Here is a 281,612-nt window from a genome sequence, read left to right on the forward strand (position 1 = left end):
ACTATTTTAGATATTAATAGAAGCAGATTCAGAGGGTTGATCTTTATTTTGTTTTTCTCCACAGTGTCTGTGGTGCATCACCACCAACAACTGCACAAAATACCCAGTGAGCTGGCTGCTGCCTCCGCCCTCATTGTGCCAGCTGTCCCAGGCTCGTTGGGGAGTGTGTTGGTGTGAGTAGTTCAGTCTTATTGAAATGTGGAAGGTGGTCACTACGTCTGCTCTTCTCTTTCATATGTCAATTTACAATTAAATTAAATTCAGTTTATTTTGTATAGCCCAGAATCACAAATTACAAATTTGCCTCAGAGGGCTTTACAATCTGTACACATGCGACATCCTCTGTCCCGGGACCCTCACATCGGCACAGGAAAAACTCCCCTAAAAAACCCCTTTAACAGGGAGAAAAAAGGAAGAAACCTATGGGAGAACGACAGAGGAGGGATCCTTCTCCCAGGATGGACAGAATGCAATAGATGTCATGTGTACAGAATGAACAGCATAACAGAGATACAACACATTCAATGTATATGACATAAATGATTCATATAATAAGACTACTTATAATAACAGCAGCAATTATTATAGTAGAATTATAATTATAAAATAGGGATAGTAATGTGATTTAATAATAATAATCGAAGTAGCAGTGGGTGTCAGTCGGCTCACAGCAGGAGGCACGACTATTAAGGGAAGCATATATAAGGTAAATAAAATTGGTCCAAGAACAGACCCCTGTGGAACTCCGTGACTAACCCTGGTTTTCATCGAGCTTTCATTGTTTACATATACAAACTGAGATCGGTCTGATAAATACGACTTAAACCAGCTAAGTGCGGTTCCTTTAATGCCTATTAGATGCTCCAATCTCTGTAATAGGATTTGATGATCAATGGTATCAAATGCAGCACTAAGGTCTAGCAATACAAGTACAGAGACAAGTCCTTTGTCTGAAGCTATTAGAAGGTCATTGGTAATTTTCACCAGTGCCGTCTCTGTGCTATGATTCACTCTAAATCCTGACTGAAAATCCTCAAATAAACTATTGTTATGCATAAAGTCACACAGGTGCGATACATTATCTGCGATACATTATCCCACTGGTGTCGTAAAGAGCCGTTTGTCGTTGAAACGTAGACATCACACAGGCTTCATTGGATTACAGTGGAAAAGGAAACTGTGAGTCAAGTGGTAACTTGTTTCAGTTATCATGGTTTTAACTCTCAGGGAAATATAGACAGTGCGTGTTTCGGTATCAAAACTATATAATATATACAGCAATAAGAAAGGTGTCCATAGAAACATAAACAATGCAACTAAAAAGAAAAGTAACTGATGTCACATGCCGGTGTACAGATAGGTGTCCCAAAATGATCTAGCTCTGTGAAACACTGGTTAAACAGCTGCAGGATGATTCTCTTAGACAAACACTGGAGTGTTTTTAGCCAAGGGGAACAATTTGCAAAGCTGTAACTGGGTGTGTTTGAGGGGTCAGCCAAAGCTTCATGTTGACCACAGGGGAGGTTGCAGAACGAGATATTACATATTACATTCATGCAGGACTCTGTGGTTGATTTAGAGCTCTGTAGGAGTGAACCATTGCTTTGCTGATCTCAAGAAAACATCCTCAGCAGATGCAGAAGTAGAAACAAAAAGATCAGTGTTGGGCCGGGAGTTCCCCTCATATCTGAGCAGCCAGCGAAATGAGGAAACTATCCAGTTTCATTGTTGATGCAAATTATTCATTTTTTTATGAGAATAATAAAGAGAGCTCAAACATGTGTTAGACATTTTACCAAAGGCTCAGAGCTCAGTTGATTCACATAGATAAATACAGATACAGAGTGGCCCTACTCAAGCAGTAAAATAACGAACCAGATGATTTGCACATGTATGTAGATATAATAGGCATGACAGAATTGGCAATAATGAGACATAATGGTCGTATGGGCATTTGAAAATGTGCACTAAATGTTCATTTTAAATACCATGGTCTATGTGAATGGTTTGCTCCAATTAGCAAAGTAGCTTTTGTAATAAGGTACATTTTTACTTGCACCAAGGCTCGTCAGTGATCTAATGATGGGACCAGACTAACAATTATACTCACCACTACAAAACTCATGCTGCAGAAAGAGCAAAAGCCTGGAGCCTCCAGTGTTGAGTAGCTAAATTAGATGACCTGTGTACTGTTTTTAAAACGTGCTTCCTGTAAAACTGAAGTGAAGTACCAGTCCAGCTGTGAAGACATCATATACTAGTCTAGTTGAGTTGTTAATCTCACTGTAGTTGGGTGAAGAGCTGTGGCCGTATCTGAAAACAGTTTAAAGTTGTCCGAATAATTCAAATGAGTAATAACTTGTAATTATGCTCTGGGGTAAAATGCATATCCCAATAGGCATTCATGTATCTCTCATGTTGCTTTAAAAAAATAATATAATACTTCAACAGGAGTGGATAGCAGACTATAAGAATGTGCTCTAAGCTTCTAGAGAGTTGAAGAAAAGTCAGTAAGGCCACAGTGGGAGACCTAATCACACAAACCCACTAGCTTCTGTGCTTGTTCACTATACAGGAGAACCTGGAATGTTCATGTTAGAATGGGGCCAGAAACCAGCTTTAACGTTTTAAAACCTGTACAAAATGTTCAGCTTTCCGTTGCAAAGTCGACCCACAGTGCCTTAAAGAATCGGGGAGCTGCATTCATCGTCTCACTGCTGCTGGTTCAGGTGTTTTACATTACATTTACATTACATTACATTACAGTCATTTAGCAGAAGTGGCACGATGATGTTTTCACTTTTATACGTCACCAACCATAACTGATATACAGTTGTGCTGCTGCTGCAGGGTTCATGGGCCTCGGTTATGTTTTCACTGGAAATGCAAGTGGAGCGTTTAGTTTCATCATCACTATGTAGTGACTTGTAGTGTTGCCTAGACGTCAGCAGGTGGCACCACTGCCTCACAGGTGGAGTTTATATTGTTGTTTGAAGGAAAGAGGGACTCAGAGTTTCAGGTTTAATTAATAATAAATCTCATTCTTTTAAATAATCTGAATATTAATGTTGTGTCTTTTTGTGTGATTCAGTGAACTTTGAAGGCCTGATCATTGCCATGGCCGTCCTGGGTGGAGTCATCCTAATCAGCATTATTGTCTGCTGCTGCTGCTGCTGTTGCTGCAAGAAACGTAGCTCAAGGTAAAGTGAAATCACCAGTCAGTGGCATTTTAATTTGGCAAACTAGCTGAATAACAAACTCATACAACATTAGATTTGATGCATGTCAAGTATGAAGTATATGCATATTTGTTTTGTACATGTAAACTGAGGGTCTGCCTTGTAACTCGGTTTGGGCTGGACGATACTACATTGATATCAGAATATAGACCCTAAGAAGAGTAGAGAGGAGTTTTGTTGTTGGACATAATTAAGTCCATCTAAATCTCAATATATTTTCTGCACTATTTAGTTTTACATGTTTTCTTTGAGAATTTTCCAGCAGTAAGGTAAAAGTCATTTCAGAATCTGGCTCAGAAGTAATAATGCTGTCCAGTGCACAGGGTTCGTACGGTCAACTTTTGTCCGATTTGTTGCTGCATTAAAAAGGTTAATTGTTGAATTGTAACTCCTGTTCATTTTTAAGATTGTATTAACGAGTTGCTATGGTTTTATTTATTATTTTAACAATAAATAAAAATTCACTGAATTTTTATCTATGTATATTATTGGTTACATTTAGTTTACCAAAGTTAGGAAAGCAATGTTAATGTCAAGCATGATGCTTCCTTACACATAAAATAATAATCCCAGTCAGTTCCACACAGTGAGGCATACACATTATTAATAAACACTGGTATCAGATATCGGTATCAGTTTGGTAGATATGCAAAACTCAGATTTCAGGACTGAAAAAAAGCAGATTTGTGCATCCCATTTCTTTTTATGTCTTATTCTTAATGGGTTGTCTCATACAAAAGGAGCACTACACACATAGCCTCGTCTGTGCAGTCTTGATTTGGGTGTCTACAGTGGTCTTTTACATTTAAAGGTTTTTTAACCATCTTTCAGTCATCTTTCATCAAATATAACATCATTTCACAACAATCAAAAAAATGTGGCTCAAGTGAAAGCAGGTCTTAATTGCTCTGTGGCCAACAAATGTGCAGTGCAGTGAACCTCCCATGAATCTGGGCTACATTCACTCTACTCTGTTGCTCTTGTAGCCTCTTAATTTTAGCTTCCTTGACAAGACTACTGCGTGTGTGTGTGAACGTACGTGTATGTGTGTGTCTGTGTTGCTGAAGTGAAATGAAACTGTCATGTCAGTCAATCAGTTGCAGGCTGGCCCGTCACATGCTGACAGTCCTGTGGGTGTAAGAGCCTCGTTCACGTCTATCATCTGACAGAGGCAAAGCCCTGAAACACACACACACACACACACACACACACACACACACACCAAGCATCCGTTTAAATTGACCCTGTAGTTACATTTCCGAGAGGCAATTTAGTTTTCTCACCTCCTGATTGCTCAGCTCCCGTTAAATGAGGTAATTCCATTATCAAAGGTGACACACGTTTATTCGTATACATCATAAATTTCCTCTTTGCCTCTCTTCTCGAGCTGCAGACAAAAGCATGATTCAAATATAAACCACGCTCCCGACAATTTGAAGCACTGCAACCTTTATGTTGTTGAGCTTTGTGGAAAGAATCTGCCTCAAGCAAATGTACAGTCTAAAATGTATGTAATTTGTGTTTTTGTTGTTCTCTGGTTCTGTAATTCTGAAACTCTGTTCATGTGTCTTTGTCTTAAGGCCTGACAGAGATGAGGAGAGATATGCCAGGAAGAGAGATGAGATCAAACAGCGAGCTGAAGAACGGTAAGAACTTCACTCCAGGCTTAAGTGAAAACCAGTAGAAGCTGTCAGTGTCACTGTCAATTCCAACCGTTTTGATTTAGACATCAGCTGCCCTCGGCAGTGTGACTCTCTGCATTCAATAATTCTTCAAGTTAAACCGATGTTGCTTGAAGGAGAGGTCTTTATGTTTTCTTTTGTCATGACAATGCTATGTCGCACTCTAATATCTATTTTATATTTCTGTCAAAACATTGTTTTGCCAAATGGATTTTATATAGATTATATAATATTACATCACAAAACATATCAGTCACAAAAAACAAACAACTAGATTTTTTTCCATAACTGCAATATGTTAATGTTGTAGGGCTTTTAGAAATATTATTACAATATTAGAAGAACTTTATTCTAATATCTTTATGAATATTTTACAAATAATACGAATAATAGCAAAATCACATATGAAAAAATACCACTTTTATGAATTGCATTAGACAAAATACCTATAAAAAATAACTCACAGAGTTAGTTCAGAATGATGTTTTTAACTTTGACAACAGAGATGTGGGGAACCATACCGTGATGGCTGTAAACTTCATCACAATAAGCAGTTTCCACTGTCACCTGAACTATACAGGGGATAAATTGTCCAAAATATCAAGTGAGACCATTTCATGGCTACCTAAATGTACATTGTGTCCGTAGCACCATCTTGAATAATGAAAAATCTTTGTAGACAAAAATGGGAGTGGCTTAAATGATAGATATTTGCTGAGCCAAAAAAATCCAAATAAAACAAACCTGGATTCTCACAGTTCAGATTCATGAGTAAAAGCATAGCCTTTTTTTTTTTTGGACTTTGTTTATACCAAACAACTTATTGATTATTGAGAAAATATATGATAATTATGTATTGTGTGGAGCTGAAATAGTCTCTATTTTTGGGTTTGCCTCTCGGTATCCCAGCAGGACCTGCATGGGATTTCCTGCAACCGCACAGTTCATAGTCCCCAACAAAAGGGCCCGTTGTGTGTTTGGGATACAAGCAACTTGTGTGTGTGTGTGTGTGTGTGTGTGTGTGTGTGTGTGTGTGTGTGTGTGTGTGTGTGTGTGTGTGTGTGTGTGTGTGTGTGTGTGTGTGTGTGTGTGTGTGTGTGTGTGTGTGTGTGTGGCCCCGACGAGTTCATGTCCCAGAGGAGGCGCTCGGCATTCCTCCGCTCGCATCCCAAAACCCCAATCAGCTGAGCAGCTGCCGTTTGGTAATGTGGTCATAAATAGAGCAGGCTACATCCTGTGGAGCTCCATCCACTGTCAAAGAACCAGTGTGTTGGACTGTGAACACAGCAGCCAGAAGCCGTCCTCTTCCTGCAGCCCCATAAATGTTTCAGCCTCATCTTCCTATTTAGTATCTGTGCTCCCAGTGCATTCATCCTCTGACAACAACCAGCGATGTGTTGGTGAGAGGGGCAGTCGTGCAGAAGGAGAGTCAGTAACTGCGGTTCCTCATCTTCACTTGCAGAGCTGAGAACATCCCCGGTTCTCAGAGTGTGTGTTTGTGTGTTTGTGTTGTGTGTGTGTGTGTGTGTGTGTGTTTGATAGAGAGAGATCTAGTGGGTTGAATTGTCCGACTTCTCTGAGCCCTTCTTCTCTCACGTGCCACAGACTCTACTGGGTTTCCTGCAGTGAGCTTGATCAAATCTCCCAAGTCAGAGTTAGTGCAGTGACCTACATAGACTCAGTGAACGGGACATTCTGAAGAGAGCGGTCCCATCACAGGAAGGACTAGTGTCTCCAGAAGCTGCTGCCTTGCCTACAGAGAGCCAGCTCACAGCACTAAATCCTCATCCTCAGATATCTGAGCCCAGGGGTGGGAGAATCCTAAATAACTGCTCCTATGAGGGATTTGCCCTTCAGATATATGAATGCCAAGTGATACTGCTCTTTAAGCAGACATTGCCATAAAAAACACAGAATTAGATATTTTTATTTGGTATTTTTTCTAAATGCTTGCTCTTGTCAAGGAAGCAAATCATTTTGAATGCGTATTAACACCACTAAAACTCCCAAATAATAAATCATTTTCATTAGTGGCTCTTTGACCTTTCTGTAACTGGTATTATGCTTCTCTAGGCTGCTCTCAAGCAAACGCACATACAGTGGTGTCAGTTCCCTTATGTGTTTCTTTTGCACTTGTACTGGTGTCTGGACTAGGAGGCAGTGTTACATTTAGTAACACAATGTAAAGAAAATGTAGAAGGAATCAGGAAACAGAAATCAGTTTAGACCCTGTGACAGAGGAAACAAACCACTATAGCCGTGGAAAACGTGAACTGTGAACAACTCAAATTTGACTAAAATGTCAGCTAGAACCTTTTGATTCCAGGGTGACAACTCGTTGAATGCAGCCATATACGCAGAGGGAGTGTGAACACGCCAGTCAATCAGTTGCATCAAAGCCGGCAGCAGGGTGGGTAGTGGGGGGGGGGATGGCAGGCGGAGCTCAGCCATCCGGATTGCTCATAGATAAACTACCTGGCAATAAAACACTGAGTGATTTACTCCATCTCTTTGTGCAGAGATGAAGTGAAGCGACGCCTCTGGAGGTCTTGAGTAACAAAACCTCCTCCCAGGCTTTTGTTACTCCTCAGGAGGCTGAGTTCAGGGCTGACAGCAGGCCGGTTGCTCTGTTTGTGTTTGGCTGGCAGCTGAATATAGAGTCCAAGTCTGCAACAAGTGAAAAAATGACTCAACAGCACACAGCAAGCCAGAGTTTAAATGCCATTCTCCATAAGATAAAGCACTTAAATATTGGAAGTTTCTTTTTTTTTTGCATTATTCATCCTCCATATTGTGTAGAGCTGGGTGACAGAGTATATCAATATGATAATGATAGCGTAATATGAGACAATATATCATGGAATAAATGTTGTCTCTCCCCTTTAACTGATGCAGTACGTGAGAAAATAGTCCCACGGTTGTTCTTACTCAGTAAAATCAACTATTTATATTTATGTTTAATTGTCATAACAACAGTTCTTATGATAATTTCTCTACATTTGCTTCTGTATATTTTGAAAGCAAAAGCAGTTATATCCTAAATATAATCACTTCCATTGATATCCCGCCTCTTAAAATGGATAAAAAGTCCAATCTGGTGGTTCTGGAAGCAGTGTTGTAGTGGCAACATAGCAAAAGGGAAATCTTGTTGCAGACAGCAGTTTGTGTGACAGGTTATTAAAATCCTCATTCTATCCTCCAATCACAGCTCCCCTTCCTGTGCCACTGCAATCTCACATTTAATTTCCTCAGGTTTCATTAAAGTGATCTCCAGTTAGCTATGACAGAGACCAAACCAGAGTTGTGTGATCTGGTGACGGTGGTCGCTCGTTTAACGCTCCTGTTAGCTGTAAAGGTCTGCTCTCTCTGGCCTGTGTCTGAAGACATCAGTAAAAGGTGTTCCCTGACGTCCCCCTTTGAATGTGGTCAGGATGGGCTGATATGGTGAACTTGTGCAGAGGTTGGTCTGAATAAATAATCTACATAACAAACACAGTGTTCCCTCCACACACCTTGGAGTTTGCATGGGGGCTTTCACACCCAGTTCAGACAGATCTGTGTGTTTGCCTGTTTGGTCTGGTTCATTTAGGTTAGAGTTAAAGCTGATATTCCAACTGGAAGGTCTCCACCTCCAGGCAGACTCTGATGTGGTTGGTGGTGTGAAAGGAGAGCAGACCAGCCACCAAATGTAGTGGTAGTCACTACAGAATGTGACTTAAGCGTTCATTTGAATCTGAAGTTATTGTCATTTAATGTGATGTAGGATATATTTATGAAGGATAATTTGGTCACCACCATGACATGTGTGCTCATCAGTAAATGCACTTATCTTCCCTGATACATGCTGAAGACATAATGCGTCTGTGGCCAGAGGCATTATGTCTTCAGGTTGTCATTCTCCTGAACGGGATATCTTAAATTCGGCACAAATGTCCACCTGGACTTAAGGTTGAACTGGTCACAGTGAACTCATGCCTGTCCATTTCTTGTAATATCTTAAGAACACCTTGAGCAAATGTTTTCAAATGTGGCACTAACTTGACCTGGTTTCAAGGATGAACTGATTATAATTTGATTGTCAAAAGGTCAAGTCACTTTGACCTCAAGCCCATCCCACTCTCATGAACGCATTGAGCTGTTTTCTTCAAGTCTGGCCCAAAACTGGACTGGACTCAAAGATGAACTGATTAGAATTTGGCGGTCGAAGGTCACTGTGACCTCACAAATCACATTTTGGGCCAAAACTCAAGGATTCATATGCTAATTATGACAATTTCACACAAAGATAGAATAAAATGACGACGTGATGACATTTTAGATGGACTTTGATGTAAACTGCCAAGTGACATGTTTGCGGAGGCATGAACCAGCTAGGCAGGTCCATTTTTTTTTTTTTTTATGTTTTGTGCTGATGATGTTTGAGGGACACCAAATTGTCCATATGACTCTATGTTCACACCTTGATTCATTCGAATAAAGTCAGTGTGAACACAACACGGAGCGGAACTAAAACACAACCATTAAACATTGTTTTCCTTGGGCCTGACTAAATGAATCAACCTACAGGTGTGAAAATGAAATATTATCTGACCTTCTTTTGTTTCTGTACAGGAACGTGGAGAGAAAGGCAAGGCACGATCAGATCCGCAAGAAGTATGGTATGTATGGATCCTGGTCTACATTGTGCCACCTTTTGTCTCTATTCAACCTCTCTAATGATAGTTTGACACACTCCGTAGCCATACTCTCCCTGTGTGAACCTGCCTTTCTGTTCCATTAACGTCTGCTTTGACTCGGATGCATGTTGAATGGCTTTCAGATTTTACAAGACATTGTCGTTGACTTTCATTTCCATACTCTGTGCCAGCAATGCATTATTCAGCAGTATGTGCCCTCTGTCCTCTAGCAAGGCGATTCAAGTCACCTATAGGTGACCAACTCCTGTCTGCTTAAATCAGTGTCAGCATAGTCCATCCTGCAGAGGGTCAGATGTAAGTCTTATCAGGACTGAGAGCAGGATGTTACAGGGTCACTGAAGCAAAAGACAAATGTGATCTATGAAGAAACTCCTGGTATCACAGCCTGTATCATACAATAGAGCTGAGTCATTAATCAAACTTTAACTGTTCATTTCAAAAAGCTTGAAGGTTCTATTTCAATGCTGCGTCCCTCCAGTAACCACGGTTTGATGATATGAGAATAGAAGGATCGGCCGACCCTACCAGCATCCCTCATCCTACGTCCTGTTGCTTTTTTTTATACATCGTCCGTCTGATTTTGTTATATAACTTCTGTTTTTGGGTGTGATAACTTTTTTAGCATTGCCAGCTTTATCATCAATTTATTTTCCCAAAACGTTATGAAGTTTCAATTATTTTTCAGATGAGAAAGCATCCAATAACATTCTTTATATGTGGTCAGTTTATCCACATGTATTTGGAAATGTATGGCGATGCTTTTGGAGCTGTGAGGAGCTGCTGTCTGTGTGACAGCGGCCGCTCAGCGAACAGAAAGCACTTCAGCAGTGTTAGTTTACATTACTCTCACTGCCACTGACACAGGTCTACCCTGCATATTTAAGAGCTTATTAACATTAGCTGTTAGCTGTTAGCAGCTGATTGCAGCAGTGGTCCAGTCCGAAGCTAACCGCTCAAATTCAAGGAGGTCCCATTGAGTGACATTATGATGCGTTCCAACTCTTTTCAGTTAAAATTAGTATTGGCCAATGGTAAATTATAACGTTATTATGTGATCAAATGTACTTGAATAAATCCAGTTGCTTAAAGGAGAAGTTTTCACAACGACATAAATATTGCTCTAAGCGACTTAGAATACAATATTAAGATTTTTTTTGTCAATAAACATACAATATTTTATTTTATAATAATTAGAATTTGTGAGTTTCAATGCAAATTACTACTATAGATGATGAAAACAAAATAAAAGGGAATAGTTGATGGTAATATGTATTTGAGTTATTTTGCTATAGGCCTATTAAAAATGGACTGAAGTGAGATGAACCCAGTGAAAACTTTATTTTATTAGATAAAACAGACATTAAATAACGGTGACTTTGAGGGGAGGGTATTCATTTTTCTTTTGTATGTTAATAAATGATGATTGATTTAGCTTATTATTAATAGGCCTACAGCTTCCATTGCAGACCAGTAAGTTTGGCTGTCAGGAAAGTAAAACGGCTTTGATAAGAAAGGAATCATTAATTTTCTGCTTATGATGTGGGAGAAGTTTCAGTGTGTGTGTGAGGAGGAATTACTTCCTTTTGATTGACTTCTAATGCTGTGTGTGTATGTGTGTATGTGTGTGTGTGTGTGTGTGTGTGTGTGTGTGTGTGTGTGTGTGTGTGTGTGTGTGTGTGTGTGTGTGTGTGTGTGTGTGTGTGTGTGTGTGTCCCCTGGCAGCATTGTTGCAGTGAGATGTCAAGGGATGTGGTTTAGTGAATGGACAACATGACAGAGTGATGGATGGTGGTCTGTTGCTCAGGCCTCTTGCTGTCATTAGTTCACCTCCACAGGGATTATAGCCCGCTCTCCTTTCATACTAACAGTGGTAACAGTGTAGAGAACACAGTCCAGGGAGCTGTGTCACATCCTCTGTGAGACTCAAACTTACATGTTTCCTTATAAGCGACGCCTCTCAGTCGAGGATGAGGATCGCTGAAGGCGGTCCACTCCTTCCTTGAGGGGGGCGGCAGGAGGCTCTTTAGCAAAATGAGAACGAGTTTCAGTGGAAGTGATCCCAGCTAAAGAATATCAGTCCTGTCATCTCACTCTCGGGAAGAAAGAAAGTGTGTATTTCACAACATGTTAAACTATTTCTAACTCTTCATGGGACAGCCAGCCACAGGAAACTAACATCTCATACGTTTGCTTCCAATGTGCATCTAATGACCAATGCTGTAGTTTAAACATCCTGGACTGTAAAAACACAAATAATACAAGCCACCACAGCTCAACTGTGTCATTCACTTTTCAGTGAAGCAAACAAAGAAGTATGCACTTATGTTTCAGTATAAGAGGGACATTATTAATAAAACATATTTACACTGTGTCATCACTTTCCATTTCATTTTATTCTACACCAGAGGATGTTTGGTAAAAAAAAAGATAAAACATCAGTTGAAATATTCTTCCTCTTTTTGTGGTGATCATAGGAGTATTCAGTTCACAACCTATGTCATCTCTTCTATAACATAGAAGATGTTAAGTGGAACCTGGTACTGTTCAGCCTGTGTAAGCAGCTGTGTGATGAAGGTCCTCACAATTAATACAATATTAATCGCGATCACATTTTTTTTATTTGTCTTCCAACTATTAAATGAACACAATCGACGGTGATATTAATGGTAAAAATTAAAAAAAACTGCTGCATATCAAATCAAGCGCCTCCTAACAAACAGCCAGCCACTAGGGGGCGATCCAGATGTTTGGCTGCACTTTTAAGGAGCAGCAGAGTGGAAGAGTGATATATTGTATGTCTGTTAGAGAGCAGACAGGCGAGACAAAAACGTCTGAAGCAGAACCTTGTTTTAAATCTTATTCTGATGCAAAGATGTGTGAATTGGCCAGATGATTTACAATGTGACAGTGGAAGCAGTGTGATCTCCATATTGATCAAAGTAATTATCGTTATCATCTTGGCCATAATGGTTCAGCCCTGGTACGATGCGTTCTGAAGGAGCTTCATCAAGTCTTAGAAGATGTGGTGAGGGTAAACAGTCATTCACATTAATGGAAAGGATGCATTAAACACGAGGTGTGGCACTTGAAAGAAGTGCTCGAAGTTCAAGTTGCATTATGGGATATAGTCTTTAAGTAGCTTAATTTAAATAAAAGTCAAGAAACCATGATCCCTGCTGCTTCTATTTAGAGTTTTGTGTAGTTTTTTTTTTTGCTTTAGTTGTGTTTTAAATCTGGCTTACGGCCCCTTAATGTGTTTGAGGTGCATGGAAACTTTAAAGCATGTTTCATCTTTGGGGATTGTGAAAAGTCATTTTGGGAAAGACGAACCAGATGGAGGAAAAGATTGGTTTTAAATTCAACCCTTTCAGCCATGCACTGAACATCTGATTTTTATCAATATAAAAACATAACTTAACTTAATGAAATCTGTGTCTTTGGACCGATGTGGTCTACCACTGAGATCCCACGACCTCAGAGATCCACAGAGGAAGTAGAACATGTAAGCAGAGGAACGTCAGCATCATGTCCCCTGATCCAGAGTGAACCTGTGTGTTTTCTCCCCTCTCCTCTGCAGGTCTGATGAGTGACTCGGACCACCCGTACAGCAAGTTTGAGAACGAGTAGAGCAGCTGCACTGGACCGGCTCCATCCGCAGCATGTGGAGCTGGACTTTGGTTTTAGCTTGAGTGACGCACATTTCTCACATACTCTGAGACCAACTCTGCTGAGGGCCCTCTACACAGAGAGCCACCTCAGGCACAAATCACCATCTTACTCTTTTCAAACAATAACAAACCTGATAGAAGTGTTGATTCTAGCTCAGGATGCAACGACATATTTTCTCTTCTGAAATTTACTCATGAGTTTTCTCTTTTTTTTTAAACATTGTAGTTTAATATCAGTCTTTGCACTTTGTATATACAGTATTGATTAATGAAATACGAATAATGATTGTACTGCAGATTTGATCTGACACAATAAAGTCCTTCTCTTTTATCAATTTGGTTCTGTTCATTTATTCTAGAGATGAGTATTCTTGTTTTCTGGCGGTTCTGACTGTTTGCAGGGAACCTGAAGAGGATCTACTGATGGTATCACCTAAATGGATAATGTTTTACTCCAACAAATGTATTTCACAGCTCCAGATCTTTGTTACCTCCCAGATTATTATTCCCCCCACACGTTATCATCTGACTATAAAATATGATGTACTGGTACAGAATGTGAATAGTTAAATTAGCTCCACCCCCACCAACAACAATAAAATGCAGCTGTAATGAAAATAGCATGTCTGGTTGAGGCCCCAGCTCAGAAATGACTACAAGGTCTACGGGAATAATCTTGGTATCATTAGAAAGGTGGTGTTTATGACATTTCTGCAGAGCTTGAAGCATCAGTATAGGTCACTGGTAATATGTTAATTAATATGGAACGCAGCAAAAATGAAAGATTTAATATCCGCCTAACAAAACTGCACTTTTAGATTTAATAGTTGCTTTGGAATGATGCAGTTGCAGCCATAAACCTCCAGTGAACCATATCACAACATCTGAACAATACAGACTGATGCTATTAACATGAAGCAGAGAGAAGTTGGAGAGGTTTCAGTAGAGGTGTGTTAAGGAGCAATCTTGGCTCCATTTGGGTATCTGTGCCATTTGAAGTGTTCTCAGGTTAATGTGAAACTCCTTTCATTAAATTTACATGTAATTGTGGATATTAATTACATCTACATATCATTTGAAAAATCATCCCAGCTGACCTCTGGAGTCCTGCTGTGATGACGTATTTTTGTTCACAAACCCAGAAGTTACTCCCTTACTGGTTCCCTCCACAATAAGATAATTGGATTTTTCCATTGAATGTTGGATTATTACAGAAAATAAGCTCTGTGGCAAACAAACGTTTATGAAAATGTACACGTATTGTTTGAGCAAGATAAACTTCATAAATAAACACCACAGTTATGAACTGTGAAGTGGAAATACATCTTCAGAAGTAGAGAGCTAACGTTTGTATGTTTTGAATAGTAAAGTTTTTGCAAAGATGCATGCATTTTGGAAGTAGTGAGCAAAACTCTTCTATTATTACATTGTCATATTACAGTCAAAGGACTTTACAGAGGGCATTTTGGATATCTCTTTATCACTCCATTAATCAGAAAATACTGTAAACTGCCATGAAATCAATGTCTTTATTAATAAAAGGTTGTATAAATCAGGCTTTGAATGAAGTATGAACAAACCCCTCAGGAAAAAAACCTTCAGAATATAGATCGAAATGGAACTGGAACTGGAAATGGACTGAGATGACAGTTTGGTGTATGTAAGTGCTACTGAAGTGGAGAGTTCTGGATCAGAGTGAGAGAAAATGTTTAAAGATATATTCTGTAAAATTACAGACATTTTGAAGACACTACATGTGAATAGGGTAAAAAAACCCAACTACTAATAGATATCACCATGACACATCACCAGTTGATAACTTACATTAAGCCAGTTGTTTTTGTATTACAAGTTTTCTCAAATTGTATGTTTAAACATTCAAATTGGGCATTATATAATGGTAACGTTTGGGGAATTTAGCACAAATCTACAGACGCAAAAATAGAAAGTAGTTAAATAAACACCTAAATGTGTATTTTTGGATGTTTTTCTTCCACTAGTAAGAAAAAAGCCATGTTATGGAAGCTAAAATCAGCCTAAATCTCAAAATTGACCAGTGGATGAAAAACTGGCTGTGAAATCTTTCACATGCAGCTACCTCACTGCCATCTGGTGCCACCAGCGTGCAACACGACCTCAACCTTCACATCAACTCTAAGGCTCGTCCACTTCTTCAAAACCTCAACTCAACATTTTCACACAAGCCTCATAAGTCTGGCTTTTTAATACTTAGGATAATATCCTGTTTAAAACCCATATATCTACGTTTTTCACAGACTGTAGAGGTGGCCCTGTTCAATGTGTACAAAAATGTGTGCATGCATCATTAACAATGACTCTATAATGAAGGACCAATTCAAACTAATGAAGCTGTACATTTGTCTCAATTATCAGCGCGCTCCAGTCAAAGCAATTAGGCAGCAGCATGGAGCCACTCCAGCCCTTTGCATTCCAGAGATGCTCTCCAGCGGCTTAACCAAACCGAGACATGTTATGTATACATACAGGGGCGCCGAAAAGGGGGGGTAAAGGAGACGGATTCTAGGGGCCCATGATGGAGGGGGGCCCAGAGAGGCCCCTAATGATGATGAAATTATAATACAGAAAAAATAATGACACTAAGTTATTAACTAACATATAATAGTATATATATATATATAGTCAAAAATACCATTAAAATGCATAATTGTATGTAAAATAGCATCAAAAAATTTTGCCGCTGTGTTGGGGGCCCTGTAAAGATTCTTTTCATGGGGCCCAAAATCCCTAGCGGCGCCCCTGTATACATATACAGCGTTATACGCCATTGTTCCTCCGGAGCCTCTGAATTACTAATGCAGCTGCTGTGGTGACTGCAGCACAGACATGCTCATACTGAGATGCCAGCCGGCGCGTAAAGACGCATGACAGAAGCAGAGAGGAGCTGCGGGGCCCGCAATCCTGCTGCAGGATTTAGAGTTTTGATGCAGGGTTTGGAGAGCTTTGATCACTTTAATCCCTACCATATGCTTTTGTAAAAAAAATAACTGACAGAATATGGTATTATTGTTGGAGAAATGGGCTAGAGGGTATTATCATTTAATAACTGTCTGCTTGGAGGTTTTTACCAAAAATATAATACTCAAGGCAATACAAAATCTGCTAAATGAAGAAATCAAAAATGATGCTGAGGTGTCAAAGTAAGGATTTGAGCACAAGTTCTTTGCATGGCCATAATACCAAAATATGTTCACCACTTGCACGAGAAAGACGTTTTGAGGATAACTCAATCTGTTTAGCAAACTCAAAAGAGATTTTTGTGGATTTTATTTAGTACTTAAATTCATAATATAAAACGAGGGTCACAACAGAGCATTAATTACCACTTAACGCTATGGATTTTGCCAAGTGGGATGAGGAATAGCACCGGTGCACACATCAGAAGGGGTCTCAAGCTGCAGTGCCGCCGCTGACAACAGTCCTGGCTGTCCCTGAACATATCCCTCCTCCAACACATCACAGGGCGGCTCGCTCCATGACGGCCAGTCCAGCGCTCCAATCATCGAGTCCAGGGGCGGGGCCTCGGGGGTGGGGGACGGGGGGGACGGGGGGGTCGAAACCAGAGAGAGTGAGAATCCCAAAAATGACATCTAGATTGCGGTGGAGCAGGGAGCGACTGGGACACCGAGAGAAGAAAGAACGAAGTCAGAGCTAGAGCTACATTTACAGGATTTAAACCCGAAATAAAAAAAGGCTCCAGCAAATTACGCACGGTTTCCAGCTCGGATCGCCTCTGCTGCAGACTTTTATTGCCTCTTTTGGAGATGCAGTTGCGTTCTTGAGAAATCCCAAGAAGGGCTTGTGTTGTTACTAGTTGATGAGAGAGCAGGGAGAGCTCCGAGGCTCCGTTTCCTGTTTGCCAGTAGCGCTGCAGCTGGGCTGAAGAAGCCCCGCAGGGCTGCCTGAACCACCGGTCCTCCTTCACCGGTCCTCCTTCACCGCTCCGAAACCCCGCACAGACAGTCCGCTGCGAAACTCTGTGGAGAGAGAGAAGAAAGAGAGAGAGAGAGAGAGAGAGAGACAGAGAGAAAAAAGAAATAAAGAAATGTGCGACCTGATGCCAGCCTCCCAGCCCCCGGAGAAAATCGGCAAAATGAAAAAGTTGAGGAGAACTTTGTCGGAGAGTTTCAGGAGTATTGGTGAGTATTTTCTATTTCACTGCTCTTTGTGCAAAAATGTGAGGAGAAATGTCTCCAGCACGCAGCAGTACGGGGGGATGTCTGGGCACAGTTTGGGCTCAGCAGCCATGGAAAACCTACATCAGCTCGGGACGGTCCACATTTCCTTCAGCTCAGTTCCTTTTTTATGGACACTGAGAAGTCAGATTCTTTAGTGAACACTGTGTAGTTTATAGAGAGTTATGAGGACAAAACATAGATGGAATGTTTCCCTGAGGATCTGCTGTTACATTTAAGGGTGATTACTCAATTCCGAGCCTCATGTCACATGCTTTAGCAATCATTGTAGCTTTCAGAGTCATCATCATCCTCATCATCATCCTCATCATCATCATCATCGTCATCATCATCATCATCATCATCATCATCATCATCATCTATTCTTAATTCAGTTCTGATCTCAGTGGAAGACACTTGACCTTAGCATGAGTTCAAACTCATTTGTAGTGAAAAGTCACTGTCAGTATATGCAAGATAAGAAAATAGCCATAAAGACCCAACTGTTCTGGTTCACATGTTTATTGCCATTTCTCCTTAATGCACATTGTGATAATGATACCAGCTGTGTTGGGCTTAATGTCTTTTTTTTTATTATTATCCATTAATCTGCTGATTTTCATGATTAGTCGGTTCATGACAGTTTCCTTAAACACAAGGTGACATCAGTCATTTTCTTGCTTTGTCCCACCAAACGTCTCAGAAATTCACTTTACCATCACGTCACAAAAGAAACAAAAAAAAGCATCACAATGGAGAAAATAACTTTTCTTACTTGAGAAGTGGCTAAAGGATAGTTGTTGATTCGTTTTATGAAGATCAGCTGATTGATTTATTGACTGACTGCAGACTAATTAGTTTAAAAAAATGTTGTTGATCATGTGTTTGTGGTCATTGTTCTACATGACCACAAACACACCGTTGACATTTCTGTGCCACCGTTTCTTGTTGCTGCTGATGAACCTGTGATACCAACTCGAATCATGATCAAGCGTCATCTTCATCATTGCGTTCCAATGTCACGCCGAGACTGCTAGATCTTACAAAACATTTATCTTATGGATTCGTATTTTTACCTCAATAAATGCCATCATCCATCAATATTATCTATGAAAAATGGCGGTCCATGTTGCCACAGATATTGTTGCTACTGACCGCTGATGGATGTTTGAGGCTGATACTCAAAGCGATATTGGAGTTGTTAAAAGCTGATAACAATGTATAGCCTGATAATCAGTTTTTGACATAAATACATGACGTACACATGTGTAATGAGTATGTAAAGGTCCCATATCCTAGAAGGTGGTATTCCCCTTTTCTTTTTTGATCATAGAGCAGGTCTATGTGTTATATAATACTGTGGAAGTATCCAAACACTCAATCCACAAAGAAGTGCACACTGTATTAGGAAAGTGTGATTTTTAAATGAGCTAACATGATTTCATAAGGTTGTGATGTCACAAATATACAGTCACCATTAAAAGTGATGCTTTACTCGGTGTAGTTGATACACAGCTCTGATGCTCTGATGCTGTCAGGAATACACTGACCAGTCATGGCAGACTGGGATTTTTCTGCAGGGGCTCTTAAAGAGACAGGCGCTAAAACGGAGCGTTTCAGACAGAGGCTGAATACAGAGAGAGTCAGACAGACGGTATGACAAAAAAAAGGTTTTCTGACCATTAAAGCATGGAAACATGTTCTAGTAGAAAGCCAAGATACAAGGATGAACCTGAAAATGAGCATGATACGTCTCCTTTAAATTTGGTTTTATTGAATTAATGTCATCAAAATATGAACTGTATCATACATATATATCAATTCGGATATACCAGCCATAAAGTGAAATTAGGGCTTTGGCTAAATATTTTTTAATATTGAATAGTCTTCCAATAATATCTTAATTAAACGATTAACTTTATCGACCAAATCATGTTTTTCAGTACTGGCCAAGAAATCAGTCTGCTTCTGATAGTATAGTAGTAACTATAGTAGTTATGGTTTTCTGCTAATTAGAGCTCAATCCCTGCATCATCATCGTCATCATCATCTCTTTTCACTCCCACTTTTTTAAAATCTAGCTCTCATCCAACAACGGATGCTCTGCTGCTAAAGTAACGTTTAATCACGCACGCACAACCACTTGTCAAGGTGAAGCCATCATATCCCAGTTCATTTCTCTTTCTCTTGCTCTTTCCTCTCTCTCTCTCTCTCTCTCTCTCTCTCTCTCTCTCTCTCTCTCTCACACACACACACACACACACACACACACACACACACACACACACACACACACACACACACACACACACACACACACACACACAGAGGGCCTTGGCAGATATCCTCAGTTCAGTGGCCTTTGCAGCAGTGTGTGTGTGTATAGAGAATGAACCGCTGGATGCAGCCTATAGGAGAAGATGAGAAATGAACAGAAGTGAGTTTGGGTCGATGTTGCCGGAGCAGAAAGATTGGCATTGACTTTCCTGCCGTGCTGACGCTCATCTCCTATTGGCCATCTCTCCTCTCATCTGAATCAACAGATCTGAGCATCGATCGGGCTCTCTCCTGCTCCACGGACACTTTAACAAAGCACATTCAAGAGCCAGCCTTATTGTTTACGTCCTTGTAACGGTGTTGATCCAACTGGTCCCAGTGGGCAGGCGCAGGTCATTGGCAAATTATGCCCCTATGCAACATGATGCATTGTGGATGCTTTGTGATTTTAAAAGCTTCAAACCTGGTTAGTGGTCTGATGCAGGATTCATCACCCTTTTTCTAGTGTTTGAGCCCAGGTTTGATGCTAATGAGCCAAGTCATTAAAGAGATGTCAGTGGGCATGTTGTGTTTTCGAGATCATGAAGACAGTCCCAGATGGATTATTAGGAAATCATAATACATCTTTTAATATCAAATATCAAACAGATCCTCCTGTGGTCCCATCAGTAAAGGCCATGTGGGGTATTCAGAAACTTTGCCTTTAAACGAGCGGCCACCATCACAACTTTACAATATTAAGAACATTTTACAATTTTAAACATACAGATGATAGGTGTTCCACTTTATTTTCGGTTGCAGTGTATGTGAATGGCATCAGCTGACAGGAAGTAAACATGGACCCAAGCTGTTGCCTGGCAACGCAATTCTGTTGATGCGCAAAAACGGAGCATTTTAGACAGAGGCTGCAATACAGGTGTTTTGAGACAGAGCGTATGATAAAAAGGAGTTGTTGTTTTTTTACATTAAAGCATTTATACATGTTCTAGTGGAAACCCCAAATACCAGTATGAACCTGGAGCTGAGCATGATATGTCTCCTTTAAATGACTGTGTTAAAGGGAAGGTTGATGGAGTGTCTCAACGAAGCCTGAAATCTTTTCATATTCATGACATTTATTTACTTTATATTATTTATTCAATATAATTAGGGAGGAAAATCAAGCAAATATAAAACCAAACACAAACATCAGTCTTGCTACACAAATCAAGCAGAAACATTAAAAGGAATAATACAAAGGTCTGTCCGATCCTTGGACCTGGAGGATAAATCTGGACAGTGAAGTAAACTTACTCAGCGGTACTGCCGTTGAGATGCCCTTGAGCAAGGCAATTAACCCGCAACTGCTCCCGAGAGGCCGCAGAGTGGCTACCGGATCAGAGTGCTTCCAGATGTGGATGTGTGATTAAGAGTATGCTGTTGGTATTCAGACGGTTCAGAAAGCTTACAGGGTTGTGAGTGGTTCTGCTCCCTCCTGGTCCTTCTGGTCCTCCTGGTCCAAGCCTGCACTCTGTCCCCTCACTGTATCACTCCTCTGCCTCAGCACTTCTGACCATGTCACCCTGAGGGCCCCGTGGATGCTCCCCTCGGTCAGGGCTCTCGTCTGTTCTGTCCCCTCCACCGAAGTCAGGACAGCAGAGTCAAAGTTCATCTTCCACTGCAGGCTGCTTCAGACTTATTTATGTGTAATTTCTAAAAAAACTAAAACGAAAGTCACTTTGAGAGTCACGTTTTCTCACTCCAAACTCAATCTTTTTATAGATGTGTGAAAACTCCAACCTCACATTCTAGTGTGGATGGTAAGGAGTGATTCACCAATGAAAACACCTTCTCTGTATGAAAGGTTTGCTTTCTAAATGTTTCCAACAAACGTGATCAAAAGGTAGATTCTTTCCAGTGGGAGATGCAGGATGAAAAGCTGAAGAAGCAGTGATGATGTGTTATGAAGTTTTTGTCCTTCTTTTCCCTCTGTAATACTGTATGTCTACTTCTCCTCATTTCCTTCAGAAAGTGATTCCATTATTTTATGTATGTGCTCTGGATATAAATATAGCATAAGGATAGTTTGTAGTGAGACAGAATGCTCTGACAGCTTCATCATCCTAATGTTTTTCAGAGCTTAGTTTACACTTCCTTCATCCCGGGAGAACCTCAAACAAACTATTAAGATACATTTGTGATAACGCGTTATATGAAACTACGCTGAGCACATATACAAGAAGAATTTCCCTAAGAACATTTACAATAATGTTTGAATGAATATAAGAAAACATTTCAAATGTGTTATTCTGCACAGTGAGCACTCAATCTAACAAATCAGCATGGTGCAGGATCTTTATTGTCTACCTGCAGACTAATCCATTGTATTGAGTGTGGATTTGCGGCTGTGATTATGCTGTCTGGAGTGTGTGGGGAGTCTTTGGGGAATGTGTGTGTACTCACCCTCTGAGAAGAAGGAAGCAGCAGTTAAACGGCTCAGTGGCCGGGGCTGACGAAGCTTCCAAACACTCCAACAGAAAAGGAAAAGTCATTTTAACGCAAAGCAGCCCCCGGAGCACTCTGTCCTTTGGCCATCTGCCTTTCTCATTAGAAAACGTAATCATCATGAGGAGTTGATAACTGAAAAATCCTCATTTGCCTGTTAGTAATGCTCTCCACAAGCTTCTTGAGCTATGAGAGTTATTCAAAAAACCAAAGACCCAGTTAAACGGTTCATCCCCTCCTCATAAATATGAAGGATATTGATGCAACACTGTCTCCCCCTGCATCAATGTGGGGAGCAAAGGGGATTGTCATTGTCCAGGTAGAACAAATACACTCTTTTGAGGTTTTGACATACCATATATATAGTTTACATGGAACATTTTATATATGAATGGAATCTGAATGTTGTTCCCTGACCATCTCCCTGGCTATAAGTCCCGCCCTTGTAGGCAGACTGGCCAATCCCAGAGTAGTATCAGTCAGCGGCTCCGACAACTACGTTAGCACATCATTAATTAGTATTAAGACTTCAATGCTACGCTAGATACTGAAGGTATACTGAATGCATTCACATGCTGATTTAGCTTTTTAATGATTGTAACAGCGAGTAAAGACCTACCTGACTTACCAGAACATTGTTGTTCCTTCATTTCATTGTCATCTGTCTCCATCACCAGGTGATGTGATGGGTCACATTTTCACACCGTGATCTGTAGAATTTAGCTTCTATCTTTATCTTTTTAAGATGCTGTATCAGTTTGATATCCCAGAAATATCTTTAAAACACATATGGTAGACCTTTCTGTCTGCTTAGTTTTGTCCCAAAATGTGCTAATATTTATGCAGGGAGTGGTTAGTGGCAGTGTGGGCTCCATTGCCGCTCTGACAGCTGGACAGCTAATGGGAGTAGCAGCTTGGGGTGGGGCTTAACAATTGTGAATGTGACGCTATGATATGGGACGTCATTACACCAAAAAAACCAATACCCAGATTTAATGGAGACACTCTGTAACAAAGAGCATGGTTTTTGAATAGCTACAAATGATGTGAAACCTTCCCTTTAGGCATGTGGTAGGCTGTTGTTCTAAGTCACCTGAGCCCATCACCGCTGAAGATGTTGGGTCAGGATCAGGCATCTCACTGGTGAACAGGGGATTAATGAGCACTGTAGCATTGTTTTTGATGAAAAAAAACTTTGAGTTCTATTCTTTTTGGACCACTCTGTGTATGAAGGATTGCTTTTCTTTGCTGAAGAATATCAGGGTCAGAGCCAATCAGAGGCAGAGTAGGGAGCAGGTCTTGACAGACTGCAGGTGGGAAAAAAAATTGCGGTACACACACACACACACACACACACACACACACACACACACACACACACACACACACACACACACACACACACACACGGAGACATACCTGCTAAAATGGTTGTATCTTTTTTACCCATACTGCTTGGGTAGAATATGTCAGTGTTGTTTCCATCGCTGTTAGTGTTGCTCTCTGCACTCCTCTGATAACACTCCATGATGAAAAGTGAGTTGACACCAGGGACTAGTGAACTCCTCTTCAGCTCATTCCAAAGCCAGACCTGCACTGCTTTAATGAGTGCAGAATGGATTTCAGTGACAAGGTTTATGTGCCACGTTGCATCTCTACCATTATACTTTTTTTTTTATGTGGTTCATTCTTCAAAAGATGTCAATACAGGCAACTGTCTGATTCTCTCTTCCTTTCTTCTTTTTTACAGCTTTCAAGAAAGAGGACAGCGGCTTTGATGAGGTAAGATGAAAACAAGTGAATTTTGGGGATCTGTTGTCACCGCTGGCCCAGTTTCAGAGCTATACCACAGTGTTGAACGCTGTATTTTTCTCTAAAATTATTCATCAAGGTCTTGCCGGCCAGATGTTGTCAGGTCTGCATTGCAGTTGATTTCTTTTTTTATGTGGATCCTGCTGTTACTCTGGTGTGTAATATATTCATGTGTGGAGCGTGGTGGTTTTCCCTCTCATCCCAGACACGTCCCTCAGGGTCAGTCTCCATCACATGGAGCTCCTCTGGACCGCCAATGAGACTCCAACAAATGCACCAACCAGATTCTCTCTGTAGGAGTATACCAGGGCTCCAGACTTGTTTCACAGCTCCACCACAACCTCCTTGAAACAGTCTGCTTGCTCTCCTTAAGAAAAAACTGTCAAACGTAAAATTCTTTATTACATACTTGTGAAATACAGTTCACATTTTGATAGCTGATGTTTTGTGCACATTCACAGCCCCTCAGATTCTCTTTGAGCAGGAACAGGCTTCAGGTCTCCTGCACTACATGATGCATTAAGTTGCAGGCATGTCCACTAAAATCCCTAAACACATCCACCATCGCAGTGTTCCTGGACTAATAGACAATAACAAGATTATTTCATCAATAAAAATACGATCTTTAATTTCCTAGTCATTAAAATTGTGTTTTAGATGCAAGTAGCCACCATAGATATCTATAACAAACTAAAAGAATAACATTAAGAAGTGTTGACTGGTAACACTGGCTTTGAGGTTGTTGAAATTACTTTGGTGGTGAAAAAACAATAAAAAGGAAATCTGTATGGATTGATATGGAACAAAAAATGTAATTGGGCATCTTTAAAAGTAACATTTGCTCCCTTTTATTTCTGCCGATCTCATCTGTGACTCAACACCTTGATAAAGTCTGAAACTTTAGCTGTGTCAACTGTTTCACAACCTTTCCAGTGTCTGCAAGAGGCATTGGGATTGCTTATTGAATAAGACGCCAGTTTTTGTGTTGATGTGGCAGACATGATGATGCTGTGGTCGGTTGGTAGATTCCTTCACTCTATGCGATAGACCTGCTGAGATCCAGACCTGTGTTCAAGAAAGATACAGCGGGTTAAAAACGTATTGAACACATTACCATTTTTCTCAGTAAATATTTTTCTAAAGGTGCTATTGACATGATGTCGGTAACAACCCAAGTAATCCATACATACAAAGAAAACCAAACAAATAAGTTCAGAAATTAAGTTGTGTAATAAAATGGAATGACACAGGGAAAAAGTATTGAACACATGAAGAAAGGGAGGTGCAAAAAGGCATGGAAAGCCAAGACACCAGCTGAAATCTATCAGTAATTAGAAAGCAATCCTGCCCCTTGTCAGTGCAAATTAATATCAGCTGGTTCAGTCCCAACTGATGGCCTATAAAAAGGTGTCTCATTACCAAGGTGTCACTAAAGAAACATCTCATGATGTGTAAAAGCAAAGAGCTCTCTCAAGACCTTCGCAACCTTATTGTTGCAAAACATACTGATGGCATTGGTTACAGAAGGATTTCTAAACTTCTGAATGTTCCAGTGAGCACTGTTGGGGCCATAATCTGGAAGTGGAAAGAACATCACGCAAGACTCCATTGCTGAAGAAAATGTTGAAGCTCGTTTAAAGTTCGCTGCACAGCATTTAGACAAGCCTGTGAAATACTGGGAGAATATAGTCTGGTCAGATGAAACCAAAATTGAGCGCTTTGGATGCCATAATACACACCATGTTTGGAGGTCAAATGGCACTGCACATCACCCCAAAAACACCATACCAACAGTGAAGTTTGGAGATGGGAACATCATGGTGTGGGGCTGTTTTTCAGCATACGGCACTGGCAAACTTCATATAATTGAAGGAAGGATGAATGGAAAAATGTACAGAGACATTCTTGATAAAAATCTGCTGCCATCTACCAGGATGATGAAGATGAAACGAGGGTGGACATTTCAGCAAGACAATGATCCCAAACACACAGCCAAGGAAACTCTCAAATGGTTTCAGAGAAAGAAAATAAAGCTGCTAGAATGGCCCAGCCAATCACCTGACTTGAATCCAATAGAAAATCTATGGAAAGAGCTAACGATCAGAGTTCATAGAAGAGGCCCACGGAACCTTCAAGCTTTGAAGACTGTTTGTGTGGAAGAATGGACCAAAATCACACCTGAGCAATGCATGCGACTAGTTTCTCCATACAGGAGGCGTCTTGAAGCTGTCATTACCAACAAAGGCTTTTGTACAAAGTATTAAATCAATTTCAGTAAGCGTGTTCAATACTTTTTCCCTGTGTCATTCCATTTTATTACACATAACTTAATTTCTGAACTTATTTGTTTGGTTTTCTTGTATGTATGGATTACTTGGGTTGTTACCGACACCTGGGGAAGATTTCATGTCAATAGCACCTTTAGAAATATATTTACTGAGAAAAATGGTGACGTGTTTGTATGAGTGGGCAAAGCAGACTGTTAATCTAATTCATTACCAGTCTGACATTGTGTTTGTTTTATCCATTTTCTTTAAATCAATAAGGAACACCTTCCAGTAAAAAGCACACCTCTACAAACTGCATGGATAACAGCCGTCGCAATGTTGTTGGTTTCGCAATGGCTGAATGGAAGTTACCATATTTGGAATGCAGTGGAGTGATGCTGTATATGGCTCTGGTAGTGGCAGCGACCTGTCAATAACACTAAGCATTAAACTCAGTCAGTCAAACTTATTTTTGCAACCGGGGGAGTCGCCCCCTGATGGTGATGTAAACTGAAAACGGGTCAGATATGACTCGTCAGCTTACTTTAAAATGAGCTGTTCCCGGAGAGATTTACTCCACATTTTTGCCAAAATAATGCATTGAAGTTTTTTTCCTGAGATTTGCTTTCTGAAAAAATATTTTGAACGATCCAAATAGAAAAATGTCTAAAGGGTAATGTAAAGTCTGTTGTGCATATATAGCTGGTAGTAATCATCATGCTTTAGCTTTGAATTAAATGGGCCATTTAAGTGAAACTCAGAAAGCACTGCAGGAATTGTATGATGTCATCAGCAGTCACATGACAAAACAACTGGATGGTGTTTTTATTGTAGGGGATGATTTTAATGAAAAAACAGCCTGTTCGCCCTGCAGCTGTCTGGCAAACCATACAGAGGTACCAGCTGTCGTACCATCAGACTACAGAGCAGCTTTTCTCCTCAGGCTGTGAGAATCACACTCCAAAATCAAAACTAGTTGTGTGTTTTTCTTGTGTATTATGAAGAGACTACAACTTGCATTTAATTGTGCAAACCTGTGTTGTAGAATAAAGATAAATGAACCTCGTAACTAGAGGAGAAGCTGCAGTGTAGTGGTGTGGTGTCGATGGGGAAAACTCTAAGATTTTCCCATTGGGAGGACTTTTGGGAAATCTTTATTTTTGTTGGCAAGGGGAACATGAGAGCTGGGATATCATGGACGTCACATGTGTTTGGCAACAGGGCAGTTTGTCAAGCTTCCTGTGATTATTTGGATAAGAAGATATAACCCATGTTCTTGTTCAGCGAGGGACTTCTGCGGTGAAACAATGCGAAACAGACCGTTTCTGGAAGTCACTGCCATGGGAATTAGCTCGGACCATTCGCTATAAATGGGCCTTGCTGCCAAGGAAGAATGTAAAGAATCTGGGAATGAAAACTCCTTCCTGTCCAACAACATGATGTTTGCAAGAAAATGAATGATGGTCTACAGCTAGAGTATGTGAACATTTTCACTTAAAACAGCAGATGGGGATTGGATATGTGTGTGAGAGCTTGTTTGTCACTGGTGTCTGTTGAGCTGAGGATCATAGTGAATAGGAAACTATGTGTCTGCTTAAACCACAGAGATCAGGTAGGCAGGTCAGTCTCGAATTGCTTTTTTTTTTATAGGTTTTATAGGCTTGACATAAAAATGCAGGTAAATTCCTGAATGAGAAGGTTAGTTTTCTGATCTGGTGCCCCTTTCATAAGGACAACATTGTTCATCAAAATGTAGCTCACTGTTAAAAGAAATAATTCATATGAGAATGTTTAGATCTGCCACCGCTATGGTCAAAGGTAATGGTTCTCAAATTAGTGGACACCTAACAACCTAGAGGGGTGAAGAGCCATTACTGGGGGGTGGGTGCACATGATCAGGGGAAAAATGTGAAGAGCATGTTAAGAATCAGATTCATTATGCTTGAATGATTTCAAGGCTATCAAGTTCCAGGTTTGTAAGAGATGGAAAATTTTCTTACAGGGAAGAGAAAAAAATTATGTGAATTTACAATTTGTTTTAATATACAGTGCTGCAATAGAAGAATCCAATGGGATTTTTTACATTGGATTTGGGGTTATTTCAGAAAACATTAATGATACTTACACGTTTTGTTCAGCTAGATAATCTTCACAAATGAACACAACTTTGATGATTTTTTATTGATTATTCCAGGATCGGTTCTCTCTGATCAATCAGAGGTCTGCAGTTTTTTAACTCCACGTTCTAGTTGACTTCTGGCTCGCTCAAAACCTTGACCGAAGTGCCACCAAAAAAATTACAAGGTACGAGGTACTAACACCAACTTTTTGCGATGGCAAAAAGAGTTGAGTTGAAGAGAGCCTGGGCTTACCATGCAGTGGAAGTGGCAGAATACTTCTCAGTTATTGTTAGGGACAGATACTTTTGGACAGCCTTCTATCCACCCAACTTCTCCCTACGAGGTTTTGTGGCACTACTTCCACTGGGCTTATCAATATTAGCTCAGCCACATGACGTTGCTTCTCAGAAAAATGTGAACAGAAGACATGTTCACATAGTTTTATTCCACCAAAAAGTGCTATTCTGCCTCAAAATCTCTGCTCCCATGTGAGTTTTTCCAAATGGCTGATATATTTGCCCTTCTCTCTCTCTCTCTCCCTCTGACTGCCTCTGTCTCTAATGGAAACAGATACTGGAACCCACTGGCTTCATCTGAATCTGTGGTTAAAGTGCTGCACTCTGTGGAGGGCTTTGATTATTGTGGATGTTCTGTTTGAATATCTGCTCTGTGTGTGGGAATTTATTGTCATGAAAACAATTTGCTGTCACAGAAATGGTCTAAAAAATGTAACTTAAAGTGTCAGGTTTTGTTTGAGGCTTTTGATTAGTTGACAGAAGTCGTGATTTACCACTGAGGTAATGATTTTCTCATTAGCCATCTTTGAGTCTTTGTTCTCTGTCTCTTTTTCTGACTCTTTGTCTCTCACCATTTTGTCTTTGTCACACTCCAACTTCATTATCTTTTCACGCTCCAATTGGAGCTGAATAATCTCATGTGTTTGGTGTCAGGATAAAAAATGAATGCAACGCATGTGTTTCTCAATTACTGCAAGCCCTTGGAGAATCCATTAAAAGCAAAAACGCTGTCATTAGTTGCAGGGAGCGTAAATCACTGTAAATTCTGTGGATTGTTTTTCAAAAGGAAAAAGAAAATCAGTGATTCTTGCTGCTCTCATCTGTTTTTTGTCACGGTACAAGCCTGGAATTATAATGGAAGTCAACCTTGTTCATTTTTCTTGGTTTACCACCTTGAATTATGTATTTTTCCACTACAATACATACAGTATGTTCCTATTTATAGTTTTCTTGTAATTATACCCTCATCAAAGAACCACAAAAGTCTCCTAAATGATGTAAAGGGAAACTATGATTTATTACAACTTTAGTTTTATTTTCTTAGCTTTTGCCATCACCAAGTTGGAAATAGTAACACTGAACTTGTTGAGATCTCCGACCATGGCAAATTTGCTAAAAATAGACACAGCAGGGAAAGACAAATAAGAAGAAAGACGATGGCACAGTACAGGTTGTAAACAAACCAGATCAGCTACTATATTTGTAAGGTAAAACTGAAAGTGACGCACCTGTAATCTCATGAGTAGTCTTTCAGTGCACCAATACGGTAGGTACAACAGGTCAAAGTTAAAGCAGTTAGTTGTTTTTAACGGACAATTTGGGAAATAGGTTAACGGTTCACATTCATTTTCTCTTCAAAATAAGTTTGACTGACCCTTTTACTGGGTTTTTATGCCAGCCTGTCTGATTGACTAAGAGTTGTTTTTCTTGCCATCAGTTTGGGATGGAATATGGCTCTAAATACTTTCATACTAACAAGCCTATGCAAATCTGCTATAGAGAAGACAGACAATGGAGGGAATTAGACCTGTAGCAAATTCAGCACTGTCACTGCAAATGGGAGCAAACTACGGCACCCTATTAGTTTGATTAGGGGGCTTTTATGAGAGTAATTTAGGCAGGGAATTAGAATCTGATTGTTCAGTATAAGCGTCACCGGGTTTCTAATCTGCCTCTGCAAAGACACGTGTGGGGAAAATAGCCTTGTCTTGTATCACTTATTAACGTTAGATAAGTAAGCCATGCTTCCAAAATGGGTCAATAGTATAAATCTGATCTGCTGCATGCATATGTGGATTCTACAGTGACCAGGATAGCAGCTTCCGTCTCTTGTGGAGGTGGGCGGTAATACTTACATTATTATATTATATTATTATACCTGAACACACAAACAGATGATTGAATTTACCACGACCTCCCACTCTCATCCTGAGCTGATCTGGAGATAGAAGCTGAAGAAGAATCAGAGTGAACAAAATGGCTGACATGATGTGTTCTCTCTGGTGGGACTGCTGCAAAGGGTGAATGACATGTTTGATCACATTTAGCCTCATCTCTCTTCAGACCATCAGAACCTGATGAATATAGAAAAGTCGTCAGCATATGCACCTTTTTTCTGTTAGGGGAATCCATGTGCAGATTCTACTTCCTTGTATACGGCATGACTCTTTGGTCCCCCTCCTCTTCTCAGAACAAGGTCAGAAATGTGACTTTTGGCTAAATGCCTGTCTCGATAGAAGATTAGCATGCATAGAGGGCAAAGCCACAAATGTAGAGCCATTTCAATTGATTTTTTGTTTTTAACTAATTTGATGGCGTTGAAGAGTCCAATCAATATTGCGCGCTGATAAGGTTACCTGAAATGACAAAGAAAAAGCTGCTGATCAAAGTGCTCTATGGTTATGGTTGTGAAGATCCATTGGATTTTACATACGACATGGTTGTGGATGTAAAGCTTGACATGAACTCAATAAAGTGTTGAGCCAGAGAGCACCAGAGATGACTGTGGGGGAGGAAAAAATGCTTTAGGACACATCAACCTGTAAATCAGCAGAGATAAAAGACCTCTGATGGCAGAGTGCGATGTGTCAAAGAGGCAGTTCAACCTGCAGCGTGGATCACATTGTAGCAGTCATTGAGTGTCGTAATGACAGTGTGTGTGGCCCACACAGCTCACCTTGCTGTGGAATGTTACCTTTCCATGTCCCCCTTTTTGCTCTAGACACACAGTCCGCCCACATTATTAGACCCTCGGCTTGTGTCTTTTGGCTGCATCCTCTGGAGAAGAGTCATGGTCAGAGGTCACATGGAATCAGGATAAGAGATCAGTCACAGTAACAGCATGATGATAAGAAATGAAAGACCAGGGTTAAGGAATTACATTCACACAAGACCAATGACCAAGGTCATTTTAAGGTTTAACCTTTGTATTGGCTTGTAAATAATGCCCTTTTTGTTTCATTTTCAGGGCCAAGAACCCATGTTCATTGAAGATTTCTAATACTAACAAAGTAACATTTGTTTTTTACGTAAAGAACGTTCTTAACTAGTGGTCAACCGATAGTGGATTTTTAATGGACTTGGAAAGTTTGGAGCAGGAGAGCCAACAGCCGATTAATTTGGCTGATACCTATCAAGAGCTCATATATTATATGTAGAGATAACTTTTGTTGTGAGAAAAAAATTGAAAATGGGTCAGATATGACACAAATACCACTTATCATCTTGTTGTAAAGATTATTGAAGGATGACACTGAGCATAAATACATTTTCTATATTTTAACCATGTGAGTTGTATGGCATTAGGGGTGGCATTGACCACTTTGGACTCGACTGAAAAATCCAGCAAAAATTGAATTGAATACCATGAGATTTTATACAGACATTCAGCGCTTCCAGAGGGTAAATCCTACGGACTTTGGAGTTTCCCTTACTTTTCCTCTGGCACCATCTCAGTTAAATTTTCAATTATCCCAGTACTCCGCGGTTTTGAAGCCTCAAATTCGGCATTTGGGCGATCACCATCTTAGTATTTGTTCTTTGCCATCTTGGCTTTTGGAACCAGAATTGACACAAGGCGGAGTAGCTAAGTAAAACCAAACTCGAAGAAGACTTAAAACTAGAGATTGAGACCAGACGTAATAAATTAAGAGAGAAGTAGAGTAATTTTCTCATAGACTTCTATACAACCAGAGGAGTCGCCCCCTGATGGACATTAGAAAGAACGGAAGTATAAGTCACTTTCTCATTGGCTTCCCTTTTCAGACCCGGAGGTCACTGCCTCCCATATACTGCCAAACTAATACAATTCCCATCAGCTGTTATGGGTGATTCTGATCACTGGTCATCCGATGAATGAAGCCTATCCAGTGTCTCCTGGACTAAATGCCATTTCAGAGGCTTTTCAAGCCTGACATCAAAATTAACATGATAAACAGTTTATAACATGGATTTAGTGCCATGAAAATATAAAGACTGCTCAAATATCTTGTAGTTTTAGTGAAGAAATAAAAAGGTTCTGGTTGAACCCTAAATGACTACAAGTGAAAAAGCTTGGGAACACTGTTCAAACAAAGGTCCTTTGATGTCATTGCATTGTGACAGACTTCACATGACTGCGTTGTTCATCCTCAGTCACCACCGCCACCAGACAAATGACACTCCGTATCTGCGGAAGGACAGGCAGCCTCTGTGCAGCTGCTAATTGTGAGCATAATACAAATCAGATAGCTATTGTCAGACACTCATTGTCACTGTCGTATCTCAGACACAACATTTCCAGCCGGTGGCCCGGCGTCAGCCTGCTAACTAGCAGAGGATTCCAACCAGCCCCTATGTTTCTTCAGGAGAAATACACTTTCACAGTAGAATACATATAAATGTCTTATTTACTTCAGATTTGTATTCATCCATTTTATTCATTCGCTCCTTTTATACTCATGGGAAGTGTGATTGTGTGAGGTCACGCTCTGACTAACATATTGAGTATTGCTCTCAGAATTTTCTGGCAGTAATCAGCAAGGAATTCGCACATTTCCTTAATGCTTTGCTTCTAGTATAAGCCTCTTAAGACGCTCTTAGTAACTTCCATAAGAAAAAAATAAAGTCAGCTGTAGAAGACGAGAGATCGACTCAGAATGAGAACAGTGGTGTCAGACTTTCTGCCCTGTGTCTGATTTTGAAGCTTATCACAATCAGAAATGTTTTTTTGTCACACTCAAGCTGGATGCTGCTCTTACTATACTGCTGCCTAAACTGCATGCTTGATCCCGTGCCAGCCTCTATAACATTCAGCTACCTGGCTCCCTTCCACCAGGCCTATAGAGAGACAATCAGTGTCTGATTGATCGTAGCAGTAATACAGTACAGGAGAATGTATCATCCAGCCGGCCTGAGGGAGCTCTGTGCTGTCAGCAGCAACCTTTGACTCCTGCGCTTGCTTAGAGGAAGTGATCACATGAATATAGCGCAGTGTTGAATGTCTAATGGAGTTTAGTCGGTGTGTAGGATATGTGATCACTCTTCCCATTTACACCTCTGAAATGAATTCCAAGTATTGCAGAGCACGTCTGTTGGGAGTCAGCAGTGAACGTGCATATAGAATAAAGTACGATCTTAATATAACATACTGCAGTGCTGATGCAGTAAGATGCACATCAGCACCTGGTAGCTTCAGGGCTGCTAGCATCTGAAGACAGCATCACTGTCATGTTAGCATCAGGGGGCGACTCCTCTGGTTCTATAGAAGTCCATGAGAAAATTACTCTACAGTACTTCTCACTTGATTTATTCCCTCAGTAAACATTGTAAACATGAGTTTATGGTCTCAATCTCTAGTTTCAAGTCATTTCAATACAGCATGATGTTCATTTAGTAAATTATGGTCCATTTAGAGTCAAATAGACCATAAAGCAGGGTATGCTTTAGGGCGGGCTTACTTTGATTGACAGGTCTCTACCATGGTATGGTTCAGTCTGGGTTGTTTTTGTTTGAGAACTTGAACCCTTGTAAAATTTTGGTCGACTAAAAACATTCTGCATTTGGTTGTACTTAGCTAACCTTCTGGTGTCACTGTGGGCTTTAGAAAAACAAGATGGCGCAGGCTACAATGCTGAACTGCTGGAGCTTCAAAACGTCTATTTCCACCATGGTTTGACACAGGACAAACAGTGTTCTCCACCCAAAACAGGCTTTTCTGCTTTTCATACTACATGTCCTGACATCCTCCTTTGCTACCATCGTAATTACTACACTTTCACAGAGTGTTTTCACTTCATGAAGGTGAATTGTAACATCTTGGTTGCCCTAAAAATATCTTATTCAGAGTTCTGTTGAACTTAGCTCCACCCTCTCGTGTCACTTGTGGTTTCAAAAAAATCAAGATGGCAACGGCCAGAAAATGAGATGGCAAAGGCTAAAAACCAAGATGGCAATGGCCAAAATGCTGATCTCCATGCATCAAAACTGTATTCCACAAACCAATGCGTGACATCACCGTGACTATACTTCCACTTCTTAAATACAATATGGTTCAACTGACATGTGTTTTTGATGATTTTATACTAAAGCTGCCTGTATTTTAAGACAATATTTGCTATTTTTAATTTGGCAATTTTTTACCCTTGTTTCTCCAAAATAAATTCTTGCAGCTCAGCATAATCAGTGAAACAGTGTTGTCAACATTAAGGTTGGTTCCCCAGAGGGGGAGAGCATGGGAGTTGTTATGCTTTTTTTTGCAAACAAGCTGCCATCAGAGCACCATGATGAGTGTGCTGTCACTTGAGTAGAAATCAAGAATCCCGGCAGGTGTCAAGGAGAGAGAGAAAAAAACAACATATTGAGCACACAAACAACGTATTCTTCTTTCAACTGGTTTATCCACACCCTTCCATTATCGCAATATCTTTTTTTTAAAAGTAGAATGGAGTGAAGAAAAGGATAATTGACATTTATATTAAAGCCTCCCCAGCCCCCCACAAAAAAAATAAAAAAAAAAATAGCTTGACTCTTATCATTTTTTTAGCAATCACTACCTAAACAATAGACACACTTAATATATTTCACTGCCGTGTGAAATAGCAAGTATTTTCCCCTGAATGTTAAAGTAGTATTTTTGAAACATATATACATGTTTATGATATTAGTGGAGGTGGTCTTTATTTCAGGCGAGGTGGCCCACCACCGCTGTAAAACACGGTAAAACCAAAATGGCAAACAGGCTAAATCCACGTATCTTGGTCCAAAATCAGAAATGCATTAAACCCAAATGACACAGCTAAGATAGATGAGATTAGTTAAGGTTTTTAACAGCATTCAAATGAAGTCATGGATTCAGCATTTGTAGGCCAACCACAGCTGCTCAGAATGGGTGCTCCTACCAAAACCCATCTTTCTTTTAATTTGAACTTCAACCATTAACCATACACCTGTTACGTTTTGTGACTGCATGGTTGCAATTCTACCCTTGTGATAAAATCAGTCCAGGGACAGAATTATAAAGACTCACACATGGACTCACAAGGTGTAAACGATACCAGTGTTGCTGTCGTGGCTGGTAATTATGGTAGTATCAAAAAAAAACAGCCATTCTATTGATCCTTTTGACTTGACAAGTTGACAAACACTGGCGGAATACACCATTGAGCCTTGGGTTTTGGGACATTTTTTCATGATTGACATGTATCCTATTACAACAAGTCATGGTGGTTGCATGTTGTCCCAACTCAACTCCAGCTAGGCTCTCTTCCCGTTGACCTACATAGAATGTTCCGGCTCTAGTAACTGACAAAGATGCGATGGGGCGGTGAATCAAAGATCCAGAACGTTCCTTATGCGTACAGCTGAGGTCAGGGACATAGTGGTGAGGGTTAGGATTAGGAATTTAGAGATGAGTAAATGAATATACTTAATGGAAGTTAAAAATATCCATGTGATTGTCTGCTGTCCCATTCCATGTGCCCAATTTTAGCGTATAGCCTTTTAGCTTCGGTGAACTCATTACCGTTGAGTGCCGTGCATGTGTCTGCCTCCATATGTCTCCCACCACGGAGGCTAATCCTGACTGACTGATTGTCACAGTTCAAGTTGTCGCCACCAGCCATGTTTACTTGGCTCCGTCGATCTGATTCGTGACAGCTGCTGGCTAATCTGCGTGTTAGCCTGGTGAGGGTGCGGGTCAGAAATTTTCCCAATCTGAGGATGACAACTGAGCTGAAAGCGAACTGAGAGACTGTTAAACCCCCCCCCGCCCGTCCGTGTGCTCTGGAGGAGTCCACGCTGAAGAGTGATTTAATATTACTCAGTATGACTTTTCCTTCCCCTGCATCCGAGCATTAGCGCTTTTTGTGTAAATTAGACAGGCTTCCACTGCCATCACTCACACCAGCCTCAGGGTCCTTAAGAGGTAATTCTGGGAGATGTAGTGTTGAGTGTATTTCTAGATGAGTTCTCTCAGCAGTCATGGTCAGCAGGAGGCCCTGAGCATTAGCACGGGGGCAGGGATTGCATCTCATTATAAATCCGGAGCAGTCTAATCGTGTCTTTAATTAACCCTCAGCTAATCGGCCCTGGAGGAAACCTAATGGATTAAATATTGCTGAGGTATTAAAATGTAAATGGAGACAAGGAGCCGGCCCGGTGGGCCCTTCGTCCCGAAGCACGCAGCGATGATGGTGTCGGATGTGATGTCACATCCATCATGTTGACGGTGGCAGAGCTCCCCCATATGCCCCGTGGTTCCGTGTTGTTGGTGTGCACAGGCAAGAAATGGGGGCCCTGACTGTGCACCAGATGAGGTGATAGAGGAAGGTTGATGAGTAATAAGAAGGGTAATGGAATGGGATATTACTGTGAATCAACCTGACGCTTATTTTGTGGGTTTACTGGGTGAGGCTGCAGCCGTGCAGATTGCTTGTTGTCCTCGCAGATTTTATGCGTGAGTATGAGTATGAAAGTCTGCCCCCCCCCGCCGGCTTTAGAGGTTGCGATGTCCATTAGACCCAACAAAGGATTGTGTGACGGTTTATCTAATTAAACAGTTGTTGGAAATAAAAGTGTAAATGTTGTCCACAGAAAAAGGGAGTCTGTCCTCACAAAAGCAGCAGCAGCAGCATCATTCTGTTGTTGAAATATTTTTTACTCTCCTGATTAGCTCAGTCAGGAGCAAAATGGGTATAATCCACGACGTTGATATGGCATCTCAAAGTCCTCTTCAGGACGAGGTCGGGAAGGATAGTTGGGTCAACCCAGCTTGTGACTTTGTTTATTTTCATTTTAATTGATTTTACTCATGACCATGATTGGTCTCTAACATCATCAAATTATTTTTTCTCGTATTAACTATGACCTTAAACCACTTTTTGACACTTCGAGGCTGAGCAGCATTTTATTAACTTCTAAAGTCGATATGGCAAGCTGTTGTCCATTCACACATTCAGCAGGCACGGAGCAACATAAACCTTTATTTGAGGTTCAACATTCACTCACCTTTTAGCTCTGGTGTTGGTCTTTACAAACTACCGTATCCAGCTTCTTAGCTGCTAAATGCTCCACTGTGTACACTAGCTTGTTACTAACTGTGTCTGCTGTTTGGTGTTGGGTGGCTCATGTACAGTGGGTCCATCATAACTTTTTTGACTGAAAACAGCTGCCTGCAGCTGGAAACAAGTTAAGTAGAGTGGTGAGACTGAACTGCCAACTAGCTGAAAGATGCTAAATGCTCCATATTGCTCACTGCTAACTATGTTCGTCAAAAGTATATTAGCAATATTCATACTGGTTTTAATAAACAATTTGCTAGAAGTTCCCATTTTGAGTTTTTGCAAAATTAATTAAAGGCCTGTCCCATATAGTCACATTTTCCAAATATACGCAAGTTGAGCGTAGTTTTTGAAGCAAATATATGCCAAGGATTTTGCAGTTTTATGGTACATACATCTCCAACACTCAGCTCAGCCGCACAATATTTGACATCAATCAGGCAATGTCCAATGCGTTGGACAGATTGTCAGACCAGACTGATAAACTCATCACTTCAGAAGAAATTATCCATCCTTAGACTTTCATATCAGGACAGAATTCAGTCTTTCTTTGTGTTTTTTTCCATCACTGCTTGTCTCTTCTCTTGAGCCAAAATAATTGATGTCAGCCTCAAATGTCAAAGTAAATATTGCCTTTAATGAATGGCCTGTGTGTAGGTGGAGAGAGGAGAAATAAAATCATGCTTTCTGACCTTTGCAGTAAGATAAATACCAGCTCTTCTCTAAGAGAGAATATTGTTTTTCCCTTTCCTAATTACGGCCATTTTCACCGAAACCATACGAAAAAAGGGGTCATGGTTTGGTCACTGTGTGTATGTCTGGGGTTTTGTGTGAGTCGATGTGCCTGCACGTGTTTGTGAAAGCTTGGATATGTGTGAATGTGTTCTTGCTCCAGTATCTCACCCCCATCTTTAGACACAGGAGGCACTCAGAGGGAGTATGACATCTTTAGGAGGCCAGAAATGGAAGAGCAACATGGGAACATTGTATCATGGTTGGTGGATTGCAGTCTGTGAGTTAGGGTTTGACTGATGCATTACTTTACTGATGAATTGTCCAGTTATGGCTTTTTGGTACAGATTGAATACTTTTCACATGAGGTTATGAAAGGATATGGGCAGGTTGTATTTTTATTGTATAAGTGACTTGTTCTGATTATAGAGATAGACTATGGAAGGACCTTGATCTAGGCTGATTTCAATGAGACATCAGATGGTACCAAAGTTACTACGTTGCAGGACTTTAATATCATGAATGTCTTATTTTTTAAATAGGGCTACCTCACTCTGCCAGGAACAGCATTCTGTTGAAAACATTGCTATCGTTTAGAAAAAGTCTAAAATCAGAATAATCTAATGGTCAAAGTATTGATTGAGTTCAGTACAAAAATATAGTAGATGCCCTGGTGTCTCCCTGAAGACAGCATTGGTTTGGACTTGGAAGTTCATTTTAAACCTCAGATTTGCTATTATATATGTGACTAACTTTTCATCAAACATTTCTCGCTTTAGATATTTGAATTTAAATGGACCATCATTTACTAAATGAACATCATGCTGTATTGAAGAAGACTTGAAACTAGAGATTTTGACCATAAACTCATGTTAACAATGTTTACTGAGTAAAATCAAGTGAGAAGTAGGGTCATTTTCTTATATTGTCTTCTATACAATCTGACTTGTTTTAGCAACCTGAGGAGTATCTCCCTGATTGCCATTAGAAAGAATGCAGGACTAATGCACCTCCACATATGCCTCACTATTCTGAAACAGATATTGTTATCAAGTCACCAGTTTGGGCACTTGCACGAGTAACTTTAAAAGTAGGATTGGGATGGTTTTAAGGCTATTTACATAACCGTCAGAGACTGTGCTTGAACAAGACAAGTCACTACCCCAAATACAACTTGTTGTGGGACTGGAGCCAGTTGCATTCGCTCACGGAGACCGTGAGAAGTATTTTGTTCTACAATATTTATGGCAACATAATCAGAATAAGTTTTTAGTGTTTAGGCAACTCAAAACACCTGGTTGAGGTTAAGATATTGTAAAGGTAGAATATAAAAAAAAGTGAACTAACCCTAACCTCATATTTTTACCAAAACAAATCCTTTGTGTTGTAGACAAAATGTACCCACATAGGGACTTCTATTTCCCGATGAGCTACGTCCTGCAATTACTGCAGTTAGTGACTGTCCTCGCCAGAAAAAAAGGAAAATTGGAACTTGAGGCAGTTGAGATCTTTTCCAAAACCCATATCAATGAAACTCTAACCTGTTGTTTTGCAAGTACTCTACTTTAGTCTTTTTATCTCAGGGTAGAACAACAAATGACTCATTAGTTTTTGGTTAATTGTGAGTGCAGGTTAAAAGTTGTTAATGATTCTGGTTTTTTGAACTAAAAATGGCCAAATTTAAAGAAAGTTCAAGTGCCTCTGGTTTAAATTAGCACTGTGAGATTCTGGAGGGAAAGACCACGTTCTGTGGTATTAAATGTAATAAACTTAAAGAACATATTGACTGTTTCAAATGTCATATTTCACTTATTCAAACAATAATATGGGATTGTGATGCAGCCAAAGAAATGATGCACAGAGTCTGAGGGTGAGGAATCGTGACTGCAGCGAGGCTCCTGTAGGTGGTGGCTAGCTGCACAGAGCTGGAGGCTCTCATGTTGATGCTGGTGATTAAATGGTGTGCAGCAGCTGCTGCCTATATTAAAGCATCTAATCACCCTTGAATGATGGAGGCGGCACGCTCCGTCTCCTCGTTCAAACCTCGTTTCAATCAAAGCAACAGGCATGAACATGGATACGTGTTGGTGGCCTCGGACCGTTGCACTGCAGCAATGTGCCAAACACTCCATGGAAAAATGTCAAAGTCTGAATATTTAATCAGCGCTGCAACACACGCTGACATGAATGCAGAATACTGAATAAATGGACTGCTAATTAAGCAGCTGGTTAAAATCAAACATGATGCATGTGTATTTGTTTGCATATAGGCATACCACTGTGGATAGTAAAGGAGCAGTCAGTATAATTTTGAGTGAAATGAATCATTGCCAAATGCAAGTGTTATTTTAATAAACATGAACATGACTGAATTCAGACACACTTTTTCCTTCCTGTGATACATGGTTTATATATATACTGTGTATATATATATATATATATATATATATATATTGATCTTCAATATTCTACACATTGGCAGCTGGGTTGTAATCTTGGTTTAATATTAGGCTCTCTTAATCACATTCACTCACCTTTTAAACTGCTGTGTGGACACCGCCTGTCAGTTTACTTGTAATTGGATAAGTCACTAATATGGAAGAAAAAAGTTTTGAATACATGTCACCATGCAAAATAACTTCCAAATAAATTAGGGTTAGGGTTATTTATATATAAATGAACTCTCTGCTAGCAGGTGCATATTTTGAATGAATGGAAGTAGCTAACGGGTCATAATGCTTCTTTCTCATTTATGTTGAGAATTGAAATCATGCAAGATGGATGGATCGGTTAGAGAGTGACACATTATATTGTTGTTCCTGTTTAGCAAAAATTGGTTGAGAAATTACACAATTAGCTGATGTCAGATCGATGTGTAGACTTGCCGATACCTGGTGTTTGGGTGTATCCGTTGCAATTCTAATACTGATATTTTAATAACTCTAATGAGAAAGATGGCATCATCTACCAAGTGTCACACAGTCAAACTGTGATGCTTAAAATCTCCTCCAAAATGATTTTTAACATGTGCAACGGCCACCTTCTTTAATCAGAAAGTTTGATTGTCTTTCAAAACAGCCAGTGGGGGACCTTTGTATTGTTCATTTTGACAGTTTCAGAAAGCCACTTTTGACCAGAAAGCCCCAGGATCTTAGAAATCAAACAAAATTACAAACTAAAAGTTATTATAGAGTTGTTATAGATTATATGACTACCAAACATAAAGTTCACCTCAACCTTCTTCAGCTTTTCAGTGTAGTTTTTTCTCACAGCTCACATCAACAATCAATTTTGGGCTATACAAAATAAATTGAATTTAATTGAATTGAATCAACCTTGTTTCTAGCAGCATTGGCTATTTTTATGTGGGGTTAGTCACCTAAGTCCTGGCAAAATGGTCGTTTTTACACTTGGATCAAATGAGATATGACTTGTTAGTTAGAGACCCTTATAGGTGCTGGTGGGCAGATTTAATTACCGACAGACAGAGCCAGGCTTACTGTTACCCGTCTCTGTGCAGAGGTAGAGCTAAGGTTCTCCAATCAGAAGGTAACATGCCCTGCAAGATCTGCTCCTGAAGCTTCCATTTAAAGTTAATGTTGCATGAATGTTAGTTAGAGTCTGATGGTGGCACCTTGCATGGTAGCCTGTCATCATATGTAATATACTAACCCTTTAAAAGCACTGCTAAAGGGTGCTGTTTGGAGCTCTCATGCTGCTATCTGTAGTGGGCAGAGGGTGCTGTTTGGTCTCCCAGTGGAGAGCAGGGAACAAGAGTTAAAACTATTTAAAGTAGAAATGTGGTTCCCTGTGTTCAATATCTCCAATAAGTTCTCCCTTGGTTTGCCTTGTTAAAATATAAAAGAAAGAAACGTTTGATGTTTTTGGTAAAATATTATAGGGTAACGTGTGTGCTAGATGAGATAGGTGATAGTTTTCTGATCTCCAACGTATCTTTTATTATCTTTAAAAAACAGATGTATGGGAAATATCCATTGATAACTTGAAAGGCAACAAAACTGCATATGTAATGAAAATTACACCAAAAGCATCAACATCAGCTGATACGCTGCTGTCGAACTGTCACATATCAACTCTGAACTTACAGTTTCTGTGCACTTAACTCACTCTGCCTGTTAAACACCTCTCATACGACTGCGAAATCAACGTGTGCACATCACACAGCAGCACAATGAGCCCACAGAAGAGTGAGGCGGGCATATGACAATCTTTTTTTTGTTTTCCCTGTCGCAGAAAGCCAGCAAAAGCCCACTTTGTTGACTGGCTCCCTCGCCGAATCCGGGTTGTCAACAAAGGGTGTCTTTCATCCTCGGTGGCTGCGTCGCTATCTGCGGGAGGCTGCAACCTTCCCTTATCTAGCTCCAGATAAAGCACTTTGTCATTCAACAGTTTGCCACCACCGTCAGAGGATTCAAGGCTTCTTCCCTCTCAAATGGAGAGCTGTTTGAGATGCAGCACTCCACGTTCATAGCAACACAGAGCTGCTCACAATGCTAGTCAATGTAGTTTGAACCTGAGCCATTTTTAGATTATTGGAATAAGAAGAAGGGATGGTTTATTGCTTCAATTCTTTGTCCCAAGTGGTAGTTCTATATGGTTTCCCACATCTGTGTGTCTGTTCAGTATTGAGCTTCTTTTTTCAGAAGTGGCTGCAGTCATACTTAATCAGGCCTTGTGGGGATATCCCCATCAGTAGGGTTTCTTGGATTCCCAGGGTTCTTGGAGGGAGTTTTTTGATAAAAAATATATTTTAGTTTTAGTAATCTGATCACTGTTACAGTAGTTTAAGTCATAGGGTCTTGTTTTCCTCAGTAGTATTCCTCAGCAGTATTCCAGTATAATTTTGTGCCTTTTCAATATTTTTTTGATGTAAGCATTCTGAGGCTACAGCTATCATCATTCTTCATGTGTAGAGCTACAATGGCCGGCAGTGTTGTTCATCATGAGGTTAGCAATATAACAGACCGACTCATCAGTAAATCCAATCTCCATTCCCAAACTCTGGCTGGTAAAACGGAGTCGCCCACTCACTGTTGCTTTTGCTCTTTTGTTACCTGAACTGTCTACTGCAGAACCATCATCATTCAGAAGTTGAATTGATTCATTAAAGAACCAGTCAGATTCAAATTTTAATCCTGCACGTATTTCTACTGAAAGCCTTTTAAAGATCCAACGGAATCCAATATGTAACAGCCACAGTCCTTAATGGTGTGATGTTAACATTGGCTTCAGTTTGAATGAATGGCAGTGCATGTTTTTCTGGTTTGTTCCAACTTTTTTGTTGCTGCTTCTTGTCTAATACATTTCAGTAAAATGTAATAAATTACTGAAATGCTAGTTGCTGCTTATTACATATTATATAGTAACAGATCAAATAGCTAAAAAGCTTTATTGTGTTATTCTTATGTGTTGATAAAAATTGTGAGACATTTCTTCATGGTTTTCATATTCAGACTTGATCTTATTTTTTGTCAAGATGTTAAAAGGGTATTATTTTGTTCTTTTTTGCTAACAATATGACCACTACTATGTTGTGTTGGCTTAAGTTGTGAGTTCAAGAGATGAAAAGATGAGAAAATCATAATTAAGGATGCCAGTGTTTCTAAATATAACATCTCACGAGACCTGGCTGTTTTTACTGTAGAAGCTGCAGTCACATTGAGTAAATCCTCCATGGGGACACCAGGACTGCACATATTACTGTAGAAGCTCCCTCCTCCTCCTGCTTTGTCAGCTCGGTCTCCAGAAAAATCAGGACAGATCACTTTCTCTATCTGTGGATGCCATAGTGTGTTTCTATGTTGGCCATTAAGTGGACGTTTGGGAGACATGAGCAGTGTTGTGGTTTGAGGGCGTGATAGAAAAATGGCTGGGACAGAGAGAGGGTCTATATTATGTCTATATCTGTCAAAAGGTGCAGAAAAGCTCACAACTTTTAAAAGATGTTTGATATGTAGAGATATTAAGTGACAATTTAATCTCATTATGGCTGATTCTAGATACTTCACAGTCATTATTATTATATTAAAAGTATCTCTAGGCAGTTGTTGGGTGGGTCAGCAGTGACATCATCTCTCATGTATTTGCCCATCCTCCCTCCCAAAATTTCTAAGGCTCAGACAACAAAAATGTTCTGTAAAATACCAGAGGATCATGGGACTCTAGTCACATTATCACCAGCACTCTCATTATACTGGATATATGACTCTCTTTGTGCCATGACTCTCTTTGTGCCCTACATTTATCAGGTCACAGCACAGACGTCTCTAATTCTAAAATTGGCAATATAGTATTCACTGTTTATGGATCTAAGTAAATGAGACAATGGAGAAAAAAGAATTATATGAATATATACCAGATGTCCTATCTACCCCTGTCTGATGGGTGATGTAGTTGTTGGTCCCTGCTAACGCTGTTTTGAAGATAACACCTGATAAAGCTAATGCCCATCTACAGTGATCCAATACAAAATGGAGATAAAACAGAAGGAAGGTTTTCTGTCTGTTACCTTAGTTTTCAAATGAACTAGTAATCCTGTGTTTGTAAATCAAAAAGGACAAAAAAAAACGTAGAGCTTTTTAGCTAATTAGCTGAAATAAGGTTTGGGCAGACACTAAAATAAAAGACCATCTCACAGTTAAGAGAAAACAAGGAATGCATTTTGCTTTTTAAAAATCTGATAAATAATCCATTAATCAAAGTAATCATCGACGGATCAATGAAATGTCAAACTATTCAGTTGCAGACCCAGTGAAAATGTGATTGAGAACCATTGGTGTTGTCAGAGCTTGTTGTGTTGGAGTACAGAAAGCATAGCTTTGTGTTATCTAAGAGATTTTCAATATTTAGCTGATTTCCACAATGTGGATGTGACGCGGGATTTCAGCACGAGGCTCCTCGGAACGAAACTTGGTTACCCAGTGAGCAATTTTCGTTGAAAAGACGTTTAAAAGACGACTATGGCCACCTGTAAAAAGACGTTCAATATTGGTTCAAAAGTGAATGTTTTTTCACCTACTATTTGAAGACGTTGATTGAACGTTCACATTTAGACCACATTTCAACGGGATTTGCAATAGAATTATTTGCATTCTTTACAATGAGCTAATAATAATATATACTCAATTTAGAGCCTTACTAAGAAACGATATCCACATTTCTCAGTTGAAAGCAAATATTGCAAATCCCGGTGAAAAATGGGCTAAACGTGAACGTCTAATCAAAGTCTTCAGATAGTCAGTGAATAAACGTTCACTTTTTAACCACTTTTGAACGTCTTTTAACCATCACCATTTTTTAAACGTCTTTTGAACCTCCCCAGTGAGCACCAACCGGGATTTCAACGTTGAAATCTGGTTGAAAACTGGGTGATATTGCGTCTGAACGTCTAAGAGCTAATTTCAGCCCATCTGCAGCAGCATCCTTCTTAAACCATGGACCAACCTCAAAAACTCTCCTCATTTGTCACTTAAACTCACAAACATGAGAAAATATGTTTCAGGTTTATCATCATTGACATTTTATCTTGGAGAAGAAGGAGAATACATACAAATAGTCCTTTATCCGTCAGTGTAAGGTCTTTGAAGGCTCATTGTTCCAACCTGTAGGAGACTCATTGCCATCTGCTGGCTGAGCTGAGTGCCTGAGCTGAGTTTCCACACTTGCATTCGATCTGCTATCATTTACAGCACTGTGACAGCTACCCTTTGCATTTGTCTCTTTTTGAGCAGCTTATGCCATTATCCCAGCACGGAGTCCACATTCAATGTAGTGATGCCATGAGACAACAGTCTTTTTGACTGATATACCCAATGAAGGCTACGTGAGACATTTCTCTCACCACAGCGCATGATTCACTATGAATTGGTGCGCCAGCAGCCAAGAATTATCCTTCACTTGAGTCTTAAAGCTGCAAGGCTAGAACAACGGATGTTAAGAGTCGCGCCAAGGTCAATCCAGCTTAAGAAGTCACACTTCTTTAACAGCGTACGCTGTAGAGACCGTGGCACTTTGTGCAGGTTCACTACAGTAGAATGTAAACCCCTATCCGAGGAGCCTGCAGCAGCGTGCTCAGAGATGAATAGGGATTATAGGGCTTCTTTAAATTCTGCAACAGCTCTGTCTGTTTCATGTGCTCCTGTTGTGTCCTGTTGATTTGCATTCTGATGCTCGTGAGCGGCACAAAGCTGCGGTTTCATCCCACATGGCGAGCCAACGGGCAGACTGATGAGCCGTTTGACCACCGCCAAGAAGAAGTAACCGTCTAGAGGCACACCCCCCTCAGGCCGACCTATTATTTCTAAATTAGTCCAAAATCTAATTGACGCTTGAGCTCAAGAGACAAAATGTTTTTTTCCAATCAGCAGTTGTTTTTTTTCTGATTGGCTGGCGTGTGTGTTGGTGATTTGGTCTGCTCCTCTATCGATCCGCCGGGGGGCCCAGAGGTGGTGGGCAATGTGGCGACTGTGCAGAATAACAATGACAGGGTGATGGAGGGGGCGACGTGGAGGCTCTCTTTCTTCTGGAGAGAAGCCAGAGGCCTCAGCAGGATCCTAAAGCCTAATACAGGCAGCAGGAGGGGGGGGGGGGACATCACACACACACACACACACACACACACACACACACACACACACACACACACACACACACACACACACACACACACACACACACACACACACACACACACAGATGTGCTATCTGAGTTATAGTGGAATTTAGGCCAGGCCCTGGTGTGAATATCACTGAACATTTATCCACATGCACAGTTACACATGCACATGTAAACACACACAGACACGGAAATCCCACAGAAACAGCTGGAGCGCTAAGCGCAGCAGCTGGGTGCTTCATCCCCTCTAGGTCATTCATTTCTCCGTCATGGCCAGCGTTCAGTGGATATGGTGCTTCTGCGGCATTATTCGCCTCTGTCCTTGTCAGTCGATTGGGACTCTTCTCCCAGAGGTAGGTGCTGGTTACTTTTTTTTAACTGACAAGGAGGAGTCAATGTCAGCGGCAGGCCGGAACTCACTCTTTCACATTCTCTGCAGCTTCTCTTTAAAGAATCTGACCAAATGTGGCGCACAACTCAGTGTGATCAGCCAATTATGCCATACAGGTAGTGTGAGGTATGATTTCAGCTCTGAGTGAGAACACGGGGCTCTTTGTGCTGGCCCCCTGAGGCAGACCTGCCTCTTTGATCTAATTCTGGACTTTTCCACTTCAGGTTTGACTCCTGTAATCATATCCAGATCCACCACTGTCTGACCTTGTTGACTAAACACAAGGTTGATGTAAACTCAGTGAGGGGCTTCCTACTGTAGGTGACACCACTCTATTTGATGTGTTTTAACCTTGTGCTTCTACTTTTTTCATATGCTGTGAAACATTACACTCAGAGGCCCTATTTCAACAGGATTCATTTAACCCATCCCGAGGAGCAGTGGGCTGCTGCAATGAAGCGCCCGGGAGCAACTTGGGGTTAGGCGTCTTTGCTCAAGGACTATTCCAGGGGGACAATGGTCGTGAGATACTATATTTACCCTGAGTATGTGTAACTGAAAGTATTGTTCTGGATTCTATTTGAGCCAATACTAGATTGCAGGAGGTGGTTCTGTGATAGACAGTCTTCTATGAGACAATCCGGAAAGGCAAACAAGTTTATTTAATCTTAGACTGATTCCTCTGACAAACTCACTAAGGAATTGTCACAGTGGCAGAAAACAAAGGATTATTTCATTCGGACTATATGGGGGTGTTGAATGTCTGATTTTCATAGAATTGCTTGGTTTCTCCCAATAAATCATGATACATAGTCTCTTTTGGTAAATATACCAGCTCTATTCATACTGTAAATAAAAAGATAATGCATGCAAATGACATGCTCTTTCAATCAATCTTAGTGTGCATGGACACCTTGTAATCCCAGACGATCCCCTGAAAGTTGCACCATCATTGCAGTGGCTTCTCGCCTATAGTCTCAGAAAGGCTAAATAACAAAAACATTAGGCTACTGTTTCAAAATCAAATAATACATTTATTAATCAAAGCCATCACATAAGAGCATAGCAATATCATGGCGCTAATTATATTATTCATTTATGAACGGTTCTCTAAAATCAGCAGAGGGAGGCGCGTATAAAGAGCTCTTAGAGGCATGCAGCTCTCTCTCTCTTTCTCTTATGTTAACACTATGCCTAGGATAAGTGGATGACTTAAAAATGATGGAGGTCATGTCCATGTATAATGATGATAAGTTGCTAAAATAAACATGGAATTGCCCCCGGTGGGCTTTAGAAATAATTTAGATTAATGCAGGTACACATTGGCTTAATTTATCAGAAACCAGGGCAACGCATCCTCATCCAGTATGATGTCCACCAAAAAAAACAGTCCTCATTTTTCGTGCGTTTTCCTACAAAAGCCAGCAACACCTGTCAATTTCCACTTGCTACATGAATACAGTTTTTAAAAATTAATTTCCAGCTTTACAGGCAACAAGACTGTGCACCATAAAATCCCACTCAATGACATTTGTGTCTCTATTTCTAAAAAAAAATAAAAAAATGGTATAAATAAATACCATGCTGACCGCTTCCTGCAGACAACAGCACCAAAAACAGTTGTGAATGTGATGACCCCCCTGACTCTCATTAAGGCTGCTGGTGTAAATGAGGAAAACCTGAATGGGACACATTGAGTATATTTTTACTCTGTGTCACAAGTTCACACTGGATGACATGTAACTTTGCATCATTTTAAAGTAAAATGAAGGACAGACCACGTGAAGTCATGACTGGCTCTTGGGTCATCACAGGGCTTTCAGCTGTAAACAGACCTACATCAGTCTTCTACTAGGATTCAATCAGCTGAGTCACATGATCACTGAGGCTAACTCCTGATCCACATCTGTGACCTCAAATAACTGCTGAGTTTCTCTGACCTGGTTATCCCAAAATGATTCCACTGTCAAATCCACCTGTGGGTCCAAACACAAGCCACACAGCCAGAGCCCATCCTCCTGTTTGTCTAAAGGTTAACAATTGTGATTTAATAAAAGAAAATAATCCGAAGCAGTGCTCATCAATACACACCAAACAATTGAAACAAGAATTGAAGTGACGCAGAATTCACAGAGGAACTAGCATGTTTCTGCTACAAGAAACGGACTTTGTAACCCTGGCTGTCCATGTTGCCCTCTGTTCTCTTATGCAGATCAGGTTCACACACACATTTTTCATGTTCCAACACACGACTGTAGAACGTGGGTGACATGTATCTGCTTGCATCTTTTCTGTGTGACACCTGCATTGTGTTGTTAATGCACAATGTGCAGGTGCCACTTAAACGATAAGAGTGAAATAATATTCATAAAAGTAACTAATGTAAAAAAATTAAATAATGACAGAACATATAGATTAAACTTAAAATATATACATAATTAAATACATGTATTATATTGTGTAAAAATAGCATAAGTAATAACAAAGCAAACACAAACTGATAAAACTTTGTTTATTCATTTAATTTATCTAACCATTTAGCCAATCCTTCTACGTTAGCATTGCTTGCTTCATTGTTTGACTTATATGAAGTGAAAAAATATCATACTATGCAAGAATAACACAAAACGCTGAAAGAATTGATAGGGATTTCACAAACTATATCTATACATATTAAACTATTATCATTTTACAAAATGTGTTCAGACTTCCAACCTGTCCCGTCCTCTCCTCTCTGCTCTGTGTTAACGGCCTGCAGTACAGTCAAAGTTTCACTGAGTGACTGGCTCTCAGCCAAGTCATTCATGGCTTCCCAGTTGCGTTGAGGAGCGCAGTATTTGATGTTTTTACCTGACCAAGTTAGTGCAGACTGTTTATTTTGGTCTAAATTTCAAATGAGGCTTGTGTAATAAAGTGATTTTGATGAAATATCACTATTTTAAGCTTCAGTTTTGTTGTTTTTCCTGACATGGCGTTCATCATACATGACTTGTTCAAGGACCAAGGGTAATTTAAAAAATGCAATAATTAGTTCTGTTTTCACAGTTCCTGGCTCTGATAAATGGTGTATTTTGGTGTATTTTTAAAAGACAAACACACATTTTAAACCTGCAGGCTGATTGTGACGTTCAGAGTGTTAAAAGGCTCAAATATACAGAAAAAGAATATGGTCCTTCAAGCATACTGAAGAATCTTATTCACAGTGATCAATCTTCTTGATGTTAAACATAGACAGTAACTTTAACAGTATCAGATTTCAGTCAGTCGTATCACTTGAAGCAGTAGGTGAGTCTGTGATGGATAAATCAATAGATCTCCTTCCATGCTGGCTACTGTTTAATGAGACAACACCTCAGTGGTTGCTTTAGAGCCACTGTGGCCTCAGAATGTTGGCACTCTCTCTCTCTGACTTTGAGCCTGTTGAATCAAACCTTTCTGGTGTTAATCGTCCACTAACAATGCTAGTGAACTATGCCAGGCATATGTTGTGTGGAAGAATATGCTTTCATTACAAACATGTAATGCCCATTCCATACACATATTTCACAGTCAGAAAGTGTAAATCCACCTGAATAAAACATCAGCTGACTGCTGAACATTTGAGACAGGCAACTGTCAAAATCATTCCTTTTCACAACTTCATGTTCCGTGTTCTCATTGGGTTTCCACACAATATGTAGTAGCTTTTCAAAAGCTTATTAAAGCACCAACATCAGTAGTATTCCTCAAATGATGCTGCAGATGATCCAAACTCTTCTTCACTTCCCTGGAGTCAATGACAAATGAGGTAGGCAGGTTGTTCATTGTCTCTATGAGCTGTCTCACCTCTGACCCCCTGATGGATCCCCCAGTCACCACAGTGAACCTCACATAGTATCTGTATGTGTGAATGTGTGTGTGTGTGTGTTGTTATGCTTCCGGACCAGAGTTGGGAGGGCTTTATGTGTGCAACACTGAATAATGAATGACCTTCAGGCTTTTCACCCCCACTATTCTGCACCCCGCTTGAACACATTTAAACCCTATGTGTGTGTGTGTGTGTGTGTGTGTGTGTGTGTGTGTATGTGTGTTGACAGGGTTAAATCCTGTTAAAATGCAAATAATCTCACTGCAGTTTTTTACGGTTTTAACTGATTGCCGTCTGCTGTGGCCTGGAAATCGACTCCACTTTAGATCCAATCCGGGCCATCTTATTGTGAATTTCACACCTTGCTGCCTCACTACCACACAATAGACATGGTGTGGTTCCTGTGGCAACAGGCCTGTCAGTCAAGGTCATCCATGACCGAGGGAAAGAGGGAGCAAGGAAAAAAACTGAGCAGAATGTGAACAAAGGAAAAGTCTCCTCCATCCGATGATTAGTATTTAGTCGTGTGACATGATTTGAGAGGCAGCTTCTCGCTTCTCCTCTGTTTGTGTGTGTGCGTGCGTGCATGCGTGGAATGATGAATCGAGGAAACAGGTTATGGAGGTATTCTCGAAATACACATTCTCCTTGTTGCAACGACAAGGATCAATGTTTAAACTCGATTAAATGATGTTGCACCAAACTCGCTTTACATTAAGAAGGATTCTATTCAAACCTCTCTTTAAACAGCAGTTTAGTTTTTTCTCTATTAAATGTAATGCCATCGGACCAAAACCTCATACTCCAGTATTAACTTTGAACTTACACTTGAAGAGTCGTAGCTTTAACAACAATATTTATTTTCATTTGGGTAAGCAAGCATCTCCATATCTCAATTTATTTTGTATTTTTGTTTTGTAACTGACCTTTTTACTGCCTTTTTTCTTTGGTATATGACAGTCCAGTGTTTCATAATGTATGGAATTTCCTATTGCTTACAATACATGTAACTTTAGTGGTATCCGAAACCATAACCAATAGTATCACAAAAAATAAATCTGCGCTCTGCTTAATTTTAAATCTAGTTTTTCTAAACTGATAAGAAAGAATCCTTGATATAATTATTTTTTGGTGTAATGATACTGTTATAGCACTTTAAATGAGCATCATTACGTTCCTGTTTTTGTGTCTTTTGTTGTTGTGGTGCTTTTGACGTATTACCTTTAAATATTTCTACATACGTTCATCCGTCTTCACCTAGTGTTCGTCAAGTACATAACTGATCTCTTTTGTTAACCTTTTCTCCGTTCTCTCGTCCAAGGTACTTTCTGGTATGAAACCAGTGGTAGTGAGGGAAGTATAGGAGCACAACACAAGTTTTATTCAGATAACCCTGATAAGCAGCGCATACCCTTAACTCTCAATTCAAAACAATAGGCCACATTAAACCACTAGGGTTGATTTTCTAAATATATGCAGGAGGAGCAGAGTGTGTTTCATTACCCATAAAGATGTGAGATAAAAAATTTATTTAAATGAAATTCTAAACAAAAGTGTATCGTAGAATTCTAAAAAAAATTATATTAATAGGAAAATAAAGTCAATGTCACTAGAAAGTGTTGTGTCCGCTGTGTAGGATTTGGCGACATTTAGTGGTGATATTGCAGATTGAAACCAACTGAAGTTTCTCCCGTGTGCAAGTGTGTAGAACTAGAACTAGAACTACAGTGATAGGTGTGAATGGCTTGTTTGGTTTGTCCGTTTGGTTTGTCCGTTCTGAAGAACTGTCCGTGTAGAGGACCCGCTGTAAAGACAGCCAGTGAAACTGATCTGTTACATCGTCTTTAACGGGACATTCGCTAAATCATTTCTTCTGCAACCGAACAGATAATCTTTACTTAGTCAGTTATATGATGCTCCCATTTAAAAATATCTGGGTTGAATAAATAAAGTGCAGACGCCATTGACGGTGGCTTGGCTATTTAAAAAACAGCTCATGTTTTGCTGTTGACGGAATTGTGACCAATCGATGTTTATCTCCACCTTCTTGTATCGTCTCAGCTCGCTTGGAACTTGACCGAGGTGGTACCAAGAATGGAGAGGTTCTTTTGGTACCATCCACAACTTGCGCTAATGTTAACACAACAATCTAATGTGCTACAAAGTGGACTGAACTGGATTGCTTTGGTGTAAACGCAGCTGGAGTGGTTGTGTAGCATATAGAGTACTTTGTACCGTTATCCGAGCCAAAACATTGTTAGTGTAAAGTTTTAGTACGTACCATAGTTGTCTTTTGACGGATCATTTTGTCCTCTTTGGATGGAGGAGGCAGTAAATAGTTTTATGTGGTAATATTAATTTGATATTTTATAGCCTACTGTGTATGTGCTGTAAATCAATGAAAGTTTGCAGGTTATGAAGTTGCCTGAAGGTCATAAGCAGCTGCTGCACAGTAGTTCCTCATCTTTCCTGCCATAGTTAAAAAAAAAAAGACATTTTCACTGATTAAGTTATAACCCGCATTCTTGGAGTTTACTGGATCATGTTGACGGTTGAGTGAAGATATCTGTTTGTAATTATGCTGATATTATCTAATCTTACAGTATTCTCAATGCTTACAGAGGTTTCACATTTCGTCTTGAGCATGGAGGGATGGGGCTCATCTTCCCTTTAGCTTAGCTCAGCTCAGACTCACACACAGTTGTGCTGTAGCTGCATCACTGTAGCTGCTAGCTGCTGCTGCAGACATCGTTTGCTTCCTTAAACTCCTTTGGGCTGTACCATCTCTGCCGAGCAGGGGTCCTCTGGGGCTCTCAGGATGTCCTCGCAGAAAGACTTTTTCCCCTCCCATCTGCTGCATCGCACCCATCCTCAACCACCCCCTACCCCCTTTGTCCCTCGCGACCACGAGCTCGCAGTCTCACAGGGCTGTCGGCCAGAAACAACACAGCCTCCTAAAACCGTCCGTCGCCTCAGATTTCACTCTCCCCCCCCTTCTGCTCATAGTACAATCTCATAATTTCCAGCTTGCGAAAGGGAGCGGAAGAGAGGGGAGAGAGAAAGGGAGGGAGGGAGATGTTTTGAGCTGGTTTGCAGGGAGAGAGGTTGGCCTGAATGCGTTCTGTCTGCTCTTCAGAGGCATCCAGGTGAGCTGTTTCCTCCTGGAAGGTAAGAGGAAGGCTGAGATTGGTGCTTATTTTGTCCTGAATCCCCCCTCCCACCCATTTATAACCTCGATTCGGATTCATCGCTGCTGTTGTGGCATGAGTGTGTGTGTTTGAGCGTGGATAGTATTCCCCAGACATACCACACACGTTATGTTGTACGAGGCGACGTGCCGATGTGCTGGCAAGACGGCATACGTTCATTTGTGTGGCAGCTATGGACGGTGTATGTGTGTGTTGTTTTTTTTTTGGGAGGGGGGTGTGTGATGATAAGCTCTCATGCTAGCATGACATCCTGAAAGTGGACGGCCCACCTGAGTCCCAGTTCGTCTCAGTGGTAAGGATGAGACCAGAGACTCTGAGGATTGGAAGGAAGTAGCAGGAAAAGGGAGAAGGCAGTGTGTGTGTGTGTGTGTGTGTGTGTGTGTGTGTGTGTGTGTGTGTGTGTGTGTGTGTGTGTGTGTGTGTGTGTGTGTGTGTGTGTGTGTGTGTGTGTGTGTGTGTGTGTGTGTGTGTGTGTGTGTCTGTGTGTGTGTCTAAGTTTTATCTGCAGTTTTTGCAACAAAGTCTCAATGTCTGCCTGAAACGTCAGCAGCCCCCCTCCTCCATCACCACCAGCCATCCCCTCTGTGCTAATAGGTAGCATATCCGTTGTGGTGGTGAACTGGGTGCTGATGTTGTCTAATGGACGGGATGCTCGGCTGCAGCATTTTCCATGCTCACTTCACGAGACATTCTCACACAAATTCGCAACAGACTCGTCTTTTCTCAGCCCAGAGGGGCTGGAATGTGGACTCCATGGAGAGGACGAGGAGGGGAGACAGGGGACGGGCCATTTACCATCTGTGACAGTGTCTCGTGGACGCGTAGTGAGGCTTTTCTGCAGGGCCATATGCAGCTCCTTGGGAAGACAGGGCAGGCTGTTAGGAAAGAGAGATGGAGGGAAACGGGAGGAGTTAGTATCAGGGTGTCATGTTCCAGAGAGGATAAGTGTTGTCAGGATACGGGGCCAAATCGGAATAGTGTCCTCTTAACTGAGAAGTAACAAAGGCTCTTTTGGCAGAGCTTCAAATCCAAAGTTGGCCTCAGTAAATGTATGAAATAGGTCTAAGCAATATTTATCAGCTTATCTGTGTTTACACCACTTCTTTTATTATGATTATCTGTGTATGTAGAATTCACTCAAAGTGGACATCTTCATCATCCTCCTGGAAAGCACTGGTTTGCTGGAAATCAAATTTCTGAAAACTTTCTCAGTGTAGGACATAAACTCAAACAGTTATTGGTTTAATACTGTTCCACTATATTAGGGCACTAAATCATTTTCACTTCATTAAAAAGGTATTTTGGTTTTGAACAAGAAAATAAAAAGTTCTCCATGTGTCATCCTGCAGTTTCTTCTTAATTAGTGTTTAACATTGCCAATAGTCCATCCTCACGTAATCATATATTTATATGATATGGCTTCCTATGGCCAATCATCCCCTGCTCCCTACTAGACCAATCAGGTGTCCGCTATTTGAAATGTCAAGCCAAGATGTCTGCATAGTTATTTTCAACATCAACTATTAAACAAGGAAAAACTACAGCAAGACCTCCTACAAATCTTGTGTTCTTGAAGACAAAGTGACGGAGGACAAGTTCAGAAACAGAATCAAACGGTGGCTTTGCTTGCAGGGTTAGAGCCAGAGAATAGCAGAAAACATACAAACACTGTATAGAAGTGGTTGAGGAACAGATCACATGGCGTTCTGAGGCTGAACATGGAGGATAGTCCATGCCATCCAGAAGTAACATCTCAACAAGGGCATGTCCGAGAAAGGTCCAGGACAGGCGTGCTAGTAGATTGTGCTGGTCCTGTGCTTCCAGCCATGTGCTTAATGAAGATACATCTATGGCAAAAGAATAGACCAGTCAGTTGAAGAATCATATTTCATTTCATATCCAGAAAACCTAGTTTTAATAGTTACTCACGCAGCTCAGGAGGAGTTTTGAAAATGGATTAAGTTATGTGTTGTTGTTTTTTTTTTTTAAAACAACACACAAACGACGAACCAGGGACAAAGTTGAATGCTCTTTATTAGTTTATTGTGTCCCTCCGTAGGTAGCACCTTCTGATAGTCAGTTAACTACTGGGCCGACTTTGTGATTTAAATGAGCTGGGCCAGAGGGTTTGTGTTTGACCAATGAGTAATGTTCAATACTGCTGAGTAAGCAGCACTGTGTGCCACTAGTGAGAATTTTAAGACATGGAACAAACATTTCTTGTATTAGTTATTGACGTTAAAAACATAGTTATGTGGTTTAAAAGGCACTTGTGTCTTCTAATGAGCTCTTGTCACAGGTTACGTATGACAATGAGCAGTTTATCCAAAGAGGTTGGGAGCCACTTCCCATAGATGACCCATTGGTCTGGTTTCAAAATATCAAGCTCAGTCAATAGAATGATGGACGTTTTCCTGACTAAATCAAATTATGAAAACTGAGCTCCTGAATGTAGGCGGGCTTTGTGAGGCTGTATTCAAGCAGCGACTGGTTGAAAGCAAAGGTTATCTTCCTCTGTATTTATACCGCCTCTTTGTTTTTATCTTGTTGCTTGTTTGTGTAGAGGTTACTATGCAGAGCTTCAGTGCTGGCTCTTGTAAGAGCGGGTCAGGACCGTGTGGCAGACAGCAGACACAATGCTTTTATTCAGATGTGTTTCCCCAGAGATGGAGTCAATGGCACACGGCGTGATTCATACCAAGTGGCTACAAAATGAAGGTGTTTTCTGTAAGTGGCACTCGTGCTAATGAGTCAGCTGTGAATGCCCAATTATACCTGAAATCCACTTCTAGTTAATGCCATTTTGTTATGCTGATTTCATGTGGACACTGTTATGTAAAACATCTCTTCATCAGACACCGTAAGGACTGCACAGCACTAAACAGAGCTAATCCTAATGGCCGTCAAAACGTCTTTTGATTTTTAGCCGTGCTTGCGGCTCTATTGTTGGCAAAGTGGTCGGCCCACCACTTTTGTCTAGATAAAAATATCTCACAATAATAGATCGCCATGAAATTATGTACAGACCTTCATGGTTCAGAGATGAGGTATCTTAATGACTTTGGTGATCCTTTGACTTTCATTTTGCGGCAACACAAGGTATACAACTTTTATTTTTTAAATACACGTGAAGTACTAGACGGCTTAGCACAAACTTTGGTACAGCCATTCATTCTCCCCTAAGGACCAATTGTAATCACTAAGATGATCCCAAAGCCATCAATACTTTGGCTTATGACAAAATACTTGCAAAACTAGTTGCATTCCCATCAGCCTCAGCTGTACTTAGTGCTAATGTTAGAATGCTTATACCCTCAACTACGATGTCAACCATGTTAACGTCTGGGATTGTGTGCATGTTAGCTTGTTGATATTAGCATTTGGCTCATTTAAGCTTCTCACAGAACCCCTAGCCTGGCTGTAGAGTTTTCTTGTTTTGTATATATGTTGTCATCATCAGTATTGCACAACCTTAAAACAATCAAAAACCAACATATTTTTAATGTGGAACTCCATCATTTTGACACATTAAGATCAGCTTGCCAGCTAGGTGGAGTACCATACAGCCTTTGAAAACAGGCTTCCATCACGAAAAGCAACCAAAACAAAGCTTGAAATTGTGTAGCTTTTTTCTAAAATCTCGCCCTAAATAAAACTTTTTTTGTTGTTGTTTTTTCTTTTTTATGATTTATGCCATGGTAGCTGTGTTACACTGCACAGAAACATGTATCTCTACCTGTGATTATGCTGTTTCCATAGAGGTGCAGGACTTATATATTGAAGTGATAATCAAGGCTACAGACAGAGCAATTTGACAGGAGCTAAAAAAGCCACAGAACTGCTTTGGGTTCAGGTTAACCTATTTCGGGATCTTGGCCACTGCTACTTTGATTTTGTCCATAATTTTTGTAATCTGTCCCCTGTGAGTCCCCAGATTGCACTCTAATCAAAGTGTATATATTGGTATAAAATTCATACCAACATATTTATACTATAAATATGTTGCAAACAACAACCTATAAATTAACTAGCTAACATGAACTAGTGCATGACTAAGAATGATGAATGGTATGGCAAATGGTAATTGTAATTATTCATTCTTATAATTATGTCCATGGGTCTGGGTTTTTTCCCACATTTGGAGATGTGTCTTACCAGTAGGGAAGTTTTGAAGACACTTGAAAGAAACTCAGACTAAAGTGATGAGAACTCATTCTGATCAGTTCCTTCTTAATTGTGTATCCAGAAGCTGTATTGAATCTCAGAGCAGCACTTGTCTTAAGGGAAACATGAGAAAATTGCCAGAAGCATTGTATCAAAGTGAAAAGTTCCTCTGTTTAGAGAATCCTTTCCATTACAATGCCTGGCTCCTGGCTTTAGTTTCTCATCCTTATATGACAGTGTTTTTGAAGATGAGCTAGTGTAGAGGCTGCCAGGGCTGTTAAGGAGAGACGTTGGTGAGGTGGAGGCTGAGGTAAGGAGCTGGACACATCACAGCCATTCTCCTGAGTGACTGTGCGCTCTCATGATGCTGGAAGTGCCGGGAAGTCTGCCAATTTAGTCATTTATATGTCGGTGCTTCCGGTTCTCCAGAATCCCAATGAAAGGCAATAGCCAGTTGTACTAATTAGGAGGTAGAAGGCCCGGCTGAGTCACTAAGTGGCCAGAACTTTTCCTCCTCCAAGAAGTCTGCTGTATCACAGAAACATTCTTCAGTCTTGGAAGAAGAGGCTGGCTTGCTGGCACCGGCCACTGAGTGTGAACAGTTAAGCTTCTAGAGACACAGAAATACATGGGGACAATTATAAGCAGCTACACAGTGATAAATGCATAACATGTGGAATAAAACATGCCTGGTCATAGTCCAGTGTGTGATCATCACAAAGCACAAAACTGCCTCTAATTTCCATAGACTGTATATAAGAAGTGGATGTAGTCATCCATTGGTTAAGGGACTATGTTTTTGAAGCCTTGAGTTTGTCATTTTGTCCCTCCCCATCTTGGTTTTTGGCAACCAGAAGTGACACGAGGGGTTTGAGAAAGTACAACGCAGAATTAGACAATTTAAGGTGACCAAAATTTAAGAATTACATTTTCTAAACCGAAAACAAACTGAAAGGGTTTAAGTTCTAAGACCAAAGTATTCCCTGCTTTATGGTCTATTTGACTCTAAATGGACCATCATTTACGAAATGAACATCATGCTGTATTGAAGAAGACTTGAAACTAGCGATTGAGACCATAAATTAATGTTTACAATGTTTACTGAGGGAATAAATCAAGAGCGAAGTAGAGTCATTTTCTAATAGACTTCTATAAAATCTGATTTCTCTTTGCAACCAGAGGAGTCGCCCCCTGATGGCCATTAGAAAGAATGCAAGTTTAAGGCACTTCCTCTATGGCTCTAAAGGCTTCACATTTCAGACCTGGATTGTTGTCACCTTATAGTTTCACGATGCTGCAATATGTTACACTTACTAACAGAACTTAATTTACCACTTAGCTCCATCAGCCTCCAGACAAACAAATCAGATTTGCCCGCACCTGCTGGACAGAAATCATTGGGGAACAGTGTGTTAATCAACATTAGAATAAGGGAATATCCCCTTCACCGATCAAATTAACAATTTTTTATATTTCTCTGTAAATAAACTGTCTGTAGATGCTCATCACTTTTTCCCTCTTCTTTAGTGTGTTATACATATTTTTGTACATGTAAAAGGTCCGTAGAGTGTAAAACCTGAAGTCCACGCCTAAAAGGAGTTACCCTCCCCCTCAGAAACACTGCTCCTGAGCTGCCTGAAATGACTCGATTTAATTATCTTCTTCACTTCTGTAACTTTATGAGGTCATACTGTTACGGAAGTAACGTTAAACTGCTTCCGGCTAGTTTGACCCGCCCTCAAACAACAAAAGAGAGAGACAGAGTGCTCACATTCACCATGGTACAGTGGTTATGAAAGCAGTCTCTCACCTAGGCGGCCCGCGTTCGAATTCCATTGTGACCCACCATTCAGTTGACAAGTTCCGGAGTAAGAGTTTTTTGAATGTGAAAGGTTGACCAATCACAACAGAGCGGGCTAGCTGACCAATCAGGGTAGACTTTACTTTCTGGAGGGAGGAGCAAGTGCTACAACGAAGCATTTCAGAGAGAGGGTGAGAAGAGGTGCTGCAGGACAGCCAGGATGAGAAAAACAAGGCAATAATATAATATAATAGCATTTTATTTCTTACATAACTAAAACATTTTGAAACATTACAACACTAACCAATATTCTCATCACTCATCGTTCATCCTTGTATTTGTACTATCCAAATTTATCTTAGTTTTATTCAGAAAATATATTCAATTGTAGTACAATGATGAATGAATAATAAATATTCATATATTTTTTTCATATAAAATCAGTACAGTGTTATTGTGTTTGTCAGTCCAAGCCAGAGCCTCTCTCTATGACAGGAAGAGATGGAATATTCAAAGCAAACCCACATCAGAATCTCCACTCCATACATGGCAAATTGTTGAAACCTCTACTGATTTTGTACTGATACAGACTTGTCTGATATTCCATGATTACAAATTTGTAAGAGGGGTAACATGTTTTACATTTTTTGCAAAAGAAACCTTGAAAACTTTGAAATATACCACTTTACACGTTCCCTTATGTCCCACACGTTAAGAAGGCAAATAATGCAATGTAGTTATGTCATGCAGTTCAGCTATAAAACCGTTTTTTTTGGTGTATTGCATGTCAATAAATAGAAACATACCCTTAACCCAATAATGAGAAAGACCACCACTCGAGTCTTCTTTTCCCTACAACTGTCCTTGTTTCTTAAATGTCAAAACCAAACTACATCCATTAAGGCGGCCTGAAGCTAATTCAAATGTTCTATGAGCTGCAGTTCCACTGAAGGACTCCGAGAAACCTGGGATTGAACAAGAAGATACCTTATTTCCATTTGAAAACAAGACCTCATTAGCTGATTTCTCTTCCTCTAATTAGTGTGTCTAATGGCCGCTTGGGAAATGATTGCTCTAAAAAGTAGATATTGCTGCTTAATTAAAAAGGGCTATGTTTTGGTTTTGACGAGTGTTTGCTTGTGTGATGGGTGTTAAAAACTATCACAGTCAGACAGATGCTATGCCTTGCCCCGTTCACCCATAGAATGTATAAAATATAGACGTAGTCTCTGTGAAGTCAACCATAGGTTCCTGAAGAGCCAATTTATAGCTCAGAGTCTGTGTGCTGACCGCTGCCATCTTGTTTTATCTGGAACCAGAAGTGACCGTACATACAAAGAGTTGGTGATGCTTGGAAGAGCAAGGCTCTGAGGGGGCAGGTCACGTTAGCATGACAGATGCTAAGTTAGCAGCTAAGTTAGCAGCTAACATTAGCACTCACTAGCCCGCTTTATTAGTAAGGTGCATCCATAGTTCATTAACAACTGTGATATAAATTGGAATGTTTTTTTGTAACAATCAAAAACAGGCGTATATCTTATGTACCTGACAGATTTAAAGTACACCAAGCTAAGCTAACAAGCCATGTATGGGGATTGCAGACACCGATACCTGCTAAATAGTGCTTATACAAATAAAGTACAAATACTAGAATTTCACTCAGCCAAAAAACTGGAGCACATACTTGTCCAATCAATAAATCAATCAATCAATCAATCTATCTATTTGACATTTTAAATCGTACAAGGTAGACCTTCAGTGAAGTGCAACCCTCGTCTAAATTATAAACCTATCATTTCAGGGAAGAGTTCAGTTTTCTGCAGTGGGGATGTAGGTGCAGTAACAAAGAGCCACTATCTGGGCCATCAGTTGGCTGTTGGGATATTTTATTCCACCACATATGTTAAGGCTTGTGTAAAAAGGGCCACAGGAAAGTAACAAAAAAATGCATTTACATATTTTATTTTGCTGCTGTACTTAATGAGAGTGACTTGCAGTGAGAAGTGACATTGGCTTTGACAGGAGGCCAAGAGAACTCAAAGATATGGGAAACTAGGTTGGTGCCAAACAGGAAATGACTGTATTCCATCACAAAATAACCTCTAAATCATATTTATATATATATATCCGTGTAGAGACTCATCACAGTCCAGGCCCAAATTACTCAAGACGGGCAAAACTCGTATGGGAACAAGAGTTGCTGATCTATAGGCAAAAGGGTTTAGAGCTGTTCACAATGGCCAGACTTGAAGGTGGGCTCAAAAGCCTGTCATCATTGTTCAAATGGGCGCAGAAAAGCACACTCTTTCAGTCAGTCTTGCCCTGAAAAAAGAAATGATGTTGCATGTAAAAAGTAGTTAGAATTTGCAAAGAAGAAAAAAGGATAGCTCAAGTTCACAACCTGCCTTCAGCAAAAATTCTGTGATAATAGAATTGTAATATAGAGATTTTAATATAGTCTGCTGTGTGAAGTCTATGTGTGTAAAGGTGATTAATAAGAGATTATTTGCATGATGTTCATCAATAACTCATCATCTTAAACCTGCATTCTCTGTAATGTCCATCAGGGGGCAACTCCTCTGGTTGTATAGAAGTCTATGGGAAAATGACTCTACTTCTCTCTTGATTTTTTTTACCTCAGTAAACATTGTAAACTCAATCTCTAGTTTCAAGTCTTCTTCAATACAGCATGATGTTTTAGTAAATTATAGTCCTTTTAGAGTCAAATAGACCATACAGAGGAGTATGCTTTAGGGCGGGGCTTCCTTGTGATTGACAGGTCACTACCCTGAGTTCTCTGTGTTTTTGTTTGGTTGTACTTGGCTCCACCCTCTTTTGTCACTTGTCGAAAAAAAAGAACTCAGCAACAGTTTGCTAATACATGAGCCACATCAATGGCATGAGTTATATGGCAGCCCGTTCCACTGAACACTACTGCTACACTACTACTTGATACACCTTACATCAGCCTCACCTTGCACATATAAGTGCACACCATAGTGGTCAGAGATTGACCAGATATAACTCCTACTGATAAGTCTCCTCACTGACATAAAATCAATCACATCTTCTTCTGTTAAACTGTGTCATAATTGTTCATCATTCCTTTCCATTCACCCAGTTCAAATCTGTTTGCTGGCAGTGACCGAACACAGTAAAAGCTGCTTTTGCTTGTGGAGGCATTAGCTATATTTAGCACAGACACTCACACACAAACACACACACCCCTACTGTATACCTGCCATTCAAGAACACTGAAACAAAGGCTGGGAGGAGGATGAGGTGGTTTGTTTCTAGTGTCTCCTCTGGTGTATCGTCTCGCTATCGTCCAGAGCCCAGAATGGTGAGACCAGGCAGCAGATAGCCCCGCTTTGTCTCAGTGAGATGGAAAAGCGTTCACTCAGTGGGAAGGCCCTCAATGTGGCCCAGTTAATATTGCAGATAGCCATGAGTTAGCAGAGCCCATCAGTCGGCTTTATGGCTGATTGGTCCTTTATGGCTTGTGTGGTCCTTGTCATCCTTCAAGCTAATGTCATCAGTAACTACTTCTCTGGAGGTAGTTGCATTATTAGCCTGGGCCTGCCCACTGTGTTACGGCCTACCTTTTCCATTACTGTATGACAACTCTGAGATAAGATGAATCTATAATGATCCCTGTAGGACAAAGGGGTCACTGAAGAAGTTTATAGATAGGAAAGCAATGCTGTTTATAACCATATGTTTGCGAGTGAGCATGTGTGTGTTGGTATATCACGGTGGCAGAGGGGGGTGATTAAAGAGGCTGTCCTTCAACCAGAATCAATATGGCGTAATTGCATCCGTGGCGGGGCTTTCCTGTCTTGGCGGGGTGTTCCCATCCTGGCACCGGAGGAGAGACAGATGTTGCAGGGAATACACATGCTGGCATCAACCAATAAGCACCGTGGTGCTAACACTCTTATCTCTATTCTTACATTTTTATTTTATTTTATCTCACTCTCTTTTTTGTATTAGTAACAATTAATGAGATTAGTGAGAGTGAACAGTTTTATTTTATTTTTGCACATGCTGATTGTTTTGGGTATGTTGATACATTTACAGTTAAGCAGTACATAATAAAGAAGAACTCAACAACAGAAGGAGGAAGTCTTATCTCGGTCTCCATGGTGACAGTGACAGTGTTCTTGATGCCTGCAGTGTGATGTTCTCAGTGCTTCTTTCTGCAGAGCAGAGCAGTGCGTAACGTCTTCATGAGTTTTGGATCCACACTGCTAATTTTCATTGCCGTTGTTTCAGATGTGCCTGTCCTGCCCCTGTGACTGTAATGCAACCACTGACAGCCAGCAGATGTTTATGGGTTTTAATTTTGTTTCAATCTGGTTCTACTTTGTCTTCCACTCGTTAAGTTTGGTAAGGTTCCAGTATTGAAAGTGCATGTGATGTAGCTGTCCATTCATCGATCCAGCCAGATGTCTCTTCATCCATCAGTCCATCCATTTCTATGTGCTTGTCCCGTCAGAGTCATGGTGGCAACAAAGCACTCTTGCAATGGGCAATTTAGAGACTGTTTTAGCTTCAGTAACATGTCTTCAGAAAGAACAACGCCACGTCTGCATTTCTTTTTTCAGCGTTATTGAAACAGAGCAACTAATATCGGTAGCGAGAGCAACAACATAGCAGAGTGCCGTGTGTGGATGCCGTCTCTCCGGCCTTGGTGAAGCACAGAAATCAGAGGAGAGGAAAGAAAGAGGAGAGAGGAGAGTGTAAATGACACTAAATTCCAGGAAATACCCCCAATTATGTTCAGTCACTGTGTTGATGCGGAATGATCATATCTGCATCGTGACGCATCTTAGATTACAAAAATGTCCACAACTCTGATGTTTCTACAAAAGTTGGTGCCAATCCATGTTGTTGTTGAGATGTACAGTCATTTCAGATCAATCCTGATTCATGTACTTGGAATGGTTCATTGATGCAGTGAATATGTTGGGGAGTGGCCCTCTGTGAGTGAGCAAGCTGGCAACTGTAACCAAGCCGGATGTGTTTTAGAACTCTAGAGAAGAGCAATGAAGCTGACAGAGGGTATCATATTCCAAACACAATACAGCACAGAGGCTTTTAATGAAGAAGGCGCTCACAGCAGAAGAACTAAACAAGCTGTTGCAGTCATTCACAGAATAAACAGCTCGATGAGAAATCAGCTACGCCAGAAGAAGTACTGTAGGTGGAGTGTTTCTGGTTTGGTGAGGTGTAGTATAGCAGTTTACCTATGAGCATGAGTATAAAGCACTCCCCAAAACGGCAGGCTGTGGACCGACTGGGTCGTCCTGAAGAATATCATATAACAAGATCTGATATTTGTACACTAAAAGCATGGAATTTGGAGGTTTGTCGGTTTCTTTTCACCTGACACGACCGCGACACATGTACAAGGTCCTTAGTGTCATAATCATCTGCCAGATCATAAAGTAGATCAAACGGAGCCCCTGTCGCTGTACTGAATGTCAGTTTTCACATTGAAAGCTTCTATTGAGGCTTTCAAATTTAGCTTTAAATGTCCGTTAATACAGGTACTTTCCTCCCTTTGTGTAGGGCGACTGGGATCGCAAACTGTTTATTAGCCGCAGTGAAGGTGTTGTTTTTGAAAGGCTCAACACCAACAAACATGTATTAAGGTAGGCAACATGGGCCTAGTTATTTTTACTAAAGTTATAATGTCAATGTTATAAATGTAGCCAGGAAGCTTCAAACTATGCAGTATGGCCCTACATGCCACATCATTATTCCTGCAGGGGAAAGGCCACCGATGTATACGGACAGAGGCAGTGGGAGGGATCGTAAACCTGGAGGGATGTATTGGTTTGGGTGCTGAGTTTGAATATTAAAAATCTTTTATTAATGTAAAAACAAAAAAAATTGAAGTACATTTAAAAGCAGAAACTTTTGTTCAATTGCAACCCTCATGGATTGGAGGGGTTCCAAGCCCACATCTTCTAGTTTTAAGGAAAACTGATCCGAAAAACATATAATTTCGGGGTACTATTTACTTACTTATCACATTATCAGTAAAAATTGTATTACAATATCAACGTTTCACTACATCATTTGTTGAATTATTACATAATTAGGTTTTATTTAATTTGTGATCAGGTGAAGTGCATTTTCTATAACATTTACAGGAAAAGATTACATTTTTGGTTGATACATGACGTTTGTCGCCAAACTGCACACACCATGCCCAATTAACTGGTCCTTAGTCTGAAATGTGTCCTCGAAGGTAGCCTTAGTCAGAAACACAATTACACAATTACACACAGCAATTGTCCATGCACACCAATAGGCTATCATTTGCAGCTGACACGAGACTATCATGTGTTGTCCTGTGGTGGACGACGTATTCAGATCCTTTACACAAGTAAAAGTAGCAAGAGTATTAAATACTCTTGTTATAAGTAAAAGTCCTCCATTCCAAATCTTACATGCGTAAAAATACAGAAGCATAGTCAGAGAAATGTACTATCAAATAAATATAGTGCAGTAAAGTAAAATAGAATGGACGTGTTGACAGCTGTTGTGTGGACACTAAATATATTTGGTTCACGTATTCCCAACGGTTGATTTGGTAAAATGCAGGATTTTAAAGTCTTGTCACTCGTCATACAGTGCAGTAAAACTTCTGTAGTCCCCAGTATTCCACCTCTCTTTTCCTTCTTTTGAAGACTCTTTGTGACTTCTGTATCATTCTGCCATGTCTCTTTGCTGCTGTGTTCGGAGCTTGGAACATAAGCCTTGGTGAACACGTCCTTCCCAGACGCTCTCATCAAGTATTGATGCATTGTAGTGTGATAGGTCCTAAATGAGGGCATTTGTTTTTGTCAGTTGTGTGCTGTTTCAGATGACAACTGCTGTCTCTGAGGATGTATGCATGGGGCTCATGCTTATGACATCATTGCTGTTTCTCTATCAAACTTCTCATTTCCTCTTCTGGTTTTCCTGGCCCATTTCACATACTCATTATCTTAGACATTGTATTGTGTTAATCCCCCTGTTGGGACAATTCAATTTTTTTTTTTCTTGCTTAAAATGGAACATTGGAACTTTTTCTGAATTTAAGGTCTTTACTAACTTTGTCTGAAACGCTTGTAAAAAGGTCAGGATGGACTATTCATAAAATTCATACACAGAGTTGTTTTGTAGGTTACAATAAAGGCATAATTAGACATTTCTGAGTTTGCTGTCAACATGGCGGTTTGTTAAACATTATTATTATCAGCATCAGGGCGAAAGTCTGTGGGGGATCATGTGTCTTTCTGTCCACTGCTGATCTTATAGTTCTGGACCCTTCAGCCTAATATTGTGTGTGTTATAACTGGTGTGTTGCATTCTTGATCTGTTTGAAGTATCTGATGGTGGCTTATCAGCACATTCAGAATTACCATATTTTTATAGCTGACACAAAAATAAAAGAATGTCATCTTCATCACAATGTATTTCACACTCTTATTATAATCAGCCACACTTTCAATAATTGCTTTTGATAAGTTTCCATATCAGCGTTACAGAGAAGTGAGCCTGTGTGGTGGGAAATGCTGTGTTGTGTCCAATGAAACTTGGCCCATGTAAAAGAATAAGCTAAGCGCTGTAAGATGACTCTTCCTTGTGTATTGGAGTAATTAGAAGTTCTTCCTGCAGGGGAGCTCGGGCCTAAATATTTAATCTGAAGGGAGCCGTGGCAAAACATGTCATGCCACCTGCGTCTTTTGTGACCGACACACGCAGTCCGTCGTGGAGGAGCAGCTGGTAAGGTGCTTTGTGTCTGGAAAAGGACGGGGACGTGTGGAGGGCTCGGTGTGTGCCCGGTGGGCTGGTAGGAGACAATCTGTAGTATTTCTGCACAATTGTATGGATGTGTAGATGTGTGTCAGAGATAAGGCGGTATTGTGTGAATGTGCAGCCGGCGGTGTGTGTGTGTGTGTGTGTGTGTGTGTGTGTGTGTGTGTGTGTGTGTGTGTGTGTGTGTGTGTGTGTGTGTGTGTGTGTGTGTGTGTGTGTGTGTGTGTGTGTGTGTGTGTGTGTGTGTGTGTGTGTGAAAACAGAGCCGACAGAGGCTGAAACTGTTTTGATCAGAGAAAAGAGAGACGGAGATGAAAAGGCTCTCATCCTAGCAGAGAGGTAGCAGCGAGGCACTATGGGAAGGGAAGAGACCCAGACTGACAGAGAGATTAAAAACTGGCAGAATCTGGAACGCAGTTTTTGGCTGAAAAGATAATCGCAGATGGATTTCTTTCTTTAATGCTCTTTAATGCGTCTTATCTTCTCCCTCTTTTCTCTTCCTCATTCCATTTTTGACAGATATGTGTCACAAAGATGTCCACACGCAGCTGCCAGGGATCGGACTCGGTCATCAAGCCCCTGGACACAATCCCTGAGGACAAGAAGGTGAGAGTGCAGCGCACGCAGAGTGGCTTCGACACGTTTGAGAAGCCAGCCAGCCAGGTGAAGAGGGTCCACTCTGAGAACAATGCCTGCATCAATGCCAAGGGCTCGTCCGCCGGCAAGGAGTCGCCCAAACTGCGCCGCCACTCCAGCCCTAGTTCTGTGAGTACAATCCTTCACCCAGAGTAGCTTATTGTGGCTTGTACACTTGGTTGTAACAATCCATAATCCTAAACCTGATGATGACGTCATATGGTCAGGTGTCGCCAAACATATAAAACCTGAGTCACAGGACGTCCTCTCCACCAGGGAGACCTGAAGAGGTCCATAGACTGTATATAAGAGGTGGACCTAGTAACTGGGACGACACACATTGGCTGGTGGACTGCCGTTTGGAAGCCTTGAGTTTGGCATTTTGGCTGTCACCATCTTGAAGTTCAGGCAGGATCAGAACCCGGATGCTGGGTTTTTTTGCTGGCTGAATGCTAGTTGTTACAGCTGACCACTACCTGAAAGGTCTGTCTTCTTTTACCGCCGCCCACTCTCCACCATGATAAGTGGTCTCCTGGGGGCGGGTCTCTTTCTGGTTTTTGTTTGTAGTCTGAGTGGTATGACCTATCATAACCAAGCAGGCTTTGGTTGAATGCAGATGAACAGTCCGTGTAGAGAGGAAAAGAGGCAGAACCCATTTGCCGAATCCTTTTCTGAGGATGATTGTGTACTTAATTTGTTTCAAATTAGCTTTTTAACTGGCTACTAGTGAAAATAATCCGGTTGTACACCTCTCTCAACTCCATTCTCACATCTCTAAATGCTAATTGGACTGTAAACAATGAGCATTGATTCAAAACGATAGTCTTGGCCAGACCTTCAGACCAATAGCCGATGGATTCATAGATTGGTGAGCACTGGTCTTAGTTTCCATACAGGCACTATGATACTAAAACTAGCAACCTCACTGTCCTGGAAGGTACACAGAGTCACAGTGTCTGGCTGTTGTTCAGTAAGAAATAGTCTCAATATGTAACTCCCAAAGAATAAAAGCAGAAATAACAGAGCAGGAGATGATCACAGGGAAAGCCACCACCACCACCAATGGTGCTGATGATACACTATCTGGTGCGTAGTCACCTCTGTTTGAGTTGATTAACAGTGGGTGAGAAAGCAGTCAACAATTGCGCCAGCGTTACCATGGAAACACAGCTTGTAGTTCCGAGAGAGCATGGGGTAGAGGTGCAATTTTTTTCCTTTTGCTCATATATTAATCAGCCTTTATTTTTGTGGAACGTTTTTTAATTTGTTAGATTGGTTTTATTGTAACTCATTAGAACATTCAGTCAGGTGAACAGCAGAGCCTCCCTACAAAATAATCAATAAAGTATTTACATGTAATCACAAAGAAGCAGAGAAAATGTTGAAAATCAGTAAAGTGGGCCTTGAACATGAATGAATGTTGCATTTCACTTTTTATTGTCAGTACCCTGTGTTTCTTGGAGGTAGCATAGACTGTATATAAGAAATTGGACACAGTCACTGTGACATCACTAATTGGTTTGTGCGGTTTTGAAGCCTCAAGTTTGACATTTTGGCATTTGCCATCTTGGCTTTTGGCCTTCGTCATCTTGGTTTTCAGTAATAACACCAGAGGATGGAGCTAAGTCCAACCGAACGTGGAATAAGACATTTTTTGGAGACCAAAATGTGACAATTAAGTTTCATGAAGTGAACACACACTATGACAGGTTAAAAATTGTAATACGAAAACAAGTACAACTCCCAGATAGGACAATGGCGTGGAAGCAACCTGTCAATCACAAGGTAGCCCGGCCCTAAAGCATACCCTGCTTTATGGTCTATTTGACTCTAAATGGACCATCATTTACTAAATGAACATCATGCTGTATTGAAGAAGACTGGAAACTAGAGATTGAGACCATACACTGTTTACAATGTTTACTGAGGGAATAAATCAAGAGAGAAGTAGAGTCATTTTCTCATAGACTTCTATTCAACCAGAGGAGTCGCCCCCTGATGGCCATTAGAAAGAACGTAAGCTTAAGACACTTCTGTATTGGCTTGACCTTTCAAAACCGGATGGTTTGCTGCCTTGTTGGTAGCAGTAAAAAGTTTGGTATCAGGTGGTTTGGACAGCCTACCTAAGCGGAAAAACCCTGGGCAAAAAACAATAAAGCAGCGCTTGGAATGATGTAGTCAGACCAGCCTTTGCCTCTCCAAGTACGAGCAAGAAGCAGGCTGGATGAAAATACCATATTTCTCCCGAACCGACTCCCAAAGTAACTGGATAAAAGCACAGCCTCACAATTCTGCCTGTCAAATTTGATACAATTAAATTTAATTTAGCTCGAATCGGTCCATTTGTGCATGGAATTGAATATAAGTGCATTTCCATCCACTTTTTTATGCCCATTTTATGATTGGAAACGGCAGAAATTTAACTATAATTGTGAATATTCTGAAAAGGTTTTTTTACACTAGACTGAGGTAGAAAAGTATTGATTAAAATCAAAATGGGATATGAGAGGTGAAATAGCAACAGACTTCCAAACAGCTGCACACATAAACATCTGTGTGGAGCGATGACGAGAACGTAACCTTCCTCAATTAAATACGTTAAAACAACATTTCCATCATGTTTTCCACATCGTTTTCCACTCTTTGAGGTTTGACTGGAGCTCTTCTCCTCACATCATCTTGTTGAGACCTTTTCCTCAAAAATAGATTAAAGGATGCTGACTGGAGACTTACAACCACCAGCTATTTATCCCAACTCCTAATATTTACATAATAGTAGTGGATGGAAACATTCATTTGTAAAAGGCATATTTTTTCTAAAACATATTTTAACAACAAACCCGTTAGACCTTAACGGTAGCATGCACTTGCTTTGCTTTCACAAAGCTATGGCTTTTCATATTCTGTCAAAGCACCAATTACCTTTTTATTTCTCAGGTGTGTTGTTCTGGCAGCCAAGCTCTGTTTCTTTTTCTCCATCTGAAGCTCATTTTCCAGCCTGTATTCCCTCACACGGTTAATTAAAGGCTGTGTACAAACACCATCATCTTCTTAATCATGCAAATTACATTTTCAGGTTTTTATACATATGTAGTTTCTTTTTTAATTCCTACTCCAAATGTGAAATGCCTAATGAATCTGCACACAAATAAGATTTAATAAGCGTGATATGAGGCTTGACTGATTGCCTGCCAGCATCGCTGCAAGACACTAATGAATTGTTTCAGTTGTGATTATGAAAACGTCTAAATCCTCCCGTTTTGTTTAGGTAGCCCGAGCCACTCAACCCTCTAATATCACACGCAGCCTCTTGGATGGTCAGACATGGCCTGTAGTTGGAGATAATTGGTTTTAAACCGCATTGACACTCTATGTGAATGGTACACTCATGTCAATTTTGCCAAGTTAACAACTTCCTTGGAGAAACACTCCTTCTACCATTGTACATGTTTTAATGCCCCTCTAATTCCCCAGCGTTAATGGCAACAGTTGCTGGATGCATTATGATTTTGGGTTGTTTGTCTCTCAGTCTGAACCATTCTTGTGAACATAAAATTCCAAGAACGTCTTTTAGTATAATAAATAATATATAGGTCACTATATCACTGAGACCTCAAAAAACACATTATGGGCCACATGTCAAGAATTCATATGCTACTTTTGACAATGTAACACAAATGTCTACGAGGAGAAAATGATGAAGTGAGGACATTTTGGACAGACGTGGATGTTAACTGCAACACAACTGGTTAGTGGACGCAGAAAACCATGAGGCAGTAATACTAGTTTGATACTTGATTGTGATCAATTTAAGGTTATTTATTATGGTATGAAGCCCATTGACTAACCAGTTATCTGCATTTATTAGACTTGTAAACAATCCATTTAGATTAAAAAAAAATTCTGTCTGAGCTGACAGTGTTGGGGATCTCATGGATGGATGGCATTAGTTCAGGCAGAACACCGCTATCTTCCCCGTCTTAAGGTCCAATTCACAAAAGACGTCGCGCTCATGATGTTACAGTGCAAACAGGCCACTAAAGTTTTGCATCTGAGTACAATTTTCCCTTTTCGCCTGGATCAGTGCAATCAGACACAAAGTGGTAATGTTGGCTTTGAACCAAGAGCACTGTATCGATAACATGGAGAGAGAAAAATGTTCAGACTGCTAGCCACAGATCCTGATCAACGAAAAAAGCTCCAGGTAGGGGATTGAAATTCCATACATAATATAGAGTCCTGATATGGCTGATTAAGTCAAGACAACTTGTAACAGTTTGAAGACTTTGGCTTGTTTTTATTCCTCAAGTAAAGAACTAATTTCAGAACACAAGCAAACAGCACTGGAGGCGGATAGAGATCCTTCTATTCCAGGCCTCTCTGTGCGGACGTTTGGACCGTGTTGACAGCTTCTACACCAGCTAACTAGTGCTGGCCGATGTGGAGAAAATCCATTTCAAAATCCACATCACAACATGTTGATCAAATACCTCAATATGAATATTGCCAATATATTGTAGGGTTGACTATTGGTGTTTTCACAAAATATTTACAACATAACATTTTTCATAAATACTTATTGGTATTCTGTGTAAGCAAGCAAAAGTTTATTTATAGATCGCCTCTCACAAACACCAGTCATAAAGTGCTGCACAAAAATAAAAAAGATAAAACAAAAATGAACAGTGTGGTAAATCCAGGAAATGACCATTATACTGCAGCCTTTAAAACCAAGAAAAGACAACATGTAGGCCATACTACAATATTCAAAATCTGAGACTATTTCCAGTCTCATATCACAGTATCGATATAATATCAATTTATTGCCCAGCCGAACCAAACAGGTCAGGTGTGAGAGCAACCTTAAATCAGGCTGATTAAGAATACATACCAGTGCAGTCACGTAAAGCTTCCAGTAAGTTGGACTTTTTTTTCTAGTTCCTCCTTTTCATATCAACTCATTCCCTCCGAGCTGTAACTGTTTCCTCTTTCTCTCTGAACCGTCGACAAAGAAAAGTGTCTAAAAGTTCCAAGCTGCCGACTAAATGAAAAGTAGTCTTCAGAGTTCTTACATGGAGACTCTCTCTCCTCCTCACTGACATTACACCTCCCAGATGATGCAGTGGGGAGCTTCAACATTGTAGTATCTCTCGAAGACTTGTAACGTCTTGTGTGAAATCTTCTGAGAGTTTTCTTTTCTAGGTTACTGAATTTATTCTTTCATATTAACTTCTTTCTTCTTCTTTTTTTCTTCAGCCTACAAGCCCCAAGTTTGGAAAGGCTGATTCCTATGAGAAGCTGGAGAAGCTGGGAGAAGGATCATATGCTACAGTTTACAAAGGAAAGAGCAAGTAAGTAGGGTGTGCATGTCCAATCAAGCCTTATCCACTCACTCTTCTTTATAGTTCACAACTCGTGCAGGCAGTGAATATCACATTTGATTATACTGGAGCTGTGCTGCAACTGAGTGAATTCATTAAATATAACAGCAATAACAGTTACATTGTGTAGTTTTTATGTAAATGATTTGTCTGCTGTCTGTAGCGCTGCAAATCCCACACTTCATCCATTCATTAGTTATGTTTTATTTTTCATGGTTTGGTGCTTTCCTCCCAGGTTCTGCTGATTAATTCCAGAAAATAAAAAGTTCACACACTGTAAATGTGCGAAACTCCACAGGCTCCAGTCTTCTCAGTAATTATGTTATTTCACTACAACAGTTTTGATTGGTGAGCTTCATTCAGTTGTAATCCTTTGGCCTTGTACCGTCTCACTCCACTGCTGCTAAATTACATTTCATTGACTTAACAATTTTCACTGTTCTCCGGCTTCGCTGATTTTAATAGATTATTTTTTCATGTCAGAAAAACATGCAGTAGGATTACCATACTTTGTTTTCCTCTGTGTCGTTGCCAGGGTGAATGGGAAACTGGTGGCTCTGAAGGTGATCCGTCTTCAAGAGGAGGAAGGGACGCCCTTCACGGCCATACGAGAAGGTAAGAGGTTCAGGACTGTTCTGCTGAGATGTTACTGGAATAAAAATAAACAGACTGGAACTCAATGTTCACCACAGATTTTTTACTTTGCAAGTACAAATAAAGTCCTCGACAACCTCTCGATATGAAGAGTAAAGACAGTGACTAAGTGCCTTTAACTTGTAAACCCTTTCGCAGTGTGTTTTCAGTTCATGAAAAGTTAATTGTTACATTTCGGTTGCCTTAAAAGGTCTCATTCAGCATTCGGTTGTACTGACATTTTTTTCAGGTGGTGCAATTTCCCCCGTTATGTCCATAAGTACCATAAAAGTCCATAGGACTGAGGTATATTTGTCTAGGTAGCAAGACCATTTCCCTAACTTGTTAGTGCATATAAATTCAGGTATCAGATATCAATTAAGCAGGCTGACAGTTTACCAAAAGACCAAAGGAGAGACTCAATTGCTAGACAGGCAGACAAGGGAAGTCAAGTTCAAATGTTTTACTGAGTCAAAAATGGTGCTTGAACAAAGGCACGATGGTAGACCAGCAAGATACAAAAAGAAGGATGTCCAAAATATTTTGCCACAGTTCAAAATGCTCAGTAGGTAGCAGTAAAAAGTCACAATGGAAAAATATCAAAGAATATCCAACATCCACAAGTAAGCTTCTTCTCAAAAATAAAAAAAGCTCACAGTCTTAGCAAGATGTAAACATTCAGAGTCCAAAAAGACAACAGAGTACAAGAGAAACATCAATTTACAAGTCAAGTGTCTGCAGGTGACAATCCCAAGACTGAGCACTGGCAAAGAAACTGGAGGAGGCATTTGAAGGGAAACTAAATGAGGTACATGTGATAAGCAATTTGCTGAACAAGGTCTACTCTAAAAGAAAACATGACTCACTAACCTCACACTGAAATATTCAAGCCCAATGTTATACTCAATGGAGAAAAAAGAACCTTAACACTGCTTTGTTTAATACAAAATACACAACAGGTGAAAAGAGCTTGATATTGTTACTGAGAGAAAGACTCTCACAGGGGAGAGAGAGAGAGAGAGAGGTGGTCTCGTCAGCCTGGATGTTCCCGCGGGTTAGCAACAGACAGATGACGTAAGCACCACCCTGTCGTTTGTGCGAGCACATAAACCCTCATAGAAAATGTATTGGGAGCATGATTTTTGAAAAAAACGGACGTACCATGAATGTCAATGGGAGAGTTCTGGTGCAAATTTGGGCTTGACTCTCAGAAATCGCCCCAAATGGGCGTGGCAGGTGGCGCGACCTTAATCTGATTGGACAATGACATATACAACCAGTTTGCATACAGCAGATTAATCACCCGCCTTAACAACTAGATAAAAAAAATAAAATAAAAAAAAAAACTCCGTGTTTGGTAGTGCGTCCACAAATCGCCCCTATGAAGGAACCGCCACTGTTAAAAGGTCTCATTCAGCATTCGGTTGTACTTGTGTACTTGACAAACTGGTCCACATCTGGTCATCCAGAATTCATAGAACCGTAAATTACATTCGTAACATTCTTAACGTAATTCTATTTCATTCTTCCTGACCGCCAGATTTTGGTGCTTTAGCACTGGATGACTTATACCCACAAGGTCACGAGTAATGCTTACCGGATTAAGGAAGGGAAGCAGTTGACAGGACTGCCGCTGTCATGGCATGAGGAGCAGCCACATTATTATTATATTCCTTTATTGATCCCCATGGGGGAAATTCGAGTGTTGCAGCAGCTCAACTACACAGACACAGACAATAAATACACATACTATACAACAACATAAAGGGGGGCTGGTCAGCATGTTGACAGACTGTGGTCTCCGCTGTTGTTATACAGTCTGATGGCAGTGGGCACAAATGAGCGTCTGAAGCGCTCCGTCCGCTGAAAGAGCTGCCCAGCTGCCACAGTTCCTCATGGAGAGGGTGAGAGGGATTGTCCAGGATGGCTCCGAGTAGCTCTGAGTATATTCCCGTGCAGCCATGTCTCCGTGAAGCAGAGCAGACTACACTCCCTGTTAGGGGTGGGTATTGCCAAAGAAGTCACGATTCGATTCGTATCACGATTCACATGCCACGATGCGATTCTATCACGATGCATCGCGATACTTGAATTATTGCGATGCATTGCGATGCATTGCGATGCATTTTCACTGAACACTGTTAAAAAAAATTAAGCCATTACCAGTGGCTGACTGGCTGTGTATGATCTGGATAGTGTGTTCAATTGATAACTCAAAGCAACTCAATTCATACATAGCTGTATTTATTGAAACGACTATTACTGGATACACTGACAAGAAGTGCTAAGGATTTATAAAACTTAAAATAACAAAATAAGGATAATCAGTGCCGTTTACATGGCCTCAGTGGTCCTTTAAACCAATGAAATGAAAACATTCAAACATTTCCCCTTTTGGAAGTAGCTGCCATTATAACAACAATATCATTTCATAAACATAAGAGGACAAACTGATGCCACAAAAAGTGAATAGGCTTTATAAAACTATATAAAAAAACACTATATATATATATATTGCAAACATCCCTCGCAACATTGACATATTGTTTGAAGTTGGTCAGGACAGGAAAGAGGAGACATGGTTAAAGTCCCCGCTGAAATGCATCAACTGCATGTGTCCAGTGTCCAGTATCCACTCAAAAACAAATGAACAAGTGTTGAACTAGCAATAACAGCTATAATGCCACTTTCCACAGTATTTCATTGCGATGTAACAGTGTTTGCAAATTGCGTTCGTCGGATATCAATTTCGTTTTTACCGTCCTTGTTTTTAAAGCCAAAATGTTTCCAAACATCAGACTTAAAAGTTCCAGTTGTGTGCAGGAAAGGGCGAAAAAAACTGTCTCCTCCATGTTTTGTTTAAGAATGACTTGTCCAGTAAAAAAGAAGACAACAACGAAAAAAATAGTAGATGTTACAACCATTCATGCAATTTTAATTATTCATTTTTTTAATTATTCATTTTTTTTAATTAATAATGAAGATTCTTGGCGGGACAGCAATCGATGCAGTAGATCGTGAAAATTAGAATCGCGATGCATCAGATGACGATTATTTGGCACACCCCTACTCCCTGTAGGCCCGCTGGTTGCTCACCAATGCTGACAGTTCATCCACTTTGTTAGCGAGGACCTCACATTCCCCATAATGACCGTGGGGAGAAAAGGTTTAACTCTCCTGTCCCCCTCCATCCTCTCCCGGACCCTCAGTGCTGGGAGAAAATTTTATATTGCTCTGACTTGGGTTGTCTCCATACCCCTGTCAGGTATGCGGGCGGAGGTCCTGCGCTCCGACTGCCCCTAGCCTAGAAGCTCGTCTCCACCACCTGTAGGTCAGCATGATTAAAAGTTCCAGTTGTGTGCAGAGAAAGTGTTCTTCTCCAAAACTTCAATGTCTGGCAACTAAAACGCTGGAAATCCTGGAACATACAATTACCAAAAAAGAAGACAACAATGACCAAGATTTGAACAGGTAAAAAAAGGTAAAAAAAAGGTTAAAAAGAAGACCCAGAGGGACAACCATGGTTGCTGCTATCAGCATGCCCAGCAGGCTGAGAAAGAGGCCGTATTTCAAAACCCTGCTCCTCTGGAAGCGACCAATAAGTTGCTGAATAGCCTTCACTCTCATTGACTGTGAGTCGAGTGTCATGCCCAGGTAACCTACCCTCTGACTGGGTGTAAGATTGCTCTTCGAGTAGTTCACCGTAAGGCCCAGTTGGCTCACATGAAAATACATCTTGTAAATACACGAGGGGCCAGTGAGAGACCGAATGGCATCACTTTGAATTGGTAAACCTGTCCTCGGAAGGCAAACCTCAGGAACTGCCTGTGATGAGGTGCAATAGGCACGTGAAAATAGGCATCTTTGAGGTCTATTGACACAAACCAGGCCCCCCGCGCCACTGACTGGAGAACATCTGCCATTCGCAACATTCGAAATGACAGAACCTTTAAAAACTTGTTCAACTTCTCAAGTCTAGGATTGGTCGGAACCCGCCATCCTTCTTCGGAATTAAAAAATACACTGAGTAAAACCCACCGAGCCATGTATGCCACTCTACAGGCTCGATAGCGTCTTTGTCTAACAGGGCGACAATTTCCTGCCTGAGGGCAAGGTATTTTTCGGGATCTCGTCATTCTGACCCTGCAGAAAGTGGGTGGCCGGCATCGGAACTGTAGTGTTTATCCCTTGGAGAGTGTGGACACCACCCAAGGGTCTGTAGTCTCCCTCTCCCACTAGCTGAGGTGCTGCTGAGAGAAGCGTACGACACCGGACCCTCGCACATCAGGTCTGCCCCCCCGGCCCCTAAAGCCTTTGGGGGACGACCACGAGGGGCTGGTGTCTTGGCATCTGAAAGGCCAGCCGGAAAGGAGCCCAGCTGAGCTGCTCATTGTGCCCAGGATAGCGAGGGGCTCTAGGTTGTCCACCTGGGCGAGCAGTTGTATAAGAATGGCTGGGATGAGGTGGCAAAAGATCCCTTTGCCTCGGAACTGGAACCGGGCCCCGTCGCAGGCCCCGCAAACCGCTGCCTGGTTTGTTCTGCCTGCACACTGCGCTCTAGTGCCTGCTGAGCAGCTGGCCCAAACATCTGACCTGGAACCACTGGAAGTGAACGAAGGGTGCGACGACAACCCTCCGACAAAGGGGACTGTGCTAGCCAGACCTGGCGGCGTGCCAACGTCACTGTTGACTGTATAAACACAATTCATAGTAATGTAATTAATAATCTAAAATCGCTTATATTTGATCTTTAAACCCAACAACCGCAGCTGGTTTGAAAGTCATGTTTACTTGACAAAATAACCCCAAATACACTGTTTATCAGAGCCAGAATGTGTGAAAACTGAATTTTACTAGTCATTAGTGACTTCAACAGTTAACATAACCAAAATTAAGCTTAAAATAGTGATATACATAAAATTCTGCCCTCCTCAGTGCAACTGTGTTACCCTGAATGACTCGGCTGAGACAACTGACTGTATATAAAAGTTGACGCTGTCTTTGTGACATCACCCATTGGTTTGTGGACAGCCGTTTGAAGCCTCAAGTTTGCTGTCGCCATTTCATTTTTTTTTTTTGGAATACCAGATTGTTTTTTTTTGTATATGAAACATGTTAAAACTATTTCTCTGATGGCAGATTTCTTTTCACTCATAAATTATAATACGACTTTACAGGCTCAATAGCAGAAAAAGTACTGCATGTTTTTCAACAAACTGAAATTGTGGATTCCTAAAATACATAAAAAAATACTAGAAAAACAGCAACTGCCCATAGTGGACCATACTTATACAGAACTCAAGTGTTGTGTACACATGTCTGACATCTGATGACTTGCTGCACCAGTTGACCTTTTATATGTATAACAGCAGCACAGAGCATGTCCTGGCTCGCTGTGTCCTGTCAGTCATGTATGTGAAGTGAAGCTCCTTCATTTTCATGGCTGCTGGACTTTAAGAGGAAACACACTCACCTCCACACGCACCACTGCCATTTGAATTTAGACGAGAAAACGATTGTGGTTGTTTAATCTGTGTATGATCCATGCCTGATGAAGTGAGAGCCAACCCAGCCTCCACACACACACACACACACACACACACACACACACACACACACACACACACACACACACACACACACACACACACACACACACACACACACATAGACAGTCCAAACTCTCCCTGTGAGCGGATCAGAAAGCCGCTTTGAAATTGAACTAATTCAGCAATTACTGAGCAGGAAGCTCCGAGCGCTGGCATGTGAGCAGCATAACAGACTGCTGCTGAATAAAGTAATATATCCAGAGTACAGGAGAGTTGTGTGTGTGTGTGTCCGTGCTCATTAAAACTGCACACACTCATGCCCATTACTAGAAATGTGGTGTGTGAGTGGGAGGGAGGGAGTTGGATCTTCAAACAGGTGACAGGATCTTTGAGGTATCTGACTGTAGCACTCCCCTCCTGCTTACTGCCGTATCTGATTTTTTTAACAACCTTTAGGTAGTCATACAGGATGAATGTATTCATGAGGCCCCATTGCTCGCCGGCTCTCTGAGGATCTGTGTCAATGTGCCCTTGGAAAAGAACTGTGTTTGCTAAATTAATCACATTGGCTACTGTGTGAAAATCCCATTCCGGCCTCATATTTAAAAAAATGCACCCATTAAGTTTCTGTCTCATTCTGTCCTAATGAAACTGTCCCCTGTATTACCTTTACTGAGGCTGGAGGACACATTCTCTCAGCTGTTTGTTTTCCTGCAAATTTGTTTCTGTAAATACCACAGGGAGCTTTGCAGCTTCGCTTAAAGTGGCAACAGACAACTTTTCAAGTCAAGTGGTTTTATTGTTGGAGTCGCCATCTCAAAGACTAGCTGATTGGATTACACAATAATTTCCCTGCTTCTCATTGAGGAAAAGGCCACCGCAAGAACACCTGTTCGTTTAGCTTATCAAACAGACGAGCTAGCAGCACTGTGCTAACTCTAGCAGCCACAAACACACACAGATGTTTGTGTTGATGTTAGATGGTTGGAATTCAGAAAGACTCTTACCCTGTTCATGTGCATATGTTTCCTTTGCATTTATGATTCTCAAAGGATGAGATGACACCCTGTAAGAATTACAAATTTAACTAAACTTCTATGAAACATAAAGATAAAGAAGTATAATAATTGATTGTGACATGATTGTGAATAAGACAGATGTCCCTGCCACCCTAAAGGAAATGACCACAGTGTATTGGCAGCTCAAGTCATTTCAAGTTGAGGTTTTGGTTTAATGGCAACCAACTGCAGCTCTCAATTTTCTCTTGGTTTGGTGTTCTAACAGGATGGTCTTTGTGAGAAACGTCATCTGAAAGCTGACCATTAAAGTAGAACTGCATTCTTAATTTTTCTCCTTTCTAGGCTGTTTCAATAATGTTTTACATCAGAACAAATCTTTCAAATGCATAGGCCTGTTGATAGCCTAGTCTTTTAACTCTCAATTCAAGTTCTTTTGCTCTGTAGAAGTTTCTCACACAAATCCGACCCTCGCAAATTCTTTAAACCTCTTTCTGTTATTTGCACGGTCCTCCCTGTTCTCAAACTTTACCTAAGATGAAGCAAATCACATGTGAAGGTCTTAATAAATCCGCAGCAGAATGTGCTGATCACACCCGGCCTCCCCAGTAAGACTCTCTAAGCTTTGCCAGTAAAGTAACCTTCTTCCTAACACATCATATCACTGCTTCACTCATTAACAATGTCCATTGCATCATAAATGTGTTGACAAATGAGTGTGAGAAAGCACAGCTGTAATCCAGCCTGTGTTATCTTTCTCTGTTTGGATCATTTCCTAATCCCCTCTAACTATGTAGCGAGGCTTACGGAGGGCCCACACTGCATTCTAATGATGCAGCTAATGGAGGATGCAGATCAGCAGTTCTTTTTGCATCTCGATATGTGCCTCACATTAAGTCTCTGTCTGTTCCGTCTCCGCAGCATCTCTTCTGAAAGGCCTGAAGCATTCCAACATCGTGCTCCTCCACGACATCATCCACACCAAGGAAACCCTGACTCTGGTCTTCGAATATGTGGTGAGTCTGCATGCTACCGAACTGAGATCACCAAGGTTTGACGGTAGTTGGTTAAAAATTAAGGGAACAGTGGTCAAGGCTTGTGTCTTGGTCGTTTTGACTTCAGTGTCTGCTCGCCGATTGAGTTTCAGTTTTTAAGACTCTGCCCACAGAAAGACGAGCTATGGGTATTTTGATTGGCATACTCTTGTTCATAGGGCACTTAAAGAAAGTTATCACAGCCCAAGGTTTTTCCACGATAGGATGGAAATGAGAAGCACTCAGAGGCTGGTTTGTCTGTGCTCAGCCAAACAGCCATTTTAATGGAAGGTCACTGTTTTAGAGCAAAGGATTCTCTATGGGCGTACCCATGGCTTATAGGAAAGCTTCCTACTCAGACAAACTGCTGACTGGAGTTTAGAGATGGTAACAACTACAATATTCCAGAGATGGAGATGGCCGGCACTGGAGCTAATCGAACTATGTTTGACACTTAAAGGGGTATTTATAATTTGTTGAGGATCAGAAGCACAATCAAATAATGTTCCTCAGTGTAGTTTAAAGATCGACTCCATTTCGGTTCTTAACTGGGTTCTGTCAAATGGTAATGGCCACTCAGCCGTTAGCACTTAGTGACTTAGGTTGCCAAAGTAAGCTAATCAATAATGTGAATGCCAGCAGTAGCTCAGTCAACATTAACTGTGCTAAGTTTGGAAAGAAATTATAGATATAAATATACATTTTAAACTACAACGCCACATTTCATCAGAGAGTATAACCACCAAGTCCACCTCCCATAGTTCAGATTTTTTGAAGTGGGGCTGAACTGTGTTTTGCAAGGCAAAATATCTGTTTTCATCAATTAAGGCCTGTGACGTTGAAGAAAGAGATATAACTGCTTCGGTTCAGAAAAGGCTGTCTGACGGCGAGGTGAAGCTTCTGTTGACGAGGACAGCAGAAAATGTATTCAAAAGCTACCTAAAAACAGGCCCACCTAAAAAATAATGTCACTTTAGGTGAATATATTTTATGTTGAATATTGTTTTACCTTGAACCAAATTCTTCCTCTCAAATACATTCAGGTTTATCTGTAGTCTGTGACGATAAGTCCACAGTGTTCTAGCAAGCAAAAAGCAGCATGAAACTTTTTCAATCAAATTCAGTGAGAGTCCTTTAAAGTGCTGCTGCTGTGAAAACTGCATATGAACTTCTATTTATTTTCTTGAGATGAAGAGAGTCTTTCAAAATTCTGTCCAAATCCCCTGAAGTCGCACAATAAAATTGAATTATTTCCACGGCCGAGGGTCTGAAAAATCTTCATCACGATGTCTTCACTAGTTGATATTAAAACATATTTTTCAGCTCAGCTTCCACATGGTAAACATTTTACTACTAAAAAAACAGTCAATACCTCAGTTCTTTATGATAGCAGTGAAACTACAAGGTTCAGAATAGTCCAGATTCTCTGGTATCCTATTGCATATGTAGCCGCTGACAACCATGGATGGTCACATTGATATTCAGCTCAATCTTTGATCGTCAAACGCTGAACGAGGCCAAATCTCTCATCCAGAACAAGCTTACTCAGCCTTCCACCGCTTCTTCATTTTAATGAGACTGAAAGCGGTGCGATGCCCCCTTTTGGTAGATAGAACTCTCGTCAAAGGGTCAGCTTTTCAAGGAGGTTTGGTGAGACGTGATTGGGACTCAGCAGGTCATGTTTGAATAAAGAATGAGAGCAGAGGTAGGAGGTCAGTTAACCCTCCTCATGATCCCTGGTTATTCATGTTTTTCATCATTTCATCAACCATTTGAATATGAGGAATTACTGTGCAAATGTGGGACCACTGGTTCCATGTCGATCCATCATCTTGTGTTCGGAGCTGTAATCATTCCGTGCTGTTTCCCATACAGAGGGCTTTCCAACCACCAACATCAGTTCATTGTTTGCCTCTCAGAACTAATGATGATTGACAGGGTAAGGGTGAAATACATAGGGAGAGGGGACAGGGAATTGTGGGGGGAAAAAAATTATGAAATGTATTACTCAGACATAGAGGCGAAAGTGAGATGGACAGGCGTGTCCATGCTGGAGCGTCCATCTGAATTATTCAGCAGAGGAGGCTCCGCTGGTGCCGGCAGCAGTGGGAGATATTTGAGATTGTAAATATCAGTGTGATTTCAGAGCCACTGCTTCTTCCATCTTCAATATGCTAACAAAACACAGAGGTGAAGGGCAGGCCAGTGTAGCACTGCATGCATGGGGTCATATGAGTCAGTAGGGGGGACTCAGCTGTCAAACAAATCACCTCAAGTCTCAAATGATGAACACCACTGTAGAGTAAACCACATCAGCCTTTAGGCTTTGTTTATACTCGCACTTGGCGCTGTAAGACGGTGCGCAAGAAATAATAAGTTGTGTTTTTATCACAACTTATTTTTTACTATTTTTATGGAGTATTAATAAAAGATGATCAATTAAATTAAGAACCACCAATTTGGGAATAGCTAGCCAGCAAGCCAGCTTCTAGCAGTCAAATAGACTGACAGGTTGCTTTAATGTCTCTCTAGATGAACTAATATTTATAAATGTCAACTCTCTTTTGGACCTTTGTCTAACTACAAAAACAACATCCTTTCCACGTGTTCTTTTGTAATAATAACATTGTGCTCTTTTGTATTTATTTCACAGCACACAGACCTGTGTCAGTACATGGACAAACACCCCGGGGGGCTCCATCCAGACAATGTGAAGGTACAGTATGTGTAATTATACTGGTCCCAAGATATTTAGTTTAATGAGCACACTGTTTAAAATACTAATAAGGTGTGGTATTAAAAAAAAACAGGAGATATGTTCCACCAGGATGAGATCAGGAGGACGACAATTCAAGAAACAAACAGCAGTGTAACCTTGAAACCACTAAAAGAGTCATATTGTAGACTAACATTCTAGCAGTCCTGATCTGGTCTCCTCTAGCCCTTATTAGCCTGCGGGGCAAGATTACATTTCAGGGTTGCACAAAAATTAGGTTGTGTTTTTCTGTGAAATGTCGGATAGTTTGACCTCTTCAGGCTGAGGAGAAAATAGGTGCTCACAGCTCAACAAGTGACGAGGGACCTCATTTCAGAGGGCCACAAACCAAAATGTTTGGTCCCTCCAGGTCAGAGCATATAGTCATTTTAGCTGTTCAGTACACTCTGTTTGGTGGCTCCATTCTCATTGGCTAGCTACAAACAGGTGCATTGGTTTGTCATCAGTCCTTGAGGAAGATTTGTACAACAAACCAGAGCAGAGACCAGAAAAAAGCGCTTGCAGCATTAATAATCTGAGCCTTTGTGGCTTCATTTACTAGGATAGTGTGGTGAACAGAGAGTATTGAGAGTATTGTTAGAAAACATTTTGTGAGGAACAGCAGCAGGTTGATTAAAAAGAAAACTGAGCTGTGTGGGTTTTCTCTCTGTAACACACATTTCAGCTGCATGAGTCTGATCGCACTCTAACAGAGCCAAATTCACCTGAGGTGTCTTCCCTTCAGTTTACACTGAGAGCATCATCATGGCATAAAAGTATATACAAATGGATGTCTTTAAACCAACCGCAGTGTTTCACATCATCTACAGTGGACTGCAGGTAGAGCCACACCTGCTTCTTCAGAAAGCATGGCAGGCCAAGTAACAAGGAGGAGGGATAAATCACATTTTAATCTCTTAATCATATTGTTTGAGGTCAGAATTTGCATTTAAAGTAAACACAAGATGTTATTATACTTTTGCATGTCAAAATATTATATGAAAGGTATGATAGCTTTTAGTAAGGATTTTATCAAAAACATCTGTCCATTGGAATGGACGAGGGATCAGATCTTACAATGCCTCCTGTTGATTATGTCCACAGAACCATTAACACAAGAGCTGTGAACATACTGGTTATTGGAGATTATTCAGATTATTCTAGGTAGTTAGGATGTGGCTGGTTTCAAAATATATATACAGTGTGTTTTAAAACATTACTTTTTTGGTACGAGTTAACCGGTCATGACATATAAATAAACGTATGTATTTTGTTGACAAAAGGTCACTTAAGACTATATTTGTTGATAATTTTTGATTAAGTGTTTGTTTTTTGCGATCAGATCCTCCATCCTCCATCCATTGGAATGAAAATAAAAATAACAATTTATCATTGTAATTTAATAAATTTGTATTGCTAATGATTTATAATTGTATTTCATCATGTACCCACCATTCCAAAATATTTTTGTGTGTGGTTGTAACATAATTTAAAAACGGTCAAAGTGATTGACTTGGTAGTTCTGTTGTTAAACCTGAGCTAAACCTCAATTAACTAGTTTTAGCTTCCTGACAACAACCTCAGCTACAGCTCAAACAGTAAAGACTCATTGAATAACGTTGTCATCTTATTTCCTGTCCGTGACGTTGTGTGGGAAAAAACCCTCAGTGAGACTGTTGATAGTATGATGGACTAGTCCTCTCCTCTACAGGACATGAGGGAACACTCAGTGATATTTCTGTCTTAGTAGTACCATAAATGAACATGTATAAAGACATGATGATGGAGTGAATGAGGCCATGTGATGATGATGATGATGATGATGGTGGTGTAGTGGGGTTGTTTGGATGTTTTATCACCAAGGAAGGTGACAGTTCAGCCATCATCTGTTATGTAACAGCTCGTACCTTTTGCCACAGAGGATTTATATAAGTACTACCCCTTCTCTCTGCCGACAGCCGCCTCGTCGAGATTCAAATGAATAATTAAGGATTATTCCGAGAGAGCAGAGCGAGGTGTTGCTTGGCACCCGCTGACTTTGTTTCTTATTGGTGAGATGACTGAGTTTTGGTTTCTAATCTGCTGATAAGGCTCAGGGCCCAGTTTGTGTGCAGCCATGTAATGGAGGCTGCACGGGAACTACTCAGCATGAATACAATGGTTTTAATAATCCGCCACACTCAGAATGGCACTGCTTTTCTGTTGGTGTTGTCAGGGAAAGGCTGTTACTTTAAAGCTACTGTGGGTTCTGTATTTTGTATGCATGTGAATTTTTTTGTTTTGTTGATATTCTCTTTACATCCCAACAGCAATCAATAGATTAAATGTTCTGACAAAAAAAAACCTGTGACGGTCACTTGACTCTAACGAGCCGGTCCAATCATTTAATATGGGCTAAAATGAAACGATATATATCAATAATAAGGTAGTTGACTACTTATTCTTAGCTTCAACCTTTTTAGCCCCACTATCCAGACGTCATTAACTGTTTGATACAACACTTGAATTGCAGATGGAAGCATGGAGAAACAGCTAGCCTGGCTCTGTCCACAGTGTTAAAATAAATCCTGATGCTTTCAACTCTAGTTAACACAATGTATCTGGTTTGTTTGAAACATTAACAGAAATGTTCTTTTTGGAAGTTGCATGCTGTAACTTTGTTTAAGCAACTGTGTGCACGGTAACTTTGGGGTATCGTTGTCCTCGTCAGAGTAAATTTGCCAGGTTTTGTATAACTGTGTTTTAACATAGAGCAAAAATAAAACGTGCTCAATGACTGTATCTGGCAACCTGCCTTCTCGCTAGAGACAATGTAGAGACGTGCAGTTCCAACACATAACCTCCCTTAAAACCACAAGTTACAGTTCAGATTAATCAAAAGAGATGTGTGCCAGTTAATGAGCTTTAGAGAATGTTTTTCAGTTTATACTCATACACAAGATCCATATCAAATTCCTCATCTCAATTTGAAAGAAAGTGAAGAAGTGGGTTTTCCAAAATGATGTATACTTTTTCTTTTGTAAATGCTCATATCATCAAGAATATGATGAAGTGTCACAGTGATTATGGGTGTTTCAGTGATTTTTCTGACCTGAACACAAGCACCATGAACGAGGTTAATGTCTGTTATTAGTGCGTTTTATGACTGTTAGGAAGTGCAGTCACTCAGCCATCCTCCTATTTACTAATCAGAAACCTAGAAGCTATTAGTGCCTCCAATGATGCTAGATCAAATTAACATGTAGAGAAACACACTCAGACTCTCACTGCTAATGTAATTATTGGTCAAGGACCATAGAGCTGTGTGTGTGTGTGTGTGTGTGTGTGTGTGTGTGTGTGTGTGTGTGTGTGTGTGTGTGTGTGTGTGTGTGTGTGTGTGTGTGTGTGTGTGTGTGTGTGTGTGTGTGTGTGTGTTCCTGTAGTTTAAAATTGAAAATGCTTTTCTGCTTGAACTCGAGGATCCAGAGTTAAATCCATCTGAAACTATCTTGTTGTGCAGCACCATTAAGTCCTCTCGCCCCATGTGCTCGAAGTGCAGTTTGTTAGCAGCACTGCTGTAATTGAACGCAAGTGAGTATGACCTCATCCAGACTGCTGTTGAAGTGCTCTTCTTATTAGATTATATGCAGTCAGCTGGATGGTTGTGTCTCAGTGACATCTCCATAGATCAATGGGAAACTGACACCCACGGACCTTGTCTACAAGCCAAATAACAGCTAGCGTTTGCTCTCACAATCACATTACAAGGGAAGCTACTGATAGCACATTAAAGTGTCATGTCAATATCAGGGACGGGGCATCACAGCAAGCATCTGACACGTGGTGACTGTCTTGGCTAGTAGCTGATCAACAGAGATATGGGTTCCACACTCTATAGGTCTCTATTATACTTGTAACAGAATGGAACTGAACTTTGAGGACACACCCAGGGTGTCCTCAAAGTTTTGTGCCAAAACAAAAGTCCCTTATAAAGTCTGGGGACGGTGCACCCTAGAGGATACATTTAGTTTCTCATCTAACTGATGAGCATCTTAACTCATTCAGTTTTCAGTTCCATTGTCTTAGCGGCGTTTTATACAATCAATGTTTAGGCTTAAAGAGAAGTATGTTAGCTGGACAGACATTGGATGTCATCCTATCACAATCCTTGCTCGTCCCCACTCCATCAAACCTCATCCTTGACCAAGTATATATATATATAAATATATATATGTATGTATATATACTTGGTCAAGTATTTTTTGGTGGCTTCATATGCCAACAAGCAGGAAATAAATTCAGACTTCAAACATGTCTCCTTGTCACTGTGTTCTGGTCTCTGTAGTGGTGTTTCAGTAGTGGTATAGTTACACACAGAGGCCCCGCAGAACTACACAGCTGCTCATTAATACATCAGCCAAAGACAATTCCTGGCATATCTGGAACTTAACCGTCCTCAGTGGACAGTTCTACAGTTCAGGTCGATGCTTTCTTTTGATTGAGCCCATTAAGGACATCACTGTACAGATGCTTAGTGGAAAAGATGAGGGCTCTTTCCAAGCCTGCAGGCAGATGGTAGAGTTTTCACTCCATTTAACACTCCTTCGTTTTAGCTCTCCCTCATTGATTTCACCACTTTTACCCATTTCAGCATACACTTGCTTTGGAGATTTGTCAAAGAAGCCAACATTTTTTTTGTTTAGAGTCATTGTCAATGTTGAATACACCTGTGCTATGATGGTCTGAACTTGATTCAGTTTGAACTCAAATATAGAGCATTTACATTTCAGGAGGCCAAAACAGATGGTGTTGTCACTCGCTCTATTTGGCGATGTCGATCAGTCTCTGGGTCTGTTAGTAGGCTGTCAAGACCACCATCACAAGAAAAACTGCTCCAGCCTAAAGGCATCTACTTTTACCTGACAAGCACCAATTTTTGGCTGTGCAAATTATGATTGTTATTCTGAAGAAGCAAAGGAGGAAGCAGCATGGTGTGGTAGAAGAGGTCATGGTGGATGCTTCCTCATGCACAGCATTAGGCTTTGACATGTTTCCCACATACAGTCAATGTTGCTTCTTTTTAATAATGGCTGCAATCTTTCCCCTAACCATAACCACATGTTGTTGTTTTTTATTCTTCCCCATCAGTCCACCACTCTGTGCCTGACTGAAATAAAGACAACAGTTTCAGCAATTAAGTTCAACCATGTATCAGTTTATTCAGAGTTGTTCCCTGAGGAGCCACCTTTAGTTTTATATGTGCTGTCTAAACGATTGGCCTTTATGGTGCCACTTAATGTTTGCTGTGCATTTTATTTATTTTAAGAATAAAGCAGGTTTATTAAACTGCTTATTTTAGCATGCATCTGATGGCAGATGACATTTTCTACCATTAGTAAATTTGGACTAACAGAGGTAAAGCAGCTTATGTTAATACCCATTTCACAAAAAAAGAGTGACTCATATGTATATGGTCTATGTTTCACTACGAGCCTGCAGATGTAAATTGTCTGTTTTCCACAAATGATACAGTGACATGCTTAATTCACAGTTGAAGCACCGTTCACATCGCCACACCATTTCTGATGGACTATTTGTTTACGTGACGCAAATCATTGTTACAATGTTTATTGTAATGTACTTGTGCCTTGTATTTACATTGATATTTACAGTAGAATCATGACAAATCATGTCAAAAGTATGATGCAACCTATAAAAGGGAAATCTTGGGGCTCAAATATTTAAGTTTGAGAGCCAGATTTGGCCCACATGGCCCTACTGTCTTACCATGGATCTATTGTAGCCATCTACATGATTGAAACAATATTTGGCACATATATTTTCCTGTAGTGTCACCAGCCTGTTGACATTTGCATTTTTTTAGAATAACTTTTTAAAAAAACATTGAAATTAAAAGAAATTTGGTTAAGACATTTGTGTCCCCAGATGATGACTTTACTAGCTTAAGTGACCCCTGACATTTTCATCCTCAGGTAAAAATGCAGTTTGCCCAATACGTTCCTTTGGTATATGACCAAACATATTTCAACAACCTCAACTAGAACTTGTGTTTAGAGTTTATTATATCTGCCTGTAACCGCTGTATGAGAGCAGCGAGTAGCGACAGCCGTCCCCGCCTCTTGGGCAAGATACTGAACCCCAAATTGCTGTGGGGTTTGGTGTTCTCAATGTGAGAATGTGCATTAGTTTAGATCCTGACGGGCGATTAGGACAATTTCAGACTTAGGCCTACAAGAAATATCAACACCTAGTGTGCAGAGTCTTTTTATGTTTACTGAGCATACTTGTGTTTGTGGATAAACTTTGTATATACTTTACTGATAGGGTTCTTGGAATGGAACCATTGCAGTAAGTATGTTCTCTCTGTTTACCTTTTTGTATTGCCACTAGTGGAGCTTTTGTTTTGTCCCAGATCAGTCAGTCTTCATGCCCGCCTATCTTGAAGCTTATGAGCTAGTGTGTTCCATATTAACATCCCATTAAAACGCAGTACCTGTCTTCCCTTCCTGTGTTCTGTGCCGTTTTGCTTTGTTTTTGTATTTGTCCTGGTGAACCCCGCCGTGCTGCTGTCTCTTTGATGCATTGCCTCATCCCTCTGCTGCACATTGAATATAAGACTAAAGAGCCACATTCCATCCCACTCTACAGAAAGACACCTCAGAGCCAATCCAATCCACACACTTTTCCTTATTCCTTATCTGGATCCAGTGCTTCATCATTAGAGAAATGGCGTGTGCGTTTATTGGTTTGCTGATGACGGATTGTTGTACCTGCAGTAGGGTCAGACATCAGGGGATAAATTATAATAATGGTTGATTTAATTACCATCACATGGTTTATTTCTCCTGCAGTTATGAACTAATAATGCATCATTATTAACACACACATACACTAGAGATCCTGCAGGGCTTTTCTTTTCATTGAAAGACCCATACACTCTGAATCACAATGTGTGTTATTAGCTAGTTTTACTGTAGCAGGTTCAGGGATCTTTTTCCTACAGATAATGCTACAGGTGAAGAGGTTTCATTGGAGTATTTCCAACAATAAGATGAGCGTTAAGTTCTCCTGGTCGAGTACAAACAATTAAACACTGCATTGAAATTCAAAAAAGTACAAGCTTGTATATTTTGGGAGGGAAGCCAAGTCCCAGAGCCCTCTGCACTGGGAAACATCCAATCACCGCACTTGAAATCCTGTTGCTATGCAGCTATTGATGGTGAAGTTAGACATTAATGTGGCACACCACTGATTATACATACACAGATCAGTTTAGTCTTCATCGGGATTACCAATCAGCCTGCTGAACATTTGAGGAGCTTGGGACGAGCTCTTTCAAGACTTGGAGACACCTCTCTAACAGAAAACCTGTGATACAAACCAGAGGGGTTTTCAGTGTCCTCTCCATGGCAACTGTGAAATATATTCATGAGCAATGTAGTATTTACTGAAATCAGACATCACAAAGTTATTGAGAAAATCTTGAATTATTTATGAACCATGTCCCCATCATAACCCTGTCTATCGATGAATCCCCAAGTAGATCTGTGTGTCTGAAGTTCTTGATATCAGAGGGGTCAAGTGATGGTTTTTTCAGAAGGGGGGTGACTCTGGCAGTCTTGAAAGCCGAGGGAAAGCATCCCGAGACGAGAGATGTGTTGATGAGGTGGGTGAGGAAAGGAAGGAGTTCAGTGGCAATAGACTGAAGAAGAGGGGAGGGGATCGGGTCAAGGGAGCACGTGGTGGGGCGGTTAGATGTAACAAGGTCGAGGACCTCGTTAGGGGAGAGGGGAGCAAAATAGGGTAAGATGGGGTGTGGAGAGGGAAGGGGGAGCTGAGGGGGAAGAGCTGTAGAGGGTAGAGAGGGAGAGGGTGGACAGGGAGAGGGGGGCTGAGAGAAGGAGGATCTGATATCGTTTACCTTCTTGTCAAAGAAGTTGGTGAAATCATCAGGGAGAAGGGAGGAAGTAGGAGGAGGGGGTGGGGGTTGGAGGAGTGAAGAGAAAGTTTCAAAGAGTTTTTAGGATTGGAAGCAGAGGTTAGGATTTTAGAGCGGAAAAAAGCCGCTTTAGCAGTAGCTAGAGAGGAGGAAAAAGTGGAAAGGAGAGATTGGAAGTTAAGAAGGTCCTCCGGGAGTTTGCCTGTTCTCCATTTACGCTCAGCCGCTCTTAGGCTCCGTCTATCAGTACGCACTGAGTCCGACAGCCATGGGGCAGGAGGAGTTGGCCGTGCAGGCCTGGAGGTGAGGGGACAGAGGTTGTCCAAAGAGGAGGAAAGGGTGGAGAGGAGAAGATCAGTAGCAGTATCGGGGGATAGGAGAGAGAAGGATTCAGGGTCAGGGAGGAGAGAGGTAACGGAAGAGGAAAGATCAGCGGGGGAGAGGGAGCGGAGGTGACTACGGGTAGAAACCATGTGGGTAGGTGGAGGAAGTAAGGGGGAGAGGAGAGGGAGAGGGAGTAGGACATGAAGTAGTGGTCCGAGAGCTGGAGGGGAGTGACAGAGAGGTTAGCAGTAGAACAGTGTCTAGTGAAGATAAGATCCAGCTGGTTGCCGGCCTTGTGGGTAGGAGGAGAGGAAGAGCGATAGAGGTCAAAGGAGGAGAGGAAGGAAAGCAGAGGTTCTAACTTATCAGTCTGGATGTTGAAGTCGCCGAGCATGATGAGCGCGGAGCCATCGTCATGGAAGTGCGAGACTAGTGTGTCAAGCTCCTCCAGGAACTCACCAAGAGGGCCTGGTGGGCGGTACACAACAGCAATGGTGAGCTTGACTGGATAAGTGACAGTAACAGCATGAAATTCAAAAGAGGAAGGGGAGAACTGTGGAACAGAGACAAGAGAGTATTTCCATTTTGGGGAAATTAGCAGGCCAGTGCCACCACCTCGCCTCGCAGCTCTGGGAGTGTGAGAGAAGGAGTACACATCTGAGAGAGCTGCGGGTGTGGTGGTGTTTTCTGGTGTGATCCAGGTCTCAGTTAGAGCAAGAAAGTTGAGGGAGAGCAAGGATGCGTAGCCTGAGATGAACTCAGCTTTCGGCACTGCCGACTGGCAGTTCCAAAGCCCACCAGACACCACTTGCTCACCATGGGCTGAGAGAGTGGGATAGATGAGATTAGTGGGGTCACGGCGCCTGGGAGTGACCCACTGTCTACGTGACCACCGGACAGAGGAACAGACAGAAATAGGATGCAGACACATGGTAGTCAATATAAACAAATTACTGACCCGTACAAGTACACGCTCGAGAAGTCATTGCTTGAAGAAGTCTGGCTTGAAAAAGTCGCCCTGTTGCCTTTGTTTGCCCTAGCCTTCGTTTGCCAGACGCTTGAAAGCTGACACTCTACTCAACTCTCTAGCTTCAGTTTACGCAAACGTTGTTAGTGAAGTTTAGTAAAAGATTGTGTTTTAGGTTAAGGTAAGTGAATTTTTGAAATTAGCCATGTAGGCTACGTTACGTATGTGACATAAGTTAAGTAGACTACATTATAAATCTTGATAAGTACATCAACATTATGTTATGTAAAATTCAGTGAGCGACTTAGTGAGGTTACATAACTTAAAGCACCTCAGCGTGGAGTTTTGGTTTCACAGGGGACACAAACAGCGTTCTCCTGGGCCATTATTTGACCAAGCTTCCTTATTTGACGAGTTTACAGGTGACTTTTTAAACCTATTATGTGATTACATTTTTTTTTTCTCCTCGCCGTTTGTCCCTGTCTCTTCGTTTTGTCTTTATTTTCCAGATCGCTCCAGTGCTCGATTGGTGCGGTCACATCTTTGACAGCAGGGTTCCTTTCAATACGTTTTTCCAGATGGACATCTCGTAGTCTCTTATAACAGTTGGATGAGCTTGTCTGGCAAGCAGATGTCTAAAGTGTCAACAAGCCAAATGTTCACCACTGACCATGCTGAGCCTGTCTGAGTATGAATTTATGTAATTCAACTTGAAATTTGGCATTCAGCTTTATCATTATTATTAAAGTCAAAACAGTGCGTCTGAATCACCTCCTCAAACGGCTCTCAGCACTTCACTTTTCCTCAAATATTAGAATGCAAATGCGCTGTTTCAATCGAAGTAGAACAATAAAAAGCCTCTTTTGAGAAAGGTTTGATGTTGGAATTAAAGAGCTGACTGAAGAGAAAATGAAAGTGGTTTTTTTCTTTTTTCTTTTTATTACCATGCAGTTGCGCTCCTAACAAGGCGAGGGCTTTTCAGAACTCTATTTGATATACATGAGTAAGCACACATTTCGCATGCTAATTTTCTGCACCGCAGTTCATCTCTCACCCGCCGAGAGCAGGAATAGTAAACTGTTGACCCGGTGACTCCAGACGCCAGACAGGGCCGTCCCTGATTGGACTCCACGGTGCTTCAATCAGCTTAATTGGCCAGGACTATAGTATCAGTGAGAGCAGAGAAATGAGAGGGGAATGCTGGAATTGGAAAAAAAGAATTGAGCGCTCTTTTGTGCAGGCCTCATTATTTGTTGATTGACATGTCTGCAGGGTGGGGGTGAATAACTGCCAGATCTCAGACGATAAACAAAACAAGTTTGATGTAGCTCTGACTTTGGATATATTAGGATTTTGTTGATCTTCGTTTTTGAAAGCTCATACCGACAGCAGCAGATACACTTGGCAGCATGCATATATTAAAAGCTAAACTTGTTTTGTGGAATGCAGTTTGGGTTCATGAGCTCCGGAGGCAGGTGGAGGAGCTGTGTTTAATTCCAGCAGTAGGATAATTGGCTGTAAAAATGTAAATTTAAATGCAATTTAATCTGTATTCACGCGACACGTCAGCAAAAGTGCATTCATGCATTTTAATGTGATGATTTTTTTTTATGAATGAGTTTGTTCCGTTATTATGTTTGTCTGTGAAATAATCCAGTTGCTTTTTTTAAAGTAATTGTTTTTGATCTGCAGTTTTTTCAGCTAAATTCTCTTATAAGCACACATGAGTATGAAACAGACAAGAGTTACATACTTTCATGATTTCAAAAGAAAGATAGAGAAACCTGAACATCTGGATTCTGTTCCAGAGGCTAAAAAGAAAGTTTTTTTAAAAAATCACTTTGAAGTACATTGAAATAAAACAAGAAATGAAATAATGTTCTTGTTTAATATTTCTGTTTAGTATGATGAACACTATTTCCAATAAGTGTAAACGTCTCCGGTTAAACTTCACTAGTTGAACACAAACCCCTTAGGCCAGTCAAATGGTGGGCTATGAGAATGGACAGGACAGAGACATTCGTTAGTGATTAAAGCTACTAGGCTGTAAAAATGACATTAGAAGAGAGGGTAAGTCGAATTCATGCCTAAGAGCACTGGCATGACATTTTTTGTCCACCTGGGGGCAGTTCAAGAACCTGTGACCACAACTCTGACATATTATCACCTCCAAAAGTGGTTGTACCACACGTCTTAGTAAAAGGTGGTCTTTTTACTCGTCTAGCCCACACAGAGCAACATGAGCATTCTTTTTGAGTTGTGTATTTCCTCTCCTTTATCTCTGTTTGGGCTGTCTCTTTAGCTGATGACTATCTGTGTGTTAATCACCACAAGTGATCTCTTTAATATTATACATAGTCATTTGATCCAGTTTTCATATACACATATTGATTATTGCAGCTTTGAAATCATAATTTGTAAAATAGCACCAATAAGTTTTGCATTTAGTGATTCACAAAAAATAAGTCAAATCAAGTTTAAAGTTATTGAAAGAGACTTTTGTATATAATGTGGGGTTCATGCCTGTTTTCAGTTGAATGAAGTCACAGCTCAAAGCTCCACCCCACACCTCTCTGACCTCAGCAGCCACCCAGTTTAATGCTCCACAACAGAGAGATGTAGAGGATAGATATTAAAAATGTCCCCATGTGAATTACCGTGTGATGAAAAAAAACACCCTCATTGTCAGAACTGTCTTCAGCATGTTGTTTGTACATAGAGATCTGTCACCGTTACATATTCTCCTGTAAAAATACTAATTTCCATTTGTTCTCTTGTACTCTCTAGCTGTTCCTGTTTCAGTTACTGAGAGGCCTGTCCTACATCCACCAGAGGTACATCCTTCACCGAGACCTGAAACCACAGAACCTGCTCATCAGTGACACTGGAGAGCTCAAACTTGCTGACTTCGGTGAGTAGCACCGGTGCTGATACTCTTTTTTTCTGTGTATCTGTTACATTTGAAAGTAAATCTCCCCTCTATGCTTCAGTTCTGATTCATGATGTCAGAGGAAGCAGCTTGATGATAACGCAGTCTCTGTTAAACTTATCATTGCTCATATGGCAACATTTTGATCAGAATCTACAATAAATTAGCTTTTATTGTTTTCATTGTGTTTTTACATCAGAATCAAGTTCTATTCTAAATTATTTTATTGTCTTTAAATGTTGAAGCAGTTTTCACCCAATGCTGGATTAGGGTTGCAGTATATGACAATACATACCATGAGACAATAAACATTTTTCATCCATCATACCACCGCCGTAGCTAGCCCTTTAAAGACCCAGTGAAGTCCAGTGTATTAATCCTGTGTTCCTGTTTGTATCATAATCTGATTGCCAGATTACGGGATTTTGTGTCTAACATATAGTCCGACATTGTTATCAGCATCCGTGAGACATCACAATAAGACAAAGATCACCTGAATATTGGGATTCTTGGAGACAGCGGGCCATTTGTAGAGGCTTTTTGTACTGTTTGGCCCGTTATTATCTGTTGGTCCAACCATCTGTCCAACACTTTGGCCAAAATGACAAAATCTTGACAATAGGGTGAACCCTTGACCCTTTATTTCCTTTGCCTTCCATCTCATGCCAGAATCCCACATGTATGCAAGACATCAAAATCAAAGAGCGGATCACCATGAAAGTTACTGAGCACATGCTCCCATCTTTTTCGTGTAGTGTTAGGAACCGCTCCTGAAGTGGCACCATATGGCTTGGATCCATGCTCCCTAAACACTGCCTACATGGCCTGTCTGGTATCATTAGGGGGCAGACTAACCGCCAACCCAGCCTTCTGTGCACTCCATCTAATCATCAATCTGTCCATCCATCATCTATCAATCCATTCATCCATCCATCCATCCATCTATCTATCCATCCATCCCTCCATCCATCCATCCATCCACATTATCCATCCATCCATCCATCCACACATCTATCCAGTGTCACATCCCTTTTTCTATTTCCTACCCATTTCCTAACTCCCTCAGACCCTCCTTCCCCTCTACCATCCTTCTCCTTACCCCTCAATCCCTCTGTCCAGAAAATACTGGGGGAGGGGGGTGGTGGCAGCTTCATCAATAATGCAAAACATGCATTAGTTCAGAAACATTACTGCAAGGGGAATGAGAAGAAGAAAATAATGGACAAAATAGCAAATGAGCAAGAATGAAAGTCCCTTGTCTATTAGTCTGTCGCTGGAGCTCATCAACAAACATGCATGAAACACAGAATCAGCCTTTGCCTGAGGGATGCCAGATGAGGAACGTGAAGGCTGTTTGTGTATGTGTGTGAGTGTGTGTGTAATTGTGTGTTTGTGTTTTTGTGTGTGTTTTTGTGTGTGTGTGATGGTGCGGCTGCCAGGGCTCCCTGTGGTCCTGAGCCTTGGCAGCAGGAATACTAACGGCCGACAGCTGAGGCCTGTGGTGCTGGTTGGGGTAAATGAGAGAGACGAAGGGCGAGTGTCAACAGAGGAGGGGCTGAGAGGTACAATAAGAGGTGGCAGAACACAAGCTGTGTGGTGATAGGATGGGGTGTAGAAAGAGGAATAGATAAGGGTTGGCTATAATGAAGACATTTATTAAGATTTAAGATTTTATACGTTATGGGTGAGCTTGAAAATGAAAGCAGATTCTATTAGATTAAATAAAACTTAGTCTTCCCAGTCCTTGATTTTCTTTCCTCCTTTTGTGCTCATCAGTGCTATTGCCTTGTCAGGGGTAGACTTTGCACATCCACCTCTATGGTCCAGATATGTTTATCCAGTTATGGCAACAACTACACTACCAAAGACATTGGTAATGGATATTCGTGGGTTAAATAGTTAGGCGCTTTTCAATCAAATGGTTTGGAGGGTTTAAACTAGGCTACAGTGTCAGAAGTTGGTGCTATAGACTAAGCATGGCTGTAATCCGCCAGTAAGCGGAGTAAAAATAATTAGATGTTGCAAAACAGGACAGAAAAAAGGTCTTCAGGAATTTGTTTCAATTGGGCAAGTTTAGATTATTCTTTCCTGTGAGCTACTACTGGCCATGTTTTCACACTGACAAGTTTTGGAGCATCTGGAAAGACGCAGACAGCAGAAAAAGCTGATCAGTCATGTGAGTTCAATGTTATCTATGTCAGAACTTATTCACCAATGGTGTTTCCAAAATCCGTTAAGAGCATCAACTCTTCAACATCCTCAGGCAAACGTAAAAGCTTTTTGCCACAATTAAGGAAGTTTTTATCAAAGATTGTTTTTACCAAACAGCTTTTTTAGTAATAAACTGCACAATGTGCATAGAAATATGTGTATAGAAACTATAATGCTGAGGCTAATGATTCTTAAAGAGTAACTCCTCACTAGATATTGTATGGAAGTTTTGCTGCATGGACCTTTTGATATGCGGTATGGTTATATTTTTTGAAGCTACATGACCAATCCTTTAAACCATGACAAAGTATTCTAAATACTACAGCCCCGTAAAGGACAGTACCTGTATAACTCTCCGAACCATTCGGTACAGGATGTTTGGTTCAGTGTGCCACATTCTTTTGGTACGCCCTGTTTACCAACTATCAAGAGTCTATTAATGTCTACTATTCACACGTGCCGAACAGACATTCTAGACCACAAGTTACTCTCAAAGCGAGCAGCAGCACTGTAGTATGCTAGTCAGCTAAGCTAGGTTAATCAAGCTCAGTGAATAATGATTTGTGTCACACTGTACGCCGACATTGTTCAACTGAAGTCGGTTATATATTTAAGTTTTTAACCCAACAGCATTCAGACTACCTCCCACTGCAGATTCAGACCCGCTACCATGTTTTTAGTGCTGTTTATTGGTTAACCCTGCATCCTGCTCAGTTTGTGTTGGGATAAACTCTGCCTCTGATACACTACGCTGGACGTAGCAGGGTGAGCTGATTTCTCATCAGCCACAGTGGCCAGAGCTCCAAATCCCTGCTGCTGGTTGTGGAGTGGCTCCAGATGCTCCCCTCTGCTCCTATGTGGGTTTACTCACTTTTTAATGAGCTGCACAAACAACCAGCACATAAATGAGGCTTCGAGAAGCTCGTGTTTCATATCAAGGACGCAGCTAATTGAGGCCGACTTAAGCAACGCGTGGGCGGTGATTTGTATTGTTTGTGTAGAGGAGCTGTGTGGACGGTAATGACTGCATCACTCTCTGAACACACAAATACAGACCTACAGTACATGGAGTTAATCCTGTATGAACCTACCATAGAGTGGAGCGGGCCTTTCTTACTTATATTATTACTTCCACTGTGTTTGCTCATTCAGAAATCAATTAAAATGAAACAAAAAACACAGTTCCCTAACATGTTTTAGCAATTAAGTTAGCCTGTTCTTCAGTAGGATTTAATGATTGCTACTGTCACATTCATGTCACGTTACTGTCAATATGATTTTTTTTTTTTATTTGAATAAAAATCTACATTACACACAGTCCATCATGATTAAAAGTGATCAATCGATCAATATATATATATATATGAAAAGAAGAAAATATACAGTACCAGTCAAAAGTTTGGACACACCTTCTCATTCAACTACTTTGAAGAATCTAAAATATAAAATATATTCTGGTTTGTTGAGCATTTCTTTGTTTACCACATAATTCCATATGTGTTCCTTCATAGTTTGGATGTCTTCAATATTAATCTACAATGTAGAAAAAAAGAAATAAAGAAAAACCATTGAATGAGAAGGTGTGTCCAAACTTTTGACTGGTACTGTATATATATTTTTTATTTTATTTTCATAGACCTTCCTCGAGCCACACACATACTGGCAGCAAGCGCACAATGTCGTGACACGCAAAATTACTTTAGCCTTGAGACACATTTCTGATGACAAGCCCCTAATTATAGAAGCAATTGAAGCAGCAGATGAGCATTGCTCATAGCCCACATACTGCTGAGCCTCATGAGAGCGTGAATGTGCTCACAGTTGGGATAAACCTGCTGAAAGGCTGCTTGTGTTTGCACTCAAACACTGAAGCATTGCCATATGCTGTCAGTGTCCATCGCCAGCCCTGATTACAGGCCGAGCTCGGCCAGAAACCTAATCTGAGGTTCATTCACTCACAAAATGACCGAGCTGTGTGTGTTAGGGACTCCATCCATGTTACAGACAGTTTGGGAAGCCAGGTCATGTTTCTGGCTCCTTGAAGAGTTGGGGACTTCTGGATCGGAAGCAAGGTCCCAGGTCCTCTCCCGTGACTTAGTCAGCCAGTTGTACCCACTCACAGTACAAAGAGACTCGATCTTAGCTGTGCTAGCAGCACAGCTCTAGGGATGCCAGTGTTGGTTGGTAGGTTTACTTAAGTCCAGACTTGAATATCTCAGCAACTACTTGATGTATTGCAGTAACATTAATGGTTCCCAGAGAATTATTCCGATTGACAATCATTGGATGGAATGCCATGGAAGTTTCTGCAGACATGAATGTTGTTAGTGTGAATTGCGATTTCTTAAATTGTCCTCTGGCTTTTATTTTAGCTTCATCGGGTCAATATTTCAAATTTCTTTGGTTTTCTGCTGTGACATTTTGAAAACTGATGGCATTCCCATCAGCCTCAGCTCTACTTTGTGCATTAGTTTTTGGGGAGTATTTGGTCATAAAAAAAAGTGAGAATTTGGAAAATGAACCTGATACTTTGAAAACTAATGTCTATCCCATCAGCCTCATCTGTACTTTGTTTTTATGCCTAATAAACAAAAGTCAACATGCTAACACATGAAACTAAGATGGTAAACATGCTTAGCATTGTCATTTGAGCATGCTAATAGACTGGTTGCTAAACTACAATGGAAGTGCATCATGCACTCAAGATACGGGTTCTTAACATAACAAAGAAATACAGTCCAAGTGGTCAATAAGATTCTCTTGCAGTAAATGTAGGGAAACGTTGAGGATCATTCCAGATTGTCATAGCTCAGGCCTTTCCATCATCTATTTCAGGTTTGATAACATTGTTCTGTAGTTAGTTGATGGGTTCAAGGAAAAATAACCCTAACCCTGTTAGTTAATCATTTTGAAGGAACTTGCGGTGGAATAACATGATCAGAAGAAATAGAAATTCTTCAGTGACTATTTTGCGCGAAAAAGAGGTGATGGTGAATTAAATGCCTATTTTCTGGGGTAATATGTTAATTGTCGAAATGTCATTTCGTATAAACATTCCTTTTTACTGGACCCGACAGGTCCTGAGAACGACACGTTTAGTATTTTGTGCCAACATTCACAAATTGTCCAGAACCATGACGTCAACCATAGATATATCTATGTGTTAGCACCACATAGTGTTTGTGTAAAGGCCTCAACATGGTCTCTGTGACAAACAGCACACGATCTGTATATATAGTCACCTGATAATAAGAATTGTGTTTTTTATTACCTTACAGAGCACGGTTCTCTTCTACAATAGCCCAGAAGAGGCAAACCAAACATTGGCTCTAGATATGGCCTTTTGTCTATGTGTGTCATGCTTGCCACATGGGAGAAGTTTTAGTTTGTTGCAATCTACAACCTCACCACTAGATGTTGCCAAATCCTACACACTAGCCATAATACTGTAATTGGCGCTGTGAATAGGATGACTAATGGGAAGGACTCTCATTGTTAAAACAATGGCAGCATGTTGTCATTGTCCAGCAAGTATGTTGAAGGGAGTTGATGATCATTTAAATTTTTTTATATATCTGCTGATTCTATGATAAATATCAGAAATTAGGGATAAATATAAATTTCTTTCAGCTAGAGATGATGTGTTCATATAGCTTGTTTTTTTTTCAACCAAATGTGTCATAACAAATAGATTCAGGCAAAACACGCAAACGATGCATCAAATCGCACATTTCAGCAACCAGGGAGATAGTTTTGAAGTTTTGCTTAAAAAATTACAAAAAATGAATCTGTTTATTGACTACAAAAATGAATCATCTTTTAAAATAGAATGGCTGCTGGTGTGATTGTGTGAGGGGAGTGATTGTCTCAGGGTAACAACGGACCACATGCCATTATCAACAAAGAGGTGCAGTTATCCTGCAGCGGATCCAAAGCCCTACTGCAGAGGTTTGCTGGAGATTGCAAAGACATGCTCCATGCTGTTCTTTTAATTTAGTTTGATGAATTTATTGTTATTTTATATCAACAAGAAAAAAAAATCTCTTTTATGTGTGTCACATCTACATATCTGTGGTTCTTTAGTGAAAATCATAAGCAGGCGCCTACAGTGAATCAGACCTTTCTATGAATCTAGCTGAAGCTCAAGAAGCATGCGTTGCAGTATTGGATGGTGCTAAATTGAACAAAAGCTTTGTTTTTTTTTCTTTTCTTTCACTGAGCTGGCTAATGTGTATTGATGTGTGTGTTTATTTGTTCTGGGAAGTTGGTGTTCCGGCGCTGTGAAGTAACAGCTGCTGGGATAATGATGTGTGAGGAGTGAAGCAATGTGACAATGGAGCTGGAGGAATGTCGCAGAAACCCGGAGCAGACTGTTTGGCTCTCCCCAGTGTGCTGTTCCACCCAGCGCCTCATCACTGCACAGGGATACGTCTGTGTGTGTATGTGTTTGTGTGTGTGTGTGTGTGTGTGTGTGTGTGTGTGTGTGTGTGTGTGTGTGTGTGTGTGTGTGTGTGTGTGTGTGTGTGTGTGGGTGTTTTTAGATGTTAGATGATCAGGCCTGCTGATGTGTCTGTGTTTTTCAGTTCAAACCTGAGAGTTTTAACACACCAGCAGCAGAAATGGTTTGTGTGTAAGTAATGTAGAATACCAGAATGCAGAGCTCATTACAGTCCACTTTGTGTTGGGAAATGAGCTAGGACGACGGCAGGTGGTGGACACACACACACACACACACACACACACACACACACACACACACACACACACACACACACACACACACACACTGACATTAAAGAGGCCAGATTTCTAGTAAGACCTTGATAATTAAACCTCCGTATTCAACAGAACGATTGAAAAGTAAACAGAAGTAAAGAAAGCCTCAGGGTCGAAGGTTATATCTAAGAAATAAATAGTTGATGACATAACTAGAACTGCAGCAAGCTAGACGGCAGCTTATTCTCTTATCTGTCTCTTGCGTTTGACCTTCTCCTTAGATAATAAAACACGGGTGTTGTTTTCCACTGAGCAGCCGAGCAGAGCAGTGTTTACCTGCTTCGGTTCCTCATCCATATTAGATGGGTATATTTTCAGCTGAGCGAATGCAGCAGAAAAACTGCCAAAGGAAACTCTGTGTACAGCAGAGTCTGTCTCAACTTTATCTATGCCCCATTTACACCAGACATTAAAATGGGTCTGGAATAAAGATCGTTTCTAGATATGATTAAACATGAATATGTTTACACCTGGTATTGATATCTGTCTCCAGTGTGAGATCAGATCACTCTGTACAGCTCAAACAACTGAACGGGTCGAGTAAGCAGTTTACATATTTCTGCCCACTAGTGATGACTGCACTGCAATAATATGTGTTAATCAACCAGCCGACCTGCAAACCTCCAATTTCATGCATTATAGTAGAACAATTGTCAGGACTGAGATGATGACTGAGATGAGGACTGAGATGAGGACTAAAGAGGACTAAGATGAGGACTAAAGAGGACTGAGATGAGGACTGAGAGGAGGACTGAGATTTTTCAGCACAGCCTGGTGCAGCTACTGATCAAGTAGTGTTGTCACAGTGACGTTGCCTGGTTCTGTACCATCATGTCTGTACAGAGACCAAAACCTGTGCTAACTGACCATATGTGGCAACTCTGGCTAAAGACAGTTTTTAACATTTAAAAACAGTCCAGAATATATGCACAGCAGGGTTAGAAATCAAATTGCAACTGTGTCTTGAAGTAAATAGCTTAAACATGTTCATTGTCAGGTAGAGGATCCGTATAGGGCACTCACATTGACAAACATCTAGCAGCTCTGGCCCCATTGAATTCCATCAGAAACAGTGTAGCTCATATCAGTGCAATGGAAGAGCAAAGTGAAGAAGTGTGTGTGAGTGTAGCTTCCTCCATTTTGTACTCCGATTACACTGGTGCTGCAGCCTGCTTTGATGGAATACCACCAATTCGTTAAAATATCTCAGACTTTGTTAAGAAGAATTATTATTGTCCCCTGTGGAAATAGTTCCTACGGTGTCTTAAATAGCTTCTGGCAGGATGCAGCACATGTCTCAATCTGCTGCATGTTAGGGAGGAAGAGGAGAAGCCAGCAGAAGCTACAAACTGCCTTTAAAATCCAAATGAACTTCAAAAGAGCAGTGTGCTGTTCCCCGCGGGGACAGACACTATTTTCATCCTTCTCTTTGTTCATCCTCTCTTCCTCCCGCTTCCCTCCAGCCCACCTCCTCCCGCCGTATACTTTGTGACCCCCGGTGTTGTGCGTGAGATAGTGATGTATAATTCACCGGTGACCTTCATCCCAGTAGCTACCTGGACAGGATGCAACAGATGAAGTTGGCTGAAGGTGTGTGTGTGGGTGACAGAGTATGTGTGTATGAAGCCAAAGGTGAGGGCTTTTAAAGTATAGTAACCTCCTCTGAAGTCGGACCCGTGGGGTTTTGAGGGGGCGAGGTGATTTCCACACAATCATCATGTTGCTGTTAACTTACCTATAACACACTGTGCAAGGTGATCCAGACGACAAAGCACATGGAAACCAAAAACTAAACTTATATCAGAACTGCCTCCTACTCTCAAAGTAGGATTTGAACCAGGTTGCAACCTCCAGGTCTGACATTTTTTTAAAGCCAACGAGGAAGTGACAAGAACTGCAGTTCATTACATGACCACTAGGGTCTGGTTAAACCAAGTCAATCTCCAACACCGTTGATTACATCCACTTCTTATATACGGTCTATGATTGGAAGACATCTCCATTTGCACCTTACACCTTACACTCTATACATACACCATGGTGAGCGAACGTGAAACAATGTATTTAAATAAGTAGAACTCGGTTAGTTGTTATCAATTGCCACCTGTGAATAGAAGTATTTGATTTTCACCACAGGAAAGAGAAGTGTTGACCAAATGGTAGCACATGAACACAGTGAGCTGAGACATTCTGTTCAACTTCAAGCTGTCTGTGGGTGGGAAACGGGAATTTTACATTGTGTTGTGAAGCATGAGATGAAGGAGGAACAGCTGATTAAGGTCACTATGAATGTACAAGCAAGTAACAAGCAAGGACTGACTAAGCTTTGTTTTGTTTATTCTGCTTATTCCTTGGTATTCAGTTATAATTCAGTAGCCAAAGTTAAGAGTTATATTTGCTTTGTTACTTACTGACTCTGCTGATTGAAAATGATTGTTTCATTTGCAACGTGCAGCATGCAGAAAATTCAATCATAAATAATTGTAATGTAAAGAGTCTCCAACTAAAACATGTTCCTGAGGAAAAAAAGAAAACCAAACAAAGAAACAACAACTGGTGACAATATGTCATAACTCATAATGAAACCCATAATAACACCCCTCCTCTTATTATGCTGACAGATTGCCTATTGCTTCTTTAAATGATTTATGGATATGTATTTTGGTGTGCAGTGGTATTATTTTTCAAACGCCTAACCTGAAAAGTGTCAGGCTGCAGAGCTCTATGCAAGGCTGCATGCCAACTAATACATGGCTTATATGAAGGCTAGAGTTATGATATAGAATAGAATAATGCACGGGCTTCTTAAATAGACATTTGCAAATGTAATAATAGTCATAGATAAACTCCTATCAGTTGTAATATTTGTGTATACTGCAGTTCTGTGTTGGGTTTGTCCAAGAGGTGTTGGTAGCAGTGCAGTTTGTTTTTAAAAAAAACAATTATTGTGACTTTGTTCTACTTACATGATGACCTCTTTCCTCTATTATTACGACTTTTTTATTGAAATATATTACTTCTTTCTCAAAATATAATTACTTCTCAGAGAACACAGATTTGCTTTGAATGTGCAGAACGTTTTGAGCATGATTTCATTTTATTTCTTGTATGAAATAAAATGAATTCATGAATCATTGAAGTGAACAGGAGCCACACTCACATTTAAAGAGGTTACTTCCCCAAACCAAAGACACAAAAGAGGAGGGAGGAGGTAATCATGCCTGTATGTGTGCTGGCTCAGCAGAGATAACATAAATAGATGAAAGCAATGCAGAGTGCCAGACAGCCTTACTGCATTACATTATGTTTTGAATTGTCACCAGCCGCGTGGAAATCTCCACCATAAACTGGGTCATTTTGTTTACAATAATGCAGGAAATTCAGTGTTGGAAGCTCAAAATATTCTGCTGAAAGGAAACCTACTCTTTTGGCTCATTTTCTAGAGGTCTAAAGGTGCAGTTTGGGTGTGATCTCTCTGTGACTGTGACTTCGACTGTTCAAGCCTTTGCGGTGGAAAACACTGATGCATTCTGTTTGGGAATTGACATAGGACGTCAGACCTGTGAAATGACATCTTTTTGTCGTGAGTGTTGGCGGGTTTTGATGTACTGAAGGCTAATGTGATTTTACCTTAAGATCAGGGTCACATCCACGGTCAGGGTTCGAGTTTAAATCCAGCATGAGAGACCGCGTTCAGTTCAGAGGCTGCTGCTCATAAGGCTTTTGGTGAGAGTGCATGTTCACAGTGGAAATGAAAAAAAAAAAGAAATCTAGATTTCTTTTCAGCTCCATGCATCCAATGGCAGGAGGGAATGAGTACACTTTTGCCTTTGAGTGACCCCCTTTTGTATTGACTTTTTGTTTTTGACAATTTCACATGGAGAGATCCATAACAAAGGACTGTGAAAAAAAGATGTGTTTTTTTTTATTATAGTGCTCTTGCCACTTGTTAAGTTTTCTCCTACATAAGAGAAGAACAATGGTAAGAAAACATTGGTGATTCCCAGAAATCAGTGGGCGTGGACGGAATAAGAACAAATCCTGGATACGAGGCCAATATGCTAGTTGATTTGACTCTGTAAAACACCTCTACACCTCTCTGTGTAACAAACAGGCCAGCCTCCTATTACTACACCTTCTTCTATGATGACTGCAGTAATAGGTGGCTCACACACACACACACACACACACACACACACACACACACACACACACACACACACACACACACACACACACACACACACACACACACACACACTCCTGTAGAGGAAATAATAGCCTCTGAGTGCGAGCAGGCAGATGGCGTCTATTCTGCATTAGATCAGTGTGTGGACATTACAGAGCTCGGCTGTGATGAAACTCCTTTCTCCCGTTCCAACACGAGCAAATGTTAACTACTCCCTCCCTCTCATTTATTCTCCCCTCTGCTTCTCTTCCTCCCACACTCAGGGGACTGGCAGCAGGGCAGGAAGTCCTTTTTTTTACCAAGCTAAATGCTTTAATTAAGCCTTCCGACCACTTGGGAAGAGACAAAGAGGTAATGCCATCAGCCTCATTAAAGCACGCTGCATCTGCACTCTGCTCTACCATTAGCTGCCATGGGAGCACTGTCACCAGATACTTATCTTACCAACTGGGGTTGTGTCAGGGCCTAGATAAATGCTGGATAAATGCCCGGTAAGAATAACTTGACGTGCATGAATTTTGCACAAAGTCTTGGAGAATCCCTTTTTTTGATTCTCGTGAAGCCTCATGATGATTTGAAATAACAGGTATAAAGGTAGGTATGATGTCCGATTCACTGGATGGAAACAGTTTTGGTCCTTTGGATTCAGTTTTGGTCCTTTGGATTCATCTAACTGATATTCAGGGCGTCACTGTTTCTCACTGAAGCCTCAGAGGTCTTCCATCATCATTTCCATTTGAAAAGGCAATCTTGGGCTTCTTGCGGTCGAATGTACAGAAGTCAGGTCTGCCAAGTGGAGTTTGATTGCTCCAATGACTTAACATGGAAACCGAGAGGCAGGCTGCACACTGAATATTGAAAGCTCTCAAGAACTGAATGACATGATGAGTCAACTATCAAGAGCTTTGTCAGGCAAACATCAATGATTTGGAAAGTCTGACAGTTCCATTTGTCTGCGTTCCTAAGAAGAGCTTGGGTATTACTCCTTCCCATAATGAGAAAAAAATATGAATGTCAGTAGCTGAAAATGTACTATTGTGTGACATCACACTAAATAGTGATAAGTTTAAGTTTAAGACGACAGACTGCATCAGAATGTAAATAATAGTAATTGTAATTTCCTAACCGGTAGAGCAGCGCCAACCTCTCCATGGATATTAGATGAGTATGAAGGACACCAGTGTTTCCACAGTGCTGAAATGAAACAGACTGTGGGTAGTTATTTTCTTCAATCAATCAGAGTTTTGTGAGATGGTTGACCGGCATCTTCGCTAATGCAGGAATACAATGCTCCACTTGGCTGACTTTAATTCTGAGCTCTTTTAGTAACTGAGCAATTAAATCTAGATCTTACCCAAATCATTGCTTTTAAAATTAACTTAGATGACTCTAGTGCAGTTTTCTTCTTTTTTTTTATGTGTGAGGTGCATGCAAGCTCAGTAGAGTTGAAGGAGAGGGTGCAGGAGGGAGACTTGAAGCAAAGATACTGTGTATGGTAAAAGTGACTAGTGAGTACATAGTGAAACAAATGTTGGCATTGTGTGTTTCTACAAACCACAGGATACGTTGGATGTTGACGTTACTGAACCCAAAATACGTTTCATGAATACTTTTCATATCAGCCTTGTACTACGCTTTCAGAAACGCACAATGTCACGTGGTTCATGTTGTGAATCGATTTGTTGGATTATGGCAACAAAACTACTTGGTTAAGGTTGCAAAAACATTATGGCATGTGTTTGATTAATAGCATAATGCATCAACAGTAACATTTTAACAACATAACACATGACAACAGCTCTTTCTTACAGCGGACGTTCATTAAGTAAAGTAACAATGTCACTTACCAAGTTTAACAATGTCACATAATAAGCGTAAAGTCAGCGTTTTCTTTTGTTTTCAGACAGGACACAAACAATGTCTCCTGATTGAAAGTCCTGTGTTTGTTTTGTCCCATCCCACTTCCCCTCACACCCACCCTTACAGGACTAAGAGGATGCTTGTTGTATTCGTTATTTTGGCACATAACTCGCAACCATGGTTGCTCGTTATACTGTGTCTCTTGCTCTGCTCCAACCCAGAAACTTCCACATTCAAAGTAATCGTGGTTTGAGAGGTACCATGCCAATATGTGACACCCAACTTATGATTTAAAACATTTAGCACATGGGACATCACACTCCTAGTCATAAACCTAAATGTGAACACACAGACCTGACAAAGTGTGGCTTACATATCATTGTTCCTCTGGGCCTGAGAATCTTCACAAGTTCTCCAGTGATAGGTGACTGAACATCCATGGGTTCAGTACAACAGGAACCGGTAATAGCTAATTTGGCATACTTTTAATGGTGACAATATAGATTTTGAGATCTTTTTTCTCCCATTGTTAAACCCGTTTACAAAACAACAAAAATGATACTATTTAATGTATTCTATCCAACATTCTATACAGGGTTTTGTGAACATAGTAGCCTCTCAAGACCTTTTTTTTTTCTTAAGCTCTCTGTATTGTTGCAAAAAACATATTATTATCTGCCTTTTCATATTTTCTATTTACAGTGAAATCTGAGCTGGTTTTCTTTCTGCCTCAACTTGCATTTCCTTTCCTTATAGTAATTTGTAAAGTATGCAACACTAACTCAATTTCCCCGTGCAGGGCATTCCTTCTAGCAGCCTGGTACAGTGAGCACTGCCACTCTCCAGTGCTGTGCTTTGTTTTCAGGAGCCTGGTGAAGGTCGGTACAATGATAATGATTTCTGAGACCGTGTTGTTGTGTTGCTCCCCTCAGGCCTGGCCAGAGCCAAGTCGGTCCCCAGCCACACCTACTCCAACGAGGTGGTGACCCTCTGGTACCGGCCTCCAGATGTCCTGCTGGGATCCACGGACTACTCCACCTGCCTGGACATGTGGTGAGCACTCCTGACACCTGACCCTGAGATAATTTATTCAGGTAGTTCCGTTGAGATCTAGATCCAGGTTTTTAACACAAAACCCATTTAAAATCCACTTATATGTAGCTCTTCCTAACCTGAGGGTGTGTTCCCAGTAGTATACTGTAGATTCAATGTGTATCTCATTTTCTTCATCATATTTATTTTGTCTCCTTGGTTACCCTTCACCTCCTTTATCCCTCATCCCACTATCTGGACAGGCAGAATCGCACAGATTCAGCACACTCACAGATGGAGCTACTACAGATATGGCAACACATTTTTACTCCCAAGTTGTCAAATACTTCCGCTCGGTCAGTGGCCCTATGCTTCAAACCACCACACTCTGCTGACCACCTTAACGTCTATCTGGGACCCAGGGATGGGGTGTCACTTTCTTCTTGTTACATGCGTAGTGTCTCTGCTGTATTTGCATACAGTTGAATTTTTACACACGGAACACAAACTTTGGTCTCCTGATTGACTTTCTAGCTCTCTCTACTGCATAATTTGCTCTGAGCGTCTGATAATGACATCGGAGTTAGTTGATCACCAGGTCGGTCTCATACAAACGCTAAAGGCTGCCTGCATGCGTCATTATCAGACGCTGACGGGCCCTGACCCAGTGGCTGTATTTGATGCATTGGGGGTCAGAATGGGTTTGTTGTGGATGAAATTGATTAAAAACAATTTGGTAAACATTTGATTGGATTCCTAGCAGCCTTTTAATAGAGCAGAAATAGACAATAGTAGCTGACATCTTTTCCTCTAGCCAAGTTGCGCGAAACCAATCTAAGTAGGTTTGAGTGATTGGGGAAAAAAATGAATTGCATTTTTGCTGATCAATGTTGCAATTTGCATTTAAAATATTTGTTTTCCAAAGGCATCCGATTAACCTTAGCTAGACTTCTGTTGAGAAAAAAAAAAATGTAGCAGTCATAAATTAAAATATTACATGATTCTCAATATGCATTATTAGCCATCTCCATCATCCTAATGCTCTGCACAGCAGCTGCTTTAGCTAATGTCAGTCTAATCTGACAGGACGAGCTGCTGCACAGCACCAAATCCTGAAGGTCGTGGTACATCACCTAAAAACCTCGTGGTACCGAGGTTTTTAGGTGATGAATATAAAACTGTCATAAAACAGCTCATTGACTTAGAAGCTACCAAGCTAGCTGGTATCCAGCACTGCTGGTCAGATAATGACAGAAACAGAAATTTTGCATTGTACATACAGTAAAGGGGTGGAGGGGGGCAAACATTAGAGTTACAACATTAGAGTTTTGGCTTAAATATTACAAGATTTGAGTTAGATTAATCATGTTTTTACACAAACGACACACACATCTGTGCTACAAATGAACACTTGAATTTGTATTATTTACTTGTACAATTGCAAGGGATGGAAGTGAAATGTCAAAACTTACACCATGGGTGGGGTCAACTGTAATAGACTGAGGGTTAGTAGTAACACCTGCTAGGAAAGTCAGTTTGAATGCAATTAATTTAATACAATTATATCTATATACTACAGGTGGATACTGTTTGTGGATCTATCTATGGAAGACAAATATCCAAACATATATCCATCTATCCGTCGCTCATCTAACAGCCATCTATCATGGCTGGAAAGATCAATTCATAGATGGATAGATAGCATGTGTGGATATTATCTATCTATCCATCTCTTTCCTTTCATTATAGATGGATGGATAGAAATGTGTCTCTCCATCAATATCATGGATGAATGGATAGATAGTGTCTTCTTTCTGCGTCTTTTTTTTTAGAGAAACCATATTTGCCTGAGCGTAAAAAGCATAAAGAGCTTTTATACTGGACAACAGAAAATAATTCCTTTTTTGGCCAACTCATCTGGGAACATTTTCTGCTGACAGCTGACAAATCAGCCAATTAAAACATCCAGCTAGTACCAAATATAAATATCTTGATTGTGTAATTTAAATAGCACATATATAAATTGATTTTAATGGAAAGTGTTTTTTTGACATTTTTTTAATTTATTTTTCAATCAAACCTTTTTGATTAAAAATTGTAGAAGTGGACAGCTCTTCAGTTAAGAGATGCTGCATCTGAAAGCATAGCTTTGAGACAAGTTTGAAATACTTTTAAGATTATTGCATTGTTGATAATATTCAAAATTGGCTTATTTTAGCACAGATACAAAAATACAGGAAAACAACACAATGACTATTCTAAACAAGACAAACAGAAGACACATATTAGGCTTTTTCATAAAAAATGATTTCATCTGATATAATGTTCTGCCTAAAATTTCATTTTGACTTTTGACTTAATATCTGACTCTGATGCAGAGATGCTGAAATATATAAAGTGTGATTCATTATCTGGTCTTTTCTTCGCTTAAAACTATAAGATCTCAAATTGAGTCGAGCAGAACTGCCGCAAAATGCTTGAACAGGAAATGTGAAATGAAAATGCCCCAGAGGTGGAGGTATCTGTTCCTCCATTCTCCACCTAGTGTCCTTTCCTCGGAGGCTTCCCTCCAACAATACTGCTGTTGGACTCTAAGTTGAGCCTTGGTGACCCCCTCTGTCTGGACGGTCCGCAGGGACGTCCTATGAACCCCAGCTGCATTCTCCAACATCCAATTACTAAACAGCCGGGGGCTTTGGGGTTCTAGGAGGAGGAGGGACAGTGTGTCTGCTTCAAGGGTATCTGCAGGTGGGCAATCTACAGGGTGGTGTTCAATCCCAGTGAGAGTCACCCTGCCACGCTCACACACACACACACACACACACACACACACACACACACACACACACACACACACACACACACACACACACACACACACACACACACACACACACACACACACACACACACACACACACACACTCACCCCTGGTCACTTAGGAAGCAGTCTTCCATGAAGAAGCTTCTCTTGCAGGACCAAAAGGTTGTGCAGATCTGTCTTCCTGCCATGAGAAGCATCCATCACAGCAGCCTACAGGTTAGAGGCTGCCATCCATGAGGAGTGGGACGTGATGGAAGACCGCTCTATTTTTACCCTCCTGCAGCTCTCCCACACGTCCGTCAATCAGAGTCATTGCTGAGATCACTCAAGTGTGATCATGCACAGATTAATGCCCAGGTTTAGTTGTTATTGAACACCATCTTCAACTTGCATGGTGAAGGCTGGTGTTATTCTATTTCTTTGTTGTTGTCAACAAATCCATGATGAGACCAAAACCAGCAGTGTGTTAATCGTCTCTTATCCCTTACTCTCTTATATTTAAATAAGACGTAGGAAATTCTCAAAACCCTAGCGTCTCAGTGCTCCTTTGCTATTGCTACAAAGAAATTGCCTCATTGCAAAAACAATCCATTTCCTAAAGAGCATTGCTAATAGGCTCAATTGGATACACAAAAAATATTAGCGTCTTCAGAGAGTTGGTAGAAACTGAGGCACATTTATTAGGAGTTTCCACTCAACTCATTTATTTATGGCTGCAGTGACAGTTGTGTCATGTCACTACACTTACATGTCTTTTTTGACAATACAAGAGAGAAAACATAGATTCACATAGAAGAGTTTATCGTTTATGCTGTGGTGGGATCGCTGCCGGAATTTATGAACATAATTTTCAATACTTGAATACATTTTTATGATTTATTTACTTTAAGCTCAGGTTAAACATATTTTAAGGATAAGAAGCATTTGAGACTACTTCAAGAAATGACATCACAATAAGCAGAAATACCAATCTAGGCACTGTGGAACCATTTCTATCCCAGAGTTCAAAGGGTTAAACAACAGAGTTGAAGATTGACTGAGACAGAATCACCTGTAGACAGATCTTTATTTTTTTGCAGTGTGAATCCCAATAGTGTATTTGTTGTGTAGAGGTGGTTGGTTTTGGTGTCAGGAGGGTTCATTAACTGTCTGAGCAAACAAGCCTGTGTTTACTGAGGCTATTTTACTATGTGCTAAAACTTAAGGAGCAAAGCGCTCACACAAACTGGAAATCAAAAGCATGACACAAAGCATGTCTGAGTAACATATAAGTTCTGGTTTACTGAGGTCCAAAAAAGGTAAGGTAACATTGGTTCGTGGGCCGCCATTATGAAGCCTTGAGTTTGGCGATTTGGGCGTCACCATTGCAGATTAAAGCCGTCGCCGTGTTGTTTTTTACGCAACTAGTGAACGGAAATGACAATATTTGGAATGTGGGGATTGACGTAGAGACGCCGTACACGTCTCTGGTAGAAACCTGTCAATCACTGTGTAGCCCCGCCCTAAAGCATAGCCTGCTTTATGGTCTATTTGACTCTAAATGGACCATCATTTACTAAATGAACATCATGCTGTATTGAGGAAGACTTTTTGAAGAAGTTTTGTCGCTCAAACATAACCAAGTAATTTTCATCCAAACAATGAATAAAATGATCAAATTGTTGTTTTGGGATTCACTACAGACAACCTGTTCTGTGGTTTAGTTGTTCATGCTGCAGAGGAAACAGAGCAGGAAACTGAATGAATGTTAGGAGCTGGCTGGAGTTGAACCACTATCTAATTACAATAACAGCAGTGTTAAAACACAATGCTGTTTACACATACTATGTGGCGTGAGCTAGCAATGCCTTAAACAATAGGAATAGAATTACAAAAAGGAAAATTACATTTGTAATATGCATTTTGTAACTAGTAAATAACATTATTCCTAATAAGTAACACACTTAGTGGATATTTTATTTCTAGCAACAAAATATTGATGACGTTATGATTTTGTGTGTTACAGATTTGTAGGGAGTTCTGACAACATTTTATTTACACGCCAGTCAAAAGTTTGGACACACCTTCTCATTCAATGGTTTTTCTTTATTTTTATTTTTACTTTTTTCTACATTGTAGATTAATATTGAAGACATCCAAACAATGAAGGAACACATATGGAATTATGTGGCAAACAAACAAATGCTCAACAAACCAGAATATGTTTTATATTTTAGATTCTTCAAAGTAGTTGAATGAGAAGGTGTGTCCACACTTTTGACTGGTACTGTACATGTCTTTAATTCAATATAGCAACAAAACAGAGACAGAAGTTAAGATCCCACTATAATCCCTCTTTACAAGATAAAGCCTTTGCTGTCCGGTGCTGTATGTGAATATATGTACATATGCACAACATACATACAAATAGATCCTCTCACATTATATGATATGGCATTAGATTATGGTGATCCACCTCTCCTATTTCATATCTGATATCTGTAGATATAAACACCTGTATATTTGTAAAACCTATGATGAGCAAATGAGTGGCGTGTACACACACACACACACACACACACACACACACACACACACACACACACACACACACACACACACACACACACACACACACACACACACACACACACAGTGTTTTCCCCAAATTGTAATGATTATTTATCATGTGTTTCTCTCTCTTTAAGGGGAGTGGGCTGCATTTTCATTGAGATGATCCAAGGAGTGGCTGCCTTTCCAGGGATGAAGGACATCCAGGACCAGCTGGAGAGGATATTCCTGGTGAGTCAGTGATGCTGCAGTGTTTGATGTGTATGCACTGTATGTGTATGAGTACACAATGTGTTCCTGCCCTGCAGCCTATTCAGCCGTGCTGCTGGCTCTACTTCCCTTCAGTCCTACAACAGCAGGATTATGAGTTTTGATGCGGATGTAAATATAATACCTGAGGTTCAGTGCTGAAACCTTACTTTGAGAAATAATATTTTTTGTTCATTTTACAAAATATCCACCAACACATACTTGAACTTTGCCATAAAGACATGTAAAATGTGTGCTGTGTAATAAGAGCATTAACACACCAGTCATATTTTAGTTTGAATGAAAACTCACATTTGCTCCTGGTGTTTTCATACCTTGAAGGGCTATCATTTTTTTTTTTATTGGGGAAATAACTTGCAAAATCATTTAAAAACCAGCATGAAAGAGAATCCTGATAGGATGGTGGTCTGTGATCCTGCCTGAAAAAAATCCTGATATGATATTTCTGCCATATCGCTCACATCTTTACCCAGAGCTTGGAATGTAGGGGGTCAAATAAAGTGTTCACTTAAAAATACTTAAATAAATATAAATATCATAATTGATCTTTTAAATATATTGTTGCTAGTAAAATGTATTCTCTTAGGTAAGAGGAAGGTTTTGTGTTTGTATATCATTTATTTCACTGTTTCCCTGGCCAAACTGTCTTAAATAATGCTGATATCAAAGCTGTATCCGAATGGAGAGTTTTCCATGTTGACTCTGCTTTGCCTCTTTGGGCCAATGCTTTGGGTGTTTTGAACATTTGCTCAAAATGGGAAGAGCTTTTTTTTTGTTATTTATCTTAAGAAGCAAGTGGTTCAGCCCTTCTGGAAGAACCTTTTTAAACACAACAGCAACTCTTTGATTCCTACATTAGCTGACATGTGAAGTCCCGTTTTTTTTACCTGTAAGACACTTTAGTGCCTTGACTGTCATTTAACTGTCTTTGATGTGAAAACATGGAATTTCCAGACAGTCAAAGACATAAAAAGCGTGTCCCCTAATAATCACAGAGCGTGTCGTCTGCTGACAGCGCTGTCAGCTGATCACAGTGGACATCAGTGGAGGAAGAGGAGCAGGCTCATGATCTGGTTCAGAGGTAGTCCAGCATCCATCAGCAGGGCTGAGAGTGTTGGAGGGGGGAAGCAGAAACAAAGATGGAGGAACAGGGTGGGCGTCCTCCTGCCTTCTCCATCACCCTTCTCACTGTTAGCTTTGCAGTCATGTGAGACAAGACTCGCTTTGTAAAACATTGTGGTCTGCCATGTTCTTATCTCGTGTTGCTCTGTGTACAAATGACAAAGCAGCAAAGAACAAAATCAGCTACTTACTATTATCGTGAAGTGCTAAATGAAAAGAAATTTCAAGGTCAAACAAGCTCATTTATTTCTGTGTAATAGGTATGAAATGAAACATCTTTCTGTGAAATGGACAAATATGGCCTGGACCAGCATGACGTGTAGAAACATGAAACTTCTTATTCTAAACACTTTACTTATCTAATGGTAAATGTTGGTTATTTAGGATACATCTACAGACACAAATAGACTGAGGAGTAAAATAAACACCTAAATGTGTTTTTGGGGTGTTTTCTTTCCACTAGTCTGTGGTGGCAAAATAGACCAAAAGCAGCATTATTATGATTTTTTGGGGGGATGTAGTGTATCACCTTTAATGAGGTGAGGGTCAGGATTTGCAGCGTAAATGCATGCAGAAAAATTTGTGTGAACTCCATGATGTTTTTTGATGGACCAAAGTGACACAGGAACATTGCTTGGGTTCTAGACAGTTGAACAATAGTACAGTAGCCATTAAGTATTTACATACTGTATACATACCGTATGTATCTCTGCATTGAATTGTAGGATGGCGTTTCTATATTTTAAAGTGAAGTGAGGTCTCAGGAGTCCTTGAATCGCCTGATCTGCCATCCCCCCATATCATTTCATCCCCAATCTCTTAATTGAAGCAGAGTGTAGCAGGGCAGACATAATGGATTTATATTCATAGGTCTGGAAGGCCCTGAATAATTAATGCAGAAAATTACAGAGATGAGAGTATGAAAGGGTCTGAAGTCAAGTATGGAGACAAAGGATGTTCACTGCTGTTTGGCCTCTGGGCTGAAGGCTAAAGATAAGCATCTGAGAGATGGGATGGATTTTTGGATGAAGGGATGAGCTGAGGTGGAGGAAGCCCCGCAGGCAGCAGCTCTCTCACAGAGCACGGAAACCGGGCAGGAAGAGAGGAAGAAAAATGCCTCTTATCGATTGTGTTTGGTGCCAGAGGGGAAAGGCGGGGCTTCCTGCACACATCTGTGAGAGGCTGAAGCCCTCTCAGACACAGAGACACTCCATGATTGGACGGGAGAGGTCCGACAGTGGGATAGCCGCTGGCCACACTGATGATGGGCTCAGCTGCACACTGCTTCCCTACAGAGGCTTTTCAGTTTGGTCAGAAATCTTTTAATTTGTAACCTTCTGGCTCCATCATGGAGGTCCACTGGAAGCTGAATGTACGCAGATAATGTCTATTGTACACACGTAACAGTCAGGTTAAACGAAGAGCCTGAAAACGGTGAAGAGAACACCGGATAAAAAGTGATTTGGTGGATCTGCACTGTGGATCCATTCAGAAACACAAAGACTGTACCGTTTCAATAAAAAAGTTCTAAATACCTCATTTAATTGATTCCACACAAAGATACTTTAAAGAAGGAGATACACAGCAAACAGTCTTGTGTTCTTCCCGCATCTCTTTCCAGAACAGTGCCATGTGACATTTAGGGCCCTATTTTAATAACCCAGGTACAACGGCTACGTGACATGTCACTTTTGCAAAACAAGTTATTCTGTAATTCATTTGTAGATCGTGCCAACTGCTTCATCAGTTCAAGTGTTGATTGCTAAAAGAAATGTGATATGATGTCATGTGATCCAGCACACACATTTACATACACACACACTCATTACAAACCTGTAACGTAAGTACAATCATGTTCACATGAATCATGTCAATTTAAGTACAGAATTCTGAATTACAAATTAAATGTGGTTAAATCTGCTTAACCACATTCATATTTATACCTCCGCTTTGGCCGGACGCATTGTATTTTCCGGTTGTACATTGGTAGATCCTTCCATACATCCATTGACATCCGTTATTGCTGAGATCTGTCTTTTCTGTGTTATGAGGAATAAATGCCTCTTTTAGCTCAGAATCCAGCGGGGCCTCCAGCAGTGACACCCCGACCTGCACTCAGAACTCAGGCTAGAGGAGGAGAGCTCCGAGCCCGGTCCTTCTCCTCCAGGAGCAGAGCTTTGCTTCGCTGCTCTGCCGGTCCCCGCTGGGAGAGCCAACAAAGACACCTCTCTGATGGAGACCCAGGCCGTATTGTTTGGCCTCACTGGAAGAAAGGGAGTCATGGGAGAACCAGAAGGGTCTGGTGCTAGGAAACAATACCACTTTTGTCCACAGTGATCGCATAAATCAACACAAAATGAAAGTTCCTCGTAGCAGCTTTAAGTATTAATTTACTTTTTCATATTTTACTTAATCAGTAAATACTGAGATTGTGGTTTTCTGTGCTATGAGGAACAAATGCCACAATTGCAGATGCTGTTAATGTCATCTTTACCTCTAAATAAGTGGTGAGATATATATAAGTTTTTCAGAACCTAAATTCCATAAACACAAAATAAATGGAACTTTCCTTTGTATTCCAGCTATTTCTAAATACCCTTGTTTACAACATAACTCTATAACTATATTCCATCACCTAGAAAATACCGAATGGCCAAATTGAGCCTTTGCTATTGCTCATACAAATCACATTCTGTGTTTCAGTTTGTTTGTATTCAGCTGTCAGCTAGAAGTAGAAGAGATGGATGAATATGGTAATGCAGAGGTGTGCTGCTTGGCGAGGCAAAGTGTGATCACAGTACCAGCCTACCTGTCAGAGCCAGCCTGATGTTGACATTTCCATCTGTCCTGCCTGCTCTGCAGCCCTGTGTGTCTGCTGCCGGGCTGTCAGAATGGGTCAGAATTTGGATGCACAGACTCAGAGACCCGTGTGAAGGGCACCATCGATGAATTATGCGGAGTCAGAAGCATCTTAAAGGCCATGTTGTTTGAAGAGAGGAACAGGAAAGGTCAGCCTCCATCAACGTTAGAGAGGCACCCTGCCAGGAGATGAGTCGGCACATCGAACACAACGTCCTCAGAGCTTGAATGTCACACGGTGGCCTGGGGTTTTTCTCATGTCAGCCGAACCTTCAGCAGAATGGACCCTTTGCATTCTAGTGAGAAACAAGGGCTCGTGAAATGTGCTGCTGCTCATTGCAGGGTTCTTAGGGTGAGTCAGGGAGTATTCAAGGATAATTTATGGTCATTCTGCATCACAGGGTTCCATCCGTCCATCCATTATCTTCTGCCTATCCGAGGCTGGATAACAGGGGCAGCAGGCTGAGCAGGGTATTCCAAAGGAGGCATCCAGTTCTCCTGATCAGATGCCCAAACCACCTCACCTGGCCTCTTTGAACATGCAGAAGCAGGGGCTCTACTCTGAGTTCTGATCTCCTCACCGTATTGCTAAGGCCATTCTACGAGGGAAGCTCATTTTGACTGCTTGTGTCCGTAATCTTGTTCTTTCGGTCACTACCCAGAGCTCATTACCAGAGGTGAGGGTCGGAACGTGGATGGACTGAAAGGAAATCTAGAGCTTTGACTTCGGGCTCAGCTCCTTCTACACTGGTGACGCTGCACCGAACTGCCTGCCAATTAAAGGCTCCATTTTTACACTCCCCTCGTGAGCAAGACCTCAAGAAACTTGAACGCCCTCTCACTTAGGGCAGTGACTCGCTTTCTGTGGCGTTTGGTCCGGCAGGTGTGGTTGGGGTGGTCAGAAGATGCCGTGGGCGCTGATCTTCTCTAGCTGCACTTAATCAAGTCCCCATGGTTGCTTTTAGGATGTTGACGAGTGTATCTGTGGATACCATACATGCTCTAGCAGTAGAGATGAAAATACATCAAATTAAAACCAGCCACTGCATATACATGTGCAGACATTGCAAACGGCAACTAGCTTTTTTTTCTTTTCCGTAACTTATCATCATACATACATCTAACTTCTGAGTAAGCAAACTGAGATCTCTGTCTGTGGTGGCAATGCCTAAAAGAAGAAACATGAGCAGTCAGACTATTAAACAGGTTGTAAACAAACAAAACAAACAAAAATCTGACTTATTTGAAAGAGAAACTGAAACGGTAAAATACACGTCTTTTGCGTGTGCAATGAGCGACTTTTACGAACATTACAGAGGCATTCCCTTTCATATATATCTCCATATAAAATACTAGTTAATCTGGTCAAATTAGAGTTGCAGATTTCAACCAACTGAAACTTCTTCCGTGCAGTGGCTGACACAAAAACAGGAATGGCCCCAAACACCAGTGTTAGGTTTGTCCTTTCTAGGCTACTGTAGTAACATGGCGGTGCAACATGGCCGACTCGGTGAAGATATATAAACAACTAATTTGAAGGCAACAAAACAAAAAGATTCTAATTGCTGGTTGATTATACACAAAATCAAAAAGGAACTCATTTCTACCATAGCTCACCCTTAATGCCTCACACTGCTCGTTTAAGTTGTGTTGGGCGTACAGGAAGGATTTGTTGTAATTTGTATGCTGCTAGATAAAACCCATTTAGACAGAAATGCAGCAGAAATAAATCTTTACATACATATATCGTTAAATATATCCGATATCACACCTCTGCATGTGCACGCCTGGGTGAGCGAGGTGTTAATACCTGCCTTTATTTATTCAGGGTGTCTGTTTCAGCTGCATGCAGGTGTCGCAGTAATAACACAGGCCTGTGTTTTTCTTTAGATAATCTTTAACACGGCTTTGTGTCTCTATACCTCTCTCTCACACTCTCTGAGAATGTCTGAGTGAATTAAAGCTGTGGTGGATGAGGCCAGGCTCAGGCGAGCTGGTTAACTAGCTGTCACCACACAGATTACCTCCACTGGAAGGACTATATGAATATGGACAGGTCTATCTGCCGGAAATAGCCTGTTAGGCAGAGGTGTGTGTGTGTGTGTGTGTGTGTGTGTGTGTGTGTGTGTGTGTGTGTGTGTGTGTGTGTGTGTGTGTGTGTGTGTGTGTGTGTGTGTGTGTGTGTGTGTGTGTGTGTGTGTGTGTGTGTGTGTGTGTGTGTGTGTGTTTGTGTTTTAAAAGACAACAAGCTGTCCCCTCATATTAGCGTGACTGAAATAGTGGTTTGTGGTGAAATATGAGCATTGACAATTTTACAGTCATGGATAATATGATAGCTTATGTTTCTGGACAAAAGACAATATTTACACCAACACATTGGAGAGCTCACATAACCATAATAATCTGATTATTTTCATTAATCAGTTCAGGGCATTACAGCAATTAAGATTTTGACATGTTTCTTACATGTTGGTCTCATGATTATTCTCGTTGCCATGCTTCGCTGTAGAGGGTGATCAATGGCTGTAGATCATGTCTCCCTGTTCTCATACACTGTTCATAGCTATACTCATGAATAGTAATGCATTGTATTTTGTATATCCCAAAATATGCATGTAATGCTAATAATGAACCAGGACCGGTGACGTAATATTTAGAGCGACAAATTCCACGAAAGATGGTTAGGGTGGATGGGTGGGTCCAAAAACACCAGGTGGAGACCACCGTTCCTGTTCCGTGTTAAACCAGAAGTCAGTGTTGATTTAATTGTCACGTTACTTCTGTACTTAAGTAATGCCACTTCAGTAGTTATTTTTACCAAGACTTTGAGTTATTTGTCACATAAAAACCGTTACAAATATATGTATATTTATCTGAAGTTTTTGTCATGAGTACACTCACACAGAATGTCAATATAATTGCGTCTAAAAGCAACGACTCCGTAGTCTGAACTAAGACGGCAAACTTTTTTACTCGTTTCAACCTTGACAAAAAGCAGCGGAGACCAGATCCACTCCCTCCGCTCTGAACATAAACAATGTGTAACTTTTTATCAGAGGGAACTGAAATTCGTTTAGAGCATTCCGCTTAAAGTGGCCCTATTATGCTTTTCCACTTTTTCCCCCTTCTTTAGTGTGTTATATATATTTTTGTAAATGTAAAAGGTCCGTAGAGTGTAAAACCTGAAGTCCACGCCTAAAAGGAGTTACCTTCCCCCTCAGAAACACTGCTCCTGAGCTGCCTGAAACGACTCCATTGAATTCTCTCCTTCACTTCCATAACTTTATGAGGTCACAATGTAACGGAAGTCACGTAAAACTATCAGGCTAGTTTGGCCCTCAAACAACAAAAGAGAGAGACGAAGCTGAAGCTCCGGAGGAAGAGTTTTTTGAAATGTGAGACGTTGACCAATTACAACAGAGCGGGCTAGCTGACCAATCAGGGCAGACTTTGCTTTCTGGAGGGAAGAGCAAGCGCTACAACGGAGCATTTCAGAGAGAGGGTGAGAAGAGGTGCTGCTGGACAGCCAGGATGAGAAAAACAAGGCGGATTATGAGCATTAACGCATATAAACATGCTGTACCTGTAACTTGAGATAAAAATATGCACCTGGAAAATAGCATAATAGGGCCTGTTTAAAGTAAACCCAATAAATTATTTTACAATACCTTAGACTACACATCAATTTACCTTAGACAGACTGTAAGATGCTGCTCCTGGTCAATAGGATCCTGTTATTCTAAATTAATAACAACAATAAGTGTGTGAGTGTGTTTGTTCATGCTAATGAAGGAGCATGTCAGCCAGTCCAACAGTTAGGCTCATTGATGTGTTTTATGGAACACAGAGGGAAAAGATATACCAGGCTTTGATACACATTACTTGTTAGTATTCATTAACTGTTGAATGTGAACATGGAATTTGTTGACAAGAGGAAAAATATAGACTTTCACCAGACCCATTCTTTAAATGGTCCTTTACAAACAACATGTATTAATGCATATGCTGCTAAAAAGAAGAATATGATTCCTCCTTACAGTAGAACAATGAGAACATGGTGCTACAGAACACCCTCAAAGGGTTCTTTAGAGCAGCAGAAGGGTCCGGCATGATGCAAATACTCACCTCTCTCTATAGGATCCTGTTTATTTAGAGTGTCTTCCTGCTATGAAAACTAAGCCAGTGCACATGCTAGCTGATCTTCCCTCAGGAGATAAATAATACCATTTCACCAACAGCCGCTGTGTCAGTGACATGAGCGTCCATCTGCTGAACCCAGACAGGATAGTCAGAGCTTACTGAACACATTCCAGCCCGGCGCAGTGGGAGACAGCTGATCCACTTGGCTTTGGTTCTGATCCGTTTGACCCCTGCCTGGAGGTGACCCCAATCTGATTGCTGTTGGAGAGCAGCTAGGGGTGGGATGGGGATTGTCAGAGCAGAGAAGGAGACGAAGGTCAGCATTGGGACAAAGACAGAGAGTAGAGGTGGGAATGTGGATGAGGCAGGGCTCAGTACTGGTGTTTAGGTTTGGACTAAGAGACTGATCTCTGAGGCATCAAATGGAAGATACAAATTTAAGATAGTTTGGATGTTTCCCTTCCACCAGTCTTAAAGAGGTGGATTATTTCAAACTTGACCAGTGCATGAAAAACGATGTTTTGGCCTGGGGTGTCTCACCAGGCAGTTATTACCTTAGTTCTTTTTTTTATAGGAACATTTGTCATATTATAGAAATGTGTGCAGCCACCTACACTAATTACCAGGATAAATGTAATAGCAGGAGAAACACAGGAGTAAACATAAAGGAGAATAATGATTGTTCCAGCGTCCTACAGTAGCTCTGTGGATTCTGGTTTACTGTCATGACTTATTGGGCACTAAACAGAGCTATCATAATTGTTTTCAATTCCACCAATGCTTTTCCTGTGACAGGGGAAATAGCTACTACCCTTCTTTTTGCTTCAAATTCTAGTTTAATTTGGGTCATCCCAACTCAGGACTGACGACCAACATTTTTCCAACAGAAAGTCTGCATGGCTTACTGGGGGAGTGAGGTTGGAAAGATTCAGGCAGTTAGTTGGGAGGGGGTCTCTGACAAAAATGCTTTCAAGTTGCATTATGGGAAATGCGTGATACAACAATTTTTTTTACCTCTACTAGTGACTCCAGATTCATATGATTTAATTTTGTAATTATTCTAAGCCATACCATGACTTTGCCAAACTTCCCAAGAAAGTTTTGTGGTAATTTTGCTTTGTGTCAATGTACAACATTAACCACATGTTTCAAATTGTTTAAAACAGCAGCTATAATTCAGCAGAAAATACATTTCCCTTTAACGTAATTGAGAATGCAGTGTAGTTGCATGGAAGGAGACAGGGTTTGCTGCTCCCCTCTTAGCAGTACATTGCTTTGCTCCCATCCCGTACTCCTGTCTATCCTTCCAAACTGGAGGCAAACCGACTGTCTTCTACTTCTACATACACTGACCATGGAGAAGTACCTCATACACCCCCCCACCCCGGGAGATGATCTGCATCACATAGTTCTGAAGCTCTTCATGTCAGCTGCCTGGTTCACCGTGATGAGTCTGTCTGAGCTGCTTTCAGGACATCGACAGTACAGACCTTTCTAATCTCTTCATTCTCTCTCCGGCAACATAAATATAATTGGGGGTTCCCATTTGAAGGTCAGACATTCTGTTTGTTTGTGTCTGGCTGGCCGGGTGGTCTGTGACATAGTTTGGGTGGTGTCAGAGTATGTATGTCTGGCAGAATGTGCATGCAGAGCTCAGGCTTGCGACCTTTGACCTCACAGGAATTCCTCTGAGGCAGAACTTTCTCCCTCTGATCCGTCGTTCTCTCAACACACACGCTATGAGTTGGCCCTGTCCTCCCTGATGGGTTGACATGCCCTCCATGTGAACATGCTGTCTCATATCCAATACCCCATCCGTGCCGGGTTTGGAATTTACTGTCCCAGCAAAGGGGCTTTTCCATGTAGGATATGAAGAGAGAAACAACAGCATCAGCATCATGTGTTCAGAAGTCAAACATTGTCTATCTTTACATTTGAGCAGCTGTGTGAGCGAGTTTCAGAGAGAAAGTCTGCCCCCTAACCCTACCCCCTATTGTTTCCTAAACCTAAGCAAATGGTTTTGCTGTGTAAACTAAATTTTGGAATTTGCATGAGATTAGAGAGGAAACTGACATGTGATCGTAGAGCGTCATGTGACATAACTTGAGGAAACTTCACAGAACTTAATTTAAAACAGAATTTAAATAGCCAATGTATTAACCATGTTATTCTTAATAATCCAAACCACAATCCAACAAGTAGTTCCTGAACCTTAGCTGTAGAGGTGGTAGGTCAGGAAAATGACAAATTATGATAAATGCTGTATTTGTCATTTAATTTGAAGGGCTGCTGTTGAAGGAATACAGTGTCTCCTCTTAACAGACAGAGAGTAATTCAATCTACATTAAGATTACAGAACAGCTGTGGAGTGATTGATTGATTGATGATCATACAGTATTTACCCACCATTACTTACATTTAGAAGTATTTATTGTTGGATTCAGTAAAAATGAAAGGAACTCTCCTCTCAGCTAATCCCATTTTATTTCCATAAAATGAAATATGAAAAGCAAGAAGCCAGACTCTTTTGAGCTGATGTCAGACAATAGATTTCATCTACACTGTAGGTCATTTACCGGTACCTACCAAAAAGCTGTTGAAAGATAAAATACCATTAAGCTTCACAAATGTTTTTCTTTAGCCTTCTCACCCTGGCATTATAGTTACCTTTCAGTACAATTTATTGTAAAAAAAATAAATATTGAGGAGGCTCCATTTAGGAGGATCGTCCTCTGCATCTTCAGACAAGGCAGTCAGTGTAAGAACTGACAACGATGGTTCAATCCAACCCCATTAGAGATTATGTTAGCCATTAGGCTCTGATGTGTGATCATACTTCATTAAATTCTCCAAAACAGTCATACAGCTGCTTAGTCTTATATGAACAGCTGTGACATAATAACTAACTACTGACATGGGGGCAAAAACCTTGAGGATTTGTATAATTTGCCGTTATGTTCAGTTTCCTCTGCTGTCGGGATGTGAAGTGATGTTGCAGCTCTGTAACCCTCCAACAACCTTCACTCCCTCTTTACAACTCACCGCTGTGTGCAGAACACTCAGCCTCCTGTCTGTCATGGTCCTGCTCATCCAAGCTGGAAGGTCACACTGAGGTGACGGAGCCCTGGACAGTGGGCCTGCTCTCAAGTGATCTGAGTTGTGGAAGTCTCCCCTCCCTTAGTTCCCCTCTGTTTTTTCTGATTGTCCTGTTTTGAGTTTTGCATATTCAAGTTAAAGGGGACACATCTCTATTTTTAGTTCTTCTGCACATTCATTTGGGTGTCTGTAGTGTTTACCAACCCACAATAAGACAGTTCTTTAAATCAGGAAATGTAATTTAAAGAAATGACTGGGTGACAAACCATTTACATTTGTTTCTCTTCCTGTGTCACATGCAGGCTCATTAGAACATCTGAGAATCTCCACCAACTGCTTGAGAATTACGACTGCGTTCTTAGTTCTCACCCTCTTTTTACTTTTAGTATATACTGCAGCTGCCCTTATAAAGTACCTACTGTTGCATGTAGTATGCATTCAATTGCAGTGCATTCATTGCACCTTGAGCTTTGACCTTCTTGCTCATATATTTGCTGCACAGGATCGTGGGTCAGGATAGCCAGAAAAGCCCGCTGGCTTTCATTCTGCATAGTGATGTGAGGGCAGGACATCCTGGTACTTTTGGCATTCTGCATTTGACACACTATGTATCAGGCCATACTAAATCTGTCTCTGGCATACTTAATAGTGTGATGTGGGTATAGTAACGCACACTACCTTTGCAATAGTGCACCATTGTTTTTTCTGACCAGCCAATCAGTCTGGGCTTTTTGGGGGAGGGGGTTTATTGGACAGGCGCTAAATGGATGGCATTAGACAGAGGGAGAATATAGACGAATAGTGTGAGAAATATTAAAGCAAGTAGGCAAGAACCTGAAAATGAGCAAGATATGTCTACTATAGAGTAAGCATCACAGAACATGCTTGTTAGTATTTCAGGGGTTCAGAGATCAACTTTTTTTGTAATTTAGTCAGCTAAACATGTTTTCTTTTTTGTTTTGTTTTTCAAGATCAGTCCATTGCAGACTGATCCCTCCAATTTTTTAAACTACAGCATAATATGCAGGTCAAACTGTGTAACTCTGTTGTGATTCAGAAGACACATGCATATAGATACAAAAAAACCCAGCAAATTAAAGTAAAAACCATCACCTCTGTATACATTGCATTTAGGAAAAAAATAAAACAGATGGCAAAAAAAGATGTCATAATGATGTTCATTAAAAGGGATACACGCTAAACTCTGTCTACAAAAACATTTTCCTAAAAGTCTTCACCTGGTCAGAAATATTTCACATTATGTCTTCCCTCCTACATATGGAGAACATGTGTCATAGCTTCATGCTGGTTTGTAATTATTTATGTAATTTTAAGCGAATACAAAGTGACCACAAAGAAACATGCTGTATTCGGATCGTCTCTCCACAACCTCAAGTTCTAAACCAATTAAAGAAAGAATTGCATTGACTCCCATACAATCTCAATCGTATATGTTGCCATGACTGGCATAGTGTTGTACCCAAAAAGTTAATATAAGACAAAAGCTTTGAGACCAGTGGTAATAACTTACTAAAGAATGATTTGAGCGGTTTGCTTTATGTTTTGTCATATGTTCATATAATCCATGATATGGTACCTTAACTGCTATATTGCCCCTAAAGACAAATTACACTTATAACAATGGGACTTTTTTAAATGAAGTTCAGTAGCTGAGCTTGCAAACTGAACTCTCTTTGTCCTGACTGCTCTTATTGAAGGCTCATTCAGGTCAGCCTCGCAGTGCTTTACTGCCCTCTAGTGGTTTTTTTGTTATTACACCAACTATGACTCCCATAACGGGCCAGTATAAGGCAAGCTAGCCTCTGACCTTTTTGTAAATCTTTCTGATTTTCATTCAATTTCATTTTAGTTACGCCACTTTAAGCACATCATTTTCTGACCTGGGATTTATCTGTGTATGGAAACATATATCTTCTAAATCCCTCAGCCTTTTTCCTCTCCTGTGTTCTGAGAGAGCCATCAGAAATAGAGTCATCCCTATGATCCTACAGCACACCTCCATTGTATGCAGTGTATTCCAACAGCAGATCCCAGAGCAGCCACTCTGTTGTAGGAGTGTGCTGCAGATCAGAGACAAGCGGGCAATCTGGAAACCATTATGCTGCTTAGCTGCGATGGATCATGTGGAAGGCATGTCCGCTGCTCTGGGTTCTGTCATCATAAACCCCAGGCTGTGTGCGTGAGAACTCCAGCCTGCCTCTCCATAAACGCTGCACTAATCATGACTATTGCACAGGCAATGGGAATTGAATTTATCAAACGAGTGTCTCTATGTCTCATGCATGTACCAATACAGTCAAAGAAAAAATATCTATAATCCATAATATATAATTTACACGTATTACCTTATTCTTGTCTGCCAACCTCTGATAGACATCAACCACTCACAAGAACACTGTTATAAGGGTTAATCATTTATAAAATGATAGTTCCTTCTGACATCGTCACTGTCCTTTCTGTTTGATCTGTCTAAGGTGTTAGCTTCTCATGCTAACTGCCCTATTAAATATCAACCAGATGTTAACTAAGAAGATGGTAAACGGGGCTTTAATTAATTTGAAAAGTGCTGGAGTTACTCTAAAAGAGTATTCATTTGTTGTCATCTCTATCCTCTGTGTGTTTCAGGTCCTCGGCACCCCGTCAGAGGACACCTGGCCGGGCGTTAACTCTTTGCCTCACTTCAAACCAGGTGAGGCCTTACATGTCATAAAGTAGCTCCAGCGCTACAAACAGTGACTACGTGTGTGCTGTAAACCCTCACTAACTTCTTTTACCCTCACGAAACTGAATCTTACTCAACCCTACACTCAACTCTAAAATACAGAACATAGTGTTGGCCCAAGGGTTAGCATAAAGGCCCTTTTTTAATGAACATTGAATATGCTGAATAGTTAGCACGTGTTACACATTTCTGTTTGATTATTATTTGTTTATGCTAAACCGTTAGAATGGCTTCCACTATCTCTATGTATAATTCTGCATGATGTGGTTTGTCAGAGAGTCATTCATTACTCAACATGGGCTAATACTTGTATTAAACATAGTGTATGCTAAAAGATTAGCATCGGTCCTCTGTCACGCATCATTCTGATAATATTGCACAGCCTGATGGTAACATGGACTTTTGTGACATCACAAACTTCAGCAAATTTTAGCACTCTGTTTTTTGGATTTGGGAATGAGTTGTTCATGATTACTTATAGTTTTAGATTGTGGGAATAACATGGATATGAGCAGCATATGACCAAATCTGGGCAGAAGAAAATATATTTGTTCAAACCTGAAAGGTAATGTCATGATCTATTAAACCACCGTAAATAACATGTGGCTCAACTTCCAATGACTGTGAAGGTCATTTGATGTGCAGATGAGAGGCCACTGTAACAATCCCTAACTAGAATTTGCCTCCATCAACCAGTTAAGTGTCAGTTTGTCCAAAATTTCATCACTACATCATTTCATCCTATTTGACATTTGTGTGAAGTCATAACTAGCATATACATATTCTTGCACCAGAAATGCGTTTCGAGGCCTCAAAGGGACCTTTGACCACCAAAATCCAATCAGCTCATCCTTTAGTCCAGGTAGGCGAGGTGCCAAATTTGAAGAAAGACATGTCGGGGGTTGCTGACATGTTTCGTATAGATGGATGTACAACCCCAAAACATAATTCCATCCTGCTGTCACCATCTGAGAAACATAATAATTCCATTCCAGATGTTTTGCTAGTGTGCCATTGGTGGAGCTATATGCATGCCTAAGGTTGCCTTCCACTGGCCAATGACCTACCAGGGACAGATCTGTTTACATACTCACTACTACCTGACCATCAAAATGAATCAAAGGCACAGAGGACCAAAAGCTCAATGTACTCTATTAATGCAGCAGCAGAAGGGGGAGGAGGGGTGGTGGCAGCTCTGCCAGGGCAGCCATGCCCTCTGGGAGCTCATTAGGGCTTTTTAGAGGGAACATGAATAGAGGGACTGCAGATTAGTGTTAGCCGATGGAGGGAGAGAGGCTGGAGTGGAGGCGAAGACGGACATAAAGACGGTCGGAGTGATGGCGTCGGGTGGCGAGGCATCACAGAGCTGTGTCGCCGCCTCCCATCTCCAGTGGCCAATTAGGGACCAACCGGTGTGACTCTCCTGGTCACACGCACACACAACACATCCAAGTGTGCACTCCCTCATCCTGTGGCCATGGCGACGGTTGGCTCTTGTTTGCGTCTTACACACTGTGTGGAACAGCTGTCTGAGCCACACACACACACACACACACACACACACACACACACACACACACACACACACACACACACACACAAACACACAAACACATGGGCAGCTTTGCCTGGTTCTAGCCTCCAAGCATTGCATCTGTTCATGTGATGTCTGCACATCTGATGCTGTCATGGCCGCTCTTTCAACAAAAACAGGAATACAGAAAGGATCGGCTTTAAATATGTATAGTCAGTTTATTTGCAATGATCTTATTGGTTGAAAAGAAAAAGCATACCACATGTAATGAGATTATTATTACTGTTTACTGATTATTTCACTGTTTCAATGACCATATTCAAAGTAGATTAAAAGCTCTTCTGAAGTTCTTATTTCAATTTTTATTTGGAAATCGTATAGTTACAGAGCATACGAAAAAAAGAAAAAAAAGTAAGATAAAATAATCACCAAAAAGAGGAGAGAAAAACTGATCAAATAACTGTTTATTTATTTGTGTAATCAAGAGATGATTTAAAATATGTCTATTTTTTGTAATTTAAATTATCTGAAAAAGGTTTTAGGTCAACATATATTTTTCAAGCCTGACATTTTTTCTTAAAGTCTGCAGAATATTCCTTTTGGCACCAGTTTCCTAATACATTTTATTAAAATTAGGGTTTATAGAGGAGGGTGAGGAGAAATGGTTCCGCTTCCTGTTTTCCCTCACATGTGCACATGTGACTAAAATGCAAAGATGCATTTTTATACTTTAACCTTCCTCTTCACTGACTTCTGATGGATCTAACTTGTGGGCACAGAAAGATGTTCAGCTGTTCCAATGTCAGTACCAGAAAATAGATAGACGTTAGTGTCAAAACGGAATATTAATCTAAATAGTTGTTGGCCTTGTGTTTGGACTAATGTAAACGGATGTTACTTATCTGGCAACCTGGTAAAGACTTTGACAAGTTCTTTGCAATGGTCACATTTATAATATGTATTAATATGTCTCAAAAGATAAGAGCACAGTTTGTCAGATCCACTACATTCCAGAGGCTGCAGTGGGCAGCAGATGGCAGTATTGCGTCAGTGTGGAAAACCTTTCCTGTTTCCACATCACTGAGATGACTGTTATCTGCACACTTTTCCAAAACACAGTGAATGCACCACTCCGCTGGTTATGATTCATCACATTCTTTCTAGCGTATTTCATCCCAAACGCTGCTCTTAAGGTTGGATCTCAGACAGGACCGTGTGGTTTGACCTCAGAGCGGAGGCGCCGCTTATTTTTCACATGTTTTGTGGTTATGAAAAGGTTCCACAGATGCTTGCCTGTTTCCAGTCATATGTAGCTTCAGCTCCCCACCTATTAGGTCAGACTTTTACACTGCACTCTGAGCTTGAGCGACTAATATTATCTGTGAAGTGAGTCTTTGTCATGCCTATTTGCTGTAGCAGCGAATTGAGTTTCCCCTCAATGTTCATTTAAGTATCCCGGTTTTGTACAAAAGAGCATCCAGCCGGCTGAACTTCAACTCGGATTTGATATACAGACCCTGAATTAAAAGGTGAAAAACAGGAAAAGACCTTCATTCATACAATCTTATCTGAACAGGAAGTCTCATCGAGATTAAGTTCTATTTTTAAGGAACACCTCTGTACAGTGTAAGACAGTCATAACAGCAACAGCATCAGTCAAAGACTAACTCCAGACCAAAGAACCATCACCAAGTAATACCTGAGTGTAACTAAAGGGCCAGTGTGCGCCATTTGAAACCCAGGGGGTTGTAAAATAATCTGCAGATAGTCAGAGGAGTTACAGGATTTGTTTCTCTGCAAAATCCAATTGTGATATTTAAATTTCTTCTCAAGTGTTCAAGGTTAAATTAAGTAGGTTCAAAGTCTGTCTATCCCATCCGTCCATCAATTCCTCCATCATCCATCTGTCCGTCCATCAATCTGTCCATCTATACGTTGGTCCTTCCATCGGTCCGTCCGTGTATTGGTCTTTCTATCCATCCATCCTCTGTCCATCATCCATCCATCAAACCATCCACCTAACCTGCATGCCTCCTGCCTTTAGTCAACAGTGCTAACCACTGAACCATGGTGCATCTTCTACATCCTAAGTGTTTATAATTTGAGAACCCCTACAGGCATTGACATATGGACACAATGCAGTTACAATGACCTTGAAAATAGAATATTTTTTATATTGCCAGCACTCAAAAGAAGTTTATGTTTTATGATAGATGATATAATATGGTATAAATGCTCTAAAATACATTCATATAACCACTACATGTTGTATTTACATGTCACATTGAAATGTAAATTCAAGAAAATATGATTTTCCTATCAAAAATCTTCAACATTATAGTTTTCAGTTGTATGTATAGAAATGAAAATTAATTCATTTATATACAATACAACATACAAAGTACATGAGTTGTAATGGTTTCCAAATGCCAGAAGCTAATCTGGATGCCTCTGTGCAGTTGAGGTAACTTCTAATGATGAATTAATCCACATCCTCCTGTTAAATCCTTGTAAAAGTCACAGTCATTCACTAGTCCCCAAACAGACCATTTTACCTCAAATATCTACAAACCCATGTCCATCATCCTTCTCTCTCCTCCACATCGTACCTCTGTTTACTTCTGGCCACTGGCAGCCTTCACCTCTGGCTCCAGGAAGCCGTGGGCAGTTCAGACCGGCACTTAACTGGACGACTGGACCCGCTGTCGGCTCACTGGCAGCCTAAAACTGATAGACAGTGGGTTGGCTGGTGTAGGATTAGGCTGGCAGTGTGGGAGGTGGACTACCTCTCTGGGTGGCTGGCTAGCTTAAGTGGTGGCCTGTCAGTTGGCAGCTCAGCCTGACTGTGTCCACATGGCATTTTTGGCTGAGACTGAGAGAAGAGTGCAGAGCCTCACACACTCACAGCATAATAAACATAGTTTACTGTCTCACTCATATCAAAAGTATGCCAATTTATTGTGGTCTGGCTTTGGAACACAACTACATAGTTCATACAGATTATTCAATGTGAAGAGCTACTCCTTAACTTGGCAATCTGATATACAAAGCAACACTCCTGCCTCCTCACGTATTACAATAAATGAAAGAACATCCTTCAGTTAAATCCTTCCAGAAGTTAATAGTTACTAAATAGTAAATAGTAATAGTCCCAAATCAGAAGATTTACAAATGTACCATCACTATAACAAGAGGAGGGGATTACCTGCACATCTACAAACCCATGCCCATCATCTTCCTCTCTCCTCCACACAGTCCCTCTGTTTACTCCTGGTTGCTGGCAGCCTTCACCTCTGGCTCCAGGAAGCTGTGGCCAGTTCAGACCGGCTCCGGCACTGAACTGCAGGCTGAAACTGAAAGACTGTAGTTGGGTGGCTGGCTGGTAAGATTAGGCTGGTGGTGTGGGAGGTGTTGGCCTGAGGCATTATGTTTTAAGGTTGTCCATCCGTCCTTGTGGTCCATTCCTGTGAACTCTTTTCTATTTCTATCTCGGGAATGCCTGGAGGGAATTCCTTCAAATTTGGCACACAAGGATGAACTGATCAGACTTTGGTGGTCAAAGGTCACTGTGACCTCACAAAACACATTTTTGGTCATAACTCAAGAATTTATTTGCTAATTATCACAATTTCACACAAATGTCTACTGGGATAAGACATTTTGGACGGATGTAGATGTAAACTGAAACTTCAAATTTTACTTAGAAACTGATTTGCGTAACAATTGTAGTCCTGGAGACTCCTACTGTACCAGGAACTACCACAGAGGAGGTCTGGACTTCTTTGTTTACTTCTCTCTGACCGTCTGTGGACAGATTATGTCACTGCGGTAGCATCATAACTGTGTGAGAAGCAGTCATGATACCTTACAGGTGTGTAGTTGAAATCAAAATGAAGATTGAGTTAAAAAATGGGCATGGTCCGAGGTGGGGGCATCGGCCCGATTTTGCGTCATGGCTGTGATCCCATCTCAAGATGGTCTCTAGTTTTTTGGGGTGAAAAAACAACAAATTTGTCATATATCTGATAAGTCTGATAGGTTTTGTCTCAACTATTTTGTGCTAAAATTGATTATACTATTTTTTGTTAATGTAAGGTTGACGTTTTAAATCAAATCATAAATGTCCATCACTATTAGAGACATTCACTGCGTTTCAAATCTCATAGTTTTCTTTTAATTTTAGTACATACTGCCACTGCCCTTACAAAGTACAGGTTACATGCAGTATGTATTCAATTGGGACATTATACTTTATCATAACATGGGACCTTGAACTTTGACCCTCTTGCTTATATATCTGCTGTGCAAAGGATTGTGCGTCGAATAGCCAGAAAAGCATGCTGGATTCCATTCTGCAGAATGTGACAGAAGGTGGAAGAACATCCTGGTATTTTTAACAAACTGCATTCAACATTTTTGTATTGGGACAAACTGACTCTGTTTCTGCTATACTAAATATATTGGTAGCATGGGTAATGGAACACATAGAAAGTAAATTCAGTGTCAGTTCCACAGAACTTTTCACTTTCTTTTAACTTTCAGTTTAACTTTTTTTAGCAAAAATACTCTTTTCAGTCACTAATGAACTCCCATTAAATCCATGCTGCCGTTTCCCAAGTGCTTTTAAGTTACTATCTCTTCCTGCAAATACTTTTTGCATATGTATTAGATTAAAACCCTTGGAGGAATAGAAGGGATATGCCCTTTGAGCCACTTTCAGGCTTTCTATTTGAAAATATCATACTGGCAATGTTTTGTTTTATTTAGGTGATTAACAGTGATGGAAAAACAGGCCAATTGTAAAGAATGGAATATCAGTGAATGATAAGGATATTTCAGATTTACCGTATGTGATAAGGTATAAACCAATGCAACACTGTTTTTATAATAATGAGGTTTAATCTGCCACTGTATTTAGGAGCGTAGACTGAAGGTGTTATAGAACAGATCAGCATGTGTGTCACCTTAATGTGATAACAAATTACTTTACTTTGTGTTTGTTGTCTTCTTGTAATTACAGACCGCTTTACAGTGTACAGCGCTAAGAAGCTCAGACAAGCGTGGAATAAGTAAGTGAACTGCTCAATTAAGAGTTGTGTGTGTGTGTGTGTGTGTGTGTGTGTGTGTGTGTGTGTGTGTGTGTGTGTGTGTGTGTGTGTGTGTGTGTGTGTGTGTGTGTGTGTGTGTGTGTGTGCATATACAAGTATGGTATTATGTCATGGGCTGTTGTAGCTCACACACTATGACTCCTGGTTCCTGTCTAAAAAGGCAAACTACAATGGGTAGTGAACACAGTGTTTACACTCCTTGCAGCTCACATGCTCTCCCTTTAGTCTTCTACCTTCCTGCAGCAGATGTCTGTGTGATTCTGCTGCGGGACATAAGACCCATATGGCAGGAAGAGGTCGTGGTTGCACAGTCCAGGGGCTGGTCCCAGATGTGTGCCACTGTTTGCCCCAGACACACATCTGGAGGGGAGACCGCAGAGGGCAAAGGGGAGTTTGTCTTTTTTTTCCACAGGGGATTTTTTAAAGCATAACCAGGCAGCTGATCTATGTTAAACTCCAGCTGTCTAATCAGCTGGAATCACAAAGTAGAGCTGCTTCAGCGACGATCCATCGTACAGGACTCCTCATACCTCTGTTCCTCAAGTGATTTATAACAATCTGCGTCCTTAATCCCACCTGTGCCTTTATTGCCAATTACACCACACATTTCTTACCATGATGTGCCAAAAATTATATTTCTGTATGAAGCGGAATCTGATGTGATTTTTTGTTCCTTAGATTTTGGCTTACATTCTGTACCCAGAAAGACTGCAGCTTTTTGTACCCTGGAGTTATGTTAATTGGAATGATTAAATTGATACAATTGTTTGTTTTGTATATCTTACAAATATTAGAGCAGGTTTCAACAGTTCATTTGTACGATGAAATTATATTTAGTTAACGTAGTTCCGCTGTCATATGTAGACTTTGTAGCTCCAATTTCAAACAACTGGGAATAAAAGAGGTCGGAGATTATTCATTATTGTTTATTCAGCATTTAAAGAAGTCTATTTGGTGACATATAAAAAGCAGAGTATAAAAAGTGAGGTTGAATTCTCCCCTCCCAGTCTCCTGGCCCTTTCTCCCATCCAGGAGGAAATAAAAAATGTGAGGAAAGAAAGTGAGGTGGAATGTTAATGACCATCACTTCCTCTCGGCGGCCTTTTATCACAGGCCAGGGAGCGATGAATTTGATATGAACCCAGACACTCACATTGTCTCTGTCCTGAGAGTTGGCTCACCATCTCCTGCTCTCTGGTTTCTGCTCCCTGTCAGACATTTTTTATTTCTCTCTGTGCTGTTTGTCCTCTTCCAGCTGAAACAATGTGAGTGATTGATGTGCAGCTGTTTGATGTGCTTCCGAACTATGACGAGTAACCTTAACCAGGTGTTTATGATAGTTAACATGGCGACGCAGGTCCCCCAACCCTAATCTTTCCCTAAACATGGCCAAGTCTAAACCTTAACCACAGTCTACGAAAAACACATTTATCTTTTGAAAGTGATCTGTAAAGGCTTTGTCCTCACCGTTGATGATTATGTTGATATTAGCTTTCAATAACCCACCTTTGTCGACCACTGCCTTAAACAGAAATGTGACCGCTATGAAGTTGCATGCTAAGGCCTGTTTGCCCATGTATAGTTCCATGTTGCCCTCAGAGCACCCTCATCGGGGGGGGGGGCATACAGGCAGATGGTTTCCTGTTTCTCCCATCCTCCCGGGTGAAGTTTTCTGATAGAATACCATGAAAAAGCACTCGCCATGCACTGCTGAAGAAGGAATGCTTCCCTCTGCCGTTAATGTGCCATCACCTGGGGCTGTTTTAAGAGATACGATCAATCTCACTGCAGATGTGTGCTCAGTCACTCGGCCTAGTTGACAGCAATAGCATTTAGGAATGTGCACCTATTGTACATCAACACTTCACAAAGGCCAGCGTGCTCGTATCCAGGTGATTTCACACCGAAACATAGCTACCTGTTTGTCTTGATGCCTGCAGAGAAACTACAAAGCAAATCCTGTGTCAAGTTAAATTCAGTGACAGAGTAAATATGGATTCTGGGGGTTTCATTGGATTTAAAGGAGGAATTATGTCACCTAAGTAGTGGTAAAGGTTCAAGGGCTTCTACTAAGTAGTAGTAGACAATATCTGCAATTTTGAGCCACCAGTGGTTGAAGTCACACTAGTGTATCTTCGAAAATATTTCAAACTATCAAAAGACCAGGTATCAGCTTTGGCCTCAAAAGCCCATATCATTAAACCAGAGATGGAGGAGGCCTTTTTCCATCAGTATAGTCTCACACATAGACTAGTTTGTCTTTAAACTTTGCAGTCGAATTACAAAGGATGATCCATCTGTATGAGACAGAGGCAAGAAGAGGCCCTGATGGACTTCATTAACTTTATCTCTGCCTCTTTGCCGAGTGGCGTTGACGAGTTGAACTGAGATTTATCCTCCCTCTGCCTCTCCGCTGATAAGTCGAGCTGAGATCCCTATTGAGAGCCATGGGAGTGGCTGTCAGAGTGCTTGACTAGGGAACCAACCATGAGAAGCTTGCAGAACATGAGAGGCAGTCGTGAGCAGTGCGAGCGGCGAGGCCGACGATCCGCGCAGAACAACATCATGTTTATTTAATGCAGTGGATGCCTAATTACTGACTAAATTTGATGCTCTCCATTTATTTTCAATCTTTTCTCCCCCGTCGGCGCTGCGAGGCGGGTCTTGTTCAGGAGTTCAGTGACTCCCAGTACGAACGCACACTTAGACACACACACACATTCACAAAGCTCCGGCTTTAATGAACACTTTGTGTTTCTCACGGTGACCCAGTCGCCATGTGCCAGGCGAGCTCAAAGGAGCTAGGTGTAAGCATGTGTGTTTGTGCTCTCCTGCGTATGTGTGTGTGCAAGAAGCTTTTTTCCTCTTGAGTCAGCAAACCTTCAGCATAATTAAGAGGCTTGTTTTTTTTGTTGTCAGCAGCTCTGTGACTTAGAGGAAAAGTGAGTTTCTTTCTCAGTGGGATGAATGAATGGTGTGTACTCTAGATCTGATCTGGATGAAGTAGAAGCGGTTTTCTGTTTTCTATTGATGTATCTCTGTTGAAACTGTGTGTGTGTGTCTGTTCCTGATCATGTGTGTTTGTGTGTCAGGTTGGGCTACGTGGACCATGCCGAGGAGTTGGCTTCCAGGTTCCTCCAGTGCTTCCCAAAGAACCGGCTGTCGGCCCAGGCGGCGCTGAACCACGAGTACTTCAGCAACCTTCCTCCACGGCTCTGGGAGCTGCAGGACAGTACGTAACACGACATACACACCACCCATCTGTGCTGGCGGGACTCTACCTAAAGTCAGTGCATCATAAGCATATTTCAATCTTTTATTTTAGCCGCACCTCTCCAGGGGGGCAGCAGAGAATTCAATTGGGGGTAGCAGAGAGGCAGGAAGGGGAGGCAAACATACTTCATGAGGTCAAATAGGGACAGTGTTCAAAAACATGTCTCACATATCCTCATACAACACTTATATATGTAAGTACGGATCATGTATGCATGATATCGCACAAAAAAGTTGCTCCGCATTTCATGCATTCAATAAAACCGTGAGTAAGGTTTAGGCAACAAAACTTGGTTAGGTTTAGGAAAAGATAGTTGTTTGGTTTAAAATAACTAAGGAAGTGACATTACTTAAGTCCCCTGAGAAATAAATCAACATAGACTTCTTTAATCACGGGGGGCATGAACAGCAGTCTCCTCGGTGGGTTTATTTGCTTGACCCATCAGCCCTGTGTGGGTTTTTAGAAGTCCTTATACTTCATGTTTACATGAAGTACATATGAATTTAGAAATTACAGCGCATTCATTTTTTGAACAGCCTGTCTAAAACCAACAGGAGGTTAGTAAATGTAGTTTGGCGGTAGGTTTCCACACGGGCAGCAGTAGCAGCAGTTCATAGAGGATATTAAGATGGTACTTTAAAACCCTCAGCGCCTGATTGCCCCAACATGAGTTATAACTCAAATCAAATCTAAACGCACAGATATGGTGAACGCATTTAGATTCAGTGTGACTTACACTTTCTGAGAGCGTCATTGTCTCTGAAATCAGCATGGATAAACGTCCATAAATCTGCTGGGAAACAAAGACGCTGTTTATCGGGCCAGAGCTTGTCTGGATGTTTTTTGCAGAATCAAAGTGATCCAGTGACAGCTGTCTGTACATCCATGGTTACACTGCAAACAGGAGCTGCTAAAAGTTAATTCAGCATAGTTCTAATGGTGGAAGTTTGCCATATTGTCAATTGAAATACTTCTATACATTAGTACAAAATATACCGGAATACTATAGTATATACTAGCACAGAGTACAACAGTAATATGTATATTAAGAGACACTAAAACCACATAGTATATACAAAAGTACAGTATAGTGTGTAATGTGGCGACTGAAATTATGTTTAATCCTTAGGATGGGTTAAATACTGAGTTTCAAATTTCACAACAGTGTGCTGTATACGATTGTATGAGAGGATAAAAAATAGACAATAAATAAATTAAATGAATACATATGATAGTAGTACTGCAGCATTGTGAAGTGTTGTATAGTAGAGTCAATAACTTAATTTAATTGGATGATTTTTATGTTGTGTTGTGTTATTGTTCCGCAAAATTACTACATTTTGTGTGACTTTTCCAGAGAACTTGCTGTGCATTGTATTGTCCTCTAAATGTAGGTGATTTAATTATTTTAAATTGGAAGTAAGCTGAAAAAATTGTCAAAAGTCAAACAATATCTATTAATATGCAGAAGATCTAGTTGCTCTCTTAAAATAACATAGTTACCTTGATAGTCAAAGAGCTCTCTCTCTCTCTCTCTCTCTCTCTCTGTCTGTCTCTCTGTCTCTCTCTATTCAGTGTTCTCCTCTGCTCCTCTGGACCTTACAGTATCCTCTTGCTCTACTCTCTCTTTCTGTCTCTGTAAAGAAGACGGCGAGCAGCGACCGCGGGTTGTTTTTGTTCACTCAGAGAAAGCCTCTGTTATGATGTGGAGGCCGTAGGGACGGTAAACCTGTCGGACCTCTGCTGGCTGCAGAAACATGCTCAGTTTGATTTTTCTATTGTCTGGAGCTCACTGAGGCAGAAACACGTCTCAGCTTTCAGAACATCTTCATTTTAGATGCTGTTTGTTATGGAGCATATTTGTTCGTAAAATGATCACACAGCTAACTTTATATCCTAAAATCAACTGTATTTTTTCCTGGATTATGCAACATTTTTGGCTGTTGTAAACTTATTAATAAGTTATAACCATCTATAAAGGAGTTTATAGTAAACTTATATTAGTCAATATTTAGTTTAAGTATCTCATACATCCTATAACCGTCAACATGGTTTGGATCTACACGTGTCTATTTAGAAAAACGTCTTTCCCACTTTGAAGTTACACAGGATTTCACTGAAAGCCCAGATGTCCCAGTTTTCCACTAGCACTTAAACGCAGCATGCATTAGTGGCATCTGTGTGGAGCTGGAAACCGTAAAAATGGTTTCAAAACGCCACTGACCCATACGCATGCATTCAACAATCTATATATAAATATAACAGAATGTTGAAGTAAAAAATCTGATTGTGAAATATTATTGTTTTATCCAGTTAGACTTTAATAAAGCTTCTGTGGAGTGAAACATGCAAATTATCCACAATTTGTACACATTTGTAAACTACTTATTCATTTCTAGATCATAAACATTTGTGACCATTTTCAGATCATTTTCATGCCATAGATTTGCATTAATACTGTTTTATGTGTTTTATGATTAAGCTAAAGCTTCACAGTGAGGCTGTATTTCAATTAATCTCAGGGAGTTGGATTATTGAATGAAGGTATGTCAGAGATGACATGTCCATATTATTTGACAAGCTACATACATCACCAATCCCTTAAGCTGTTATTCTGACATGGTGGCAATTTTAATAGAGTTCCCTTTTTTTAAATTCCCGCCGATTAGGATTTTTCAGCATTATTAATCCTGTTATCAGCACCCAGCAGGTTGTCATGTCTGAAAAGAATCAGAGAGCGGCCGTCACTGAGAGAGGGAGAGAAGAGAGATGGCTCATTTAGATTCTTGTCATGCTCTCTCTCTCTCTCTCTTTATTGCTATTGTCCCTTTATCTCTCTCTCTCTCTCTCTCTCTCTCTCTCTTTCTCCCTCTGATTCTCTCTTCTCTGCACAAACATGTGACACAGGCGAAGCAGCAGAGCCACAGAGAGAGAATGGGAGGGAATTAAAACAGTTTCCTAAAACGAGGACAGGAGTGGATAAACACAAAGTATCCTCCGTGTGTGTGTGTGTGTGTGTGTGTGTGTGTGTGTGTGTGTGTGTGTGTGTGTGTGTGGTGTGTGTGTGTGTGTGTGTGTGTGTGTGTGTGTGTGTGTGTGTGTGTGTGTGTGTGTGTGTGTGGATTTGCCACTTGCAGTTTTGTGGGGGAAGGATGTGTCAAAATTATGCAAATGAGAAATGAATGTAGATAAAGAACTGGCTAATTACTCCAGCTGTGAGTGTTTGACTACAACCGCATGTTTAATCGTGTACTGGAGCCACTATGAGCGGCCCAGTAAAAAGCGTGCCGTAGCGCTCACAACACCCAGTACTGCCAGTAACCACAGAGGTTGTACCGGCCAAGAAAAAACATGTCAGAGATGCTGGAGAAATTGATGAACCCTTTAAGTAAATGTTCCATGTTTTCCCTGCGGGGATGAACCGTAAGTTATCTACAGCCAACTGTGCACTCTATTGTCATGTGTATTATGGGTTTATCCAGACAATACCCAGACACATCACCATGGACAATGGCAGAATTATTGAGACAATAAGAGCTCCTGAGGTTGCTGTTACTGTGTGGATGGGATTGTGACATTTTGAATTTGATTTCAGTGGGAGAGTGTGGGTGTCTGGGTGCTCTTCTTATATGGAGCGAGTATCTCAATCCGTTTGCCCCCAATAGGAATTAGAGCTAGATAAACAACTTTGTATCCCTATTGTTTCCCAGTATGTGACCAGAACCACAATTAGCCAGTGAAGTAGAGTAGTGGGTATTTCCATCACACTGAGTAACTATTTCATATCTTTTTTTTTTTATTATATCCTCAGTGTTCATCAAAATAACATTTCAGGACTGTCTTGATAATGTAACAATGTTATGGCCAACAGTAATGACGCCTTTGCCACATGGGTTTTCAGTCTGTGAGGCACTCCTCCCCACGGCAATAGCGTCCTGCTGCCGACATCAAGGCTCGGGCCCCTCTGGACCTCCATCCACAGGATCTATGGTGGAACACTACACCTGTGATCACGTCTGCCATAAAATCATGTGTTTATTACACTTCCTTATCAATGAATGATGTTTCAATTTCACTGCAAGGATGTATATTGATATAGCTGTAACTGATAAAGTTTAATTCACGCACACAAACACTGTTCCCCCAAACAGACAGTTACGTAAGGTTATGTAACACAATAGCGTATCCTCATCCAGGTTAGTATGATGTCCTGCGAAAAGTGACTCCTCATGTTTTCCTATTTTCCGCTCTTTACAATCATAAAGTAAACTTCAAAATAAACGTTTTTCCTCGTAGGAAACACAGTTAGGTTTAGGCCACAACACTACTTGGTTATGTTTAGGAATAGATGGTGAAATACTTAGTTAGGTTCAGTCAACAAAACTAGTTGGTAAGATATAGGAAAAGATTGTTGTTTGGGTTCAAATGACCACGGAAGTGCTGGAACTAATTCCGAAACATAAGTGACAAAAAACCATCAACGTTGACCTCTTGTTTCACACAGGAAACAAACAGCGGTCTCCTGGCTGAAGGAAGGACCCATCCACCTCTTCTCCTGCGCCCCCCGAGTGTGATTTATCGGTCTTAATACTTCCTCGTTCACAAATTTCGTAGGATATCTACGAATTACAACGCATTATAATTTGTAGCTTTTTCTACGAATGTTGGATGAGACCAGCATGAATACAATCTGAATGTATTTCTAACATTAGCTAGCTATGCTAATGTCATTAGCAAACTAGCGTTAACGTTGACACATCAACTACAGGGGAAAAGAAATGCAGAAAAAATCAACGTTGTAATTTCTGCTAATGTTAATGGTACATTAGCATAGAGTGCTAAAACTTCCAAGGTCAGTAAAGTTATTTGCTGCTTAATGTTATGTTACCTAATGACTTCAAGAAAGACATTAACAGACACACCTTGGCACTAATACTGCGTCTGTATGGATCAGGACAACCAATACTTCAAAAGGGAACGTGACGAATGCTTGTTGGACAAAGAAAAATGTCCAGGCACTCATTATTATTTGGGAAGAGGAGGCCATTCAAGTGCATAGAAATTCTAGAATGGTAAGGAAGAGCCTGGTACCAAAGCCACAAAGGATTATGGGTTAGTTCAGGTCATGGGAAGCCCCAGGTTTTAGCTTAATTCCTGCAGTGAAAAGGGGCTAATATATGACATAACAGGAAATGATGAGACAAATGTTCTTCTTTCTTTAAAACATTTCACATGCTTAGTATTTTCAATGCAACTTCCTTTGCAACCATATTCAGCGGACATGTTGCTGGTGAGAGCCTAAATATGTCTCAATTCAAATTACATGTTCCAAAAATAATCCCAAATTAAAATAAGCAAATGTAAAAACATTTAAAAAGTCTCCTGCTGTAAAATAAATATTCATGTATTCACTTCTTAATAACCATTTCTGTCTTTTAACAACTCATTCTGAAACGTTCGTCTTTCTGTCAGCCCGTATGCTTCTAATCTGCCTGCGTCTTCTCCCCCTGCAGTGTCTTCTATCTTCACCGTACCAAATGTCAAGCTGCAGACAGAGAGCGGGGACAGCATACAGGTGTGTGCACGAAGGAACAGCCATGGAAAGGCATCCTCTGGCAGCAAACACTGACCTGAGGCAGCATCCTGCACACGGATGCCTGACAGGTACGTGCTCATTACCATGAAAGGAGCAGAGACAAACAGTACACGGCAGCAGCGTGCAGTCTCACACACACACACACACACACACACACACACACACACACACACACACACACACACACACACACACACACACACACACACACACACACACACACACACACACTTACAGGAAATGAACCAGTAGTACAGAAGGTGAAACTCTAATGTTCTTAATGGGAAGACTGGTACAATGGAAGATGGTTACTGCTTTGTCTTGGGTCTTATATCTTAAAATGTCTGTATCTTTAGCAAGAGTGACATTCAGTTCACAGTGCGGTGTAACTATATCTACATTCTTTAACCATACGGAAATACTTGTTAAATGTGTGAATGGAGTTCAAAAAGTTCAACTTAAAACAAAAATGTTATATTAAGGTGTCCTAGTTGATCAAATTCTTAAAAAAATGGAAATATTTTACTCCTTTTTTTATTTTCAAGATCATTATTTTATAAAACAATACAATAGAAATGCATACAACTAACACAAGACATATTGACAACCACAAAAAAAGAACAAACACAGTCTTACAAAACTGCTCCCAAACCCAGTGAATTGATTGGGATCTCATGATTTTGATCCATGAAGTTAAAATACTTAATGTTTAATTATGTAATTATGAGGTCAAATTTGACTAAGTATGCCAGAATGATGACTTGTTTTCTTCATCTATTATAATTATATCCTATCTCATTACTTTGGCATGTCAAAGCTTTTGACTTATTATCTTATGATATTCATAATTTAAAAGATAATAATAATTTTTTCACCTTGTCCTGGTGCAAACAGTCTTCTACAATACTGTAAAGAGTAGCATTCCTAACTAAATACTGTGCCTGTTGCTAGTTTGCCATTTTTTAGACAGCTATATGTCATGCTAGCTAATGTGCTTATAATTCAGTAAATATTTAAAGTATGTAAAATTTTAAACCTTAAAGGAATATTTTCTTTTTTTTCTTTTTGAAGGTACTAAAACATCTTAAAAGTCTAATTAGCATTGAAAAGTTGAAATTCCATGAAATAGTGATATAGCACCAGAAAACAGACCATAAAGTGTTGAAAACACTATTATTATAACGCACATCAGGCCTAAATTGTGCATATTGGATCATTAGCTGTTCAGTTCATCACATAGTCTCATTGACAGCTCTCTCAACACTTCTCTGTGTCCCGCCAAACGCCCCGGCCTTTCTATCAAGATGACGCCATGAGATCTGTGCCGTGTGCACTGAAGCAGAGAATGCAGTAATAGATGGAGGAATGGCTTTGAGTGGGCGAGGAGGGTGTCCCATTCTTTAGAGGCCGGGGTCTCATTCAGCGCTCGGATAAAGCCGCGCTATTTGCATGTAATAAGAGGTGCAGAGGCCAGCCACGGGATAATGGCTGTCCTAATGATGGACTCTGGATTGTGAGGACCAGCACAGGGCCGCAGCACAGCGCTGTGGACCAGAGTACATCTGTAATTACTGACAGGTGCAAAATCAACTGCGCTACTAGCAATCTCTAACTTTGTGCGACACTCTTCAGCATTTTATCTCTTGATGTTCCCTCTACGAAATCTACATGCTGTGTGTGTGTGTGTGTGTGTGTGTGTGTGTGTGTGTGTGTGTGTGTGTGTGTGTGTGTGTGTGTGTGTGTGTGTGTGTGTGTGTGTGTGTGTGTGTGTGTGTGTGTGTGTGTGTGTGTGTGTGTAGGGTGGAAGTCACCCCACTGAGAGAGCTGTGTCCTCTCAGCTGCTGCATTTACATTGAAATCAGCCTCTTTGTCTGGGCCGTTCTAAAGCCTGACAGGCTGGGAGAGCTTCACTGATAGCGGCCTAATCCCTGTGCACACATTCACATTAATACACTGACACATGCACGCACACACACACACACACACACACACTGTTTCCACAAACAGAGCTTGTGCACTTGTTTGAACTGGATTTACTACCAAGTGTTTATAGTTGAATAAGTAAGAAAACCTAAACAGTACAGAATATGCACTATTCACCATGTGGCGTGTTACTGTTTGACATTAGCTGAGATAAGTTGGCAAGACGCTAACTTACTAGCTTAAAGTGTTATCAATGCATTGGCTTGCAGTGTGGATGTTACGATTTACTATTTTGTAATATGACAGTGGTCTAACGCTAGCTGGCTAACATTACTTTATTTTCCATGCAATATTATAAATATTATTTAATATTTCTATCATAAGTACTGCTTTCATTGCCGACTATTACTGCTACCTCTGCCATCACTGCTCTCAATATATTTGTATAATTTCTGTTAGTGGACTGACCATGTTGTGATTTTATTATATTGACACATGACTTCCTTTCCTAGAGAAAGGATTCCTTCTCTGTTGCTCTTCTAGAGGTTTCTTTTTTTTTTTCCTTTTGGTGAGTTATAAACGCCCCCCAAAGGGCAGAACTTGGATTCATTGATCCGCATCCTGAACCACACGTGTTACAAATGAAAACACTTTAAAAGTTTTAAGAAATACTTCACTCAAACTGTGTTCAATCCTTGAAGAAAACAAATCAAAAACGCAGAGAAGTCTTGATGAGTTGAAGAAAAATGGAGGGCTGTCCACTCGGATCCTCAAGACTTCCCAAACACAATCATCTTCACTGAAACCTTACTATTTAAAACACGTTTGTGCAGGCGCACTGCTCGATAAGATAATATATTATAAATTATAAGATTGCAAAGTATAATGAGCACTTCCAGCACAGAGACATGTACATTATTTAATGTAACATTTGAGTGGATGTGTACCACTCTATTCTTTAAAAATCAGAGCCAAGAGGGGTGAGGAGAAGGGGAACAGGGAGAAGGGTGGAGGGAGGGAATAAAGGAGAGATGGAAGCAGGGGCTTGCGGGAGCGAGGCCGGGTTTCTTTTTGTGGCGGCAGAGCGTTGTATTATTTATAGGAGGTGGTGAAGGCAGGCCGCTTTAGACGGAGCGGAGCAAAGGAGGCGAGCAGCCCCCCCCCCCCTTCTCCTTTGTGGGTCTATTCCCAGTGGGCAGGCTTTGTGCTGGCTGGACGGCTGCCTTTGAGGAAACCCGGGCAGCCATTGAGCCGAGAGTGAAGGCCAGGCCTGACTCGTCCACACCGAGACACGGCGACACTACGGCACTACAATGTCTGTCAGTGCTGTGGCCAGAGAGAAAAAGAAAAGGGCGGGGAGAGAGAGTGACAGGAGGGGGCGTGGGGGCGTAGTGGCAGTGTTTGATTTTGGCAGGGAGGGAAAAGAAGGAAAAATAGTGTTTTGTGGTGAGAAAAGAGATAGAGGGAGTGGACTGAAAAATGGAGGCATGGGTGGAAAGAGAAGAAAGGGGAGGGGGATAAAGGCAGGTCTCCTTTACAGTACTGCTCTGCATCGATCCATGTTTATTCATGATTCTGCATTATTCACAAGATTAGCTGATGCAACTCGGTGCCGAGGGTAGGCAACGACCCCCCCCCCCATCCATCCACTCAGTGACCACACAGTTCAGCTCCGAGTCCCAACAACAAGTGGGAGACAGCTGCCCTGTCTCCAAGCCTCAACACTTCACTGACACTCCAGGCTGTGAAGAATTGGACGCAGTGCGCGCACAGTCGGAATACATAACAAAAGCATAAAACATTGATTCAATCAGGGAGCAAAAAGCAACATGAAAGAGGCAAAATCAACAGCTCAGTGCCTCGATCCAAAGAGGAATTTAGTCAGTTGTGTTTTCAAAGCAAATCTTCAGAGGATTGAGGCATTGTTACAGATCTATACTCAGATATAATCGCTGAGGGGCGAAAACCTTATACCTCCATATTTAATCCCATATCTTTTTTTTCATGAATCAACTCTACTGGTCAATATCTATGTCTGTCTGTTGGTTTTACAAATATTTAACCAATGAACAGTATAAAAAAGAGCTTGAGACTATATTTCATAAACAAAATAATCCTTTTGCTGTGCACGCTAAGGTACCTGGTATCTGGTACTTTTTTTGGTATTGCCTAGTCGAACAAGCTGAACCAATACTGGGACGTGATTGATCCGAGAGAATCTTGACTCGTGCTTCAAGGGACATCCTGCATAAACCTTCCATTTTGAAATAGCTAAGCTGCCTTAAATAGCAATCACAGTTTTTAAAAAATTAATTTAACCCAGATTTTTGAAAATAGCCTTCAAAACCACGCCCTGGTCCTCCTCCATTTGGTTGCGGGTAAAAGGATTCAACACACTGTGTTTGTGTCATGCGGAAATGATGTAACGGAAGGTCAACGTGACGTCGCTCTGACGATAAGCCAAGAATTCCGCCTACTTTTGTGGTTTACAGCAGAAAGATTTGCGAAAAAGTACCTGCCAGAAGCGAGTTGAGCCGCACCATTACGTGTAAATTCAGCAGTATTTTTGGAGGGACATTTGTGTTTTGCTCTACAGGGAGTTTAGGTTTTGTGAGTGGTCTCTTTTGTGAGGTTTTTTTTTAGTTCAGAACGTTAACTACGTGTTTACTGTGACCGTAATGGAGCGTCATAGCTTGACTCCTGGCTACCTAGTGCGTTCTAAAGTAATGCCCGGGGAGTTGTGTTGGGTCTCCAGTGTTTTTAGCAGTATAAGATTGCCACCTCATTTTTGTTTTTCTCAAAACAAGAATTCTTAATTTGTTGGACCACAGTTGGCCGCTGTATGGAAAATAGTTGGTTTGAGATGCTTGAAGATGTTGTTTTCCGAGTGACTGTCAGACTGTTGATGTATCTTGGTACTTTTTAACCATCACAAAGAACAACCAGCATCTCTTATTTTTTTACCAAATCCAAATATTTTTCTTTTTTTTATCCTGACGGCTGATGTCATGTGGTTGAGTGCTGTCCTCTGTCCACGTGCTGGTCTTGTGGCCGGACTTCACACAAAGCAGCAGCCTCTCTGCAGTGTGTCAGTCAGTGCAGTCAGCCTTCACAGGTCGGCGACGGGACACTTCGGCCCTCCAGCATCACTGTGTCACTTTGAAGATAACGGCTGCAGGCAAAGCTTGAATGTGGTGTCCGGAATGTAGAGGTGCCAGCTATTTATCTAAACACACACGCACACACACATACACATACACACGCACAGACTTGCCTGAGGTATCATCCGAATGACCATGCTTCAATTTTTAAGGGATAAAATACAGGCACCGTCATAGCTGTGCAGGCATTTGTCCCCTGGTGTGTTTCTACCCTGGCGTCTTTCTACTTAAAGCCGTCTGTGTCCAAAACGTACAAAGTCAACGGGACGGAGAAGACTATTTTCGGCTCTGTAGTGGGAAGAAATAGATTTTGTGCGGTCCACGGAACGACCTGTCAGAAAGTTTTTTCTAGGTAGAGGACAAAGTGATTTAAAGTATATCCCCGCTGTGAGCCGGAGGGGGAGGGGGAGGATAACCGCAGGCATAGCCTTGAGAAATGGAGAGCCTTCAGTCAAATCAGCCAGTTTTACTCTCCCACTACCTCCTCTAACTTTACAGATTCACTGCTCGCCAGTAATGTGGGCTTTTCATTTCATCTCATCCTCCCGGAGAAGCATTGTGAAGGCGCTCGATGACGAACTACAGCTCTACACAATCTGTATGCAGTGCTGTTTCTGCCCCTGTTTACCTCATTTATCTACATCCCACTCTCATGGACGCCGACATTTTGCACCGCAGGCTCTCATTAAAGCTAACGTGAAGTGCGCGGAGCAGGAGCTTCAGATACCTGTCGTGAAATGCCGAATGTTTTTACATGAGGAGATATTAATGTTGCATGTGCATCCTTTAACATTAACTTCTCGTAGGCTGCGTGGCGTTGAGATTAAAATGCGCTGCGAGGCTCCGTGCTTTTCATCTTCACTCCTTATCATTCTCTCTCTTCACTCCTCTCCTAAATCATCATGCAGTCTCTCTGTCATTTGCCAACACCAGCTACACTCCCACAGTCATAAGCAGGATGTTGTGTTTGCTGAAGTGTGGTTATTAAATAAAAATATGCAAGTTCTTCTTTAAGTTCAGTTGACTGGACTGAATTTCAGCTGTAATGTCTTTAGGAATTATGTTCTTATTGCACAATTCCACCACTCACATTCACGTCCAATGCCAATTTGCCAGTGTAAGTATGAAGTGTAACAATGTAGTGTGTCAGACTCTAATGCACCCTGCCATATTAACCTGACAATTAGCCCTAGCTTATCTGTGGTAGCCCCCATCATTCCCCAACACTTCCATAGTTACCGTGCATAGCTATTGTTTGAAGTGAGGATTTTTAAAAGGTTGTCATTAGATGTTAATGTAGAAATAGGCGACTCAAAACATTCCTGATTCATGTTAGAACACATTTTGACCTTGAACTTTGAATCTTTCAGAATAATGGCCAGACTCAACTTGTGTGTGTATTTGTTGAGGTCTTCATAGGTCCACTTGGTTCGATATAAACAAGACCCAATGCTTGACCAGAGTTTGGCCAAGTTCTCATCAGGTTATGTAGTTAGGTAAGTAGGGCTGGGCCTTTAGTTACATTTTATTTTCAATCTTGGCTCCCAAAACGATCAAAATAAAATCAATGTTGTGTCGCACTCTGACTTGCAATTAAGCTCTTTTTTTGTCTTGTGTTACAAATCCAGTGCACACCTGTCCTTTACAGCAGTGTGCTCTCGGCAGGTCAGGGACAATCGCTCGGCGCGCACTTTTCCTCCATTGCGGCTTGGAAATCATATCTGCACGACCAGTGTGTTTATGATTAAATTGTACCAGAGCACAAGGTTCTTCATTAATCTAGGCGCTTTATATTGCTCTAAAAGTGCACCAGATTGATGCATTAAACCTTAAAATGTACAGTAAGAAAGATTCTAAATGCATGATGTTGCCAAAATCAATGAATACATTAAATATTGACCGAAGATTTTTGCCATAATCAAGCCGCCCCAGTCGCAGTTTTCAGGTCTGTGTGTCAGTTTGTTTGATATGCGAGTGGATCTGATAAGACTCGTGCTGTATCATCATCACCATGGTATAAGAAAAGTCTTGTTAGCACTATGAAGTGTGTATTGCTGCCGTGTTTGACAGGGGCTGCCTCCTAATTGGTGGAGCATGGTGCTGCTGCTGCCAGTGCTTATCTGTATCAGAGTCTGCCGGGGTCTAATTATCCTCCAGTCCATTTCGGATCAGGGTTCTTTTTTTATTCCTTGAAATGATGGTAGGTTTTCCTCATGTCTGTAGTGGTGGTTGTCGTACGAGTCGCTAGCAAAACAACTTCTGCTGCCTCTGTAGTTGTTTGTAACATCATTAGCATTAGAGGCTGAAGTGCTGTCACAGACTATCAGCAGTGATGCTGGTGGAAGTGGTGGCAATAGCCCTGTCTGAGTGTACAGACTGGCTGCATGTGGAATGTGCAGAGATCATTTTAAATGTTTTGTTTATGTTTAATTTCTTTTCAGTTGTATGATTATATATTTTTAGTTTTATTAGCTTTCAGTCCAGTCAATGGTTTAGATTTGGGAGCAACTTGTATGAGTTTAACCCAAATGAATCAGTAAATGTTTGTGAATTATTTTTGGGCCTGAAGAGTCAATTCCATTCAGTGTTGTTTTTCCCTTCCATCCAAAGATATAGATCTGCCTCAGTAATATTGATATCAATTCAAACCAGATTTCATTTTTAGTTCAAGGGGTATGATTACAAAAAAACATCATATTTATTTTCATTATTATCTACCCAAGATCCTCCTCATCGCCAGTGTTTTGGTATATTTTGTGAAAAGAAAAGTGAAGAGATAAAGAAGAAACACTAAAGTGTGTTTGACATTCTGTACTAGTTTGTCATCTGCAAGGGCCTTCATCATTTAAGTGTTTATTGTAAAAAGGAACGTTACATTAGCATAGAAGTGATAGCATAGACATCTGTAGAAGTGCTAACAATTTTACCAATGCAGAAAGTATAATTCCCTCTCCCCCTCTCTCCCTGCGAGATGATTGACAGGTGGGGGGATTGGATGTTTTGAACAGAGGCAGGGTTAGGCGGGACAGAGAGAAGAAGACAGAAAGAAGAAAAGAGGGAGCGATGGGAAGGAATAGGAGGAGGACGGGGAAGGGTTTTGGTCGACTCCCTCTGGGTACACACTTACAAACTTCTCCTACTTGTTGTCAAGTGCGAGGGTTGAGAGGAAATGAGAGGAGATGATGAGAGGACAAAGCCAGGAGTGGGGGGAGAAAATGGAGGAGGAATGAAGACAAAGCAGAAAGTAGATCGAGCAAAAGAAGGAGAGAGGAGAGGTAAAGGACGGATGAGGAGGTGGAGGAGGAGGACGATGGAGGGAGGAATCCTCCAGGAGGTGCAGGGATAGATTTCATGTGTAATTTGTTGATAAGTGGATGCAGCAGATTCCATCAGGCCGTCTCCCCTCCCATCACGATAACACTCCAACTCCCAATCCTTACCCAGTTTGTCCTGGTGATATTAGGAGGATTATTAATATCTTTCTGTTTGTTTCTAGCCGTGTAATTTTCATTCATAAAGTCTGATGTACATGAATAAAAACCCTCCCAACTCTTGGTTGAAATGAAAAATGCACACCTGTCTGAGTAAAAAGTAAAACACTGATAGAAGAGGAGAAAACGATGTGACATTTGATAAACAAGTCGCAACGATGGAGGACATGTCCCAGCAATGCAGACGAAGCGCTGCACCGTGCTCACTCCTTTCTCTCCATATCCTGTTTTTTTCTTTCCCCTCCTTCCTCCACCATATGGCTCTCCCTAATGAGCATCGCACATGTACCTCCTATCCTTTTTTGCTCCTCCAAAAAGAAAAGAACAACCGACTCCTTCTTATGTGGCACGGCCAACAGCTCCTCTTCAGCGGCAGATCTGGAGCTCCTCGTCTCCGCCGAGTGAATTAGTGTCAAATAAAGCATGCTAATGAGTTCCACTTTGTCAGTCCTGTGATTTAAAAGCACTGTGGGATAATGAGTTGAGCTCAAGTGGAGGCGGGGAGAGGGATGGTGCCAATGCATGTACTGTATGTATGTTGCACCTTTACCTCGAATTGCAATGGCTAAATAAGCAAAAAGGCTGCATTTTTTTTGTTAGCCTTTGGTTGATTCACTTATGAAAAATGACTGCAGTGGTAGAAGCCCAGTAGACAGTATGGAAGTCAAAGCACCGCCACTTTAAGGAAATAAACCTGCAAGCTTCTGCGGGCCAAGCAAGGGGGCATCCAGTAGGGTTTGTGGCACAATGGTGCAATGAGGACTTGGCTACTTATTCAGCTATTTTCAACGTGATTCCAGAAAGCATTGCAGAGAGGTGACCCACTTTGTGTTTGGCTCTGACAAAGCTGCCAGGAAAAATACAAATGATCCAGAGCACCAGAGTGTCTTCACTGTTATTTCACCACTAAACTCAAAGCCTCTTTGACTGGTTTAACTTTAAACAATGCATTGACACTTAAAGCCACAGTTGCTGACTTATAGAAAATTACTTGATGTCATATTTGCTCAAACTATTGCAATATCCCGACAGTAGAACCTGAGACAGATAATCTGTGAAAACATCAGGTTTCTGCCCTTCTATTAGTTATTTTCATGGCATTAGCAAGATTCTGTAACGCCCTAATGAACACAGCCAATCAGTAATCAATTACTGTTAAACTGTACAATAAGAAAGTTTTTTTCCAGTTGCTGGGTGGTGTTTGGTTTTGGCTCGACTGTTTTCAACATGGTGGCCGGGTCACAAACCTTCTAATTAAACAGCTAAACACTACGATATGTTTCTAAAAACTTTTGAGGAGAGAAATAGGAAATACAGTAACATACGTTTTGCTGCTGCCCCCGTCTACATGTATTTCTTCCCTTGCTGGTTCTCCAGAATCCAGACCCCAGTGATTCTGTATAATAATAATAATTAAGCCTTTAATAGTCCCACAATGGGGAAATTATTTCTCTGCATTTAACCCATCCCGGAGGAGCAGTGGGCTGCAATGAAGCGCCTGGGGAGCAACTTGGGGTTAGGTGTCTTGCTCAAGGACACCTCGGCATGTTGCCGGTAGAGGGGTTTGAACCACCAACCTTGTGGTTACGGGACAAGCGCTCTACCTCATGTGCCACAGCCGCCCTATATACCATAGCAGTACATGTTCCCCCATAAAATTCAGATTGAGAAGCCAATATGAAGGTTGCAGTGTGTGGACAGTGGAGCGTTTGTCCAGAGAACATGTAGCTGCTGTACTGAGGAGCTTTAGTGTGAGGAGGGAAGTGAGGATGTTCTTGTGTCTGCCTTCAGTCTTGTGTGGACCTGTTCTCCAAGTAGAACAGCTGTATATACATATGTATACGTTTTCCAATTAGAGCATATATACTGCTTTCATTAACAAGATTCAAAGTGTAAAGACCCTCCAGTGGTCCCCAGAGACTCAACATACTGATGATTTCTTCTATTTTCAGGGTCTTATCTGCAGTGGGGCGGAGATGTAACGTTTGTCCCGAGGGTTGTGTCATAAAAAAGTCACAAGGTCATCAAAATCAAAAGGGTTCATCCTCTCGATGTGTTCTGCAAATTACTTAATAATTTGCCCATTAGATTATGATGTTGTGTTCAATGATGGAACTAAAGGAGTTGGATCTTTAACATGGATCAGGTTCATCCTCTGGGGAGCATTCTGTTTTGGCAGTTACTGTCAACAAGTAAAATTGACGACCCTTCTGAAGGGAAGTTAAAGGAGTCAACCGCTGTGGCAGTCTGGATATTAGTAAGTCAAATTCTTTGTTTTAGGATGCTTTCACACCAAACCTGTTCAGTTGAGTTAAAAGAAAACTTTAAGATTAATCTCCCATCGTGGTACGAGTTTTGGTCCGGCTGCTCTTTGTGGTCAGTTGCAGATTTGCGTTCTCTGTTGAATGGTGATTTTCATTTTTTTTTTTCAAGATTTTTTGGTGTTTCAATCTTAAGTCTTGACTTGTTTATCAAACAGCTTACAAATCGCGTCATTCACATTCTCTGGCTCTCCTTTTTGCTAACGAGAGCGGACATCTTTCCTGCTGGATTTAGGGCTACTTGGGTAATCACTAGGGCTGTATTGAATAGTTTAAAGCTTTGAAGCTTCATTCATAATGTTGACATTCAAATTATTATTGTTAATAATTTACAGAAACATTGCGTGCACCTTCTCTTCCCCTCTCTGACTCTCAGACACACACAGTGAGCGTGGCGGCACTGTGTCCTTGTTGGGCTAGTTGTCTCAGTCCTCAGACCAAAAGTCATAATATATTGAAAAAAAGATAGGAAAGATAATATATTCAAAATTCTAAACATGTTTTATCTTAACAAATATTCTATTAAAACTGCATTTTCACTGTGGAAAAAAACAGTTTACTCTTCAGTACACACCTGTATTAATGTGGCGTAATAGCAGCAATCTAACAGCACAATACATTATATTTATATAACTACAGTAACACAAAATCAGACATTTATTTTGATATGCTACAACAATGTGGTGGAGGATAGAGAAGGCAAGAAAAAACAGGCATTGTATAATTTCATTTTACTCTGTTATACACCTGAGGACTATTATTGTGGCCAACCGATAATGTGTTGAACAATAATCTCATCATACTGCCAAATCCTAATTATAATATAGGGACTTGCTAGCAAAATGACATAATTTTTTAGCCACTTTAACTAGCTTATATGATAAACATTGTCTGTTGGCCAGGACTAGATAATCAAACTTGGACATGATGTTGCTTCAGGACTGTTTTTGGTAATCGTTCTGTTGGTTGGTAATTCAGGAAACTCCGATGCCAGTAAAATCAGCTCCTGTCTGGTTTTCCCATTTTTTGTGGTTGCCATGGTTTAAACAACCTCAATTCAAGATCCACTTGTGTCTTTATTCTGGCGCTTTCAACCGCATTACACAGTCCTCATCAGCAGTTGAGTAAGTTTTCTCAGTTGCCAAATAACTTTTTCCGTCTGATGTATTTATTGTGATTTTGATCTCACTCTGTTTCTGTATGTGTATTATTCTTTCAGTTGTGAATAGGGACCGTTCCATGATGGTCTAAATGTTCTTTCCCACAATGACATGAACACAAATCTGAGGGAAACACTGAACAACAATGAGGATTAATTGGGTAGCAAATGACACAGCTTTTAGCCCAAAACGCTGCAGCTTTAACCCAAAAGAGCTGAGTCATTCTTCGGGGTCTCACACTGGTTGTTGGCTCCAGCATACTGGTCTTGTGACAGTACTCTATCAGATCTGTTTTCCCAGCATTCATCAGCGAGCCCAGGCAGGAAGTCAGCAGGAGACTGACTCGATCCGAATTGGACATGACTGGCAAATTATACACTCGCCGGGGAGTTTGCATGTTAACGGCACACTGCCGCCCTGTATGTGTGCGGCCTGTATACGGGAGCCCACACTGCAGGGGAAGAGAGTGGCAAACACATGAATGTCAGTGCATGAAAGGGAGGAGTGTTAGAGGAGTAGCAGGGGGAACGCTTTCCTGCCGTTGGGCCAGATTACAGAGAGTGCAAAGGAATATTATGATTATTGATTCCCGTTTGAAGTTGTGTTCAGTTGACCTGCCCCTGCAGTGAGATAAGTGTACTTAGGTCAGCCTACACGTCCTGAATACGTCTTTACATTGAGGCCAAGGGCATGGCTGACCTGAGCTCTCTCATGTTATGTTTATAGTGTTACACAGGTAATACGCACATTTTCAGAAATTACAGCAAAATAAAATGTGAATCAGTGCATTTTTGCATCCACCTTTATCAAAATATATTCAAAAGGATGTGATGAGGGGTTATTTTTACAGGACGGACAGAACGAGTGCTGATTGAAGAATTTAATTTACAGTTCTAGTTAGGATTTCTTAAGAGATGAGAAAGGAGGTCTGATATCAGATAGGACACAGACGTCTTTGAAACTTAGGATAGGACAAGCACTTAGGGTAAAATGTCTGTCATGAGGCCAGGTCTCACATTGAGCAGTACTGATTGGGTTCGTTTCAGGACAAGGAACCCTGTCTGGACTCAGACCAGGTGATGATGCAGTTACTCTCCCAACACCTCTGCTCTTTTTCTTCTGTTTTTTTGGGGGGCTTTCTGCTGCTAATGGAACAGTCAAAGACAAAAAAGAAGCAGATAGCACACCGTCATGGTGAAGTTAAGGATCTCTTCCCATCAACCCTCACCCCTTCTGATCTTTTTTTGATATGCCTTTTCCACCTCAGCCTACCATGAAAACGTTCCGTGCAATATTTTGCCCTATTGCACAGTCTAATATCCTGAGGCATTCCATTTATATTGCACAGTTCTTCGGCGCATGATATCCGTCCTGTGCCAACGGAGGGAGTGGTGTTTTCTCAACGTAGCAAAGCAGAAAGTAAGGATGCAGAGGTTTGTACTGGATTAGTGTGTAGCTTCTCTCTCAGGCTCTCGTCCTGCAGGCTGCTTTTCACGATCTACAATAAATCTTAGTTATTTTTAAAACCGTAACCACGACCTTAACCAAGTGTTTTGGATGCCTACCCTTAACCACACCTTAGTGGAACAGCACAGATATTGAATTAAAACATGAATTTAAAGTTGTTGTCGCTGCATATAATCTCGCATATAGCAGAATTGTTCCACGTCAATGCTCTGTGATTTGTTGTTTTCAGGCATGCTCAGCTTTTGTTATCCTCAAAAGATTTGCATAACCACATGGCTGATGGAAAATACCTTGTATGACCTGAGTGTCTTTTTAAGAATTCACCTTTGACTTACGCATTTAAAAATGGAACACAGAACTACTGCTATATTCATCGCTGGCCTTCAGTTGCCCTCCCAGAGTAACATGTTCATAACCAGCTGAGCGTTATCAGGCCGTGCAGGGCTGTGGGACTGGCTGGTACAACACACTGCTGTGGCTGGTTGGCTCTGCTGCAGCAACACATTCCTCTCCAATAAAAAAAAACCCTTGTCTCTTCTCCCTCCATACCCTCCTCCCCCTTTATCCCCTCCTCCATCTCTCAGCCCTCTTTACTCTTTTACTGCTCTCCTCAAAATGCTCCATACAGCTGCTTTGTCTTTGCTCCTGATCTAATTTCCGAACTCTTCCAGGGAAGTCCTGAGTGCTGACTAGTGACTACACTATACCCAAATCCATCTTACCTGTCTGCATGATTACAGTTTAATATTTTGTTGAAGTTTCCTTCTTATACAAAAGAGTTGAATGACGTTTAGTTTGTGGTGCTCAAAGCATTTGAAAATTACACTGAAAAGATTTATAGAAACAGTGTTCCTAGTGCTCAGACAATCCAAAGACCTTTCTTTGCACAGATTTAAAGTGTGATCTGGGGATGCAGGACTTCTATTTTACTACGGCGACAGCCGTGGCCGGAGGGGAGTGCTTCAAATTTGGCACAAACATCCATCTTCACTGATGGATGAACTGATTAGAATTTGAAGGTCAAAGGTCACTGTGACCTCACAAAACAAGTTTTTTGGTCATAACTCAAGAATTTATGTTAATTATCACAATTTCACACAAATGTCGTAAATGACTAAATGATGAAGTGATGACAAGTGTAACTTGACTGTTGTGGCAGTGGCATACAACCCCAAGGTTGTATTTACATATTCAATGCTGTGATCAGCATAAATAAAATCCTATTGTAGTGATGCTGCAACAGTACTTTAAGATACAAAAAAAAAATTGTTTCTAGAGCCCAAACTATCTGCATGTCTCAACACCATGAGGTGGACATTTAAAAAAATTGGGAGAATTTACACTTTAATCAGAAAAGAGATACAGGGACACATAAGGTCTTAGAGACACAATGTATCCTGTTTGTTCATGATCATTTTGTTTTTAAACAGGTTGTGTGTTGCAGCTTCCACTGCAGCAGTCCTCCGTTAACTGGGGCCTTTCTTGGTTCAGTAGAGTCTCTGAGGTTTCCTTGGCAAAGCCTCGCTCTGGTGATCCTCTCTGGGGCTAAATGCACCCGGCACCTCCCTGCAGCCCTCTCCGTGTCTTCCCATGCCCCCAGCCAGTCTGCCCTGTAATGGGTTCACTCTCCCATACAATCCTTTTACTCCTCAATGCTCTGAATATCCCTTTTGCTGCCTTTCTCTCTGACAGGCGGCCCCCCTCCTCCTCCTCCTCCCTCTCGGCCCTCTCACCCTTCCTCCACCCCTTCTCTCTATCCGGTTAGGAGTGTGTCCATGAGTTTGGAAGAGGGGGGTACTGATGTGTTTCTCAGCAGCTGGTCTTGTCTGATGCAGTGAGGCCATCTCTCTCCCACGGGGAGCATGTTATGTTGGACTTTGTCTCCATGAGCCTCACACTGATCCCTTTGCCCTTGTGATAGAGGCTGAATCAAGTCAAAGTTATACCTGCTTCTTGTTGAGAGAGAGGGCTTTTTGAACAGCAACAACACTTCCCACTATGTCAGTTCTGACATGTTCCGAACAAAGCGACAAAACAGCAGACCTTGAAGGCACAATCAGACAATCTGAACCATTTTTCGCTCTGCTCTGCACCACCACAGTTTTTCCCACTGTCGCCAAAACTATAAAAAACATTTTGTATATTTATTATGTTGTGCAACAGAAAGAGCAGAGCCTTTCTTCTCTGCCATTCCTCTGCCTAATGTATGCATGTGACTGGAGATGGTTGAACGCAGCGTGGTGAGCAACAGAAAGGAGACTGTGGATGCGAGGGGAGCTGTTGCATTATTCATCATGTTGGATAAGGTTTAATTAAAAGTGCTGCTCGGCATTGTGAGAGGAATGAATGTGTGTTTTGCCTCGCCTGTCGCTGCCTCATTCATGTTCGCCATGCTCGACTTATCAAAGCACCCCCTTGGTCCCTCCCCTTTGCCAGTGTAAGTTAGCATAATGCCGCAGCCCAAAACCTTGTGATTAGTGGGAGAGAACGAGCAGCACAGAGCTTCAATGCGGCAACTGCTGCTGCGCACTCAGCTCTGTAAAAGAATTCTGGTAGCACAAAACAGAGAACTGTAGCAGAGAAGTGTTTATATGTTGATGTGGCTTTCTGTCTGACATTGTGAATTTAGAAATGAGATTGGATACCAATATGTTGTTATCCAGATGCCGAACAAGTTCTTTCCAAAAAAGTCTGTCGAAGAAACAGACGTCATCAGATGCTGTTATGTGAAGATGAGCAAACTCATTAAGAAGAAGATACAGCAAACTCTTCTGATATTATATTACTTTTTCTCTCAGGAAAAGGTACTCAAACAGGTGGAAATCTTGCATTTGTTTAGGACTATTTTCAGCAGCGGATTAATCCACATTTGGCACTCTATGTGGCATCTGGACGGTGTATGTTTGAATGTGTCATAATAAACTACAGTGTGTGTGTTCATGGTGATGAAGGAACACGTGACCCAGTCCAACAGTGTGGCTCATTGATGTGTTTTGATAACCAATTCGCACTCCCAACTCACCAAATACCACGGCTTGGTCGGTGCCCCCAAGCGTCTGATATCAACTCACCGAGGCACCCTTCAGCATCTGTATGAGATGCACCTGACTTTCAACTAACTCCAAAGTAAACCCACCTGAGTAATTATAACACTCAGAGCAACTGCCTAGAGTGAAGAAGTCCAGCGGGTAGGTAGAATGGGAGGAAGGACGGATCAAACAAACACAGGAATTTTACACAGGAGACTGCTGTCTGTGTCCTGTGTGAAACCCAGTCAACATTGATATTATTTTGTTACATAACTGAAGTACCTAACCTCAAGTTACATAACAAGAGTACTTATTTTACATAATAAACGTGCTAACTTATTTTAACCCCAACCACGAATTTTCTAAGGAATTGTGTTGCATAAGTAAACCTTAAAATTAATAAACATAAGTTGGAAGTTTATTTTGGAAAGACACCATGCATGGAAGGAGCAGTAACTGTTATTCCGTACCTGACTCGTCCATAATTAACACTAGAGTAACCTAGAGCGTCATAGTCTCGATATGTAACGAGTTGGAAATAAGAATGTGTTGGTTTTGAGTATTTCTTGGACAACTATGGAGCTCTGCTGCACAGATGAATAAGACATATGAGGCCTTGGATACACATAATATTGGTACTTGTATATACTCACAATTACAAGTAGTGGGATCTGTTCGTTGTTGGTTTGGGTCTTTTAATGAGGTATATTGATAATATATAGAATATCACCAGCTGACATTTATAAAAAAGCAAGAATTCAGCAATGCAAAATAATATTACTCAACAACAATATAATATAATCATGTTACCATACTATTTTATAAAATAAAAAAATTAGGAAGTTTGAAAATTACATTGGAACGGAGCACTGGTGGATGACATAGATATAGGAGAAATGATGGGAGCTGTAGTCTTTCTGATTGCCTTGAAATAAATGGTTTAACTAATATCAGTGACTGAGGTAGATAGTCATGTTTATTAAAATATAGATAAAACCTCTTGAACAGGTTTCAGTTGATCAGAAAGAGAAGAAAAGAAACACCCAATCAAAGATAGCATTGAGCTGCACAAGCTAGTGGACCGGCAGCTAGCTAGCAAGACTTTGGCTCTCGGTGTCGACGCTGAGTCCACATTTCAAGAAAACAACTTAAAAAAAGAAGCAAAACCATCTCATACAAAGTCATCATTTATTTTAAAAACATCAGTTTCATCAGCTTTTATCTCATTTACTCCCAGACATGCTAATGCTAAGCTACCAATAGGCTAACTCTCCATCTCAGAATGGGGACCAAATAACACTTACACGCATGCACAGTAACAGGTGTATGGAAATGCACTCAATAGAGCCCTTCTCATTTAAAGTCAGGGAAAGTTAACCTAATCCTCTGATAGTGTGTTTAGGATGCACAGCATGAGGTGTGTGTTGGAGCTGAGCTGCAGAGGAGTCTAAACAAAAGACAGTCAAGCCAGTCAAAGATAGAGCTCTGCGTGGCCTGGAGGAAAACCAGCAAACACACTCATCTTCAGCACACACACACACACACACACACACACACACACACACACACACACACACACACACACACACAGACAGAGACAGAGAGGCATGAACAAAGAGAAACAGGAGGTATAGATTGACTCATCGTGGTGGGAGTACGGTGCAGTGATTTCACGCCTGGTTGTTGGCTAACAAGGCCTTGCGCTTTCTGCACTGCAGGGCCTGTTATTAAGAGTGTGTTTGTGCATGCGTGTGTGTTTGTGTGTGTGTGTGTGTGTGTGTGTGTGTGTGTGTGTCTGTCAGCAGCTGTGTGTGTGTGCGTGTGTGTGTTACCTGGGAGACGGACTTAAAGCTCCAGCACTCTGGGAGAGAGAGGAGCGGTGGTGTGGGGAGGGAAGGGTGGGGCTGGATCCCACTTTGTCCCAGTGGGACACAGGGAGAGGTCCAGCCTTCTCCTCCTCCTCCTCCTCCTCCTCCTCCTCCTCCTTCCTCCTCCAGCCCCGATCCCATTCCCAGCGCAGCCCGGGCTCATGTGAAGCCCAGCACCAGGGGTGTTTGGCGGCTTATTAACCCTTCATGGTGTTCACCCAGTTGCAGTCTATACGTCTGTTCTCAGCAGGACATCACATCTCTCTCCTGTTCAGGAAAAACCCTGCAGCTGATTATCCAGACAAAACCACACTTTTGTTTTGTTTCTGCCTTCTAGAGTAATCTGATTATGTTGTGATGTTATTACTCTGTTTATTTGCTTAGCTGACTTCCTGATTCGACGAGAGAATAGTGAGCATTTTTTTACTGCTATGCCTCGGGGCAGCTCAGCTTCTTTTAATGAAAGGTTAGAGCTGAACAGTTGTTCTGTACAACCATCGCTCCCTCCACTCACTACCACTCCGATGTATCAAGCACCAGCAGCTCATGTAAAGAAAGTGGGGTTGGCTGACATGAATAACAAATGTTCCTGCTGCTAGTTTCTGACCCATAAAACGTCTCATCATGGTGCTAGCTATTTTTACTGTATTATGTATAATCTTGTCAGATGATCCAGTCAGTGTGACCTACTTGTGTAATAGTGGATATGAAGCAGTTTGATTGATTGTACAAAGGAGAAGGACGGAGGGTATTAACAGCTGTATCACACATTATCTGTGTTAGACAGAGACGCTACAATGAAACCCAACCGCAGAATCAGCACAAAGACAGTACAGTATGTTGTACAGTAATATCGGGCCTGGAGCACAGCTGTGAGTCCTGTTGCGTAACCCAACGTTTCCTGATTTTGCTGCTTCAATATAAAAGCTTATATAACAAAATGGGTTAATAACCAAAGCTTTGTTGGCTGCTCTTCTCCAATAAAACAAGTCTACTTATAGGTCAAGGAGGAGGAGTAGGCAGCGAAAAATAATAGGAGAAGAATTTGTAGGAAGGAAAAACGCCTTTATCCATCCCATAAATGCCACTAAATCCCATAATGCATACTCGCTAACACCGCTCACTAACGCAGCTAGCCCTGTTTGGATGTTTAGAAAGGATGTTTGCTTGGGTGGAAATGGGAAACAGACAGGAATTTCAAAATAAAGGCGTACCTTTAACATAATGATGTATCGCTGTTTTTACTTTGCATTGACAATATTGGATCTTGGATCATTGTATCGATACATCCAACTACATCGATTTCATTTCTTGATCTAGGAATTCAAATGTCAATGTTGGCCTCCGTCCTCTCAGTCCCCGCAGGATATCAGCAGCACCTTCAGTCTAAAATGCTGGTGCTGGTACCGGCTTATACAAGCCTTTATCACTGAGAGCCCCGTGTACAGTATACGGCTGCTTGCTCACTGCAATGAGGCCTGGTAATTAGTATTTTTAAGTGTAAATGGGATTTCTGGTGGTTCGTCATGGGTCATGAGGTTCATAGAGATTATTCGCCCTTCAACTCTGCTAATCTACTTTATGTGTGTGTATCTGCGGGTTGGTGTTATGTTCCAATGCTGAAACAAAGTGGCTGCTCAAACAGAAGGCACAATTACTGCATGATTTTTTTTTTTGTTGGAAGCCAAAAATATCTTCTAATTGTTTGTGTAAGCAGCCTGAGACTGACTTGTGGGGCTCCCAGCAGGGGTGTATATATGGAGGCAGGCGGTGGGAGGAGGGGGGAGAGAATGAGGGAGGTAGTCGTAGATCCATATTGTCATCCTATGAAAAATGCTCCTTTTACATGATGCAGTGTTTAGGTTGGGCACTATTGATATAGTCCAACTCTTCAGAGTATATGGCTTCGACTTCACAGGGAGAAAGTGAAAATATTACATTTAGAAATGCTCATCTTAACAGCCTCAGTGCCAGACCCCATGCTTGGAAAATGAATTATACATATGCTTGATTAACCAGCTGAGTCCCTGTGCACAATCCCTGAGCAAACAAGCCTTTTTTTGGAATAAATTAAAGCCCAAAAATTTCAGTTTCAGCATCAGCAGGAGCTTCTAAATAATTATGTAAATATGAAACAAATTTCCCAAGCACATTTCCTCCTCTGCAATCCCCCTCCATCATTCTTATGCATGCCCCGTAAATTAACTAAACTATGCAGATCGTTATACTTACACAAAATAGGCTAATTAATACACTTGACAATAGTGTTCTCCAGAGGGGGCGATGCTGAACTAAATCTTCATCACACAGGATTGTAAACTGGAGGCCAAACAGCAGCATGTTGCACTGCTTTCTTACAGAAGCTGCGTAAGGACAAAGGATGAATGATTTACAAAAGAATGGCATGCCTTCATATTCTCCTTTTTAAGCGAAACGCAGGGTTTCTTCTACAGTTGGAGGAAGTAAAATAGAAAGAACAAGGGTTTGGATTGAGACCAGATTTGCAGTCTCTCATTTGGTTGTGTTTGTGTTTTTGTCTGAAATTGTATCTGTAAGAGAGTGGAACACATAGAGCTCATTATCCAAACCAGTGGGCCTTCAAATTACAGTCCCTAGCCTTCCAAACCCTTCCAAAAAAAACTCAACACATCCCCATGGCCGGCACCGGTTGCTGGACAGTGCCAGTGGCACTCTTTGGTCTCTGCAACACAGTTTCTATGTCAGCACTGCATTTGAATATGGATTATGGAATGTACAGCTGCTGTGGAGGAGGGGGTTGGACTAATTACATAGCATGTTCTAATGGCCATCCCTATCCCATCTCACTCCTCCCTCCCTAGAAAATCTAATGAGGACGGAGCATGAATCTAATGTAAATCTGCTATCTCTGTTGCTGAAGGATATTCATGATTGCATGATTAGATTCAATAGAATGTACTGCTGTTTAAAGCCCTTTAATGGGGCCTCTTTGTAAGAGAACCACTCAGAGTGCCACTCTGTCATGTCTACTCACACACACACACATTAGACTTGAAACCACACATTTATTGGGCAATGCAAACTTACAGGCCGATAGAAAATTCCTTAGTAGCTTCTGTTTTTCTTTATTATTGTTTGTTGTGCTCCAGACCACAACGTCTCAGAACTGTGTAAACTTGAAAGGGACCAGCTGTGTTTGAAATACACCAGCGTACGGGCCAGAGCACCACGCAAAATCCCCAGGTTGAATGTGCTATTTACAGATGGGTGACAATTGAAGGGAAAATTTTTATTATCTTATTAAGTCTCTTACTAAAGCTAGACCAATCCATGATGGTCACCAGTGTTTAGCTAAATGGTGGCAATAAAGGAGAGATCATGGAGTATCCTCAATAAAAAGGGTTCATCTTTTGAGGTACATGAATGTGTTACATACATTCCATGGCAATCTGCCCATAAGCTTTTGGTGTCACTGGTGGGGAATTTTGCCTGAGACTGAGTAAAGGTCATACGCATACATGACCAATAAAGCTGATTCTGATTCTGATACTGCTTAAATTTTTTTAATAATTGTCCAAATCCCCGTTGATTTTATTCATTTTTGTATAGGCCTACATGTTTAAATCTATTTATATTGTTTTTAGGAATGCAAATGTAATATTTCTATTGGATATTTTTATGTACTGAATCGTTCTAAAAGTAAATATAAAAAAAATACCAATTCCATTTCTTCTGCATACTGGACTGTTCCAGTGTTTGCTTTTTGAATGCTTTTTGAGTCTTGGCAAGCCTCTTCAGGACCTTACTTTAAGAAACACACGGTGTCTTATAAGATAAAGACACATACAGTATACATTAACTATTCAGCCCAAAAACTATTCGGCATAGCCACAAATATACATGCTATTACTGACACACATAGATGAGTAGACACATACACATGAATTAATGCAGTTGCAGCCTTTTACTCACATTCTCTCCCCCCACCTTGAATACCTAAATTTGCTCTACGTGCCATGCCCACTCTGTCTCTATTTGCCTATAATCCCATTAGAAAGAGGAGAACTTACAGAAATAGAATGGTATGTTCAAGCTGATTTCCTCACTAAATGCAGCCGTTTAGGCTTCAATAAAAGCAGCTTTCACAGCCACCAACAGCGGCCCCTTCACTGTGATGGAGGAATACTAACATGCTTAGACAGCCCATTTACCTTTGTATACATGCTCACAGGCGTTTCATATTGTTTTCTAGGTTCAAGCTTGATTGAATTTGGAGCCCAATATGTGCTGAGGTATTGTTGTTTCAGTCGACAGTTGGTATGAAATGCTACATGGTCCTTTTTCAGAAGTACACACACTCTCTAAAAACATCAGTGTTGCATGTTTAGTGTATAATTTCTCTCCACATCCAGGGGAGAACAATAGCTTGCCGATACTATCTCCAGCCAGACAATTCCAAATGTCAGGGTGGCTTTCCAAACAAATGTTCTGAGGAATTTGATACTGTATCCATGTTCAAGTGTGGACAACACCCAGTCTTTTCAACACAAGCTGTAATTCACAGGAAAGGGACACCGCCGCTGCCAGGACACCGCCGCTGCCAGAACACCACCGCAACTATCTGATCTCACAGTAATGCTCTCAAGACCAACCGCCCATTACATATTTCAGAAAACGATGTCTGAAACGTATGCAGAGTGTGTGTGTACAGCTCAGCGGGCTTGAGAGAAGCCTAAACAGAGAGTTAGCAGCAGACTCCAAGGGACACCACACAGATCTAAAATTAACCTGCTGGCCTCTTGGCTCTTCACTTGGCTGTGCATCCCCAAACGGTTGGCTGCAGCGGGAGTCTGCTCTCCACACTGTCATTTCAAAGCTTTATGGAGCCCAGAGTGCAACCGCCCAGTATTTGTGTCCACCTCTTGTGAAATATTGTATTTTTGAACTTGATGGTGGGCGTCCAGACTGACGTTTGCATCCTGTATCACAGACAGTAAGATAAGATAAGATAATCCTTTATTAGTCCCGCAGCCGGGAAATTTACAGGATTTACAGCAGCATAGAGTATAGTGCAAAACAAGATCAAAAACAAGTATTATAAATAAGCAAATAAGCAGTAAAAACAGTAAAGAATATTAAATAATTAAACAAAAAGTAAAAAATCCACAGCAACTAAAATATTATATATACAGACAGAATAACTATTATAACTATTATTGCACAGTGTATTTATATTGCACAGATTTTTAGTGTTGTGTCGTGTTGTCTACTGGGAGCAGAGCTGATTAGGAAGTTTGAAAATTACATTGGAACGGAGCACTGGTGGATGACATGGATATAGGAGAAATGATGGGAGCTGTAGTCTTTCTGATTGCCTTCAAATAAATGGTTTAACTAATATCAGTGACTGAGGTAGATAGTCATGTTTATTAAAATATAGATAAAACCTCTTGAACAGGTTTCAGTTGATCAGAAAGAGAAGAAAAGAAACACCCAATCAAAGATAGCATTGAGCTGCACAAGCTAGTGGACCGGCAGCTAGCTAGCAAGACTTTGGCTCTCGGTGTCGACGCTGAGTCCACATTTCAAGAAAACAACTTAAAAAAAGAAGCAAAACCATCTCATACAAAGTCATCATTTATTTTAAAAACATCAGTTTCATCAGCTTTTATCTCATTTACTCCCAGACATGCTAACGCTAAGCTACCAATAGGCTAACTCTCCATCTCAGAATGGGGACCAAATAACACTTACAGGCATGCACAGTAACAGGTGTATGGAAATGCACTCAATAGAGCCCTTCTCATTTAAAGTCCTGCGGTACCTCTCCTTCACACACCAGGGGTGAATCAGCCGGTGGCTGAAGGAGCTGTACAGAGCTGCCAGGGTGTCCCGCATGGGGTGGGAGGTGTTGTCCATCAGGGATGACAGCTTGGCCATCATCCTCCTGTCTCCCACCACTTCCACCATATCCAATGGACACCCCAGCACACAGCTGGCCTTCTTGACAAGTCTGTTCAGTCTCTTCCTGTCGGCTGTCAAGATGCTGCTGCCCCAGCAAACCACTCATAAAAAATAGCTGATGCCACCACAGAGTCGAAAACGGTCCTCAAGAGTGCTACCTGCACTCCAAAAGACCTCAGTCTCCTCAGCAGATAGAGTCTGCTCTGACCCTTTTGTAAAGTGCATTTGTGTGATTAATCCAGTCCAGTTTATTGTTCAAGTGAACCAGCAGAGTTGTATGTGAAGTCCGAGGTGTATATGATGAAGAGGAATGAAACCAGAACGGTTCCTTGTGGGGCCCCCGTGCTGCAGGAAATCAGGTCTGACTCACACTCCCGTATCCGCACATACTGTGGACGGTTGGTGAGGTAGTCCAGGATCCATGCAGTGAGGTGCTGGTCCACCCCAGTCTGCTCCAGCTTGTCCCCCAGAAGCAAAGGCTGGATGGTGTTGAAGGCACTGGAGAAGTCGAAAAACATGACTCTCACAGTGCTTCCAGCCTTTTCCAGGTGAGAAAGGCATCTTTGTAGCAGGTAGATGACAGCGTCATCCACCCCGATGCCAGATTGGTAGGCGAACTGAAGTGGGTCCAAAGATGAGCTCACCAGGGACCAGCCTCTCCAGGGTCTTCATAAGTCCACAATGTTTCACTGTCCCTTAACCAAGTAGTGTGAGTTGCCTCAACGTGAACCTTAAATGCGCTTTTGAATACATTAAAAACATTCAGCCACTAGATGTCGTAACCTCTATTACCCCCTTCCATTAGTGGTTGCCAGGCCGTCACACAACCTTCGTTGTTGCATTGAGTGAGAGTCAGACAGACTCAGTCATGTCAAGTAATTATTCGAAGTAATGGTCGTGGTGTGTTAATGAAGTCATTTTACAATATGTAGCTATATATTTCAGCTATAGATTTAAGTTACTTTGTGCAGTGGTGTTTCAAGATTCATGTTATTTTAGGATATGACTAGCTAGTTTTAGGTAACGTTTAGCTTGTCATATATGCAGTGGTGAAGTGCAGGTTATACGCAGCTCAAGGGTGTCACAGTGAATGTGGTTTTTGTGGTTTATTTATCCATGCAGTGAGGTGCTGGTCCACCCCAGTCTGCTCCAGCTTGTCCCCCAGAAGCAAAGGCTGGATGGTGTTGAAGGCACTGGAGAAGTCGAAAAACATGACTCTCACAGTGCTTCCAGCCTTTTCCAGGTGAGAAAGGCATCTTTGTAGCAGGTAGATGACAGCGTCATCCACCCCGATGCCAGATTGGTAGGCGAACTGAAGTGGGTCCAAAGATGAGCTCACCAGGGGGTGGAGATGTACAAGGACCAGCCTCTCCAGGGTCTTCATAAGTCCACAATGTTTCACTGTCCCTTAACCAAGTAGTGTGAGTTGCCTCAACGTGAACCTTAAATGCGCTTTTGAATACATTAAAAACATTCAGCCACTAGATGTCGTAACCTCTATTACCCCCTTCCATTAGTGGTTGCCAGGCCGTCACACAACCTTCGTTGTTGCATTGAGTGAGAGTCAGACAGACTCAGTCATGTCAAGTAATTATTCGAAGTAATGGTCGTGGTGTGTTAATGAAGTCATTTTACAATATGTAGCTATATATTTCAGCTATAGATTTAAGTTACTTTGTGCAGTGGTGTTTCAAGATTCATGTTATTTTAGGATATGACTAGCTAGTTTTAGGTAACGTTTAGCTTGTCATATATGCAGTGGTGAAGTGCAGGTTATACGCAGCTCAAGGGTGTCACAGTGAATGGGTCAAACAAACACAGGACTTTTGTCCAGGAGACCTCTGTTCGAGTCCCATGCTAAATAAGTTAACGTTGACATTTGAGTGAGTCATTGAGTCGCTAAGTGTCCTTAGTCCCATGACTCGTGTGGACTGCTAGTCACGTGACTCTTTTATCTCCCTGTAGTCAGGCGTTAGTCATTTAGAGTTGACTAAGTGGTTTTGTCGCCTAAACCTTTTGTCCTGTGAAGACAAAAGTTATTTGGAAAAGGCATTTTGTATGTAACCAGTGTATATTGACATGCTTGAGATAAGAATGTGTTGACAGCTTTGGCTTTTAGCAACTGATTTTGCAGTCGACAACCCGCTTCTATTTTCTCCGTATGTCTGTTTTTGTGGTTTATTTGATCGCTGACGACACAGAGATACCATGTGATACCAACGTCGTTATACTATTGGCTTGCTAACACTTTTTGCTAGAAGCGGCAACCAGATGTCAGATATTTTACACTATTGACTCGTCAGCATTTAAAAAATTATTAATTCAAAATTGTAATATCTCTTTTAAGGAAAATCTGTGTGGATGAGGATATTATTTTTACTATGCGTCTAAATAAAAATGTTATGAACAAGATGTATAACCATAAAGGTGGGTGATAAGTAAATGGTCGCATGAACCTTTTAGTAGCTGTCATTTGTAACACTGTGGAGGAAATGTTTTAATATTCTTATAGGTAGAGATATTTAATGCAATTAGGATTGCTTTTAATTAGGACACCTCATTCTGCATTATCACTTACTTGCAATAAATTTAAATATTTAGATCGCCATTGTGCATACATAACAAGAGAGTCAGAACAAATTCAGCTTCATACCTAAGGATACAGTGTTGGACGTACACCCATGAATAATCTTGAATCTATTTCATTCAAATTCATCAGGCCTTGTGAAATATTACCTTTTCTTAATCATATTTGCAATGTCTTCAATTCAATATTCCTATTTGACGATGTCATTTTTTTTCTTCTGCAGCAGAATCACATGTGTTGACGGCCTCTACAACAATAAACTAAGCTAATACAAGCCTTAATGCTCCACCCAATGTACTGACTCCGTTCTAACTGCTCCCTGTTCATGACGGCCTTTATTCTACCATGTCGTTATACTGTCCTACAGAGAGAAATCAAACAAGTCTCATATCTTTACTAAACAAAACCTCCTAAATTCAATATGTCTGATGTTAAAAAAGGTAACATTAAACAAACACACCCTTGTGCATACTGTTAGTAAAAATATGACAGCAACCAATTCACTTCGTTTAGCTTTCTTTTGTTGAGAGGAAGAACATTGCCAGCATCAGACACATGAAGCTTTTGAACAGCATAGACAAAGAATCCCGGATCTCTGCTCTTGAATCAAATTCTTTAAAAAACTAATTTATTATTTAATTCCCACCAAATTTAATGAACCTGTGACTCCTAAACTGCTGTTCAAGATCAGATGTCATTCAGCGTATGATGATTTAATCTCCTGATGCAGGGAATGGTTGGCGACACCCAAAAAGGTAAAGCAGAATGGAAAACAGGCTTTTAAATTAATACCAATCTCTTTTTTTTCCTACTATCGTCTTCAGAGAGATTAGGCCAGCTGCGGTGTGTATATGTCTTCATCGTGAGCCTTGGTTGGGTGAGGGTTTAAGCCTTGCTATATAAATAACCTGTCAAATAGATCAAACTGTGCAGTGTTTCTGCAATGTTCAGGCTTCAATGTTTTAACTGGTCATGGAGAGGCACTGAATTATGTGCACAGATTGTAAAGCCCTCTGAGGCAAATTTGTAATTTGTGATTCTGGGCTATACAAAATAAACTGAATTGAATTGAATTGAATTGAATTGAATTCTTCCCTAGAATATTTTATGGAGAGAAGGCAGAAGACACAGGTGTATTTAAAAAATCCTAAAATCGTAAGTGGTTGTACTCGCAATCTCTTTGTTCCCTTACATTATGATGGGAGCCTAAATATAGCACGTCTGTCCATCCACTTAAAGCAAGATATCTCAGCAATGTAGATTTCTTATGTCACATCATCAGAAGGTGACTGCTTTCACCAGGTTTTTTTATTTTATTTTCATGACTGATGTCAGGATTTCAACTCCTTGCAGCTTGGAACAAATCGTAAAAGTCAGCGATTTAATAAAACCTACGGACATAGAGGTGGTAAGAGATAAAACCAAGCCAGCGCAGGCATTGATCAGCCCATCCCCCACTGGTTAATCATCGCACAGCCATGGATATGGAAATGAGATGTGATCACAGGGTTCTGGCCCATCAGTGTGTTCCCCTCTTCTCTACCCAGCTGATGAATTAACCAGTTGTAGGTCATGGAGTCCAATGAGTGAAGTTTCAGCAGGTGCTGTCAGTTAGTTATTGTAGCTCTTCTGAAGTTAAGGAGCAGTTTGGTCATTTAGATGAAGAAGAGCAGCAACATTTTTACTTGTAAACACCCCAAAACAGCCACTGGAGCTGTCATGGTAATGATGAATTTAGTAGAGCCTTTCACCATCAGTTTGGCAAACGCTGAGCTGGCTCAACAAAGCCGACTGCCCTCAAATGAAACACCCTAACTTATGATCAAGCCAAGATTCCAAACTGCTTTTTTCTTTCCTGATTGGCTTCCAAAGGCATAGTCAGGCACAGCTCATAACATGAGAACTCAACAAATACTCATTTAATTACTTGAACATGAACTGAGAGTAGCCTTTATCAGGGACTTGTATCAGTAGAGACAATGTTAATAATAATAATAATACTATAATCAATCCTTTATTAGTCCCACAATGGGGAAATTATTTCTCTGCATTTAACCCATCCCGGAGGAGCAGTGAGCTGCAACGAAGCGCCCGGGGAGCAACTTGGGGTTAGATGTCTTGCTCAAGGACACCTCGGCATGTTGCCGGTAGAGGGGTTTGAACCACCAACCTTGTGGTTACGGGACAAGCGCTCTACCTCATGTGCCACAGCCGCCCCAGACTTAGACTTGTATATGTGTGATTCTGTTTTAAACCACATTGTGATTAATGTTAATATCACATATTTCCATAGCATCCATAGCATAAATTACAATTAGCCAGTTAATCTGCAGGGATATAAAAGGTGGCTACGATGGAGGCTACAACCTATTAGCAGTTTTTTAAGTGTTTTTGAAGGTAGAGGGAGCATATTGAAAATCTAAAATTAAGATAATTCCACCCTACGAAGGAAGCTCATTTTGGCCGCTTGTATTCGCGATCTCATTCTTTCGGTCACTACCCAAAGCTCATGACCATAGGTGAGGGTTGGAACGTAGATGGACTGGTAAATCGAGAGCTTTGCCTTTCGGCTCAGCTCCTTCTTCACCAAAACGGTCCGGTACAACGCCCGCATCACTGCTGACGCTGCACCGAACCGCCTGTCCATCTCCCGCTCCATTTTACCCTCACTCGTGAATAAGATCCCGAGATACTTGAACTCCCTCGCTTGGGGCAGTGACTCACTCCCAACCCAGAGGGTGCAATCCACCGTTTTCCGGAAGAGAACCATGGCCTCAGATTTGGAGGTACTGACTCTCATCCCGACCGCTTCACACTCGGCTGTGAACCGCCCCAGTGCGTGCTGAAGGTCACGTTCCGAAGAAGCCCACAGAACCACATCATCTGCAAAAAGCAGGGATGCGATTCTGAGGTCCCCAAACCGGAAACTCTCCTCCCCCCCGGCTGCGCCTTGAAATCCTGTCCATGAAAATCACAAACAGGATTGGTGACAATGGGCAGCCCTGGCGGAGGCCAACACGCACTGGGAACAAGCTCGACTTTGTGCCGAGTATCCGGACACAGCTCTCACTTTGGTCATACAAGGACCGAATGGCTCGTAGTAACGAACCAGGTACCCCATATTCCCGCAGTACCCCCCACAGGACTCCCCGAGGGACACGTCGAAGGCCTTCTCCAAGTCCACAAAACACATGTAGACTGGATGAGCAAACTCCCATGCACCCTCCAACAGACCTGCAAGGGTAAAGAGTTGGTCCGCTGTTCCACGTCCAGGATGGAATCCGCATTGCTCCTCCTGAATCCGAGGTTCGACAATCGGACGGAGCCTCCTTTCCAGCACCCTGGAGTAAACTTTCCCGGGAGGCTGAGCAGTGTGATACCCCTATAATTGGAGCACACTCTCCGGTCCCCCTTTTGAAAATGGGAACCACCACCCCGGTCTGCCACTCCACAGGCACTGTACCCGACTTCCACGCGACAGTGAAGAGACGTGTCAACCAAGACAGCCCAACAATGTCCAGAGCCTTTAGCATCTCCGGTCGAATCTCATCCACTCCTGGCGCTTTGCCGCTGAAGAGCTTTTTAACTACCTCAACGACCTCCGCCAGGCATATGGACGAGTCTTCCCCTGAGTCTTCAGACTCTGCCTCTTCCACAGAGGATGTGTTGGTCGGGTTCAGGAGTTCCTCAAAGTGTTCTTTCCACCGCTTGACAATATCCCCAGTCCGGGACTGCAGTTCTCCCCCCCTGCTGAGCACAGCCTGAGAAAAGCCCTGTTTCCCCTTTCTGAGTCGTCTCACGGTTTGCCAGAACTTCCTTGAGGCCATTCGAAAGTCCTTCTCCATGGCCTCGCCGAACTCCTCCCACACCCGGGTTTTGCCTCAGCAACCGCCGCAGCTGCAGCCCTTCTGGCCAACCGGTACCTGCCTGCTGATTCAGGAGACCCCCCACGGCCAACCAAGCCCAAAAGGCCTCCTTCTTCAGCTTGACGGCCTCCTTCACCGCTGGTGTCCACCAGCGGGTTCTTGGATTGCCGCCACGACAGGCACCGATCGTCTTCCGACCACAACTCCTAGCAGCAGCTTCCACAATGGAGGATTTGAACATGGCCCACTCGGATTCCATGTCCCCAGCCTCCCCCGGGATGCACGAGAAATTATTCCGGAGGTTGGAGTTGAAGACCTTGCGGACAGGATCCTCGGCCAGACGTTCCCAGTTCACCCTCACTACACGTTTGGGTTTACCGGGTCTGTCCGGCAGCCTCCCCCGCCACCTGATCCAACTCACCACCAGGTGGTGATCAGTTGACAGCTCTGCTCCTCTCTTCACCCGAGTGTCCAAGACACAACTACAAAGTCGATCATAGACCTTTGGCCTAGGGCAGGGGTCTCAAACTCGCGGCCCGTGGGCCAATTGCGGCCCGCTAGACGATATTTTGTGGCCCCCACCTTAATATGAAAGTTTAATGTTAGTGCGGCCCGCAAGTTTTATATGAATGGCACTTTACAGTGTTGTGTGCGGAGCTGAACGAACCTACCAATCACGGTGGGGTATATGGCTCTCGGGGGCGGGACATCGACCGGGCTTGATGCAAGCAAAGAAACATTTCTCAATGAGTGACAGTGACAGCAGCGTTGCCATGGAGAGTTTTCTTCCGTGCCTGGCTGGCTGCCTCGTTTCTATTAGGCAAACGCGGACATTCGTCCCAGCGCGCTGCGTTCACAACACCTCCAAAAAAAGGGACAATTCATGTTCAGAAGAACCCATTGAGGTTAAAGAACTGTTAATAAAGACGTTTAAATCTGAATACAGCAGATATAGAAGACTGAAGAAACCACACATAGTTGCTGACTAGAGAAATCTAATTATTATTATTTTATTTATTTATTACTGATTTATTTACTTATTTACTTATTAATTCTTAATTTGTTTATTTATTTTTTCATCTTATTTTGTGTTAAAAAAAATAAAAATAAAGACATTTGAGAAGATTGGAATTTTTTAACAAAGCTTTTCTTGTGGAATACCCGATGCGGCCCAGCCTCACCCAGACTCTGCCTCCAGCGGCCCCCAAGTAAATTAAGTTTGAGACCCCTGGCCTAGGGTGTTCTGGTACCAAGTACACTTATGAACCTCCCTATGCTCAAACATGGTGTTTGTTATGGACAGTCCATGACTAGCACAGAAGTCCAACAACAAAGCACCACTCGGGCAGGCCGTTCCTCCCAATCACACCCCTCCAGGTTTCTCCATTGTTACCCACGTGAGCGTTGAAGTCTCCCAGAAGAACTATGGAGTCCCCAGTCGGCGCCCTTTCCAGAACACCACCCAAGGACTCCAAGAAGGCCGCGTACTCCGAACTGCCGTTTGGTGCATAGGCACAAACAACAGTCAGAGACTTTCCTCCTGCGATTCCCAGTCGCAGAGAGGCGACCCTCTCGTTCTCCGGGGAGAACTCCAGAACAGCGGCGCTCAGCCGGGGGCTTGTGAGTATCCCCACACCCGCCCGGCGCCTCTCACCCTGGGCAACTCCGGAAAAGGAAAAAGTCCAGCCCCTCTCCAGGAGTTTGGTTCCAGAACCGGTGCTATGCGTGGAGGTGAGCCCAACTATATCTAGTTGGTAGCGTTCCACCTCCCGCACCAGCTCCGGTTCCTTCCCCGCCAGAGAGGTGACATTCCACGTCCCTAGAGCTAGTCTGTGATGCCGGGGGTCAGCACGCCCAGCCTGCCGCCCAGCTCACATTGCACCCGACCCCAATGCCTATCCCTGCGGGTGGTGGGCCCACAGGGTGGCGGCACGATGTAGCTTTTTCGGGCTGGGCCCGGCCGGGCCCCATGTGCCAAGGCCCGGCCACCAGACGCTCGCTGGCGAGCTCCCCTACCAGGTCTGGCTCCAGGAGGGTGCCCCGGTTTCCCTATTCCGGGCGAGGTGCCACAACCTTGTATCGTCCAATTCATTGAGGTTTTGTGAATCTTCGTAGGGTGGCTGGGCTCAGCCTTAGAGATAGGGTGAGGAGCTCAGACATCCGGAGGGAGCTCGGAGTAGAGCCGCTGCTCCTTCGCGTCGAAAGGGGCCAGCTGAGGTGGCTCGGGCATCTGATCAGGATGCCTCCTGGACGCCTCCCTTTAGAGGTTTTCCAGGCACGTCCAACTGGTAAGAGGCCCCGGGGTAGACCCAGAACACGCTGGAGAGATTATATATCTCGTCTGGCCTGGGAACGCCTCAGGGTTCCCCAGGAGGAGCTGGAAAGTGTTGCTGGGGAGAAGGACGTCTGGAGGACCCTCCTTAGCTTGCCGCCCCCGCGACCCGGCCCCGGATAAGCGGAAGGAGATGGATGGATGGATGGAAGATAATTAAGATTTTACCATGAAAATTTTTATGATGGTTTTATCGCCCAGCCCTACTGCTGTGTCAGAAGGTGCTGATTGAGGGTGATGGTGATCCCTGTGGCCCGGCCCAGTGGGAGGCCAGTCACATAAACAGTGAAACCTTTACTGTGAATGCCAGGCAGCGGCCTCTAACGACTCCTAACTTTAATACTTAGTTGCAACCACAACCTCAAAAATCACAAAAAGGTATCTATCAATTTTTTCCTAAAAGGTTGGGTTGCTGGTCTGGTTTGACTTTGAGACCTTTGTATCTTGACAGACTGATTAAATCGATGCACCATTTGGAAGTGCATTCATTTGACTGACTTTACAGATTGTTAATGACATTTGAGCTTTTAGAACCAGAAGGTGTTAGACATAAGAGTTAAACATACAGTGTCTCTGGCCTTGTGAGAACAGCTCAACCTTAAAGGAAGATGTTGGTTTGTCATTGAGATCTGGGATCAGCTGAGTGCAGAGTGTCACTCTCTGGAGCTCTGCCCTCCCCTAGCAGCTTCTTCTCTGCTGCAGCTGCTGTTTGGAAATTTCAGAACTGGCTATTGGTCTAGCGTGAACAAGCCTCTGGGGGCAAGGGGCAATATTTCTGGGGTTCCGGGGCAGCTAGAAAATATCAGGACCGTGACTTCCTGTTCTGTATGCTGCTCATCGCTTACAGTCCGATTAGCAACTTGAGATGCGGAGCCGGAGTTGAGAGACGACATGTTCAACCGGATTGTTTAACAAGTAACCAGTTTACAAGCTAATTTTAAACCAATTTAAAGCCAAGTCATCATTAGACGATGGCCGGTGGGTTCTGAGACAGACTGTTTACATGTTTTCAACCAAAACCTGCTCAAATGTGATTGGTCAATACAGACGGAAACAAGAATGCTTCCGATATCAAAATCCTGTCCCATTGAACACGAAGAAATGACCCTGTTACAGTGACGAGAGTAAATTTAATTTCTTGCTTCATTGCTTGGTGAGAATTAAAAGAGTCACTGATGCAGAGAATTGCAGACGTCATTGAAGATGACTGCCATATAAACCGAAAGACCTCAATGCATTCAGGAATGTGTGCATAATAACTTGCACCTGCACTAGAATAGCTAGGTCTCAGTGGATTGTGAGCATGAGGGTGTTTGTATGTTCTTTTAGCAGATATGTTTGTATGTTGAGTGTATAGTTGTGAATGTTGGAATGCATGGCCGCTATGTGTGTTCAGACATTTTTGGGCAGTGTGATTCCAGCTATTAAGTGCTGATTCTAAAAGATTGTGCTGCCAGGACATGCGTTAAATGGAAACACATGAATGTGCAGAATAGTGAAGGCTGTCTGTGGTAGAGAGTAGTGTGTGTGTGTGTGTGTGTGTGTGTGTGTGTGTGTGTGTGTGTGTGTGTGTGTGTGTGTGTGTGTGTGTGTGTGTGTGTGTGTGTGTGTGTGTGTGTGCGTGTGTGTGGTTGTGTGTAGGATTGTGTCTATGCATTCTTTAAAGACTCATTTTCATTTACTCTGGCCCAGACAACTGAGGCAAGAAAAACAAAGAGGAGAGTGTTTGTGTTAGAGCAGAGAGAGCTGGCAAGTCTGCAGGCTGTGGGGCTGAGCGTTCAGTTCTCCTTTTCCTACCCACTGGATCTGGACCACTTTTTATTTCACAGTCACATTACTGAGTAGCCATGTACAGACAGAAATACATGGCAGATTGCTAAACTAAATCAGATTATTTTCATTCCTGTCCTCTTGGATAGGAGTGTTGTTTGGCGTGCTGGCCATGAAAACGGTGGAATATAAATCATCCGTAGTTATTTTACAGATTTTGACATCTTTAATCCTAAAAACAATATTGCAGTCAGCTGTGTAAAAAAGCAAGTCAGAATCATTCATGTAGCTCATTTTAGCCTGTTATGTCCAGAAGTGAAGTGCCAACAACTTTGGGGGTGCCATTCAGAGTTGGCGTGTTAGGGCTGTAAGCCATGAGCATGCAGCTAAAACAACTTTCCCAGCTAGAGCTGCAGAGCGTAGGACAACGGGCAGTGCCTCTGTGGAATCTGCTGCTCGTGTAACGGGAGGCCCCCAAGGTGCCCCCACTGCCCCCCAACACACCAGTTCATCACAAATCCTCCTGTTTATCTTTGTGGACTCACTACATTGACATCAGTGGCACCAGTCTCCTTTAGTTCAGTCCTTAGTTTGGTTTTCAATCTCTCAGTTAGCTTTCCACATCACTAAATTATCGATCCACCAGTTTTCTTTGTAAGAACCCTTGTAACTGGTAGAGAAAACGTAATGAAAGACTTGTTTTATTGAAGAATAGCTGCTAAAAAAGCTCTAATTGTGAAATGCTAATTTTAGTAATTCTTTACAATAGACTGTTATTTTGCATTTTAAAAGCTTTTATTTTGAAGCAGCCGAATCTGGAAAAGTTGGGTTTTCATCAGCAGTAAGTTAACAGGTCTCATACAGCAAGTCTCAACTGGGCTCCAGACCCGGTTTCCTTCTCTCCTCCCTTTGCTCTCCACGGTCGAGGAACTCCCGTTTTGGGGGGGAGATGATGGAGACCTACGTTTGATGAATGGTCTGGACTGAGTCCACATGCTGTCCACACCTCACTGAGATCCAAACAGACCAGGCAACCTCGTTGTGTTCTGGCTGATCTGATCCCAGTGCGTGCAAGATCGGATCTCAGAGCATACAGACTTGACAGTTGATGCATCCTGGGATGATCAGATGACAAAAGTCAAGACCAGTGTATCCACGACCTAAGATAATGAGGCATGAGTCATGACCACAAAAAAAACAATATGTAATGGAATAATAATAAAAAGACAAGACTTGAGACAATAAAATCGTTAAGATAGGATGTCCTTTGATGCATTTCTGATGAAACATGGTGCAATAATGTGTTCCACCATTATTCAGATGACACTGATTAGCTCAGGGTTGCTACAGTCAAAGGTCAACACAAGGTAACATTGTAATGTTTACTGTGGCTGTGTTTAGGCCTTGCATCTTTTAATTCTCTGAGGGGGCTTTTGTGAAGTCCAGTTAGGAGTGAAACTGATACTTCTATTCAGTCTGGTTCGGTTTCACAGTGCACTGGTTAAGTAGATCAAATAAAGAAAATAAATTTGCTAAGGGGCGTGAACAAAGGTGCAGTGTGTAAGTTTTTTTACTTTGACTCTGCACCGATCGACCGCACACGGATCCCTTCTCCTCCAGTTCATCTGGAATTACTTTATTAATGTAACTCTTTTTGTGGACTTTATTATTTTATTCATTATATTATTTGCATATTCTGTATTCTGTTCTCCTCGGCCCAGACGTCAAGCAAACATCAGACTTTTGCATAGATCCCAGTCAGTCCTCTCCCACTCATGTTTACTTCCTGCAATTGGGTCGGATTATGTTCTCACTGCAATCGAACAAAATCTAGGTTCGTTAAGAAACAGTCCGACTCTCGTAAGTGGCCTTGGACCGGTTGTTTTGGTTTACAGCTACACAAACGAACCCCACCAGAGTTTGGTTAAAACAGACTAAATGCCCTCATTAGCAGATTTTCTCAATCTTCCTATCTTCTCCCTTTGGTGCTTGTTGGGTGTTTATATACAATGACAATGCTTGGTACAGCAGCAGGCTGCAGATGTTTAGACCCAGGACTGTCTGTATCCCACCAAGTCGGTTTTAATAGTTAATCCAGACTGGGTTACCTTAGAAACCAGAGAAAACAGGCTTCTTTCCTTGTTCAATAAACCCAGTAGCCTCTGTATTAACGGGTTTCTACTAAACAAACACTCTGTGACTTTGGTCTCGATTAATGTTGGCAGTCATAACAGCCGACAAGCTGCGGAAAATCACTGTGTGTGTGCATGTGGAAAATGAGATGCTCTACTGTTAACTGGAGCATTTTCTGTCTCTTCCTTCCTGCTTCTGTAAATTATCAGGACGATGTATAGACAGAGGAGTGTTTGTTGGTCGTAGATGTGGCAGCTCAATACAGACTTGGCCACAACACAGCATTCCTCCAAAAAAATCACAGTCAAGTTCCAGTCGGGAAGTCTGGATGAAAAAATTGTGAAAATATCTTCATGTAAATTAATTCTAAATCCTCTATTCACTCGCATGTACTCACTCATTTCCAACAAATACCAAGTCAGGCTCTTCCCCCTCTCAAACACACACACACACACACACACACACACACACACACACACACACACACACACACACACACACATACACACACACACACATATATATATATGCATACAGATCATAAAACAGCTTATTAAACTGTCAGCACCTTCTCAGCTCAGGGTGTTCGTGGTCGACATTTAAGGCCAGCCTGACTCAGTTCATTAAATGGGACATAACGGGACCTCCCTGCAGGGAGGGGTCAGGTGTCGTGACCACTAGGCCTCTGGGTGATGGGGGGGGGGGGGGGCAGTCGCTGGTCCATCGATCTGATTCTGTCAGGCCAGTTTGAGAAACAGTTCAGAGTCCTGCAGCACATGGCTGAAACTCTCGCATGAGGTTAATATTTTTCAGGAATAAGGCTCCAGCAAAACCTGGATAATATCCATGTTACTGAAGTACATGTTAACACAATGTGTGTGTGCAGCTTCACTGCTGGTCCCTGAAAGTGACAATACTTTGATGGATCAGGAATCAGGGAGGAACATTGTGTGTTTAAGAGAGGAGTGCCTGGTTGAAAACCTCTGAAAAAGAGGTGATGGATGATAGAAAGCGGTAGGAGCAGAAGGGGAAAAGAGGTGGAGTAAGAGCAAGAGGAGCTGCAAAAGTGATTGGAGGGAAATTGAGATGGCCGAGGTCATGGGCGGGGGATTGGACAAGTTTAAAGCAGCAGATTTCCACTCTGGGCTGTTATTATGGGCTATGGTATCTGCAGAAATCTGCAGTTCAGAGAAACAGTTTGGCTTCAAAGGTTCATAACAGTCAGATTTTAGCTCATGTGACATGCCAAGAAATGTCACACCCACATGTCAGCATCCAGAGTTTAACTTTATTACGTTCTCTCCCGTCTGACTGCAACTGTCGCTGCTGTGAATGCTTCCAGGACGCATTGAGGACAAACTGAGATCAGATCGCTCACACCACATTAAGATATGGTATATGGCCACATTCTTTTAGCAGTGTGTATGAGACTCACGCAGAGAGGCTCGTGTAGCCGTGGGTTATATTTCCTATAATTTATGAAGGAAACAAAATAACAGCAAATTGAATTGCTCCCACATTATCAACAGAAGCACTTAACAGCTTCACTCCTTCCATTCTGACCTTTCACAATAAAAGACCTAGGCAAAGCCTATAAATTGCATCAAGAGGCAACTCAATGGAACAGCTGTATAGAATATAAAATGTTAACCAGGTTCACCACCTCAGATTAGCATGCTAACATTGGCTAACTGATAGCAAATACAAAGTCCAACAGAGGGTAATGGGAATGTCATTAGTTCAGGTATTTGGTCATAAACCAAAGTATTGGACAAATTAAAGTGTTGACCAACGCAACATGTTAAGGCAAGGCCCCACCCTAAAGCATACCCTGCTTTATGATCTGTGTGACTCTAAATGAACATCATGCTGTATTGAAGAAGACGTGAAACTAGAGATTGAGACCATGAACTAGTAAGAAGTAGGGTCATCAGAGGAGTCGCCCCCTGATGGACATTAGAGAGAATGCAGCTATAAGTCACTTCAGCAATGGCTTCACTTTTCAGAACCAGAAATTGCTGCCTGAATTATACTAATACTAAAAAGTAATCACTGTAATTTGTACATAACCCACTTAATCTTGAGCCATGATGTGACGTTGTGTCAAGAGCACAAAGTCCACACAGGGAGGAGGTCGAGCTGGATGGACGGGTCAAACAAACACAGGACTTTTATCAGCAGACCGCTGGTCGGCACGGAATCAAATCAAATGGTGTGAAATCAGATGTTGACTTACTTGTGTTATGTAACTTACTTACTTTAACTAACCCTAGCCACCTGTGTAAGTTATGTAACAAACATAGTTATTTTTACCAAATCACATTGGGCTCCCCTGGTAGTTCACCTTACCACAGCGACCCAGCAGCTGCACTATCATATAATGGAAAAAACTCCAAAACACAGAGTCAAACACATATTTACAGAAATACTGAGAAGACTACTTCACAATAAACTACACAATAAACAGGAATAAAAAACTGTTCCAAGAATCATAAAAAAACACAACATTTTTAAAATCTCCAAGGGGAATGCAAGTCTCTAGTTTGAGGACAGTTTGCATTGAGTTAAATTAAAATGGTGCATGGTACCTAAAAGCAGTCCTTCCAACATTAGTGCTACATGAGGGATGTTCAACAGTCGAGCTTAATTAATAACTAACATGAGATGACTGTTAGGAGGTCCATCAACTGTCTGATGCAGAGAACAGCTTGTCATTAGTGATAAAGCGTTGTTCACTATGCTAAACAGGGTTTAACTGCTGAAGTGTTGATGACAACATGACAATACAGAGTATCTCCATTACCAGGGACAGACAAGAAGTTGACTGAACAATAATACAGATGTCCTACTACACAAGACGCCCAGTTAGTTTTGACATTTTTGTGTGAAATGTTGAATATTTTATCATTATTTATATTATAATAGTCAGCAGGAGTAATGTGAGTGCCATTAATGGCAGGAAAGTCAGCGTTGTTGGTGGAGACAAAGACTACTTGGTCTTCTTTGCATTAAAAACTAGTCTGTGATTAAGGAGTGATAATTGGAAAGCATCAAAGGCAGACTGAAGAAGAGTCATGTTTTAATCAAAGATCTTGAGCAGAAAGTTTGGTGTTCTCAGGGGGTTTTATGACACAACTGTGGAGGAGTGTATATTAAGAGTGGTTTTATCCCAAAATATTGCTACCTCTTCCAGTTTTCAAAAATGCAAATCAGCATAGTTGCACTCTGTTAGTCTTTTTGTTTCTCTTTGCGTCTCACCCTTTCCTATTTGGTCTTGTTTCTATTGTTGTGTATGTGTCTGTCCCAACGCAGGGTAGTTTAAGGATTTCATTTTTGGGGGGAGGGTGAGAGGATCTCTATTAAAGGACAGCAAGCAGCTGGCCACGCCTGCTAAATCCTCCACACAAAACCCACCCACCAGCTCCATCTGCTTCCCAAGTGGAACTCCCTTACACACAAACACACACACACACACACACACACACACACACACACACACACACACACACACACACACACACACACACACACCTACTTGGTGTTCTTTGATCCCAAGAGAGCGGAAGCCTACATCTGTTCTTAGTACATCAGATCGCTTTAAAACAATGAATCCCTTGTTGGCTTATAGAGTGTATCACGTGTCAAATAACGCAGATTGTTCACTGTTCCTCTGACAGCGATACAAGTTTAGCCAGGTTTGCATTGCACAAGCCAGGGTCATAACGGGCAGAGCAACTGACCTAGTATAAAGTGCAAGGTAGTCCACACAGAGTGGGTGGGACTGGAGGTGGATGGTTCAAACAAACACAGGACTTTGTACCAGGAGGCTGCTGTTCGTGTCCCTTGCTAAAATAAACATTAACATTTAGTCTCTCTTTTCACTCGTTAGTCCCATGAGTCCTTAGTCAGTTGCTTTAACATCAACCATATTCTATTCCTAAACCTCAAAAACTGGTTTTATTGCCTAAACCTAACGTCCTGTGAAGATGAATACACTAAAGGAGCGTACATTGACACAGTAACACGTCTGAAACTAATGCTAGAGCGGTACATAGAGTTTCATGGTTTGAAGCTATGTGCTACTGACCAGCTTTGGTGTTTGATGAGCTGGGAGATAGAGAGGGTTGGATAGTGAAGTGAGGAGTGATGACAATGCATCTCCTAACACAGAGGTACAGTGCTCAGTGACCTTGACTTTGACCTTGACAGCAGAGCTGTGACTTTTAAATGTTGTCACACAACAAGCTGTTAACCTTTATCTTTGTCCTGTCCTTCTGCAACTACAAAGAACATGGGGAAACTCAACTAAAGGCCACACACAGTGCTCCTTAAAAAGTTTGAACTTCATCATGTCCGTCACACAGGAAATTCGGCTGCTGCATTTAACCAATTCCAACCCTCAAGGACACTTAGACATAAGGACAATAGGGTGAGAGGATTGAACCTCCAACCCTGCAGGAGAAATAACACCTTTATCATTCTCATTAGTTCATGAAGTCTGGTGAGCTCCCATATTTCAACCTAAGCAGAGGACTAATCAGCCAGAATAACGGACTTGAACTCAAAGCTAGAAAACCAACCTCACAAAGCTTCCCCAGTGAACCAGACAGCAACACTGCTATTGTTTTCACCCATTGAGTCTGTGTGTGAGTCATCATCACAGCACGTGGTGCCTCAATACATTTCAATTGAAATTATATTTTCTCTGCCAGTTAAGCGATCTCGCAATCTGCTTCAGCAAACAGCATAGTATTTTGGGTGCCCAGTTATGGCTGCATGCTCAAGGACCTCTCTGGTGGCCGTGAATTCCACGCTGCTTGTTTTTGTGTTTGAATAAAGTCTGTTTGTGCTCATTAAATCACACATCACAGCATTGGTCGTTGCAGAAACAACTGGCGGAGATCTGCACTCTACTGAGTGCACTTTTGTGGTTATAATTACCCTTACCAATTATATTAATCCATCCATCTAGATGCACATGCATATACAATAATTTCAGTCCAGAAACATGAAAAAGCATTGGATATAGATACAGAACGCATGCATGTTTGGTGTTACACTATATCGCTCACAGCAGAAAAACGAGGCGCTCATCCAAAATTTGAGATTCCTGACATATACAGGACTGCTTCCTCTGGAAACTGATTACCAAAAGCTGGGCGAACGCCACAGAGAGATGTACGGAGAGAGAGGGAGGCAATGTGAGGTGGTAAAGAGGAAAGTCAAGGTAGAAAGAGAGGCAATGCATTATTTATTAGTCCTCAGCTCCCTCCTCTTCTTCATTCAGTCCTCCTTCTCTTCTTTCTCTGCTCCTTCTTCCTCTCCTCCTTCTCTTGTACTCTCTCCACCTCCCTATCCTCTACTCCATCTTGCTTAGCATCCTCTAGTCTTTCCCTTTCATATTTTATTCCCACCTTCTCCTCTTCACCCTCTACTCCCTCTTGGTCATCTTTCACATCATCTCCCTCTACACCTGATTCAATCCTCCATTCTGTCTTTGTCTTCATCTCCTCAGCGTTACTCCCTTCCTCTTTATGGTTGACCCTTGTCAGTTCAAACAAATTACATAAAAGCAAATTTCCTCACTCATGCAGATAGTTTGGGGTTTTAATTATACAGGTTTTGAGATATCGGTCTTCAACATTTCTGCCTTTAATTGGTAAAAAGAAAAAACATTTTATTCATCCACCCAGCTCTTCAATGGTTGCTGAGCATAGGTGTTGGTTTTGGTCTCTAGGTCTCATAGGCATGATGACGCCAAGTTGGGCTGGGTATCCGTTTTTGATATATTTAAGGTATCACCCGAAATAACCCAGTAACAAGTGGTGTTGAAACTTCTCCAGTCAAACAATTCCTGCAATTGATCCTTTTCGTGCCCAGATCTGGAAAAAAGAAATACTATTTGTATGATTTTGCTTGCAGCCAATCACCGCTAACTTTGCAAAAAGCTTCATACTTGCACAGACATGAGATCGATGTCAGTCTTCTCATCTAACATCCAGGAAAAAAGCAGATGAGCTAAATCCTTAAGTTTTGAACTATTTGTTTAACTGGACTTGGTTGCAACCCAGGACCAATGGCTTCAATCAAGTCAAATAAAAAATTGTATCTCAAGTCATCCAATCAGAAATCTGGAGAACTACTGAACAGCCGGCAGCAAAACCCTTTAATGTAGGGGTGAACGACTATTCAATGGTTCCATCCAAGCAGCCTGATTCCATAGACAATCTTAAAGTTGAATCGCCACAGTGGTAGAAAAATGTGATTATGAAACAAAGAATAATTTCATTTTGGCTATATGGGGGTTTGGAATGTCTGATTTTACATAGAATTGTTTGGTTTATTAAAATAAATCATAACATAAAGCCTATTCTGGTATGAATATCAGCCTATTAATATTAAGGTTGATAAAATGTGAAAATAACTCACATGCTTTCAATCAATCTTAGCGTGCATGAATAAATCATTATGTTGACTTAGTTGCAATATCTATCTGTTAAACCATCAGAGCAGCAACTTGGTGATTTCCCCAGAAATACTAAATTAAAAAAAAAATTAAAACAACACAAGGCAACTGTTTTAAAAATAATAAATAAATAAATAATAAATTTATAAATCACAGCACTCACATAAGAGTGTAACACTATCAGAGGGCTAAATATATTTTGATTTCCTCGTATCTCTCTCTCTCCTGATGATTGTCATTTCCCTTCTGTATGCAGATTGCTTCAGTTGGGAAAATTTTACTTTGGTCGAAAGTTCCATTACAATAGATAAATAAAACTTAAACAGGGGGGGATTAATGAGCAAAGAAAAAACAATCCATCCACGACTTGACCAAAGAGATTAGGCTTTGTAAATTCTAAGGGGATGTGCCTAGTATCAATACTTCATAAAATGTGTTTGTGACTCATGAAACCTGAAAATGTCTTTACTACAGAAAGAGTAAAAGGGATACTTGACTACTGACTTGATGTAGTACCTTCACACAATGCCAGCACATCTAATAAACCCAAACCCATTTGCTCATTACTGTTGATTTCAATCTGTAAGGAAACATATGAAATGTTGGATGTGATTGCTTAAGTATTTTTTGTCTACAATGCCAGTTGTCTGGACTTTGTTAGTGACAGATTGTGTGTCTCTTTGTCTGTGTTTCAGGTGGCTGTTGTAAAAAAAAAAAAAAAAAAAAAAAAAAAAAAAAAAAAAAAGATGAAGACCAGAGATGGAGGATCCAGACGAATGGAAAAGTCCCAGTTCTCTTTATTTATTTCCTTCACAATATGAGTGAGCGTGTGTGTGTGTGTGTGTGTGTGTGTGTGTGTGTGTGTGTGTGTGTGTGTGTGTGTGTGTGTGTGTGTGTGTGTGTGTGTGTGTGTGTGTGTGTGTGTGTGTGTGTGTGTGTGTGTGTGCATGAGAAAGAGATACAGCATTTGGTATAGATATGAATGCATGTGTGCATTATGAACGGTACCTAAGATTTCAGGCTATCATTTGCAAATCAAATTTTGTTTACTTTTTATAAGGTTCCAATAACTCATATGTTGTTATCACAGTATAAACAAAAGGACTTTACTATTGGTACATATCGTGTTTTGTGTTTGTAACTAGCCTCCTATTTAAGAATGTATATTTGTATGTATGATATACTCATCTAGAAACTATATAATGGACAATTTTAATATCGCTTCATCTTCTCACTACTATATTTCTCACACCAAGACACAACAAACACATACAGGAGACATGCATACAAGTAAAGCTACATCTAGAAAACAAAACAATGCAGTTGGTTAAAAAAAGAATAAATCCTAAAGAGTTCCAATTTCTACTTTTTTACAAGGTTCAACTCTAATTTGTGGAACTGCAGACAATAATAATAATGGAGGGCTTTCAGATGGTGCAACACATCCTCTGGCAGCCATATTGGAGGTCCTCGGTTCTTTGGTAGCTGAGAACAGCTGATGATGTTTAAATGTACAACTCTGCTGAAGGATGAACTTATATTTTAATGACAGGACCTGTCACTGATTTTGTGATCATGTTTGATCTTGTTAGCTGACTTATTATGCTATCTGTCTGGTAACTGTCACCCAGTATATAAAAAACAAATATGATTTACACACTAAAGCCTACATCTACTACGTAGTAGTAAATAGAGGTTAGTAGTTGTATATGAACATATTGATCTTTGGCAGATATTTCTGTTTCTCTCTTTTTTTGCCTATTAGGTGGGTGATTTAGATAATCACCCAAAGGTAAGCAATATTATTTGCAAGTGATCAGATCTGATTATCTGTCCAGACATCCCCAACCGATCTGCATTAAGCACCCAGGACGAGCGCTGGGTTATGAAGCTAAAATGACTCAGTGGACAAACAGTTGAACTTCCTAGTCCGTCACGTGGGTCACCATGGGGCCCAAAAATACTTTTTTCCAATAGACTTTGATTTGGAGAGAGACTGTTGTAAATCAGTGGACAATCTTTGAGGTAAATTAACTTTCCTGTACAAATGCTTGGATAGCCCTTATTGAAATCATTAAGTCCAAAAAGTTCTAAATTTGCCAAACCGGATTTAATTATCCAGGCTTAGTGAACTGTCATTCATGTGAGTGAGCCTGACACAGAGCGGTTGGGAGGTGGGGTTAAAGAAAACGCTAGTGCTCTATGTTCCCAGCACCATGGATGCAAAAGATCTGGGTTATTTCTTATCAGTCAGTAGAACCATTTTGGCTTCATAAGGCAACTTTCAGTGCTCTATATAGTACTATTTGTACATGAATGATCTGCATGGGTTCTGTGGTAACGACGTAAGTGTCAGTTACTATGTAGCTACGCTGGTTACGTAGCTTTCCAACAGAGAAACATGAAAAAATGGATGTCCATCATCTTGCCCTCCGAACTATAACACAGTCACGTTGACCTTGCAGAACTTCTTTGTTGCACCAGACAAACTCAGCAATGGAGGAGGCTGGTATACTGCGGTATTTCCATGCTGGAGTCATGGCAATATATTTTGTGGACAAATCTGTAGTAATCAGATTTGAATTGTATTTCAAACCACTTCCAAATAAGGTTTGAATGCAGTTGGCAAAATGGGCTTTTAATGTTTTAATGTTTAATGTGTTGCAAAACTACAAAAGTAAGACCCTGATGGTGGAAAAATGCTATTATTGAATATCCCCTTTGAATTTTTACACTTGACCTCCATGATGGAACTGGCTGCGATGAGTTTTGTGTTGCAACTGAAAAGCCTTTCAAAAATAAATGATCTCTGCTGGAGATGTTGAAGGTGCACACATAAGACAACAGGGACATCACCAACCAGTGTGCAATACCGTAATTGACAACAGCTGTAAGAGTGTGTGTGTGTCTGATAGAGAGGTGTGTATGTGCTAGGGTGTATGAGTGTATTAAACATGGGCAATAGCTACGCATTGGGGCTTCCATCCATGCAAATGAGCTAATGTACAAATGGTGAAACACCAAGGCAATAGGTTGTGTGGCCTATTGTTTGATCCAGCCCACGACAATCCTCCCCCTTCACTTTATCTAATAACCATCAAAAGATCTGCAATATTTTATTAGAAACAGATGATCTATGTCAATAACTTCAACTTTTTGTTAAGCTCATGAGGCTAATGTTAAGATTGATCCGGAGCTTTTCTTATCTGACAAATCAAAAAGTGTGGGGATGAGTGCTTTCCAGTGAGTGGTAGTGTGTGTGTGTGTGTGTGCAGTGTGTGTACTGTAGGTGGTGATTAACTTTGATCAGTCCCTTCACCACCGACATGGGCTCTCATGGGGAGGCTTCCCCTACATGTGTGCCCCTCAACATCCTACACGTTCTAAATGTTTTGCAACTTTTTATGATGACGGTCACATGTATAACGTAGTATCATCTGCAAATAAGTTTTTACTGTAATTCTTTTGATGTTTTGTGTGAAATTAACTGAATATTACAAGTTTAGACGTACGGTAATAATTGTGAAGTACTATCAATACAATGGCTTCCTCTCTGTCAATCAGTTTGAAATTGACTGAAATAATAATATCGGCCCTGAACTGTTGACATGCCGAAGAGATGAGGCTGCAAATATGGTGTTATGGAGAATTGGAAGCTGTGGATACTTATCATGTCGCTCCACCACCTATCACACACACTCACGCACGCGCACACACACACACACACACACACACACACACACACACACACACACACACACACACACAATCACACACACACACACACAATCACATACTATCACATTTATAATGTAAATGTCTCTTCTGCTAGGGTAACCTTCCTGCGCCCATCTAGTCCTATTTGCTACAGTACAGTATAAACCTGCAGCCCCTCCATGCCCCCCTCCATCTGGTATTTGCTTTGCATTCAAAGATAGGTTGGGATTTTTGAATGTCTATCTTAATACATTAGTCACAGAATGTAATCATTCCTCCTCTCCATACCGGCCATGAGGTGATATTTATACAGTACCAAAATATATTCCAAAGTTCTTAAGTAGCTAACATTCTTCAGACGCAGTCTGAGTTGGCCACATCAAGTTGTTATCTCCGCCCAGGCTATTGTGTGTAAGTTTAATGATCGTTATTTTTCTGAAGAGCTGATGGACCAGAGCTTAATTGACAAGCAATATTTGGCTAACATTTTTCAGGTGGCTGGGATGGGATGGCCATGAGGCTCTGTTGCTGGAGATGTAAGATGATAGTTGTTTGCTAACCATAAAAAAAATCATATGTTGTGGGTATTTTATTATCAATTTGCCCATAAAAACACCTGACAGGAAACACCATTGGAGAGTTCGCTAAAAGTGAAAAATTCCGCGAAAAAACTTTTCGCGCTTGGCCTAGATAGAAAAGTTAAGCCGGTGACATATTAATTAATGAAGCTTCCTCTCCCACTAAAGAGATAAAAAAAATGGCGGCAGTTTGAGATTGAGATTCCCAAGAATGGGGAATTAGCACCACCAACTGTTTATCTCAATGCTCCCTTATACTCCTAATATTTGCATAACAGTAGTGGATGGAAATGCATATTAATAAGCATTGTCTTACGGTGATTTTCTGGAAATTTGGTTGCATTTCGGTTACATTTTGATTGAAATACATTTTCACGCAGAATATAGACTTTGTTCCCCTATCTTTGAAAGTGTTAGAGATGTTTTACAATTTTTTCCTTCCGGATACTGATTTCCATACATGAACTTGTGTATCGACCGATACCGAGTACCGATTTGATACCAGTGCATTAAAAACACATTGTCGCTTTACTAGTGGTGACATTTTGCTTGCTCTTACTTGATTTCGGATGCAGCAATAGTTTGATCCGGAGCTGGTGATGGAACTACCTAACGAGTGAGCGAACTCACTTCTTACTTCTCACATCTCTATTGAGAGTTGCACATGCGCTGTACCAATCAGGCAGGTTGTACGGATCGGGTAGCGCATGACACGTGTTGTTCCTGTATGGTGTAAAAAAACTGATAAATGACAACTGATAACGTGATGTCAGATCGGTGCATAGACTTGAGTACTCGCTGATCCAGCATTTTAGGCTGTATCAGAGGCATACTGGCATCAGCATCCTAACAACTCTAGTAAAGATAGCCGTGAAAATATCCGGACCTTAGCTTTAAAGTAGGGAGGGATTTGGAGTTATAGTGCTTTGGCATTTTACAAATACTGTGTTCCAGTCCAGCTTCTTCCACCACAGTGGGTAATAAATGATCATGGACTAGATTCTCCCCAATAGTGTTTTGAAAATGCACTTTAAAGAAAAGTATTTTTACCCTACATTCCAGCCCGTATAGTTACTTTTATGCACCTGCTTTGCCCTTAATGATAAAAATATATGAAAACATATACTGTATATACTGTATATACAGTATATGTAACCTTGCTTTCTCTGACGCAAAGCAAACCAGCCCTTCTTACAAATGTAAATATCATCCCTTATTTTAAACCTTTACCACAGTTTTAGGAGAGCTCATAGAAACGCTTTACTTGAAGTTATCTCGCGGCTTTTCAGTGTCATCCGCAGGCTGTGATTGTGCGGCAGAAAAAAAGGGGAGGAGACAGGGCGGGTAATGCCAGTAAAGCGGCGTGACAGAAGAGGGTTAATACCATCGAGCTGTGCGAAGATTGCCCAGCCTCATGTGGCTTTAAGGGATTGCAGGCAGTATTAGCAGCTGAATAATTATTTTTGGCATGTTTCTCCTTGTGCATACTTTCGGTGTGGCACACACACGCTTTGTTTGCCCCTCAACACTCTTCTGTGGAGCTTTGTTAGCCCGCAGTCTTGTACAAAACGTATATTTTTGAGTCCTGTGTGGGCAGAGTTCCTGAAGGCACTCTGTTCAAACTTGAATGTTCTTCATATATTTGAACAAAGTCCAGTGAAGGAAAGACTTGGTGGAATTGCACATTTAGCGCTGTGACAAGGGAAAAGAGTAAAAATCTCAATAGAAATGTTGAAGATGGAAATCGATAAGGTGGTGACAAACCTTCCATTAAGTGAAATAGTGATGCTTCCACTATGGTTGTATACAGGGTTGCCAAGGTCCCCTTAATGTTATCAAAGAGATATCATATATGAATAAACATGTATCTATTTTTGGCATTCTTTATCATGTAACAAAAAAGTGGTATCGGAAGGAAAAACATATATGTTTGGATCCATCGTGCATCCTCGCTGTGCTGAACAATGAATCTGTGTTTGCAACTTTTTTCAACAAAACTTCTCTCACATTTTATTATTTTCTCTTTTTTTGTATGCTGCACTGAACACACATTATTTTCACAAGTGGTTTGGAAAACAGAAGTGTCGTCAGTCACTTCATCGAGTGAAATAATATAGTATACTGTAGAATAGCTGTTGCATTATTTGTTACAACCTGTATGTAATGTTATTATGGAAGATGTAATGTCCTTCTGTAAATGTTGTTTAATGTTGTTTTACCTGAAATAAAATTTATTAATGCTTCACATGTGTCTGTAGAGCTCTGACTTTGTGGCTGTAGTGCAACATCTAATGTTGTCTCTGTGGTGGCAGGGATTTTTCCAGTTGGATACTTTTAAAGCTTACTCTTGCTAATTTCTCACAAGACGCCTAACCCAGCTTTAAAGTGAAAATAAGTTTGATGGCATCAATAATATTTTTGAACTGTATACTGTTCATGTCTGAAATGAAAGAGCAGGCATTTCAGAGCCGTTTCTTGAATTAAGCAAAGTGATCACTTTAGAGTTACGTCAGCAAAACCTACCAGTAGTATAACTTGCTTGTCCTCTATTAAGGGTTCTCAAGGTAGCTATAAACATTACAGCCAGCTAACCTAACGTTAGCCTGTTTCACAGCTAATCGTATGGGGTTGGTTAGATTTGAATCGGCAGGCTAATAATAATAAAAAGGCTAACTCTTACTTTCAGCCAGGTCCATCATGTTAAGTGTCAGCTGGAAACAGTCTGTTGTTGTGTGACCATGGGAGAAGTCTGCCTTTAGGGCTACTTGGTTAGCTTACCCCAAAAAGCCACCGCTTTTGAATCCATTCATTTTGAGTTGTTAAATATCTTTTTATCTCAGAATGAAGTCCTTTACTTGTGATAACAGGTTATCTAAACATTGATTAACTTGTGATGTTAAGATAAAAAGATAAACATGGCCGAGTGGGGCTTCTGTAGGAGAGCTGATCACCAATGACAGGTGATTATATCGACACTGTTGCCTGCATTACATGTGAGTATTTTTTCTATTAAAACATTTTGTTCTGTTTCAACCAATCCTTTCCAGCTACGGGTGCTCTCAGCTTCTGAAACTTCCAGTTTATTTTATACCTATAGGTGTCTCCCTCCTCTATCCATTCAGCACTATATAGTGCAGTGGATTATGGGTGGATAGCCTCCCATCCATTGATATGGAGGAGGGTCCTACTTGAAATGGTAGTGCAGTAAGTAGAATCTATAGGTATTTGTTTTTAACAAAAACAGGAATTAAGCTTGGATCAAATACTGATCCAGCAACTGAATAGAACACAAATCAATAGATGATGAATATGCATTGCAGTGTTGTGACTGTATGTAAAAACTCACTGTAAAAAAATCTAAATAAAGATTAATGCACTATTAAATAAAATCTGAAATCTTAAAAATGTATATCCTGAAATAAGTGAAAATGACAATACTTTACAATCCCCATGTGATCAAATTGTAAGTACCCAAACCATTTGATTTTTGACTAGTATATTTATCTTAAAGCTTAGTAGTTGCTCTGCAAGTTTTTGCTCATTTACTACAAATGTACCAAAAACAGACACAGGTACGGTCCATAAAGATGCGCGGCAGACCTGGGCATCAGCATTCATTCCAATAACTGTGCAGAGGTGAACTGAAATGAACCTCTGCAATCCAACCAAACATGAAGAAAGATGCAGGCCCTCCCCAATCCCCCACCCACCACCACCACCTCCCATCTGGTAGGTCCTACTGAGAGAGAGAGAGAGAGAGAGAGAGAGAGAGAGAGAGAGAGAGAGAGAGAGAGAAAATAAAGCTAGTAAAAGTGAGACTGATAAAAACAGGAAGTACTTCAGCGCAACCGTATTGTATCCGACTGGACGCATCCCATTGTAGCCTGCTCATAGTGTGATACTGACAAAGCTGAACATTTTATTTTTTCAATGTTATTATTTTGACTTTAGACAGCTACCAGTAGTTTCTAGGTTTGCGTAGTGGCAAATGTGTTATTAATCACTTATTAAACAATGCTGAATTGCTTTTCCCTCGCCAACTTCAAATATGTTAAAATGTTTGTATCTGTGTCATTTCAATTTCGTTATTTTTGTTTTAAGAATAATTTCTCTTTCATGCATTTTGAATTGTCATCTCATTTATATCGCAAATGCTGCTCTACACAGGACACAAATATTGATAACCGTGCTATGTTCCTTTTTTTGCCTGCATTTTACATAAACATAGTGCTACAGCAGGCCAATAACTATATCTTATTAATATGCATATAGCCATCAAGTATTTTAGTTTTCAACCGTATTTCCTTACTAAGTGTCCTCTATTTAGGTGCTTTTATTTAGAACGTTTTGACCGGAAGTGCTACAGAGCGGTACGTAACTTGACTTTCCTAAGAACCAGAGTGAGGGAGAGCAGAACAGGTTTGAACGGCAGACTGACGCCGTGTCGGGCAGACCGAGGACTGGAACAACAGACTCGTTCCTGCGGGAGTACGGCTTATTATTATTATTATTATTATTATTATTATTATTATTTTTTTGTGTGGATTTCAACAGGAGAAGCCGAGCTTGTCGTTAAAATCTTGGGATTTTTTTTATTTTTTTTTCTGATTAACATTCTTATATTGCCCGCGCCGCGAAAGGGAAGCCGGAGGGAAGGTGAGATTCTGCTGGGAGAAGCTGATCTTAAGCCCGCAAAGAAACGCCAACAAAGAGCGTTCAAGGAAGTAGGCTGCTGCTCGGTGACGGTACCGTGAGTTAAGTAACAAAATAGAAAGTAGGCTACGGCGGCGGACGCGTTCTCCACCATGGCTTTGACTTTTCTGTTTTCTATTCTGTTTCTGAACGTGGGGATTTTCCGAGTAAACGGGCAGTACGGCGGCGGGGACCGAGGAATGTCTATACCGGAGCACGGCTTCTGCCAGCCGATCTCCATTCCGCTGTGCACGGACATCGCGTACAACGAGACCATCATGCCGAACCTGCTCGGTCACACGAACCAGGAGGACGCCGGGCTGGAGGTCCACCAGTTCTACCCGCTGGTCAAAGTCCAGTGCTCCCCGGATTTAAAGTTCTTCCTCTGCTCCATGTACGCGCCCGTGTGCACGGTGCTGGAGCAGGCGCTGCCCCCGTGCCGCTCTCTGTGCGAGCGCGCGCGGCAGGGCTGCGAGGCGCTCATGAACAAGTTCGGCTTCCAGTGGCCCGACAGCCTCGCGTGCGAGACCTTCCCGGTCCACGGCGCCGGGGAGCTGTGCGTGGGGCAGAACATGTCGGACCGCGCCGAGCCGGACGGCCCCGGTCCCGGCCAGTACCCAACCGTGCGAAGCGAGCACCCGAGCGGCCACTTCAGGTGCCCGCAGTCGCTCATAGTGCCCTCCTACCTGAACTACCGCTTCCTCGGGCTGGAGGACTGCGGCGCTCCCTGCGAGCCCAAGAGATCTCACGGGATGATGTACTTCAGCGAGGAGGAGCTGAAGTTCTCGCGGATATGGATCGGCATCTGGTCGGTGCTGTGCTGTGCCTCCACGCTGTTCACCGTGCTGACCTACCTGGTGGACATGAAGCGCTTCAGCTACCCCGAGCGGCCCATCGTCTTCCTTTCGGGCTGCTACACCATGGTGTCCATCGCCTACATCGCCGGGTTTCTCCTGGAGGACAAGGTGGTTTGCAACGACAGGTTTGACAACGACATGAGGACCGTGGTGCAGGGCACCAAGAAGGAGGGCTGCACCATCCTCTTCATGATGCTGTACTTCTTCAGCATGGCCAGCTCCATCTGGTGGGTCATCCTGGCTCTCACCTGGTTCCTGGCGGCGGGTATGAAGTGGGGCCACGAGGCCATCGAGGCAAACTCGCAGTACTTCCACCTGGCGGCCTGGGCCGTGCCGGCCATCAAGACCATCACCATCCTGGCCGTGGGGCAGGTGGACGGGGACGTGCTGAGCGGGGTTTGCTTCGTGGGCATCAACAGCGTGGACGCGCTGCGGGGCTTTGTCCTGGCGCCGCTCTTCGTCTACCTGTTCATCGGAACCTCCTTCCTCCTGGCGGGCTTCGTGTCCCTGTTTCGCATCCGCACCATCATGAAGCATGACGGCACCAAGACGGAGAAGCTGGAGAAGCTGATGGTGCGGATAGGGATCTTCAGCGTTCTGTACACCGTGCCGGCCACCATCGTCATTGCCTGCTACTTCTACGAGCAGGCCTTCCGGGAGCAGTGGGAGAGGACGTGGATCAGCCAGATGTGCAAGACGTACGCCGTGCAGTGTCCCGTCCAGAGCCACCCCAACATGAGTCCCGACTTCACCGTCTTTATGATAAAGTATCTCATGACGCTGATCGTGGGCATCACCTCCGGCTTCTGGATCTGGTCCGGGAAGACCCTCAACTCGTGGCGGAGGTTTTACACGAGACTGGCCAACAGTAAACAGGGCGAGACCACGGTGTGATGTGGTCTAACCCCGTCCCTCACACAGACTGCTTCGGGACAAACTGAATGATAATCCACATTATTTTCTCGTGATTTTTCTCGGACTTACAGAAAATACTTGGTATGGTTTTTTTTTAATGTACATATACATTTGTGAGATTTTTGTAAGTATATATTTGTATTTAAAGATTTTTTAAAACATTTTTTTTTTTTTAAACACCTTTTTTCATACTATGGACATAATGGAATTGTACTCACAAAGAGCCAGCTGACCCTCAGTGGTCCTGAGGTCCCATGACCTGACTTACTGTGGACCCCGCTGGGAGTAGTTCACATGGAGTGCTTGTGTCTTTGATCAGTGGACTGCCTGTGAGAGCCGGGTCTATTCTAAGCAGAGTCCCGTGAAACCCAAGTGCTTCCTCGTGGCTCCCCGTTATCCCGATTAACCCAGTGTAGTTTGTGTCGGTCGGTCTGAGGGGAAATGCGGGACCAGAATCCGTTGTGAATGTGAGTCTTTGTGACAGATGCTTGTGGTCTGTAGCTCGGGCCCCCGACAGTTCTATCATTCCTTTCCAAATAAAGCACACACCGTTATGCCAGGCTAGAGGACCACAGCGGTGTTTCTGCATGTTTTAGTTCTGTGTGTCTTTTTACCATAGGACCTCCTCTCAGGCAATACTCTAATTCTAAGAAAGTTTTTTTTTAAGAGAGCTCCAGTTGGTAAATCTTCTTACAGACTTTTAAAAACTGCTTAAAGGGACAGTTCACCCAGAAATCAAAAATGCATGTTTTACCAGCTGTTGAAATGTCTCCAATATAAAACGGTCAATATCTCCAACCCTCTGCATCTCAGACCCAAACAATCTGGAAAGATTAATAGTGCTACAGGTAAGAGGGAAAATACGTAGTTTTGATCATGGGGTCAACTGTCCCTTTTAATTGTGCTAGCTAGTTACTGCTGCATAATGCAGAGTGAAGTGTGGATCCATTCCCGGCACAATAAGACACCACGATTACACACCTCTGACCAAAATGAGAGCGCGTTAGATGTTCGCTGATGAATTAACGGGCCGGTTCCAAGAACCTGGTTGGAAGGAAAAACACATGAAAACATATGAAGTGGTTTTGGTGTTAAATGGCCAGCTGTATTGTAAGAGTATATGTACTACAAGGGTCTTAAACATGCACAAATACCGGTGTGTTCCTTTTTTTCAGAAAGTTATTAATATGCATTTGTGGTCAGTGAACTTGAAATGAAACAATCCGCCTGCAGTTGGAATGCGAGTCATTAAAATACACAGCTGGAAGACATGCAAATCAAGTGTGTGTTCAAGCACATGTTTCTGCATACAGTGCCATGTCAATCATTGGACATCCTTTGGACTTTACAGTTTATTTAGCCACCCAATAATCTTCCCTTATTTTTCTATTACATGAAAGCAATGAGAACATTAGATTTTTTTTTCACGCAATCAGTTCAACTAAATGAAAGGCCGTGTGAAAGTGGCTGCACCCTGTGTGTCACCAGAGAGGAGCAAAGACGATGAGTTATCCGTAAGATGTTTGAAAGGAAATGAACCAGAAACTATATTGATAATTGAGTCTTCACTTCAGTAACTCTGTCTGTTTTCTGACATTATTAAAGAAAAACATGGTGTGATTAAGTCTGTCAGTGAGGAACATTTGCTCCAACCTTCACATCTTCCTCTGCTCAGATCTTGATGTTTAGGTTGCAGCGGCAGGTTTTTTCTTTAAACATGATTTAGAGCTGTTTTCATTTTTGACTTTTAATGCCAGCAAAAACAAACTTCAGCAGGATTTGAATGCCCTCAGGGCGTAGCACGGGTTCACTTTTAGAGAGTGTGAGCATATTGTGGAATGTGAAGCTTACGGACAGCTTCGTGGTCGAGCTAGTCCTGGTTCAGAGGAAACATCGAGGCTCATGGTACCTTTCTTTATCTGAGGGTACGCAAGACTGAGTTGAGGTGATAATGTCAGATAATGAACAGTGAATGCTACCGATGTGTTTTAATTCTGGTTATCTTTTTATTAAAGCCCGATGGCACAAGGGATATAACTTTAAAAACCAATATTTTATAATTACTGCAACATTAATAGAATCATCAGAACACATTGTACAAGTGCTGAAGGGGTGTCCAAACTTCCACACGGCACTGTAAACAGGCTCATCTCTACAGTTGATAGTGGAGGCTGTCTGTCTTGCACATATCATACATGTTTGTAACAAAGCCTATTTTTGATTCATTTGTACAGGCACATTTTTTAAAATTTCTTTTTTACTTTTTTGAACCTGGAGCTTGGATGTCTCCGTTATTGTTGAGAGGAGACTTGAGGGTTGATCCTGCGGAGTAATGTGATGGTGGTGAGCGTAGTAGCTCACCAGGCCAGCAGCTCGCATGTCTTCGGCTGCAGGAGAAAGGAGGCCTTGTGAGGAGGCGTCGAGCGGCTGCTGTCAGTGCGGCCCGGCTCACGCACACATCAGGACTTCTGTCAAACGCTCCTCCACGCTGTGCTTCCGGTTCATAATAATCCTTTCATTGGGCTGACAGCCTCTACAATAGTTCGCAGCTTTGAAGTCATTTCCTTTTGCATTTGCTATGAAGAGAACCTTTATATTTATAGAAAAAAAATCTTATATATACACTACATTGATTGCTTTATGAGAATAAAAACAATCTCACCATTACAACTGTCGATCTGTTGTAAAATGTCTTTTTTTTTGCCTTAAATTGGTTTAAGAACAGAGATCTGCAGCTTCAGAATTCTTTGAGTCTATCGTTACACAATACTCACATGCCATTGTGCTCTGAAAAAGTATTTTAGAAAAAATTCTACTTCCTTCTTAGATTTCAAGTGATGGCAGACAAACCACCAGTCCTCATTCTGTGCATTCTTCTGAATCTAATGTAAAGCTTTGAGTCAGCCAAATCATGTTGGTATATTCAATATTATGCTTTGTAGTCCAAAAGGTGGAGGGAAACAGCAAAAAGGGAAATTCCTGGACTAGCCACAATTAAACTTAAAAGCAAAGTTGATTTGACACTCATATTACCTTTAGTTGAACGTTGTACTTTGTGCAGAATGTGGACTGGTTTTTGTTGAGGTCATCCCTATGATACCAGGATCTCTGAGCTAAGGGAGGTGGACGTCTCAAATGCAGTTTGAATGGTGAAAATCTGTTCTGCCACTGTGGAGATGAGGTCAAGAAATCCACAAATCTAAGGGCGTATGTTTCAATAACATCAGTAGGTTGTAAGCTGTGTGGAGAGTCTAAACATTAACAACATAGTGAACTTTTGAACAAAGGGAACAAAAAATATTGCTGAGAACATAAAACCTGTTAAAAAGTCTCCTTAATGTGTCATATTCAAATATATTGAGCTGGGGAACATGGATACACTACTCCTGATGCTGTCCTCACCTCTTTCACTGGAACTGTGTTACAGACAGACAGAGGGACAAATGACCTCCACAGTATACTGGGTGAAGTACTCAGTATGTTGTCACTTCCCACTAAAGCTGTCACAGTATCAGATTTTCATTACACCATTTTTCTGACCAAAAGAGTTCACAAAACAAATATTTAGGGCTGCAACTATGGATTATTATTCCAGTGACTGATTAAGTAATCGGATAAGGGACACTTTTGCTTCTCCTTCAAACAACTTGATTTAGTTATGTTTCTCACCAAAAATTGCATTTTACAAAATTGCATTTGATAACATTATAACTTACCTTTGATCAATAGTCCTATTTACTGAACAGAGCTTGAACGCATCATATTGTAACTCCATGCAACCTCTTTAATGTAAGCTGTTCGCTCCATTTTTTTGCCAGAAAGGACTGTGCTAGCCTGCTAACAGCTAACAGCTAACTGCTCTCCTCCTGCTGATTCCAACATGGATTTGTCAGATGGTGTGGAAACAATTATTTACTCAAGTTTCTTGAGGAGTTGTTACAGCTCTTCTGATATTATCGAGACATCTAGGAAAATTTGAAAATACATTAAAAATTATGTTATTAGTCAAATCCATCTTTAACTTTGTTCATTCTGCATTTTGTCAAATGAGTGTAGGAATGTGGATAGAGAGTCAGTAACCATATATATATATATATAATATATATATATATGATTTAAGAGGTGCAGGATTATTTACAAAATATTATCATATGTACATTATTAACAGGATATCAATATTATGATTTTTTAGATACAATGGTCCTCAGCACTTTGTCCATGTTCCCAGTATTTGTGCTAAACACATTCATGTGCAGTCCAGCAGGAGCAGTTTTCTGGCTGCTGTGGCTTTTTGTACAGAAAAGAAATGTGCTTAACACATTACTTTCTCTCAGATTCAGTCTTCAAGAGTTATATATTGAAGTAAGAAAGATATCCACTAATGGGCAGAGGTGGTAGGGCTGGTTCCTTATGTAGTTATATTTTAAATCATTGGATATGGTAATATAAGAATGAAAAGGGGAAAATTAGAATTATTTGAATATGAATGTCAGTTTGTTAAACACAGACAATGTAGCAGACCACACTTATATAAAGAAAATCTGTCTTCATCTTGGGCATTTTCATTTTTCTTTTTATCAACTTTTTATCAACTTTTATTAGAATACATTAATAATTCAGTACAGTAACAAAATGTCCAACATATGTACATGTATTTTTAATTATTGTGTTTGTATTTAATACACCTATTGATACAAACTGAAAAAGAGGGGGGAAATAAAACTTAATATTCATCCACATACATCCACATAGACACATGTATTAACGCAGTTATGTATATGTGCATATGTAATTCATTCATGCAACCAGATATATACAACATATATGAACCAGAGATGCTAATTATGTTATGTTTGTTGATTCTTTTAGACTCAGTAATAGACGAAATAAGATTTACACCTGAAACAACTAGTCTAAAAAACAGTGATGATTCTAATAAGTATTTATGAAATGATATACTATTTAACTTTACTTATAATATTATAATGTAATACAACTACTATTAGTATTATGATACTTGATCTCATAAGTCATTAAATGCTTTATAATGAGTTGTGCTTGTTAGTATAATTATACAATGCTATAAGCAGATTATCAAACGTTAGAAGTATGTTCCACAAAGAAACTCTTTATCCTGTTATGTACCAAGATAAAGACTTGGTTCATATTTGGTACCCATCAGTAGAACAGCAGTCAGAGTCAGAGAGTGGATGTGGTGGAGAATGCACAGTAAAAATCATTATTTCTCTCATTTTTGGGGGGGAATTAAGAGGTTATTAGGAAACTATTTAAGTGCAGAGTCTTGAGCAGGCGATAATATTCGGTTCTGAAAAGTGAAGCCAATGCTGTAGTGTCTTAAACCTGCATTCTCTCTAATGTCCATCAGGAGGTGACTCCTCTGATTGTATAGAAGTCTATGAGAAAATGACTCTACTTCTCTCTTGATTTATTCCCTCAGTAAACATTGTAAACACGAGTGTATGGTCTCAATCTCTAGTTTAAAGTCTTCTGCAATACAGCATGATGTTCATTTCGTAAATTATGGACCATTTAGAGCCAAATAGACCATAAAGCAGGGTATGCTTTAGGGCGGGGCTTCACAGTGATTGACAGGTTGCTACCACAGCGTCGGTTTAAGGGTCAACAGTTGAGGTCTCCATGCAGAACTGATGGTAGAATGTAATAGATTGACCCTGAGGTCAGAGAGGACCAGAGGCCCACTTTGCCTGTGTTCTGTGTTTCCAGCAGCTGCTGCAATCGCTGTGGGTCTTTCTAGACCCGTCTGTTGTCTTCAGACCACATGACCGATGAGCATCACCTTAAGGTGCACTATATGAAGAATGCCAAACTAATTGGTGCGTCACCCTCCAATTTAAATAGCCGCACGAGGTTACAGTACCAGTTTTGCAAGATTTTCTTCCCCTAGGCCAATTGTGAAAGTATTGCTATACTCTCAGCAAAAGGTTTGTACTCCTGCTGCAGCGTACTTCTGTGTTTACCTGGATCACCTGAGCTTTCCCAGAAGTCCCTGTTTGACACAGAGGAGGTTTCGCAAGAAGATGATCCACACAAGAAAGTAAGCACGGTATTGAAACAAAAAACAACCTCACTTATTCATTTAAACGTGATGGGAATATCTACTGTCAGAGTTAGGTAATTCATCATGTTGTCTTTTATTTTCATGAGTTATGTTATTGGAGCGTGATGAAAAGTGTGTGTACAGTTTATTACCGATGGGATTACCAATGAGAACTTCATTGAAGGGTTAAAGATGTATCCAGATACTCAATCTTAGTAGTGTAGAAATGTAAAGAAAATGTTCCACTACAAATCAAAATTCAAAATGAATTGAAAAAGTGTCAGCAGCAACATTTACTCAAGTTTGAATAGTGAGAGTACTCGTGAATAATTTGTGTTATTGGTTTAGTATTATTCATGCATTCATTTTTCAGAAGCACTGTCATGTTGTAGAAGGTTGGAGTGGAGCTAATTCGAAGTACTTTGTTTACCGTTTTTATAAATATGTTACAAGATGTTCAGAAGGTCAAATATGTAAACTCTTAATGTGCAAAACAAATTAAAAGTACAATAATTCCTTTCAAATACAGGGCTGTAGCTACACTTGAGGACACAGTGGTCATGTCTTTTCAGCACTTTTTGGGGGAATTTTGGCTTTTGTGACATGAAGAGAAGTTACATTGTATCACAGAGGGTAGATTCAGCTGCTGCAGCAGCACCAAGACAGAAATAAGCACAGATAAGTGCATTAAAAAATTAGAAACTATACAAGAGCAACTCAGAATGTCACATTGCACTCACTGTTTTCTAAGGCCTATTCTGATCCCCTTTGGACTAAAAATATTTCAATTACAATAAAAAAGTATTTATTGTGCTCTTTTCCAGAATTACATATCTGCTTGAAACAACATTCGGTCAGTAAGGTAGGTGAATACAAGTTGCAAAAATCTAATCATTCAGTTAAAAAAAAAAATATGAAATGCAAGACTTTATGATTTCTTTTTAAATTCTACAAAATGGTACGGGATTTGGTTGGTGGCTAAAGTCAGACATTTCTCTGGTGAGTGTGGCTCTGCTGGGGGCAGCTGGCCCGGGGCTGATGTGTTGAGAAGAAATATGATATAATATAGCATCAAATGGAAATATTCAAGTAAAGCACACGTTCATTGTATATGTTACCCAAAGGAATATTTTACCTGAAAATGACCATTTCTATATCAACTACTGACCCTGTTTTGCTTTTAATTTGCCAGTACACACAACCTGTTTGTAATTAGAACATTTGAACACGATGTGCTATAAATAAGAACCTCAGCAAAGTGGACCTGCGCTGCTCCAAAAGATTTCTATTTTCTCCTCATTGTTGAATTCCAAACTGCCTCCAGGTCAGCGGTGTGTCTCTGCAGTTTCGGCTTCTGCAGCAGCAGCGTCTCGCCAAATGAGCTGGCACCATGCTGCCTCACACACTGTGAACTCCACCTGCCTGTCTCCACCTGTGGATGACTGATGTGTTGTTTTATATACTTCTTAGGCTGTCTCTCACTCGTACGCCCACGTATGTCACTGCCTGTGCTGCGCGAGTCACATCACTGCCTTTTCCCTTGTTCCTTTTTATCTCTCTCATGGTCTCATAGACAATGCCAACACACACATGTGCTCACATATCATTTGCATCACAATTTAGATAAGGTCTGCTCAATCGCTGAACCTACACATGGCCTTCTTTCTGTGGAGGATTAGCAGACAGTGGGAGCATGGGAGAGGCTCTCCATTTCACCCTGAGGAGCTGTTGTCAATTCTTTCGCACAAATCATCGTGAAGGTTTGTGATAGCGTGTGACGGCGTTATCAAAGATCGCACTGTTAAGCTATTCTCTGGAGAGTCAGAGAGGGAGCAGCGCCAAACACGGTGTCAATCACATGGGGCACTGTGTCTTGGGAGATGCGGGGGTGAGGAGGAGGGGGGTTTGCCTGATTATCTTTCACAGCTCCCACCCATATCTCCACTCACCACATCTGCCCAGACTCTCTCTCTCTCTCTCTCTCTCTCTCTCTCTGTTGCTTTCTGAATAAAAACCAACGATTCAGATCTACAGTTCATGAATATTTCAATTACGGCGATGCTGTCACGTTCTTAAGCCGCCTCACAGCTTCACAACCGAGACCCTTATCACAGTCGCAGGCTTTTTGTTTTCTCTGTAGGTGAAATATGAAGCTGCTCGGATCAAACGGGACATTTATTCAACTGTCTACGTGTGTCTTAAGACGGTACACTAGGGGACAGATGCTCGAACCTGCAGGACGTGGTTAGTCTGAGCCTTGTTCAAATTGAAACAAATACACTTACCAACACATTTAAGGCTCACTAAGTGAAACATTGGGTCTCAAATTGTTAGCAACGGATATTTGTTTTGCAGTTTTAGGGAGAATTATGCACTCTAACTCTTTCATGTGGAAGAGTGCAGGATACCAAATACAGTCAGGGGTTTTGTTTTAGGTCCTTACACAGTCACCATGGTACCAGACCTGACAACCTCACTATGACGACAAGACTCTTTAACTGCACCTAGCAGATAACCGGTAATAGGATCAGCACACAACACAAATTACATTTTTGTTTGTGTGCCCATTAAACAACTGAGACACAGTGTGTTATTTCTGTTCAGTGAAAGATGCATGAGCAGGAATCTGTAGTCCTGCGTAGGGTCACTTCAGCTTGAATGTGAATGTCAGTACGTTTTTTGACGCAGTCTTTATGTTGCATTTGTGTGTTTTCATGTCCTCGTTTTGAAATCCAAACTCTTTCAGAATTTTTCTGCTGAGCATGCATGTGTTCGTTTCTTTCTTCTGATATTTCAAGCTGTCCTCACCGAAGGAAAAAACTGTCATATAGGATGTCTGTCCAAGCAGCTTATTTAAAAAGTCTAGTTCATCTTACGATTGTACTTAGCTCCACCCTCTCGTGTCACTTCTGGTACCAAAAAAAGAAGACGGCGACGGACAAAAACCAAGATGGTGAAGGACAAAAAACAAGATGGTCAGGGACAAAATGGGTCAAAACGGCAGTCTACAAATCAGTGATTGACTTTGCGGTGACTACGTCCACTTCTTATATACAGACTATAGTTACTTTTGGTTACAAAGTTAGTTTAACGTAGCTATGTCTGAATGTATGTATCAAGCATAATTAATTTAACCCAAAGCATGATCTTTTCCTAAAACTAACTAAGTAATTTGTTGCCTAAACATAACCGAGTAGCTCTGTTTCACAATAACATTAACGACATGTTTAAACTATAGAAAGATTATATGTTGATTTGGGAATCATCGGCAAACCACTCTGTGGTTATTTAATGAGGATGTGTTGCATATTTTTTCTACATGCATGTTTTTCAGCCATTGCTGTGACAGCACTTCAACCTATTGCCCCCTGTGCTCAAATCAAGTCTTGTGGATTCTTTATGAAACAGATTTAGGGGATTTTATATTGTGTGGCTCACTGCAGTTATCTTAAATTAATATTGGTTCATGAAACCTCTTATTTCCGGCAAATTCAAATCTTCCATAAACATCCATCTTTCTGATATTCCTTATTGGAAAAATAAATCGGCCTCAAAGAGCATTGAGTCTCTCTTTACATTTACTTCATTAGTTGTTCAAGGCAGAAGGTTTAGAAATGTACACATTACTCTTAAAAACGAACGATGGTGACGATCAGCCACATTGATGTTCAGAGATAAAGTCAGGTTTCATTCAGCCTCCGGTTGTTCGATGCTGAGTGTCACAGCACCTTAACTGCTCCCTAGAGGAAAAAGAAAAAGTTGAAGGGAGGAAACCTATCAAATCTAATCTCTATGTGTCTGAGGTTGAGCTGAATGAAACTTTGCGAGCATGAAATCCCCTAATGGAAGCTGTTTTCAACCTTGACTGTCTCTTAAAGAGCTACAGATAAGAGCTACCAGGAGAAGAAAGGCCTGAGTAGTACAGCTACAGTTTCATGCCTTTAAGAGCTACAGAGGGAGAGAAAAACTGTCACTGTGATGAACAGAAGATCCACCTGGTTTTACTGGTTCAATCAATTGGTGTTCATATCTTAGTGGATCCATAAAGACTTGACAGGTTCATAGTAACAAGGGTGTCCTGAGGGGTAGAGCCCTGTGAAGTAAACCTGCCTCTTGTCTTTGGAGCACTCTTTGGAAAGTTGAACGACCACTTTCCATTTGCCTTTATTCACTTTTACATCAGTTTGAGATTTCCTAAATTTCCCAGAATGTCTTTCAGCAAAAAATTGCATATAACTGTTGGATATTTAAAACTATGTGGTGAACATTTTTCATGTGCTGGCTTTCCTCAGTATGGCAGCCGCTGCCACTGTAAGCTTCCAGCTGGCAGATATCCTAGCTACTAAATAAAAAACTCAGAGGTAACATGTGATTGGTTAGTTTTAATATTACTCCGAATGCAGCTTCCTTTTAATGTACTTATTTGGGCCATTTTTTACCTTTTGAAGGCAGAATGGGTATGATTTTCTATTACAGAAAAAACAGTGTATAGACTTAACATAAATAACCAGGGGCCAGATCCTAAGAATGCATCTAAAAAAAGGCAAACATAGCAAGGTGAATCAAAAGTGGACAAAGCCCATACCAAAAGTAGAGTGAATCTGGGTGTTGGCATCCACCCGCTGGTGAGCACTAACTTTAACTGCTGTAAGGGGGCATTTGCATTATTATTAATACACTTAACTACAAACAGAAGGAGGAAAATAAAGTATTTTATCCTTGACACAACACTAAGATCCCTGTTATTACATACACGTTGTCGAGGATTTCCCCCATTTCATAACAAGAGCTGGGACTGCAGGGAGCTGTCCCTGAGGTGACTGAGCCCAGAGTTCCATTTCCTCCAGTGAGCTCTGTGTGGCAGAGCAGAGACAGAGGCAGAGCCGTCCTAATGGGAAACACAGAGCTGGGTATAAATATCCACACTGCGGCGCACTGTGTGTGTGTGTCAGTGTGTGTGTGTGTGTGTGTGTGTGTGTGTGTGTGTGTGTGTGTGTGTGTGTGTGTGTGTGTGTGTGTGTGTGTGTGTGTGTGTGTGTGTGTGTGTGTGTGTGTGTGTTGCCAAAGGGGAGAAGCGGGGGTTGGTTATGCCGGCACACTTAAGGCTATGGCGAGGGTAATGAGAACCACGTTGGCAGGGTTAGACCGTGCTAAATGACTCATTCCATAACAATGCTCCATACCCAACATGGAGTGTGGGATCAGTCATGTCATCTCACAGCGGTGGAGCTTTGTGTTTAACCTGTTACTATGTGAGTTACTGTTCATATTTATCAATTGTGTGTTGCTGTAGACAGTATGCATGTAGAGTGCCATGCCATTTATTGATAAATTCATGTGAAGCTGTATTCATTATTGACCAAGTATTGGCCCATTGTTATGTAATATATTACTTTGTGAAGAGTCATGCTTTGATTTTGAAAAGCTGCATAGTACAACCAGCACAACACAAGTGATATTAAGTGCATTGGCAGTAGTTACGTACAGTATTGAAAGGAGAGCAGTATTCCTGCCCTCAGTTTTCTCAGCTGTCAAGGGATTCAAACTAACAACCTTCAGACAGATTTGTTTCCATTAACTTCACTAGTGTTTTGTAAAAGAAGTCATTGTGTCTTCAGTACTGTATAATCGGGTTCCAAATGGGTCAATGGTGGCAGTGATTCTTGAGGATGGCTGACTGAGAGCTCAGTCACATGGACAGCAGCTCTGCTTTATTATTGTAATAACAGTTTACTGCAGAAAGCTGTAATAAAGAAGCATGTCACCCTCTAAGACTTATGAGTAACTGCCTCCCTGTACTGTAAAAAGGGTCAATGGTACTGCTGATCTCACTGAGAATCAACAGTCATGGCTGAAGCTCTGTTTCATATCCAGCAGCTTTCACATCTATGGATTAGTTCAGCTCTCACCAACACCCAAACAGAAGACTGCAGGCTGCTAACGTTAGCATCGCTGATGTTGTGAAAAGCAGTGATGATTATTTTAAAAACAGGATTGGGAGGGACCAATGAGGGGATGAGGATTCAAAGAGTCTCTGAAGTTACTTTTGTTGCATTAAAGTTAAACTATTAACTTAACTTGTACTGAACAGCGACCGCTGTGGCCACAAGCAGAAATGACAGGATGATAGCACATTTTATTTTCCTTCATTTCCCAGGATTCTCTTGAGGCAGTCACTTTAACGACATCATTATTAGGCGACCTGACCACATGTGACCACAAGGTGAACTGAAATGGTTTAACTTCTTACTTTATTTGTGATGAATTGAAATTGAACCGATTGGATCTTTGTTTGTGACATGTAAGTGTAAAATAATTTAAGATGAGTCATAAAGTCAGAAAACCAACTAATAATGGTAATAATGTCAGCAATATCATAACAATATCCATCCAAAGTTTGCTAACATAAGCCATCATAATTAGCCTCTAGAGGAACCTGTGGCAGCAAAGGGTTTTAACTGTGTATTGGGTTGAGTACGGATGAATTTAATACTTTAGGATTCAACTTTTTGTTTGTAAAAGGAAGACAGTGTTATTCCGTCTTTCAAATCGTATTAATGAAACAAGAAAATAAAGAAGAAGAATCACCCTTTAATCTAATTGATTAATCATTTGTACTCGTTCTTACACATAAGGGCCAAATACACACAGTGAGCAGTTTGGGGTTTGATGCCTTGCTCAATAAAGTGCCCTGGCACTTCTTCAGCTACCGGTCCACAGCGTACCTGCTGCCCCACGGTTCCCAAGACAAGTCCCCACAGACCAAGCTACTGCCGCTCTAGAGCTCAGACACAACCCTAATGTTATTAACTGAACATGGTGTTTTAAAAAGGTCCAACTTTAGTGTCACAGTCACATTTAAACATTCCTTATATATCAGTGCTGAAAGAGTCAGGTTATTCATTAGTAAATCTACTAAAATGAATGGACAACTATTTAGATTGTTGATTAATGGGTTTAATCATTTCAAATAAATGCTCAACATCCTCTGCCAACAGCCTCTCAAATTAGAGCATGTGTTGCTCTTGTCTGTTTTGATATCATTGAAATTGATCTTTGGGCTATGGACTGTGAGTGGGACAAATCAAATAATTGGAAGACATCACCTTGGACCTGTGAGAGACGTTATTTTCACTAGTAGTGTGCATTTTAGGGAGATTATTCAAAAATAAACATAACTGTTACTACAACATATACTATCTATCTTTAAATGTAGTTCCAGCTGGGTTTTGTTAGACACCTCTAGCTTGCTTTTGATTTATTTAGATGTTGAGCATGAAACCTCATGCTTGACCTTTAAAGCAGTCTGTGAAATGCTGTTGAAAACTCCAGTAATAAAGGTGACTTTGACTTAATTATTAATGTCACTATTTAGAGATTATTGACGTGCAGGCATTTTTCTAACAGATCTCAGTTGTGTTTATTGCTAGTTCATTTGTGATGTAGAAGCTGTAGCCGCTCTGCAGCCTGAGATTTGACATCACCTCGTGCACCAGCCAGATACAAGGGCAAAATCTGCCTTCTTAAAGAAAAAAAGCTTGATCTCTCAGATATGATTGTTGGCCGTGAGGCGAAGAAGTTGGATGGAGGGCGATGGATTGTGCGGGTCTAAACACTGTGTGAGGCCCGAGCAGGAGACTCTGCCAGAGTGTGGCTGGCAGCCTCATTGCTGGCTCGGGAAGCCAACAATCTGCAGTGTGAGTGTTGTGATTTATACAGAACAGCTGTCAAGGAGGAATCATGACAGTAAGAAGGAGTCAGTGACTTTCAGCGAACAGATGAAGACCTATTTATTTAGTTGTGTCTTCACTTCCGGAGATGGATGTGCTTTCTGAAGAGTCGTAAATACTGCAGCCGTTCTCTGGAAGAGAAATAAATGGGAGGGCTGGGAGGAGAGACTTCAGAGGGGAAGAAAAGAGGGGGGGGTTGACGTGGTATCCCAGTCCGGCACCAGCCTTTATTAGTGGCGTCCCAGTAATATAACCACCTCTCAGAAGACAGCCATAGAATTTCCTCCTCCTTCCAAATCTCGGCCAAAAATGAGGCCATCATTACCTCTGGTGAGGAGAAACCCTGCAGCAGCTCATAGAGAGGAGAGGAAACAGAGTGAAACCCAGACCTGCAGCCAGGCACTGAGCTCTACATTCTATCAGCATTGTGCCTCCCTACTTTTTTTTGTCTTTCTTCAGTCCAAATAGTCCGTGCCTCAATTTCCCCTTGTCTGTATACTTCATTTGAACTCAATCTGTTATTGTGTGGGTGCACACAGGCATTTCCTAAATAAACACTTTATTGGATAGTTTTCTCAATTCCTATTGAGTCTCGTGAGACACTCTAAGGTACTTAAGAGAAGTGGAGTAAATGAGCTGAAAACATAGCAGGGAACGGTCAAACTTGTGTAAGACTAATAAACAAACTGAATGTAGTTATAAAAATGTCTCATGTCATGCCCTCTAGAGAGCATCAGTCTAGCACTTAGGACAATATTCTGAAGACCTAGAACGTACGTTTTGGATGCATTGAGATGTTCCATTGTGGATGAAACCATATACAATAATGATAGAAGGATAACTGAGAGCTTTAACACAATCCGTGTCTCTCTCCAGAATCGTCAAAATCCTGTATTTGAAATGTTTCCTATTTAGTCCTTACATTAGGGGTTTACCTCCTGTGAGTCTCATGGGTCGTATATATATTAACAAAGAGAAAAGTATGAGTATGAACAAAAGGCCAAGCTCCTCAGACATTTATTATCTGCTGTCTCCATAAAATTAGGTTTATATACTAAAGTTATTTGCAAAACATCTGTCAGAGGAATGGTAATTGCTGCTTGGATTAAGTTCACTGACAACTTTTTCTGTTTCCGTTCAGCAAGAGTTCCACTTTGTGAAATATAGGGTGGGCATACAAAGAGCAGGACTGCCGGTGGTTTGGTTTGGGCTTCTAAAACATGTGGATAAGGTCAAAGAAAGACTATGGTTTTGGTTAAATACTGTGTTCAAAAAGTAAACATGGCCTGTCTTGTCAAGACTTTTTGGACTTTTTTATTATTTAACCGAGACCATGATCCATATTTAATTCCAGCCAAGTTGAAAATAACCGCCCGTCCCCGCTGGGAGCCGACACCACGCTGCTGCAGACCCAGGCCGTATTGCTTGGCCCGCTGGAGGGAAGGGAGGCACGGGAGAACCAGAACCAGGACTGAGAGTGGCAGACTGTCAGACCCTGCTGCAGTAAAATGAGAGGTTTTTAAAGAGAGTCCGGTACTCGGAAACACTACCACTTTTGTTAACAGGGTACGCCAGAATCAACTCAAAATAAATAGTAGCTTAGATGTGCCTTTGTGGTGCTGCATGGATTGGTTGGCAGCTACGGACATTTACCCTTGTTTATTTCATCTCTTTTCTTACTTTATCATATTTTTATGTTGCAGTTGTTTTCAATTGTTTTCGTTTAAACTATTTTGAATTTAATAGAATTCAATTATAACTTCAATCAAGTGTTTTTGAATTAAATAAGTACCTTCTAATAAATTAGAAAATGTACATTTATTCAATTTAAAGAAACTATATTTGGAAATAGAGTTTAGGAAGTTGTAATTTGACAATGCCTCTAAAGTCTTGATTCTTTGTTTTTGTTCCCTTGTATTGGAGTTTATGAGCATCCTGTATTGGTGTCCTCTCCGGTCTTTGGTGTTGTCGGACTCATGGTGAATGGATGAGTGTTGTGTTAGTTTGGAGCCCGGGCCCAGAGGCTCTCCACGCTCACAATGACAGGAAACTCATTCATCCATCTCCTGCTGAAACCTGAGAGCTGGGCCACTAGCACAATAGCATAGCACTCACTCAACCGGCCAATTACCCATATATATCTAGATTAGACCGTTTATAAAGAGGAGGAAGTCTGAATCAAACTGTGCCAGCACTATTTCCTCTCATTATCCAGCTGTAAAACGAGCTGGCTTATTTGATATTTTTTTCTGCCCTGAAGGTCAGGGGATCTTTCCAGCCCGTTAAAGCTCTGCAGCGCTAAACAGTCTCCCTGATTCATGAGTAGACGAGCTGCACACCGTGCACAATAATACCTCAAAAATGCTTGCTTGTTACTTTGGAAACACCCACTGGGTAAGCAGAACATTTCCCAGTGTTCTGGCAGGCCCTAAGGCTTTTAGGTGTTTTATTTCAGCCTGCCCTTTATTGAAGTTGCAGCAGACATAATGTTCATGGTAATTAAACGTTTCTTTTACACTTTTGCATTTCCCCATTATACAATATACCCGATAATTCTAGTAATCCTTGACCTCTTTTTAGCAGGTGAACATTCTCTCTGCATCAGAGTTTTGATAAGACAATTACGAGCTGGAATAGCATTATATTTTCAGTTTGTTGATGTCCAAAGATGTCCTTTCAAGTTGCTCCACCTCCAAATGTGGTCCAGCCAACTAGATCGAATTGTCATTACGATGAAATCTGTATGTAGTTACACCTGGAATTAACCTGGGCTTTTCCCTATCCAGATAAGGGATCCAGATACAGATCACATGTTGGTGCAAGATGGGGTTCAAGAGTGCCTTCATAAATTGGGAAAATGATCCCACCACAGGATATTTTTTCTTGCTCATTTGCTCTTATAGCAAACACAAGCTGAGATTGTAATGCTTTAGACTGTATTTAAACACGGCACGACCACTCCTGTTAAGCTGTTTCTCAAAGTCCATTTTAATTAAGCCAGGAGCAGGGCCACCGCTGCATGCAGTGTCACTGCAAAGCTGCTTGAACTGTAAACCACGCTGGCAGGATTTGGGTTTTCCAGCTTCCTGGATTCAATTATGTTCTCAAAAAAATCTCACAGCAGCCACAAATTTCCAACCCTTGTTGGTGTGTGACAACATCAAATTCAGTATATTTGGAATGATTGGTAGAAATAAATTTGTATGTATGTGTGACTATGATACATTTACATTTCGGCTGTTATTTTAAATCAAGCCAACCATTAGGTTTCCTTAATGTGATTAGTAGCAGTATAAATAATTACAAAACCCCTTAAAGCATCATTATTAGTTTTTTCAGGAAACCGCAGAGAGGTGATGTGAGGTGTACTGAAATGTACTGATTTGATTGTTAATGTATAAATATGGACTGGTGCAGCTTTAAAGTTACACATTATACACACATTACGAAAAACACAAAATGAAGAAGAAACAAATGATAAGATTACTGCGATTGTATATGGAAATGATTATTGGGAATTCAGAGCTTTGCCTCCACACGGCTCTCAACATGGTGACAGCTGAGCCGGTGGCTAACTGCTAATGATGCTAACAGCGGCAAACAACGGCAACAGAGCTGAAAGTGTTTACCCGAGGGGGAACAAGAGAGTGGGCGCTGTGCTTTCACTTGGTGTTATCAAGTACAACCACCGTCTGAGCACATTGCAAAGTCATTAGCTATTCAGCGGGGCACGCTCACATGCACTATCATGCACTAAAAACACGCGTGGGCTGCCAGTCTATGTCAATAAAGAAAAGAGAAGCTCGTACAACACACACAGAGGGAAAATTCCTTTGCTGCTCAGGTAGATATTAATGCACTATTTTTACATATTACAAATTCTTACATATATAGACATACAACAACAGTTTGTTGTTGTATGAATGCCTGTTTAAATTTCTGTGTAATGTCAAATTTCATATCTGTGCAGTTCATATGATATAAATAAATAACTCCATTCATATGTATTCAAATTAATCTATATAAAATTAGAAGAAATACACCCTTTAAATAAGTTATAAATTATAAGCAATGAAAAAATAACGGGCTGAAAGGTTGTAGCTACTATGTTGTACATATAAGAAATTACACCAAATTACAATTACCGATTACTATTAAGCAAATTATATGAATTATAAACCATCTTTAGGTCAGGAGAAACTGCTTATCAGGTAATTTAGTTAGGCGTGTTTGGTGTTACCATTTGAATATTTTTAATTAAGACACAAACAGTTCAAATTTCCTCAAAGGAGCCTCATGTGTTGGGATTCCTGAGGCGTTTTTTTTAAACAAAGTCATCCATTCTGGCTGTTTCCTCTTTGGCTCAGGGAGGTGCGGGGGGGCGCAGCTGCAGGGGGACGTGGGAGATGAGTTGTGCTGTGCTGGTAGCCCTTGGCGGTGCAGGTTCCACGGACAGACTGAGGGGGGTTCTGCAGTCTCCTGTTACCAGTGCCTGGATGGAGATGAGTGAGTCGGGGTGAGAGGTCAGCAAAGCTTCCTCCTCAGTAAGCAGTAAACAGGGAGGAGACCATGAGGCCTGATGGATCCATTTACTCCTGTGTTATTGTCCCTCTGAAAGCTTTATGGGCTTTTCCCTCTGGACTTCAAACGCAACGCAGACTCAACAGAATATTTTAACATGGTGTAGCATAAGGTCAAAGGTCATCAGTGAGCACTACTGAACTTGTAACAGTTAACCAATAATCATGTGGAGAAATTGATTTGGTAATTAATTGGTGAAATTAACTCGTAGACTAATGAGTAGTTTTAGGACACTTTGTCGTGACAGTGGTGCTTCAGGCTCCAAAACGGAAAAGGTTTATCCTCCGGGGACTCAGAATGTTTTCAGTATAATGAAATTGAATTCAAATTGCACAATAGAATATAGTATTTATTATTTAAAGGTGAAAGCTGTTTGAGGTGCTAGAGGAGAGGTCAAGGGGTCAACACAAACATGAATATGTTAATTAGTGAATTTGTTTTCAATATACAGTTAAAACTGACAGAGGTATAGGCTACTCCAGGAAAGGTCAGAGTTCTTTGGATTATTTGGATTAGAAGTGTGGACAGCATAATACCAAGTGTATTCCTTAGCCTTCTGTCCATTGTTAATGTACGCCTGCTTTGGACACACATAGAGAGGCGTTAACCCAGTCCAGTCGCCAGGTAATAATGTTGGCTGTGTATGTTTCTGCAAACCACAGATACAATGAGCTATTCCCAACACAAGTGACGTAGTACATGGAGCGACCATTAATGAAAGATACATGGTGTAAGAACAAGTATAAAGAGTGAGAACAGCAGTAGAGTTCCACAGACATTCAGGGCCCTGCTGAGACCCATCCTCAGACTCCTGACTGTGTCCCCTCCTAATACTCCATGCACCTCATTCAGATGACCTGAAAATGCCTGAATATTACTAATACATTCAGCCCAAGTGCCGACCTGAGCTGGGTGTATTAGCCTAATCCTGTTAATCTAGTTGATAGCGCTGTGGGGAGGGGCCCCAGGGGTGCTGTGGGAGACCCTGATTGGGTGTGATGTCATCTGTTTCTGCTGCTTAGCCGGGCTTTGCCTTTAAGTGCTTTCCAGTATGTTTGGAGATCAAAAGCCACACTCGCCAGAGCAGCTTTAATCACCTCCTCTGCTAGGGGCAGGTGTGTGTGTGTGTGTCAGTCAGTGTGTGGTATTGGTTGTGTGGTACGGATATGCAAAGGGTTGCTGGCATTTCCAAAGATAGCCAGGCTGACATTTCTATTGACTTTGATGTTGATAATCCCTCACAAGTTCCCCAAAGCTAACTGATATATTATGTGTGTGTGTGTGTGTGTGTGTGTGTGTGTGTGTGTGTGTGTGTGTGTGTGTGTGTGTGTGTGTGTGTGTGTGTGTGTGTGTGTGTGTGTGTGTGTGTGTGTGTTGGTTTTTTGTGTGTTTGTTTGTGTGTGCACGCAGCCACAAAGTATATAGTGTATTTACTAGCTGTCTGTTGGGTCAGAATCAACGTTATCAGTGTTTACCTATAAAAATGTTCCAGATTGGAAAGTAAACATGTTTTTTTTTCACAAGATTCCAAATCCAGAGTAACATCAATGATTTTTTATTTACCTTGTTTGATCCTCATGAATTCCCAAAAGACACATTACAGTTTAAGGGCATGACGTCACAGTCTTAAAAGGGCACTTTAATGCTGTGTTCATTCCTCCTCTTAAGGATCTGTGTGTTTAAACTAAATGTAATATTTGTTTGATGTCACATTGGAAACTGCAATGTGACAATCCTGAGCTTTTGATGAAATGGAAACCTGAACTGAAGTGGAGCATGAACAACAGCCTAATCTCTATAATCAGCCCTGCAAAGATGATGAGCCAATGTGAACCCTGTTTGAGGCATGAGTCTCTTCCTCTTCACATCTGTGCCAGCAGACCGTATCACAGTCGGTTGAGAATGACGCTTTGTGAACGTTTAAACTGATTCACTCCTCACACACACTCTGCTGTTTTCACTTATCAGACTGTTAATCTGGCTGTAAATGCTAGTCTTGGTATGCGATCGGACTGGTTTGAACAGATTATCAGGCAGAAAGTAAGCAAGCTGCTACTTAGAGTCATGACACTCAGGTTCAACAGCTGTCTTAACATATATCAACGCTCGACCTAATGGCATAATGTTCTCATGTTTAAGTATGTCATCTTGTTTAGATAAATTATACATTTCAACCTTAATTGTCGAAATTGAGCTAATTTTGACAACTCATTTATTTAAAACTAACTCATTTTGAATCAAACCAAATCAGACAGGGCCTTATGGTATGGACAAAGGGTTATACTAGTCCTACTACAAATGTGCTAGGAGTTAGCAGATGCCTAAAAGAGAGCTCTGTCCGGATCCCCACAAATACAACCCTGCTGATCTTCCACAAAAGCTCATGAGCTGGTGAGGTGTGAGGGTGTAGTGTGTTCCGAGTATCACTTCTAAAATCTGCCATCTCCTGTGCTGTCTCGCCTCCCAGCACTCCCTCAGCTTCCACGTCACTCTCACATCAGTCCTGAACAAACTGTGAGCTGAGAGACTAGAAGAGGCATGATGGAATAGTCCTATAATTATGCTGAGGAAAATATGCTCAATAATACAAACATATTAGTGAAATCAACACATCTTGATAATACAGGCTTAAAATGTGTATTTGTATCATTAAGGATACCAGAATACTAGCTTGAGCGTGTCCAGGCTATATTTCACTTGGAGGAATAACTGGAATCTGGCCGTACATTTGTGTGACAGCAAACAGACGTGTCTTTTGAGCCTCGTCCAGCGGCTGTTTACCTTGTAAGCTGATGACATCCTCCTTCCACACAGAGCTGTGCTCCTCTCTGTCAGAGGTTAATGGAGCCATGTCATTAGCCCTGCAGGAGAGCGAGGGGCCACAGACTCCAGAGACTCCAGAGGTCCGTCTCTGTCGCCGTCTGAGTTCCAGACAGCATATCTGATCGTCTGACAGCGACGGTAATGACGGCCCCATCCAGCCTCCATTATCTTTGGATCACTGAAGGTGCAGCCGGCTCAACCTAGCAGGAAGAAGGCATGCTGCATTGCTGATTTTACAAACCAGGAACAAGCTGATTGTAATGAAGGTTTTTACTGCAGCTTTGTTAACATCCCTGTTTGCTTGCCAGCAGTGGTCTTCCTCCTGCCACATTGCTGGATGTCTGGATGCGTTACCACCTGAAGATCAGTGGAATTGTGTGAAACCATTGGAAAGGAATGTGCATTGCATCAGCACATGTGCATGTCCTTCAAACAAACCATGCTCTTTAGCAGATAGTGGTCAAAAACATGTCGCTCTACATCCAAAAACTCTGTGATTTTTACGCAAAAAGCTGGGTTGTTCATCAATATTTTCTCATATTACAAATATTCTGACACAGAATGATAAAGGTCTGTCTAATTATATTGACACACTTTGATCTTCACCAATTATTGTTAATCACAATATATTGCATACTTTGTACTTTTAAAAGAGATTTTTGAAAGAAGCTTTAAATGTCTGTCTTCATATTTTTTTGTCGCCATCATCCTAAAAATGTTGTTTTTGAAAGGATGTATGCCAACATATATGGAGGAGTGAGAAACATATGAGGGTCTTCTGAAATAAAGAAGAAGTAGTTCCATTTGAAAATGTCTCTCCAGAGCAAGGCCATCGACTGGCGGGGAAAATGAATTCAAGATGTTCATATTGATATTGTAGCACTATAGGATCAATAGCCAATTTAAATGAATGGTGATTTCTTTATATGAAGACATTTATAGTTATACTAGCCTATGCTTTGAATGTAGAGTCAAACAAGATAATCAGAATCAGAATCGGTTTGTTGCCAAGTACGTTTGCACATTTAAGGAATTTGGATTGGTAATTGGTGCATAACAATTAAAATATTGAAATAGATAATACATTATTTTAAAATAATAAAATATGAAAATTAACAATTCAATAAAAAAAATAATTAAGAGTTAATTTAAGTAAGTTGTCAAGTGTATATTCAACAACATTATGAGGTGTAATTCATAAAGGGTTTGTGATGAAGTGAATTTTTTGTCTTGGATTACAGCAGAATGATCTGCACCAATCGAAAATTGTGTTCTTATCTAAGAAAAAAAATATGGAAAATTTGGTGCATGTGGCAAGTTCCTTTTAAATCACTCGTCCAAGCCGCTTAAGAATGAATCTTTTCACATGAGTGTTTTTTTGCATGAGGGCCAACGTCTTTTAACCCTCCTCATCAGCACCTTCCAAACCTCCACCGGCTTTAGCTGCAGAGACTGACCCCAAGGAGGTTTCTCTCTGTTGTTTTCTCTGCGTGCACCTTTGATGCCAGCCTCAGTGCAGTCAGTGCAAGAAACTAGGCAATGTTTTCCAGGGGAGTACATGTGAGCACGCTGGGCTTGCACTTCCATTATCATTAGCGGCTGTGCAGACAGAAAAATGAGCAGTATTACAAAGAGGAAGGAGAGCAGAGTTAAACAGAGTGTGACCACCTAAAGACTGCACCCTCACATTAACAAGTGATGCCTGACAGCAGTCGGGGCTAGTCTGAGCTTGTCTGTCGGTCTTCCGCTCTGCAGCCTGAATGAACAGGTGTTGGACTCAGTCACTGACACCAGCGGGCCCTTATCAGAGCAGAGCGGAGGCCCTATGCCTGAGCTCAGATGAGTGGCTTTCTTAGACAGGTCATCTCCTGCTGCAGGAAGCCCTGTCATCTGATACGCTCTGTCCCAGCCCCTCCTTCACCCCTCCTTTATTCTACCCCCCACTCTACTGCCCTGTTCCCTCCTCTGTAATAATGATAATACCTTCAGACATCCACCACCCTTCTACCTTTCTCTGCTGAGTTCAAAGGGCCTCTGCTTGCCACAGTACAGAACACTGTACCCAAGTGACTACAGCTCATGATACACAATCTGCTGTGGCATGTGAACCTGTATGTGGGAAGCTCATGATCAAACCTACCTTCATTTTCACTCACAACGTTGCTGAAGACAGTCACATTCCCCTTTTCAGGTTTGTTTTGTTTGATTTTATTATTTTTCTTAAAATGTCATCATATACTACAGGAACATACATTTGTTCATTTGAATAAAGTGCAGCTTAATAAAACCTGATGCATGGCTGCTTTGACACGTCTGAGTGCAAAAAAGTGTTTTCTTCTGCTGAATATAAAATACTGGTTTAAGAGAATAAAGACAACTGCAAAAAGAAAAATCTCTGGAACTTTTACCCTCCTTTCACTGGGATATTTTCTTTCTGTAAACAGAGCACATTGTGGCCTACTTAATAACTATTACTGCTTCATATATGGCACTGGACTGAAGCTGCTCTGAGCCATTAAAAGTCCAACACAACAGGGAATATAAAGTTAAAGTCGCTTGAAAAACAACGGTTACTCCTTTTCTTGGTGTTCTGACCCAAAGCAGAGAATCCAAAGTAAATGTCCACAATAACCCACAGAAGAACTTGGACGGTGGATACTGTGTTTGTGATTGGGTTGAGGAAAAATATGAGCAGCAGCAGCATCTACAGCTTGTTTGCAGCAGGCCTTTATCAGACAGAGCGTGTTGAACAAAACATGAGCGACCTTGTTGTTGTTGGAGATATGATCAGGTAGAACGTTTTTGGAGTTTGCTGCGTATTTTAGTTTTAATCATTGCTAGGCAACCAACAAATACGTATTGTATGCTTAACATAAACCATGAACTGTACGCTACTTAATAGTTTATGATGAAGTTTAAATGAATGTAAACAATTTACAGAACATGAAATCTCGTAAAAGTAGCGCACTACTATTCCACCAGACCTGCTGTTTTCAGTTTGGACCATGGTAACTATGTTTGTTATTGTCCTATTGTTCAACATATCTAACCAGTCACCACAACGAGTTGTAGTTCCACTCCAAATTCACATCGCTCCTGCAAAAACCTGAGGTGCATAGAGCAGAAAAACATGAGGCACATGAAGCAGGGTGGAAAATGCTTCTCTCTCATTTAAAACAATGACAAATAGCTGCCTCAGGCTGCTAAAAGGTGTCTTAAAATAAGTGTGATCAGGGCCTAAAGGCGCTGTACAGCTGAAACAACGGCAGAGAGGCGGCTTAAAACGTACTCTTCTGAATCCTCCTCCTGATAACAATCAATCACATGTTTGAATTTAAATATTATGTGCAATGCTTTCTTTCTTGTGCTTTCTCGCCTCGCAGGTTCCCAGGAATCGGGGTTATATTTGGACTGTCATCGTGCCACCTACTGAGGCCCTGCTGACACCCACTACTACTACCACTATCATTATTAGTCACATTACTATTATTATTGCCCGTACTATTACGCTTATTGACTTGCTTCTACCCTGGAGTCTTTGTGCTTTCTCGCTTCGCAGGCTTCTATAAATCGTGGCTGTACCTGGACCGTGGATGTGCATCCTGCTTCGGCCCTGCTGACACCGACTGCTACCACCATTATTATTATTACTAGTCACATTACTATTACTATTACCTGTACCATTAAGCATTTTAGCTTTACTTCCACCCTGAAGCCCTTTTACTTTCTCGTTCTGCAGGTTTCCATGAATCGTTGTGGTACCTGGACCGTGGTCGTGCCTCCTGCTGTGGGCCGACTGACACCCACTGCTGCTTCGATTATTATTATTAGTCACATTACTATCCCTATTTTCATGGCTATAATTCTACTGTAATAATTGCTGCTGTTATTATAAGTAGTCTTATTATATGAATCATTTATGTCATATACATTGAATGTGTTGTATCTAAGAACTGTTATGCTGCTCATTCTGTACACATGACATCTATTGCATTCTGTCCATCCTGGGAGAAGGATCCCTCCTCTGTCGTTCTCCCATAGGTTTCTTCCTTTTTTCTCCCTGTTAAAGGGGTTTTTTAGGGGAGTTTTTCCTGTGCCGATGTGAGGGAAGGACAGAGGATGTCGCATGTGCACAGATTGTAAAGCCCTCTGAGGCAAATTTGTAATTTGTGATTCTGGGCTATACAAAATAAACTGAATTGAATGCATCCTGCTCACAGGCTCCATGTGCTGTGTAGTTTGGTTGTGTGTTTTTAGTTAAAGTAAAGTTAAAGTTTTAGTTATGCTTGCACCTAATCTAAAATATCTCTCACACAATCGACAGTAAGGTGAGATCAGGTGAGGTTTTTTTATATTAAGTAGTATACTAAGAGAGTATTCAGACCCCTTTACATTTTTCACCCTTTGTTTCATTGCAGCCATTTGCTAAAATCGAAAAAGTTCATTTTTTTTCGCCTTAATGTACACTCAGCAACCCATCTTGACAGAAAAAAACAGAAATGTAGAAATTTTTGCAAATTTATTAAAAAAGAAAAACTGAAATATCACATGGTCATAAGTATTCAGACCCTTTGCTCAGTATTGAGTAGAAGCACCCTTTTGAGCTAGTACAGCCATGAGTCTTCTTGGGAATGATGCAACAAGTTTCTCACACCTGGATTTGGGGATCCTCTGCCATTCTTCCTTGCAGATCCTCTCCAGTTCTGTCAGGTTGGATGGTGAACGTTGGTGGACAGCCATTTTCAGGTCTCTCCAGAGATGCTCAATTGGGTTTAGGTCAGGGCTCTGGCTGGGCCAGTCAAGAATGGTCACAGACTTGTTCCGAAGCCACTCCTTTGTTATTTTAGCTGTGTGCTTCGGGTCATTGTCTTGTTGGAAGGTGAACCTTCGGCCCAGTCTGAGGTCCTGAGCACTCTGGAGGAGGTTTTCTTCCAGGATATCTCTGTACTTGGCCGCATTCATCTTTCCTTCAATTGCAACCAGTCGTCCTGTCCCTGCAGCTGAAAAACACCCCCATAGCATGATGCTGCCACCACCATGTTTCACTGTTGGGATTGTATTGGGCAGGTGATGAGCAGTGCCTGGTTTTCTCCACACATACCGCTTAGAATTAACGCCAAAAGTTCAATCTTGGTCTCATCAGACCAGAGAATCTTATTTCTCATAGTTTGGGAGTCCTCCATGTGTTTTTTGGCAAACTCTATGCGGGCTTTCATATGTCTTGCACTGAGGAGAGGCTTCCGTCGGGCCACTCTGCCATAAAGCCCCGACTGGTGGAGGGCTGCAGTGATAGTTGACTTTGTGGAACTTTCTCCCATCTCCCTACTGCATCTCTGGAGCTCAGCCACAGTGATCTTTGGGTTCTTCTTTACCTCTCTCACCAAGGCTCTTCTCCCACGATTGCTCAGTTTGGCTGGACGGCCAGGTCTAGGAAGAGTTCTGGTCATCCCATACTTCTTCCATTTAAGGATTATGGAGGCCACTGTGCTCTTAGGAACCTTGAGTGCTGCAGAAATTCTTTTGTAACCTTGGCCAGATCTGTGCCTTGCCACAATTCTGTCTCTGAGCTCCTTGGGCAGTTCCTTCGACCTCATGATTCTCATTTGTTCTGACATGCACTGTGAGCTGTAAGGTCTTATATAGACAGGTGTGTGCCTTTCCTAATCAAGTCCAATCAGTTTAATTAAACACAGCTGGACTCCAATGGAGGAGTAGAACCATCTCAAGGAGGATCAGAAGAAATGGACAGCATGTGAGTTAAATATGAGTGTCACAGCAAAGGGTCTGAATACTTATGACCATGTGATATTTCAGTTTTTCTTTTTTAATAAATTTGCAGAAATTTCTACATTTCTGTTTTTTTCTGTCAAGATGGGTTGCTGAGAGTACATTAATGCGAAAAAAAATGAACTTTTTCGATTTTAGCAAATGGCTGCAATGAAACAAAGAGTGAAAAATTTAAAGGGGTCTGAATACTTTCCGTACCCACTGTATATTAGTTTCAGATTGGGAATGTCATCCTCCTCTATATATACCACTATGAAGCAGGATGATGCACTCTCTTTGTCCCTCTCTCTTCCTCAGACTGGAGCAGTGATCTGTTAAAAGGCCTTTACTTCACTATAGAGCAGAGTGCAGCTGCCCACACTCATGTTACAGCCCAGTATATCCAACTGCTGTCTTCACTGTGGACGTATGGAGTAGGAGGGAGGAATAATAGGGATTGTGGGTGGAAGTGAGATCAGACACCAGAGCTTGACGGTGCTGCAATCTGACATTATAAACACTAGAACAGCCAGGCCTAGGTCATGTGATCGCTGGAACTTTCCCTGATCACTGATCACCTTTGTAAAGTAAAAACAGAACTGTTGCATGAAAGTTGCAAATTCTTCGACTGCACAGAGCCTCGCACTATTTTTGATTTGAATTTTTCAAATGACTGACTGTTCTTGACCCAGCTGAAACACCTGTATTTAATATGTATGAAAAGCTGCTCGTAAATCCACGGCCAGAAAGAGCAGCGCTGGAGCACAATGCTGTTACTTAATTCTATTCACTGTGTTTACTTTCATTAAATTGTCTGAAAAGGATGCTGATGTATTTCATCATACAGACCATTACACACATCAGACTGGTCGGTTATAACTTGTTAATCTGCTTTTTTATGAAGGAGAGGTCTGGTTAGTAGAGAGCATCATAGTATCTCTTCCAACTTTCTTTTAGGCAAAAGTAGCGTCTTAAGTTTTATCCTTTGAGGTGCAAAATCTGTTGTGTGACATTAATAACTGAACTATGTGTCCATGTACGAGTTGAGAACTATTGCTAAAATAGTGTTGATCTATTTTAATCAGCAAGGCCTATGCTTTCATCAATTCAATATAATTTATTTTTATTTCTAATGTTATTTTTAGGTTTATTAACTACCTGATGGAATATCCTCCTCCATCTGTCTTCGTCTGCAGATTTGTATCAAGCTTTTTTCCTATCTTTATTCAAAAACATGATCTTTCAATTTGAGATCATTGCTCATTCATTTTACATTCAGATTTGGAAAATGTTTCCCTTAAAGCCCTGTCCTCGCACTCATATAGTCCCTGCTTGTGCTTGGGTTTGCTTTGCTTCTGCTCAAACTGTATGCTTGCACTCAAATTTATTGTTGCTTTCACAGTTTTTCAACCATCGAGCTTCAGCTCTGCTTTTCACAATTGTGAATTGTCAGATTTCTCCTCTGCTCTCTTATTTTTGGTGGAAGAACCCTGTCACTTCAAACACAAATTGCCCAACCAATTGAATGCCAGTTGTTGTGATGACCAGTGAATGGATCCTTAGCCTTTATTATGTAGCCTACTGCCCTTGCTTTCTTATATATATATATATATATATATATATATATATATATGTGTGTGTGTGTGTGTGTGTGTGTGTGTGTGTGTGTGTGTGTGTGTGTGTGTGTGTGTGTGTGTAATATATATATACACACTAGGAGTGTTTCCTAGTTGTAGCCCCTTCTTGGACTTGTTAAATCTTTAAAACTTCCATAAGAACCAAGAATACAGCTAAAACCCTTGAGAGCCCTCCCAGGACCCCTGTGAGACCTGGCCTCAGTGATCAAAAGAGTGTTTGTATAGGAGCAGGAACAGGTGGGCCGTAACCATCAGTGGGCCATCAGGGTTAAGATCCCTCCAGTTGCATTTAGAAGAGGCAGCCTGTCTGCTCGCAGCTGTTGCAGCACCACACTGGCATGCGTACTACAGCAATGTAACATCCCTGCCCTCGTCTTCCCACAAGTCTCTCTGGCCTGCTCCCCTCTTTCGCCCTTTTTTTCTCACGCCTCTCCTTCCTCTGTTCAGGTCTCTGGCAGTAACCCCGGGATATGCGGTTATCTTTCATCCTGCCACTCTGTGCTTGCTGCAATGACAAGTATCCCTATCACATCGCACGGTGCCGGATGTTTCAGTGCACTGCACAGGAGGAAAAGGCTTCCGTGTGTGTGTGTGAATGCGTAAAGGCATGAATGTCCCTCACCACCTTCACGGCTCCGGAGATAAAACCACAGGCAGGATGTTGTGTTAAGAGCTCATAGCTGGAGGCTGATGATAACTGACATCCACTACTGTAATTGCACTCTAATTACACTGCTCCCTATGTGTCTGTTAACGTGCGTAAGTACATATCTGTGTGTCCCTTCATATGTTTACATGTAAGGCTCTGCAGCTGACCTGGAGAAGAGTACAGCGGTAAACCGAGGAAACACTGGCAGTGAGGGGGTTGGTCTCCCTAGTATAGAAGCAGATGAGTGTTTGTGGTGGCTGTGATCCTTCCCCTCCACTGATTTATCCTGCTCTGTTGTGGTGCTTGCCCCCAGGGCTCAACCCTTCATTCTAGAATGCAATGATCGATCATCCTGTCAAACTAGAGACAGTGCCAAAAGACTAAATCCTCTATCTACCCAGACCAACTTCATAACCTGTTATTCTGAGTACATGATACATGTGCACTCTGTAGCATTGTGTCATATATATTACTTATAAGTTTCAGATAAAAGATTTAGTAAAATTGATGTGTATCTTTTCCATATGGGTGTGTTGACTGAGAAAGCATAAGAGTATAAGTGCTTTCTCAGTCAACACACCCATATGGAAATTGTATTTTGTTCTGTCATTGATCCTACATAGCTGAGTAGATCTCTGTTAAGTGTTCAATTTAATAATGTAATCTAAAAAAACCCGGGTTAGTGTTAGTTTAGTTAAGGTTAGGTGACACACACACAAAGTCTTTGTGTCTTTCTTCGTCTCATTCCTGACAATCGTGATACTATAATGCATAAAGTTGGTGGTTTGCGGGTGGGGTTTGGCTTTCATAACAGGTTGGGTAGGTGCAGGTATTTATAAACCCTAACCTAAGCATTGCAAGCCTCCTTGATAGGCTTAGAGTTTGAGTTTGGTTCCCATTGATCAATCGATTGGTCGAAGAGTAGGAAGAATTTCAGTCGACCAAAATTTTCTTTGGTTGAATACAGCCCTTAAATATCACACCCTATACTGTCATGGTTGAGTTTAATTGTGGGGAAATGTGTGCTGTAAAAAAGACGATAACTCTGATGTATTGATTTTGATCCTTGTTTTTAAGCACCCCAAAAACAATTCTAGAGACATTGACACATGGACTGACCAACATTCATCATCATACAGACCAGCTGCTGTGAGTAATCATTGTTTAATTCTGAATCTCTACAGTGAGTAAAAGATACAGGAGATAATAGGTTTGGGGGTCCTCCCCAAGTACATTTGACATTTCTTTTACCTAAAAATATGCAATTTTACATCATTATTGGACCACTATTATTACTATACATAATATCTAAAAGCTTAAAGAAAAAAACTATGTTAAATAATCATTTTATTATTTATATAGATCACAGTCTTCGTCTCATCATTTAATACTTTTGTAACTGTTGTAACTGTGAAATCTATATTTTAAATCAAAAGAGAACAGAAAACTTTTAAATAATGTTTAAATAAGTATACAGTATGTACTCACAAATAAAAACAATATGAAACAACTTTTATTTTACAAAAATGATGTTATGCCTTTATATTTTACTCCTTGTCATTTCCTTTACCTCCCCATGCCTGTGAAACCAGTAGTGGGGTCCTGGTTCCAGCAGAGGAATGAATGTTTGTGAAACACTACCAGGCATCGTAAGGCTATTCAGCAGGAAAGACAAGAGGAGATCTACATTTGAAATACATTTGAAACTACAATGACTCTCAGAGAGCGCGGACGTTTTCATAAGTGAAAATAATTTGCAAATGTATATTTTATTATATATAGTATGATGCAACACTGTTGTTTAGCACTCCTTATGAGCCAGTATATTGAACATACTGGAGGAATACAGTAAGTGGTGTGCAGTTGAGTCTCTGTGCTTTGTTGAATGATATCATTCTCAGTAGGCTCCTCTGGGAAAGGCTCGGCCTAGATTTATCCCAGCGTTTTGTTCCACTTGATGTTGTTTATGTCCTCTCTTAATTCACTGTGGACTGCTGCTGCAGCATCATGTACAGATACAGGGCTCACACATGAGGTCAGCACTACAATATGTGTGTATGTGTATGTGTATAGTAGTCCCAGTACACAACTTTGCATGAATTAATAGAGAAACGTCTTTGTTGTTCTTCGAATATGTTTTGATTCAATTAATAATTGTCAGATTTTCAACCAAACCCAACAGGAGCTGGCTCCAAGGACTTGTTCTCTCCGGCTGGTTGAAGGTGTGTTAGGCACTGGTCACTTAGCATTCCAAAGACGGCAACATTTTGCACAAATTCCTGTGAATGAGACCATGGTATTCTGTAGATCTACTGACAGGCAACTGCCCAGTTGACCAATAAATATGCTTTTTTGTTATCCACCCATGAAAATGCAGTTATACAGCATTTGAAAGAGAGGTGTTATCCAATTTAACAATTTTATACACCTATTTCCTACCAGATGAAAAAATCCCTCCCAGGATCTTTCCCATCTGATCCGGTTTGCAGTGAGCTGGTTTTCATTTTTTCATTTGTTAAGAGACTTGCCAGCATAATAGCTATGGTGTGTGGTTATCATCTCAGAATACAAATAATACATTCTTAAAGCGGCTATTTATAATGTTTGAAAATGATGTGGAGAGAGTAGCTGGATGTGATAAACCTACAGAGAATGATAAGCCTAACCTGCATCTGTCCTTGGCTTTATTGAGCTTTATAGAGTTTCAGCTAATTGTTTAGCTGTCCAGTCCACAACTCAAACTGTCGTTTCAGGAAACTGCTTTCAGAGAAACAGCATTGAAAGCAACTGCACTGTACCTTCTCAGCAGCAAACACAGTTAGAGAGCGGCTGGTGAACAAAGTGGAGCATTTAGCTGCTGAAGAGAAAAATATCTCCCTCAGGAGTCGGTGGAAACCAAAGACAGAGAATATTGGACCTACATTCATCATGTGGACACAATAGCTCAAATTTCAGTTAGATGTCAACGTTCATAATTCACCATTCTTAATTTCTAACTAAATTAACAGTCCCAAATAAATTAACTAATTCCATTCATTTCTTCTGAACTTCTTCTAAACTAGAGAGTTGCTATGGCGTTAAACTTTTAACTAGTGTGAAAACCCGCACACATAAACACAGGTGTGTACATGTAATAAAACACACAGAACAGTATCTGCAAGTGCATTTCTGTTCCTTGTGAACAAATGTGGCCTCACAAGCACGCGGCTGTATCGAGCACAAGTGTGACCTTCCCTACACGATCGCAGCTAGCGCTCGCTCCTCCAGTTGACTGTTGACCCTTGGAGGTGGGGATGGAGCAGACAGTGGCTGACGTCTGTCTCAGCTCCTTGATTTCACTGCCATGCCAGACACAAATCAGTAATCATGTTGTTCCATAACTGCCGGATGTATAAATAATCAACTGTTTGCTATCAAGTTCACCCTATTTACTTTTAGGGGGATATAAACCAGTGCTGTGTTCACAACTTGTGACTTCTTTCCAAAAAAGTGGCCAAAAAATAAATAATTGTTATTAAAGGTTCAATGATAACTCCAACTTGGATCTTATTAGTTCTGGTCACCCTTTCTATCAGCTATGATAACACTATACTAAGCTGGACGGGCCAAGAATCATGAGCAGTCAGATGATCAGTTTACCTATAAATAAAACTGAACAAGAGCACACTCAAAATGCTGATAATCGTTCTCACTCCCAACTCGTCAGAAACCGACGCTTGGTCCGACGCACTAGGCCTTAAAATAACTCCAATGTAATTTAGACGGTCAAAGTAAGTGACATAGTATAAAGAGAAAGTTTGTGTAGGTTGGATGGGTCACACAAATAAAGGACTTCAGCCCAGGAGACCATAGTTCATGTCCTGTGTGAAACCAAGTCAACACTAAGTCACTTTGCCTAGTTTTTCACGTAACTAATGCCAGTTACATAACAACGTAGTCATTTTAGGTGTGAGACATACTTATTTTAACCAAAGCAGGATTTTTTCCTAAACCTAACCAAGTACATTGGTTGACTAGGCATAACCAATTCATTGTGCAACTCAACCTAAAAACTAAGTAAATCTCCTTTGAAAGTTTATTTTGAAAAGAGTCTGTATGCGTGGAATGAGTGGAAGCTGTACTATTTCTGTGAACACGTAAGTTTATTTTGAAAAGACAGTATGCATATAACGAGTGGACACTCGCACACTGTCCCTGACAGGTCCAGAACTGTTGCTAGATACTGATCTGAAGTCTTCCTTTCTCTTTCAGTGTAAATATCCATAGAGCCTGTCTCCTCAGTGAGTAGACTAATGTCTGCTAAGCCTATAATAAACTCCAACTTTCTCTCCTTCAGGTCTCAAGACGCCCATAATAAAGTAGGCACTACTATAGGGATGAACAGTGTACTATGACATGTTTGAAGTTCATTATCAGGTGTAGTACAACATTTTTTTTGGATGGTGTGTTGAATTACTAATGCTGTGAGCTCTCCAGGCTCAACGCAGTGTTTATGGATCTCTGACATTCCTGATCCAGTACGTACCTGATGCATGAGTAAATGATTGTTTTACATTACAAATGCATGTTCAGAGAGTATCTGGTGTAAGAAAGCTCAAAGACAGGAACTAAACATCAAACCACAACTGAAAGCTACGTATACACTCGAGTGATGACTAAAGTAAAAGTGCAGAACACTTGAGTGTTTTGAATTGTTTGCTCGTCCTACTTCTTTCCTCTCTGAATGAGTTCATGAGGGACCAACTGAGCACAAGCAGTCATAGGTGGACGAAATAATACCATGTGGGCAGCCTAATCTGACAAAAGGTGCTGAAACAAAGAAAGAAACATCTTAAGCCAAAATGTCTGTACTGTAGAAATCAAGTCTAGTATTCCTGTCAAGTCCAGTCTAGACATTGTTTCTATTCTCTTGGATTATCAAATGTAGAGCTCAAACGATTGGCAGACAGGAACGGAAAATAATCAGCAAACTATTCGGATATTCAAGTAATCATTACAGTAATTTTTAAGCAATCATTTGTAACACTGTCTAGATCTACCTCCTAAAACATATTAGATTTTTTTCACACTTCATTGACAAAACTTGTGATGAATCAATCAAGAAAGTATTAAGCAAGTTAATTAATAATGAAAATAAAATTGCAGTAAATGCCCTAATCAAGGGCATTTACTTGTGTAGGTAGTAGTTATTTATATTATTTCTTTCAGACGGCAACCACCTGGTTCTAAAAAGTGAAGCCAATGCAGAATGCCACTGTAAACATGAGTTTATGGTCTCAATCCTTAGTTTCAAGTCTTCCTCAATACAGCATGATGTTCATTTAGTAAATTATGGTCCATTTAGAGTTAAATAGACCATAAAGCAGGGTATGCTTTAGGGCGGGACTACCTTGTTATTGACAGGTTGCTATTAAGGCGTTGTCCAGTCTTGGGGTACATCCAAAGTCTCTTAATTGCATCCACATTTCCCTCACTTGCGTCTTTTCCTTGTGTCTTAGTCCCTCCCACCAGTGATGCATGGGGACACACAAGGAAACCAAAGCTATCAGTCGGCTTTAACGGCTGACATTTGTGCAGATACAAACTCATGATCACTGTACTTAAACTGATAAAGACAAACAGTTTTCATTAATGTCAGAGCAACAGTGTTTTCTCTCTGCAGCCTGTTACCTTTTTAACAAACTGCATTGAGTATTTATACTGTGTTCTGTGTCCTGCTTATAAGCGCAAAACCAATTTCTACCGACGGTTTGGTTTAATCTGTATTTATTGAAATTCTGATTGTGATATCATTATCAGATAACCCAGAATATGGCTTTAGTGTCTTTTGAAGACTGGAAAATATTTATTAGGATAAATGTTTTGATAGAGAAGGATGTGTCTACCTTGACATGGGCAGGTGGTGCTGTAGGAGGTTATGAGCTTGAGAAGATGGAAGTTGATATGAAATAATAACTAAACTTAGCTAAATTGATTCCTGTGAAAATTGAAGTTTATTTTGAAAAGACAGTCTATGCTGGCAACAAGTGGAAACTGACTCTAGAGGGGTAAACGTCATGGTTTGACACATAGGATCACTGACTGAGTGCAAATGTGTTAAATTCCAGGTCAGTTCTGAAATTGATTGTAAATGAGTCAATCCACTAAAAGCTCAACATTTTCATAATTTACACTTTGTGTAAACATAAAATAACCCAACATGAACAATAAACAACAGACAAACAACTTTAGGACCCTAGATTGCATGACAGTGTGACTGTTTGGCATTTATAATCCTATAATTAAAATTAATCTTATGCGTTCTTTTGGCTTTACCTTCCCTAACATCATATTAATCCTACCTGGCAGGAATGCTACTTGTCTTTGTTTCCACTTCCAGTACAGGCCCTTGTTTGTTCCCACGTGTGTCTGTAGAGCTCTCTCTTCTTCTTTGTGTGAGAGTTTCCACTTCTTGACACGAGTCTCACACAGGAATGTTAATGTGCTGACAGAGTGACAACACCTGCATGAATAGTCGATGCCATTCCCTCAGGAAGCTTATGTGAACTGTCACTGTGAGGGCTTAGGCTGGTTTTGGCAACACGTGCACATTTTCTAGAGGCATTCTAGAAAAATTAATTAATTAATTAAATAAACTTGTTTTGTTATCTACACAAATTATTAGTTTTTGGGTTTTTCTTTTGGTTTCAATTTACAACGTTAGCCAAGTGTTTTAAACTGCAACCATATCTGGGAGAAAATATTTTGTAATTGAGCATTCAGTTAAGTTGTATGGGAACATAATTTTGTAGGAGACAGGGTTTGTTTTAACCCACACTATCGAATAAAAGTCAAGATATCTCTCCCTCATTCCTTTTTAAATCTCCGGTAAATTCCCAACTTTATGTAAGGGTGATACTAAAATGCTGGAGTGCCCCTTTATATTAACCTGACAATATAAGAAAACATCCATATAGAAAGGAAAGGTAAGAGAACATGCAAAATTATCCTGTATCCTGTAATTCTGTATTTATATTTCAGAAATGCATGTTCTATATTGTCATTTTTTAGAGCATTACTTGCTTTAATTGGTTCTTTCCGAGTTGGGAGCAGCTTTACTATTATTTTTATTTGGCAGCTGCTAAAAGCAGGACGCAAAGTGTTTAAACTTTGTTTCACTTTCTGATCCATTGGATAAAAAACACTTCACTCACCTGCTGACGTGTCACCATAGATACTAAACGATCTTGACTTGAACAAAAATAGAGGAATACCTAGATCTTAAGATTACTTCCTCAACGGTTCGGGGTTGTGTTGTGAATTACAGTGGAAACCTTTAATAGTGGTCATGTCTGTCAGGGTCAGACCGATGATTATTATAAAACATTTTTTCATTTCTTTATATTTCATGTATAGACAATAGACATTTGTATATGTATTGCATGAATACAACATAATTAAACAGACAGCTTCGCTATTTACTGAATTTTATTGACTGTTTCCAAATACAGTTTCAAACGCTTTTCACATTCAAGTAATTATAAAATGATTATATTGTGTATAATTGAATTACCATATAATACAGTATAGTACTTGATATAACATATAGCTTAAAGTAGGCCTGCTCAAGGGGGCCTTACTTGACAGGGTATTATCAATCCTTTTGACGAGGGCGGCTTTAACCACATCTGTTTTCCTTGTGCTCACCCACTGACTAACAGCCATGATTGTCTCTTCTTGTTTAAGTGGAAGACACAAGGTGACACCAAGTTTCACTGCTACATGTTGCTGGCTGTCTTATGGCAGTTTGTCATAATCTACGAAAAGACAAAGACTGTCTTTTCCAGTCATGATTTTAATGACACACGGGTAACCGTCAGGCAGTGTATAATGGAATTACCTTAGTTTTTATTTATTTTGATACATATGTTGTCATGTATGAAAAGACCTAAACAAACAGACTACTTGATTACTGTAAGATCATTTTTCAAACAGCATAAGAATAGGAATAATTGTGTCTCAAGCTTTTGATCCATATCAAAGGGTGATAACTGTAAGCTGTTTCCACTGTAATAATAAAACCACTTATCTTCTACTACGCTACACTGTGATTACTCTGCTTTACTTTCACACCCCAAACAAACACACCATTGGTCGCTTTGAACCAAGCAGTCTTGGTTTTCTTGTTTGGGTTGACCAGAATTAATGTATAATTGTGTCATGCATACAACTCTAGTGTCTTGTAAGTCTGCATGGGCCTGCATGTGGTCACCACCGAAGCTGATAACATTCACACCAGTCCAAATGAACCAAACTAAGGTATCAAACACACCGGAGTACATTTAGGTGGTGATGAGCAGGCAGTGTACAGCTTGTTTATCCAATCTTTTGGCCTACTGCAGCTGGAAACCAGGTAGATGAGAGTGGTGAGAGTGAACCAAAACAGGATGTATAACCCAAACAGTGAGCTGAGGGGATCTGTATTCATTCTATGTGGGTTTGTCACCCTGAGGTTCACCTTTCACATTACACATTATCACTTGATCCATTGTGAGTTATTAAAGTGGAGACACTGCAGGTGAAGAGGGTAAACATTCTAACTAAGATACCACCATCTCAGAAAGGTTATGTTTAAATATGCAAATGAGTAATTATCTCATGGTAACGCAAATAGACTAAGTAGTAAAATAAACACCTGAATGTGTATGTTGGGTGTTATTTTGGGTGAAGACATACAATGTTACAAGGTTACAAGGTTACAAGGTTTTTTGGGGGGATTGTAATCCAAATTTGCTACTTAGGAAAGGAAAAAAACAACAACAACAAAAACTGTATTTTATATGGAGGGTGGAGGATGAGTTAAGGAGATCACAGTCAAAGAAAATAAGCTGTTATGAAGTCTGGTGGTTTTGCAGCTGATACTTCTGTTAATGTAATAACATTTCATGTTATGAAAGCATAATTTCAAAACTGACCGATGAAAAACAATGTTAGTGTCCTCGCCTTAGTATTATGAATGATTTCTAAGGCTGTGGTTCAACTGCCTGAGCCAGAAAGCATGCTGGCTGTCTGACTCTGGTCCTTTTTGATCCTCGTCCTGAGCCATTTGTTTTCTGTTTAGATGGTAAGAGAGATTCTTGGCTTTATGAATCAAACTTCCCGCTCTATGTTCTTTAACACTCCACTTCCTTGGGACCCTCAGCACACAGGCTGCTTTTGGAGGAAGAGTGCTGTGCATGTTTTCCCAGTGAGATGGGATTGTGTTTAGAAGACAGTATGACTGCAGTCTCTCAGTGGACAACAGTCTTGATTGCACATGTAGACAGAAACCAGACACAGGACTGTAGTAACTTAACCACAGTGTGTGTGTGTTTCTCTGTGTGTATGGGTGGTGTGTGTGTGCATGCATGAATGTTTTCGGATAGTGCAGCTTTGTGTGTGGCTGACATCATGTGAGAGTAGTGAGAACTCTGACCAGATTATAGTGTATTACTCAATGTGGAAGTGCTGCTGACGCAAGCCTCTAATTACTTTGACTAAACGAGACTCCGGGTGGAAGCCTGAATAAAAAGAAAACGGGATTGCTACTTTGCCACCATGTCACCACATACAATTGTTGGTGGTGATGTGGTGGTTGCCTCGCAAAATTCCCAAAACACAAGTAGAATAGAGTGAAACAACAAGGGGGACGTAAGAGTTATAAATCAAAGAAAAGCAGTTAAACATCGAGTAATGTATCAGGGCTAAGACACAGAAGTCTCCATTGTAAACAATCTGCTTACGCTATGAATAAGCAGAGCCATGACGTCATCACAAAGGGTGAAATGCCCCTTTAACTGAGCTGACACAGCAAAAACAGTCCAGTTCACAAAGATCTGCACTGATAGCCACACAAAGTCACAGTGAAGTAATGAGCATCTTCAGAGAGGGGGTGGTAACTGAAGCATATTTTCTAAGTCTGCTCAAACTCATTTATTTTGGGATGCAGTGGCAGTTGTGTCATGAAAAATAAAGAAATAAATAAAAATGTTATTTTTCCCCAAAAAGGAGGATATTGCTTGATTTTTTTACATCACTATATTCATCATTATACTTTTCAATGACAAACTAAAAGCATTACTCATGCAACTTTACGCCCTTATTTATTATATTCATGCCACGACATCTTTTGCTCTCAAATCCACCCACACTTACACAGTACACATATTGTAATCATTGAAGGCTGCATTCCTCCAGCCCTGCTGAGAGGAGCACAGAAATGTCTTAGATCACTGTACTCTGACATGTTTGGCTGACCTGATAGGAATCCACTGATAAGACATAGAAGATACAGCACACAGAGAAGGACCGAGCCAAAGGGTGTGAGAAAACACACTGGAGTCTTGGATTAAGCAAAAAAAATGCAAACAGGCAGCTCACATTGCAGCCGCTTGTTTGAGCTCAGCCCTTCTATACGTGGTGCTCGTACGCTTTCACCTGCATGATAATATTACTGACTATGCACAGATTTTCCTAATGACTACGTGTGTGAGATAAGAGCAAATGGCAGTCAGAGGATGGTGAATGATTGAGTGCGATGTATGTACATGCACAGCGTGTGTGTGTGTGTGTATGTGTGTGTGTGTGTGTGTGTGTGTGTGGCGAGGATGTGGAAAGCAGAGCCGCGTTGCGAGGGTTGAAGGGATCTGTCAGCACAGCGAGTCACTGACATGGAGACAGAGAAACCTGCCCAGTGAGACACGGCTCCTCGGTGTCTCCTCAAATGGAATTCCTGGGAATTCCAGCCCAGCTCAGATTGTTATCAGACCCAAAGACACCCTGCCACTCAGCCAAATCTTTTTGTTCTGAACGAGCAAGATACACAGTGTTCTGGAGATAGATTCATCCCTTACAAATCACACACTGTGGGGTTTAAGTCCTAAAGAAATCAGTTTTTTAACAATGTTGTGATAGTAACCACAAGAAGGTGTGGTGCTTTAAACTTGTCAAACAAAGGACTGTCTTCAGTCCATAGGAAATCTTGACATTTCTGCAACATGCATTTTGAAAAAGCTGTTAGTGTTTTAAGAAAAAGCTTTTTCCTTTTTGACCTTGTCATCTGAATCTGAGTTGTGTATTGTTATTAAACTTGCATGAACTGTTCATAACGACCACCAGGGTAGAACATGAGGAATTGATCTGGAGAACCATGAGTGATCTGGGCCAACTGGCAGTAAACTTCTCCTGTGTATGGACTGGATCCTTTTCCAAACCTCTGCAGTTAAAGTGGACTGTGTTAAAGAGCTGTAAAAGGATAAGTCAATTGATACTCTGTATTTTTCTTATTCCCATGAAAAGACCAACAGCCCACTGCTCCTAAACGCTTCGGGTGGGTTAAATGCAGAGGTCAAATTTCATGTATATATCTGCATGTGATGGTTTTATAATGAGGTTTAAGTTTTAATCTGCCGCTGCTGAGAATAGTCCTCAGCACATGCACTTTTCCCTCCTGTTATTAAACTACAATGACTAGCTGTCGGGGGAAATTTTGCTTTTTTATTCCAAATGAAGAATTTGTGAGAAGTTTTTAAAGATTGATGTCCTTAAGAATCAATTGGCTTGGGACTGAGAATCACAGAAAGTATTCAAAGACAATAAAACGATGTTGGCTTGGTCTTTACATGAGATTAGTTGTGAATAACAAAAACAGAGAATCAGTTGATTTGCATTGGTTGCTTAATTTTCACCCACACATGTCATCGCATTTATTTGGATTCACTGCTTGGACAGCAAGTCATGTTTACTTACGCAATCAAACTACCTTATAGGAAAACATTGTGGTTATAATTAAAATAAGTTTGTAATGTAAAATAAGTATGCTTGTACTTCGTCTACATCTCATACAGATGCTTAATGGTACCTGGGTGAGTCGTCATCCAACGCAGAGGGGCACTGATCAACTTTGTGTTTTCTTCTTATACAAATGGAGCGTAGTTATAGCTGTAAACCTACATTCTAAAATTTTAACAATTTGATTTAATCAGTTAAAAATGATATTAAAAGAATGAAAAAAAAGCTGAGCAAAACTAAAGAGGAGCAGCTTGTCACTTTAAAGAGAATAGCTGGTCCACTTTGAGTGGGCCATTGTTGTTGTTGGCTTCAGGGCCAAATTGGTCCCCTGTTTTAAATTAATTTTATTACTTATAATGTAACAGGCTATATCATGAACCCACGGAAAACAACAACAATTACAATAACTAGGCCAATAAAAATGGCATAATATAATGACACAGAGAGGGAATAAAGATAATCACTTACAATTAGGCCTACTTGTAAAATGCATGTCCTATCACAACAACCTGTTGACTTGATTCATTTGAAAGGGCTTTTATTTGTTTACCTTGCACAGCAGCTGGATACTCGAGACAAAAAATCACATTCCACATAAAAATCCATCTTGTTAGGCTTTAAGTAATGCGTTTTTTTTGTCGAGCCAGCAAGCCAGTGTCTAAAGTTACAGGCTACTGTTTTTTCTAGACAACAAGAGAGATTTGCGTAGCTGCTGCAATAGCATCAGTTATATCAGGACTGGGGAGTATTTCTTCTTTGAAAGTAGAGCAAAGAACGGCACTGAAGGATTGGCTTCGGCAAGAGTTTGATTGACAGATGCCTGCCCTTTCCAAAAGAGTAGGCTACCTGCAACCAGACCTAATCAAGTCTGCAAAGTCCTTTTCAGCGAGCGGTCCTCTTTGAGCTCATCCAGTCCTTCTTTTTGACTCATGGTCAGTGTCTGGGTTTACGTGGTCGAAAGAGGATGGAATGTTTGTGAACCCAGTCTTAGTATTCCATGTTGGCAGAGGTGTAGAGCTGGTTAACTTGTCTTCCAAGTGTTAGTCAACTAGAATGGGCAGTCCTGTATGTGCCTATGCCAGGGGGAACATTTCAGTTGACCAACTCATCACAGTCTCTCGCAAGAGGGTTGGCTTTGAATGAAAGCCTTTTGTCTGTTTTGTTCAGAGCTGTTCTTTTACATAGGAGGGGTGTATGGTTGTGTGTGTTCATGTGAGCATGTTTGTTCTCATGGCTCCCACTAATGATGATAAACGATTAATCATTGTTGGAGGCTTAAGCTTCTATTCTATAATTCATAGGCAATTCCACGACACTTTGACATCTGTGCAGATGTTTGACGTGTGCACGTTACTGTGGCAGCACCCACTCAGAAATGTAGTATGGGAAAACAATGCTTCTTTAAGGTGACCAGGCCATTCTCTGAAATGAAGATACATGGTTGGATAACACTCAGTTTTAACTTGATTTAAAGTGACATTCTCACCAATAACTTCCTGTCTAGCAAACACAGGATGTTCCTATTAAATGACCCATAACCCTTTTAAACCCATGACCACATCAGTGCATGTCCACTTTGTTATTGTGCAAATCAAGCCTCATTACCTCCTCCATTTGCCTTAATCAAACATCCTCTGATCTCTTAGCAGCTGAATGAGTGTTTTCCTGTAATTGATTCCATTTAGGAAATCTGAACACATAAAGCAACATTTGAAAAATTCTTTGAGGGTTTGATTTGCTTATGCTCCAAGATTTTTTTATCCAGACCACCCTTTGATAAAACTGACCAACAAAAGGAAGCATTTACTCCTCAGCACAGTCCGAACATTTGTTCATCTTCCCAGGCCCAGCTGCTGCATATGTAAAGACAATGCTGAGTTACTGATCCAGCCTTCCTGTCTATCTGGCAGCAGATCTGTTATTTCAGCTGCCAATTGACTAGGATGGATGACATGCTGGCTTCCCTCTCCACCTTTGGGCCTCCTCATTCAGTATGGCCATATGCATCAGTACATCTGGAGGCAGCCCCAGAGCTTAAAAGCTGAGGCTGTAAAAGACTCCTGACCTCAGCATTGGAGAGAAAGGACATGTCCAATAAATCGTGACTGTGAGATGAGATAGCGCATATATGAGAGAGGATTATACGCGCAGAGTGTATTTTTCAACCCTAAAACATTATGGATGTCAATATTGGCTGTCACTCAGCTTTAACCTTGACATACATGTGCTTAGGTCACCTTCGCCAGAGACACTAATATGGCATTAATAGCAAAAGGCCACAGAATGTCTCCAGAATAAAACTCTCAGGCCCCAATAGTGACTAGTCCTAATGCAAAAGTTGTTATTGTAACCATCAACATACTGATGATTTTGCTATTCTTAGGGTTTTCCCATTAGTAAGGCTCAAAATGTCATTTTTATCCGGAAGGTAGAGAAAGTTATTGTGGTCACTTAAATCAAAAAAGTTGATTCACTTGGGAACATGACTCAGAAGGAAGTTTTCTGGCAACCTGCCAATTAGATTAGTGTAAGATACAGTATATTGTGTGCAATTTGAATTTGGTGGAAATGGTAAGAGGAAACCATGAGAGACCGCTAGAAAAAGAGCTGGTTTTATGCCACTGACGGGCTCAGGTTATATATAAATGTCTGACAACATTATAGAAAGAACCTTACAGAGATATAAAACCCTTTTCTAACCTTTTGCTTGATAAAGTCTGTGTGTTATTGTGTCTAATCAAGTTTCGCAATGAGAAGTCTCGTTCTGAAGTCTTGCTCTAAAATTAGTTAAATATTCAAATATGACATTGAAAACGTATTAGTAGACACAAACATTGACAACACCGGCACTTCTTTTTCCAACTCTCAATCACTTTTCCCTGTTGTCTCCCAGCAACAAGTCACATGACAATAACAAACAGAAATCTAAAGGTACACATGTTATTTCTCTCTTGGGTGACTTAAGTACAATCACAGTACATCAGGTATGATTCATCATGAAGTATTTGACAGTATCTGACAACAGCATTCTTTTGATTTGAACTTTACAAAGGCTGAAAGCAACTTGTGTTCTCGTTATTTGATTGGGTTTTGGTATCTTTGTTATCATTTGAAGCTTTCCTTTTACTGTTCTAACAGGAGCTAACTCAATAAGTGGAGTGCTTGGATTAGAAGATATCACTTGTGACTCATCTGTTTATCTCTTGTATTAGTTCATAAGGTTAAGTTTTTATGGAATTGAAAACAAAAACAATATAATGCCTCAGCTTTGAGGTGAAAATTCTGTACAACTCCTGAGCACCATGATTTATTTACCAGTAAGCTCAGCTCAGCCCTCATTAGTGTTATTCAACTTGCCACTCACTGTGAGTTCACGTCAGATTGAGCTGAAGCAGATCAGCCCACAGTATAACCAATCTGGTCTGCCTAAGTTTCATGGACTTTGTAGTATCTCTTAAAGGAGAAATACACTAAAACACTTGGACTAGAAACTGGCATTAATTTAAAGTCAAACCAAAATTATTTTTGTTGGCCAATGGAGCACCTCCACTCATCCAAAGTTGAACTAAGGTGAATTTTGAATGTATCAGTTGTGCATGCATCGTCAAAACTAACACCATGAGCACATACACTATATTGATTTTTTTAAGGATTGCAAATTAATGCTAAATTGTTGTTCTGTCCAATTCCTTCACTATTAACCTTTTAACATGTAAATGAAGTAAAATGAAATGTGGTATTCATAATATTAAATGGAAAATAAGTATAATCTTCACAGCATTCATTTAGAATAGGGTTTCAGAGTTTGTGTTTATTCAAAAAATGTGATTAAAATGTTATGTGGGGTAGTTTGGATATATACAGTATCAACACACAGAGTGCGCTCCTGTTTTCAAAGCTGCTCTGTGACAATGGCAGCAATGCATGGGACTGGAAATAGCACTGAGGCCATGACTTGTACCCTTGTGGAGCTGAAAGGTATGTGCTAAATCATCTGACCTTCGCAGGGCAGCAGAAGGACAAAAACAGAGTCACTGAGGGGGTTAGGGTGGCAAACTGATCTGGCAGAAGTTCAGAGAGACTCAATCCCTGCTACAAAGCACGCCAACGGAAACCAATTTAGCCCACCCAAGGTCATGGCTTCTAGTGCTGCTGAAGCAAAGACTGCTCCGGAGCTTTTTTTTCTGCCATGAATCCTCAACAATCTCCACTAACTTTGATACTAATGCCAACCATTAATATAATGCAGGTCAAATATTTTCAAATGTACATTTTTTTTTAAATTCTAAACTTACATTACCATGGTTTCTCATTAGTCTCACTGGGTTTTTTTTCCATATGCTTTGACTCATATAATGGGCAGTAGAGCTTTTGGTCAGTGGAGACTTGACTTTGATGTTTACTGTGGTTCCTGAGTGATGATGTGAGATGGAGAGTAAAGCAGCAGTTTCCCAGACACACGTACACCACAACAAACACACGAGGATTAGAAAACAGCAGGGTGACACATAACTGATGGCCCAGTCTGTCAGCTGAAAGCTCGGCTAGCTGCCCCCAGAGGCTGAGATCGCCCATTACACACAGTAAAGTGGAATGAATAACATACTCCCTTAGAAGTGATGGAAACAAAAAGATGTTCTCAGGGTGGCGGTAGAGAAAAATGGGGACATTATTATACAACCAACTTTCCAATAGAAAGTGAGTAATTCTGCAGAAAACCCAAATTGCAATAAGTGGTAATGTTTGATTAAATTATATTAAATATCTGTGCATGGTAACTGCAGTATGTTTAAATTTAGCAAACTGAAACTGCTTTTGTATGCTCAAGATGTCTTCTCTATTGTACATGTAATGGTTTATGGTTTTACACAAGTTTCTGGCAAGGTTATGATTTTGGCTGTTTTTTATTGAATTTGGCAAGTTTTAAGTTGTGATTGGGATGGAAACTAAAGTCTGATCTGGTCACACTGATTCTGTTTGGATTATGACATAAAGTCAACATTAATTGTCGGTGTGAGATGGAAACCCTGAACACTGGTCTGTAGCAAAAGGGTGTAGCTGTCAATTCATGGTATGTCTGTGATCAGAATTTTCTGGTATGTAAATTTTGGCCCTATTTGCAAGAAAACATCTAGTTTCTTACTAGTGTTGAAAATGATTTGACCATGTACCTAAATTAATCAAGTAGTAAAGAATGCTTTGTATTTTAAACCCACCATCGAAGAAAGGGGGGAAGTAGCTGTTAATGGTCCAGATGAAATGCAGAGTGGAAATACATGCTGAGGTTTAACAGTTGTAAAAACAACATTGTATGATTCATCTTTAAAAATGTTTAAATGTTTAAAAAGTGTTGATTATAAAAAGTGAAAGAGATTGATAAAAAGCCAACCATAACAGCTCATCGGCCCACATTTTGTAATGATTAAATTACTTTGTGAATGCAGTGGAAAAGAGATTCAGATGAATTCTGCAGCAAAATGTTGATGTAGTATATATCTGTTCTGACCTTATTATATGTAGAATCTTTACTGTGAACCATAAATTTCCATGGGAATTTTTTAAGACATATTTTCAAGGAAATTAACATTCAGTAAACATTCTTCTCTAAAGGTTGTTTCCCTTATATACTCTGTATTTTTTTTTTCTCTGCCATAATGTATACACAAATCACAGTTTGTGTTGTATAGTTGGAACTGGAATCAGAACTTGCAGCAAATACAAGCAAATAACAAGTCACACTGCAAGATTATTTTCCTGAAGCTCTCGCCTAAACTGACACACTATAGACCTCTCTTGGTTATTTGTGCATCCCAAAACAAGCAAAAAATATTCAAACCCTTGGTAAAAACTATAGAATGTATAAAATATAGACTCCATGACGTCACCCATAGGTTTCTGAAGACCATATGTGAAGCTCAGAGTTGATGGATCGGACTCTTGTCATCTTGGTTTTCCTGGAACCAGAAGAGACTATACGTACAACAAGAGAGGGTGATGCTTGGAAGAGCAAGGCTCCGTGTGGGCAGGTCTTGTTAGCAAAACAAATTCTAAGTTTGCAGTTAATGTAAGCCCCAGCTAGCTAGAGTGTTTAGCAAGATGGATAATGCTCAATGCTTGAGGTTCAAAAGACGTTTAAAATATGGTGATGGTTAAAAGACCTTCAGAAGTGGTTCAAAAGGAAAAGTTTATTCACCGATGATATACCATTATTAGCATAATGCAGAGAATTAAAAACATCATTATTGCAAATACCATTGAAATGTGGTCTAAACGTGAACGTTCAATCAACATCTTTAAGTTTAAATATATATAAGAAAAGCTCCTCTGTTTGTTATCAAACTAGTTGTTTGATCATGTTTAGCAACGCTTGAGAATGTACTGTATAAAGAAATGGGAGCCAGACAGATCTCCTGTTGTTTGGTTTTCTTTGAAATGGAAACCGACACAGCCATTATTCTCTTTCAGTAAAATGATAAATAGGCACTGTCCAGCTTGTTGAATCAGTAAGATTGGGAAACACCAGCAGCATATTAAATGTATAATTGATTTGTGGCAGAATATTCATCCCAACTGCTGCAATGGTACAAACATTCATGTTCCCCTCAGGATGAACTGTTATATGGGAACTGTTAGATCCATTAAGTCATATAAGCGCCATCATCACTTCAAAACCAAATACAAAAAACATTCTCATCAGCCTGATGCTGTACTGCTCTTTACATTTATTGCTAATTAGCCAAAGTTAGCATGCTAAAACTCTTAACTAAGATGGTGAACATGTTAGCATGCTAATATTAGCATTTAGCTTAGCACAGCCTCACAGAGCCAGTATATGACTGTGGACTCCCTGTCCTGTTTCCCGTATTCCTAACTATGTCATGAAGTCATGCTACAAAGGGACATATGGACATGCTAATAAAATAAAATTTGACTACTGTCCACTTATAGCAACAAGAACAGCCATCTGCTGAGCACAGATTTTCCTTTGCCAGCTAATTACAGGAACCTAAATAGGTAACAGGTGACATTGCAGGTTACACAGGAAACTATTCTAAAGACTGGTCACCAGATGGCTACAGTCCAAAGCTGAAGGTCATAAATGTACTCAAAATACATGGGCAGATAAACACATACCTTTAAAAAAGGCCCCTCGGCGAGACAATTTGCAGTGTGTTATAAATCAGCTTGACAGTGCTCAGGTGGACAAACAGAAATTATATTATATTATTATATTGTTCATCAGCTGACTTATACACGAATACCGTAGATCTGGGATGAGCTAATATCGACCTAGCCGGTTTAGCGGTCTAGCTCTATAATCATCACTCTGTCTAGAAAAAGGCCCTGTTTCAACACAGTTGAAGAAAGTACAGTCTCTCCCAGCAAGTCAGTTTGTTGCTAGTTCTCATTTGGTACTTCTTTTCTTTTTCATTTGCAGCCATTAACTAGTCCAGCATGGATACACAGTACACAGCCTGACCCCACATCGATTTGCATGTTTGGCTGGCGTTCAGCATGCTGCTATGCACCCTGAGCTGGAAAATGTCATAAACTGCATCACACAGGGAGGTCAAGCATTGTGCTTCTTCTTGTTCCAGCTCTAACTTCCACACACAAATACACGCTTTTACAGATTTTCCTATAACAACATTTTTTCCCTTTGATACGATTCAGGGTCAGGCCCCCTGTTGCTATTAAGACCCTATAAAGCAGTGGTACTGGTGCCAGTTTGGCACGCCATATCCCCCTGAAACCAAAGCCTGAGTGCTGCAGCCTCGGTTAGCGCAATGCGCGTTTGTGAAACGCATGATTATGCAAACCAGGCTGTTTACCTTGGATTACAATCAATATCTGGGTGCCCTGTGAGATTTGTATGAAAGCAAACGGCAGCAGGCGGCTTTACCCTGTGAAGTGGGCAACGGCTGTGTGGAACAGCACGCAGGACTGTGAGCGCCAGATAAAAGATGAATTATAGATATCCAGCCCCAGGGCTAAACGTGGAGGTGGGTAGGGTGGAGTGGGGAGGCAGGGGGAGGCGGGGGGGATGCAGTGCATGTCTTGAGTAATGACTCACAGTGGTAGTGCTCGAAAGGTTAAAAGGTGGGCCTATGTGTAGAAAGCAGATAAATTACAGGATGTATTTTAGAGTTGAGAGGGAGAGATTCAGGCGCATGGCTCACTTATCACGCTGTGAATTATAAAATAAATGGTTCAAGAGACTGTTAAAGATGTGTCAGGGACAAGGATTTTCTCCGGTAGAACAGAATTACAATTTGGAGCTGCTCAACTTCAAACACATTGCAGTACCTCCAGAGAGTGACGGGTGTGTAATTCCATCACTGCGTTAGATGTGCTGGCTCCAACTCTGAGGCTGCAGCTGTGCAAAAGTTGTTAAATGTATACCAGCTATTAGAATGACATGAGTTTCAGTGAGCTCTGCACAGGATGGTGCAGTCCAGATTCCCAGGTGAGCCTCCATAACTCCTCTACAGGTCTTTGATTTTCAGCAGCCGCACATATAGACGGCAATTTAGTAAAAGCCTTCAGCAAGCCTCCGTACTGAGTTATGCAGTATATTTTATTTTATTGTATTTAATAATAATAAATGTTACTGTTGTTATAGTGTTATAGTGTTGTTTATGTGTGTATCTTTTTATGATATTGATGTTAATTTCATTGGGAAAGAAAGACTAAGTAGAACAGGTTGATCTTTATTTACAAAATAACACAAGCTGATCTAAATAGCATCTTTATTGCAGGATATAAACCAATAGAACTAAAATGATATCAGTGTGCGTGTGGTCTTTTCATTCACATAAAGCATGTGTATTGAAAGCAATTCTAAATAGAGGTGCTGGCCAGGTAACCTATCTTCACACATCGATTAATATATCTTATGAAATGTTTTTGGGTTATTTTTCCTGCTTTTTGCTACCAATTTCCACCAACACGAGCAAACCAACAAAACAAGTTGGTTATGTTTGGAAAGTGCATGTTTTGGTCTAAAATAATTACGAACATAAGGTTACTGAAATATGGAAGTTACATAAATAAGTCAAGGCTTGGGTTTAAATAGCTACAGAAGTGGCGTTACTTAAATGGGCCCTATTATGCTATTTTCCAGGTCCATATTTTTATCCCAAGTTACACTTACAACATGTTTACATGCGTTAATGCTCATAATCCGCCTTGTTTTTCTCATCCTGGCTGTCCTGCAGCACCTCTTCTCACCCTCTCTCTGAAATGCTCCGTTGTAGCACTTGCTCCTTCGTCCAGGAAGCAAAGTCTGCTCTGATTGGTCAGCTAGCCCGCTCTGTTGTGACACATCAGGATTACATTGAGACTGTTTCAGAACTGGTTCAAAGTACCTCACAGTTACTTTAACTCTAAGTTACTACAAGTAAAGACTTCCCACTCATCACTTTAATACAATTAAAACCTACAATACTTCATTGCCTTTTACTTTCCTAACCTCCCCCTGTTTTCTTTGTGGATTTGAACCACATCCATACAGTATGTCATTGTATTTCCTGTGTCACCTTAAGAGTTCCCTTTATCCCCCTTGATTTATATGTTACCCTTCCTGCAAACTCTCTATCTTGACTTTACATATTCATCTAACATCATCCACAATGTGCTTACAGTAAAAGTCAACTCCATACTTGAAGATAAATATGCACAGCCTTCTTCCCCTCCATTCCCTTACATTACTAAATGTTTATATGCAAGGCCCTAACATGATGATACATCTGAATCTCCCATGTCTTTATCATTTTGTAAAACTATTCTTGAAATCAACATGTACTGTATATATTTGATAGATAATGATGATTATTTTCATATAACCTCCCTGTCACGATAAATTTTCATGAAATGTCACTACATCATAACAGTTGCACTTCCTCTTTGCATGCTGCACCATACAGAGGAAACAAAGCTTCACCAGAGGAGCAGATTAACTCTTCCAGTTAGCAAAGACTGATTGTTTCTTCATGTTAGCAAACAGTTGCACAGCAACTAATAGTAAAATGTGTAAAGAATACATATATGGGTCCATGTGGCTGCTTCAGTCATCTCCCCCCCATGTCCACACAGACCCCTGTGTGGACGTCCGAATGCTGCCCAAAATGTGTGTGAAACATGAAGAAGGAGCTGTTCTTCTTGCCTTTGTGAGGTGGTAGTCACTTTTTCAAACATGCATGTGTGGAAGATATTTGTATCCACAAACTTTAACCGAGGTTTCTTCCATTTGTTTGTGAGTTTTTTTCTTATCTGACTCGTATCTATCCAAGGACAGAGGGTGTCTTATTCTTTGAGATTTGGGGGTATTTGTGAAATTGGGTGATATAAAATAAAACTGATTTGACCCCCCCGATTGTAATATGTATAGTGTGTGCGAGTCTGTAGCTGTCCATGTCTGCATCTGCGTTTACCAAAGTATGAACAAAGTCTAGCAGAGGACCTCAGCAGCTTGCAATTGAATTGAATTGAATTGAAAAAATTGAAAGCTGTAAGTCTAGTAATAGTAAAAAAAGAGTGCTGAAGAAGAATGGTTAAGCAACCAAAATAACTATCAAAAAAGATGATCAGAAGTCGAAGATAAGATGAAGGTAAAAGATAAAATATACTGTACTTTAATGTCCCAGAAGCAACAGTTGTTCTGGACTGCATCATGCAGTTCCAAAGATAAAATCATACAACAACACAATAGTTTCCTTGTTGGAGTTTTCACGTACACACCCTTTGATTATGTCGCCAACCCCCATGGCCAACACCCTACATTAGTTGTTAGTGTTGAGAATCTCAACGGACATAGTCAGGAATGAATTTTCATAAGGGTTCAGGCTGCTCTGGGGGACCCTGACTCCGCTACCAGAGAGAGGAGCTCCATTCCAGTAACGAAGGGAAACTGTTGGCACCGTTTCTGCAAACCAAGAATAAGTTGAATGTCTATGTTTTTGCATTCGGTAAGAGCAAGTGACATAGTATATAAGCGACTGTTACGTGGCATAATAACAATATGAGAAAGTAATCTCAGGGAAGGTGTGAGGGGAAGTGGTGGCAGCCAGGCAAACAGGACTTTCACCCAGGAGGCCGCTGTTTGGGTCCTTATTTGAATCAAAAGTCAAATTTGTTACTTAACATGGTTACGCCTGTTACGTGACATATCTATGCATCCTATTTGTTGTGTGTGTACCGCTTAGGCTGGTTATCATTTATTTATGGTAGATAATATAGTTAATACCCATGTTATGTGTCGTTATGTACATATTTTAACACAAACCATGATCTTAATCTAACTGTAACCAAGTAGTTTTGTTGCCTAAGCCTGTCCAATCGTTTCACAACGTTAACCACGTTGCATTAAGCATTCCTGCAAGTGTAATGCAATGCTAATATGGAACATATTTATGAAACATATTTCTGGTTTAGAGACGACGACATTCAACGTATCCCAAAGTTTACAGAAATGTATATTGCAATAAATATTTTTGGCAACTGCGTTGGGAATTCCGGGTAGAGAATATGAGTTTGATCAGACAACTCCTGTCCAAGAGTGAGTCTGCATCTGTCAAGTAGTTACAACCCCAGTGGTATGCAAACCCAGTTTACTTGTTCCCTCAGTTGGTCTGAAATGATTTTAAGTATCCTCATAAGCACAGAGTAGCCACTAATCCACCACTCACTCCTGCTAGTCATTCTGGGTTGGACGAATGCCAAAAAATAACCACAGTCCTCGGATAAATGGAGCCTTGCTGAAGCTCCGACTGGAGACGCCAGTGAAGTTAGATAATAATATGCAATGATTACACATGCACAGCAGACCGAGCTGCTGCAGGATTAATGCGTCTCACATGTGCAGAGCAACACTCATCACTGTTTCACTTCCCACTATGCATATGTGAGGCCCGCGCAGGGAGACAGGATGATGATTGCTGCTGTGTTCGTCTGTGCACAGATGAGATATGATGTGTGTGTGTGAGAGAGAGAGAGAGAGAGAGAGAGAGAGAGAGAGAGAGAGAGAGAGAGAGAGAGAGAGAGAGAGAGAGAGAGGGAGAGAGAGAGAGAAGAACTGGAAGATTTTCCAGTGGAGAGGAAAAAGCTGAGCTCAGACTTCAAAGGTGTGTCAGGGCATGCAGCGCTCCACCAGCCCGGCGTATAGATGCCAACTCCGTGTGGCCATGTAAATTTCATGACAAGAATCTATCACGCTATCTGGTTATCAATCTTGCAAATGCATCGTTTTTTACACTTGCATACCATTCTGTTATGGTTTGTTCTACCAAACACTCTCCCTCTAACACGAACACTCATTAAAGTGTATTTCACAACCATACATGTGCATTCACACGTTTCCTCCCCTGTGCGGACTTCCCATTGCTGTATTGTGTTTCTCCTCGGCTTGCCAGCTGTCAAATGCAAGCCAAAGGTTCCATACACCTCTTTATTCCACCCTTCCTCCGCAGCTCTTACACCCCCTTGGCCCAGTGCGTCTTCCACACCTCTCCAGCTCTCTGAACCCGGATCCACTCTCTGGGGCCGGGCTGTCAAGGTGAACTGAGCCCTAGCTCCGCTTTTTTCTGCCTGAGAAAGCTGGAAGCTCACTGAACATGGCAAGCAGGGCTGAAAACTCTGGAAATATGATTACTGAAATGGAAGTCCTGCTTTTACGTTTTGAAGTAGAAGTTAAACTAGTGAGCTACTTGGAGGAAACTAAGAAAGTAGCTCAAATAACAAATAACAGCTAGGAATGACGGACGTGCTGCAGCTTATTGTCTGGATAGGAACAGAATATGAACAGAATATGAACAAGAAAGCATGTACCTGGTTAGGGGCATATGTATACCTACTGGTCAGTTAATGAGTTGCCCCCCATGGTCTGCTGAAATCCACCTTAAACAAGTTATTTTAGCACCATGGCTAGGCAGCGTATCTGTGCTCCCAGGGTCTTGTATTCCCAATATCCAATATCCTTTGCCACATTTTTTTTACACACTACAGACTCTGTGATTACAAACCATGACTCTTTTAGAGTCAAATGAGACTGGATATGTCTCAGAAAATGGCTAATAAGCTGAGATAGCTACCTCCATTACGGACTATCAGGCTCTGAGCCAAAGTAAAGCTACATTAGCGACTAGCAAATCTCTTTCCGCTGAAAGCATACATGTAGACTTCTCTTGAGAAAAAGTCCAAAAGTGTCAATTAAGCAGTTAAAGACATGGTTTTCTTAGCGGTTTTATAAACATTTATCTTTGATAGACATACTGATATCTCTGAAAAGAGTAAGTCGTGCTGATCGGTACAAACCAATAACTCTTTTTGAATTTCATAATCAATTAGACCCTGTTTTGATTATGAACAGCCCTCAGCATGTGTATCTTTTGGGGTAAATCCATCACATCTGATATTACTTTTTGCTTTTGCAACAAGGACAAGCATAAACACAATACTTGTCAACACTACCTTGGTTTCATGCTCAGCCAAGCTATTCAAAGTAAAGCTGTTACTCTGTCCTGGTATCTGATGGAATGTTGTGGTTTCTGGACGCACTCTAGCATTTGATATCCATTGAGCTGGTCTGTGTGTCTTTGGTTAAGATTACAGCAGAGCGGATTTCTGGAGCTCTCATACTCTGGTTAGGCATGAATGTTTGGCATCACATTTGCGCTTGTTGTTTGCAGAAGATTATACAAACTGATTCAAAGCACAGTCATATGAACGGTTATGATATCAGTGGTCTTGTGGTATGCATATGCAGGGAGGCCTGAGCCAGAGAATTCTTGCACTGAAAGAGGCATGTGGAGAAACCCACCAAGCATGGACTGTAGAAAGGAAGACATCTAAATGTCATTGTTATAGTATTATCTCTTTTGCCTTTCTGGCATTGGCACTGAAGAAATGTAATATTTTCCAGTCCAACCCTTTGGTTTGGTATCTTAACAACTGCAGGCCTGTCATTTGAATCTTGATTTCAAGTAGTATTTTCATTTGTACACAAGAGCTCTTAAAAATGATTTGGCAGGTTATCAGGGCATTAGGATGCCAGTTGCACTTGATATTAACATGCAACCCTTATCTGGATAAGGACATCCGTGCATTTACACCTGATGTACAAGCTTTCTCGTTATCTCCATTACCTCCGCATTGTGTTTTGAGTAGGCAGGGGGATCTTAATCAAGACCACCTCCAGATGTGGTCTGGCCTACCAATCTTTAAATGCAGGATTAGCTAACATATTCATGCAAGTTTTCATAGTACTAGAATTCCATGAAAGTTATGACAAAAAGTTATTTGTTAGTACCATGTAGAACTTGATACTATAAAACCATGTACAAATATGTTAGCCAATCCATAAATAAAATAAAATATACATTTTAGTGTTTATAGTAAAAGCAGCCCATGATAGTTCCACTGTGTTGGCGTAAAAGGTTAAATTGTTCCGTCATATACTTTACACAAATTGACGATCTCGGTGGCTTTTCAGGAACAGTATCTAGCCAAGGAAGGTGGGGAAATGGGCATGCACAAATCATTTTCTTCCCCCAAACACTCTGTTTTACACGTCCACACAGCAAAAAATAACCAGAGTTTTGAACACCCTAGAAGGTGTTCTCAGAAATATTAGTTTTTGTGACCTAAAACTATTCCTCTGACCAAAGCTAGAGGAAAATATCAGTTTTTTAAACAATATCTGCATATGTGTAGACAGGGCTTTATGCTGGCACTCCCCAGTGGCCTCTTGGTAAGCAACATGATGTGCTAATAACAAAAGACTGCATTGCAACATTTGCAAATTAACATTCACGATAGAGAAATTCCTGTGATACCTGAGAATGCGTCCTATCATAATGTTACCATATCTACCTCTGCTTGGATGAGATGTGCTTTCTGTTCATAGGCCATACCAAGCCTGCATGAGGCTTTGCAGACAAGCAAAAAAACAGCAGCTATCCTGCTTCCTGTGTCTGATAGGTGGCCTTCAGTGAGGAGACAGTGTGTATGTGTCGCTCCACATATTCAGTATTAGCACCATATCCCCATGTCTGCTCATTAGCAGGCTGCGAGAGCACTCTCGGCCAGTTCTCACATAAACAAAGTTGGAGGGTTTTCAGGAAGTGTATAATTACATGCAGAGCAAGGGACTAAGATGTTAGATTCCTGTCAAAGCAGTCCATGTGTGTCGACCCCGCAGTGACTCGCTCAAGATGTTAAAGCTGCTGTGTGTAGCATTTTTATGTCTCTCAGAAAATACATTGTTCCTGGTAAACAAAGCTGTGACCTGCCAGTGTTACTGCTGGTGAATGAACTGTATTGAGTCTTCAGTGTGATTCTGCGTTCATACACTCTGGAGCACAGTGTTCCCTCCTGTTTCAAAGAGGAGGCGGAAATTTGGAAACAGCATTTGATAACAGACATATCATCAGTTCATCAAACTATGCAGGTAGAAAAGGGGGGACTGTATGAAAGTTTGTGATTTAATGTCAAAGTAATTTCCGATATGTGTTTTAAAGCCCCAACCACTGGGTACTGGGCCGCAGAGAAAGAATAAATAACTTCTATTATTTCCATTTTACTGATTATCAGAGTCTGAAAGATGTTTTATTTAGAAAAATGACCAGATTCTCTTGCAATTACATCTGCCTGTGCCTCTTGACACATGTCGAGACGCTTGTCACTTGTCTTGTTACATGATACGTTACCTCAAAAATTAAGCCCACAAGCTAGCGAAAATGAAGCGGGATTTTCTGCAGTGACAGCATCAAAACAAAATGATGGAGTAGACTGGACATAAGGAACACACTTCGGGTGTCATGTCTCCTATTACCCCCACATGGGGCCGTCTTGTTGCAGAGGAACAATCTCAGGGCTCCCACTGATTCAGCGTTATGGCGAGTTGTATTTTTTATGCATTTTATATTTGTTTTCATACCGGTCGTATCATTTTATTTCATGATGTTCGTCCACCACACCTTGAAAGCCGGTCCATGAAAATATTGTCTCACATGAAACCGGTCCGTGGTGCAAAAAAGGTTGAGGACCGCTGCTGTAAAGTACAGTCTGCCTTGCTTACAATATCTTATTGTGCCATAAAGAAATGCAGAGGCTGCCAACTGTCATAGAAATGCTGTCTTTTGTTGAAACTACAGCCTGTAGAAAAACACCCTAGTTCTCTATGTGGGCCATGGCCTCCATCCAGATCACAAAATAACAGAGCACATTTAAACAAAGAAGATGTATATATAAATATTTTTTGTGTTACTCAAAAAAATCTTTACTCAAGGGTTCCAGAGTTCCAGTTCCATATTGTGTAAGTGACTGGAAGAAGTTAATCACAAAACATATTCACACTGTTACCATTGCAAAGAAACAGGACCTTTAACTATGGTGGTTAATAATTTAAGATTATACATAACAATTTAGGAACATATAAAAAAAAAATTTGGCTCGTGAAAAGAAAATTCCCTCACTTTAAATGGTCTAACTCCTTCAAACTCAAACAAGGTGCACCCTTGAGTTGGTTTAAATGACTCTGGATTTGAAAGTCTTTGTGAGCAGTTTCAGAGCAATCTAAAGAGTGAAATAACTTGGCTGAAGAAACCGCTAGCTTCTCTCATATGAAATTTCAGTTTTCTGACATTGAGCTGAAACAGATCCGAGTAAGAAGCCTATGCACATCCAGTCCCAAGCAGCTCTGGAAGTCAAGGAAATGGAAATATAAGATGCAGACTCTCCAGCCCAGTAATCCCAGATGGCTGTATCCCTCAGGGCGTTTCTCCCTCTTCTGAGTGTCACTTTCAGCCTTGGCTTTGTGTAACTCTGGACCTTCAGGGTTGCACACAAACCAATCGTGGTTAGCACTGAGGGCGCTGAGAAGGAGGTCGATTTTTGTTTTGACTCAACAATGCATAGCCTAACGGGCTCCATGTTACAAACACAAGCAAGATGCATTTCAGTCAGTCCCTTCTGTGGGAAATTCAATATCTTCTCTACCCATTTATATACAAGTTGCATGTGTAAAGCAAGAATGACAAGCCAATTCATTATATTTGTGCAGTACTGTTGACAGAAATCTAATCTGCCCTAGGATCGGGACATCCCCAGGTTTGTTGCTTCATATAGCCTATATGTATATTATCTTATCCATAGTCAGTGTAATACCTACAGTAACTTATCCTTTATTTGGAGAAGCAGACAGGAGTACCAGCACTAAGCTAAGCAATACAACGCTGTGGACGCCATGTTCGATCAAAAAGTCCCACAATAACACAAAGTTACTGACCGATCGAGAAGGCGTTAGAACAGCAACTCCTTTATTCCGTGAGGTAAAATAAAATAAATTGTAATGAGGTCTGGCAGCTTTAAAGAGAGTGATATAAAGCATCAGTGCCCCATGAGAAAGGGCTGTCTGACGTAAGGTTAAGTGGTGTTAATATGCTAAATAAAGTGTACATTTACATGGGCATGGATTTTAGGTGGGCCTTTTTTTCAGGCTCCTAAAATACATGTTTTTATACTGCTCCCATCCACAACATCTTTATCTTGCGATCAGAGAGCCCTTTCCCACAGGACGCTGAAGGGTTATATTGCTCCATTAAAAAACAGACATTTCACCTCTCATAACAGCTGAATGACATTTAACCTCAAACTTTGGGCCATTCCATTCGAAAAAGACAGTCGACCTTCAAGCCACACAAATTGGTCATTTAGTAGGTTGAAAACTGCAGTACGGAACGAAAAGTGTATGAATTGCTCATATGGGGCCCAAGCCCATTGCTAACTCATGTTGGGCCCACACAGACAGATTGGCTGAGCCAGCAGTATATTAAGTACAGTTGATTTTCACTTGTTCCAGGTTTTTGCTTTTGAGTGTGCTGTCTTCACAAAGGAAAACAATTTAACTGGTGATTAGTCTACTATATTACCCATAATAATATCATTTTAATTTAGGTTTCCAATAGACTTATAAAGTGGACCCTTAAACAAGAAACATGTAAGGGGGTCCAAAGAGACAGTCTACAGGCTTGCCTTAGGGATTATGATGTACTACACTATAGCAGTCCTTCACTGTGTACCCAGCTCATGGCCAAATCCATATTTAGCCCTTAAGGGCTTACAGGCACACTTGGTACCCATGTAGTCCATATTTCACCCAGATGGCTCCAATATATGAGCATGCTGGTAGTAGATATTCAAAGATAAAATGGGCATGACAGCACAGCAGTTTAGCAAAGCAACATGGTTGTGTTTGTTGAACATTTGATTGGTTCCACTTCCACTAAACACCTGTTCATCGTGTTTTTTTAAAACCTAATATTTTTTGGCAACTATGGGGCAGTGCAACAAGCTGGGAACACAACATTGACTTATTATCACCTTATAAATTTGATACAACAAACTTGTTAGCAAACAGTTACCATATTACTAGGCTGACCAAATTGTCGTTTCTGTTGCTGCACTTCCTCGTCTTTGTAGTAGTTCCCAAAATATTGCGTCTAAATGTGCATAGCTTGTGACTTTGTGGTGTTACAGTTTTCCTCGTGGGCCGTAGTGTAAAACAGACACTGCAGGTTGACATGCACTTGACCCATGAGTGAGCAGTGGATTGACATCAAACACTGCTCACTGGGCCGCAGATAGATAAAAAAAAATGTCAGACTATTGGCGTTTCAAAATAATGGTCCGTCTGAACAATGGAACACACTACTTATCTTACTGCAAAGACATCTTATTTCTTATCAACTTTATATCCCAGTTCCCTCCTATGTATGGCGTGACTTTATGAATAATTCTATTTCGAGTAGGAGTACAAAATAAAATCATGTAGGATACAAGGCTGTTGAACCCAATTGCAGTCAGTTAAGTCAGATAGCAGCAAGACATACTTTCACAAGCACACACAAGAGATATGATATTACTGCAGATATTTTGGTTTGTAATTAGTATGGCACATAAACATCATAAACATATACATACACATATAATGCCCTTTAAAAAATATTCACATGCACACCATTATACAATATATGTCCAGCACATACTGTAATAGTGTATTCGATGCAACATACAATTATACTCAATATATGTATGTCCATACATATGCAAAAAATTACAACAGAGTGTAAAATAGATCCACAGTTACAGCCCATGTTGTAACTTATACCCTGCTGTGATAAGCTGCAACATGGAATGGGGGACCTCAGGAAAACAAAGGAGACACCACACACACATACACACACTTCTCCTAAAATACAGCTGTAATCCCTTAAAGATCATGAACTCATGATTCCCCTCTCGACAGGCCGACCGCAGCCGGACCTTTGTCTCCCAGCTTATTGTGAACATATGTGATTCTCCGGAGCCAAAGCCAAGCCTTAGATAAAAAAAATATGGTCTGTTCCTAATCATACAGCAATCTTGAAACAGCAATCTTAGGAAGACTAAATATCCTATTGTTTATGTAATTTACCTGTTTGCATGTTGGACAGGCCAAAGGAGTAATGCAGAAATGTACCCAAAATATTTTTAACTATTTCAAGGGAATGGCTTGTCACAAATGTATCATAAATTACATTTGTATATTGAGATCAAATTGGACCTCATGTTTATGTATTTAAAGATACCTAAGCTTGCCGAGCAGAATCGCCACATTGTTTTTACTTTTAACTCTCTACACTACCTCTCTGTTTTCTCTGTTAGTGGGATGTAGATCAAGCCCAGAGATTCACAACATACTGATCTATGCATGGTATCAGGTTGCATAGATGTTATGTGATAAAAACAGTCATCCCCTAACCCAATGGTTTCCAAAGTTGATGCTGCAGCAGCCTGGTGTGTCTTAAGGACAGACCAAGGATGCTGCAAGATCTGTTCAAGTCCATCCCTTTGTCCTCTACATTGAACCACAAAAAGAAAAAAGTCAACATTTATGTGATCCCAATTTATATTTTATGATTTCAAACATATCTGAATACCTAAACCTATTTTCCCCACATAACCCTGCTTCAGCCAAAATAACTTTTAAAGTTACTCAGCCATCAGTTTTTGTGAATTGAAATGTAGCTCGCTGTTCAACTCCACAATACCTCAGGTAGGGAGAAACACATCCTAAAAAAAACATAATCAAGCCAAAATGGTACTTTGTACTTTGTTGTACTCTGTTTAATAATATACAATAATTGGTGTGGTCAAATTATTGATTGTATTGGTATTTGTTACTGTGCGCAAGGGCAGGCTGCAGGCTAAATGACTGACTGTGACACATTTATTGTATATTGATGTCTGGCCGTCCTAATATCATATATTAGCATGTCCGCCACGCACGACCAAAAATGTGTTTTTCTAGTGTGTGCAGAACGCAGCATGTCATTGCAAAGAACTTTACGATGAAGCTCTTTAGAAAAGTCTGGCTTTCTCTTTAGCATGACGGCTAACAATAAGTGTTTCGTCAAAAAGAGCAGAAAGTGTCACAGCAACAGCCTTGACAACAACGCATCGACTGATTGACACAGATACAGACAAATCGGTGTATAATTGCTCCAATGACTAGGCAAAGCGTCAACCAATCACATGCTTTTGTCTCCCACTACCTCTACTTTTTTTTTTGCTTTTGTCACTCGTGTGGGCATGCCAGTTTTTTTTATTAAATTAAATTATGGAGCTGTGAAAAGTCACTGCATTTCCCACAACACAAATACACTGCAGGAATGCACTGCTGTTTTTGTTCTGTGTTGTCATGTTTGTCTTGTGTGTCAGTAGTGGACTAGGCTACAACTGCATTACGTTGAGCAGCCCTGTGCTGCAGAATGAAACTATATGTTAGTATAATATTTCAGAAAAAGAAGCCTTGTGTTAACAGATGAAGTGATTTTGTCAGGCGGCAACCTTCAGTTCTGAAAAGATAAGCAATGCTGAAGTGCCTTAAACTAGCATTCTTTCAAAAGGCCTTCAGAGAGTGAGTCCTCTGGTTCTAAAAATTTTTTGATTGTATAGAAGTCTATGATAAAATGACTTTACATCACACTTGATTTATTACCTCAGTAAACATTGTAAAAAATCTCTAGTTTCAAGTCTTCTTCAATACAGCATGATGTTCATTTAGTAATTTAGAGTCAAATAGACCATAAAGCAGGGAATGCTTTAGGGCGGGGCTACACACTGATTGACAGGTTGTTACCACTACCAGATCCGTATACGCTGTCTCTATGTCCCTCCTCCGCATTCCAATCATAGTAGAACTCTGGGTTTGAAAACGGCAGCCCACAAACCATTGGGTGACGTCACGATGACTACGCCCACGCATTATATAAAGTCTGTGGATTCTGTCCACAGACAGCTCTTATTTTTTAAAAGAAACAGAAGGTGTTGAGTTAAAAATCAATACTTTCTTTCCTCCTGACTTTATGTCTCTTCATTACATTATCTACAGATATAGACATCAAAACTGAAGCAATGTTGCTGGTATGATATCAATTCAATTTGAAAAGATAATGTTCACTGTCTATTTTTGCTGTGAAACGCGTGGCACACAGAAAAATAGGCTAGACCTTGAATCTCTTGAGGAGACGGAGCAGAGCAAAGCGGAGCTGCACGCAGGCGCACTGCGGCCCAGGAGTTAACCACAGCTGCACAGGAGCCTCTGGCCACCAAAATTGTAAAAAATGAAATTGCCCCATGAGCTTGTATTTGCCTTGGCACTTGTTCTTAGTTTCATTAAAACAGAGCCGTAAGTCTGAATACCACTCAACATATTTTTTTTCTCCAGTCTTTTGTTCCAGCTCCCTCTTTCTAGGTCGGTCTGACGTTGCCTACGGGTGAATGTGTGTAAATAGGAGCGTCTGTCTGTTTTGGTATTGACCTGCGGTCCTGTGGGAGCTTCTCTCTCTGTTCTCTACTGAGATCCCAGGTGACTCAATCCTTTCTCTCCTCACTGGAGCTGCAGGGGCTCTTCTTGTTGTTCAAATGGAGATGGAGAAGATGCTGCATGTGGCTCGGCCCTGAAGGGTTGATTCTCACTAATAGCTGTGTGTTGAAAAAAGACCACCCTGCTGTTTCTGGTTCTTCTAATGCAGCCTTATCTCCATGTCCGGAGCAGATCTTTTATTTGTGTAATTGGTGGAATCTCATATCGGTGACGGTCAGTCAATATATTGCCTTCGGCTCAGCGAGATTGAGTTACCCAGCAGCTGTGCTGTGTGAAACAGATGTAGCACTGCGTGACATGAAGTTTAAATTTAATTATAGGATATAAAATATGTCAGAGGTGAAGGGTTCATAGAAAAAAAGCTTAATGACAGGAGGGAGGTCATCAACAGTAGACTCATCAAAGTTCTAAAGAAGCTGAAGGGTCATGTTTTATCCAAAGACCAGAGACACACTGACATTTTGTGCTAACACAGAAAACATGACTTTGGGTCATATCAATAATAATCGGCCATAACCTGGAAATAGTAACCTCTTTGTAGGATAAAAGAATTCCTTTAGTGCCCCATGAGTAGACAAGGAGCAAGGAGATAGGATGCTTCTGGAGGAGCTGAGATTGAGGAAACACAGGCGTATCCGTTGCCGAATCCTGCGACAATAAAGAGACACACAGCTGTAATAATCTCAAACCCTGATGGGACTCTACAAATGTTCATTTTGTATTCATAAATTGTAGCTATTTAAGATGCCAAACTCATTCCTAATGACATTTACCTTGATATTATTTATGTTTGAAAGTAATTACAAAAAAACACACTTGTCCACATACTAGCTTTTTCTCAGACCTGACGAAGACAAAGCTAACTTGACATATGTTTTTTCTTTTTCTTTCTTTTTTTTTTTTTATCTTTCCAAGGTCACTAATACTCAGCTAAACATGCATATAGTGCTATAGTATAGAGTTCAGCAGCCATATATATGTTATATAATTATGAGAGGTCCCTCATAAGTCATTTTATATATATATTTATATATGGAGCTTGAATGCCAAAAGGTACACATCCATTCAGTGCCATTTATGACTCAATACACTCTTTATCTTGAGGACTCCATCAGATCTATTCAATTCAATTCAGTTTATTTTGTATAGCCCAGAATCACAAATTACAAATTTGCCTCAGAGGGCTTTACAATCTGTACACATGCTCTGTCCTTCCCTCACATCGGCACAGGAAAAACTCCCCTAAAAAACCCCTTTAACAGGGAGAAAAAAGGAAGAAACCTATGGGAGAACGACAGAGGAGGGATCCTTCTCCCAGGATGGACAGAATGCAATAGATGTCATGTGTACAGAATGAACAGCATAACAGAGATACAACACATTCAATGTATATGACATAAATGATTCATATAATAAGACTACTTATAATAACAGCAGCAATTATTATAGTAGAATTATAATTATGAAAATAGGGATAGTAATGTGATTAATAATAATAATCGAAGTAGCAGTGGGTGTCAGTCGGCTCACAGCAGGAGGCACGACTACGGTCCAGGTACCACAACGATTCATGGAAACCTGCAGAGCGAGAAAGCAAAAAGGGCTTCAGGGTGGAAGTAAAGCTAAAATGCTTAATGGTACAGGTAATAGTAATAGTAATGTGACTAGTAATAATAATGGTGGTAGCAGTCGGTGTCAGCAGGGCCGTAGCAGGATGCACGACCACGGTCCAGGTACAGCCACGATTTATAGAAGCCTGCGAAGCGAGAAAGCACAAAGACTCCAGGGTAGAAGCAAGTCAATAAGCGTAATAGTACAGGCAATAATAATAGTAATGTGACTAATAATGATAGTGGTAGTAGTAGTGGGTGTCAGTCCAAATATAACCCCGATTCCTGGGAACCTGCGAGGCGAGAAAGCACAAGAACTCCGGGGAAGAAGCAAAATCAGTAATGTGCATAAATAGGAGATTAATACATAAAGAGGGAGTGAGAGAAGAGGAGAGAGGAGCTCAGTGTTCTCCTAACTGTGATTAGATTCACTTAAGTAGTCAAACAATTTACAACAATCAACAGGTTAGGTTTACAGCAGTGAGGTTTTTCACAATGACTTATTTCTGTTCTTAGACTCCTCCCAGGAACACCTTCCTGCTCTTCATCCTGCCCCTTTTTCATCCAGATATGGAAAAGCTTATTTACATTCCTCATCCTGCGGGAAGAGCTGCAGAGGCGAGGCAGTAGAGAGGATTCTGGCTGTCTTTGTCCCTGTCCTCATTAGTGCAGAGCAACACCCCCCCACACACACACACACACACACACACACACACACACACACACACACACACACACACACACACACACACACACACACACACAGCAATCTCCAACTCTAAACAGGCTGACAGTTTGAAGATAGGCCCACTGTGCCGAGCTGAGCCGAGCAGAGGGCTGTGGATGAGAAAGCCCCTGAGTAAAGAAGAATGCAGGCGAACGCTTGTAATTGGGCCCTGAGTATCAGCTGCCAAATATCTCCTGTTAGTTCTCTTTTTTTTTCCCATATTACTATGCTAATACTATGCCATCTATGCATGCAAATGAGACGGGGTACACTTGGCAGAGTTTCCTGCCCTCAGCTGGTGTCTGCCACAGGGAAAGCAGTGCTCGCTTTTCTCCCACTGATCCACGACACAGAAACACATATATACACACTTTACCTCCAGCAGGTGTTCTTACTGCATCCATGCTATGTTGTAGAGCTGTCAGGCAGCCTAAAACCGTAGTATTATACCATCGTTGTGACATCCAACCATTTATATAGATCCATGATGTGTTCAGACTGCTTAATGTTTGTTAAGACATGAAAACAATATGTCTGTATTTGGCTATTTTATTGTTGGAATATAGATGCAATAACAACGGTATTTAATGCTGGAGCTTCCTAGTTCTTATTTTAACACATGCTTGTTTTCCCAGGGTTTGATTATCAGCAGCCGACTGACATATAGACAGAGCGAACAACAGAAAAATGTATAAAATCTGCTGTGTGGTTGGATTCACTACCAACAAGGTCGAGAACCAGAACTAGGTTTTTTTATAAGCTGCTGAAATAGAAAAGCTGAAGATACAGGCAATAAGACGTGAGGCATCAACAGGAAGAAAAGGCAAACCGTGGATCCTGATAATCAGTGTGTCTGACGTTACCCCTGCAGCAAGCATTTTGTCTAAATGTCAGTTGTAGGTTAACTATTACTATATTTGTGTAAGTTAAGCTGAAGTATTTTGACAGTATGACACTTGTGTTTAAGTGGAATGTGGATAAATCAGAAAGCGTGACTTGGCTAACTACAGTAGCTAGCTAACACATCGCTAACAAAAGAACAAAACGCAGGATGTTGACTGTGTTTACATCACGATGCTTGGTGCTCAAACACAGACAAAGTGGATGGACAATGTTTTCCTCATGTTTCATTTTTATTGTGAAGTTGTTGGACATATTATCTGCCCAGAGAATTGTTTCTGTTGCTGCTGTTTACATTCATCCAGATGCAAATTCAAAAAATGCACTAGAGGATTGTTCTACTGTTATTGTTTTGATTTGTTTGTCATTTGTTTGTCAAAATGGGCTAAGACTGATTTATGCTGGGCATCCCTCTGATGCATATTGAAAATAAAAGATCCTTGAATCCTTGAATTAGCTTGCTAACAGCTAGCTTGTCCCATCCCATTATAATTTAGCCATCAGCTGCACCCCTGGTAAACATAGGGTGCTTAAATAAGCTTTTGGCATGCTTCAATCTGATGTTTTTAGCTAGTTTCAGCCATTTTATAAGTGTTTCACGTCTTGGTTGCATATAATGTGGCCGATTTATTTTCCGGTCCGGGGGGCGTGGTTTTAATATCTCATATATTTTGGAGCTTTTCACCAGCATGTGGATGAACCATACATCAGTTTTGGGATTTACACGTCATCCGTAGTAGACTTGGTTTTTATTATATGTTCGCATTAATGTTTTACAAACAGACAGTAAATATAAAGTGATGAACAAGGTTTTTTTTTTTAACCAATAGAAGTTTCAAATAAGGCACATACATCCTACTCAGGTGTATTCAGACAACCATGTTGCACATGTAGAAATGTGATCCTTGGTTCAGAGTCCTTGTTAAGCTCAGAGCCGTGTGGTAATGTTGATATGGTCACCAGGGTGCTGTGTCACAAAAGCTCTTTGTTGCTCTACCTCATGTTTCAAAGAACAATAATGGCTCTTTAAAAACAGGAATGGAGTTTCCCACCCTGTCTCTGGTGTTACATTGTATCTGTATACATCCTGAAGATGAACCTGCAGACTTTCCCACCTCCTGTGTGTGTGTGTGTGTGTGTGTGTGTGTGTGTGTGTGTGTGTGTGTGTGTGTGTGTGTGTGTGTGTGTGTGTTGTGTCTGTGTGTGTGTGCCAGGCCTACACCAGGAGAACTTCTCTGCAGAGGTTGGGCTGGCTGTTTGAAGCACTCTTGTGTTAAGTAAATTATGACATGATGTGTTGACAGACCAAACAAAGGTAAAGAGATATTCCCATGGTGTAGGATGCCTGAACACACCACACACTGTGTGTTCCCATACAGACAAGCAGCAGCTAATTGCAAGTTAGCCGAGTTGGGATGACACAAATTAAAATAAAGACTGTTTACTTTGGCTCAATGTTCAGTCTACCTGTAATTTGTCTTGATAAATACATGTGGCATTGTAAGTTATTAAATTACTGATTGTTATAAACGTAAGTGTTTTCTTCAGGCAACTATATTTGTCATACATCTCGATGGATGGCTGACACACCACCTGAAGCTGAACCTGGACAAAACCGAAACCAGCTACTCTTCCTCCCGGGTTATTAATATGAAGGGTGTGATACCCGCACAGACCTGTCCATCACCATTGATGATGCCGTGGTGCTCGAACATACCAACTCGGACTGTGAGGAATCTGGGTGTGACCCTTGTTCAGCAAACATTGCATCGGTCACACGCTCCTGGTGATTTCCTCTACAACATCAGGATTCTTCCTCACTAAGGCGTGCGCATTCATCCAGGCATCTCCCGCCTGGACTACTGCATCACTTTGCTGGAGCCCCGAAGGTAAACGATCTCAGTGCAGCACGTCTGCAAAAGCTCTCACCACACAACTGACACTGGCTTAAATACCAGTTTAAGACTCTGGTGCTAAGCCTACAGGGTGTTGAAAATGAAGCCCTACACCCATTTCCCGTGATACCACTTCACTCTGCTGCCTCGGGTGCGAGAGGTCCCTTACGATAACCGTGCATTATGTTAATCTGGACCCGGTCACAGCTTTTTTACTGTCCTGGCCCCTCAGTGGTGGAATGAACTCCCCACTGACAACGCGTCATGGTTGTGGCGGACAGTAAATCTGGCTGCCCATAATTATTGTTTTGCGAAGAAGACTGTTTACTTTGGCTTATATGTTCAGTCACCTGTAATTCTGATAAATACAGTGGCATTGTAAGTTATTAAATTACTGATTGTTATAAACGTAAGTGTTTTCTTCAGGCAACTATATTTGTCATACAGTTAAAGGCACACGTGGGAACATTTTTTGTATTTTTATAGATTCTTATTAAAAAGATTTGGCACTAACATCTTTGCCTCTGGAACTCCTTCTGCAAAGCAACTGACCTTTTCATACTGATACCTATAGAAACCAGACCATAATCAGTGTGTTCTCACTCTCAACTAATGGTCTGTGGCCCTACGCATCAAACAATGACGCTCCACGTACCCCTTTGTCATCAGTTTGGCCTCTAGTGGCTGTAATAATTATAAATGGCGTAAAAGAGGATGTCAGGTAGTGACAAAGTCCGAGTATAGAGAGGTGTCGGGGTGGATGGATGAGGCAAACAAACTCAGGACTTTCACCCAGTAGACCGCTGCTTGTGTGAAACCAGAAATCGATGTTGACTTATTTGAACTTAACGTAACATACTTACCGTCGCTCTTATGTTATTAATATGCTTATTGTTACCTTAACCATGATCTTTTCCTAAACCGAACATGGTAGTATTGTTTGAATTCACAACATTTACCACGTGTTGAAGTCTATCAGACTACCCTGCGTGCTGAAAAATAAAGCTAAAGGGTAAGTTTGTATGTTTAAAAGTGATCCAGAGGGCACTGACCAAGAGTCCGTATGGGAAGAGTTAGTGACAAGTAAGAATGTATGAAAAAAGTGAGAATCTGCTGCTTTTCACATGTCATGTAAACTGAAGGCTTTTTCTTTGGTTTTGGACAAAACAATCATTTGAAGACATGACCTTGATTTTTTGACACTCCATAGACCAAACCTATGTGATGAACATGAATACAAATAAATAGGTAATAAAAAGATTAATCTGTGATTAAAATAATGATTACTGCAGCCCTACATTGAATATTTCCAATTTTCTGCTCTCTGAATTGGGCCTGTATGTATTTCCAGTCTTTTTTACTCTTCTTCTCCCTGCTCTTAGTGGAATGAGTTCAGACAGTTAAATGATCAGCTCCTAGACACACTCTCATGTGACAGTCTCATAAATTAATATTTAGTTTTTACAATGTAGAAAGGGAGATTAAATAGAATGCACCATCAAGGCATGACAGCTTCCAGAAAACATAAATATGAATATATATTTAAAGAAATTAAAAAATTGGTTGTGTATAGATAAAAAATGGTATTTGTTAGATTCCGATATATATTCTTCTTGATTCTGTTTTTTAAATGAAAGAGATGCTTCATCCCAGATCAACTTGGTAAAACTGCCTGCAGATATAATGCAGGTCTTTTTAGATGTAGAATGTTGTAGAATGTGTTCACATTGTTTCTCCATTCTCATATGGTGTTTTAGCTTGCTGGTTAGTCAACTCAGAGTCTTACAGAGAGAAATAGCATTTCTGATATGTCCCCAGACCTTACTGTTGTCCTCTTATTAATTTTAATGCATTAACACTAAATTAAAATTAAAAAAATTCCCACAGGAAGCAGTAACATTTCATATATTCATCTTCTCGATGCAGATTTTTACATCCCCATCACTAACGAAACAGGTCTCTGCTGTGATATCTGTAATATGGACCCCCCCCCCGCTCACGCTCAGACAGGTTGTGGTGCAACAGTGAAGCAATGAATGAAGACATGCTGAGGCCATAAGAGCAAGACTTTAAGTCAGGCCAGATAAACATTTAACACTATTTATATGCTTCAGTTTGGCATAACTTTGCACAGGGTGAAGAAACAAGCAAATAAATATAAAAAATAAAGGGTGTGAATATACAGTGGTGGTTGTATTCCATTGGAACTAAGCACTGATTTTAGCAGTGGAGAGGCTCAGAAGTCAGACTCGTAATCAAAATAAAGTATAGAGAAAGGCAACATCTAATTTCACGAACAAAACAATTCAATTGCATAATGTTCTTCTACTGTGATGTGATAAACCAAACTACTTATTCAATCAGTTAACCTTTTTGATCAATGATCAATTCACAAATCATACGGCGTTTCTCGACCAAACAGAGATCTGTGCCCACTGGGAGCTCCCTGGAGAACTACATGCCTCCAAGGGGTTTTTTTTTTTCGGTTTGCATTCACACAGCCAATAGGAACTCTGAAGTGACGTAAGCAGAGCCGCTCACACACTTCTCCAGCAGGATGATTGGAGAGTGGCGAGTTCGCTACGTTCAACAAGCCCACTTAGCTTTTTTAAGTAACATAAGAAAAGAAAAAAACCAACTCTGTTACAGAGTCATAATCATATGAACACAAGCACAAAAGCCATCAGGAAAGTACCTTTTGAGATTTCCGTTTGAGTCGGCCTCCTGGGCTCAGCAGGAGAGCTTTGTGCTGCTGGGTTAGCTCGCTGAGCAGCAGCTCTCACTCCTTTGGCTCAGTGGGTGACTGCTCGTGAACAAGTTCACTTCTTGACTTCACTGATGGTCCTTTTGTCAAGGATGAAGAAATTCTCACAGGCAAATAGCAGACGTTCTGCACACATTCTTTAAAAAATCACACATCACACACTGAACAATCAATAAATGAAAACATGAGCACAAGAGGTCCAGGCTTTATGGCCGCCCCAGTCTAACTTCACAATCTATTCATTGCAATATTGATGACTGAAGATGATTTGAGTATTGATTTAGGATTGGTTCCATTTTTTGCAAGCCTATCTTTCAAGCTACATCATTTCCAAGTGTATATTATACTGAGTCAGCTGTAGCCTGACTTGTATAAATACCATAATAAATATACAATATTCATATTTTTTCACATTTATAGAATATTACTGAACATATCTTTAACTTAATAACTTTAAATGTATTGACATTATAAGAGCAGAAATGGGTGAAAATCCATGCATGTGCGTCCATGTTTTGATCCCGGTCATACAAAGGATGTTTCCACAGACGAACAGGGGCAGAGAATGTATGTGTGTGTGTGTGTGTGTGTGTGTGTGTGTGGGGGGGGGGGGGGGGGGCTCTGATATCTGGCTCATTTGAAGTGTTGATAGGCGAACAGCCACAAAAAGACGAGTTAATAAGCAATTTAGGGCTTTAGACCCAGTCCATGATGAAAGTTTAATGATATCAACACAAATTTTCTGTCACATAATCTCCCCTTTTAATCATTTCCCACTGTCAGCACAGGCCTAACAGAAAAACAGGCCTAATCCACCTGATTGACATCTCCTACTAAATTGGCTGGGAGAAGGACTGGAAATATGTCAGGCAATTAATTAAGTGCTTTTTTTTTTCTTTTCAAGTTTTTGTGTGGAATGCAGAGTGGCGTACCCAGAACACACAGAGGCAGTGTTGGTGTATTACTGAGGTCAGTCACTGGTCACTTGTGTAATCGGCTTTAAAGTGCGCCTGTAAACTGGAGCCACACATCACAATCAGAATTCACATCAACCCTATGAGATATAAGACCACATAGCACACACTCACACACACAAAACACATACACACGTCAATGGAGGCTATAGTTCATGTTTTTTACAAGAATCATCAAATTATTTTCTAGTGTATTCAACATATTCAGTACTGTCTCTGAGAAGATTGTGTCTATGTGTGAGCCTCGGAGTATAGTTATGTAGACCAAAACTATAAATTATTTCTCTCTTGTTTTTTCACTTCTAATAAATGTAGAACACACTAACTTTTCATCAGCATCCCGTTCTTTTTACCAAGTTATCCAAATTAGAATAGTGATGATATGAGATTGGATTTTTTGGGTCATCAAAATTGTATTAAGATTCATATGGAATTGTTGTCAGAGCAACACATTCATGAGCCCTAACCTGCAAAGGTGCAGTTTTTTGACTGTCATCTGGATCATGACAAAGATCGTTTAGGGTGGAACAAATAAAATAAAATGAGTTGGTACACTAAGAAAAAAGCACTCCAAATGTAGATTGAGATACTGTGGGCAAAAATAGATAAATTCAACTAAAATATTCTGATTCTAGAAAAATAATATATTTATATAGCACCTTTTTTAAAAACAGCTTAAAAGTGATTTACAGTAACATCAAAACAGAAAACAAAAATACTAAGCACAAAGTGCATACAAGAAAAAATAAAATCAAAATTCATACAAATGCAATGTATGTAAGAATATAGAGAATATTCAGCAACCAGTCACCACTCAGATGAACCCATGGACTTGAAAATGAAAAGAATGTCTAGAAAAACATTTTGACAATGTAGGAAACAATAATAGTAAATTTAAAGATGTAGGTTTTTAGATGTTTTTCGGAACATACTAAGCAGATCTAACATGGTGGACTTTGTTCCAAAGTCTGGGAGCAAGAAGAGCATTTGCCTTTGGTTTTTACTTTTGGTGGGATGTGTAGCCAACAGTTTTGGTTGGATGACCTAAGTGACTGCTTGGAGGTTTAAGAGATAAGTAGTTCTGAGATGGAGGCAGGAGCTAGGCCATGGAGTGCCTAATATGTGATAAAAAAAAATCTTAAAATGAATCTAGAACTTCATTTGCAGCCAATGATGCAAGGCTTAACAAAGCAGGAGGGATGTGAGATCTTCGGCCCATTGCTAAGAGTCTAGCTGCTGCCTCTTGTCCAAGCTGAAGACGGGCCTAGGCAGTTGGCTCTGGCAGAAGAAAAAGTAATTGTGGAAGTTGAAACATGAAAGAATGAAGACGTGAATGACATGTCCATAATCAAAAGCCAAAACAATGGTTTGCAGTTGAAAAACAAAACAGATTTGAAACAATGTATCAAAATGTTTTTGTATTTAAATTGAGATCACAGTCAACGCCGAGATTCCGAGATCCAATACTGGAGAATCTAATTTGTAGTTTTTTGGGGGGCCAATAATGAGAGGCTCAGATTTGTCAGAATTTTGCTGAAGAAAGTTGAGTGACATCCAGTCCTTTATAGCCGCTACACCTTTGGAGGATGTCTAGGCTGGTGAAATCTTCTGGTTTTACAGAAATAAAGAGTGTAATCTGCGTAACAATAAAATGAAATAGCCAAAGCAACTGAAGATCCAACTCAAGTGAAATGAAAAAAAAAAAAGTTATGAAATATATATTTCATATAATATGAAATAAGAAATAAGAGTTTTATTGGACTTCTCAGAGTTGAGAGTTTTGTCCCCTGAAGTGTGAACACAGCATTATTTTAACAAGGCTGCTAATGCTTCCTAGCTAGGATAGCTGTTGAGTTTAGATTAGACTATGACTCATCAAAATCAAGGCCCAGTGTTTGCAGTGTTAGCTAGCAACCGAAGACTTTTTGACTTTCACAGAGTTGTGTCTTTCTCTGAATGTCTTTAGAAGCAAAACACAGCTGAGGTAACTTGACAAGGAAGCCACTCGATATTTTTCACTTTGATGAAGTAATAAAAAAAGCTCATCACCTAGTTAGTTAGCCAGCTGAGTATAGCAAGGTAGGTTATCATGAAATAACACTTTTTAATAATGAGTTGAGTTTTAAGAATTTCTTAAAGAATTTTACAAAGCATTGTTTCTTTTTTATATTTTACTAACTAATTGTATGACTTTTATTATTTTATAGATCATACTTACTTTAATTTATATAATATTGAATATTATTAATATTGATCACTTTGGGGCTCCATAAAATTGTCTTTTCTGAAACTGACAAGTTTGATCTGGATGAAAAACTGTTTTAAAGAGCAGTTGGCAATTGAAGTCAAATGTTTGATTCCCGCTTTAATTCATATGTTGGGTAAAGTAGGTTACACATGTTATCAGCCAAAGATCAATACACATACTCATTCTGTGTTGGGTGTATTGAGTAGAACTGCAGAAGTTCTTTCTACATCAGTATAATACCTCATAGACTACTCACCTGCAGCTGCATTACGAGATAAAAACTCAGAAATTCTTGTTACCAGGTGAACAAATTTGATCTCTTCTGTTTGAATGTGTTGCACACTTTGTGACACGGACTCAGCTGCTAATGTTGGGTATTGTTGATTTTTATCCTGTAGTGCCTGAGCTGATTTGATTAAAGCAACACTGCCACCCAGTGGTGTGTAGGAGAAAAACATAAACTACCATGAGATTCTATCAGCCTTGGGGAGATTATCTCCACAGACGCTGGATGTACCATTGATGAGAAGCATTCAGGTGGGATTTTGGCTCTCTATAGTATAATCTGTGTGAGTACTCACTGCCAACAGCTTGAGGGATGTTTGTTTCAGTTGCTAGCTCAATGCCTGAGACTCCATCCCACAGCTAGGTGGAGTCAAGAGAAGAGGCCCAAAGACAAGAGAGTCAAGTGAAGCGATATCAAGGTACACTGTCAGTCTAAATGTTTTTTTTTAGTACTGGTAGTCTGAAGTTTAGATGGGTTGGCAACAGGAAGTTTTCCTACATTTGTCGGCCCACCACCAAACCCTCCTGCACTGACTGCCTAACAAAGCCTGACTGTTGTGTGTCACAGTGTTCTCCATGGCTCTGATTTGATTAGAACAAAAAGATGAAAAGCAATACTTTATGTTTGCTGGTGAAGGTGTTTAAGAAAAGCGTTTTTCTCAAGAACAGTGGAAAAAAAACTAGTGTAATTAAATAAATTAAAAAAATTGTAACAATAGACATAAACTAGCCTCTGCTTTTAACCCATCCTCAGCATTAGGAGCTGCTGTAAAGCGAACAGGGAGCCACTTGTGGTTCAGTGTCTCGCTCAGGGACACTGGAATGTTACTTTGGTTTACCCTTCGGACTCCTGAATACTTTTATATCTTTCGGTGTTTTCACTTACCACCTGTACTGCTCAAAGAAAATTCCACTTAGTCACAGGAGCTGCCCAGGAACTAAATGTAGCATATAAACCCTGGTATCCTCAGTTGAAACACAGGTAAAGTTCCCGTCTTCAAAAAGGTTCCTGGTTCGTTGGTAACGTTCCTGCAGTGAAAACCCCAATAAAAGCTTTCAGTCAGAGTCTATGAAGGTCCACACTTCCATCTCCACCTTAAAAATGGATCCAGAGGAATCAAAAGAGGAACAAAAAATGAACTGTAGTCCAGTTAATGCATCATTGTGTGTACTATCTGGACCCTCCTTTTGTACTGATCTACTTCTGATCCATATCTGTATATATATTTTTTTAATCAGGTTCTTTGGTTCCATAGTTACTGTGTAAATGTGCAATCACTGGAAGTATTTTCCTAAATAAAACTTACACCACATATGTAAAAAAAGACACATATTGGAACGTTTATATTACTTTGTTTGATTGTTTATGATTTTTTTTTATCTTTGGGAGTTTACTCTGTCTGTCACAGTTACTTTTAGTTTTGTTTTCCATAGTCTACTCTGATGGCCATATATTATGCTTCTCAATAAAAATAGAAAAAACAATAGTAAAAAATAAGAAAAACAATATATGATTCTCCTCATTATTCAATACTGGGAACATAAACCGTAGTAAATATATGATTTCAGGCCGTGGCTTGAAAGCAGACACACATCAGATGTGTGATGCCTGAATGATGTAATGTTGTGTTGTGCCCCAGGCTGGACGGGTCATCCATGATGCAACCTCCTCAAAGTAAAGGTGCGATCTACGGCTGATGAGGTGAAGGATTTGAAAAGGATTTTGTGCTTGATTTATGGACCTTGAAGTAGCATGCCTCTGTTTTGGTGATCAGCATGGGATCAGTGTGGGAATCAGGAATCACAGAGACCTGGTTCCATGTCCCTACAAATGATGAAACGCTCGGTCGTTTAATGTGTCCTGGAGACCTTGACTCTGCTTCTCCACACGCTATATGTCTGCTTTAATGAGGCCTCACAGATAAATATGAGCAAACAGTATGCTATACATAAAGCTGTTTCATAAACCAACATTTTGTATATTGAAATGTTGACCCAATGACAGATTATCCTCTTGAACCATTTATATCTGTTCATATTTTCACGGCAATGCCTTGTTGAAATATTTCAGTCTGGACCACACTGCTAGTGTGGCTAACACTGACTTTGTAATAACTGTGTTTTAATAGTTAGATTCATATCTAATGAGCTGTGTACAAGTACCAAATTATTGTTAATACCTGCCATTGACCCGCCCGTGCCTAGTGAACAGTGAACAATGGCTGTGGTTAGTGTAGAATGGAATTCAGATCAGGGAAAGTGCTTGTCAGTACACATGTGTAATGCATAATAAAGTGGTCCCAATACACTATTTAACAAATAGAAAAACAAGTGAACAAACTGAATTAATCTATGACGTCCACACCATGTAATACTAAATATAGAGATGTGCTTCAGTGGCTCTAACACATTTAAATATGATTTTTAAAGATGAATGTAGTTCGTTCTGTCCTCATCTCTGATGAAAGCAGCTCTGATGAACCCACTGTATTCTACACACAGTCAGACACCAGCTGGTGAACAGAGTGGAGCATTAAGCAGCTGGAGAGACAGAGAGTTCCTTCAGGCTTGGTGGAAACCAAACCAGAGCTAAAAGGAGAGTGGATATTGGGCACATTTCCAAATCAATGCTATTATTTAACTGAGTGTGTTGGATGTGTATATTGGGAACTGTTTGCTAATATCAACTTTATAAGGTTATAATGCATCAATGTTGTTTTTGCAGCTTGATCCACTGCCCCTGATCAATTAATACAGCTTTAAGTGATACTTTAAGTATTGGTTAATTATTCATTGTTACAGGTGGTATTGAGCTGTCCAATCCTAATGCACACCAGGGTTTTTGTGGTTGAAGTTTAATAGATTTTAACTCAGGAAATGTGCTTAACATTCATATAAATGTACAGTTTACTTGTGGGGCACAGGTTCCACGGGTTGTCAGGGGTGCAAGGTCAAGGTAGAGACAGAGCTTTTATTGACATTTATTTTACGATAGTAAGAGAAGTGGTCGGTGATGACATCTACATTAAGTATTAAGTTAGCATATTATCGCTTTACATAAACCAAAGGCATCATAACACAACTGAAAACACATTAAAATGTTTTTAACGTTGTAAGCCCAGCCCAGAATAATAGTCATATTCTAAGTAATTTCATAATTTATTCAGTGATAATTTAAAGATAAGATAAAATAAGATAATCCTTTATTAGTCCCGCAGCGGGGAAATTTACAGGATTACAGCAGCAAAGAGGATAGTGCAAAACAAGAGACATAGTAAATAAAACAAATAAAAACACAAGAACAAATTAGTATTATAAATAAATAAGCAAATGAGCAGTAAAAAACGGCATTGAACTGGGATACACACCCTGCATCCCAGTTCAAATCACCAAGAAGGAGCAGGTCGGGTTAGACAGATACTGTATGTATTGGTTTGATGATTTCTTTCTCCCCAAAACTGGAAAATACTTTGTATTATACATCTATGCTGTTTTATTTCATGTGGTGATTAATTGATTGATTAGATCAGTCAACCAGGAGATAATGAGATCGGTCGTGTGAGTGAGTGAGCGAGAGTGCATCTCTGGTTCTGTGTCACAGCTCATCTCAAATACTGCTGCAGCAAAATAATAATAATAGGCAGAATATTTTCGGTCCCTAGCTATGGCTGTATGCTCAAGGACCTTTTGAGGTAGCAGTGACTGACATGTTCTCAAAACACCTTTGATTGCCTGTTTGATACAGCTAATAGAACTACACAGACTGCTGAGTGCATCACCCCTGTTAGCAGTAATAGACTGCATGTTAGCAGCTAATAGAACTACACAGACTGCCATCACCCTGTTAGCAGCTAATAGAACTACACAGACTGCTGAGTGCATCACCACTGTTAGCAGCTAATAGAACTACACAGACTGCTGAGTGCATCACCACTGTTAGCAGCTAACAGAACTCCGCACATTACTGACCGCGTCGCCGGCGCTCAGTCTATTATAATTTAGAAATGTATATAATCGCTGAAAATAGGAATTGTGTTTTCTTTAGCTTAGAATGAGCCCTTCCTATCTAGATAGGGAGCGGGTCATCTTCACCGAGTCGCACCACCTTGTTTCTACAGTAGCCCAGAGCGGACAAACCAAACGCTGGGTCTAGATAGGGCCAATTGTGTTTTTTGCATCGGCCCACGCAGTTCTCTTAGAGGCTTGGCACACCGGAGAAGTTCTAGTCGGTTGTGGTTAAAAGTAATGGATCTGTATAGTGCCTTTCAAGTCTCAAAACCCTACACTACGTGCCATTCACCCATTCACACACTGATGGCAGAGGCTACCATGCCACCTGCCCATCAAGACTTAACTTATTCAAATTAACAATCATTCAAATACTGATCAAACTGGAGAAAATTGGGGTTCAGTGTCTTGCCCAAGGACACTTCCTCATGGATTGATTTGGTGGCACCATATTCTACACACTGCACCTTTAAATACTGTTACTAGAACTGTTGTAGTAGAGAGTTTTAGTTTGTGTGTTCCATGGTCTAAATGCTGTGTCAGAAGCTTGAATACACACTCCCCTGATACCCGGAGGCCACAAGGATTCCTTCCATCCCACACCACCAGCACCTAAATGACGCTCCCATGCTGACCTTTCATTGAAACAAACACCAGCCATTAAGGCTAATGTGATTGTGGTTTTGCCGTTTTGCTGCTGAGCCGCGCCTTCACCCGTCCTCCCCTTCACCGTGCAGGTGGTGATGGATGCTGTGGCCAGCAATCGACAGATAACCCGGGCTATTTCCAGACAGAGGAGATTAGAGGGATTAACGCAGTGGAGGGTGAGAAAAAACCACCTTCCTCACCGGCTCTGTGAACTCTGCTGTCAACATCATGTTCCTGCTGTTGTTGTCAGAGAGTCATTCTAGTCATAGCCATTAGAAAACCTCGGGGGAGTCCTCACTGAAGTTTACTGCAGACAAACTTTCCTTAATGAATTATCACACATTTTACATTAAGAATGTAGGCCTATTTATAGCTGTAAAATCATAAATACATTATATTACAATGGTTTGCTCAGTAGCTCACAAGAAATCATTAAAGCCTTTCTTTGCTAATAGAGGACATCTAAAGTACCATAACATCTATCTACACTTTCTTCAGTTTTATATACTAATCATATACATTCTTCTGTGATTTAAAATCCCTCTGCCGCAGATTATAACTACAGGAAGCAAAAATGAAAGGACTGAAATAAGTACTGACTAGAAGGTAACTGTTAAGATTATTTGGTGGATGTAATGCTCAAACAAAACGGAAGCAAAAAAAAAACAAAAAAACATGCCAATAGTACACCACCTGAATGCAGCATGTTGTTCGTCAATTATTAACATCAGGATGAGGAGTTCTGGAGGAAGACCATTAGTTAGCGCGAGGCTCTCTGGTGTTATTGACGTTGCTGCGCTGCTGCTGACGTCAGCCGACGCCGAACGTCCGAGTCTATCAAGTTTCCGTAAATATACTACCACCAGACCCAAAATAGCCCCTTCTGATTTCACAATAAAAGCATAACTTCCGTTCTGGAGTATGATTTTAGAGATCATGCTGCCCGGATTTATCTACAATATTTCAAGTGCCCAATGCAGTGGAATTGTTAAAGATAATAAATAGTGAAAAGACTTATGATGCAAATGCAAAATGTCCTTTCACAGCACAGACCTTATCCTGTTATACAAGATGGAAGATGTCTATTTAGAAACTTGACAAGAGTATATGCTTAAACTGAAAGGTACTTTTATATAATATGAATGAGTATTCAGCCTGGAGCAAAGTGTGTTAATAAGTTGTTTTGCAATTAAAGTTGCAGTTGGAATGAACCTTGAATACTATAAGGTGGTTAACACACTGTAAATACTGATATCCAGTGTTTGGACACAGCAGCAGATTGAGCCCCGGCTGGCTTGACTTGACCTTCATTTGCCAGCTATTTAGGTGTTTTGAAGTTCCTTCAGTCAACTGCCAGACACTAAACAACTTCAAATGGTGCAGAATATTATTCATTGCCAGTTTTTGAGCATTTGTTTTCAGATATGGTGATATGGCTGCTGGACTGCTTATTATTATGCCTGGAAGCCTTTTGTTTATGATGTTCATCTAGAACCAATCTTTAACTTTATATGTATAAACTTGTTTTAAAAAATTCTGAATTA

At 40.8% G+C, this 281,612-nt stretch overlaps 3 protein-coding genes across 4 annotated transcripts in view; all 3 read left to right on the forward strand.

Annotated features, from left to right (window-relative positions):
• The window catches only part of LOC129110073 (pituitary tumor-transforming gene 1 protein-interacting protein), a 15,347-nt gene extending 1,732 nt beyond the window's left edge, over positions 1-13,615 (forward strand). Inside the window, exons 3-7 of the mRNA XM_054622222.1 lie at positions 65-173; positions 3,092-3,200; positions 4,820-4,885; positions 9,533-9,579; positions 13,196-13,615. Of these exons, the coding sequence (XP_054478197.1) occupies positions 65-173; positions 3,092-3,200; positions 4,820-4,885; positions 9,533-9,579; positions 13,196-13,245 (381 nt within the window). The 3' untranslated portion in view covers positions 13,246-13,615. The remainder of the gene's footprint in view (positions 1-64; positions 174-3,091; positions 3,201-4,819; positions 4,886-9,532; positions 9,580-13,195) is intronic.
• A 3,755-nt stretch (positions 13,616-17,370) lies between these two features.
• Positions 17,371-190,978, forward strand: cdk14 (cyclin-dependent kinase 14). 2 transcript variants are annotated; one of them, XM_054622406.1, is made up of 15 exons: positions 17,371-17,464; positions 24,012-24,043; positions 68,908-69,153; positions 74,281-74,375; positions 74,941-75,020; positions 82,525-82,619; positions 85,291-85,353; positions 97,410-97,533; positions 111,520-111,640; positions 117,131-117,224; positions 131,127-131,190; positions 137,778-137,826; positions 140,958-141,097; positions 146,653-146,803; positions 190,948-190,978. In XM_054622406.1, exons 1-14 carry the CDS (start codon positions 17,371-17,373, stop codon positions 146,766-146,768), a joined length of 1,413 nt encoding a protein of 470 aa, XP_054478381.1. In that variant the 3' UTR covers positions 146,769-146,803; positions 190,948-190,978. The 2 variants fall into 2 exon arrangements, with proteins under 2 accessions (XP_054478381.1, XP_054478382.1); XM_054622407.1 differs by lacking the exons at positions 17,371-17,464; positions 24,012-24,043 and adding an exon at positions 54,499-54,567.
• Positions 190,979-198,990: 8,012 nt separating this feature from the next.
• Positions 198,991-203,680, forward strand: fzd1 (frizzled class receptor 1). The gene is made up of 2 exons (XM_054622405.1): positions 198,991-199,035; positions 199,188-203,680. The coding sequence occupies exon 2, from the start codon at positions 199,353-199,355 to the stop codon at positions 200,988-200,990; it is 1,638 nt and encodes a 545-aa protein (XP_054478380.1). The 5' UTR covers positions 198,991-199,035; positions 199,188-199,352; the 3' UTR covers positions 200,991-203,680.
• The last annotated feature ends 77,932 nt before the right edge of the window (positions 203,681-281,612 follow it).

This window comes from Anoplopoma fimbria, chromosome 20 (assembly GCF_027596085.1).
Source record: "Anoplopoma fimbria isolate UVic2021 breed Golden Eagle Sablefish chromosome 20, Afim_UVic_2022, whole genome shotgun sequence".
In the NCBI taxonomy this organism is placed as follows: Eukaryota; Metazoa; Chordata; class Actinopteri; order Perciformes; family Anoplopomatidae; genus Anoplopoma; species Anoplopoma fimbria.

Coding starts and splice junctions, on each gene's coding strand:
- cdk14 (XM_054622406.1), top strand. CDS start 17,371: ATGTGCGACCTGATGCCAGCCTCCCAGCCCCCGGAGAAAATCGGCAAA. Junction 74,376..74,940: donor GTTTACAAAGGAAAGAGCAA/GTAAGTAGGGTG, acceptor TGTCGTTGCCAG/GGTGAATGGGAAACTGGTGG. Junction 137,827..140,957: donor CTCAGACAAGCGTGGAATAA/GTAAGTGAACTG, acceptor TTTGTGTGTCAG/GTTGGGCTACGTGGACCATG.
- fzd1 (XM_054622405.1), top strand. CDS start 199,353: ATGGCTTTGACTTTTCTGTTTTCTATTCTGTTTCTGAACGTGGGGATT.